The 219,328-nt window shown below is 44.7% G+C and overlaps 2 protein-coding genes and 1 long non-coding RNA gene across 7 annotated transcripts in view; 2 read left to right on the forward strand and 1 right to left on the reverse strand.

Annotated features, from left to right (window-relative positions):
- The window catches only part of SMIM13 (small integral membrane protein 13), an 18,951-nt gene extending 5,369 nt beyond the window's left edge, over nucleotides 1–13,582 (forward strand). The window contains exon 2 of the mRNA XM_010945722.3: nucleotides 9,388–13,582. Coding sequence (XP_010944024.1) covers nucleotides 9,388–9,575 — 188 coding nt within the window. The 3' untranslated portion in view covers nucleotides 9,576–13,582. The remainder of the gene's footprint in view (nucleotides 1–9,387) is intronic.
- Nucleotides 13,583–40,933: 27,351 nt separating this feature from the next.
- NEDD9 (neural precursor cell expressed, developmentally down-regulated 9) lies at nucleotides 40,934–207,994 on the reverse strand. 2 transcript variants are annotated; one of them, XM_010945719.3, is made up of 8 exons: nucleotides 207,675–207,994; nucleotides 147,144–147,331; nucleotides 68,726–69,172; nucleotides 49,120–49,221; nucleotides 48,540–48,641; nucleotides 46,510–47,757; nucleotides 45,109–45,198; nucleotides 40,934–43,243 (listed from the first exon to the last, which is right to left on the reverse strand). In XM_010945719.3, exons 2-8 carry the CDS (start codon nucleotides 147,153–147,155, stop codon nucleotides 42,734–42,736), a joined length of 2,511 nt encoding a protein of 836 aa, XP_010944021.1. In that variant the 5' UTR covers nucleotides 147,156–147,331; nucleotides 207,675–207,994; the 3' UTR covers nucleotides 40,934–42,733. The 2 variants fall into 2 exon arrangements, with proteins under 2 accessions (XP_010944021.1, XP_010944020.1); XM_010945718.3 differs by lacking the exons at nucleotides 147,144–147,331; nucleotides 207,675–207,994 and adding an exon at nucleotides 87,550–87,732.
- LOC123614067 (uncharacterized) lies at nucleotides 157,397–187,863 on the forward strand. Of its 4 annotated transcripts, none has more exons than XR_012500961.1 (6): nucleotides 157,397–159,113; nucleotides 163,507–163,580; nucleotides 168,281–169,090; nucleotides 173,580–173,708; nucleotides 175,338–175,463; nucleotides 179,968–187,863. It is a non-coding gene; the product is annotated as an uncharacterized LOC123614067 (long non-coding RNA). The 4 variants fall into 4 exon arrangements; XR_012500962.1 differs by lacking the exon at nucleotides 179,968–187,863 and having other exon boundaries at nucleotides 168,281–168,522; nucleotides 168,757–169,090; nucleotides 175,338–177,721; XR_006721541.2 differs by lacking the exon at nucleotides 179,968–187,863 and having other exon boundaries at nucleotides 168,281–168,371; nucleotides 168,757–169,090; nucleotides 175,338–177,721.
- Nucleotides 207,995–219,328: the final 11,334 nt, after the last annotated feature.

A 219,328-nucleotide genomic window follows, 5' to 3' on the forward strand; every position in this document is an offset into this window, starting at 1 on the left:
TTATTTGGTCTTTGGGCCTCTGGTGCACAGCTCCCCAAACCCTTGGCATTTCCTGAGTCATAGGTGCATCTTTTGTTGTTGTAGCAAGCCTCTTCGGACCAAGCCCGAGTCTGTGCTAATGAAGCACTCAGGGTGGGGCCCCTAAATAGTTTCAGGATAGGGGATGGTCATCAAAAGGACCAAACATATGATTAGAGGGTGGGAAGTTTCAGCTCCACCCCTTGACCTCCTGGGAGGGAGGGGGCCTGGAGACTGGGTTATAAAAACTCTTCTACAGTGAGTATCGTGGCATCTCAAACTTAGCATATCTAAAACCACATTCTTGAGCATACTTTTCCTGCAGCCTTCTCTATCTCAGTCAATTGCTGGGAGGCCCCGCTGACCTCTCTGCCGGCCTCCCACACAGATGCCCCTTTTTCCTTACTCTGGTATCTTTTTCCTATAGTTCACTATCATTGGACAAATATGTCACAGTAAGGGTGGTATTTGGGACATAGTAAGGGCTCGACAAGTATTTGAATGAGGAGATAGACGATGACTTTTCAGCCCTTGAGGAGCTGGTTAGGATGAGGTTATAGATGGGGCAGAATGCACCAGATTGAGGCACTTCATATGCATCCTTTGCAGAGTTTATGCTTTCTTCTGGGCAATGGGGAGCTACCTAAGAGTTTTTGGCAGTTACTTAGAGTCTCATAGACCTCTCTAGCTGAAGTGTATGGAGACTGGGAGGCTAGAAGCAATGAAACCAGTTAGGAGGTTAATGTTAAGGGGTGATGAAAGTCTGAACTGAGGCAGCAAGTAGGGGCTGGGAGTGGTGGCGGCCTTCTGCTTGGAGGGTGACCCGGCAACAGGGACACCACTGTTGTCTGCTCCACCTGCCTCTGTCTAAGGGGCATTTGAGATCTGAAGCCTTTACGTGCTAGGAGGTGATCGGTGTGGGCCCACATGAGGCAAGGGCAGTAGTTATTTGTCTGGTGTGCAGGCCCTCCCTTCTCCAGAGGTTGGCTTGGTTGTGCCCCGAGTTCCCCCTGATTCAGCAGGCTGTGGGCCGACTGAAGTGTGCCAGGACCCAGTCCAGGTTCCCGCTGGCCTAACAAGGTCTGGGTGCAAGTGAAAGTGAACTTGGACCCCGGCTGATCCAGCTTTAAAGATACCAGCACGGCCACTTATTAGCTAAGCGACTTGAGCGGGGTGCTCAGCCTCTCTCATTTTAGCCAGGACGTGACTTCGTAAGTCTTAGAATCTGGGGATACTGAGGAGCGACTGTGTTTCTGCTTATCTGTCCCACATTAAGGCTCAGGTGACTAAATATGAATTAACTAGTGTTTGAAAGATGGAATTTCAAAGATTAAATCTGGTTTTAGACGTTTAAACTATCCATGGTTTAATATGGTTTTACTTAGGATAATGATAAAATAAGGTAAAACGTACAGGTCACAGAAAGTGCATGGTTTTTCCGCTGTGTGTCTTAGTTTTTGCATGGTGTGAGCCTCCGTTACGGTGTTGCAGGGAAGGGGCGAGAGCAGACCTTCCCTGATCTTCTGGATCATTTAGTCGTTAACCACTGAGTATAATGGTAGCTGAAGGCTTTTTGTAGACATTCGTTATCAGGTTGAAGAAAAGTTCCCTTCTATGCCTACTTTGCTGAGATTTTTTTTAAAAATCAGAAATGGATGTTGGACTTTTTTTTTTTTTTCCCGTAATGCCTTTTCTGTATCTGTTGAGATGATCAGGTGGTTTTTAAGTCTGTTACTGTGATGAGTTACATTGAGTTCTGAGGGTTAAGGCAGCGCTACAATTCCTCATAGATTCCTCCCTTGTTTGTGATGCGTTATCTTTTTATAGGTCGCAGGGTTTACCTGCTAAATACTTAAGGTCTTGTATTTACATTCATGAGGAATAGTTTTAGTTTTGTTAAGTGCCTTTGTCTAGTTTTGTCGTGTAGATCTCATCAAATGATTTGGAGAAAGTTCCTTTCTTTTATTTTTTGGAAGAGTTTTCATGAACTAGTATATTAGTTTTCTATCGCTGCTTTAACAAATTACCATGCACTTAGCAACTTAAAACAACATGCAATTATCAGCTCACAGTTTCTGTGGGCCAGGGTCTTGGTACTGCTTAGCTGGGGTCCTCTGCTCGGCATCTCACAAGGCTGCAGGTGGGGTGTTGGCCTGGCTATGTGTTGGCAGAATTCAGTTCCTTATGACTGTAGAGTCATGACAGCTTGCTTCTTCAAGCCAGCAGGAGAATCTCTCTGACACCAGGGAAGGTTCTGGTCTGTTTAAAAACCTTTCCCTTAATTGCGTTAGGCCTGACTAGGATAATTTCTCTTTTGAGTAACTAAAAGTCAACCAGTTGAGACTTTAATTACATCTGCAGAATCCCTTTACCCTTATCATGTAACATAACCAAGTAAGGAGAGTAACTACCCTATCACCTTTGCTGTATGGTCTGTTGGTTGGAGTCAATGTCACAAGTTCTGCCCCCACTCAAGGGGAGAGGTCACACAAGGGTGGCTTGACTGACTCCTTGAGGTTACTTACTAGGGTGTGTCTGCCACAGTTGGTATGCTTTCTTAAATGTTTGGTGGAATTAATTTGGGCCGGGACTTTTCTTTCGGGGAAAGTTTTTAACCGCAAATTTAGTATCTTTCATTTGGGCTAGTATTGGGCTATTCCGGTTATTTCTTCTTGAGTGAGCTTTTGTAATAGTTTTGTGTCTTTCAAGCACTGTGTTTATTTAATCTGAATTGTATAATTCACAAGAATAAAGTTAAAAATATTCTCTCACCATTTACTATCTGTAGAATCTGTGGCGATGTCTTTTTTTTTGGTATATATATTTTTATTGAAGTATAGTCAGTTTACAATGTTGTGTCAATTTCTGGTGTACAGCACAATGCTTCCGTCATACATGAACATACATATATTCGTTTTCATATTCTTTTTCACCATAAGTTACAGAATATTGAATGTAGCTCCCTGTGCTATATACAGTATGAACTTGTTGTTTATTTTATGTATATATTAGTATCTGCAAATCTCAAACTCCCAGGTTTCTCTTTCATTCTTGATACTGTTTGTGTCCTTTCTCTTGTTTATGATCAGTCTGGCTAGAGGTTTATAAATTTTATTGATCTTTTCAAAGAATCTAGTTTCTGGTTTTATTGATATTTTTCTCTATTTGTCTTTATTTTATTTCACTGATTTATGTTTATATCTTTATTTTCTACTTATTTTGATTTTTATTTGCACTTCTAGTTTATGAAGAAAGCTTAGACTATTGATTTTAGACCTTTCTTATATTTTAAAAAATAGGTATTTAACGATATAAATTTCTTTCCAGGTATTGCTTTTGAATTTTTTTTAAACTTTATTTGGTTCAAAAATTTTTCAGTTTAAAATATTTTTTAGTTTCACTTGTGATTTCTCCTTTTGAACCATGAATTATTTAGAACATTATTATTATTGCCTCAAGTTACTTTATCAATTTGTAGTTTGATTTTCTTATGTTAAGGAAATATATTTTGTATAATAAAATTTAAGAAGGTTTATACTTAATGAGACTAATTAATGGTCTGTTTTGGTGAATGTTCCACATATACTTGAAAAGAATGTTTATTCTACTGTTACTGAGTGGAATGTTCTGGACGTGTCAGGTCAGCTTGGTTGATAACATTGTTCAGTGTCTTTGCGAAAGGGTACCCAGCAGTTCTGTTTATCAGCTACTCTGTTATCTAGTAGGAATCTTAAGAGCCCTGAAATGGATCAATTGGTGAAATTTATTAAACCTTTAAATTTATGGTACTTTTTTGGTGTGTGTTGGAGGTGAGGGTTGGAGGATGGAGGCTGAATGGTTTCCTTGGAGTGTCTACTCTCGCCAGGTACTGTTCTAAGACATAGAGGACATAGTAGAAAACATAGATAAACCATACATTTTACTTCCTTAAGAACTTGTGTCTTAGGGGACGGCTTTATACAGTGAAGGATGGATGTGAGCATGAAGTGCTAAAGCAGCCATCCAAGAAAGTGCTGCACTGAAGAGATGCTGTAGTAGAAAGACGTAAAAATTACACGTTCATGATGCTTAAAGATCTCAGTGACAGTGGTGGCAACCTCTTGTCTGTGGAGTTTGCCCTGGAGAGGAAGAGACTGGAGTCTAAGAGATAGTAACAGTGGCTAACATTTGATGAGTGTTTATGAGCCAGGCTTTTTTTTTTTTAGCAATGTACACGTATTTTTATTACCACGTTGAATCTTGGAGGGTGGGGACTTATCTCCATTCATGGAAGAGGAAACTGAGGCAGATAAAAGTTAACCTGTCCAAGTATCAAGCAGGTTGCTGCGTCAGAATTTATGGCCGAGCAATGTGGCTCGAGCATGCCTCTGAGATATAAGAACTTGTTGTGGTCCAGTTGACAGATCGGAAAGGTTTGTCGTAGGATGGAGAATGGCACCGGGAGTGTGAGGAAGGGAACAGATGGGAGCGGGCTTGTTGAGGTTGAGTCTGTAGCACTGGAGTAAAGTGGGGGAGGGCCAGCATGCTGAAGCACGCTCCTTCCCACCTGGGGGACGGGAGAGGATACAGTACTCATTGCAGAAATATGGAAGTCATAAGAGGGAGCTGTTGGGCATATATACTTTTTAAAGGTGTTTTCAAGCCAACAAGGTAGAGATTCCTTCCTGGGGATTAAGAAAGGTAGAAAGTATAGATGAAAAATGTGGCCATCGTCTGTAATAGATGGATCTGTTGGAATATTGTGATCACCAAAAGGAAAAGAAAATGGAGAAGAGGAGAGGTTTTGAAAAAGGAACTTTAAAAATGTCAGTGTTTATTGGAGGCAGAGTTTTGGATGTGGAGGTATTACAGTTCAACAGTGGGTTAATTCAGCGATGGCTTCTCCCGGGGCCTGTCTGCTGGCGTTGCCCTGTGTGTCTTTACAAAAGGGATGTGCGGTAGAAGGCGCTTTGAGGTTTTGTTTCACTTTGCCTACATCTTGGCCGTGGACATATAATCTTAGAAGTTGGCCTTAGCTGCCTTCAGTATAAAAGGAAAATAAGGTTATAAGATTCAAAATGGAAAAGAGCTTCATACAAATTGAGGTTGGTTTTGAGCCAGTCTGTTAACCATGGCTTAGATGGCACCGTGAAGGTAGGATTATGTTAGCATATTGGAGTGACTGCACAAAGAAGAACTTTTGGTTATACTGCACCTGGCTTTTGAACTAAAAGGATCTTAGATAGTGAAATGAAGTTCTCATTCCCTAGACAGTGTTTTGTGTTTTAGCCATACTTTCACTGTGAAAATATGGGAAATTTGATAACATTTTAAAATACATTGCTGTTTTGCCGAGCTAGCCGTCTTCAATGGTTATGAGTCACTTGGAGCCTTTGTTTTCTTATCTAGAAAATGAGATAATGACTCCTAGTCCCTGATTCAGAGGGCTAATGGGAGGGTTAAATGAGATATTGAATGTAAAAGCACTTTGTGAACTGAGGACTCTAGGATTACAGCTGGCCCCCGGGTGTGTGGCGTGTTGATGGTGACTGGTCGTCATTCAGGTTCACCTGCCTCTGCTGCCCTTCTGCCAGCACCTTTAGCTTGCGTAGACAAACAATATACAGTGTGTTTCATGAAATCCATCCTTTGAACTAATGCTTAGTTACCGGCATACGCAAATTGAATGTCCTTTGCTTATCCCAGGATACACAGGGCAGCCAGATTTTCCGACACGCAGTGCTTACTTGTGTGAAGCCGGAGCAAGGCACAGACTTGCCTTTTAAACTATGAAAAACCACAGCACTTGTCTTAACAATCAGTGTAAATTTCTGACTCTAAGTACACACAATTGTGGACAGTCCTTCTCCCCACTTCCAGCCTCCTGTCTGCTCTCCCTCCTTCCCATTTTTCTCTTTCAAGCCCAGGACAAGGCACAAGACACACACTCCCTAGAGTAAGAGTAGGTAAGGCGTTTCTGGTGTCTGCGTATCGGGTTTGGGGGGAGGACGTGTGTGAGCCGTATGCGATACTTCCCGAAGAGGTCCTGTGGGCGTGCAGGGAGGGGGGTAGGTCCCTTTCAGTCAGAGATAGCCCAAGTTTTAGTGGTTATCCTTGCTCCACTCCTGCTCTACCCCAAAGACACAAACCAATCAAAGGTTTTGGTCAGACTTTGTCTAATAAAAGAATTGCCTGCCCAGCTCACGGGTGGTTTTTGTGGGAGTGACTCCTGTAGTGAAGACCTTCCTCCAGGAGCCTACTGCCTAAGAAATGCAGAGGCGACATCTTTGTAGGAGCTCTTTCTCCTGCCCTGTGCACAACCCTCCACCTCAAAAATCAGCCCTGAACTCTCACGGGTGGCCCCACAGCCATGTTCACTGCACCTGCTGCCCCAGGTGATGCACACTGGCCTTGGGCTGACGCTTGACCCAGGTTGGGACAGAGATTCTAGGCTGTTTTTTGAAGATAACCATGAAATCATAGAAAGCTGGGGAGGAGCAACTACGTGCAAGAGAAGCCTAGAAGGCCATGAGACAAGGGTGCAGAGAGAAGCAGGTAATGCCGAGAGAGTGACCTCAGGTCACCAGGGCCGCCTCCTAGTCCTCGCCCCTCGTGTCATGTGCTCTGTGAGCCTCTCCTGTAAGCGGGTAACAAACTCCCCCTTTCTGCTTAAGCTTAGTCTTAGGGTTTCAGTTACTCAAATTAGAAGTTGCTTTGTTAAAATAGCAGGGGATGAACTATGTATATGACTTTCGATTTTGTACCGTATTTATCATAAGATCAGTAGAAGTAAAACTCTATAGATGAATAGGTGGGGCCCTGTGAGTCACCTGCAGGAATGTGACATATACGGGAAGTACATGACAAGACAGTTTATACTGAATAACAGTTTGGCCATTAAACATGTGCAAAACACGTCCTCATGTTACCTGTCCCAAAATTAGAAAGAAAAAAAAAAGTTAGCTAACTTTGTTTCCACATCTGTGAACGCAGCCGGTGAGTGTTAGCAGCTGTATCTGGCATTGTCATCTCTCTCTTCGTTTCTTCTTTGCTAAGTCATGCTTTCCCTGCTTTGTACCCACTGGGGTTTTTAATAATGTCTCTTTTCCCAAAATGTCCTGTGTAGTTGTTTTTCCCTTCAAACTGCTTGGTGTTTTTAGTGTCGTCCCATATTCAGACTGTTAACACTCGTTGATAAACCTCAGCTGTAGAAGGAGCAGGAGCTCTCACCAGTTCCAAGTACCGGTGATGCGGAGACGCCCCTGCCCCGCGCCCTACTCCCGTCTCCCCGGAATTACAGCTGCGTAAGAACTTGGTCATCTGACTGCGGGAATAACGTGTCGAACCTCCCTGAATTTGGTGACTACCACTGCGGTTCTTGTCACCACTACAGTTTCCCTCTTCATTTTGCATTCCCACCCTCTCATGACAGTAGCCGTTGTGAAAAACCAAGCACGGGGGATATTTGTCCTCTGGGCTGTGCGGCACGTGAGCTCCATATCTATATTAGGGGGATTCTCTGCCTCACGGTTTTTGGGGAGAAGCAGTGTCACCTACCACACATGCCTCCGCCTCCAGCCCTCACACATCTTACACCCGGGCAGAGTGGGGAAGAGTAAGCAGACTTTTCAAGTTTGCTTATCTGCAGATTTGGGGCGTAAAAATGGAAGAGGTGTGAAGTCGAGTGCTTTAGCTGTGGGAGGGGAGGGGAGGTGGTGGCTGTAACTTGCTACTCCAAACTCTGGAGTTTTCCATTTGGCCACCACATTCGGAATTTTGACTTCAGATTGAATTCCTTACACTGTTTGGTTGCTGGCAATTTTTTTAAAATCTTTTTTTGGATCTGTTTTATTAAAATTGGAGAAGACAGAGTTTGCAATCTAACTGAATGTCCTTATTAAATCTCCCCAAACTGACTGCTGAAGCAGTCTTGAGTTCCTTATTTTGTAGATTCTGTGCTGGGAGACTTTGCTTTCTCTTAAGCATCCCAAGGACACTAGTGTTTTTTGGTGGGAACCGCACTGGTGACAGCCCTTCACTATAGTCTATTTTCAGTCAAAGGACTTCAGTAGCCTCCCTTGAGTTTTCTAAATTTACGGTCATTTTATACCAAGTAGCCATCGTTGGAACCTTTGACCTTTATGAGGTCAAGACTACCATCATCTCGTTTATGATTCCCTGATGGTAAGTTCACCTCCATAATCTCTTCAGCACAGTACCTTGGGAAAATAAGTTCTTTTAACTTTTAGGCTGAATTCTCAAAAGTAACCTAAGAGTTAGGAGTTTTCCTTAGTATCTGTTTAAAATCAACTGGGCTTATTAACTTAGGCCAATTCATGGCATTGTGGTATTTAAAATATCTACATCTACAGAATAATCACAATTTACTCACCAGTTTCTGACTTGTTTTTCTCCTGATTTTTCTGATCATCAAAACCATGTATGTCCATTATGGAAAAATTGATACGCACAGAGAAATATGCAAAAAAAGTGTAGGTCCCCACGTTGATCTGCAGATTCAGTACATTCCCTATCAAAATGATAGCTGCGGTTTTTTTTTTTTTTTTTGCCAAAATTGACAAGATAATTATAAAATGCACATAGGACTGTAAGGAACTCAAAATAACCAAAACAGTCTTGAAAAGAACAAAGTTGGTGAACTTAACACTCTTGATTTAAAACTTAATACAAAGCTGCTGTAATCAAGATGTGGTGTGGCACGAGGACAGACAGACCAGGGAATAGAATTGAGAGTCCAGAAATAAAAACATTTATGATCACTTGATTTTTGACAAAGATGCCAAGACAATTTAATAGAGGGAAGAACCATCTTTTCAACAAATAGTTCTGGAACAGCTTGGTATCCAAAAGAAATAATTTGAGTCTCTCTCTCACAAAGAGTTAACTAAAATGGACCAAAGACCTACGTGTAGGAGCTAAAACTGAAACTCTTAGAAGAATGCATAGGCTTAAATCTTCATGGCCTTGTGTTAGTGTTTCTCTAGATATGACATGAAAAGCACAAGCAACCAAAGAAGAAACAAGATAAATTGGATTTCATAAAAAGAAAAATGACAAATTAGGCTCTATCATAATTAAAAACTTTTGTACTTCAAAGAACATTCATAAGACTGTGAAAAGACAGCCCACAGAATGGGAAAAGATGTTTGCAAATCATACATTGGTAAGCACCTAGTATCAAGAGTATATAAAGAAGAAAAAAACAAAACAAACAAAAAAAGAACATATAAAGAACTCTTATGTAATCACACATATATTTAAATTATGCTACTGTTTTGTCATATAACTCCTCCATGCATGATTAACTGAAATGCTCTCAATTGATAATCCCGTGTGTAATTTTTCTTAATATTTGTTGTCTCTTTTTAGGTTGGTATTTTGTTTGGCATCTTTTTTTATCAAAATTCAAGTTTCTTCGGGAACTGGTGGGAGACACAGGATCCCAGGAGGGAGATCATGAACCTTCAGGGTCTGAAACGGAAGAAGATGCTTTATCGTCTCCACACAGGATCAGATCTGCTCGCCAGAGGAGGGCACCTGCTGACGAGGGCCACTGACCCCAGCCGTGGTCCTGTGTTAGTTCCTGACGAAAGGCACTGGGAGTTTCTCTTTTTAATGACCTGGCTTTGCAATTTGCTAAAAGTTTGAAGGACATTTTTTCTTGGATTTTAAGTCCAATTCAAAAAAAGATTTACATGTAAGCCATATGAAAATAAAGGGAATTAAACCAAATCGGACCATTGCCAATTTCATCATAAAGATAATATCCTGATTGTATACTTCTGCGCCTGCACTTGCTCTGGCACTTATTTTCTCGCACTGGTGTTAATCTGGTAAACAGAACAGGCTTGAACAACCATATTTTGTTAGTTCTGTGCTGTGCCCCTCCCCCCCTTTTTCCTTTGCCTGAAATTGGGACGCGCCTCTCGACCACCGCCAGCCAGGCAGCAGTCACGACGCGGTTCTCCTCGCCTGCGCGTGTGTGAGCTTGCCACGGCGTCATTGCTGTAGTGTTGATGTCGCATGTGTCGGGTTTAATTGACTTTTAAAAATGTCTTCAAAAAGATTACACTATGACTCAGCACTGAAACGAAAAGTTACCTTGTATGCAGAAAAGCATGGGAACAGGGCAGCTGGGTACACGTGTGACATCAGTGAAGCAAATATCCGTCGCTGGAGGAGTGACCGAAATTCCATATTTTCTTGTAAAGCAACGACAAAGTGCTTTACGGGACCTAAGAAAGGAAGATACCCACAGGCAGGCGAAGAGGTACTGCATTCTGTCAGGGAGACACGAGCCAAAGGACTGCCGATCACACGCCAAGCAGCGCAGCTGAAGGCGGGAGAAATTGCCAAAACCCTCGGAATAGATGAAGCAAAATTCTGAGCAATGAGAGGCTGGTATGATCGACTCATGCTTCAAGCAGGACTGTCGTTAAGGCGTCAAACATCGTTTTGGCCAAAGCTTCCTGCTGACATTCAGCAGAAGGCGTGGCAGAGCACTGTTGTAAGAGGTGACACCAAGGGTGCTGTGATCTGGAGGAGTGCAGACATCCGTGGCTGTGGTCTGAGTGATTCAGAAGTTATAATTTTACAACTTAACCAGCTTCTTTCATACACTTTCTTGACGTATGCACAAGACTGACGTGATCAAAATCCGCTTAACTCTGAAAGCTCTGTTTCAGTAAATATAGAATAAACATTCTACAGGCTACAAAGGCATTGGGTCATAGTTTAATTGCCTGTGTTTTTTCTTAGACATATGGTGCATCTTACAATTGATGGTATCTTAGGTTAGACCCCCAAAATAGTCTGTAAATTTATTTTTCTTTCTAGGAGAGCAGTAATTTATTGGGGAACTCAGTTCTGATTCTTATAATGTTAAAATAGTTATCCTCTGTGAGATAACATTTTGGGGGCACCCTATTCAGGACTGTAGAGTAGGAATTTGGGAATCCAGGAGCTGTCTTCTACTTGAAGAAGAGAAAGATTGGTCACTCCTTTTGTACAGGGGGACTTCATGCCCAAGGCATGTGTTGTGGAGGAAATACTTCACAGACAGTTCCGTGACAAGGCCTCAGAGGTACTGGGTACTGAGGGAAAAAATAAAAGAGTGGGTGAAAATGCCTGCTTTACTATAAAGTGATTCTTGCCAGATTCCCATGTTTGTCTTCGCTGAACTTTGGACTGGGCGTTTACTGGGAAAGAACCTTCCTGTTTAGTGTCACCTGCTTTATACAAGAACGAATGGCAAAGCCAGCTGATTTTATTCATCCAAGTTCTTTTTATGTTTTAAACCTTTGTTTCTCAAGAACTAGTCATTACGGAATATCACCTCTATGATAAGTTGGTGTGTGATTTTGTTCAATACCTCATACTCCACGCCGATGGTTTTGTCTGTTGATTAACCGTTCACTTTCTCTGCCCCAAGGTGATGGACACCTCTGGTGTCATTGTAGCCCTTTGGATGCATTAAAAGGGAATTTATATATAGGGTATGACTTTACTTTTAAATATTTGCTGGGGGAGGTCCCCGGCAGCTGAGAGAGGGGCAGTCTTTCTGTCTTCGTTCTCTTACTGGATGCAGTTTTCTGTTTTTATGTGATTATACTGATTAACAGAACAGTGACACAAGTTTCAAGCATCAATTTTGATGCTTCGTACTAGTTAAATATCACATGAAAATGCTCATCAGTTAGAAGAAAAAATGTTTCTGTGTACTGGGAGGATATTTGAATTAGATCTTTCGTAGTCAGAAATTTTGAGCCGTGGAGCCCGCTTTGTAGTGGATGTCTTAGGTTTAGATAAACTAAGCAGGCCAGTGAACCTCCTACTGTGTCAGTATTGAAAATGATGGTTGATATAACCTCCCAAGTCTACAAGGGTCATCTACAAATTAATCCATGTAAAGGTGTACATGTTGGCATTATTTATGAATATTTATGCTTCATGGATGTCTTTTTAAATAGTATTTTAAGGAATGTTCTGCTTAACTTGCTTGGGAAATATACCCAGAGCATATTAATAGCTTACACTATACCGTGTTTTAACTCTTAGAAAAGTAGAAATAAATCACTGATGGCCAATCTGAAAATTTTACTGACTTTGTTTAAAGTGTTTTTCCGCCCTGCACTCCTCTTCCTCCAGTACCCTCACATAGTGCATATTTCTGAGGCCAGTAAGAGAGGCAAGAGAAATGGTTGTTAACACAAATACTTGTGTGGTAGCGTTTCTGTTCTTTTTCCTGTTGCAGTGCTTTTGTAGCTGACCTTATCAGAACTCGGCATAAGTGCATTTTCAGTTTCTTAGTAGGAGGTGGTCCAGCCTGTGGTTTATTTGAAAGCTTAGAAGGTTCTCAGCATTAAAAACACAAGTATTAGTCTTGTCTGAGTACTCGCAAATGTGATGGTGATGGTGATCAAGGATGCCGTCTTTTGAGGATTAATTCTAATTAATCTGGTGGGTGCTTTTATTTCCTTCCCAACCAACCGTTTCCAAATCTTTTTCTTCTTTTGCCTTTTGTGAAACTTGCCTGTGTCAGATTTATTGGTAGCATTGCTCTGATTTCAAGGCCAAAAACACTAAATATTTGTGTGGCACTGTTAAATAAGTTTTTTGATATTTACATAAAGCTAAAAACAGAATTCATCCAGTGGATTTTGTAGTGATGTTTTCATGGTGGAAACATAAATATGTCGTTCTGTGGTGGATAGCCAATTTTCCAGGCATGCTGACCCATTTCTTTAGATGCTATCAGATTTAAAAACAGCTTCAAATTATTTTGCTGGAAGTTGGGAATATCTTAAGGAATGGTTTCATAAAGTAGGGCATTTTAAACCAAAATGTGTTGAAAGATTGGAAAGTAGTGCATTTTTACTTAATTTTTGAAATTATTTCAAGTTAACAATACAGTGTTATTAAAGTCAGTTTTTCTTAAAAGGTATGTTTTAATGTAACATGTAACCAACGTAACGTTAGCTTTTGACTGGTAAGCTTCCAGTGCTTTTATATTTCAGGTTGACTTTAAAAAGCCAATGAGCAGTTTTCAAAGGTTATGGATTCCTAAGCAAATAATGGGGATAGTATTTTGTTATGGAGTCTAGAATTAAAGCACCTTGTATTGTCTGCTTTTAAAGTATTCTATAGTTTTTAACTTAAAGCCTAAAGAGAACATTTTATCTTATATTAATAAAAATTACCTTTTCCATTTGTTACTATACACCTGCTGCCTGTTTTATGACCAGTGTTTACCCTCCAAGTCAGTTCTATGCATAACCGTTCACCAAATACTGCTGCTCTGGTTTCTTAAAGGAAACATTCTGTGCTATGCTATGATGTTTTGTCACCTCGCTGCTTGACAAATAGGTTTATAAGGAGTTAGAACTATGTGTGTTAATAGTACTTTTCTATAACCAGATGTAAAATTAGAGATGAATGTATGTACATGATTATTCACTGTTACTGTTTTAAAACTGGTCAACACTATATCTAAAGCTTCTGTGGTTTGTGTGATGTTTTAACTTTCACTCTAAACTGCACAGAATAAATGAAAATGAAAACAGAAGTTGTGTATGTTTCATTGATAAAATATAAGAAGTATGAAGGGTACCTTGGACATGAGGGATTTGAACACAGCCATTTCTCCCAGCGGTTCACTCTTCACCTCGATTGTCAAACTCTAAACATCTGTAAGAATTGAGACAAGATAGCAGTGTTCCTAGTGCCATGAAAGTAACTGACTTGGAACCTAAGGTCATATATCATTCGAGCTAATTTACACTTACCGTCTTTAGCCTTTTTTCTTCTCATACTTTATCCAGTACCTTCAAGATTGTTTTGATAATCTGTTTACCCTAGATCATGTCGCACATTTTGTTAGTATGAACCACCAGGAAGACTGAGTGAGGGAATCTGCCCAAAGCCCAGTAAAAAGATCAAGGGATGCCTTTGAAACCCACTTGAGATAGGAGACCATCAATTGCAGTGGCTGGGTGCCAGGTTTTGATTTTTCTTCAGCAGTGCTCAGATGCCAAGAATGTGAAATGGAAAAAGTGGACTATGCCAGGGTCAGGCTTTGTAAGGTCGGAATGTCTAAAGGGCACAGCCATTCACGAGTGCTGGAGACTGGCCCTGGGATTTGGGCTCAGTTGTAAGAGAAGTCAGATCAGTCAGGCAGTGATAAATCAGGTGAATGGGAAGGATGGAGATTGAAGAGAATTAAATGAGTATGACGTGTGTAATGGATAGAATAGGAAGTTGGGGGCGGGGGGCGAGACCAAGATTTTAGAGGGGATGCAACCATAGAAAAGGAGAACCTGAGAACTGGGGCGTGTTCTAGGGGATCGTGTGGACTATCCGAGGGGCCGCTAATACTTTGGAATGATGGCTGGAGTTGGGATGGAAAAGATGACCATGACCTGGGGACTAGGTCGGGGACTTGGAAGACTGATCTCTTAAGGTCTGGGATGTCAGGTGACCCTTAAAAGGAGGAAGGAGTTTCCTGAAAATGAAGGAGGAATGTTCTTGGGGAGCTGCAAGGATGCTTTCCCTTCATCCTGGTCCGTGTCCCCCCCCCCCCCCCCGGCAACTCTACAAGCCAGTCTGTGATTGTCACGTACAGTTAAATACTTTGGTTATAAAAATGTTGATGTTTCTGAAGAATTTTTTTGGGGAAAGGGGGAGGGGAAAGGAGGGAAGGCAACAGAAGCTTCTCTAAGAATCTTACGAGGAGCAGTGGTTTCCAGGTAGATGGTGGGAAGAGGATTCTGGACAGAAGAAGGGGCATGTGCAGAGTTAGGGCTGAGGGAAGGTGCCTGGCTTGGAGAGCCCTCGATAGCTGATTACTCCTGGAGTAGAGAGTGATTATGGGCTACAACATTTTGAAGCTGGAGAAGTAGGAAAGATCTCGGTCTTCAAAGACCTTGTGTGCAGTGTCAGTGGCTTTACCACTGAGGGGCTGCTCGTGGGGGCACCCGGACTAAGCACAGACGGCTCAGAGAGCTCCTGCCGACGGCAGCAGGGAGGTCTGACTCGGAGACACAGTGGAAGCAGGGCGCCTCTCACTGTAGTCCTGCAGGTGCGGAAACAGAAAGCTGGTGGCAGGCTTGAAAGGACAGACGGCCGTGGGGAGTTTGAGCACGTGAAGAATCTACAGGACTTAAGACTGGGTTGTGGAAGCTTGTGACGGAGGAGAAGTGAAGGATGACTTCAACGTTTGAGATGGACAGCGTTGAGGGATGTGGGAAGAAGTAGGCTTGAGGTCGGCCAAAGGGAGGTGTTAGATGAGAATGCAGTTTTGGGCACACCTGTTCGACTCTGAGGTGCTTATAGGCCAGTCGGTGGACAGGAATACTAAACAGTTGTCAAAACAGCACGAGGGCCATGGCTGAAACGTCAGTGTGAGAATGCCACTGAAGCTGTCGGCAAAAACAGGATCTGCTAGGGGAGAGGCCAGAATAAAAAGAGACCCAAGGAGTGTCAGTATTTAAAAGGCTGGTAAAAGGAAAAGAGGTCAGGAGGGACACTGAGAAGGACGGGTGAGAGAACCAGGAACACACCCTGCAACAGGCAGTGTGCGAGGGGCAACATAGAGAAAGCACAAGGGTTAATCTGATATATAGCGAAGATTGATGCTGCTCAGATCTGATTATTAAGAAATTGTGGCAACTTGATTCTTGCAGGCGTCCATGCAGAAGAAGATGTGGATCTCTGCAAGGTGACAGGACAAATTGAGTAGATATTGACAGGAGTCCATTGGACAGGGTTTGGTGACTGATTAGATATGGGAGGTGAAGGGCAAGGATGAATCATTGATGGAGGGCTGACGGAGGATGTGGGTGGAACCTGTCTGAGGGGACAAGTCCTAGTACGTGTAAGACCAATGGAAGTGGCTTCTCTGAGGATGAAGTCAGGACCCCTGAGTTCCTACCCAAATGCTGTAACTTGATAGTTGGCAGTTTATTTAACCTCTCTATTCTGATACTGTGTAGGGTTGTTGTAAGGAGTAAATTTGTAAAAACACCTGTTAAGCATATCCCTTAATGTATAGTAAGCAACCCTTTCTCCCCACTTCTTTCCTGAATTCTCACTCACCTTTGTAACCGAGGAAGGCTCCTAATGACAGCTGGGCCCAGGAGCTGGTCAGTTCACTGAAAAAGTCAGTTGAAATGGGGAGTCCCCAAAACGTACACATTCTTCCTTACTCTATTTTGAGGAAGGCCAAGGCTTTTTTTCACTGAATATAGAACCATTGGAGTTCAATGTCACTTTTCTTTGCCAGTCAGACCTATGATTTGGTGATCTTTAGTTTTGTTCACTTAAAATTGGAACAAGAACGGAAACTTACAAAGATTTTTACTGTAGTATTTTTCTCTCTCTTACAGTTGCCTCACTTTTAGCATCAAGATTTTTAGCATCTTGCCTTTATCACGTTTTTCTAAAACATTCAACTACATTTTCATAGAAACAGCAAGCCTTTCCGCACACTTATATTTCATTGTAATATTTAATTATGTAATTATAATATCAGAGACAATTGAAATAAGCAGGCATGGGAACCATTTTGGTTAGACAAGTCATTTGGTGAGAAAAATGTGAGCATACAAGATACTAATTTTCTATTTTACTTATTTATATTGAAGTATAGAGTTGACTTACAATATTGTGTTAGTTTCTGGTGCACAGCACAGTGATTCAGTTACACATATATACATATTTTCTTTTCATATTATCTTTTATTATAGGTTTTTACAGGGTATTGAATATAGTCCCCTGTGCTATATGGTAGGACCTTATTGTTTACTTTATATACAGCAGTGTATATCTGCTAATCCTAAACTCCTAATTTATATCCCTCCTTTCCCTTTGGTAACCATAAGTTTGTTTTCTATGTCTGTGAGTATGTTTCTGTTTTGTAAATAAGTTCATTTGTATCATTTTTTAGATTCCATGTGTAAGTGGTGTCATATGGTATTTGTCTTTCTGTCTGACTTCACTTAGTATGATAATCTCTAGGTTCATCCATGTTGCTGCAAATGGCATTATTTCATTCTTTTTTATGGCCGAGTAGTATTCCATTATATATAATTATATATATAAAAAATATATATACCACAATCTTCTCTTTCCAATCATCTGTTGATGGACTCTTAGGTTGCTTCCATACCTTTGCTATTATAAATAGTGCTGCTGTGAATATTGGGGTGCATGTTGTGGGTTCATCACCAGCTGTGGGTTCTGGCCAGCAGAAGTCCCACTGAAACGGAATTAATTACTCAAGACTCTGTGGAAAAGTCAAGAGAGCGAGAGGGAGTCGGGAGCCAACTCCACGAGCCTCTCAAATGCCCCCACATTTATTGTGTACCATCAAAGGAGAAATCACTGACAATTGTGTGATGGAATGCAGGAATTTAGGGAAAGACAGGGTGGGATCTAGATTGTAGAGTCTGGCTCAAGGTCAGAAGACCCTTTATGTTTTGGTAAGTCATGTTCGTGTTGACATCAGCGAGCCTTACAGCTTATCAGGGCGGAACGTCTGAGAAGAAGATGCTTGACATTTTTCTTGGACTCAGGTGGCTGTGCCTGTCTTAGGCTGCCCCCCTCTGGGGGTCTTACCCGCCATTGGCTAACCAGCCTTCTCTCCTCTGAGTCTGCAGCTTTTATAACTTGTTTACCATTCCAGCCCAAGACTCGTTCCTTTGGGGGCCTACAGTTTACCTTTAGGGAAGTCATGGGAAGAGGGGAGCAAGATACATTCTTATAGATATGTTAAAGCAGACCACCAGCCCAGCCAGCTCCTTGCTTTGGGGACAGAAGACTATCTAACAGCAGGCACGCCCAGCGCTTATAGCCGAGGGGCCTGGGTCGTTGCTTTGCAAGGAGCAGAGTGCTATCTAAAACCTCAACTATGCAAGCAAGGCAGTTACTAAGCACATTTGCTCTTCTTTAAGAAGACAAGGGGCTGGGGTCTGTTACAATTTGTTAACCCAATCATGGGCTCCCACAGCATGTATCCCAGAAATGGGACTAATCCTCTATTCTTAAATGAGGTACCCCACCAAGGCGGGGACTGTGCATCTCAGTTCACAGAGCAAATTGAAGCCTGGAATCTGCTTACCCTCCCCGGAGCCTTCATACCTGTCTGTATCTCTTCCGACCCTCTCCGTCCCTCCTGCGTCAGAGGACAGACCCCTCTGCCTGTCTGAAGGGAATTTCGCCTCCTGTGCTTTGGGTCCTCGTCTACATTTTTAGCAAATTAACACCGTCAATGATTTCTTCTCTATACTCACTCTTTCTCTCTCTGTCAACTGGGTCATTCTCTTCAACATTTAAACATACTCAATAAACATACTCTTATCTTGAAAGAAAGAAAGAAGGGCCTCATCGTCTCTGTCTCCTCAGCTGCCGGCCTCCCTTCCCTCTCTACCGCACACCAGACTTCCTCAAGCAGGTGCTTCCCTGATCTTGGTACAAAATCTGAAGGACATTTTCCAGTCTTCAACTTTGCCTGACTTCCCAGCAGCATTTGTGTGGTTGCTCATCCCTTCCTTGTTCCTTGAAACGTTCATCTGCTTTGACTTTAATGACACTAAATTCTGGCTTTACTGGTTTTAGTCCTGGCTGGACACACCTTCCTCTCATTTGCAGGCTTATGGGGCAGTGAAGTGTCAGAGGTCCTTTGGGCTGGGTTCCAGCCCCCTCTTCCCTCCGCTGTCTCCTCTGGCAATCCCGATCGTGACTTCACCTGCCAGCTCTTCACCAGTGGGGCCACATTCCTGTCTCTTAAGCCAGTACCATCTCAATATCTCTGGGTTGTCTTAACTGTGGTCACACCCAGCACCTGCAGGGTCACATTTATTATCCCCTCCGAACCAGTGTCATACCAGTGTCCCTGCCGCACCTTGCTGAAGTGGACAACCTAGGTGCCTCTCTTGGCCTCTCTTTCAGGTCCCATATTCAACACATCAAGTCTTGTTGATTTTACTTCTGAAATCGTTCTTGAAACCTCCACTTTTCTCCACTTTCTTATTACCATCTGTAGGCAATGAAGTGTAGTTGTCACGAGGGTGGCCTTTGGAACTAGACTTCTGTTGCCTCACTGTTCATCTGTAAAGTGGGTGTAATACCAGTACCTATCTCACGGTTTCTGTAAAGATTAAATGCGTGAACATACATGAAGTGATGAGAATAGTGGCCAGTGTGTGGGGTATCCCTGCTCCCCTCAGGGCTACCGTGGTGGGCGTCTCAGATCCGTTGCAGCCCCCTCCAGTCTTTTCTCCTCCTCATCACCAGAATGCTCCTTTTGAAACTCAAATATGACCCTGTTGGCTCCTTGCTTATATTGTGTGAGTGGTCTCCCACTGCTCCTGGAGCAAAGGTGGGAAATCCTTTACATGCCCAGGGACCTGCTCCAGGATGTCATTCACCAACCTGTCCAGCCTCATCTTGGACCACAGCCCTCTCCCCACTACACAAATAGGCGACACTCCCCTGCACCCTGTCACGGGGTCCCTGCACTGGCCCTTCCCCCTGCTCCACCCCCGCCTCCCCCCCTTCTCCTAGTCATTCATCAGATTGCAGCCCAAAGTCACTTTCTCAGGGAAGCGTCTTTGAACTCCACCCCCGACCCCTTTCCAGGCAGTGCCTTTGTTTCATACAATAGTCCTCCTCTCCTTCAGACAAGAATTAAACACTTCTTGGTGGAGCTGTTTGATGAAGCACCATCATTCTCTCTGTTGAATTAACCTAGTGTATCAGTATAAAGCAGAACTTATATCAAAATAACGTTGTAACCCGCAAACTGCATATATTCAATCTTTTGGCTGGAATCTAAGTCTAATCTGAGAGGCTTAATTCCTGCCTTATCAGCATCTCCTGAATATGTTTACCGTCTTCTTTAATCCACAAACACAAAAGTATATGTTAATGAAATGCTTATTTTGCAAGCCTTTAATTTTTTCTGTGTAGTCTGCGTCCATTACTCCATCCCTTCTAAAAAGCTCCAAAGATGCTGTCAGAAACTGTCAGGACAGCAGCTTTGACCACAAGATGGCGACAGATTTCAAGAATTAGCAGGTGAGCCTTGCTATTCCAGTCAGGGGTGTGTTCCTTTAAAAGGCTGTTGATGGCTTTGGTAATTATATGGTGCCCTGTTTGGCGTCATAGGTATTTAGCCTAATCCTCTTTACCTAAAGCAGCTAGTCATTGATCAAACTGGAAGGGGCGAGGGGATTATTCATCACTGGGCCAGGACAGCTATAAACCAGGGCTGTTCTGGCCACCCCAGGACAGCCCTTCGCTCCATCTAAAGCTGACTGAGCCAGACAAGAGTATTTACGGTCCCTCTGATTCCTACTGATGAGGGCTTGAAGTCAGAGAAAGAGGAGCCCTCCCAAACGGCATCTGAACGCCGCCTCCAAGTGTATGACTCCAGAAATGAGTCCGTTTTGGAAGATGAGTGCTGAGAGGCTGTGTCTACTTGTGGGAGCAGGATCCCTGCCTTGGGTGAGATGTCACAGAATAGTGAGGAGAATGTGTTGACAGACAGTGCCTTTGATTTGCAAAGTCCTTTTTAATATATTGCCTTCCTCCAACCCGACAGCCGGGTGAGGCGTGAGGAAGGCAGGGAAAATGCTATCCCTCCGATAAAGAAATCAAGGTTCAAGGAGGAAAAGCAGCTTGGCCGTGGACATGATAGTGCCAACCCCTTGTTGCCTAGAGAAGGGGAATAATTTCTTTTTTATTTAAAGTGTCCAAATCATCTTATGTCATTCAACACAAAGGAAAATAAGTACACGTTCCAATGCAGACACAAGATGCAGCCCTGACTCAAATGAGCACGCATGGAGGGGTAAACTAATGGAGAAAGTCGCAGTGTTTCTTTCCTTTTGTTTCCTTCGAGCCCCACTAACGGCATCCAGCCTGTGTGTCCTGTAGTGCTGGTCCTCCCTCACTCCAGGAGGGGCTCAGCAGCTTGGGCCCAGTGGGGTTCTAAACCCGATTGTCCAACAGTGAGAAGGACCTGCAACATGTCAGGAGGGAAGGGACACTTGGGGAAAGTGACCTAGTGGCCTGCGGGGCAGGCAGTTGGGTTCCCAAGGACTGAAAGCAGAACCTGCATCCTGTTCTCACAGCCATGTGAGGTGGCAGGCCTTGGGGCGGAGATGACCTGTGGGTACCGGGGATCCGAAGGCTAAGCTCTGGCTTTGGAAAGTGCAGCCAGGTTTTCTGGGACAACACCAGGCCCAGGGAGTGATGCTGTGAGTGGATCTCACGGGGCCTGATGGTGAGCATCTCAAAGGCAGCCCTGATGGACTGGAGAGCAAAGGCTTTTGCTGACTTTCCTGGATTGTGTAGGAGCCTGTGGACTGTCAGCGAGGGAGATGGGTTGGCCAGTAATGACTAACAGTGAATGTCTCACTAACCGTGGAGGAGAGGCTCAGAGTCACAGTTAATTTGGTTTAGACAAAACAATGCAAAACAAAACACAAGTCTTGCATGGAGAGTTGTCAAGTTAATTCATACTCACTAATGATTACATATAAAAACAAGCTCTTAGAGCTCCTGCCCAGACCTTTCCAGGAAGAGAAACCTGAGAGCCAGGCCTTTCTTGCCTTCCTCCTTCCCATCTTGCATGCTGGGCCCTCTGGTAGAGCTGAGCGCCGGGACCTCCTCTCACCTTGAATTCCCCCTCAAGAGCCCTGTGCCCGCAGCCTTCGCTGTACCCCCACCCCCTTGCTCCTGCGGCTTTGTGCTGGTACCTCAGGCAGAGCACGGCCTGCTTACCTGTGCTGCTGGCTCAGTGCCCTCGATTTGCAGTCACCTGGGTGCTAAATGCAGGCTTTGGGCCGGTCCTTATTTCAGCCGACTGACTCAGAATCTCAGGCAGGTCAGCACTAAAATCTGAGTTTTTAACACTTTTCCTCCCAGGTGATTCTGATCCTTTGTTGTTGTTACCCACCAGCACTGGGTTGAACAGCACCCCTCCAAAATTCCTGCCCACCTGGGACGTGTAAATAGGGCCTTCTTTGGAAATAGGATCTTTGCAGGCTAACCTGAGGTCATTCTGGATGAGGTTGGGCCCTGATCCAGTGACTGGTGTCCTTGGAAGAAAAAGGAGGTTCAGACACAGGGAGGCAGTGCTGTGTGAAGGTGGAGGCCAGGACTGGACGGCAGTCTTGGGCACTTAGAAGCCCAAGAACGCCAAGGATTGCCGCCAGCTACCGGGAGCTGGGAGAGAGGCATGGGACCGATGCTCCCTCCCAGCCTCCAAATAGCAGTCAAGCCTGCCGACACCTGGTCCCCGTCTCCTGGCCTCGGGACTGAGAGAATGCATACATTTGTGCCATTTCCAGCCTCTCAGTTTATATAACCTTGTTTCTGCAGCCCTAGGAAACAAACACCTCCCGCCCCGCCCCCATTTTTTTTAAACCTATTGTCCAAAGTTATTTTTATTTCTCCTTTTTCTCTACAGGAAGTTATACTTCCTATTCAAATCGCTTTGAATAGGAAGAAATCTGTTCTGGTGCACACACGTACACGTTTTAGCGGTCCGGTGGTTGACCTCTTTGGGGCTATTCCCTACCTCGAGTGTCTTCGGGAGGCTGAGCCTCCCTCTCTCTCCCTCCCCGTGCAGCTTTCCTGGGCTAGCGCGTCACCCAGGGTGGGAGCTCGTGCCCCGGGGAGGGCGCCCTCGCTCGGGGTCAGCGGTGGCGGCTGCAGCGAAGCGGTGAGGTTCTCCGGGAGGCTCCGGCGGGGGCTCCAGGGCGGCGCTGCCCTGGAGCTCGGGGCTAGCCCTTCCTGAGATCGGCAAGCTACCGATGGCCTCTGAATTCATCTCTTTCCTCCTTTCATCAGCACCAGGTGGTTTCTGTTGCCAGTGACTAAAATGTCCAGTTGTCATGGGTGGACGTTTGTTTTCTTTTTCTCTTTTCTGTTTTTGTTGAGCAAGCATCCTTGTTTTAAATCTAAAGACAGTAGTGTTCCCTTGTCAATGCCAGGACCTTATGGGATAGTAAGTGTTCTGCTTTATCCATCTTTCATCTTATTAGGGTTGAGAATTTTTGTTCTACCTTAATTTTAATCAAGTAATTATTAGTCATTAACTAGTCACTATTATTATAGTCTTGAGAGTTTGTGCTTCTTCAGTTAAACCAACGTATTTATGGATTTCTTTGCTCTCCATTGTTCCTTGTAGTCCAGCTCTTCCCTCTGCCTTCAGTTTCCTTTTCACCAAAGTACATCCTTTAGGAGTTCATTTGGTGAAGGTTGTCACCTGGTGACCTTCGGTCCTTGCCTTGCCCTCGCCCGTGAGATGAGCCTGGATATAGAATTTTAGATCGCAGCAATTTTTCCTTAGCACTTTGAAATTATTATTCCATTGTTTTCTGGCCCATATTATTGCTGATGAGAAATTAGGAAAGCTGTCAATTATGGCCCCTTTGTGAGCTCTGCGCACCTCCTCCACCCCCAACTGTAACACACACATTGGTTACTTTGCCATCCTCTGGTCTACCACCATGTTTCTAGGGGTAGATTGGTTTTGTTAAAGTTGGCTGGGAGTTGTGGTGCTTCTTAGGTCTTTCTGGAAAATTCTCAGTCGTTGTTTTGAAATTTTTTTGACCTAATAAAATTGTATGTCTACCTGTGTGTGTGTGTGTGTGTGTGTTTGTGTATCAGTCCAAAACCCAGCTTCTTATTTGACTCTCAAATGTCAAACACTTTTAGGAAGGCACTTCCTTCAAGTCAGGAGCAAGACAAGGATGTCTGCAGCCTCTATGATGATTTAACATTGCATTGGAATGTTAGCTAATGCAATTAAACAAGAGAAGACAATTAGACTCATAAGGATCAGAAAGGAAGACGTAAACTCTCTGTTGATAATGTAGTTGCATATCTGGAAAAAAACCAAAAGAATCAATGGAAAAGTACTGCAAGCCATAAGATAATGCAGTAACAGGACATAAAATTAGCATATTGAAATCATTAGCCTTCATCCATATACACTATAAGCAATTTGACGATATAGTAGAAGAAAAGACCCTGTATACAATAACGAAAATTTTAATACCTAGACATAAACCTACTAAAAAATATGCAAAAATAATAGGAACACTGCCAGACACTCATGAAAGATATAAAAATAGCTTTGAACAAATTGAAAAAAAAAAAAAACCCATAATTTTGAATAGGAAAACTCAACATCATAAAAATGTTATTTCTCCAGAAATTAGTTTTACAAATTTAATGCAACCTCAATAAAAATTTCCTCAGTTTTTTTTTTTTCTGGAATTAGTCAAGTTGATGATAAAGTTTATATGGAAGAATAAACAACTGAGAATAGCCAGGAAATATTTAGGAAGACTATTTAATGCATGGGTAATCCTATTAGAGTTAGTAAAACATTTAACATCCTCTCAATTAAAGCAGTGAGGAACTGGCTCAGGAAAAGACTTATAAACTAATGGCTCAGAATAGAATGCCTAGAAATACACACAGGGAAAATTTAGCATATAACAAAAGTAGCATTGAAATTAGAGGGGGAAATTAAATAGTGTTGGGCCAAATGGATAGCTATAAAGAAAAAATTTTTAAATTGGACCTTTTTCTCACAATGTATTCCAGGAGAAATTACAAGTGTATTAGGGCTCTAAATGAAAATTAAACAGAAACAGAAAAATATACAAATACTAGAAGAGAACATGGGTGAATTTTATTTTTATAGCCAAAGAGTGGAAATTTCTAAATGATTTTAAAAATCCAGACAATAAAATAAATTTGACAACACTGCAAATAACAAGATAAGAAAAGTCACAAGATGATTACAAATTGGGAAAGATTTTGCAGCTTATACCACAAAGTACTCATATACTTAATGTAATAAGGATTTCCTAAAAACTGAAAAGAAAAAGATTCACAACCTGCTTTTTAAAAAAATAAGCAAAGATATGACTAGAGAATTCATAGAAAAGGTGCATGAATAACCCTCATTCACAATAAAAGAAATGTATGAGAAACTACTGAGATTCCATCTCTCATCTATTAGATTAAAAAAAAAATTGCCAAAGTTTGACAACGTGAATTTTAGCAAGGCTATGTAAAGGACAGGCACTTTTATACACCGCAGGTGGGAACACAAAATGGTACAATTTCTGTGAAGTCAAATTGGCAATACATTAGCAAAATTACATATGCATTCACTTACTCTTTGACCCAGCAGTCATACCTCTAGATTCTATCTCAAATATTCAGTTGCAGATACATGAAGACATGCAGAAGCCTATTCTCCATGGCCTGATTTGTTACAGCAAAAGTCTGGAACAACCCAAATGTTTCTCAGTAGAAAATCAGTTAAATAAGCTATAGTATATCCAGGCAGTAAAGTACTACAAAGTTGTTAAAAGAAACAAAGAGATAACCCCAGTTCCTATGATGGAGTAGTTAGCTGAAAACTGCTGCTTCCACTGAGAACCACCAAAAAAGATGGATACAACTAAAATGGATCTGCTTCAAGTTTTCAGAGAGCCACTGCAACAGCCTGGAGGTGAAGGGTCAAGATCCCAGGGAGAAAGGGATCGCACTGAAGTGAGCCCAGCATTCTGAAAGCCGCTTTTCTCCTCTTGGCATTTGGTAATTCTTGGCTCTGAGAAAGAGGTGAGTGACTTGGTAGAAGCAGAGAAGTACCAGAGCTCTGGGCAGTCTTATAGGTCTGAGGAAATAGAACTTGGAGTGTGGGACTTCCAAATCAGCCAGGATTCAAGAAGCCAAGGTTCCAGAACAAAGGGAGGTACCAAGAAGTTAGACTGACATTTGATGGTTCTCTCTTTGAAGTTCTTGGTGAATCTTAGTCACATAAAGTAAAAGGCTAAGAAGCCAAGAAAAGCAGCTGGAAAACAGAGTGGAATTTTTGGCAGTCTTTTGCTGTTGTGGAGATGAAAACTGGAAATCAGGAACTGGCCAGGAGGCTGTGCGCTGTAAATGCTGTAGGCTTTAAGCTGGGACCCTTGAGAAGGGGTGCACTGTGGTAGGGCAAGCCTCACTACAGCTCCCTCAGTCTTGAGTCACCTTAGTCCCTGACTGGATTGAGATAAACTGCCCCTCCTCTAGCTGCCTGCCAGACCACAGAGTGAATCGTCTCTGGAGGAAAATAACTTTATCTGGATCCCTCTTTCAGGCACAGGGCTCAGCATTCCATCCCAAACTACTAGGACCCAAGAAAGAGAGCCAAGAGAAAAAAGTGTAATAGAAATAGACTCACAGATGTCCCAGATTATTGCAGTTATCAGACACAGATTTAAAAACATTTGTAATTAAAGTGATCAAACAAACAAACAAAATGAAGACTTTTTACTAGAGAACTGGAATCTATACTTTCAAAAAAGCAAGTAGAAATTCTAAAACTGAAAAATATATAATCAAATCTTGAACTAAGTTTTCCAGCAGATTGGATACAGCTGAAGAGAGGACTGGTGAGCTGGAGAGAAGGCAATAGAAAATATCCTGACTGAAGGACAGAAAATAGAAAGGATGGAAAATGTAGAAAAGAGTGTGAGAGACATGTGTGACATGATCTATCATACGAGACATTCTAACAAAGGTAATTGAAGTTCAAGAAGGGAAGAAAGAGAGATTGTAGCAGAAGGAATATTTGAAGAGATAATGGTCAAGAATTTTCCAAAAGGGATAAAGGCAAGCAAGTATTACGCACTGGCACATTATAACCAAATCAGAAGAAGAAGTCATAACAGAAGTAGAGAAAACAGATGCATTACTTTCAAAGGAGCAACAATAAGGCTAAAAGCTAACTTCTCAGCAGAAATTATGGAAACCAAATGATGAAATGACAGCTTTAAAAGGCTGAAAGGAAATAGCAGCCAGTTTAGAAATTCTGTAGCCAGTGAAAATAAAGATATTGCCAGAAAAACAAAAACCGAGGTTATATATCACATGTCACCAGTAGACTTACATTTGAAGAAATATTAAGTGGAGTTTTCATGTTTTGCATCATGATTGTGGTGGGTGCTTAAATAAATTTATACATGTATTAGGATTCATAGAATTGTGCACCAAAAAGTCAATTTTTTTTTTTTTAAGGAGTGCATTAGGCACAAGGAAAATAGTCCCAGATGGAAATTCAGCAATACAGGAAGGAATGAAGAGCTATAGAAAAGACAAATATATGGGTAAATGTAAATGAATGTTGACTGATTACTGCTGGAGATTGCAAAGGCTCCAACTATCATGCTGGGAAGAATCAAGCATTTTTCCTGCTTTTCCTTTCAAACTGCATTCCAAAATAGTTGATGAGGGAAAACTGTTCATTATGGAAGGACTGTGACTAATAAAGGCAGAAAGAAAAGTAGAATTAGAACATTCTTGCATATTGCAAACCTCATGAATAATTCAAATTGCAAAAATAATTCATATTGCAAACCTCAAGAATAATTGAAAAAGTAATTTCAATAAGGAACTGAAAAAATAACTATATTTCAGATTCACAAGAAAAACTAACTTGAAATTATAGAACTGAAAAAAAAAAACCCTGAAATTAAAAACTATATAGCAGTTTAGATAAAGCTGAAGAGAGAATTAACAAATTGAACAGTAAGTCAGAAGAATGAAGCAGAGAGACGAAAACGTGAGAAGTATCTGCCAGAGGGTAGGATACATATATGATCAAGTGAAAAGGTCTAGCATGCATTTAATTAGTGCCCCAGAAGGAGTGGCGAGAGAGAACAGGGCATAGCAACAGTCCGAAAGATAATGGTTGGAAGGTCATATAGCTTTAGGGACTGAGGCTGCCGTTTTGGGTAAGCGTGGTTGGTCATATGTAAGTGGATGATTAGCAGATTTTCTGAGGAAAAAGAATGAATCATAGTTGGGATTATGCTGCTTCCAGAGAGACAGAGGCAGAGACTTAAAGACAGTAGCTAGCTGCCTTGTAACCTGAGATTTTTTTTCAGGTCCCAGGTTTAGTCCCTTGTAATCTCCAGCAGCATTTCCTATTCTTTGGTTCTTTAAATCTTTGTAATGAATTCCCCTTCACTTAAGCTTTTTTTTTATAGAGGTTTCTTAAAAAGCCAAAACCAATTTCTTTTTATTACTGTATTGCACTGGTTAGACAAGTCATCTTTCTCTTGCTTTAGACCTTTGTGGAAATGACACTATAGCTTCATTAATATGTATGCTGTTAGCTTTTGGTTTCAGATCATGGAAGCATCTTTCTATTCCAATATACAAAGAGTTTTTGAATGTTAGGAATGGATGGGTAATTTTATTAAATATCCTACTGGTATTTATATGGATTTTTTTTTTTTTTTGGTCAACTTGTTTTCATGGTGAGTTATATTAACTGATTCACTACTATTATACTAGACTTATCTGCTTGGAAAAAATCTTATTCAGTTATGGTACATTATTCTCTTAATGCGCTGAGATGTGTTACTCTTTTAATTTACTAATATCCTGTTTAAAATCTTTGCATCTGTTTCATTAGTTTGGATATATTTCTTTTCTTTTTTTTTTTTGCAAGATTATGCAGTCCTTCTAAGAGGAATTAGAAACGCTTCATCTTTTTCTGTATTCTGGAATAGTTTAACACATGTAAGTCCTTAATAGGACTCTCTTTAAAATCCATCTGAATCTAATGTCTTATTTTGGGGGTAATTCTTTGTAACATTTTCAGTTTTTCCCCTGAGGATGATTTCCCAGGCAGGTTTCTCTCTCTTCCTGATTTTACTGTGATACTTTACATTTTCTAGGAACTGTCCCACTTCATCCAGAATTTCAAAGGTGTTAACAGAGTTGTATACAGAGGCCCTTCCTCTATGCTGTGGCCACTTCTCTTTTCATTTCTAATGATACAGATCCATGTTTTTGTTTCCTCTCCTTTCCTGCGTACAGTTGCCAGGGATTTGTCTTTTTTGTTGGACTTTTACAAGAAAAATCTTGACTTTATTTAATTCTACTTTTTGTGTTTTCTAATGTATGATTTTTTTTTTTTTTTTTGCTTTTCAGCTCTACTAATCCTCTTTTTCTACTTCATTTTGTTACACTTGGTCTTTTTTTTTTTAATTTCTGAGTGAAAACTAGTTAATTTAGTTTAGTTCCTTAATTTATAATTATGTTTTGGATGTTGTTCTTTATTTAAATATGAATGTAAAGATAGATGCCTCCTCAAGAGAACTGAAAGCATTATTTCCAAATTCCAACTATGGTACTGTATTAATTATGGCGTCTTATTTAAGGAATCAGTCTGAGAGCTTGCACATGAGAATATGACGTTAGGTATACAAGAGAGAAAAGAAGATTGTCGTTAGTCTTGTAAATTAAAAAGATGTCTCTTTATGAAAACTTTAAGAAATATGAAAGACCATGTTTCTCTTCTTTTATTCCTATTTGAACCTAGGATTATCCAGATTCCCATTTGCTAACCCTGCTATTCAAAAAGGGAATACCTTTTTTGTTCCTTTCTGAACACAGAACATCTTTCCTTTAAAACTGTCACCCCACTTACCCCAAATCTTTATTATTTGTATTATTTGACCAGTCTCCTTCCTTTTTGACCAACCAGTTCTCCAAGTTCAACCAACTTTGTTGAAAAACATTTAAGATTTTTTTTTTATAACGTCGAGAAGTGATTCATTTTAATTGAAGAGAGCTGGTTCAGAACTTCCAAAATGAAATTTGAGCTTCCACAAAGAAGGCCTCAGACAGAGAGGGTAATTTTTCGTAAACTACTGAAAATGGGATGCAGTCTGTGACCTGAGCGCTTGTGGTTCCCGCCACCATGGAACTGAACGGCTGTCTTTACTGTTCTGTAGCTCAGCCCTCATGCACGGATCCTTGCATAAAACAGGGGCATACAGCCGGGCAGTCCTTCACTAGTTTAAACTGTTTATTGTTTCTTTTGTACCTATAATTTACATTTAAACATTCCTCCAAGTGCATTTGTTTATAAGTTACCCGAGCTCAACACTGGGGCTTTTGAGAAGTTCCTAGGTTCTGCTTCACAATGGAATGGCCACTTAACATGGAAAAGGAGGCGGGGAGGGTGGAGAATGTGACCTTGTACCCTGAGAACATGCCTGAGGAACCCAGCATGCCTGTGGGAACCTACAGAGGGAAACAATGCCCCCAAGCCCCGCAGGAGGAGGATGAAGGAGCGCCCCAGTGCTGGGGAGGGCGCACGGGAGGAGAGTGCCTGGGTTTAGCAGCTGGACCAAGGTGTGAGGTCACTCCTGGATGACGAAGAAGACTTAGGCCCATGAAGAACCATGGTAATTGTGTGTCAGAAGGAGAAATAGCGTGAGAAAGTTAGGAAGGTGTGAAATGGCTGCTGCACGGAGAGGGGGCTTTACGCATGGCTGAAGTGATTGTGGGCAGGACAGGATGCGGGAGACGGGGAAAGCCACCAAGGAAGACACTGGAGCGCCCCTGCGGTGTGGCATATCACACTGGAATTGGAGGAGGGTCACCCTGAATTCAGGATGGAGAATGGGGGGGAAGAGTGGCGTGCATCGGGGTGAGCAGGTAGGCAGCCCTAGCAATGGTCTCACTGACAGTGCTGTAACTGGTACTGAGGGAATGGCCACAGGAGAGGTGAAGAGTGGACAGACTTACGATATTAGAGGCAGAATTCGATCGCTCTTGATCACTCATTGACTGTGGGGCCTGAAGGAACAGAATGACTTGTTACCTGGCCCCCAGCGCCCAGCACTGACTCATGGGGGGGGGGGGGGCTTGGGTTTCTCTCTCACAACTTCTAGTTGGTAAATCACATGGGGGATTGATTGCTCTTGTCCCCCATGGAACTCTACCTTGAAATATTTAGCAAAAGGCCACCCGTGCAATTCATTTGCACACCATCACATTCTATTAGGGGTTGAGGAAGGTTTAGCTGTCCATTCGGCCTTTTGTAACTGCTTTTTAAGATGAGTAAATCAACATAAGAGGAAAATTAGGAAAGAAACATAAGAAAGGCCAGCTGAGCAAAGGCCGTTTCCCTGAAATGCACGTTGTAAGGTCTGGTGCAAGCAGAAGGCGGCCTGGGCTTCGACTCTGGGAGCCCTGGGATCGTAGGAGTGAGAAGGACCCTCGTGGCTGCGAAGTCTACCAAGGCCTTCGGCCCCTTCAGTGCATGTCTGTTGGGCTCATGTCTATTCCAGGCACTGTTTTGCCTCTGAGGACACAGCACGGATGAGACAGAAGGATTACTTCTCACACAAGATCACATTTTAGGTGGAAGCAGACTGAGGAAAAAAGGGCAGAAAGTATAAGAGCTGGTAATCAGGGTCCTGGGAGAATGAAGAGAAGGGGATGTGCTGGAAGGTGGCCAGGAGGCAGCCCTGGATTGGGAGGTCTGGGTGGTGATGAACAGCCCGACCTTGACCTTCTGGGCGGGGAGCCTCAGGGCAGGGGCCGCTGGTGCAAATGAATGACTTTGGCTGATCTGAGAAACAGAAGAGAGGCTTCTGTGGTTGGAAGGGGGGGGGGGGCGAGCACAGGCTGAACTGAGGTCAGAGGTCAGCAGTGATCACGACAGCCTTCGCAAGTCAAGGTTTGAGTCAAAGGGCAAAGAGGAGGCGCTGGGCGAGCGGGTACCAGGATGTCATCGATGTCTTTGAAAGGTGGTCTTCTGTGTGGTATCTGCTCTGTAGACGAGCCAATGCGGAAACGGGGAGCCAGTCTGGGGGCACGTGCTGCCATCGAGGAGAGGGACGACCACAGCTCGGATGAGGCTGGTGAGACCCAGTGAGATCCTGTAGCGAGACGAGAAGGGGGGCAGCGGACCGAGCCCCGGGGTTCCAACAGCCAAAACAGCATTTGGGAAAGCTTAGCTTTTCTAGGCCTGAGACACAAGAGAAATTTCTCAGGGGGTCTTCATGAAGGGATACTCGTGGATGGCAGAGTACCTGTCTGAGGCCAGCTCTCAGAAAGGGCATTAGTTCCCCAAGGGAAGAGCCATAGTAGGGGAGGTGGACATCTGGGGCTGGTTTCCCACCCAAGCAGGTGAGAAGTTGCAGTGAAAGACTGACTTAGGGCATGAGGGTAGCCCGGGGTGGGCCGTGCCCCACCCCAGCCCCCGGCAGTGGCTCTCTGTAGAGGAGAACTGGCTGCGGGCCCCACAGGGCAGGCCAGTCCATCCTCCGGAACATCCTGACCCCACAGATGGAGAAGCAGAATCTAGGCTTTTTATACCCCCCACCCCCATGAGCATCCAAGCTCTTACATGGTCAAATATTTCACATGAACATATGTGATATTAAAAATAGTGGTTGAGAGGACAGCATAATTTAGGGAGAAAAGATTAGATGAAAAGTTAGAACCCAGATACTCAAGCCACAGGTTACTAAACAGTTGCTGACATTGGTTCACACATTTGTCTTTAACTTTCTTGGTAGTAAAGGCAAAAACGAAAACATCAGTTAGTTATAGAAATCTCCCTTCCATGAGAAAAAGCCTGTCGGTTACTCAGGAGAAAGAAAACATTCTCCAGTGCTTAAATATGAATACGTCTGCCTGTAATTTGCTTACTGGGAATAAGGCTTTTCTTCCATTGAGCCTTTTGTCAATTTTCTCTGTAACTGAGTTTTACTTGTGGGCACCCTGGTGGAAAGGTCTGTAAGTGCTGTGATGTGCTGAAGACCCGAGTATCAGGATGGGGAGGTAACTAAAGTGTTGAGTCATTTTGAGAGAGCACATGGGGTGATGTTGATGTAACATCGCAGTTATCCAAAACCATGGGTTCTCAATCCAGGGACTGAGGGTTGGGTCTAGTTATAACAGTGTTGCAAGGGGGTGCGTTGGAGCCGCACCCACAGGGAGCTATGAAACAAGATCTCCAACCTCAGGGACTTGTAGCAGAGAAATCACAGCAGTCCAACAGGGACAGAAAAGGCACTAAAGTAAATGATGGGAAACTACTTACATAATGTAACTTACATAATGTAACAGGAACGTATGGACACTTGAAATCCTGCCCTTTGGAGAGATTTCAGTTTTTATTATCTTCAAGGATCCTGCAAAGACCTTTTGTTTCAAAGGGCTCCTCCAGGGTGGGATTAATGGGGGGTATGGGGCAAGGGATGGGTGGAGTCATTCATTTGGTCAGTTAGCCAGTCAACAAACATAACTTGAGCTCCTTGTGTGGGCCAGGCCATGAGATGGAGAAGATGAACTCAAGATGCCCCAAGGTCTGAAATGTACACCAGAATAGGGAGATGTGCAGGCAAAGAAATACTAGTGCTGCAACGTGTTTGTCGAGCGCTGAGGAATTATCTTAAAAGCTTATACTCACAGCGTCGAGCAAAGTCTGCACTAGTATCCGCATTTCACAGGCCGGGTGGTGGTGGAATCCATCATAAAAACCAAATTGTCCTCTTAGGCCTTTTGTTTTGCCCCCAGACCAGAAGGGGGTGCTGCGTGAGGCTACCCTGAGGGGCCCCAAGGGAACTCTGCTTTAGATCTGCTAAATGTGGACACAATAATGAAAAGCTTCGAAAGCTTTGGAACGAGTAGGTGCTGGCAGTTTGCCCTGATAGAGAGGACAAACTGGGGGCCCCTTCCAACAAGGGCAGCTGCCTGGGACACTCACGAGTCCACTCCTTTTTGGTGACTTTCCTCTAGAAAGCCTTCCTCCACACGACAGGCCCCTACAGGCCTCCTCTTATCGAGCCCTGGACCCCTTTTGTTTTCTTGCTTGTTGATTTTTCCTTTGGCAAACAAGATAAGGGCACCATTATTCAACTGAAACCTTCTTTTGTCAAATCGTGGGCCTTTTATAATGTTGACTGGATGTCTAGACAGACAGGTAGAAATAAATGCCCAAGGGCAAGGTCAGCATTAACCAAGTGGTCCATTTACATTTTCACATCCTCCTAAAAATACACCTGCACCGTCTTTTGTCTTGCTATTTGAACATTGTGCAAGACTCAGGAACATGTAGCGTCTTAACCAGTGTTTACAATGTCCCATTCACAGCTGTTCTCCTTAGAGGAGTCAACTTCTTTCATAGGGATTTGGTCACAAAGGGCCCAGGAGGTTCTGAAAAACCCATCTTACGCTCCCTGGGTCTTAAAGGAGACTCATAAATGGCTTTTGGATGCCACCGCTGGGGCGGGGCTGATGGTGTCTGGTGTCTGACGGATCCTCGCTGCCAGGTCAGCCGAGGGGAACGAGCAGTGTGTCTTCATTGAACATCCTTTCTTGCTGACTCCTGTCTCTTTGGAAAATTGTCTGTCAGGAGACAAGATAAGGTGCCCTTTCTGTTAACTCCGTTTTCTTAATTACAGTTGTGGGGAGGTGGCTTCAATCCTGTTGTGCGAGGGGGTTCTTTTTCTCCCCCTGCTGTAGAGGAGTTTGTTTTAGAGCCCGGTGATCGTAAACTCTGAGATGAAGTCTGTGTGCTCAGTTTTTTTTTCAGGTGCCCCCGCTTAGAGGTTTCTTCCCTGCATGTTAGCTTCTACTCATTGAAACCCTCTCCAGGTTGTTTTTCTTTCCTTTCTTGTTCCTGCTTGTTCAGGCCCTGGGAAGCAGGAAGGTGGGATCACAGAGCCCCTCCCAGGGCACACGGCGGGGTTGATTCCTTCCCTCGCGCTGTACGCAGTTCAGTGCCCGTCAGGGCTGCAGGAGGCAGTGCGCAGGTCACACAGGCTGGTTCCACGGGGCTGTCGAACTTCTGGTGCTTCCTTGCCCAGAGGGGATGCACATCCATCCAGATGGCCCCAACAGGTACCCCCAGCCTGGCTCCCTCCACCACATCCAGTTCAACACCGATCATGCTGACTCCCTGCCAACATACCTGGAATCTTTCCCCTTCCTCCTCCCTGTTAATCCAGGCTGTCTTCCCTTTCTCCTAGAACTGACAAGAGAGCTTCCAGACAGCTGTTAGGATCTGCAAGGCCCCTCCTCACCACTTTTCCACACTTCAGAGTGCTCCCTGCAGAACGGAGCATGGATTTGTCTATGTCATTATTGGACCTTTTCAAGAAGCCTTCCCATGTATTAAAGCACCTTTTAATCTGTTTCTGACTGTATTTCTTTCCCCATCTATATGTATTTTATTTTTCTTTCACTTTTTTTGTGTGTTCCCATCTATGAATATGGCTTATTATTCCATTAGATTTTTTTTTTTACTGAAGTATAGTTGATTTACAATTTTGTGTTAGTGTCTGGTGTACAGCCAGTAATTCAGTTATACATATGTAAAAAATATATATATATATTCTTTTTCATCATAGCTTATGATAAGATACTGAGCATAGTTCCCTGTGCTATACAGTAGGACCTTGTTGTGTTTATCTGTTCTGTATGTAGTAGTTTCTATCTGTTAATCCCAAACTCCCAATTTATCCCTACCCCTGCTTCCCCTTTGGTAACCATAAATTTGTTTCCTATATCTGTGAGTCTGTTTCTGTTTCGTAAATAAATTAATTACTGTTTTTTTTTAGATTCCACATATAAGTGATATATGATATCTGCCTTTCTCTGCCTTACTCCACTTAGTATGATAATCTCTAGGTCCGTCTATGTTGCTGCAAATGGCATTGTTTCATTCTTTTACTGGCTGAGTAGTATTTCACTACATATATACCGTAACTTCTTTATCCAATCATTTGTCGATGGACATTTAGGTTGCTTTCATGTCTTGGCTATTGTAAATAGTGCTGCTATGAATGTTGGGGTGCATGTGTCTTTTTGAATTGTACTTTTCTCCAGATATATGCCCAGGAGTGGGATTGGTAGATCATATGGTGACTCTTATTTTTAGTCTTTTAACGAATCTCCATACTGTTTTCCTTAGTGACTGCACCAAATTATATTCCCACCAACAGTGTAGGAGGGTTCCCTTTTCTCCACACACTCTCCAGCATTTATCATTTGTGGGCTTTCTAATGATCGCCATTATGACCGGTGTGGGGTTTCTTTCACTTTCTTGGTTCCCATCTGAAAAGTACTTTTATTTTAGAACTCATCGTATAATTGACCTTCTCATAGCATTTCTATAAAATAAATTCCTAGTCCAAAGGAGCTGATTATTTGGGGAAGTTCATCCAAATGAATCATTGGTTTGCTTTCTCCATTTTTATTCTAAGGCATTCAGGTGATGTGAAATGGATCGAGGAAACAAAGTACGTTTGTGTACTTCTGTTGGTGCCTTGCATGGATTCGGGAGAACAGGTGCCAGAGGTCAAGGCAGATGCTGCCCCCTAAACTGTTGGTTCTAAAGAGCTGTTACAGGGAGAGGTCTTGACTTTGAAAGCATGGGTGAGACCAGCGCCATCTCGGGGAGACGGATCTCATTAGTGGTCCTCATCCTTTTGACGGGGCAGGGAAACAAAGACAAACTGAATCCCTGAGATGAGATTTCCATACATGTTAAGAGAGAGAACAGATCTTAGGGTCAAGAAAGTTTTGGGAAAGGGTAGACAAGACAGGTTTCTCTATTAGAAGACTCTGTAGGTCCTCTGTTCTGCTCCTGGGTGTTAGGTCTCTCCAGGAGAGCCACATATTCTGTGGTGTCTTCCAAAATGACAAGACAACCGCATATGTACTCACGATTTATTTCTCACAATACCTCGAGAACCTGAAATATCGAGGAAACTAAAGTATTGCTTTAGAATATACATCTCTTGAAGTCGCTGTTTGCTCCCAGTGTTTGAGACCTTCTTCCAAGTCCCATGTCTTGTGTCTTTCTTCCTCTACCTCCTCCCCTCTCGCTGCCCCATTCTCCCATCCTTGCTCCACCCTCCCCCTTTTATCCTTTTACAGACTTCATGGTCTTTCTCATCTTTCGTCTCATCCTGCCCCCTCCTCCTGTTGGTTTCCTTTCTCTGGTTTGAAAGGATGTGGCGTCTGCCTGTTCCGAGCTCAGTAGTTCTCCGAGGGTGCCCAGTGCAGAGCCCCGGTCCTTGGGAGGGAGAATCCTAGCCAGCTGCTCACCCTCCCCACCGCACGTCTGCCCTGCTTGTTGGACTGACTGCCAGCTTCAGCCGGGTTCCCTCTGCCTCCGTCCATCCAGGTGGCCCTTCCTTTGCCATCAGTCTCTTCGGCCCCGCCCTTTGTATGCGTCTGTTTCTGCCCCTCCTGCATCACTTTGATTTTCTTCGTCTCTTCTCCTGAAGTCTTTGCCCGAGCTTTCAGTTGGGCATTCGTCTTTCACCTGTCTCAAATTGTTTAAAAGGCAGGTTTACTTTTGGTCCCAAACGAAGACAAGCAGAGAGCAGCCCCTCCCCCTCCTGTCCCTTTGGTGCACAACCTGTTGCTGAGCAGAGACACTGGCTGCGAGGCTGGGCGGCTCCGGGGCTGGGACGGCTGCCGCCTTATTGATGATGAGGCGGATCTGGCCAGCCAGGCAGGAAACATTCAGTGAACAAATGAATCCTTGTTTTCCATGTCCTCTGGTTAATGGCAACATTTCTTTTGTCCTGATTCCTCAAACACTATGAAGAATGTGGATGTGGTTAATGGGGACACATCTGAAGCCCAGACGGACTTTTTCTGACTAGGGGAGGAGGAAAAGCACGTTTGTCTTGCTGGTGGGTTCGAAACTAGCCCAGGATGGGCTCTTTAGAAAGCTGAACTTTCTGACTGGCCCTTCCTAGGGCCCTGGAGGGTTTCTGTGGATTGATGGATGATAATATTGATTTGAAAACAATGGAACATTAGAATTAGTTGGGAAATATTTTTACCTCTTCAAAAAATCAACCTTACTAAGGTGTGACATACAATAAAATGCACCCATTAAGTGTATGTTATGATAATTTTGACAAATATATGCATTCACATAATTACCCTAACATCAACATATGCATATGGTGCTGTCCAATACGGTAGCCACTAACCACTGATCACACGTGGTTATTTAAATTAACTAAAATTCAAAACAGTTCCTCATTCAGTTTTAAAATGTGTGTTTCATCACATTTCAAGTGCTCAGTGGCCACGTGTGATTATTGGCTACTGTGTTGGACAGTGCAAATTACAAATACATGTTTTGTATCAGTGCTATATACGCCCCTCCCCCCCCAAAAAAAGTTCCTTTGTGCTTTTTTCCAGATAATACCCAATTCCCAACCCTAACTTCGGGAAATCTCTGATTTGGCTTTTTATTACACATTAGATTCGTGTCTCCTAGAGCTTCGTGTATATGTGCTCTTTATTTACCTGGCTGCTTCTCAGCATAAGGTTTCTAAAGGGGGTCTGTTCATGCTGTTACGTATGTAATTAGTTCACTCCTTTTTGACAGTACTCCGTGGTCTGGACAGACCACACTGTGAATCCACTCACCTGTTGAGGCCGTTTGGATTGTTTCCATTTGGGGACTATGATGAGTAAGGCAGTTTGCTTTTTATATGGACATATTTTCATTTCTCTTGCCTAAATCCCTATGTTCGGAACTGCTGAGTTATGTGGTAAGTGGGTATGTAGCTTTATGAGAAGCCGCTAAACTATCTTCCAAAATGGTTGTACTGTTTTGCATTCCTGTCAGCAATGCATGGGTTTCCAGAAAACTCCAGTTATTACCAATTCTACCAGTTTTTTTTGCTGACTTGCTCTGTTAATTACTGAGAGAGAGTATTTAAATTTCCACCTATAAATACAGATTTTCCATTTCTCCTTTCAGTTCTATCAGTTTTTGTTTCATATATTTTGAAACTTTGTGATTAGGTCCGTACGCATTTCGGAATGTTTTGTCTTCTTTATGGCTTGATGCTTTTACCATGATGTGCCCGTCTGCCCCAGTTCTGAATTCTACTTTGTCTGCTGGTATAGCCACTCCAGCTTTTGTTTTTTTAAATTAGAATGTGCATGGTACGCTTCTCTTGGCTTTTAACTTATCGGTGTATATGTATGGGTGTCTTTTACAAATGAACTTATCTACGAAACAGAGGCAGACTCACAGACATAGAGAACAAACTTATGGTTACCAGTGGGTAAAGGGGGTGGGAAGGGACAAGTTGGGAATTCGAAAATTGCACCTCTTTGGGAGTGATGGAAATGTTAGCTATCTTGATTGTGGTAGTGGTTTCAAGGGTGTGTACATCTATCAAAATTCATCAGATTGTACATCCGAAATATGTGTAGTTTACTATACAGGAAACATACCATAATAAAGGTGTTAAAAAAAAAAAGTGGATGTCTTTTAAATAGCATATAATTTAGTCTTGCCTTTAAAAAAAGTCCAGCCTGAGAACCTCTGACTTTTAATTATGTTTAGTAATTATTAAAAAATAATTGACAAAGAATAAACTGTATGCATTTCAAGTGTACAATTTGATGAGTTTTGACACGCATATACCTGTGAAGTCATCACAACGATCAAGAAAATGGGCATTTTCATCATTCCCCAAAGTTTCCCTGAGCTCCTCGGTAATCCATTCCTCCCCCAACCCCTCTTCCCCGGCAACCACTGATCTGCTTTCTGATACTATAGTTTGCATTTGCTAGAATTTTGTTTAAATGTCTGGCTTCTTTTATGCATCATAATGATTTTGAAGTTCATCCATGTTGGTTTCTGCTTCCCTTTTTTTCTCTGTTTCTGTGTAGTATTCCATTGTGTGGATGTGCAATAATGGACATTCATTCACATAGACATCTGGGTTGTTTCTAAATTTTGCTTATTACAAACATAGCTGCTATTAACATTCTGGTATAAGTCTTTGTATGGACATGCGCTTTTATTTGTCTTGGGTAAATACCTAAGAGATGAATTCCTAGGTTTGTATGGCAGGTATGCATTTAATTTTTCAAGAAATTGTCAATCTGTTTTTCAAAGTGTACCACTTTGCGTCCTCCCCAGCGGGTATGAGAACTCTGCTTCCCTTTCTCATCAACAGTTGGCCTGGCTTATCTTTTTAATTTTAATGATTCTGTTTGGTGGGTTTATATTTCATTTACCTATTGTCTATTCACATGTCTTCTTTTGTGAGGTTTCTCTTCAAAATTTTTGCCCAGTTAAAAAATTTAGTAGTCTTCTTATTTTAATACATGTCCTTGGCTGATGTATGTGCTACAAGTTTTTATTCCTGGCTGTGGGTTGCCTTCTTGTTTTCTTGATCATCGTCTTAGAAGATAGAAGTTTAAAATTTTGATAAGGTCCAATTTGTCATTTTTTTATGATTTATGGGGTTTTTTTTTTTTTTGTTCTATCTAAGGAACCTTTATCTACCTAGGATCACAAAGGTTTCCTCCTGTGTTTTCTTCTAGAAATATTAGAGTTTTATGTTTTACATTTGGGTCTATGATCCATTTGAGTTAATTTTTGTGCAGGGTAAATATAAATAGTAAATGTTCATTTTTTTCCATGGAGAGATGTAGTTGTCCCAGCACCGTTTTTTTCAAAAGACTCCATTCCCCAAGAAGTGCCTTGACACTTTCCTTGAAAATGTTCATAGATGTGGGAAAAGGTATATTCAAGGTATATTCAAATACTTTATCTGTAACTCTCAGTAGGATACCTGAGAGAGAGAGTAGGAAAAGCAGTAAAAATTTATGTGGTTATGACTCTCTGATTTTCATCAAATGTAGTTTTCTTTTCAGTATTTCTTGATGTCCATTCCAGGATGAATTGAGCAATTCCCTTTGACTCTTCAACCACATGAATAGTAACATCTACATTATGACACCAGAAATTATCCTACCCATCATTTTAATGTGTAGGCTTTCTGGTGAAGAGAAGTCTTATTCCAGATATTTGGGTTTTATAACGTTCATATATTCCAGAATTTTCCTCAAATGCAAATACACCCTGAAGTGATGCAAAATGAAAAAAAAAAAAAAAAGCTCTCAATTCTACTCAAAAATCCAGATCTGTAGTATTAATAAAATAATTATAATTTAACTTTCTATATTACGAGTTCCAAAATAAGCCAACATTTAATTCTGTGATAAAGAAATATAGGAAAAGAAAACCCAGTGCCTATGAAAACAGATGTCTAAAATTTTAATGATTTTAAATCATTAAATACATACAATGTGGGAACGAGAGTAATACAGATTGAACATTTTGGTTTTGAAAATGTGAAATGTCACCACTTAGCTTAGAACAAATCTGTTTTCCCCTAAGAAATATACATTGTACGGTGAAATCTACAAGGACACTTGTCCACCTCCTCTTTGTTGATTTTCAGCAGTCGCCTTCCTCTGCACACTTACTTGTCACAGAACAATATAACTTATTCTTTTGGTAGAGCAGAACATTAAGAACTACAATAGTGGCTATTTTGAAATGCACCTCTATAAATTTCACTAATTTTTTAAAAAAAAAATCTCACTTAGATCACACATCCCTCTCTCCTCTTTTCCTGTTCCCGTGACTTGGTTGTTTAAAACAAGAACGCTTAAGTAAGTCAAGGCATATGTTGCAAATCAAAGTGTTTCCAAATTGGCTGGAAAAGAACCATTACATAAAAACTGGACTGAGACACTGTGGATAACATGCTTCTTGACTTGGTAAAATGTGGAGACACTTCCCCACCAGGTAGGAAGTGTTTCATTTGTCCCATGATGACTCTTACGGCTTGTGGAGTGACTGTGCTGGGCCGACCCCAGAGGTTACGAGAGGCCAGGCTGTGGAATGGCTGCTGTGACGAGCTGTGAGACGGCGGGGGGCTGTGTACGCAGGTCCATTGGCCAGAGCTGTGAAACTTCCAGGGGCTCCATACAGCTGCTGAGTGTTGGGTCTGCACACGCATGTTTTTAAGGCGGGTACAAGTGATTCTCTTACAGTAGGATGTGGCCTGGTGGCGTTAACGTTTAGGTGGCCAAGGAACTGGCCAGCTTCCCTCAGGTGATGGGTGCAGATTGAGAGTCAGAAAGGCCCCTACTTACAACTAGCAGATGAAACCATCCCTCTTTTTGTGGACGATAATAGTCTGATGTGTCTTTATGAATTCCTGCTGCAAATAATACAGTTTTTACAAATCTAAAATCAATCATCCTCTGGAAAACCTCACGGCCAAATCACACACAGAGGCAGCTGACCATAACGCCCTGGGGAACCACGTGCTCTCCTTTTATTGGGACATTGTCCTCGCCATGTTGAAACAATCCAGCCCTACCTGGAGACGTGGCCTCTAGATACAGTGTCAGTCAGTCTTCCAGCACCTAACATATCAGAGTTTGGATTAACATATTCTTTCTGAAACTTTCTGAGAGGGCATTTTTCAGCCAGAAGTGAGGCATTTTGCCACAATGTGCTCAAAACGGTCAATTTTGGAAGGGGTTTCAAAACAAAAACAAGGCATTCCATGCTTCCTTATTGGGAGGTGAACACTTGTAAATCTATTGTGCTTCCCAGACCTGGCATTGACAGGCTCCGAATGATCGCTGGTCTAGGCAAAGCAAGGTTACAACCAGCTGGTATGTTTTCTTTTTTTAAAAAAATGCAGCATTAGGAAGTGTTTACTAAGGTGCTTCTTAATTCATGGTTTTTAATGGAATGTATCAGACACCTACAAACGAACATGGGTACGCAGTCAGACACACGCCCACGGACATGATTCTGTGCAGTTTATGTCTTAGATGCTTCCCTGTGTACACAAGAACCACACAGGAAAAAAGTCCCCCGGGAGCTCCCTGAATGTCCTCTAACCCATTAAAACATTAAAATATTTTCATATAAAATATCTACAAAAATAGATAAGATTTACAAAAACCAGAGCATATTTCCAGTTTTCCTGGGTGACCCCTGCGTCCCCCTCTGCTGCTGCCCTTCTCAGAAGGTGGCCATCTCCAGCAGGGAGCGCTTGAAGAGCTGCGCATTCCGGGACAGGTCGGTCACGTGGTGGACCATCTCCTGCAGCGCCGGGGTGCTGGGGTAGTGCAGCGCCGCCGTCTTGGTCGCCAGCACGATCGTCTTGAGCTGCTCGCACAGCTGGTTGCTGGAGTTCATCACTTTGTTGCGAACGTCCTGGGCAGCCACCTGCCTGGTCAGCGTGTCTCCGATGAACACCAGCTTGTGCGCGCTGAGGATGACAAACTTGCTGTGCGCCACGAAGATCCGCGGGGGCTGCGCCGAGCTGACGCAGCTGAAGAGTGCGTCGATGGCGTTGAGCAGGGAGATGTAGTGGGTCTCACACTGGTCGTAGTAGAAGCAGAGCAGCTGCCTGTCCTGGGCGCCCACGCCGCCGCTGGGGGTCGGCAGGCTCTGGGAGGGCTTCCACTTGGAGATGTCGTTCTCCACCGGCTTTGTAATTTCTTGTTCCAGCAACTGGAACTGACTCAGCTGCAAGGGAGAAAAAAAGCCAGTTTCGGTTAAGGATCCGGTGGTGTGCTGTCATAGAAATGAACCAGGGCTTGGAGTTAAAAGGCAGGGGTTTTCATCTCCCATCAGGGTCAGGGGCTTATCAGATGTGAGGCCTTGTCAAGTCCCCTTGCTTTCCTAAACTGTAAAATGTAGGGGTTGAGAAAGATGATTCCTAAGGAATCCTCCAGCTCCGACTTCTATGATGGGATGGTTGGGCTCTTCTACGCTCAAGCTGGATGGCAAAACCCAGCTCTGTTTCCTGCGCCGCTATGAAGGTTAAATGAGTTAATATTTGCAAAGTGCTTAGAACAGTGTTTGGTATATTGCAGGCCCTATGTAAATGTTTATTAGACACTGAGTGGTGGCAAAGGAAAAGCAAATGTAGGGATCTCTTTGGCAAGTCAGTCACTGACAGTTTGCTCCTTCTCTAGGAAAGGCTTGACTCTGTCCCTTCGAGACACTTAGATAAATGACAATCCATGACTGACAATTCATGACATAAATATATGTGCGTTATGGAAAAGAACACCTCCAAGGGAATCTCAGTACTGACTGCATCATAACACTTAGCTGCCCAGAGTTGTGGAAAGAAAAGGACCTCACATAGAATCAGACTCAGTGAGTGTTAGCTTTCTTCCTTCTCTCCTCTCTGCCCCCTGCTGGTGTAGTATTTATTTAGTTTGGTAACTTAGAGCTAATTTTTTTAAATTGAAGTATAGCTGGTTTACAGTGTCATGTTAATTTCTGGTGTACAGCATAGCGATTCATTTATACATAAATTCCTTTTCATTATAGACTATTACAAGGTACTGAATATAGTTCCCTGTGCTATACGTAGGACCTTGTTGTTTATTTTATACAGTATGTAGTAATTAGTAGCTACAAATCCCAAACTCCCAACTTATCCCTCCCACTCTCCCCTTCCCCTCCTGGTAACCATAAGTTTGTTTTCTGTGTCTGTGAGTCTGCCTCAGTTTTGTAAATAAGTTCTTTTTTTTTTTTTTTAAGATTCCATATATAAGTGATATCATTTGGTATTTTTCTTCCTCTTTCTAGCTTACTTCATTTAGTATGACAATCTCCAGGTCCACCCATGTTGCTGGAAATAGTATAATTTCATTCTTTTTTATGGCTGAGTAGTATTCCATGAGATAGATAGATAGATAGATAGATAGATAGATATACCACAACTTCTTTATCCAGTCATCTGTTGATGGACATTTAGGCTGCACCCGTGTCTTGGCTATTGTAAACAGTGCTGCTATGAACATTGGGATGCATGTATTTTTTTGAATTAGAGTTTCCTCTAGATACATGCCCAGGAGTGGGATTGCTGGATCATATCATTTATTATTTAAATTGCAGTAATAATAATTTCCAACTATTACACCAACTCTCAGGAGAGACTCTCTTCTACAGGCAAGGACTGTCTATCTGTGACCAGATTTAGGACACCGTTAGAGGGAATTGGCAGTCCTAGCTCTTCCAGACTTGGGTATTAGATCTTCATTTTCTGTTCTTGAATTCCCCTATTACAACCTGACTATAAACCCTGTCCGCTTGGGCCAGGATGAGTGGGTCCTGCTCCTTGAGATCACAGCCTTGACCCAAACAGGCTCGGCCTGGAGAAACTGCTGTTTGGATACAGTCCAGGCACACCGGGCTGGATGACTAAAGCCAGAAACCTTCTCTTTGTTCTTTCTTCACCCTATTATATGCCTTGGAGCTTGTTTATGCCAGAGTGTACTAGAAGGATCAAAGGCATGACTTTGTGAAGTTATACCTTCCTTGTTAAATGGGAAATCTCTTCAGTACCAAATAGTTTTTGTTCTGATTGCACACACCTGATGGTGCTCCAGCTGCATCTTGTTCTGTTTGATGATGTTTTCCTTCTCCAACAGCTCTTTCTGCTGCCTCTCAAACTCCTCTTTACCCTGTTATTTTTTGACATAAAGAAAACATTAAATCACCATTGTGATTCACTGATGCTAACAATTTCATTGACAAACACGTAAATACTCTTTGATTTCCCACTGCCTTGGCAATTTCCCTGAATGCCCAATTAGGCCCTGGGAACCCCAGACAGGGATGACCAGTTCCCGGCCAGACTGCCAGTCACTGTGTAGATCAGGACTAAAAACTAAAACCCGTTTCCATGTGGGGCACATGCCCTCTGCACCACTTTACCATTTTGGAGGGCTACCTGTGACCCTCTTCAGACGTCCTTCAGCAGGGCTGTCTCAGTTCTTTTCTAATAGATTATCTGCAAACCCACAAACCTCCTAACACGGGTCTAAATGTGGTCTATGCTGCAGTTCTAGTTTCTTCAAACCATCTGCCACTCTACGCCAAATTAGTCTGTCTCAAAATGCAGAGCTGGACGGCCAGCCAGGTAAAATGTTTAACGCCTCCATCCTCTCTCTCCCCACACTTGTCTTCAGTACTCGGTGCGGCTCTCTTCCCCCTTTCCCAGTTGCGCACAAAGGAACTGTAGTTTCATAATTCTCAGGGTAATCCGTGGCTGTGATCCAAGTAAAAAGAACGGCAGAGTAAGATAGTAAGCCAAATTCTAACTAATGGATCTTGGTGGACTTTTAATCCCCAAAATGAAAGGGCAAACTGGCGGGATCTAGGTCTACCTGGTGGAATTTCCATTTAGAAGAGGCAGACTGTCACTGCCCAATGACCCATACGCAGGTTAAGTTCTAGGTCAATTGGCAAATGCCTTGTGGTCTTCAAGGTAAGTCTGTGGTGGGGTTAAGTTTCTCTGTAACTACACACACACACAGTAGAGCTTAGTAATTATCTAGTACGGAGTCTTTCAAATTGTTTTCTTAACAGTGAACCACCCCTTTTTTTCAAATAAAATATCATGCAGAACTGTATATATCCTGAAACAGAAATGGAGTTGGTATGATTATTCAAGGGCCCACTATCCTACTGGGGGTCTCCTCCAGCTTGCCCATAGCAATGGGATCTAATCCAACCCTGGGCTTCATTCATTTTGCATATGAGGAAATTAGGCGAGGTTACATAAGTTGGTGACACAGTTAGCACCAGGGAAAGTTCTAGAGGACTCAGGACTCTCAGGCCAGTGTTTTTCCTACTGTACGACATTGCCCCGTTTGTGAACCACTGCTCATGTTTCAGGGCCATTCGCCACCCGCAAGCCCAGCAGCCTCACAGGCCGTGGCCCCAGACACCCTGCAGGTGGGCACTGGTGCTTTATGAGCCTGGTTCTTTACCTGTAGGTGGACGTAGTCATAATCATCCATCCAGCTCCTTTCAGAGCCATCACTGCTGCTGCAGTCAGGGGGCTGGACCTTGCCCAGGCTGGGGGGCAATGGCTTGTTGAGGGCTTGGGCCTTGTGGTCCCCGGGATGCAGCAGCTGCATCTGGGATCCAGCGTGTGGGTACTCGGTGGAGTTCATGATGTTCTCAGGCCCATTCTTCCCATGCGAGCTGCCGGGGCCCGGTCTGAAGAGGGCCTCTGCGTTGGTGTTGATGGTCGTGGTGAGCTGCTTGGCATCGTCCGGCACTGTCTTTGCCACCATCACAAACCGGTCCAGGTCATCACACTTGTTCTGGAGCTTGTTGGTGGCCAGGATATTCAGGGACCAGCTGCACTCATTTAAGTCATGGCTGGTCTGGCTCAGAATCTGGTGGGAGTCGTCCACTCTCTGGAGCTCCCGCTTCATCTTGTTGTGGAGGGTGAGATCCGGGAGGCAGGAAGCGTTTGCCACAGCTCCCTTGGCAAAGTGGAGGTAGTCCCTCAGGCACAGCTCCACCTTGTCCACGGCGGCGCGGATCTCGTTGAGGTGCCGCTCCATGTACCCGTAGCATCGCCAGTCGGTGGTGACCAGCGCCGTGAGGCCGGAGACCCCCAGCTCCAGGGTCTGCTGGAGCCAATGGAGTCTCTCGATGGCTGTGTCCGGATCCAGGAAGAGCCTTTTGTCCTGAGATGGGGAGGCCGACAAGGAGGATTCCTTCGAGGTGGTGGAAGATGTGGACATGTTACTCCTGGTGCTGCCCGTGCTGGAGAAGGATAAGCGGTTGATGCCGTCGACCACGTCCTGCGCGCCTTTGGCCTCCGGCGGGTTGTGCAGCGGGACGTCGTAAACACCGAGCCCATCTCTTTCTTCCAGGTTTGCTTTCTCGCTAGTCTCTGCAGGCGGCTCGAGAAACTGAACGCCCCGGGGGATGTCGTAGGCGTCGTTCTGGGCGCCCACGGGCGGTCCCAGCTGCGGGGGCGGGTGGCTCAGGGAGATGCTTTGCTGTCTTCGCAGCGCCAGGTCTGCAGCTCCCGGGGCGTCACAGTTATATTTCAGGTGAAGGTCCTTCCCCACGGGCTTGGTGCTGGGTGGGGGGATGTCATAAACGCCCTCGGGTCTGGCGTCCGGCTTCCCAGGGTGCCTCATCGGAGGGGGGAAATCATACTCTTTCTCCCTCAGCCCTGCTTCGTCTCGGCAAGCGGAGGGTGGGCTGGCGTAGACCTGAAAAGTAAGCGGAAAACGAAGCTATTTAGTGTTGGGTCGGCTCCCATGAGCGGCGCGGTAAAGGGAGGGTCGGGGTTCCCAGCCCCACACGGATCGGCCTCCCCACCCTCCGCCCCCACACAGCGGTGCCACCCAGGCTCTCTCCCACTGCCCACCCTCTGACCAGCGCGTCCTTCCCTGGCTTCCACGCTGTCTTAGGCGTGGACCCCTCCTGGCTGAGTCGCCCTCCCGGGTCCCAGTCCCACGTTTCTGACCAGCTCCTGGGTACCCCCCCGCGGCGGCTGCTGGTGATGCATTAATACACCGGACTAGGGACAGAAGCCCTGAGGTCTCTCCCGGATCTGTCAGCTGTGTGATGCTGAGTAAGTTGCTTTAATAGCCTGAGACACAGTTCCCTCATCCGCGAAACAAGGATAACTGTACTTCCCGTGCAGGCATCCCCCGGAATGAGTCCAATGCATTAACCCATATGTGTATATACGGCCTGAGGATGCTCCAACACCCTATGTAAGCGCGAGCGCCGTGAGCCGTGTTAAGGCTTGCCAAAGGGAATTGATTATTTTACCTTTTTATTGGCTCTCCTCAATGACCGTCCCATTTTTTTAGTGGGTCCCCTAAATATGGAATCCCTAGAGTTATCTTTAATTATTGTGTTTTCTTCCTCCCGCCCTCTTTCCTTCCCTGTACTCTCCCACAAAGCTAGCTTTTCCTTCTTGTTTCATCTCAGTACACACACACCTTGTTTTTTTTCCCCAGCTGCCCTGCAGTAGCTCACTTACCCCTTTGGAAGGAGGGATGTCATAGACCCCCTGAGGGTTTCTCTCTCCCACCGGAACCGAAAACACCGGGCCTTTCACGGACGAAGGAGGGATGTCATAGACCTGAGGAGACACACCTGAGTTACTGGCGTGGAATCGTCTGTATACGGGTCATTTTTTATGCCACGAAGCTTTTAATGACGGGTTTATCTACCAAGTTACGTACTCCCTTGCTCTTTAGCTGAATTCTGTGTAATAAGGGGCTGATGGAATCTCTCCCTTTAAATTTTGCATTCTTTGGCTTAGGTTGAATATAAAAATGATCTTTGGTGAAATATCTACACTGTCTGTACTTTAAATTGTAGTTTAAATTTTATACTTCCTGGTAAAATGACAAGCACCAAAAGCTTTATTAGATCAGAGCCTAGGCTTTCCTGATACAGCAGGTCCAGAAAACATAACTTAAATAACATTGGCTAAAACAGCCCCTGGATAGACAACCTAAGTCAAGTTTCACGTGGAATATGCACATTGTGTGGACTCTTTTCCTCCGTGGCCCTGAGGTGGCCCTGTCCCTGGGGACCACGTTCCCGGCACGCACCCCTTGAGCAGTGTGGGAGGGGGGGATGTCGTAGACGTCCTTTTGGTATCGGGATGGGTACTCGTACACGTAGCCATTGCCTGTCCTCACTGGCGTGATCACCTGTGGACAAGGAGACAGGGGTCAAATTCCAAGCTGAGTTCTGTCTCCTAACCTTCTAATCCGACACGCCTCCCTGGACTCTACCCAGCTAACAAGAAAGAAAAAAAAAGAAAGAGGGAAGAGATAAAAGGAAGGAGACAAGGAGACATCAGGCCCATAAACTTTTAAATCCCTCTTGAGTCCCAATGAAGAACCAGTCCTGGAAATATCTCTGTCCGCCTCCCTCACGGTAACAAAATCACCTCAAAGTTGGTCAGATAAAGGCTCAATTCCCAAAGGGTGCTTTAAGGGAAAATCATTCTTCAATTATTAAAGTCCTAGCTCCTCCCTTTGGAAGATCAAAAGCACAGCATAATGAAAAAAAAATTTTTTTAAAGGCTCTGAAACTATTTGTAAAGTGAATAATGCAAATAGAGTTCAGTCACTTAAAATTCCTCTCATACCTTCCCCGGGAAGCCTCTTCATCTGACATTATTATGATCATAACTAAAATTCCATAGGCCACTGGAGTACTTCGATGGAGTTAAAGCTCACACAGTGCTGCCCTTAGGAGCCTCCAGGAGCTTTTGTCCTAACGACTGACACACATGAAATACCAAGGCCAGGAGCCGACCAGGAACAGAGTTCAGGTCTCTAATTATTTTCCCATTTCCACCAGGGAAGCAAACATCCAGACGGTGCCTACATTCAAGTGACGTCAGAAGTCAAACACCCTCATCACAACTCAAGCATCTGGAACCAACGTCAGGGAAACAGATCTCACCCAACCGGCTCGTATTTTCACATCGACACACTTCACTGTGTCCTAAGTACAGGCAGAGAAATTACTGGAACTTAAACTCCTTGGAAATATATTTAATCTGCCAAGAGCTTCTGAATGACTGGGGTCTTGTTTCTACCTAACCCAGTCCCTGCATGCTAATGGCGTCCACCTCCATGTTGCCCCCGACATCTGTAAGAACAGACATTGTAGGTTAGGAAGACTGGTTGTTCCCTAAGAAACCATCATCTTTTATCCTTTCTCTAATGTGAAAACTCTGGCGTCAGGCTGCCTACAAAACTATGTGAAAAATGCTCACATCCGTCCTACCCCGAAATGGGTGGAACTCAGCCAAATGCACCAATGCCCTTCTCTCCGGGGGCTCTAAATGCCCGGGTTCAATTTGCTTTTAAATCCCTGGTGCTTGCAGCTGATTATTTCTTGCAATGAAGGTAAAAGAGATTAGCATGCAGTCACCATACCATCAAATCTCTCCCCTGCCTCGGGTTTAAAAAAGGAATCTCTTGTTTTAAGGTTTGTTGGCGTGGAGTGCACAGCATCACTTACAGGGTGACCACTGTGCTATGCAGAGCAAATCTTCCTTTTTAAAGCAGGGTACTCTTTGCTCAGGGGAGATACACTGTGTTCCCAATGCCCTTATATAATTTTTTTTTCACTCGCTATTGTCCAGGAGAGAAATGACATGTCTTCTCTTAGTCTCTCTCATCAGCTCCTCTATTTATAGCTCTCTCCTTTGGCTGTTTAATAGAACCTGCTCACAACACGGCTTTTGTTCAGTCTACAAGCTTCTAAGAGTGGATTCTATCCCCAGTTGCCAAGTTAGTCATGATGCTAATGGAAAACCAAGGCTGGCTATGCTGAAGGCCAGCTGAAGGGTTTCATCTTTAGTTTAAAAAAGGGAGGGTGGCCGAGAGGTAGAGGGGGTGGTGTTGGCATCTGAAAATAGCCCTTGGTGACATGTAAACAGAAAGCACGGCTCCAGAAAGGCGGGTTGGGGACCAGGCTCTGCCTTGCCTTTGGGGATCGTCCCTGGCAGAGAGCGTTAACGCTTCCCAGGACTTAACGTCTCCCTTCCTGACAAATGTCACAGAACCCCAGCGTGCTCTCTCCTTCTCATTTGGAGGATGCCTGTGGTCATCTGGTTTTTTAAAAACTTTGCATTCCAAACCAGTCATTTGCCTTGTTTATGCATTAGAAGAAACAGATGGTGAAAACCACAAGGGGAAAAAGCCAGCAAAATACCACCTTCCCCGACTCCAGCCCTCCTGATGTACCCATAGAATGCACGGTGGTCCACGGATGGCATGGAAATGGGACCAGTGTTTTGCATCTGGCCAGACGCAGGCAGGACACAGAGTGACCCTCTTTGTGACGCCTGAGAGAACCAAGGGCTGGACGCCTTCTGCGTTTGGAATCCTCCTCCTCACCCCGTCGCTTGGGTCACATTCATGCCAACTTCGTGTTCTCTCCTCAGAGGAACTGCTGACTGTTCTGTACCTTACAAAGTATCCAGTTTTGTGGTTTGTAAGGCCTTTTCTTCCTGCTTGACACGGTATCCAAAAGCCTTTCTACTCTCCCAGAATTACTGTACCTCAGCCCAGGAGGAACACCAAGGTCTAGCCAAGGGGATGGACATTTTAGAAGAAATCTCCTGGCAATTTGCAAGGCATTGATGGAATTGCTACACACTGGGCATTTTAGAATCTAATTTTCTCAATGAAATAGAGTCAGGTTTTTCATTTCCTTTTTTCCTTCGTTCGTTTTTCTTTCCTGCATTCCTTTCATTCTGCGTGTTTATTTATAGTTACAAGACTTAACCTTAGGGATTAACCAAAATGACCTCCTAGCTCCTCAGCATTGCCACAAAAGGGGGCTGAACTGTGGGCTTCCCAGGGCTCTAGGACTGACTGTCCCATCAGCTACTTTCCTGGTTACCCTGCAGAGAACCTGCATTTTCCAAACATGGGTTTTCTGTCTAGATGAGAAATCCAACCTTCCTCGGATGTTAATCAACCATTCTTGTCAACTAATATAAGAGCCTGAAGGCAGACACTTTGAGGAGAGCTATGAAGCAGAGAAAGGCAGACTGTAGAAGTTTAGAAAAGGAAGAGTCCATTTAATAAATCTCTGAGGCTGGAGCCCGGCAGGGTAGGATCAGAAGTCTAGGGCTATGTGGGCTCTCTACTAACTCGGCTTGTATAGGAACAAGCAAACATGGCTTGCCTCCCGTGGGTATAGCTCACTGGTAGAGCGTGTGCTTAGCATGCACAAGATCCTGGGTTCAATCCATAGTACCACCATGTAAATAAAAAAAAAACAAACTTGTTATTTAGATAAACAACAAGGACCTACTGTATAGCCCAGGAAACTATATTCAATTTCTTACAATAACATATAATGGAAAAGAATCTGAAAAAAAAATACGTATGTGTATGTATAACTAAATTACTTGGCTGTGCACCTGAAACTAACACTGTAAATCAACCACGTTTCAACTAAACAAGCAAAAAAACATGGCTTGCACCGCCCTCTACTTTGATGCATTGGATTTACATGATTTTGAGCCTCAGATCATAGGAAGCGTGAGCATTTTTAGAGATGCTGCGGAGACTTCCGTCTCTCGTAATTTGAGAGCCATGCACGCAGAAATGTTAAAGAAGTGGAGTCTGTCCAGGGCGGCGAGAGCCAGGGCGCACTGAGAACCACCAGGTGCGAGTCAGTGAGGAGGCCCTGGGGGTCTGTCATTCACGTCTCCACATTCGCTTGGCCTGGTCTGCACCTGGATCAGAGCAAGGGCCTTACGCGTAGATGGCTGTGGGGCTGAGCAGGTTGGGGAGGGAGGAACAAACGGGGACCCGGTGCTGGGGACACAGAGCTCGCCGCCCCCTGTTGAAAGGTGGCAGCCTTTCCTCAGCTCCCGCCAGCCCCCATCCTGGAAGAGTACTCCCTGGGCTGCCAGATCTTTCACATTTTCACAAGAAGCCAGAAATCTGGATTTCCATGTGAAGCCTGATTTCTCAAAATGGGATCCAATATTTCAAACAGCATCTGGGCCAAGCTACACGTGTCTCTGGCCCCCAGGGTGCTGGGCCTCGCCATCTGGGTGTTTCTTCCCTCCTCCCTCAGTCTCAGGGCAGGACCCGAAAGCTCCTCACAGCTCCGCGCCTTGGCAAGGCTGACCGACTCCGAGTTTCATAGACGCCCTGCCTGCCGCGCCTCTGCGCCTTCACTCACGCATGTCTTTGTGTGAGATGCTCTTCTTCCTTTCCTCTGAGGCGGAGTTTATTCGATTTTCAGGGCCAAGCTGAGTGCTGCTCTGCCACAAAGCCTTTCCCAGACCAGACATAAACTCTCCCTCCTTGGACCCTCCCGCGTGCGTTATCCGTACGTCTCTCACAGGGCTTGTCACCTGAGGGTCGGCTGTTTCAGCCTGTCCATCTCTTAGCATGGTGGAGTCAGAGACCATTTCTTCTGCATCTGAATATAAACAGCAGGGCCTAGCGCAGTGCCTTGAATATAGTGGTCTTGGATAAATGTATTGACTGAATATATTAATGAACTCAAGGAAAACTCAAGGCTTTTCTTAAGCAAAATGGTGTGTATGTGGAGAGGATACTGACAGGTCTGCCTGCATAGGATAAGGCTGGTTTCCAGGTAAGTCAGCTCTGGGATGAGGGGGACCCCTGGGAGAAGGGGCGGAAGAGCATCATATCAGCCATGCATGAGCAAGTAGGGGAACCAAGAAGGCCGGGGGAATGTCAGGTAGAGCTAAGAAACCATGTTAGAATTTTCACCTGCACCACTGTATGCTGCAAACCACTATTGGATGGGGGCCAAGAAGGGCCACTAGATGGTTTTCTTTTCCCCAGCCTGGAGCCTGCACGTGACACTAACACCTGCGTGCTTCTCAGCCTCCAGCCAGAAACATATGCGGGAGCTTTGCAAAAAGAAATGAAAACAAATGCTGCTTTTAACCTTAACATCAGAAGGAAAGTACAATAGAAAGGAACCGGAGTCACGCTTTCTCTGGTTCTAAAACTATGTGATGTGACAGGCCCGTGTCACGGGAAGCCTTGTACCAGAGGCCACGGCCACACTGGGTCTTTGACTCATTGAAAGGATTAGGTCTGATGAGGAGGGTGGTTGAGAAAATAAGCGGGACCCAGGCAGAACTGGATCTAAATCCTGGCTCTACCACTAGTAGCTGGGAGGACATGACCTAGGCATTTGTCCATTCTAAGATTGTTTCCTCATTAGTAACATGGAAATAATGTACTTACAGGATATTAGGAGTATTAAATGAGATCAAGCACATAAAATACCTGGCCCAGTGTAAATGCTTAAACCTTAGTTACTTTTATCGTAATTGTTACCTAGGTTATGCAGATTTTACTTTTGGGCTTAAATTGTGGACTAGGTAATTCAGATAAACTATCCTACTGAAGACAGATTTTTAAAAAGTGAACTGAAAATATTAAAAATCTTTAGCATCAAAAGTTACAAGATAGGAAAGAATTATCAGGTCAAAAGTGAAGTGTAGAGAAGGAATTCATAGAGAGAAGCCCAAATTTTGAGGCTGCTTTTTCTCTGGGGGGCATTTGCTGATCTAAAACAGGTATCTGAGAGGCTACATTGTGTTTTTCACAGTTTCTATGAGTGAAGGGGAACACTGGCCTCTAGGGCTCACCAAGGTAGGGACCCTAATAACTATCCCCTACTTTGGGTTGGGAACCTCAGGGCTGCACACCAAAGTAAGGATTAACTGGAAGTGGCCCTACCTGTGCACAGGCTGAAGCTAGGTTTTAAGTCATCAGAGTTGGCAAGAATGTCTCAAAGCCTGAAATTAGATTTATGTGTGCCTGTGAGGCTAGCAGAAGGAAGTAAAACCTCTCCAGAAGTGGAGAACATCTTTACAGGCCTTAAATTGTTTCTACAAATATTTTACAATGTCCAACACACAACCAAAGATAACCAGGAATGCAGGACACCAGTCAACAGAAACGAGAAAACCTCAGCCAATTCTTGCTTTCTTCCAAACATGATGAGGATGTTGTCTGTGTCTTAGTGATCACAGATGTAAAGGCTGTTTGCTCTCAAATATTTCATGATTAAACCATGGGAGAAAACAAAGTTTAATCATTCTCAGATTTAAGTCACATAGAAAGAAACAATCTTCACAAATGTATAAAGTTTTCCTAGCAAGGTCTATAAGGCAATGGGAATTTCAGATCCAAGCAGTACATGACAAGAGACTTTGGCTCTTGGTGACCATTAGTGGATTTACGTGGGTTATAGTTTTACTCTGGTCATATCAGTGTTGCCATTATCACAGTTATCACCATAACAGCACAAGACACACCAGGAGAAAACACGAGAGACAAAGATACTGATCCAAGAGAAAGATGAAGTTCCAAACCCAAGAGACTGTGTTGCATTTCTCCGCAGACGAGGATCTTCTCAGTGGAAGATCATGAGTGAGATTTGTCAACAGGATCTCACCAAGAAGAAGGGCACACCCCCATCACAAATGTCTAGGAGCAAAACACTTTCTCTCAAGACAACTTCTGTTCATGTGGTATCACTTGTGCCGAGGTCTCAGCAAGTCTACTCGGGGGGGGGGGTCACTTTCCTTGGGCACCTACTTTGCCTCCTTCAAGCATTGCTGGTGGGCACCTGGGATGGGGCATAGCAGGAGCAAAGGCCCTGCGGTCCAGGGAGCTTCAGCCAGAGGCTGCCAGTTCAGTGGCCCACTGAGGGAAGTGGGAAGGGAACAGGCTGTGCCATTCATGAAGGCAGATCCTCCTTGTCAAGCACCCCACCTTGAACCCTGTGGAAGCCAGTTAATAGGGTCTCAGGTCCCACCATGTTCCCTGGTGCCAGCCCTGCCCTCACCTACTGCTTCTCATCTCCCTCCTCCAGCTCTCGCCCCTGTTTTGACTCTTTCCCTCCTTCCTTGCTACTGGCAACCCTGGGGAGGAACAACAGCAGTAAAAAGGATGCAGAAAAATCCTACTGTGTGTTAGAGAGAATTGGCTACAGTGGATGAGAGACCGAGATGGGATGGGGAGGAACACAGGGCACTGCAGCCACATGGGTCCTGTTCTAGTGTTATTATTATTGTTATTATTATTACTACTACTATTATTATTCATGGTTCTACAATGGATGTATCACACATTACGAAATCACAAAAATATAATTTTAATCAAATTTTAGAAAATAAGAAGAAATCCCACTTGGAGGGGTAGGGAGGAGTCTTTTGTAACTGTTTTAGTTTCTGTGTCTGTGCCCAAGGAAATCTGTGTCCCATGATTTAATTCTGTGTCTAAGTCCCTGCAGTCCAAAGCAACATTAGGAATGATGTGAATTACACAATCCTCAGCTTCTGAGAGCTAGATCATGCCTCGATAATGGACCCGTGGAGCTTCCCCAAGAATCTAGCAGAGCAGGAATGTGTGTAACCACCTCCTGGTGTTCTGCCCCAAGGCCCAGCAAGAACTAGGCAACCCAGGTGGTGCTCCGGAAAAGTACTGGGTAACTGATGAGAAGTTAAAAGGTGCCACTGTGTCATAGTGATTAGAGCAGATTTATAACTTCACATTAATAGCACCTATGATTGTCTGAATTCAAAAAACAAACGACCCAATCCGAAAACGGGCAGAAGACCTAAACAAGCAGTTCTCCAATTAAGACATATAAATGGCCAATAGGCACATGAAAAAAAAATGCTCAGTATCATTATTAGAGAAATGCAAATCAAAACCACAATGAAGTATCACCTCACACCAGTCAGAATGGCCGTCATTAAAAAGTCCACAAACAATAAATGCTGGAGAGGCTGTGGAGAAAAGGGAACCCTCCTACACTGCTGGTGGGAATGTAATTTGGTGCAGCCACTATGGAAGACAGTATGGAGATTCCTCAAAAGACTAAAAATAGACTCACCATATGATCCAGCAATCCCACTCCTGGGCATATATTGAGAGGGAACTTTAATTTGAAAAGATACACACACTCTAGTGAGTGTTCATAGCAGCACTATTTACAACAGCCAAGACATGGAAACAACCTAAATGTCCATCGACAGATGACTGGATAAAGAAGTTGTGGTACATTTATACAATGGAATACCACTCAGCCATAAAAAGAATAAAATAATGCCACTTGCAGCAACATGGATGGACCTGGAGATCATCATTCTAAGTGAAGTAAGCCAGAAAGAGAAAGAAAAATACCATATGATATCACTCATATGTGGAATCTAAAAAAAAAGAAAAAAAAGAAAAAAAAGAAAAAAGAAGACACTAATGAACTCATCTACAACACGGAAACAGACTCACAGACATAGTAAACAATTTTATGGTTACTTGGGGGAAGGGAGTGGGAAGGGGTAAATTTGGGAGTTTGAGATTTTCAAAGGTTAACCACTATATATAAAAATAGATTTTAAAAAACAAATTTCTTCTGTATAGCACAGGGAACTATATTCAATATCTTGTAATAACCTTTAATGAAAAGAAAAGAAAATGAATATAAGTATGTATATGCATGACTGGGACACTGTACTGTACACCAGAAACTGACACACTGTAACTGACTAAACTTCAATTAAAAAAAAAGTCACCCTCACTGATTAGCAGTCATCAATCTGCATTTTTCTTGACATGAATGGAAAGCAAAATTAGATTGCTTCCGATCTGTCTTTAATCCCCCAAGACCCTGTTTTACTTACACTATCTCTGGGATTCATGCATTAACAAGAGTATTTTGATTTCTCAAGCTGCCTGTTGGAAAGGACTGATTTCCCTTCAATGCCCTTCAGAAGCATTAACAGAGTCACCACAGTATTTATTCGATCTTATAATAACCTCTTTGTCTTAAAGCCCATGAACTGGGTGACCCTTTCCCTTTAGAAAAAATCCTTGGAAAAGAAACATCACTATTATCAGTGCCTGCTCATTAAAACTGGATCCCATTTTCAGAAACTGCTAAGAGGTTTGTCTGTTGAAAATCCAAGATTACTAGTTGCTTTCCTCTGACCGGAGGAAAAGCCACATGTTGCCTGTTTATTAATTCTCTATAAATTCTCTCTGCCCAGCTTGGGTGTAGCAGTGAGCTCATTTATTTACTTGCATAGCAACAATATAATGAAAACGGAATCTAGAAATACACCCTAACAGGCCACGTCCAAGGCTAGCTCTTCCTAATGCTCCTTTCGTGCTCCTCAAGATCCCCTCCTCTATTCTTGGGAGGTGATTTACTTTCCCTCGAAGACGGTTTGAACCTGGTTGGATGCTAGAACGAAGCCTTTGGCTAACCACGTATAAATCACGGCCGGCCTCTTTTTCCAAGTGAGGAGAAAGTCACAACTGAAAGCTCTGACGTGGAACGGGGCTCTTGGGTCACTTTCCTTTGACATGGCATTTGGACGGCAAACCACTCCACGCGAACAGTGCCCTGATTGTTAGGCCCCTAGCACGTCTCCCCTGCTGCTTTCAGGAAGCTCTTTGTGTAGCAAGTGCTAAAGCAATATTTAGTTATGGACTGACCAGGCGCCAAAGAGCAGTGAGAAGCATTTAAACGTGAAAGGACATGATGGGAGATGATGTCTGGATTCTGCAAGTGGTTGAGGTCTTTCTCTGGACAAAGCCGAACACGGTCCGTGTGACAGAGCTGGGCAGAGCCAAGCCATTTTTCCTGCCCCGTGGACCGAAATGTTCCTTGAATGAAAACTATAAAAGGCACAAGCATTTTGGTTCTTTGGTTGTCCAAATAAATTTAGCTAAGCACTAAATCGAAATTTCAAAATGGATTTTAGAGAGGTGCTCACAGACTGCCCTAAGTATTTAGCGGATGTGATTGCAGAAAGAGGAAAGGGATGGGAATTTCTGCACCTGAATGCCGAGATGTCGTTTCCTCCTAAACAGGCGGAGGAAGGACGCCGTGACTTAAGTAGGAGAAAAGTCATGATGGCTGATGGGGCAAATGGCTCACATGGCAGAACTTGGTGCCAGTTCTGAAGGGGGCTGGCCCAGGGCTGTCACTTCAAGAGGCATCAGACCCACCAAGAGCCTTTGTGAAGCTGAGAGGATTAAACTGAGGAAAATGGGCGGAAAGGAGTTCCAGGATGATGCACTTTCTCAGCTCTTTGTAACAGAGCAGGGATGAGAGTTCTCCTTGAGGAGGCGCTCTCCGGAAGTGCTCTCATGTATGGCACCAGGTCTGCAAACTGTGCTGCCCCCGGCTCAGCACCCCCAGCCCTCCCTCCATGCTCCTGCTTGCTCCTTGCTTTCTAAGACACGGTTCAATCTTCTAGAGGAGACTGTGGTTTCCAGATAGGAAGGCGGATGGGACCCTAGAGGAGGGTATTAGGATGATATGCCAAAACGCAGGGGTCAACTGAAATTTACATCAATGCCTGAGTGTCTTGTCTTTTTTTTTTTTTTTTTCCCAAGACTCTGGAGGCCAGCTCATGTTCTTTGCAAGCGACTCTGGGAAAGAATCAGATAACGATATCTGGGTCATAAAATTTTAGCCAAGACCATTAGCGATAATCCAACCCTACTCCCCATTTCACAGCTGAGGGAACTGAAGTTCAGAGAGGTTATTCTGCTCGCTGATGACAGGGACAGGGAGGAGAACCTTGGTTTGCTGGGTCCAGCAGCCCAGCACTTCTTCCCTCAATGTCCTGCTGGCTACAGAGTCTACCGTGAAGACTGCCTCACGGGACTGATGAGAAATTCACTACTTCTCTAATTTCACAAACCAATAGTCCCAAAGGAAATGACTTCCTTATTCGAGAAGCAAAATTTGAAGTCTGGATTCCTTATGTTTTGGGGGTGCCAACACTGGCAGGCCAGTTCAGGGAGATTTGATTCTATCTGGCTAAATGAGGTTATCCACTTGGATCAATTTGAAGTCATTTGAAAAGACAGTATTTCCAATGGCAGAGGAAGCCAACACAGCAGGGTTCCCAGCGGTACCGCGGTCTTTGCCTCACCTCAGGCCCCTTCAGCCTGCAGCGCTACTCTCTGGATCTGAGGTGGGAGCCTTTGGAGGTGACTTTTAAAAATTTGTTTTATTTTATTTTATTTTCATTCTGGTGGGGAGGAAGGTAATTAGGTTTACTTATTTTATTTTATTTTTAGAGAAATCACTGGGGATTGAACCCAGGACCTTGTATATGCTAAGCATGCACTCTACCACTTGAGGTACACCTCCCCCCTGGAAGTGACTTTAGTTCTTCCTGGCTAACAGGATGCTTTTTAGCACCCAGGATTCTGGTGAGCTGGAATTGCTCACCAAGTATTTAAATATGCCTTCTTATTTTAAAGCTTGGCAACATCAGCCATTAGCTAGGATGTAAAAATCATTAGCTTCAGAGTCAGACAGACGTGGTATCAAATATCAATCCTGCCTCTTAGTCAAGCGAGGTATGTCCTTCAGCAAGTTAACTTCCCAGACCCCAGATCCCTCCCCTGTAAAACAGAGGTGATGACGAACACCTTATGAGGGTGTTGGGAGGATAAGATGAGACAGTGTACCTAATATCCTTAACACGCAACCAAAGCTAAAAGGCACCTGTGGGTCACCCTGCTTTAGATCTAAAACTATCCTAAAAAAAATTAGTAACTTAATAACATGCTAAAAGTTAGTCGATGGCGGTAAATGTGAAAACAAATAACTATTCTGAGCAATAACTGGTTTAAGCACACCATGCTTTAAGAAAACCAAAAATTACAAAAATTATTCGAATAAATCAGTCGTTATTGTGGCCTTGCTAAAGAAAATTGTTGCTTCAAAAACTGATCAAATGTGGGGTCCCTTCAAAGAGGGGACACTTTGGCACTCTACACGTCACTGGAGTTACAACTTTGAAGGAAGATATACTGTCCTAAGTGAGCCACACCTGTAACCTCCCAAACTGAGCAGCGAGAGCACCTCCCTAGAAGTAGCCCTGGACAACGAAGTTTACGACACAGCTAGTTAGAACCAAGTGCATTTCTGATGGTGTCTCACTCTGCATCTTGCATGATATCCTCAAACAAATCTGCTCATAAAGATGCATTCAACCAATATTACATTTCAGTTTTACCACCAAATCAACAAGATTAATACATTATTTCTTCTCCCTCACAAACAGCGTTATCCACTGCACAGACATGATACTGTGTATGATGGCTGACCTGTTGTCTCTGATAGGCAGTCATTTAGCATGAGATCACTGAGGAAGGAAAGACGATTACCTCTGTTTGCTTTGGTGTGACTTTACAAAAAGTTACTAAATCACTCTTAGAAACAGGCATTATCTATGAGCTTTATAACCAATTGCAACTGAGTTTGAAGACCTTGGCATTGACCAAACAAAAAAGACCATTGTTCATTTTCACAGAGGTGTTACAGTTTGCTCATTCCTCTGGCATGGGTGACTTGACTGGGAGGAGAAACTTCATTTTTAAAGTGAAGTCATAGAGCCCTTGAAATGCTCAAGGACCTTCAATTTTGTGTAAGATTTAAATTTTACCTTGACTCTTGAGGGTAGAGATTTTAGGTGAAAGTTCACTTCTCTGCATAGCCCCAAAAGCCATGTACTGAAGGAAAAAATCATTTAAATTAGGACTACCTTTACATAGAAATGCACAATGCTGGAACGTGGTCATATTTTATTGAGTTTATAAATGAAGAAACTGGAGATATCCTCTGCCCTGTCAAACTCTGATTCTCCCCAGTATTTTTTTAGGGTGTATATATATATGGCTGTGTGTGTGTGTGTGTATAAGAAGGGAACAAAGGAAAGTGATGTGAAATCAGGCTTTATCTTTTCTGGGAGCTTTCATTTCCTCTTAATCTATTTTTACTCGTTGGTGGACAAATTACACTGCTAATATATAGCAGTTAGTTGACTGGTATCTTGAGTGTTGCTCTGGGCAACCAGATTTCACAATGCCTCACATCCCAATGAGGGAAGTCCTCCGTTCCCCAACCAGTGGCTTTGGGTGTGTGCGTGTGTGTAACTTATGATGACTCAGCGTCTACGTCTATGAAGGTACAAAGATTGAAGCTTAAGCTGTTTATGGTTCTTATATTACCTTTCAAGGATAGGGCCCGGAAGCCTGGCTAAAATCTTTGAATCATTTCCTGCCAATATTTGGCTATGTCTCACTTTGGAAGGTAGGAAACAGTCTTGAAAGATGATGTCATGGGGTCTGTATAAATCTTAATATTACTTGAGTTTTCCAAGAGCTACCCCCGAAGCAGTACTTACCCCTGTCTAGTCTATCATACACATTAGAGTGGTGGGCCTTTACATTTTAATAAGCCCATGAGCTCTCTTGAGATGAAGCAAAATTTACAACAGATTTTGGGACCGGAGTGGAGAGAGAAACTGCTGGGGTGCAGAGAAAGCTTCTAGAGAAGATGAACTAAAAGTAAACTCAAAATGGCTTAAAGATTTAAATATAAGACAAGACACTATAAACCTCGTAGAAGAAAACATAGGCAAAGCATTATCTGGCAAAAATCTTGGCAATGTTCTCCTAGGGCAGTCTATCCAGGCAAAAGCAAACATAAACAAATGGGGCCAAATTAAACTTATAAGATTTTGCACAGCAAAGGAAACCATAAGCGAAACAAAAGGACAACCTATGGAATGGGAGAAAATATTTGCAAAAGATGAGACTGACAAGGGTTTAATTTCCAGAATATATAAACAGCTCATGTAACTTAATAATAAAAAAAACCAAACAATCCAATCCAAAAATGCACAGAAGACCTAAACAAGCAATTTTCCAATGAAGACATATAAATGGCCAATAGGCACATGAAAAAATGCTCAGTATCACTAATTATCAATCAGAAAAATGCAAATCAAAACTACCAAGAGGTGTCACCTCACACCTGTCAGAATGGCCAGTATTAAAAAGTCCAGAAACAATAAATGCTAGAGAGGGTATGGAAAACAGTATGGAGATTCCTCAAAAGACTAAAAATAGATTTACCATAGGATCCAGCAATCCCACTCCTGGGCATATATCCAGAGGGAACCTTATCGAAAAAGATATATGCACCCCAATCTTCATAGCAGCACTATTTACAATAGCCAAGACATGGATACAACCTAAATGTCCATCAGCTGATGACTGGATAAAGAAGTTGTGGTATATTTCTACAATGGAATACTACTCAACCATAAAAAATAATGCCATTTGTAGCAACATGGATGGGCCTGGAGAATGTCATTCTAAGAGAAGTAGGCCAGAAAGAGAAAGAAAATACCATACGATATCACTTATATGTGGAATCTTAAAAAAAAAAAGACAAACTTATTTACAAAACAGAAACAGACTCACAGACATAGAAAACAAACTTATGGTTACCTGGGGGGAAGAGGGTGGGAAGGGATAAATTGGGAGTTTGAGATTTGCAGATACTAATATATATATATAATAGATAAAACAAGTTCATACTGTATAGCACAGGGAACTATATTCAATATCTTGTAGTAACTTATGGTGAAAAAGAATATGAAAATGAATATATGTATGTTCATGTATGACTGAAGCATTATGCTGTACACCAGAAATTGATACATTATAAACTGACTATACTTCAATAAATATATATATAAATTAAGTTAAAGAGGAGATGAACTTTGAAATGGGTTTTAAAGTATGAATAGGAGTTCAAGGTAAACTAGAGGAGGAAAGGCAGTAGATAAAAGGCAGTAGATAAATAATAGCACAGGCAAAGGAAGCTCTGCTCCTCAGTAGAAAAAGTGTGGTTCTCCTTTTTAGGTGACTATCAAGTGTTAACTGATCTTGCCTAAATTTGGCAAAATGCATGAAAGTTAGGCCCTCAGAAAAGCTGAACTTGACATCAGTCATGCTTTGGATGCTCATTTGTCATGAACAGACAGTTATGACTACAGAAAACAGATGGTCACATTCTCCAAGACCCTTCTAGGGGAAAATGACCGTGTATAACCTGACATATGTCATAACAGACTAATGCACTGGACACGGGATTTGAATTGTGTGTGACGGTGGATGGGTGATAAGATCAGAACCACTTTTCAGCTTATTTAAAGGTCAACTCAAATTAAATGCTTTGTTTCTTGCTTCTGCCTGCGCACTCACTCATTGGCTGTTATCTGTATAATGATGGTTTGCTGCGAGCTTGGCCTGCAGCAGTAAAGAGACACCCGTGTCCCCTGCCTGCCTTAATGGAGTTTATAAGTTAGCCCAGAACTGATCTTCAGAAGGATGCAAAGCACATCTATTTTACCAGTTAGAATATAAGTGATGTTTACAAAGAATAATCAGTGAGACACAGATAATTCCTTGTGAAGATCAGGGATGAAATGGATGAACTCGGGTAGCAGTTTTACTGATCTCTGAAGGAGAGAAACGAAACTCTCAGACCTCTGTGGACCTTAAGCTTTTGAAGTTTGGGTAGTCCCATATTAAGTACAATTTTTGCCTTTAAAAATCGAGGACACATTAAAAAAAATACAATTCAGCTTCTCAAATTATTAGACTATGAGTAACTCATTTAATTTAGAATTGCCTGTGAGTTCTTGGCAATCACAGGGCAGATTTAGAAGTCTTTGAAAAGTGAGAAAAATCTAACCTACAGATTGTTTTCAAATGTAATGAAATAATTATGACATCTAAATGTAACAATTAATGAGGTTGACACTGTGTTGTTTCCCACCCATTTGTCTAAACGTTTATTAATTTCTGTTTTGCAGTTTTTGTGTTTCGTATTTCAGAGCCAAAATTTTTTATTCAGTGCTCCAACATTCTCGTAGACCCCAGGCATTCTGCCCACAGTGCCTAATGGATAAAACGGCCCTACACACAAAACCCAGAGTGAAAAAAAAAAAAAAACAATGAAATTAAGCCAAGGTGTCATGTATATGGTTTCCAGATAACTTTGAGAGTTCTTTCCACCCTGTGCAAAATTTCTGTAGAACCAAAGAGAGAGCCACAGACTCAAAGGGAGTATCATACGTGCCAGCAATAAGATATTTGCATATTTGGTGCAGAGTCTGAAACACAAACATGGCTGATCATTTCAAAATAAACTCTGAGAAAGGAAAGAAAAACACAAGGCGAGAGGCACTAAGTTTTTTTTAAACCCCTGCACTGTGAAACTCTGTGCCAGGTCCTTTCTACATAGTGTTTCATTTAATTCTCACAGCAACCCTAGGAGGTAGTTATGATTAGTCCCATTTCACAGACAAGAAAACCAAAGCCTAAAGAAGTTCAGTAACTTGCCAAGGGATTTACAGCTACAGAGAAACAGAACGAGGAACCGGCCTCACCCCAGAGCCTGGGCTCTTGTCACAGTACAGATAAGTCTTCTTGTTTTGTGAAAGGGTGGGGGTTATATGACTTTCTTTCTTTCTCTAACCACTGATTTAATAAGTGATGAATGTCACTGTATGTGGATGGGAGGCAAGAGGGTGGGTAGGGGCTGGAATTTCCCAGAGAGCAAAGTGATACAAGGCAGAATTTGCTGTCTGTTTTTTTCCCCTAAGTGATTCATTAGTAGGAATAAAAAAAAAAAAACTGTGGTGGATAAAACTTCTGAAGCCCACAGTCTGCAGCGACATCAAGGGAATCTTTAACTGTGGAAAGTCCCGAGTCACCATCAGATTGGAACATGTCCATCCCCCATCGTGGCCCCGTCACAGTGCTTCTCAAAGTGCAGTCCTGGACCACCTCCCCCAGAACTAGCCAAGGAGCTACTGAAATGCAGATTCCCACGGGCTAGGATTCGAGTCTGGGGGAGGCCTGGGCACCTGCATTTTAACACCTTCCCTACCTCTCTGGTAGGGTAAATTTTCCTAAAATTTAAAAACCATAGCTTAGTGGTTCAGCACTAGATTCCACTGCCTCCTCTTTCTCTCCTTCCATTGCTTTTAAGGACTGTAGCTAAAACCACCAGGAATGCCTGCTGCTGGGTTTATCACCATTTTACAGATAGGAAATTCAAAGAGAAAAATGGGAACAGGGCTACATAGCAAGTCAGCAAAACTACTACAAGGAAAATTCAAAAAAAAAAAAACCCCAAAACCTGCCTCATCCCCCTTGTACTGGGATTAACTCCTGGGACCTTGGGTTAAGTCATCAGTATGATTCTCACGCACTGAGAAGATCTGGAGTCAGGAGTCAGGAACCTCACCGAGGGCATGTTGATAGAAGTTTTTAAAGCAGATTCTGTCATCAAGAAGGTAAAAATCACCCATTAGCAGCCAAGCCATCTCCACTACGAAGAAAGGATGGAAAGAAGGAAGGAGGGAAGAAGGGAGGAGAAAGGGAAGAGAAGGGCAAACGCACTCCCACGGGGGTGTGAGCCAATGATCCAGTGGACAGGATGGAAGTGGCAGCGAGAGAACCAGTGTCACTAAGGTGACTTTCAAGGTGAGGTCAGGTGTCCCGGGGAGCGTTTGGCGTTTGGCAGGGAAGAGCTAGGACCATTCCTCCTGCCCTCTGCATCCTCGCCAGTAACCACCTCAGATCCCAACGGCTCGAAGCTCCGCGCTCCGGGCTCTGTCTGCTCCTGAGCTCTGGTTAAGTCTCCCCCACGTCTGCGCATCCCCTGAAGGGCCGGCAGACGTCCTTTCCGGAATTTGTCTTCCTTCTACAGGAATCACCTAACTCTTACTAAACATGAAACATTCCACTGATTTTAGAAGTAAAAATAAACAATCAAAACACTGAGTTCAAGTGCCCGAGGGTAACCCCAGCACCCCAACCTCCATCCAGGCGACGGCGTGTCAAAGTCTCTCCCCTCTGAGGGGATGGAGGCTGGGAGCGAACACGCTGTACAGTTACAGCAAACAAAATGGGAAGACGGCTGAAGTTTTAGACTTTTCAGACTTGGAACTAAAAAGGTTGAGTCTAAAAAGGAAAACACGTCACCTTCCTGCCAAAATAAACTGTGATGAAAGCTTCAACCCCACCATCTCTCAGCCAGGCACTTCCTGTACCGGCCTCCCCCGTCTGCCTGCCTCACACTGGCTCCTGCGAGGCAGGGCTATTTTTAAGGTGCAAACAATCAGGACTAAGGATGAGAGAGGTTATTTATTTATAGTTACACCTTTCAACTGTTCATTTTTCCTCTCTGGGGATAGAGGCCTGATCTGGCTTTCCCTTTGAATCTCAAACCCCTGGACTAAGCGCGACTTCTGTGGTCTCCACACAGGGATCCCTGTCCCGGGTGATACGAGCAGAACTGTTCCCTTCTTGCGGAATTCCTCCTAACGGACGTACACACAGCTTGTGCGGCACCGGTGCACCTGGGCAGAGCTTTGTAAAACGTACATTTTGTATAAAAGGTGATTTGAAAATACATCTATGGCCCTGTTACTTAAGGAATCCAACAGTAAATCTCACCCCTCCCCAACCCCTGCTTTTTCCTCCCCAACAGAGGATTCCATTATCATGCAGGTTGATATTCCATAATTTACAAGGGTCTGTAAATTCAGACTCTGTATTAGGTTTTCTCAAGGCAGGGCCCATGTCTACAGCATCTTCTAAGAGTCAACAAGATCTTTCTGATGTCTAACTGCATCTTTCCTCTTTTAATTCAGGGATCTTTTCTTGCTGTTAAATTGGTTCCTTCTTAATACCAAACCTCACAGGACCCATTGGAGCCCCTTGGAATTTGCCAGCAAATGGAAGAGAAAAGCTCTCCCTTGCCAGGCTCCCACTGGCATCGGCTTCGTGTTGGCTGTTACCCTCCCCGAGTCCACTGACGTTATATTCCTCACAGCACGTTGCCCCACCTGACATTCAGCGTTTGCTTGGATGCCCTACTCTTGTGTAAGCATCACGGAGGTTACATCCACTCTTTCATCCATCACTGCATCACCAGCATCACAAACATGCAAGATGATTCAAATGCATTCGCTTTTCTGCGTATCTCAAATTGTGACGGTATTTGGAATAGATTGCTGAAAAGGCCCTTCCCCGCCTTTTTTTTTTTTTTTTTTTAATATAACATGATGCCTTCCTAAATACCCTAGTTTCACTATTTCCACCCACCACCTCAGGCATCATTATAGGAATTGCCTGAAGGACAAGAGGATGGCTCCTGTCTAAATTCACTGGTCTGTGTGTTTTCAGTGAGTCACCTTGAAGCTCATAACCCCTACAGAATCAGCTGGTTGACATGACCCCCTCCCAGCTTCCTTGCTGCCTCTACTTCTGGTGAGTTCTTGGTGCAGCCAGGCCAGTGGGGGCAGGATTTAGCTTTTGGCTTTTGACAAAAGTAGAGTCCTTGCTGGCATCACTGAACTCATGCTGCAAAATTTGGTGCCTTGTACCACTCCAGGGAGAAAGAGTAAAGACTGGAAACTATTTGAGTACAGAACCTAGGTCTAAAAGCAGAGCTATCAGAGAGATGGAGAGAAACAACCTGACGATGCAGCGTGACCCGGAACGACTCAGGAACCTGTTACGCCTGTCGATCAACAGGACTTGGCACGTGGTGGGAGTTCAAGAAAGTCTTGCTGATCAATGAATGAAGAAGCAATGCAAAAATAATGTCCAAGCTAGGGTACTTAGGTATACTTACTTCTTGCAAGACATACTTACTTCTTGGAAGCTTCTTATTTTCTTATTTTAGGAACACACACACACACACACACACACACACACTGAGTGCAGTGGAAAAAATAAGCAGGAACAAAAATCCAGTCCGTTATTCACTCACCTTTTTACTTAAGTGGGGACCATTAGCCCCACCAATGCCTCTCTGCACTGATGGTGGTACTTGATACACATCTTGTTCCTGGGTACCATGGCCAGTGGGTACTTGGTAAATTCCCTGATTTTGGTAGGAAGGTGGCACTTGGTAGATGGTGTCTCGAGGGCCGCCCTGTGGGTTTGGCACTTGATAGAGCTTCTGTGGGCCAAAGGCCTGGGGCATCAGTCCAGAAGTCGGCTGGTCCTGACTGGAGGAGGTCTCCTGCACAGGGCCAATCAGAAGCTTCACCCGGTTGCCGGGGACAATGCCTTGCCGACCGTGTAAGGAGCAGAGCCACCATCCTTCCAGCCCTCCTGTGTTCTGCTCTATGACAGTCAGGATGTCTCCCTTGCGAAAGGCCAGCTCCTCAGCACACTCTGGGACATTGTCGTATAAGGCTCTTGCCATAAGATTCTAGGAAGGAAAGAACAGAGGGAAATCTTGTTAGCGTCTCAGCTGAGTCCCTTTAACACCTAAAGCCCACGCGCTTACGGGAGGCACACTTCCTGGAAAGAAGAGAAGAATCTGGACAATAGCCTGTAAGGAGAAGAGCAGATGGTGCAGACGCAAGGCAGATCCATACGTCCGGCGTCTGCCACCAATGACATCAGACTGCCTCCTTGGAAAAGCTCCGAACACCACGAGGGTCCTTCCCTCCGGCCACAGACGCCGTGCCAAGGAATTCTGAGTAGCACTGGTAAGGAGTCAGAGAGCGTGCTACTTCCTTTCTTAAACCTAGTGGAAGGAATAAAATACCCCCAGGTATTCAAATGTGCTACGAGAGACAGCTCCCTCTCTCTCTCCTCCCCCCGCCCCCATATTGGAGGAAGAAAGAGTCAAAGAAAATGCCGGGAATAAACAGCACAAATGGCATTGATATTCCGTGTTAAAATGGAAACAGAAGTGCAATGATCTGTGCCTTGGCAGGCCTTAAGGATTCTTACTCTCAGTTGATCAAGAGGTCCTTGGATACAGGGAGAACCGACAAGCAAGCGTTCTCCCCATGGTCTTCGAGGATGGAGGGCAGCATGACAGTAGTCTCCATCTCCAGATCTGAGGGCGGGGCGCTTCAAAGAAGTAACCCCACGTGGGCAGATGCCATCTCTCCCTCTCTGTTTTTTTTATTCCTACCTTTTCCTGAGGGCCCCCCTCACCCTGCCACTTCATTTCCTTCTTCTTGAATCTCGCCATTCACATCGGAAAGGCTCTGCCTTCCCCTTTCATGGGCCCCAAACACTTTCTCTCTTTGTGTGAAGGCCTGTCTGGCACATCCAGTACTTAGCAGGCAGCCAAAGTAGGCATTCAGCAGAGAGCGGGCAGGCAGTACGTGCTGACATTCTTGGAAGCCTTTCAAAGGCTCTGAAGATTTCATTTCTTGGCGTTAGGAATGTTCCGCGGCACCATAGCAGCCGTCACCCCATGCCTGCTCCTTCCCGGCACACAGAGGAGTCGGGGAACGTTGTAAAGTCATCACGAGCTGTTGGAAAACTCAGAGCGATCTCTTGAGTGCTCCAGTACAGTGCTGGGGTGCACTCGATGTCCCTGAGATGACGGTTCCTGGGGGAAAGGGCTGCCGGCTGGATGGGGCATGCTGTTGCGACTACTCACTCGTGGAATTTGGGGCTGCTGTTGTTTGGACTTCTGCCCCCTGTTTTCTTCTCTAAAAATATGGATTTGATCTTTCAGCCTAGTGCTTTTCATTCCTTTGTCACCGACATACATTAATCATCTCCCCCTTACTGTGCCCCAATATCCGCGAGTCCTGCCCTGGCGCTGGTTCTCTCTGTGCGGTGGCTGTGTTGTGTGGTCAGTGGCTGGGGAGGGTCCTCCTTTCACTCTGCTAACCACACTCCTCTTAGCGCAGCTCCTTAACATGAGGCAAGGAGCTAAAGCCCTAGAGGTCAGTACCCAAGAAGCCTGGGGAAACTCTTTAAGAATAAGGTTGCAGCCCTTGCTCTTGACAGTTTTCTGATCTAGGAAGTCTGTGACGCAGGCAGGTGAGCAGTGAGGCAAGCTAAGGGGAAACTGATGGGTGTGTGTTCCAGGTGAAGGTTTTTACTCAGTATTTCTATTGTAAGAAGCTCCGGGTTCCTTCTAACAATTAAAAGTTCACATACGTAAAGATAAAGCCATGCAACATTGTATCCTGGCTTGAGGAACCACGTTAAGGATATTTTGGAATCCTAAAATCTCTTATGTTTCTCTTCTTCCATCTTTTGGGTGTTCCGTTATTGAAAGAAAAGTCACAGTTAAAGAAGACAAGATTCTGGTCCTTGTAGCTAAGTGATCTGAAGGAAATTACTCCCGCGCAGATGATGGAGCAGGAAGAGAGCGGACCACTCCGGCCTCTGCCCCTTTCTCTGGGGCCCATTCAACAACTGGGGATGGCTGGTGAGGAAGCCCCAAGACACAATCAGAAGTGGGAGGGTGGGGGCCAGTTCTGCGGGAGCTGGGGGCAGAGAGCTGTGCAGTTACGTTGGCTACGAAGAAGGGAAAGAAGAGAAACAGAAGCAGCAGAAGGGCTAAGGACTCCAGGCCTCCTCAGCATAAATAAGGTTGAGGCATCCGGAGCTGGGTCACGGCCGTGGAGCTCCGTGGAACGCTGAAATCCAGCCCTGAGCCACGCTCGACTCAGGGCAGACAGAAGTCCCTGTGTGACAGTTGTTCTGGACGGCCTTGTCTCCTGTCCAGTGCCCTTCCCACCTCCTGTCAGCAGCACGCTGACGTTTCTAGACAGGCCTCAGGAGCTGCTTCTCTGGGAAAACCTGGAGACCCTCTTGTGCAGGCGCCATGGAGGGGCGTCTCCTGACTGGCTGTCCACCATTTCCCAGCGGTCCTCCCCGCTGCCTCCAGAGACTGGGATGGACGGATGGACGGATGGATAGATGGATGGATGGATTTTTCTCTCTGTTCCTTTTTTTTTCCCTTTTTTTAAAAAAAGTTTTTCTTTTTTATTGACATGTAGTTGATTCACAATGTTAATTTCAGGTGTACAGCACAGTGACTCAGTTGTGCATGTACATACATATGTATATATATTTTTAGATTCTTTTCCATTATAGCTTATTACAAGGAAATGAATATAGTTCCCTGTGCTATACAGTAGGTCCTTGTTGTCTACTTTATATATAGTAATGTGTGGCGATGAGGATTTAGAAAGAGAGCTTGGCACGGTTGCTAGTGGAGGCACCCAGTGCCAGCCCGACCCCTCATGCTGATAGTTATTCTCGGCCCCGGCTGAACGGGAATAAGTTATTTCGTATCCGTGCTGGCTACAGGGAGCCAGTGTCCACACCCAGCCACTCTCCCGCACAGAAGCTTATGGTCCAGAGACCTTCAGAAAACACCTGGACCCGACCTCCCTGTTTCACAGAGGAGGAAACAGGTCTGGGGGGCCAGGGATCATCTGCGCAAGGCCACACTGTTGGAATCAGAGACGGGACTGAACCGTGGCCTCCTGGCTCAGTTTCTACTTCCAGAACTCTAAGCCACCTTAGCTCTCCTGCACAGTGTCTCCTTACTGGGCTCGATTCCATTTTCCAGTAAAGTTCTGAAGAGGACAAGTATTTCTGTCATGTCTATGGATAAAATAGGTTCTTGGGGTTTGGGGTCCTGGCCGTGTGACTTGGGCTGATTACTTCTCCCCTTTGCACCTTAACGTTCTCATCTGTAAAATGAGAATCAGGATAACATATACCTGCCTCACGGGTCTGCAGTGAGGATTCAGAGAGTTAATTCAAGTCAAGGACTTTAACACTGCCGGAGGCTTCGGGAGACGGTATGATTTTGTATTTAATGTGTTGATGGCACTTTGGCCTTAAGCTTCCTACCAGTTTACCTCCTTGGTTCTCGGTCAGGGGTCGGTCCTGTTCTAATGATGCTATTATGTATCTTTATACACATCTGATATTTCTCTTGCTCACAACTGTATTTCAGGAGAACTGTATCTTGAAGCAATATTTCTCTGAATTACTAATGAGTTCTGGTCATTGCAACCTCTTGTCAAGTATTTGCCTACAAACAGCAATAATGCAATTATTGGTTGTACTCAAAAGATCTTCTGAGACAAAATAATAATAATTAATAATATTACTGGACAAATTACGGATGAATCTCATTAGAGTCCAGCAGAGTACAGTCCATCAAAAGTGGGGAGGAACACGGGTGAGGCGCTTGGCTTTTGAAACTACCTGGTGAGTTGGGGCAAAAGTTCGGTTAGAAGCTAACAGCAAAGTTAACTTCAGCCAGAGCACAAACCATCTCATTTAAAAGCGCACAGGCAATCATTAACAGTCAGATCAAGAGTGAATTTCTCTGGCCAGGAGAAGGTGGAAGGACCCTCTCCTTCATGTAGAGTTGTGACTCCTTAAGGCCACAAAGGCATAAGGTGATTATCTGAACATCTTAGAAAAACCCAGGAGAGGCAGTTTGTCTGTTCAAGGCCTCCTCTTTCTCCCACCCTCCCTGGGATATTTATCTCCAGGGCAGGAAAGGTCAACACAGAAACACATCAAGGAGAGATAAGACAGCTCTGCAATTCTATGTTCAGTTGGAGGCTCCGCCCCCGGAGGCTGGCAGTTAGAAATGCAGCCAGAGCTCGGCAAAGCACCAAAACAGTCGGGGCACAGAACCTGAAAGCCAGAGGAACTTCAGACAATTATAGCCCAACTCTTTCATGTTGCAACTGAGAACAGTGAGGCCCAAGAAGTTAATGATCTGCCAAGTCACCTGGCAAGAAGGTCCCAGAGCTAAGAATCCGGGCCTCCTGCCTCCAGCTCCAGGACTGGACAGATGCACGTGTTACCAACGCTGTGCTTCTAACTGGGATTGGAAATCTGCATTGAGAGCCAACAGTCCTACTTGAGGAACCTAACTACCAGCCTTGAGCACCGGTCCCCACCCGATCTTCCTTGACGCCATCTTCTGGTTCCCATGATGACACTTCTTGCTTCTCCCTCTGGTTCTCGTGACCTCTCATCTTCCTTCTCCTTCACAGACTGATGTTCCCCCCATCTCTTTAGTAATCATGCTCCCAAGGGATCTCTCCTTTGCACCTTTCCCTTCTCTGTGAGCTCACTCCCTGCAGGAAATCTCATCTAGGCCGATGGCATCTGAACACGCAGGTAACACTGAGCTCCACAGCCCCAGCCTAGCTGTTTCTTCTGCGCACCAGTCCCTTATTTCTGATTGTGTAATGGGTATCTTCACCTTTAACTCGACAAGAGCAAAAACCCCTTTCTCCTGCTCTCAGTTAATAGCATGCACACAGCTGCCCGAGATCGGAGCCTCAGCGGTTTGCTGAGTCACTTCACAACCTGAACCCCAACCAGCTGGGGTCCGTCCTGCTCACCCTCCTCACAGTCACTCCTTGCTCAGGCCCTCAGCAACTTTTCTGGGGGGAAGGTGGGTGGGTATAGCAACTGCTTCCCAACTGGTTTTCCTGCATTCAGCCTCTTCCCACTTTAAAACCCATCTTCCACATAACCAGCGGAGTTATCTCCCCTGAACCGATCTCATTATTTCCCTTTCCAGTTCTCTGTAATAGTATTTCTCACAGTATCATTGTATTATACCACTCAAGACAGTCAACTCCTTACATTCAGGGAGGCTGTTACTCTTTTGGCATTTCCAGAACTTCACCCCAGTGTCTAAAATAAAATACACACTCATTAAATGTTTGCTAACTTGAAACAGATTCTGGACTCTGATTTCCTGGTTCTCTACAGAGAGGGTGAAATTGTTTTCTAGAGATGTCACCAGATACTTGGTTAAAATTTTCAGATGGATGCAGGAAGATGAACAGAACCAGAAAGGTACATGGCGTGTCCCAGTCATTAAGCCTCACAGCCAGAGAGTGTGGGAGACGGCGGGGGGGGGGGCAGGAAAGGGCCCTCCCCGCCCTGTGAAAACAGGATGATGACGCAGATGGGGGGCCTGCCCCCAGCGTCTACGCCACTAAGCAAACAGGAGGGCCAGGAGGAGCCGAGCATCCCAGTCGGATTAAACACAGTGGTCTCTGCGAGAGCCTTTTCTCCCTTCGGTGTAGCCGCCTCCATCTGGTGGCAGGTGACTGAGGACCATTCGTGCTTTGCCAGAATGTTTGGCCTCTGCTGTTCCGGGTTCCCAAGCTAAGCCCGAGGACTGGGAGGAAAACGCTGTACAGTATGACAGCAAGCATAGAGAGCCCCAGGTCACATGGTCGCCCCACTCTTCCTTGCCCCCCCCCCCACTGTTATCAAAATGCCAAGAAAGCTTATTAGGCCGGCTGCCAGGGAAACTATCTGCTATTCCAAATACGGAGAGGTGTGATTTATAATTTCCATGACGATTCATGCTGTTCTTTGAAGAGAAATGAGACACAATGGCTGCTGTCGCCCTCCCTCCCCACCCCACCCCCCGGACTGATAGTATCATCAGTGGCCCCACTTCCTCTCATTATTTGACTTCATTCTATATTTATCGTGCAGAGCTCCCGCCAAGGCCTCGGGGCTGCCAGGTTCTCGACAACGTGACCTTCCTGGGCCCAACCCAAAAACTTTAGCCCTGGACTCTGGCAGGGACACACACACACACACACACACACACACACACACACACACACACAGTCAAGGAGGAAACAGCCATTGTCAAGGAAATCGGTCCTAAAGGAAGTGGCTGAGGAATGAGCATCATCAAGGTCAGTCTCTGGACACAGTGGAGAAGAGAAGGAAAGGACCCTGTGTTTCTGTGTCTGCCGACAAAGATCAGCTCAGGTCTTTTCCATGGTATCCATCCAAGATATTGGATATAGTATCTTGCAATAAACCACAATGGAAAAGAATAGAAAGAATATATATATATAAAACTGAATCACTGCTGTACACCTGAAAATAACCAATATCGTAAATCAACTATACTTAATTCAAAAACATCAGCTCAGGTCTGAGGGCTGTCGAAACAGTCTGGCTTCCTCCCACCATCGCCTGTAGGATACAGGGGGATGTAGGATTTCCCCAAAGACGTAAGCAGCCATCGAAGGCACACACAGATATCTACAAGTGTCTGGATTTTGATTCTTGGAATATCTGGTTTACACCTGGGTTCTTTCATCAGATGATCTGGAATGTTGAATTTTTTAAAGAGTTGAATCCTCTGGGGATTGTTAAGTAGCAGACACAAAGCTATCAGGTCCAGGAGTCAGAAGATACTCGGCAGAGCACATCCAAGTCTTTTCTCAGAGATATCTGTCGCCTGCGACTGACACACTTTTCATTCTGTGATCTGAACTAGCCACCAGAAGGCAGCATGAGATCCTGGGAGGCCCCCTAGTCACACTTCTGACCCTAGCACATGCCACCAGAGAGTCCTCTAGTACCTAGACCACATTACAGCCAATGATTTTCACTTTCTGGAAGGTTCTTCCAACTCCTATGAGTATCTTGGGCTCTCTCTGAATGTTCGTGGCATTTACTCTGTCCCAGGTCCTCACATCTTTTCAGATTTTCCAGCTTTGTGAAGTTTAGCTCTAGCATTGTCTTTTGAGCATTCCTGAATGGGAGATGCTCCAAGAAATGTGACACTAGACACCCATCTCCCATCATCTTTGACATTGCAGCAGCCTGATGTACATGGGGGGCTGTGCCCTCTGATGGCTGCCCAGAGAGCTCCCAGGTTGGGGACGCTTCCTGTCCCTTTCATATTGGCCTGTTCCTGTGTGACGAGGGATCATTCAGAACTCAGAGTTACTTCGGTGGTTCATATATCAAAGTGATACTACTTCTTCAAAGTTGGTGAGAAGATCTGATGCTCACTGCAAATTTCGATATTTGAATCTCAGAATTTTCCATCTGATCAGATTTGGTAACATTGTATAAACTGGGAGATTTAAAAAGCGATTCTTCAAGTGCTGGGTTCCTGCTTAGAATGAATGCCATATATTCACCCTTAATTTAAGGTCCATGCAGAACAGAAAAATTCATGCTGGGATTTGTTTGCCAAGAAACCAATAAAAGCCTAGAATAAACTGTTTCATAGAAGAAAAATGACAAGCGGTTTGTTCGTGGCATGCATGTGTGTACGTGTGTGACTTTACAGCCAACTTCTATTACTTCTTGGCCAGTTATGGAGGATGGATTTGATTGCTGACAGTATTTGTGAAAAACAATTTAGCTTTTCCTCCCAAGTCTGATCATCAGACCTTTAAGACCTTAATTTTCTACTCTTCTGTGGTCTTTGAGATTTTCTTGAGCAGCTCCCGAGGGTCTGAGAGATAGTGAGAGAACAGCCTGGTTTCTGTGGGTATTCAGCATCAGAAGTCACCTACTGCTTGATCAGAACCAACTAGGCTGGGATTTCAGACCAAGAACAGAGCCTAGAGATCGCTCTCACCCAGTCTTCTTGTTTTACAGACCAGAGGGTCTCCTATTAGATTAGCAGCGGAGCCAGAACTCACAACTGGTTCCCCTCTTAATCTAGGATTTTTTTTCCACTGGACTAGGCTATGTTTCTCGAGAACCTTCTCCATCTTAAAATTTACTACTGTTCCTATTAAGTCTTGGAATTTATAAGCACTTGTCCCAGGTTGCCTGGTTTTGCTAGATGTAAGTATAGTGTATTGGCAAAGGATCAAAACACGGGGCAGGCACAAACACTTTTCAGGGTCTGTCCCTACATAAATCTGAGAGGCGTTATATAGTGATGAAGGCCTGACACCCACTCACCCAAAAGATAGGTTTTACTAACAATAAAACAACCATCTGGATTTCAGCCAATAGTGTGGCACCGGCTCACATCTATCTGCCTGTCTAGACAACTCCCTGCAACATCCAGGTACTTGGGGGAGTGAAGTGAGAATTAAGTTATAAAGGAGTAGGAGACCCTAGTCCACAGATATTACTCTGTTTCCCCAAACTGTATTACTTCTCAATGGTCAAAAATACACGAGTTGTAGCATCTAATAAAGGATTTGAAAGAAGGGAAAGATCTTCCTATTTTTACATTTCCTTGCATCTTGTCTTCCTACACCAAGGTCTGCAGCCCCCAAGGTATGAAGTTATATCCAGACCCACGGATGCCAATATGCACATGAACCAGCCACCCTCTTCCACCTCCCAGTCAGAACCCAGTGCATGTAACGTGGATGCCACCCCTCACTGGAACTCTTTTAGATGACGCCTGACCTAGGTTTGGGGCTGGACTGGTATTATCCCACTTAACTTGCAAGGTCCTCAAAGAGTTTTTAAAAAGTGGATCCGTACACTTGGCTGCGAGGTTGTGTACCATCAAATACTGTTGGCACGACAACTGCAGGGTCGTCCCAGGAAAACCTTTAGTTGCGGCAGCTTCTCTGCTCCAAGAGGGAGGAGGGATGGCAGGAGCAAAGGGAAGAGAAGAAAAGCTCAAAATGGAAGTGATGACGTTGTTGGGTGGCGAGGTGTACAGACAGGCTCCCACGTGCACACGTGATATACCACTTTCCGAGAATAAAACAGTTTTCTTCAAGGCCCGGTTCTAAACGCACGTTCCATTATCGTGTACGTAATATACCTAACAGGAAGATCAAAGATAAAGCCAAAGGAAGCCTTCAGAGAATTCAGGCGGCACTGGAGATGGTCTGATGGTTCGACATGCAACCTCGTGAGACCCCCCGCTTCTTAGTATTTTGTGGTATTTACTCGAACTGGGGCTGAGCATTTAAGAGGAAGCTTGCTTTTGGTTAACACCTGTTACATTAAGCCCAATCTGAGTTGTGATAAAATTATGACAAACAGTTCTATGCTTGCATTTTTGTGCTTCTATTACATAAAAGCAGTAAGGCAGTTATTTTTAAGCAGAAGGAAGGAGGGGAGATTAGACCTGTGATTCTTCAGTGCCCTTTGGCAATGTTTAGAGACATTTTTGGTTGTCATGTTGTGTATGTGCACGTGACTGGTAAGCTAGTGGCTAGAGACCAGGGGTGCTGCCAAACAGCCTCCAGGGCACAGGCCCCACGGCAAAGATTTATCCAGCCCCAACGTCAGTGGTCTGAAGTGCAGAAATCCTGGATGGAAGGCCGGACACTAAACTGCTAACAGAGTCTAATCTCAGCCCTCGCCTCGTAAGACTAAACACGATGAAATCACTGCCTTCTGTGCCTCTGTTTCCCCATCTGCAAAATGAGGATAATGAACATGTTCTTTATAATAAAATCATGGCGTCATGAAATTTTATATGTGAGACCCTCTGATTTCTTCAGAAGGGTCTCTATAAAATCAAAGCACAGTTATGATTACTGCACTATCATGAGCTCATGAAATTGTGTCTGAAGAACTGTACTCCTCCCCCTCAAGAAAAAAAAATTCCTCTGGGGAAAGAAAACAAACCAGAAATGAGCTCATCACGATGACACCTGCCATACCAACAAAACAGACACAGTACAGAGAAACGAAATTCTTCCCCTCCAGCAGTGAAGTAAGCTGCGTCTGTAATTAAGATCTTAATAAGGGAGGCAGGAGGCTTGATGTAGACGCTGCGGGCTGTGAAGTGCAGAGCTGTTGAGCCAGGTTTCAACAAGAACGACTGAAATCCAAGCCCCCTCCCTGCTTCAGGCTCTCAGGTGTCCTCCGTACAGTCCAGATTTCCCAATGGGCTTTCCTTCATTTCTACAGATGCCTGTTTCTGCGAGGAGAAAGAAAGGGACTACCTTCTTATTTACAAGTAAGTGTTATGCTGCAAATATTATTTACAAGCAAACATGCAAAATTTGCCTGAATCCGCTTTAAAAAAGTCTCTTGGATGATCTCCTGATAAAAAGCTGAAAAAAGTCAGAAGAAAGGCTGGCGTTAGGCAGAAGGGACAATGCCTTTGCCAGCTCATTGATCTCTGGAGCCGCTCATGTTGACAGTCTAGAGCGACCATGTGTCCCTAAACTTTCCGAGACAGTCCCGTTTCAAATGTCCTTCCTATTGGCAGACCATCTGCCCCATCTTGGGGTCTGTGAAACATGGATATATACCCAAAGAAATGATATATATTTTAAATTAAAAATAAAAGATAGGCCTCCAAGTATCTATCTTGCTACTGTGTCTGCCTTGACTGAATTTGGGATTTGGGAGGAAAAAAAGATGGGTACTGATGAAAGTCTGAGACTGAGTCAGTGGGCATGTCTCTAGTTGACAACGTGATCCTTCTAAGGAAACGAGATCCTCTCCAAGGGCAAGGGGCCAGCTTCGCAGTGCACGCTGTTGGGCTGACTGTTCTATCGTCCTCCTCCCCTCTGCCCCTAGTTAAGGGGATGCTCATCACAGCTCCGAGTGAAGAAGCTGGAGAATCACAGAATATAACGGGTGCTCTATCCCAGAGGAGCACTTGGGGGGGCAGAGGACTTCAGAGTCTTGCTCTGCTGGTGCTGACATGATGGCCAGGAGCACTGCTGGTCCTCCCACCCACTTCCTGCTCCCTCTGAGTCATGTTACAAACGATTAGTCACAGAAAACAGAAAACAACAATCACCAATTCATCGACAGACCAGAGACACGTCCTGTTGGATAGTAAGACTCTGAACTCCAAGGCGGCCAGACTGTCTAGATAAGTCCACCTTATTGCCTTCCCTGTGTGCTGACTTTGCTTGTTACGGTTACTGGGGGCCAAGGGCTGGAACCCGAGCTCGTTCTGCCAGGAGAGCACAGAGCCTGGGGCAGAGGCCCCGGAGTCAGCCCCACCTCCTGTGGGAGGGAGGTGCTAAATTAAGGGTAACAAACTGACTCCTGCAAGTGAAGTGAGGTTAAGGTTAATTTATACAAGAGGCAGCATAGGGTGTCCCCATAACTAAAAGAAATTAGGAAAAATAGTAATGGTATATCATACTGTCTAAATATATATTGCTTTAATTAAATAGAAAGATCTGGTTCAAATCTTAGCGTTATATGCCTTTTGGTGGCTGCAACTTTCTATTGAGTTTCACAAATATTGAAACCCCCACTCCCAACACACACACACAGAGCAAAGAAAGGAACTCAACTTAAATTCAAAAGGAGCTGCCAGACATTTTTGTGCAGAGCTTGTACTTTTACATTTTCATGGTTGCACAATCTTTATTTCTGGTAAACATAAACATCGTTCCACATAAGGAACACGTTTGGTAACATCTTACAACTACTGCTTTGACATATTAGAAATATCAGGAAAAATTCTCATCTCCAAAGAAATAAGACCTCTCCTGAACAATGAACCCAGCCTTTGAATAAGGATCATGAACCACCTACTTAAATACCATTTAGCACAATTAACGGTTGAGGGAGAGGTTCGGGAAAAGGACCAGCTTTTTTTTTTTTTTTTAATAAGAATAAATTGGTATTTAGCACTCCCTGATGGGGCCCAGCCACATGTATTTGAAAACATTCCACTGGCAATTTTACCATCTCCATGATCAGCTGTCCCCACAACGCGCCACCACCTTGACCATGAAAAATCACTCTCACACCATCACTGCTGGCATTTTCTGGAGTGCTTGTTCCAGCCTCCTCAAAACATACTCCTCAATTCATCTAGATTTCATTGTCTACCTTCTGAAAGAATCACTCTTTCCAGTGGAGGGTGGAAAACGTCACCAACAAGGGATTTATCTTAAACGGAAGATTCCTCTGGAAGACAGTCTTTTGCAGCTAAGCTGTAATGGTCCCCAGGCGTGCGGAGTCCTCATTAACCAGTAAGAATTCCCTCGGGGAGATGACTGGAATGTTCAAAGTAAATAAGATGGAGGAGGGTACTGCTGACGAACTATAAACAGGGTTATTTGGGGGGGGGAGGGGAGTCCACACTCTTTGCAATCATCCATTGCCTAGGTAACCGGCAGCTATGCTTTGCATTTTAAGTTGGAAATAGAGGATTTCTTCCCAGTGGCCGTTTTGTTTATCTTGGCAAAGAGGCTTGGTAATTAAGTCTATATGTTACTGCAGAGTAATTCCATGGTCCCAGGGGGCTGGGATTTCAAACCAATTTGTTTAGGTTTCTTTCTAACCCTAAAATGACCTAAAAATAGATCACCAAGACCTCTGATTTTTCATCTCCGTCACTCTGACTGCAGTAGGATGAGGGTATGAGCCCCATTCACTAACTTTGGACTTCACCTCTCATTTGCTACATTCATGAGTTTCTCTTTTCCTCACACATATTTTTTATTTTATTTATTTATTTTTTAATTGAAATGTAGCCAATTTACAATGTTGTGTCAGCTTCCAGCATACAGCATCATATTTCAGTCATACATGTACATACATATATTCCTTTTCCTTCTAGGTTACTACAAGGTATTGAATATGGTTTGCTATGGATAAACAATTCTAGCCAATGTTTCCTCTGACATTTTTATCTACATAATGCTTCTATATCTGTCTGAGTATATGTATTATATCTATCTTATAACACATCATATACTAGCTGCCATTTAAAAATGCCTACTGTGTGCTAGGAACTGATGACTTTCATATATTATCTCCTTACAACTGTCTGATGAGACAGGTATTGTGACTCGTGTTTTATAAATGAGGAAATGGGGCCTGAAGTAGCTTGCCTAAAATTATACTGTTAGAAAGTAACAAAAGTGGGATTTGAAACAAAATCCATATTCTTTCCACTGTGCCACACAGCAAGACTCTTTCAAGAGGTATTTGTGTAAGTACTTTATGAAATCCAACATTCAGTTCGATATTTGTTGAGCACCTACTCTGAGCAAGGTCCTGTAATTTCAGGAATGTCAAATCTTATTAACAACAATGAAGATAGCAAGTCACTCATATATCAGCAAGTGGGGACGTAGGTGTGCTGGTAACTCCTGTGTCTGGCATCTGCATTTCTACAAGACACGTCCAGACCCATGGAACAGTCAGCAAGATTCAGCCAGCTTAATCTAGTGACTGGGCTTTTGGCACAATCCTGTCACCAAGTCTTGAGTCCGCACTGTCCTTTCAACATCTATTGGGCATCTACTCACACAAGCAGAGCTGGGCTGACCAGCGCCGTCCACTTCCATACGCAGGGGCCATGGTAAATGCCCTACCATGGCAACAGTCTTGTCTAGGCCTTACAACGATCCTGTGGGCAGTTATTATCCTTATTTTACAGATAAGAAAACTGAGGCTCAGAGAGCTTATTTTGCCCAAGGTTACAGAGCATTAAGTCATAGGAAACAGAAATGCCTTTTCCCAAACCCCACACTCTATCTGTGCTGTAAGGACACAGAAGACCAAGTCCCTGCCCCCCCACCCCAAGGCCATAACAGACTCTGGATCAGACTTTTTATTCAAGGACTTGTCTATCGGTCTGCCTCTACATACAAATAAAGGGTGAATCTCTCGTATTCAGTGGGGCTTTCCTAAAACTGGACGGCCCCAGTGGGCAACCTAAGTGAGTTACAGGTGTTATCTGGATAGTGATCTGATGGAAAGGGATTAACGAGTAAGGAACTGCTAACGGAGCAGGGCAGAGGTGAAAAACAGAAAGCCTGTCGTAGGAATCACAGGACAGTCAAGGAGATGAAGGTTTAGGCTTTGGGTTGTTCTACGGAGTAGATGGATGAGGAGACTCGACTGCTGGGATGTGACAGACTAACCAAGTCACACAGGCACAAAGAGACAGGGCAAATGAATGGAAGCAGCCAGGGACAGCAGAGTCCAAAGAGAGGAGGGAGGGAGGGAGGGAGGGAGTACTGGGCGTGCTTTAAGTGTGTCATGTCTGTGTGGGTGGCAGGCAGGGGGCAAGCCCTACAGAAGTCTGGTATTAGAGGAGCATAAAGAATGCTTGAATGAAAAAAATGAGAGACGATGAGGTCATAAGGGCACAAAAGAGGAGGGAATTTGCCAAGAGGCTTGGAAAGTAGAGAGGTTTTTTTTTTTTTTTTTTTTTTCCAGAAGTGAGGGTGGGGGGGACGCAGGCAGGAAGCCACTGGTGAATTCTCAGAAGAGAGCTGATGGATATTCCAGCAAGGAGAGGATGCTGAAGGAATCTCTGTTGCTGTGCAACTTGCTAGATTTGGTGTTCTCAGAACACCTTCATTCTACCAAGACTTTGTGTAGGTAAGTCATTAGCTCTGAAAATGGGCTTGCTCAATAAATAAATACATAAATAAATAGTTAATATTTTTCAAAGCATCTTTTGGTCCTTTAAAATTTTTAGATCATGCAGAAATTTTAAAAGGGAGGCAGGGGGCAGGTGTCTCTAATTTGGAGTGTGCAGCAACACACCATTTAGAAGAGAATAAAAAATTTAAAACCAAAACATCGAAACAAGGAATCAGGAATGATACAGGTTATAAATGGCCATACTAACTAAATCAAAGACACTCGACCATGTGTTCTCAAGCTACTTTGAGAAAATAAAAGTATTTTTCAAAGCCCCTCAAAAGCTTTTAATAATACACACTTCCTGGTTTCCCTAAGCTCCTTGACCCACATTAAGCCAGAACATAGGACTCTGAATTTCAGAATATAGTTTCCTTATTTGTTAAGTTCTAGTTCTTCAAAATGTTTAAGAATGAATTTGTTGAACTGTAGACTAGATAGATAATGTAGAATTTTCACGTAGGCACAAAGGGTATAGAAATTTGGCAAAGCCACAAAAGTTGCTCAGTTATTAGAGATCAAACAGGCAATGCCTGGGAGGCACTGACCAGGCCCGGGCCTGCACAGAGTGGGCGGGGTCTCGGGCCTCTGCTCAAACACAGCTGTGCATGGGCCCTTCAATTACCTTCCTGGCCATCAGCAGCAACCATCCACCTACAGACCCTCAGGAGGGAAGCCTTCACAAGCAAGTCACAGCCAAGGGGGCGGGGTGGGGGGGGCAGCCCCTGCCCCTGCCCCCCCCCCCGCCCCCGCCCCATTTCAGAGCATGCTCTGCAGAGGCAGAGGAGCGTTTGGAAAACGCTTCCTAAATGAGGCCCCGCAATTTACTATCAGAGAAGCTCAGATGGAATCCTTCAAACGTAAGTGGAACACTAACTACAGACCAGAGCGACTGGAGCCTTCCTATGAAGAAATGAAGACACGTACAATGAGATAAAAATAGACTAGATAGATGCTAACCAAAAAAAAAAAAAAAGTTCACCAAAGTAACAGCTTACATTCCACAGTTCTCAAGATTACTGTAAATACTTAGCTGGCCGACCTGGAGCTGTGTGGAAGTTCAAGATGAGGGGAGGCTCAGTTGTTCTCTAGTTATGATCCCTGAGGTAGCCAAACCAGATAATCTGGTTAAAAAAAAAAAATCTTATAGTGGCTGGATTATAAATCTCTCAGTGAACATTTTTAAGTCTGACGGTGCTAAATTCATAGTGTTTAGAGCAAACATAGCGTCTAAAAGACCTTTCCTGTCTCCAGGATTTTACAATCTACTAATTATCTGATTTTACTCCCTAGGTTGCTCAAATTAAACACATAACTGCCAAACGCGCGTTGTATTTTGCTTTGTAGAGTTATTGTCTTAAAAAAAAAAATCTATCCTGCAGAAAGACTTTGGATGAAATAGAGTCTTAAACTTCCTGGGAGAAGACACAGTCACACAGGACATTTGAGGGAGGTCACAGGTAGGTTCTTTCTCTTTCTTTAATAGTGATTTAAAGTCACAAGTTCCAGAGCCAGATCACCTTGGTTCAAATCCCAGCTCCACCACTTTTTAGCTGTGTGGCTTTGGACAAATTACTTAGCCTCTCTGTGCCACAATTTCCACATTTGAAAATGAGTATAAAGTATTAACATTACCTCATGGAGTTAATTGGGAGAGTTAAATACGACAATCCTGCATTGTCATGGTGAGTCTTAAGAACTGTTATTTATCACTCTTCTACCTTTGTGTCATTCCCCCTACTCAAACTTACAAAATCTCCTGAGATAAAATTGTCCATTATTAACTAGAGAGAAAATAAGCTTTATAAGAAAGGGAAAGTAGATTGCTTCAGCTATTGGTTCCTTTTAGAATCACCACAAGGTGTCAATCTGTCATTTGGTTTGTCGGAGGGAGAAGTCAGTAGTTTTGCTGGTGAAGTTGTCCACAAGCTAATAAAAATCATCTATTTACATCACCTGGCAGGATGTTTGACACTGCTAAGACCTGGCGAAGAGGCAGGTTTTCCCCAAGAACGCCAATCACGGTTCACATCGTCAGTTGCCATGACATTTTCTTTCCACAAAAGTAAGACTAAACAGGATGAGGTCACTGGATAAAAGTGACTTTAGACTTTGTCACTTGCCAGATCGCAGCACTCAACATTGAAAACAGCCATTTATACTTTTGAATAATAAATGTATGAACGTATTTTCTCTTTTTTGACCCTTCCAGCTGGTTTTTATGAAACTCAAGGTGTTCAGCAATGGGGAGAAGGACAAAGAGTCATTAAGTAGTATCTGGAAATGAGATAATAGTAATTCCTATCACTGTTCTAAATAAGGGAACTGTGGAAAAATGGGGTGAACTGCTTCAAGAAAGCAAGCTTTCCTGCCAGGTAGAAAGCTTTTTTCCTGGTTGCATCAAGTCAAACATATTAAGAATCTTCAGGATTATCCACTCCCCTGATCTTTCCTATTGAGGCAGAAAATGGAAAGCTGATAGTACAGTGATAACTGATACCTGTGTCTTCAGCGAGGTCTCACCTTTTCAAGGAGAACTATAACTCATGCACTACAATAAAGACTTTCGACATTTAGATTTAGAGCTACTGAAGAAGATTTATAGCTTTTGAATAAAAGATTAATCACTGAGGTTAGCCAGTGGCTATTAGCCAGAACTAAGTATTTACAACCTCATATTAAAAAAGGATGAGCCAGAAGCTAGGTAATTCAGAAAGAAAGCAAAGTAGCTCCCAGCTACCACAATCCTGAAGGTCAGACAGGTGATGGTGATGCGAATTGCCAATCCAAAAGCACAACCACCTGCCTAAATTCTTTTTAATAGCCTGTTTGTTTAAACGCACTAGCATTGCACCTATTCAGAAGTATTCCTCTTCCAAGGAAAATTCACATCCAGTTCATTGCAATCTGCTCTGAATAGGGTCTGTGGAAGCTGCTTGCCTGGTTAGATGGGGGCAAGTTCAACAAAATGGGGTATTCTAAGCAAGTCATAATCCTTTTGCCAAGAATAAACACAAGGAGGAGTGAAATGCATGGGAAAATAACACTGAGTGCTATGACACTGAGTTTCAGGGACATAAGCTTGCTGGAGCCTTCAGACCCTCAGTCGATTCAAACGCCAATAAAATGCTTTCAAGAAATGGCAAATACTCATTTGTTCTTAATCCAGCATCATTTATGGATGTCAAAATTCTCCACCATCAGCTGTGTAACAGTACCTGGGACTTTTAAGGTCTCCCACCAAAAGTACATATGGCAAGGTGCTTCCCGAAGCAAACGCGCCAAAGCCAAGGCTGAAAACAGCTTTAACAACCAGTGTGAGAGACTCAGCAGTTCTGATTCCTCTCTTATTACAGTTCCCGGGACAGTGGAGGCCAGGCCCCGGGAAGCCGCGGAGACTTGAGTTAAGGCGCGCTCGGCTTCAAGTTAGACACCCGCTGATCTACAGCGGCTGCTGCATCCTGGCTCTAAGACCAACTCCCCGCAACTTTCAGGGGAGGTGGCCCCGGGTGTGCCGTAGCTCCCGGCGTGGGTCTTAAGAGACCGGGTCTCTGCCTGCCTGCTTGTATGCCAACCTCAGTGACTGAGCCCCATCTCAGAACCCTCTCGGGCACAGCAGAGGTCCCCGCAGAGGAGTTGTCACAGTGGGACACGGACACGGACACGGACACACACACACACACACACGGAAACCTTTTGTAAAAGGAGCCCTCCTACCTTATACTTCATCTCGGCAGCGGGGAATTGAGCCGTTTTCCTACACTAGTTACACTGCATTAAGCACTGACGAGTCCGTCCCTCCATCGAGCGCTGGGCTAAATGAGAGAACCGCCCGGACTCGGCCGCTGGTCAGTCGCAGTGCGCGGAGCTCTGGCGCACCTACGCCCGCCAAGCCTCTTAACTCACTGTTTTGCTCGAGGCGGGCGGAGCGCGGGCCTCATTTGCATCCCGATTCCCCATTGGCTAGTGGGCCAAGGTAACGCGGATGCTCCGCCCACCCTTAACTCCCGAAAACTGACAAAGAACTTGTAATGTGATCATTTCTTTTTACATTGTCAGAAAGGGTGGAAAATAAAACGGGGAACCGTCCCGAACCTTACTCCACCCCCGCCCCCACCAAAAAAAAAAAAAAAAAAAAAAAGAAAGAAAGAAAAGAAAAAGAAACCGGGAAAGGAGATATATTCTTTTTAAGATTAACCTAAGTTTTAAAGAAATCGAATTCACAAAGCAGTCTGACAGTCGCGCTTCCTGTGACCTGGCAACTCCTTCATAAACCCATTTCATTTCAAAGCCATTCACCTCACAATCTCTACATGAAACGAACTCGGGGAACAAAAGGTTTTCTGTCTCCGGGTCCCTTTTTACTAACTACCCCTGCTGATATCTCTCTCTCTCTTTCTCTCCTCCCTCCCCTCCCCTTTCTTGTGGCTGTTTGCTTTTTTTGTTCTTTTCAATGTTCAAAGTACTTGCAGTGTCAGTCTGCAAGGAGCCAGAATACAATTCTCCCTCAGTGAAAAGGAACTCCCTAGCACTGGCACCAGGGATTCCCTGGCTGGCTTCTCATGAGGGCCTCACAGAGCTGTGTCTACCGCATTCAGTGACCTTCTCTGGCTTTGCTGAGGATAAAGGTTAGATGTGACCTCTCGGATGGGGTGGCTAGTGCATGCCCTATATATTATCACTGCTCACCAAGTACTGTGCTCTTTGATGGCTGGGATTTCTAGCTCCAGCTTTGAACACTGCTGTTTTTCCTTCTGACCTCTCTCCTGAAGATGACCCATTAACCCACCAACACTTATTATCCGGGGAACAAAAAAAATGCCCACTGTTTGATGAGCCTGGTTAAAAAGACCAGTCTTTTTCTAGTGAAGCACAGAACATTCGGTTCAGCCTCATGCTTTCTATAGAGAGAGCCATCACCCAGGAGAGTACAGAAATGGTCACCTTCAGCAGCTCTTCTGGGGGACAGAGCAGTGAGGGGAAAATTCCTTTTCATGGGGCCTCAGGATTGAGACTTGGTGAGTGCAGACAATAGCTGTCCCTGAATGGGATGGACTCCAACCAGACTACATGACTTGTATGGAAAAATCAGCCCTTACATTTTTTCTGACCAAGTTGGATCAGTATCAGTTTGATTTTTCACCTGCTCCCAATTCCCAACGGATTAAAATTTACTTTTACGATCTAAGTAAAAAGAACAGGAGAGCAGCTGTCCTACAAAAGTGGTTTCTAGATACAAGGCTCATAGTTTAGATCATGGTTTAATGTGGCACGGATTCCCTGGACAGGCCCCCTAGGCAGTCATAATGAGGTTGACACACTGGTTTGGGGCCTCTACTCGGCCTCCTTCCCTCATTTAGCCTTAGAGTGAAAATTAACCTGAGTGATTCTGCAAGATCTTTCTGAACACACAGTAAATACAGGACATACTGCATTGTCTGGATGTTCCGAATAGTCCCACAGACTTATGGGAGAGTCATTAGCTTGCAGGAAATTGTTTTTGGTGTCTGCCTGGATCAGCCAAAGTCCTTCTCATCTGTAAGATGAGTCTTGTGGCCTACAGGAGATCTAGATAACATTCCTTCAGCTTCCTAAGCAGTAAAGCTGAATCTGCCTTCTGTTTTGACTGCTATTAAGGAGCAAACACTAGCTAACCCTATTTTAATGCTTTCAAACAGTTCCCCCAAGCATATGCTAGGGTTTTTTTCTATTCTCTTGGTAAAAAAAAAGCTTAATTCACACCAAGTGGCCCTCCTGCTTGCCTATTTCTATCCTGTACAGAATATACCTGAAAATCTACCTGAAGTTCATTTCAAGATGGTTTGGGTCATTGCATTGTTAGTTATAGAAAGAAAAGCAAGAGGGTGTTGGAGTCACGTAAACCTGTGTTAGACTTTCTAACTTCCTCATTCTGGTGTCCTGAAGTGTGAAATAGAGAAAATAATAATACCAGCCTGCTAGGGTTATAATGAAGATTAAATGAGATCACGTGGATAGACGTTAATAGTGTCTGGTGCATAGTAAGACCTTAATAAATGATTGCTTATTAGTATTATTACCATTATTCTTATTTTAATATTAAATTTATGATATATTTTATTATTATATCACATAACACTATAAGTTAAATACATGTTAATATATATTTTATAAATATATACATTATTTTATTTAATTATTATGTTAATTATAACTGTATCACTATTAGACTGTTACTGATATCTTAAGTGTGGTGGGCATTTAGAAAACGGTGGCTGAATCCCCTCATCTCTGTGCTGTCCTCTCATAGGGCAGCTTTCTCATTTAACAGATATCAGTTCATCACCTGCCATGTGCCAGGTGGAGTTCCAGGTGGGGAGGATACAGCAGTCCAGAGAAAGCTCTTACCCTCATGGAGCTGATAGTCCAGTGGGCGTGGAGGACAACAATTAAACGAATATATAGTACAATTTTGGAGGGGCGAATGCCATGAAGAAAAATTAAGCAGGAAAACTGTTAGAGCAGGGTGCATAAGGGGTTCTTATTTTACAGAGAGCTGTTGTGTAAGCCACTCTAAGGAGGTTAACAGTGAAGCAAAAATCTAAATAATATGAGGAATCCACTCAGAGATCAGGGGAAAGAACATTCCAGACAGAGGAAGTGTCCCATGGAAAGGGCCCAAGATATGAATGAGCCTGGTGTGTTTAAGAACAGCAAGCAGTCCAGGATGCCGGCAGAGGGGTGCCCAAGGGAGGGGCAGGGAAGGCGAGCTCCGAGACGGAGTGGGAGCCGCTGGGATTTTCTCCCGAGTGTGGCAGTCACGGGAGCATTCTGAACAGGGAATGGTATGATCTGTTTCTCTCTGTTTTTACTCTTTGTTTAAACATCAGGGGTAGCAGACTACTAATTAAAATACTGATCACATTCTGAGCGCAGCTTACATCATGCTGATGGCTGTGACTTTATTAGTGTCATCTAGTATGTTCCCTTCAAAACCTTTTGGGGAAACACAAATTCAATGAATAGAGAAACAACCCCGTCCCCATCTATTACCTGAGATTTTGGATGCAAAGGTACTGTTTAAACTGTTCTATATAAACACTGTACTTAAATTATGCAGCCACCATACTGCTCCTGAGGGTAGCCTCCTAAAATGGGCCAGGACACCGGGGCTCGGACATTAACCTGTGTTCACCAGCACACTCTCAGCCTGTCAGCCCTGCCACCTGCCGGTTGCCTGCCAAGGGCTTTATCTCCCCAGATGCTCGTGCAGGCACGAGCAAGGGAAATGGCACTGATGACATCCAAATGGTTTTCCAGCTGCCACTGGGCACTGGCGTGGATACAGCAAAAACTCAGAGGGGATGCTAGAGGGAAGAGATTATTCTGTCCACAGCTTGGGAGGAGGCAATGTGGCTACTCTCTAAGAGGCAAGGGCAAAGTCAGAGCATGTGAGGGCAGGAACTGACCTCGGGAATCACTCAGTCCAGCCCCTGGTAGAGAGGATGAAGCTGCTGCTCTGGGGGTACCCTGCCCAGAGGCCACCCGTTTGGTTCATAACAACAGTCAGTGCTTTAGGTCAGTCTGCTGTATCTCCTGTCTGATTTATTCCAGTCATTCCTTTTAGTCTCCCTGCCTGAAACTTCCTCCGCTCTAATCTATAGTCCACGTCGCTACCTGCTTAATTTCTAGAATACAGAGCCGATCACATTACTACTACATTTAAAACAAACAAACAAACAAAAAAAACCTCTGGGAACATTCCAATGCCTTAAAAAGCAAAACCTGCACTTTGGCACAAACTATAATCAGAGCCCTCTCCCTTTCTGGTCTCAGCTCCCACCATCCCCTCACCCCACATCCCACACTCCAGCCACACATTCGTTGGGAGGAAGGAGGGACTCACAGATTCCGAGACCTGCTTGTCCTCTCCTGACTTTGCACAGATGGGTCCCTCTGCCCAGAACAGCCTCCCTTCACTCTTCTGCTCTCAAGCCTGGTCCCAACACTAACTCCTTTGTGCTTCCTTGTCTATAGCCCCCACCCGGCCCACCTCGCCCTTTCAGAACTAATTCCGCCCTCCTTTTACTATGCCCCCATTGTCCTTGGAACACGGCCCTATTAGAAGGCTCTTCCACATTGTATCATGATGCTTTATTGATGAATGTTTCCCCAACTTCCAGGTGAGCTGGCATCTTATTCAACTCTGTGTCCCCTGTAGGCTTATATCTAATAGGAGCTTAAATGCTTGCTGAATGAATAAGAGGACAACACAACTTAAAAGAATGTGTGTGATCCTGAGGTTCCGCCCGGTGTCCGGGAAGGGAGCGGGGAAACCCGTGTCTGAGGGCAGTCCTGCCGTTTACGTTTTCTGGACGTGGAGCTGGGCTGCACCTCTTCAGGACCAGCTCGAGGCCTGCTGCCAGCTCTGACCCTTGGGTGGGGATCAGTCCAATAACAAAGTTTTGTGGCCCGCCTGTTTTTATATGACCTATGAGCTAAGAATAGATTTTACATGTTTAAATGGTTGGAACAAAATCAAAAGAAGGATCATATTCCGTGAGATCTGAAAAAAAATAGTGTCGAATTCAAATTTCAATGTCTACAATTAAAATAAAACCCTACGAGGTGGGTCGTCGTGCTCTGGTTTTCCATGTAACTGATACTCGGGGAGGTTCTCCAGCTTGCACACAGGCACAGGCGAGGGCGGCAGGTCTGGCTCCCGGGCCAGCTGATACGGCGGCCAGGCTCCCTCTGGGTGCCTTCGTTATCTGAGCCCCCGCTTGTCGGTTCAGCAAAGCAGCGCCTCCACCCTAGTGGGGCTAAGCCTATCTGAGCAACAGGTGTTGTTCTCGAGTGATGACTAAGGCTGGTAGTGTGCACGCAAACACACACCTCAATCAGTGTACTTTCAGGCATGTGTGTGTAGTCCCTCTTGCCTAGACTGCCTTCCTTTCCTCATCTGATTTAGATCCCATCTTTCCCCCAGTTTGCACTCCATCTCCCTCATGGAGCCTTTAAAATCTCTCCATTTTTGATCTTCCCTGACCTCCCTGTGTCTTTCATCACCTATGGCCTAGGTCAGTGCTTCCCACATCTGGCCTCCCTTAAGACCTGGCTATGAATGCCCCAACTTCTCCCCTTTAAGTTGGATTCAGTAGACCTGGTGTGAGGCCTTGGAATCTACACGTGAAAAAGGTCTTCGAAGGATCCTGGGTTCAGTGTGAGATTCTCCTCCATAAAGAGATTTTAAGCGACTCGTGGAAGAGGATCCTGTTTTCCCTTCAGCCATAGCCCATTCTGCACCTGCTGGGTAACTGCATCTCATCTTAGGTCTTCTCAAAGCCCTATGTCCCGTCCAGGCACCCGGCCTTCATCGATGTCACTGTGAAGGAAATAAGTCACCTTGGAGCAGGCGGGGGAAAGAACACCTCTCACTCGGGGCAAAAGCTCACTTCTATCTGTCGAGTTGGTCAAGCTCTTGGCATGAATGCAAGTTTATTATTAGAGAGACACTCAGCCCAGTCTCCAGGGCTTCCTGCCTCATGTGCTGTGGGTGGAGCTTTCATTCACTTTCCCTCCACTAATATCTTGGCACAAGAGACCTCCTGAAAGTCACCCGAACCCCACCCGTCTTCCCCTCTTTTCACAGCAGCGTCCTGTAAAGAAGCTCTGTTTTCTGAAAGAGTTGTTAAAAGCACTGCTTGAACATACTCGTTTCTGCAGATGGCCAGTGGTGTTTACCAAAAAGGCTTGTTGACTCACGGTCCCCGAATTACTTCTGATTTGGTTCCTCCCTAACTTATTTCTTATTTTCGCTCAGTGACGAGCCACCTGGGGTGGGGTGGGGCTCTGAGCAGATTAGAAATGTTTCCTCCAGATCTCACTTCACCGCATGACATGGTGGATTCCCACACTGTGAAGACTTTACAAGGTCTGACTGCCCCTTTTCACTCGGTCAAGTTTATGAGTGTGTCATTGTCACCATCCTTTTAAAAATCCACCACCCGCTTTCCCCCACCCCACTCGCCACTGCCCTCTGCCTCCCATCCCAGACTCCTTGAGGTGGCTTTTAACTTTCTCAAGGGCGAAGTGCTAAAATTGAGAGTCTCAGGCCCTTCTCAGTCCTTGATAAACCCTGAAAGAATACATGTAACACCATGTCACTAAGGTGTTACTAAAAAACTACAGAGACTCCTGTAAATGGGGTGATTGACCTGATTTTTGAAAAACTTGTACGACTGTAAAGTTTCTAATGTTTTAGATATATATATACATATATATACACACACACATTAATAGTGTTATTATAAATTTGGAATACTTAATTACTACCTTTTTTCTCTGAAAGAACTAAAAAAAGGAGATTAAATTATATGTTTAGTAAATTCACTCAACTCTAGTGAAATATGACAAGCATTTGTGAGACTGAATTTTAACATTTAGTATTTTCTTCACATGAAGGATTTGGGGGCGATAACTTCGGGGTGAAATGATAAGAAAAGTTAGAAACACATAATAAAGATTTAGGTTGCTTTAACTTCCTAAGTGTGCAAAGGCTTACATCTCTACTGTTTATATGTATCCATCTGGGCAAAGGAACGGAGTTTAGTGGAGCACAAGGAGTTTAGCAGTAAGCCTGCGCAGACTCCAGCCCCGAGGTGTTATGTTACCGCACGCTTTACTTGGTCCAAGTAAACAATGTGTTAGGTGAAACTGTCCTAGAAATCTCTTTGGCTGGTAGAAACTTCGACTGCGTGTTTTCACCAAGGTCCAGGTGATCTGCCAAGACCAAAGAGTCAGGAGTTCCACGACTAGACAGAGGATGGCCCCTCCTCTTCTGAAGAAATGGTCCAACACAGTGACATTGCTGCATAATGTGTGTTAAATCAAAAGGGACAAAGGCACCATGTCTCCTTCTTGGTAACTCTTGTTCTCCTTTTACATATTCTTATAGCTGAAGATTCTTCCTGACCCCTCCTCGCACACATATCATCACTGTCTATATGCTAGGACCTGATAACGTGGCGTGACAAGCTGGGGCTCTGCAAACCCTCCCCATCCTCCACACTTTGCTACCATCTAGGTAAAGTAAGCACAGAGCTTTACAGACTGCGTGCCCTCAGATCCTGGCTGGGGCTGGATGTTCTGTTTCCAATCCACTCCTGAGCTTTGCCATTCTCCAGACACACAGCTGCTAAAAGGCACCCTCCACATCCCACATCCAGCATGACTCCAGGATGGAGATGGGTGGGGAAGAACTGCGGGGGACATGGGGTGGGTGCTTTAAACATCAAATAGACACTCAACTGGCAGCACAGAATAAACCATTTCTTTAGGGTTGGGAGATGCATTTCCCGCCACCCTCACCCCCACCCCCCCCAGCCCCCCACCCCCTGCCGGGCAGAAGAGAGCCTGGCTGACTCTGTCCTTCAAGAGCCCCTGCCTCCCGTTCCTCCCTGCCCTCATCAGCTGAGGCCTGTGACTGTCCCACAGGCCCTGCCCCAGGGCACCTGGTCCGTCTGGCCAGCCCCGGTGGCCGCCAGCTGGCGCTGATGAGTGAGTACTAGGAATCTGAGTGATGCAGGGCCTGGGGGAGGGGGGGCGGAGGGGGAGGGCAGGATGAGAGGAATGTGGCCGAGGGACCAGCGTGCGGCCCCGCACTGTCCAATCTAAGCTTTTGAAGAGCTTGATTCATTTTAGAAAGCAAACAAAGCACTCCAGCTATCAGCAATCTTTTATTTCGTCTGCTGGAGGAGTGCCTTTCCAGCGTGGGCCAGAGACGAGGCGGCGGCGGAGACACCCGTGTCCACCCTTGACTGGCCGGCGCGTGTGGACGGCGCATTCCTTTCTGCCCACTGAAGCCGGGAAGTAAAGAGCAGCTCTCTTCTTTGTCAGAGAAGCCAGAGAGGAGCCGGCTAACGAGGAGCAGGCACCAGACTTTAAGGCTCAATTACTCACACCACTGAGGTTTACAGATGCTCAGTGCAAGTGCCCTTCATTTGCTTAAGTCCTGGCACCCTGTGATTTCAGACCAAAGGATGTAGACAAGGGAGGGAGGCCGCAAGGGTGTTCTTGAACTTCGATGCCTGCGGGTTCTCATGACTCATGCTCCAAGCAGCCTGTGGAGCTTCTGGCCTTCAGGAGGGCGGAGAGTTGGGAGAAAGGGCAAAGCCACGGCTCTCCCGTCTCTAGAAGGTGGAGGCCACGTGCTCCTCACCTTTAGATTTCCCCATCTCAAAATCGCTTTCTATCTTTAAAAGCCAATTTCTATGCAATTCTGGTCACCAGGGAAAAAAAGCTTTCCCTCGTTACCCGATGGTTGTGCGCTTTTTATCCTCCCCTCTCAAGCCCACTGCGGGACTCGGCTCCCCACCTTGTCCCCTGATCTTCCACATCCCGCTTTCTACAAGGACCTGCACGCCTTCCTCATCCAAAACACAGATCCTTGGTTCCTTGTTCAAAAACCTGGAGGCCAGACGAGTCGTGGAATTCAGAGTATTTCAGCTTTTAGAAACAGACTTAGCATCTATGTGGCATGCTACGAAACCTCCAGTGGGCCGCGGGCCTGCGTCCGGAACACAGAGTCATTCACATTTTGGCAGATGTACGAACATTCACACCAAGGCAGGCAAAAGAATATGTACACCTGGGGCCAGTCCAGGTCAGGTTTTGCCGCCAAATGAAGTATAAAAGAACTCTAGATTTTTATACTTTGTAATCGTGGATGAACCAGCACGGACCACTGACAGCCTCCAGTTCCTCAGGACCCGCCTCTGCCACCTCTCCTTCCCCCAGCACCACACCAAGCGCTCTGCTCTGTCCGTCTTTCACTTGCCACCACCAGTGAGCCATCCCGTCCTGGCCTCCCATTCTGTCCTCCTCGCCTCTGCCTCTGCCATGCACTCCACCCACCGCCACGCAGGCCAGCGCCTCCCCAGCTCTCCGCTGTGAAGTACCAGTGTCTTCCATTCTCAAGCCATCATGAACCACTTAAAAACACATGACTAGAGGGGTGGGTATAGCTCAGTGGTAGAGCACATGCTTAACATATAGGAAGTTCTGGGTTCACTCCCTAATATTGCCATTTAAAAAAAAAAAAGTAAGTTACTAGAAAAATGGACATAGGAAATACAAGCCTGGTCTGTTGTTATTATTACCGAATTCAACCACCGCGGTCCTGGGCGGTGTGTGACCTGGTGTGGGTCTGCATATTGCATCTTGAGGCCCCTCTTGTCCAAGGTGGGGTCTGTCCTCAGTCCCTTGTGTCCCCCAGCCTCTGACATTCTCCATCACCTGTCTTGAAACAGCCTCCTTGGCTTCGGCAGCAGTGGGCTCTTCCTGGTCTTTAACCTGTCCCACCGATACAGTCGGCACTCCCGCCCTCCGTACCCACGGGTTCCGAATCCACGGGTTCAACCAACCACGGATGGTGTAGTATTTTCTACCCACCAGTGATTGACTCCGAAAATTCGGGACCCGCACATATAGAGGGTAGACTGGGTGGGACTAGAGCACTGAGGATTTTGATATCTGTGGGGTGGGGTGGGTAGGGAGGTCCTGGAACCAATCTCGCTACGGACACCCACAGACCACTGCAAATCAGCCTTCTTTTCAGGCTGCCTTTCCCCGAGTTTGCATCCTCAGCCCTTTTTTGTCTCTCTTTTCTCCTTTATCCATCTTATCCCCTCCAACGACTTCTACTCTCAATTTTATGTTGATGAAAATCACATCCCCTGGCTTGTGTTCTGAGATCTCAGCTCTCATTTCCTCCTACACCCAGATACTCCAGAGGCTCCCCATAAACTCCTCACAGTCACATCTTGTAATGGTTAATTTTATGTGTCAACCTGGCTAGGCCACAGTACCCAGTTATTTGGTCAAATACTAGTCTAGACATGCTGTGGAGATATTTTTTCAATGAGAAAAACATTTAAATTGGTAGACTTTGTAAAGCAGTTAACCTCCATCATGTGGGTGGGCCCATCTAGTCAGTTGAAGGTCTTAAGAGAAAAAAGACTGATGTGCTTCCAGAAAGAAGAAAACTGCTCCAGGAGGCCTCTGGACTCGAGCTGCACCATCAGTTCTTCTCTGGGTCAAAAGCCTGCTAGCCTGCCCTGCAGATTTTGGACTTCTAGCTTGCACCATCATGTGAGTCAATTCCTTAAATCAATCTCTGTGTACATAAACACACACACTCACACATCCTATTGGCCTATTGGTTCCAATTCTTTGGAGAACCCTGGCTCATTCTCGTTTGAACTTCCCACTGAAACAGTGTCTACTTCTAGCTGTTCTGTCTGTGATGCTGCCATTGTCCCAGGTACCTAGAATCAGAAGTTCAAACTGATCTTTTGTTTCTTCTTCCCTCCTCTTCCCACATCCGATCAGCCATGTCAACCCTATACCCTCAGTATTTATGGCATAAATACCCCCTTTCCATTCATTCACCAGGGGAGATCTCCAACCGCCGGTTGTCAGGCCTGGTCTGTCACAGACTGTATTCCCACATTCTCCACAGCGATTGGCCCAAGAACTTGGCATGTGAGCCAGACAGAGTGACTCTGAGACCTTCTTTGAGATTTTTGTAAATGAAGCTTGGGAGAGAGAGGGCCTCTCTTTCTTTGGATCATAAACTGTAAATGTCTGCTTGGCAGCAAACATCTTTTCCTCATTGTAGAGAGTGTCCGTAGCAAGGAAGAATGAGTTCACACACAAAAGAAGCAAAGTTATTTGGAGTGGAGGAACGGAAGGAAGCCTGATCCTGTTGTCTGAGCGTCCGGATCCAGCCATATCTGAAGTCTCTGCTTAATCCAATTCCTAAAGCAATAAGCACAATTTTCTGCTTAACCTAGCTGGGGCTGAGCTTATTGAACTTGCAGCTACAGTGTCCTGACTGTCCCTGCACCAGAAGTATTCTCCTAAAGGGCAAAGACTACGCCTCACTTATTTGTATCCCCTGTAGCACCACATTTAGGATCTTTTGGGACTAGATGCTGCACTGAATTCCCAGCTCGACTTTAAGGTACCAGCTATGTTATGAAATTGCATGTGAGGGGAGAGTGAGAAATGACAGGAAGGAGCATTTTCTGCAGCTCCTAAGAAGGCAAAAATAATACGGAGACTTACGTATTAGGAAAGTTCCAGGTGGGAATTTGGTGACCCAAATGAGAAGCAGATCTACCCTTTTATTTCAAATTCATTGGTTTGGATGCACAGATTTAACAATGAAAGGAAGAGCAAGGCATAGTTTTACTGTTAAGTGCAGGCTAGCAGTGCTCTGTCTACCTATAGATCCGTATAAATATTTATATTACATTTCCTTGCCAATTAACGTGTACTTGTTAATCGCTGCTGAGATTTCATTCCTCCGTCCACCAGTACTTAACTAACTGCCCAACAGAATGCTGGGCATCGTGAGAGTTACAAGGATGTGTAACACTCAGATACTGCCCTCACTTCTGAAATACCCATTACGGTAGCAGCCAAAGGGACTTCAGGAAGATAAACTTGTGCAGGAAAAAAAAAAAAATCCCACCGTAAAGTTATGTAAGTTTCTATTTTAAAATCATCTGGTTCTAATTTACTAAATTTAATGCTTTAGAGTCAAAGCCAAAGTGCTACATTTGATTTATGGAAATACTTTAGCACGTTTTTCCATCGCACTCTTGTACAATATATTTACCGCCCTTTTGTTATGGTTAGAAAGATTACGGACCTTTAAAAAAAGCCCTCTTTACGAGCTTGCTGATATTTTAGTATAAAACGCCGTAAGATGGAATAAGAAGTCTAGTAAACAATAATATTCACCGAGGAGCATTCCACATGGTTTAGCTTTTTCTGTGTGTGTGTGTGTGTGTGTGTATGTGTAAATTTAACAGAGCGGTCCATCTGGAAAATGGATGTTTAAAAAAACTCCACTTTATGCTAAACCACTTCTTTTCATGGCAGGCAAGTACTCTGGGGCGAGGGAGAGATATTTAAATAGCAGTCATACTCTGCTACCCTGCTAACGAAATAATAACGTGAATACCAAAGAATAAAGGAATGCCAAAGACGCAGACTTCCATCACCTCCAGGAGGGAACTTGCAAAATATTCCAGTGAAATGGAGTCTAAGAATCTGGACATCTGCACCGTTTGTGTCAGTGGCTCCGGGCCCAGGAGCCCACCATCTGCCTCGGGTTGAGGGCGGTACCAGGCTGTGCCATCCCGCCCACTGTCCCTGACATGCCCACCCACTGGTGTCACAGTTCCATGGAAGAGGCAAAGGTAGCTCTTCCCGGGGCCCAGCAGTGAGCCACCCCCTGTGGCTTTCCAGGCCCTGGGTTCGACCGGCTTACCTGGCTTGGCAGTCTGGTGACCACCCCATGGCATTTTACAGAAAAATCAAGGCCTCGTGCCAACCTCCTCATTGAAACCTCCCAGACGTGCTGTGGTTTAGCCAACAAAACCTGCCCTGAATTTTTAAGGTAGTATTTAAAGCCAGTGCGTGTTCCCTTTGTTCCTGCTTTACCCCAGTTTCTGTTGACTTACAAAAAATGAGAGGGTTTTCATTTCACACCCACATAACGTAAGATGGCAGCCTAGGAACCCCCCACACCTGGCAGCACTGCTCTTCTTTACAGCAAAGAAACCTCGTTTCCTTCAGAGTTCAGACAGCTCTTGTAACGAAAAACTGCAAAGGCCAGGCCAGTCAAATGTTTTCATCCCAACAAGCCACCTTCACATCAGGTTATAGGACGCAGGATTCAGGTGCTCAAAGGCACCTGGAAGAGTGATGAGCAACTGTCTGGCCTGGCTCAGGGGCTCCAGGTGACCACGTCCTGCGTCCTCCCATACAAAGCAAGGCCTGATCATCAATAAACTGTCTCTTCCTCCCTGTCTGCCCCAGATCTGTTCCCCCAACTCCCCTGCCCGGGAGACCCGTCTTGCCATCTCCCTTTGGAAGCACTGTAAGAAGAAATGAAATAAACAAGACAACAGGAAGAAAGTAAAACACCACGATCTCTTACTCCTTCTGAATTCTTCTTTGGAAAGTCTCTTATTTCACCTCTCCAAGTTCATCCATTCTTCCCTCATCTCCAGCTTAAGTCTCGGCTTCTCCTGGAGATGTGCACCAGCCCCTACTGCTGAGTCCTTTTCCTGAACTCGCGCTCTGCTCACTGACCAATCCACCCTGCCGCACGCTGGGGTCCTGGTGCCCTTGTCCGTCACTTGCCAGTCCCTAACTGTGCCTCGTGTGGGGCAAGTGCCTCACGTTTGCAGGTTCGCGTAATGGGTGATCTTGGAAGTAGGCGATCCTCTATCTGACCCAGGCAATAGCAGTTTGTTTTCACTGAGATACAGTTCACATATATGCGATTCACCATTTTTAAGTGTACTATTCAGTGGTTTTTAGGATATTCACAGAGTTGTACCACCATCATCACTATCTCACTCCAGAGCACTTCCACCACCCCAAAAAGAAACCCCACGCCCATTAGCAGGCCCTCCCCTTTCCTCCCCTCATCCTTACCCCCAAATCCTCGGCAACCATAACCACCATTCTCATTTTTGTCTAGCAATAACAATTTATAACTGACTTCATGCCGTTATTTCTCATGCAATTCCGAAGGCTGACACAAACATGAGACTGACTATGGAATTTTTTGTATGCATTTAGAAGGATGGCGTCGGTTGTATGAACACATGGATACATTTAGTACTCGTGAGGGAGTGTGGCGTGATAACCACCAAAAAAACCTGGTAATTAAATGTAGAGAGGAAAAAGCAAAAGTTGGGAAATGTTGGAGAGAGTTGGGGAGTGAAGTCTTTAGACAGAGAGGAGAAATAAGTTTTCCCGAGAGACAAGGAGCTTATTCTCTTTGTATTTGCCACCCAGAGATCTCATCATCGCCAGATACAGCCAAGCGTATTATCTAATCTCTGTAACAACAAGGCAGGGGTTAGTGTTCCTACTCTAGTGTTCCTACCTGATGCTCGGAGAGGCAAATGTCTTGCCCAGAGTCACATAGCAAGGGTTTAACCCAGGCTTGTCTGGCTCCAAATCTCAAGCTCTTAATAACCCGTTATTCCCTTTCAATGCTGAGGTTCTACAGGTCCTTGAGCTGATGCCAGAAAAGTACCCCAAAGAAGAATTTGCTGTTCTCTGGAAAACAGCCAGAAGACAGAGGCAGGCATAACAAACACGCTCCCGGTCTGGACAGGAGAGGGCCTTGGCTGCTCTGTGAGGCCACTCACGTTCCCTGGGTCCCGGGCCTCCGCTCGTCACCCTGGAAACCACCAGAGCCTCTGGTTTATCCCATCCTCCAGGCCAGTCTGGTCTAGAAGCAGAATTGTCAAGGTCAACTCTCTGGGTGGCAGTAAGCCTCCAGAATGCCAGAGCTACTCTGACCTTCTTCAGTTCCGAGGCCCCGCCTCGCCCCCCAGGGAGCCCTGCCAGCTGCACACAGGTCTTCCCACCGCTGGGCTGATCTCTGAGGATGCGGCCAGGTCTCTGCAGTGCCTTCTGCTGACACCTGCTCTTTCCTGCACGCGGAGCACGCGGCCCTCCCTCCTTCTCTCTCTCCAGGCCAGGTCACCCACTCGAGTGCTTCCAAAGTCACTTACTCACATGCCAATGACCTCTTGATGGTTAACTTTGTATACAAGTCAACGTGGCTGGGCCACCACGCCTAGATATCTGTTCAGACTCTATTCTGGGTGGTTCTGTGAGGGTGCTCTGGATGAGATTTACATTTCAACTGGTGGACTTTGAGTAAAGGAGATTGTCCCTGTTTGTGAGTGGGCCTCATCCAATCAGTTGGAGGCCTGAATAGAACAGAAAGCTGACCTGTTCTGAGCAAGAGGGGATTCCGAAGACGGCCTCTGTAACATACCTGCAACGCTTGCTTTCCCTGGTTCATCAGCAGATTGCTTTTGAATTTGAACTGCAACTCTTTCCTAAGTCTCCAGGCTGCTGGCCTCCCCCATCAGATTTTGGCCATGCCAGCCTTCCATTAACACAGAAGCCAATTCTTTAGAAGCAAATCTTCCAGGGCTCAAATCCATACTGCAGAGGAAAATAGCCTTCCTCACGGACAACTCACGTCCAGAAGAGAACTAGTACTCCGGGATGACTGGTAGTGTCGAGTACCTACAGTGTAAACAGTGTAACTGAGTAGAGCAGGTGCTGGAGAACAAACTGCTGAGTGTACACACATCAGGCTTGGTCTGCCGGTCAGGACAGCCCTCTGCTCAAGGCAGACAGTCATAATGGGTCAGTAGGTTATATACTGAGTTTTCCCACCTCCCGCCCAGAGGTTACGCTGTCTGCTGGCGTGAGCTTTCTCCAGCCTCTGCCGCTGGTCTGGTGCACGAGGTACTAAGTGTAGAGGTCCTGGTGAAGGGGCTCCGAGAGGCTCCTGCCAGGACCAGGTCTTTCCCAGCTCTCTCCAACCGGCAGAGGTGTCTGGGCTACGAGCCCTCGCTCTTCCTATCACCCAACATGAAGAGATGTGCGAATGGATGGCTTTGGCCAAGGCAGAACCAAGCACCCGCCCAGCATGTGTTTCAGAGAGCAGGAGGGAGGGAAAAGCTGGGATAGGAGAGAAAAGAGCCCCTGTTGGTCTTCCTCCCAACTGGCCATTGTCCTTAGAGGTCAATGACAGTGCGAAGTCATAAAATTTTGTGAAATGCTGGCTCTGCATGAGTTAGAGCCCATGACAAGCACGGTGGACAGAGGCTAAATTTAATTTGACACACCATGAAAATGAGACCATTGTGTGCTAGCCTTGCTGGAATCCCTACACGTCACCCTCCACTAGTTTCCTCCACGGGGTGGCTCCCAACATCTCTCCTCTCCTCAGCGTCATAAATGCAAAGGGAGAACATCCCTCAGAGTCCTTAACCCCCAGGAGGAGAGAGGCTGCTAAGTGCGCAGAATCCCGCTCTGCTTCCTCTTCCCGAGGAGATTTTGGCTGACAGTCCTGGGACACAGAGGGCTCCCGTGACCCTCCCCACGTGCTGACCTGCAGCCGGTAGAGGGATCTTGCTCCCCAGATCCCAGAGAGACCTGTTAGCTGGGTCCAGCGACGGGTTTTTGAGCTTGACTGTGATTATTCCCCTGGGGTAAAGGTGCTGAGGATGCCCTGTGACCTCAGCTCTGAGATTCCATAAGTGGGCCCAGCAACCCCCTCCCATTCCTCTGAGCACTAAAGCTCCTTTAAAATTCACCATCCCGCCGGTTTCCAAGTTCTCATTTGCAAATCAATTTAACAAGGCTCCAGGCGGAACCCCGTGGTTAACAACATTAAAACGGTTCTTGTGACTGCAGTGAGGAATAAAACCACACACCTGCAAATTCCTCGCTACCTTTAGCTGTAATCTTTAACTGCGGGTCAGTGAACCGTGTTTTAATTTCACTACGTACCGTGCCTGCATTTTCCACCTGTGGAGATGTGTCCAGAATTCTGCTGCTATGGGAGACCTAAGGAGATGACGGAGTATGGGAAACCTGGCTGTTTAATTTGGGTTTTAAGGGAATATAACCTACAATGGCAAGAATAAATGCCATCCTAGAAAAAAATAAAGCCCTATAAATACTAGTTGGCTATTATTTTACTCTCTTGATCTTAAGTCTCTCAACAGGGAAACGTTAATCCAAACTTAACTACATTGGTCGGCCCCATTCTAACATTTCAGGGACGATAAAGGTTTTAGGGAATAATAAAGATACTTTGTAGCTCACAGTGAAAAAAAATGTGACAGTGAATATATGTATGTTCATGTATAACTGAAAAATTGTGCTCTACACTGGAATTTGACACCACATTGTAAAATGACTATAACTCAATTAAAAAAAAAGGGAAAAAAAAGATATTTTGTTGTGGTGGTGGTTGTTTTGTTTAAATCACCTTTCTGGTAGAGACTCATAGACATAGAAAACAAACTAATGGTTACTGGGGGGGGATGGGGGGAGGTAGGGATAAACTGGGAGTTTGGGATTGGCTCATACAAACTACTATATACATAATAAACAACAAGGTCCTCCTGTATAGCACAGAGAACTATATTCAACGGCTTGTAGTAACCTGTAATGAAAAAGAATGTATATATATATATGTGTATAACTGAATCACTCGGTATACTGTACACCAGAAACTACCACAACACAACATTGTAAATCAAAAGAAAAAAGAAAAAAAATCACCTTTCTAGGTCTCTTGCCTTCTATTAATGGGACACCTCTGAGGGACATCTCAGGGGGTTAGTATTAAACAGAGAGGGATATTGGAGTCCAGGGTAGTTAAGTAAGAGGCTCAAATCCACACTGTAGAGGAAAATAGCCTTCCTCACGAAGAACTCACGTCCAGACGCACCATCAATGTTCCCGATTCTCTCTCCCCTCTCAGGTGGGCAGGACCCACGTTAGGAGCTCAGTTCTGGAGGAAAAGGCTGAGGCCTGCTCATTTTCGGTGGAAGTGACTGGCCCTGGCAGCCAAGCCAGCGCAGCCCGACTCCAGGTCTCCTCACTGGAATCCAGCTCCAGCCACTGGCCAGGTTTGCCTCCAGCGACCTCTGAGAGTCTCAGAGACAGGCACTCAAGAGCTCTGGGGCCCGAGGAAACGGGCCAGGAGGGGGAAGGAAGCAAAGCCGGGAACAGGCACGGTTTACCGAGGAATGTGGTTCTTTTCTGGGGGTCTCTACAAAGAAATACCTCCTGGACTCCAGCTGCCTCAGAGTCTTTGCCTAATTTCTCTGTGGGTCAGTCCCAGGGTGCGTTCGTTGTGGGCCCTGTGCTGCTCCACACCGCAGCCCGAGCCGGCGTGTGCGCGTGCGTGTGTGTTGGGTGGTGAAGGGCAGAATTCCCCCCTTACCCCCTGCTTTGCCTTCACATAAGCATGTCTCCACCGACCCCTGTGCTTCCGCCCTGCCCGTGGTCTGAGGCTAGGTTATCTGACGCCTGTCAATCACAGACTGTATCTTGCTCCCCCGCCGCCGTGAACCATCACGTGCACACAAGCAGCCTAGTCTTCAGTCCCAGGTGCTGTAACTCTACCTCTGCTGGCTCTTCATTTCAAGCCTCTCCTTGGGCTCAGCCGTGGCAGCGAGGGCCTCTCCAGAAACAACTGGGATTCTCATTTTCTACCAGCCTGAGCATGACATGAACTTTCTGGCCCACTGGCAGCTGAGAACACAGATGAAGACAAAAATCAAAAAAGGGCTTGGGACGCTCTAAGGAGGTGCCAATCATGTGAAGGAACAGGAGGTTCCCATTGAAATAGCCCAACTAGCTCTCATGTCCCTGTTTACCTCTGCTTGGAATGCCTCAGCAAACCTTGTGCTAATATAACTCTCTGTGGGTCTGCACGGGCCCTTCCTTTGCTTTAAAGAGAGCAAAACACATTAACATGTGCACACACGCACCCCTGGCCCCCACCCCGTACACACAGCCAGTCACAGATACACACTAAAACATGATTCACTGCTGATTGGCGTTAAAGACCCTGGAAATTATAGCTGACCTTTTCCCAGGCCTCCTGGCAGCACCCCCTTCCTTGGTCCAAGAAACACTACAGAGATCAGAGAGGAGCTGCTAGGAAATCGACATCTTTGTTCCACGTCACTTACACTATTTGATCACACAGAGGCTCCTGCACGCGCAATGCACTGCTGCCTTCATACGCAAAGTCAGAAGCGGTGAATACTGGAGAGGAGCTCATGCCTAATCAGACGTAGTTCAGTTTTCCCAGAAAAAGCGCTGTCTCTCAAATACACGGTTTATTTTTGTGTATAAATTGGTTTCACATCCTAGGGTCAATATATCTTTACCAAAAAAAAAAAAAAAAAAAAGAAATAAAAATGAGACAGAGAGAGATGATAGGTATGCACCCACCCCCTCCCTCCATTTCAACACAGAAAGCGTTCTTTTGGAAAACTGGGCATGAGCTAGGTGTTTCTGATGCTTAATGATGGTCGCCTAGGAACAAAACATTATCTTCTGGGGAAATAGCAGGGACATAGGACTGTTTAAGTTTGTCTTAATAATCTGAGATTCTTGCAAACAGCCGAGTCCCAAGGAAGCCAGGACATATTCTTTCAAGAACCTCTAGACAAGGATCGGGTTATGGTCAAAAGAAAATGCAGAGACTGTAGGCCTAACAGGTTTTCAAGGCAACATTCTGTATCGGTTTTACCATGTTCATGCGTGCTCATGGTCCCTTGACTCACAAAAACTCGTCAGATCAAACTCAGTTTTAATTCTTGTTAATAATAATATTAATAAAAAAAGTCTCACCTTGCAAGATTATAAGGGAGGAAAAGATATAATGAAATCAAACACAGCCTCCCCAGTTGTAGGAATCTGGCCTCCTCCATCGAGGTTACAGGGAGTCAGCGCTGTACTTGTTATTTCTGAAGGGAAAATCTGATCAGTCTGTCTCATTCCTCACTTTTATTTCCTCCTCCTCGAAAAGGCAGAAGTCTCCAGGAAAACTGCTGGAGAGTATGTGCTTTTTCCTTTCTCTGCCCAACCCCACGCCCTGGGACAAACTGAGATTTGACTGTGAGTTAAATCCTGAACTTTCAAGTTAACTTATGTAATATATTCAAAATTGGTTTCTGCCTTTCTATTTTTTTAATGTAAAACTTTATGTATGGGAACTATGGTCTTATTTTGGAATCTAACTCTAAATATGTGGAAATGTTATGAAAACTACCAACAAAAGTCCATTCCTTCTTCCTGAACATAATAGGCTTTAAGTGCACATGTGAATATAACGTCATCTTGGGATCGTATACAAACTATAACGCAGATCCAGCACCGCCCTTGAAGATAGCGATGATTCAGGCAGTGATATGACAACCATATAGACAGACCAGTAAACACTGCTGAAGAATTCCATTCATGGGATCATTTTGTACTGGCATTCTTTGTGTGTGTGTGTGTGTGTGTGTGTGTGTGTGTGTGTGTGTTGTTATTTGTTTGTATTACAGCATCTTGAGCCATACATTAAAAGCATGTGGTTAAGTTTGTTAGATAAAACACAGGGTAAGTTACATTTCAATTTCAGCTAAACGATGACTATTATTTTTAGTAAGTATGAAAGATTTGGGACATATTTACACAAGAAAATGCTTATTTATCTGAAATTCAAGTTTAACCAGGAGTCTTGTATTTTATTTGCTCAATCTGACAACCTGACATACAGAGAAACAGTGTTACTGCCCTGACCGCCGCCTGGAACAAGAGAAGTCCCAGCGGTGACAATAACTTACCATTAATTACAAGATTCTCACAATATACCTAATTTCTCTCCCCCTGTGAACAAAGCACCTCTTCCCATCTGCATTCTCTACCCTCTCTGAGAAGCTCAGGTGGGTGGAATGTCACTGGTATTAGTCACATCTTAGCCGTTTGAGGTTATGCCTCTCACCGGAGCTTTCACGAGTGACATTTTGGTGTAACCAGTATTTATTAAGCACATACAACTTTGCAGAAGAACAGTATGCTAGGCTGAGTCTCTTTTCTTGAGGAGTATAGAATTCAAAGGGGAAGACTAACATGTCTACGATGGATGCTAATTAAAGCATACATTTAATAGTTAAATTGAAAGATACAAATAAAGAGCAGCAGGATCACAGAGAGGGACGCATACGTTCAGGGAGCAGTGGGAGGCGAGAGAAGAGTTTACAGAGGAAAGAGTGGGTGTGCTGGGCTTGTCAGGGAAGGCGAATTCTCAGTGAGGAGACACAAGCCAACAGCCTCCCAGGCTCGGAGGATGGAACCGCCAAAGAGGCAGAAAGAAGACTGTGTGGTCAGAGAGAGTATTCCCACCCAGCGGGGAATGGTTCATTCACCTGTTTGTTCAGTAGATACTTACTAAACACCTGTGCACACGTCAGTGTAACACTGCAGTTGTCTAAAGAGCTTTGAGGAAGAGGCACATGGTGTCGTGACCCAGTGAGGGAGGCTGGACAAGGCCTTTGTGAGGGAGGCAATGAATGAGAGGAGCTCTGAAGGGAGGATAGAATTAACCAGGTGACAAGAGTGAGGGCCTGGGAGGAAGAGGCTATAAGGCAGATGAAATAGTATGTGCAAAGGCCCTGTGGCAGAAGTAAGCAGGAAGCCCATGTGTTTGGAGCACAGAGAACGTGGTGGGATATCACGCTAGAGAGGCAGGATGCAGCTGGGTCCACGCAAGGCCTTGTGAGAGCTGTAAAGGGATTCTGTCTTAATCTTCAGAGCACTACAGTGACATTCTAAGTAGGAGCACAAGACAATTAGCTTTGAACTGGCAGGACTCACTCTGACTGCACTGCTGAGAAGAGACTGGACGGGAACCAGATGGCTGTGAGGAGACCAGTTAGGAGGGGACTTCAGTAATTTGGGCAGGAGTTGAAGGAAACCTATATTCTCCACCTCTCCTGATGATTTTTTTTTCTTTTTTCTTTTTTTTTTTTTGGCTACATTTCCAGAGGGTCTGGGAAGAGCACCACCAGACCTCCAACCAGCACAGCACAGAGCATTTGGGTCTTGCTGGCCCAGCAAAGTGAGAAGGATTTCCTATCTTACTGTGTGGTTATTGCTAGAGGGTGGCAGGGCACGCGGTCTCGTGACTGGGAGGAAGTGCAGGCAGAGTGCAAGGGGCTTCAGGCCTCCGAGGGGCAGTGGATGCAGGCAGACTCACGAGTCCACTGGCCTTGGTTGTTCAGAACCACCTTTCCCAGGCCAAGCACCTGATAAGGCAGAGCCTCAGCTGCTTAGGCAGAGGTCCCCCTGTGGAGCCCTTCAGGGAGTTACCACTTCTCTTCTCTCATGGGTTCCTCTCCTGCCAGGCGTGCCTGCAGCAGGAGGGCAGAATGGTTCCAAAACTCTTGGCAAATTCTTGAAACCTCTCCAGCCCACTCAAAAGCCACAGGGGCCCCTCTCCTCTTGTTGGCTGTACTCACCAAACAACTGCCAAGAAGTGTAGGTGGCAGCTCTTTCATAGTCTCCTTTGATATTTCATTCTTATATAATGTATCTACTTGTTCTAAACTCTGTGGATTCAAAAGAGCCCTTGCAGGAGCCTTTTAAGATCAATGAGTATGAACTGATTCTGGGGGCACCACACATCGTGTAAACGCAGAGCAGCCCCCACGTGGATGGCGAATTTGCTGACTTCCACTTTCATGCACCTTCCAACCTCCCTGCAGGCCAAACCTCCCTTTGAGCAGCTGAGGTCAGCCTCTGAGTGTGCGGGACACATGCTCACGAATGCCAGAAACAAGGCACAATCTCTAAGTATAATGGGTCACGTTGGCTCTGTGGTCCTGAGAAAAATGCAAAGTATGGCCATTGGAGTCTTGGTTCCAGACCAATCCTCTTTGAAGGGGCCATCAACCACATGGATCTTATTAGAGGGTAATGGGCCCTTCAAATGGGGCAGCCCAGAGGTTTCCACCATTGCCACTGTTGGCGTTCTGGCCAGGATAACTCTTCCTTGCGGGGCTGTCCTGTGTATCACAGGATGCTTGCAGCATCCCTGTCCCTACACACTGGATGCCAGTAGCAGCCACCTCCTCCTTTCTGACAGCCAAAAATGTCTCTAGACGTTGACAAATATCCCCTAAGAGGGCAGAACGGCCCCTGCTTGAGAAGCCCTGGTGCACTGCACGCTCCTCTTTAATCTAGTGAGAAAACTAGGACCCGGAGAAGGAAGGATGCTTCTTCACGGCCCACGATTCCACGGGGACAATGTGGAACTAGCCCTCGGGTCTCTGGACTCCTAGTCTGGGTCTGTCTCCACAGCCCCCAAAACAGGCCATTTTTCTGACATTTGCTTCTTTCTGTCACCATCCTCCTGCTGAACACTGCTTTCTACCCTTCCCTGTTGCTCTGATTTCTCCTTTCTTGGTCCTCTTGCTCCTGAGGCCTGCCTGGAAGCCTTAAGAGATGTGCAAAGTCGAATTCCCAGCCAATAGAAGAGTGGGTTTCAGGCAAAACTCTAAACAGGGTAAGAACCCACAGGGCCAGCTCCTGGCACAGTGCAGATGATCGTGTGTGTGTATTTTAACTGAGTCGTATAAAAGGTTATCTATTTTTTCTTCCTGGTCTCCTGTTCTAGTGATTAATCCCTAGTCGAGTGATTAGATCGCTCATGGACAAATGTCCTAGGTCTATCTGTTGCTTTAAAACCTGACTCTCACAGCCTTCCTTCACACCAAGATGTGAATAACTGATAATAACCACAAATGATAACTTCCTGCAGCGTTGGCATATCCTGAAAGAGGCAAAGGCCAGATGGATGAGGCTCTGTTACAACTATGGGACTGATGGCACTTTTGTGGCACCTAAGTTTGGACCGTTTTCTAAATGAATCATCAAAAGCCAAAGTCCAAAGTGAGTGCAGACAAACTCAACAGTCACCATAGGATCTTACAGCACACACAACTATTATCTGGCATTTAACTACATTTTCACAAGACTCGAGCAGTAGGCTGTGCAATGTTCTGAGTGGGGCACGTGCCTACCAGGGCGGTTCATGTGCTTAGCCCGCCCCTCACTGTTTGGACACCAGCCTTTTCCTCGCAGGAGAACAGTGTGAGAGCTGGGCCCCAGCACCCGGACGCTCTGCTGCAGGAGGTGTGAATGCTCTCCTTTGAACTTTGCTTACTTAATGATCTAACATGATTGCTATCAAGAACTTGAAGGGAAGTGGTTTTGTGGGTTTTCATGCATTTTTACATTTAAGTTTTGGGTCACTCACTTATTGGTCTGAAGCAGCACTTTTGTTATCTGATCTGCTTCGAAAGCCAGTTGATCATCTGCACTCTTCCCCTGGAATCTGGACTGAAGGTGGTAGGTTCTGAACCATCTGAAGCTACACAAGTCGTGACAGCCCGTGGGTAACCGTGCCCACACAGCCCTCCTGGAGTGCGTGTGAGCTGGGCGAGGTCGTTACACCCTCCGAAGGGGTACCGTCTATTCAGGTGGAAGGCCACGAAGTCATAAACTCTTGGGGACTGATTGTGTCTCAAAGCAAGGCAAAGCTGGTGAGCGTCTGGGGAAAGGTTATTACTTCATGGGCTTCTGGCATCATTGCAAATGTCATTTCTGTCGTAAGAGAAGCTGGGAAGAGCTGCAGTGTGAAAACAGAACACGCACACCTCATTTCTCTCTGCCGGCACTTGGCGCTGCTGCTGTTTCTCCTGGGGGTCCAGGGGCGTCTCCTTGTGCAGGAAAGAGCGGGACCTGGAAACACGAGCCAGCTCTGGGCAGTTCATGTGGTGGACCCGGGCACGGCTTCGAGGTCAGGAGGGAAGCATACTTGGGCCCTGTGCTACACCAGGTGGGCGTTCCTTCCTCTCCTCACCCAGTGACCCCGGGCAAGCTGAAGAGGCTTACAAAATAAGCCCCTCTGCTGGGATGAGGGCTCCTCCCCTGGCCTTTGCTCTGATAACCTTGCAGGGAGTGCTGTTTCTGCAAGTAGAGGTATTCCCGGAAGGCACTCTCCACCTGGAACCTGGTTATTCAGAAACATTTTCCAGTTAACCTGAGCTGAAAGACCTTTCATCTCCAAAGGCCACCTCGAAAGAGGGGCAGAAATGACAAATCCCAGGTTTGTTAAAAGGCAAATCATGGTTTAGATTTCTATAAAAGAAGCATCTGGTCATACCCTTGAAAAGAGCAGGGTCCGAAGAAAACCTGGTGTCACGATTTTGAAGATGAGTCTTAGTCTTGTCCCCCCGAGCCACCATGACAAAGGGGTGCCTCCGGGGACAATTTTATGAGTATGTGTAATAATTTAATCTTAGTGCTCTAGGCGTGTGCTGTTATTAGCGAAACTGACTGTTTATACAATGGAGTTTTCTTTGGATGCTCTTATTTGAAGCAAAAAAAAATGACACTCTGCAAAAATAACACACAGACACGAGTGGCCTGAAACTTACTCCCTCACCTTCCCCGGAAGGTTAGAAGGACAAGTCAGGTCTTTAGGAAAAAGCGGCATAGTTTCTGATTCTCCTAATAGCAGAGGTAGATATTGCTTTAAGATTGCCCAAATACTAATATTAACCAGCTGTTTTTACTTCCAGGACAAGGACATTGAGGGCCACAGCAATAACATCGAAACTATGAGATCAGGTCAGACAGACGCTTAAATGATGTTAGGAGTTCAGTGACTGCCCCTTTAAAACACACACACACACACACACACACACACACATTTATCTTGATTTTCACCAGCTTTTTCATTTTTCAATTGATTCATTCATTCCATATACACAGAACCCTTTTTATTTGCCGCGTGTCATATAAGGCATTAGAAATCCAAAGATAAATATGTCACAATTATTGCCCTCAAAGGGCAAACTGTATCCTGTCTTTTATAAACTGTACTTGGTTTATAATTTTCCTAATTAAAAACTGAGACATACCACCTGGCAAGTATGACTACCTGCATGGGAACAACCAGAGAGATGATATGAACAGAGGTGATGGAAAATCCAGGATGTGTAATGGTTGTTGACAACTTATACCTTGTCTGTGCCTCATTTTCTCTGCTTTCCCTTATTTTTGCTCCACTAAAACCCTTAGTGGGTGGAGTCTGGGCAGTGAAAGATCACACCAGCCCAGCAGTGAAGATTGCAGACCACCACACAGTCACTGCTGGGATGTGTTGGATTCCTGTCTTACCCCAAGGATGTTGAATTTGGAACTGACCTCCTTGGAAGAAACCTCCACCTTAACCACCTCCCAAATTTCTCAACTTCATCTGACTTTGAAGCATTATCTTTTAAAGAAACAGACAAATCAACAGCCTTAAGTATTCTGGAATATTCCCCAGTGTGGAAGTTTGGGGCCAAACATGTGTCCAGACTAGATTTGCCAAGGGCTGTGCTTTGATGAGGCCTTTTGTCTTGTAGCCTCCTGCCCCAGGTTCTATTTGCTGGGAGCTCCTGGTGCAGAAACTCCAGCTCCCAGAGAGAGTGTGGAGAAAAGGGAACCCTCCTACACTGTTGGTGGGAATGTAGTTTGGTGTAGCCACTATGGAAAACAGTATGGAGATTCCTAAAAAGAGTAAAAATAGACTTACCATATGATCCAGCAATCCCACTCCTGGGCATACATCTGGAGGGAACTTTAATTCGAAAAGATACATGCACCCCAATCTTCATAATAGCACTATAATAGCCACGACATGGAAACAACCTAAATGTCCATCGACAGATGACTAGATAAAGAAGTTGTGGTATATTTCTACAATGGAATACTACTCAGCCATAAAAAAGAATAAACAATGCCATTTGCAGCAACATGGATGTACCTGGAGATTGTCATTCTAAGTGAAGTGAGCCAGAAAGAAAAATAAAAATACCATATGATAGCACTTATATGTGAAATCTAAAAAAAAAAAAAAAGACAAATGAACTTATTTACAAAACAGAGACTCACAGACATAGAAAACAAACTTGCAGTTACTGGAGGGGAAGAGGGTGGGAAGGGATAAATTGGGAGTTAGAGATTTGCAGATACTAACTACTATATATAAAATAGATAAACAAGATTTTACTGTATAGCACAGGGAACTGTATTCAATATCTTGTAGTAACCTATAATGACAAAGAAAATGAAAATGAATAAATGTATGTATATGTATGACTGAACTATTATGCTGTGCACCAGAAATTGACACACTGTAAACTGTACTTCAATGAAAAAGAAAGGAAGAACTTTAACCACAAAAAAAAAAAAGAAAGAAAAAAAAAGAAAAAAAGAAACTCCAGCTCTCAGGCAAGAGGAAATTAACAAGTAACTTTCAGAAAGAAAGCACCAAAGAGGCTTTGCTTTAAAGATTTCCTTTCTTCTGCACCTTGAAAAACTCTGGTGGCTATTTTGGTGACAGATGTGTGGCAACATTCTTCTGGCCTAGGTAAATGTTTGCTCTTTTTTCCCTCCCGGATTGTGCAACCAAGAGCATATGAGTCTGGATACCCTCCCTGCCCGAAGGTGGAAACACGCAACCTTCTGGGTGCAGAAGAAGGCGCACATAGACTTTGCTCACTACCCGGAGTCCCTGCTTGGAGCAAGTTTAAGAATTTATGTGTGGTTGAATGGGGAGTTTTGAGGATTCTGGAACCAGCATACCACTCCACATTCCCAATTTGGCTTCAGTTGTTATCCCAGGATAGGGTTCTTAGAGAAAAGGCTTTCCATCCACAGAGCCCAGAAAACTGAAATAGAAAACCCTGACTTAAACACAATATAGATTTATTAAAAGAATAAAGTAAGTGACAGCCCAGCAAATACATGGGAAATATGCTTGTGGAGGAGGAGGAAGGAGAGATGCTCCTGGGCTTCAGGTAAGTGTGGTTTTGTCAATCATGATATGGGCTTTCTGTGAAGGTCACACAAAAATAAAATCAGGTGACATTTTAACACTCAGAATTATATATTAAAGTGTAAGCTCTGGGCCAAATTCTCACCTCATAAAATTAGATCAAAATGGGCCTTTAGAAAATGAGTTCTTCTATTTTTCGATATCATTTCTATGAAATCTAGGTTAACCAATGTTTTAACAGGAAATCTAGAGGAAATGAACAATACGTTTGTGGCTAATTTTTAATTCTCATGATTTCATGATCTGTACAGCAGTTGCATTTTTGGTTTTGCCTGAGTCCACTTCAAAGCTAATCAGCATACGTTCCAGGTTGGGTACGTATTCCAGGTAAACCATTGTTTAAATGTTTAAAATCATTTAAATCAAATAACCAGGCAGGATTTTGTAGCTTTTTTGAGAGGGCGAGGGTGGTGATTGTGATTAAATGTAAAACAGTTCAAAGAAGTTCAGGAGTCTGGTCTGCATGATTAATAGTCTGCAGTAGATATTAGAAATCCAGACAGACTGAAGACAAAATGCCTTCCCTTTGTAGACAGACTGTATTCTAACCTCCAAGGACCCTGCATATTTAGTCACTCTCTCAGTTCAACTGCCTTTGCCAGCCCGGGCTTCACTGGATTAGAGAGTAGTGGAAAAAACCCTTCCCCAGAGGGACTGTATCAAATTCCCGGAGTGTTCAATCTGTCTGGCACAGCGACGGCCCTCCTGAGCTGTGGAGAGTGCGTGGCAGAGACAGCCGTCCCGGGCTGGCAGTACTTGTGCCTGGAAAGTGAAAGCAAGCTGTTATTTTCTCCTCCTCAACTCACATTCCTGGCCTTGGACATCATGAGGTCATTGTTTGGTTGGAATGGAAGAGTGCGTGTTAAGGTCACACATGGGTAGGTGTCATTTTTGTCTGGGACACTGACCCAGGGAGCTTGTAACTTCTTGGGGCTTCTTGAGCCCCACCATTCTCCCAGAAAGGAATTTCCTTAGTCCTAACTTTAATTTCAATTTTAAACTTTAGAAATTTTAATTTCTGCTTCATTAATCCAGTATCTTTGCACACCTAAGTCAAGGTGGAGGACAGTCCATTTTCCTCATAAGAATCCATGTAGAGCATCTCCTAGTCTTGCTGGGTTCAGGTTTATATTCTAAAGTTTATTAGCTGAGTGATGTGGGCAAATTTCTTAACTCCTCTCTGTCTCAGTTTTTTTTGTTTTAAAAGCAGGGTCATTAATAATACCTTTCTCCTAAGGTCGTTGTAAAGATGGAAGGAGGAGACCACATCTGCAAACAACTTAAAGTAGTGCCACGTACATAGTAGTGCCATGTACACTCTGTTACTTATTATTATTATTATTATTATTATTATTATTATTACTATTATTAAATTCTAGATCCTGATCTTTCACTTATTTTGCTATTCTCTTATGGATCCTTTTTTCCCCTGAGCCCTGAAGCATGTTACTGGAATTCTCAATACATCCCCTTTATCAACTGAATACTTTACAGGTAGAGTATTCTGTTTTGAGAGGCTTCTTGACACAATCTAAAAAGAACTATTCATAGTCTGGACTTTTCATGTGCTAAGATGTGTATAGAAGATTTAAAATGCAGTCAACATTCACAAGGGAGAGGGTATGTGAGAGTAAACTGAGTGACGCTCAAAGAAGTTGAGGATTTACTTGCCTTGAAGGGAAGATAAGTACTTAATACTAGAATGTCATTATAGAATCATGGGGAAGTAACCTTTGGTTATTTCATATGGACATTTTGGGAAGGAGTGAGGATATTAGGAGTATGTAAGGAGACCTTTTCGGTACCCACTAAGTACTAGAATAACTAGGTGACCCCAAATGGCAGAACTCAATTGCAGATCTTAAGTGGGAAAATTAAGCAGAAAAAAGACTGGAGAGAGAGAGATGGTGGCTTATTCAGGGAAGGGGGAGAAAGCGATGGTTCTGCACCTTCCAGACCCGATGGGAAGCGAGTGTTAGAAGGGAGAGAGTAGGCACCAGAGTTCCTGGATGAGGGAGGGGGCACTGGGAGAGAAGCGGCAAGTCTGCACCCAGCACAGGGCGGAGAGGCAGGAGGAGCCAGCCCTCCACCCTCTGAAGGGCAGCGACGGCCTTCAGGTGATGGGAGCGGGCCAAGATGTGGCCTCGGTAAGTGCTGTCCCAGGGAGGAGGAACCGGGAAGCCCTGTGGAGCCAAGTGCCCAGTATCCGTGGGCTCAGAGGTCACAGCAGTGGAAACCGGCCATCGACTCCAGCAAGATCCTGGAGCGGCGTCTCTGAAGCTTAACGGCAAGAAACAGTCACTCAAGAATTGCATCTCCAGCCAAGCTGTGCTTGGAGTATGAAAGCAGCAGACAGCTATTATCAAGGATTCTAGAGCTCAAGAAATACAGCATGGATGGGTCCTTTTTGCAAATAAAAACTGTGTCTTAAAAACCAATCCAGCCAAAAAAAAAAAAAAAGAGTCAAAATAAAGAATTCAGGAACTGAGAGTCTGTGGATTCATTTAAAATGGAACTGAGACACAACTACTGTAGGAAGTATGGCTAAGGAAGAAAACTTAAAGGTCACATGTAAATATTATAACTAATCAAATTGGGGATGGGAGGGACAGGGGTAGGAGAAATTATAAGCTAACTAACTTCCTCATTTTTTCCTGTTAGGGAGTTTAATGTTGAAAGAGAGTTTAAAAATAAAAGTAACTTCAGCTCTTAAAATTTTGCATAAACATTTTCTCAGTTTAGGGAGATTTTTTAAGAACCAGACTCTGTAACGGTGAAGAAACATTTATTTGAAATGCATCAGTTTCTCCAGGTTTGTTTCTTTCTCATTTGAGAATTAAATATAATTCTTTTAATTTAAAACTGCGTGCGTGTAATCTCATTTTTGTAAATTACAATATGAAATCGTGGGATGATTAACCCTGGGCTATTTGGTAGAACTTCTGTGTAGAATCAGGCTTTATATCTGTCTGTGTACCTGAAGAGAGGTCTGGAAGAAGGCTCACCAAATGTCAGTAATGGTTATTTCTGCATGGTGAGCTTTGGGTGATTTTTAAATGTTATTTTAAAAAAATTCTCTACCATGTTAGTTTTTCGAGAGTATTTGCTGGGCTTTAATTTATTTTACTCTTTCAACAAATCTACACTTTGAGTTTTCAATTTTAATTTTCTAGGATGTATGAATGGAAACACTTTTCTCTAAGAACTCTATCCTGGCATAACAATGGAATCAATCAATGTATGATCCCGTGAACAGTCATATTGGTGGGAAAGTTGTATAAACTAGAGCTGGTCCTCTTTCTACAGAACAAGGGGCCATTCTTTTGTAGGGCTTGGGAGTGGGGACTGGGGAGAGGTGTCATTGGTATAGATGAAGTGGCAATGGGTTTATTAAATAATGCCTAAACCAGTAGTTCTCAGCTGGGGGTGATTTTGCACCCTATCCCCTCCAGGGGACATTTGGCCATGTCTGGGGACATTTTTGATTGTCACGACTGGGGTGGGGAAAGTGCTAGTGGCTTCTAATGGGTGGGGTCCAAAGATGCTGCCAAACATGTTAAATGCAAAGGACAGCCCTCACAACAAAGAACTATCTGGCCCCAGATATTAACAGTGCAAGTGCTGGGAAACCCTGCCCTGAAGTCTTGGAATAGAAACCATTGTAGAGACAATTAATTCACTCACAAGAGTAAGCCTGGAGGCAGAGGATCCTGTTTTAGAGATGAAAGCTCTCTAAGAAGCTGAGTTTATTCTCTCTGGCCACTAGGATTTTTAGCCAAATGCATTTATTAAAAACAGAACTTCTGCTTTTTATTGGTCTCTAATTAGTCCCCAGCTACAGTATTGATTCATGTGTCACTGAGGGATGAAAAAATGCCATTGGAATCAGTGGTCTAAGTCTAACCAAGGGCCGATGTAGTTTCCAGTGGTACCTTGACTGAGCTGGTCCCTGATCTCAATCCTTCAAGCCAGCCAGGCTATTTGAAGTCTCTGGGAAACTAGCTGATGGTCCGGATCCGTTGCATTAAGCAGGAAGTTAATGTAGGAAGACTGGACTTGGTACACATGTGTGTATGGAATGAATGACTCTCCCCTCATGCACCATAAGGACCATCCATCACTGTGAATCGGAAGCAGCATATCAACAGATAGAAGTGGGATGGCTTCAGCAGACTAGAGGTTTTGCTCTCAGGCCAACAGTCTTTACAGCACCCATGCCAAAGAGAATCTACATATGCTGGAATTACCTGTCTGGCTTATGATTACAAACAGCCTTCGTACGAACATCTCAGCATCTCTGGCTGCTGCTTTCAGCAGCTCTTTCTGAAGTCAGTATCTCTTGATGTCAGTTCTTTCATTTCAGGCACCATCATTTTTCTTTGGCAATGCTTCCTGCAAATGTGTCTTTTCAAGAAAAATAAACCTGGAAATGGCTTGTGACATGCCATCTGACTTTATCATGCCAAGAACAAATGACTCTTATGCTTATTAGATGCCAGATGAACTGACGAACTGAATTCCTGGTCTGCTTTGATGAGGCCAGATGTCTCTGCAAAAATAAAAAGCTACCACTTACTTGGCTACAGGGGTATAGTTCCCACATATCTTTTTATAGTGCCTTAAGACTTGGACTTTGACTTGACTCTAATGTGTATATCTTAAGAAACGAAGAATTGGCCTTATGGTAGTAGAGAATCTTTTGATTCTGGAGAGCAACCTAAGTACCCAGGGCTTAGAGGCATTGGCTTTCGGCTAAATATGGTGATTGCTGCATATATTATTAATTTACAACAGGGACCCTAGACGGAAAGAGTGAGGGGATGTAGAGGTGTAGCACTAATGAACTAGTATGAAAAGAAAAAACATAAAGCTGTTATCATGTCTAGCGAGATATTTATCTTTCTTCAGTTTTCCATAGACGCATTATATTCGAATGTTATAGCTAAGGCTTATAATAAGGTTTATTTCTAAGCATATGGCATAAAAATAGATTGAATTTAAGTAGAGAAATGTAAAAAGGGAACCCACTGACCCCTGTGGCTTCCCCTTGCAATGCCTTTGACCACAGCAGTCTGGCTTCAGCAAGTCTAATGTTGGGAATTTTGCATACAAATTTTTAGGAACAAGTTATATTACAGGTGGGAGAATCTTAGCACTTTCTTCCATCTTAAAATAAAGTCCCTCCTCCCTTGAAAGTCTTCCCCTTAACTTCGAAAATTTGAGAACGACTAGGATTGTGTCCCCCAGTCATACTTCAGAGAAGAAGCTTAAGACAAATCCTTAGGGCGCCCTTTCTCCTGGGCTGGTGTCCTCCCCTCTCCCATGTGTGGCAGGGACACATTCTTTTGCTCCCTTTGTCTGGCCCCTACGTGGTCTCCCAATCTTTTGCAGACTAGCCTTTCCCCATGCAAGTTGCAATGTAATTGCAAACAACTGCAAAATGATGCTTTCTTGACAGGGGCTTAGGTGTTTCCTGCGTCTTCCTTAGCACACATTTCCAGAACATCTCAAAAATGGTTATTTCTGGTCTTGGATGATCTGTGCATTTTGTGCTGATTTTCACTAGGTTTTCTAAAATCAACTTTCCTGATTTTATCCTTAATTTGGATTCATTTACCATCGTCCTCTATGGCCTGATCAGCTCTCAAAGAAATGTTAGTTTAATGCTAAGGATGTAAAGCATTTATAATATTTGGAACCTTAGGTGTTCTAAATTATCAATAAAAAGACTTCAGTTATCATCAGTTCTACTACACTTGAATAGCACTGCATTGTTTCTGAATGATTTTCACAGGCAGGCCTTTTTGTTACCTGATTCTGTATCCAGGTGCAAGGAAGTCGGGGAGGAGGCAGAAGAGACCCCTCGTTCCCGCCATCAGCCCTGGTGTGTGTCCCAGGCAAACCTGCCCTGGGATTAGACAGTCACCCCCTCTTCTAGCTCCGTTCCCTGGCAGCTGGAGAAAAAGGCAATCTTATATGCCATCTTCAAACTATTCTTGTGAGTCTCTGGAGAACACAGAAATAAACCTACTTTGAAGTATGCTATATATTCATCTTACAATTTAACTCTCAAGTGGAAATCTTATTTTTCCAATTTCCCAGCTATTCTAGGGCACCGTTCAGGAGCTTCCACATGTACTAAGGAATAAATGATGCATTTATTCTTCTCAGTGACTTGTTTCCTGTTCGGGACACCCCCTTTCAGAACAGGTTGTGTGGGCGGCAGAACCAAGTACCAGGCATATGTATGGAGTTAGGGAAAATGGACTTGAATTCAGGCTTGGAGAGATACTTGGCCTAAGCCTTTGAAAAATTTGACAGAAAAACTGAGCTGACAGTATACCTGCACGACATTGCCTTCTGGTTATGACTTGGCTTTCCCTGTAAGTCTTCAGGAAGGGATCTCATGAAATGCCAGCATTCTGTTTCTTATGAGAATAGTATCTCACGATGAACCAGCAGAGTGGCTCCTGATTAGGACAGAGCTTCCCATGTGGCCTGAGTACAGGGAGGGACTCACGCCCACACGATAGCTTAGTCCAACCCACTGTATTTTGAACAGATTAGGCATTCTCGGGGATACCCTCAGCATATCTGCATTCTGGTTGATGTCACCCCTGGATGTAGATAAGAGCAAGTTTCTGGGATTCCAAAGCAGAGCACGAAGCTCCCAGGATGGAACTACCTTCTAGAAGTACCAACCCGTGGGGTGCTGCCCACCCAGGCTCAACCTGACTTTCCCATTTACTCTTTTTCATCTGAGTCCTCTAGGTTGTACATCAATCTCTCCTCCATTTATCCATCCTGATTAGTTCTGGAACAAAGACAGAATTTATTTATTTATCTAGGAGCGCCTCCTGGGACGTGGGGAGGACCCCCGGGAACAGGGGGCAAGCAGCTTCCTTGCCTGGCTGTTCTCGCCGCGTTAGCAGCTCTACTGTTCTGACCTCTAACTGAACCATCTGGCAAATGAAAAAAAGAAGGGACATTAAGTGAAAATAGATCTTCAGTTAATTTACAGTGAATTATTCTCTGATTTATAAACTATAAGGTAGCAATTTTAATACTGAATGTGTGTCAATCAAGGTAAACAATAAAGTCACTATGTTTGTAAAAGGCATTTACTTGCTAGCACAAGAGTAACTGAAGAGCAGATACACAAAATTAAGTTAAAGCTGATGGCTTTTAATAATAATATTTTATTTAATATTTAATAATATTATTTAATATTTAATTATATTTAATAATATTTAATATTTAATAATAATATTTTCCAGTGTTTGGAAAAAAGAGCTACATTTATTTTTATTTTTATTTCATCTTAGTTCCTTAACCTAGTTTCAGAGATATTTAAATCCGTTTGAAATTAGGAAGAGAAATTTTACTTGTTTATGAGACAATTCAATAAAGTTGAAAATTAAAATTAGAATTAGTGAACTTAAAGAAAAGGCCCAAATTCCCAAGATGCCTTCTGGTGCAAATGTGCTGTTCTCGTCTAGTTTTAAAATATTTAAGGTGAGCCCTAAGACCTGAATTTAACTGTATGCAGTGAATCTAACCATCAGTTATTACAAACTAGGTCTCTGATGAAGGTTCGGGGCCTGAGGAGAAAGCTGGGGATAACGTTGCGGGATAGACTTTCTGGAAGCTCTGCTCCTACTATTCTGTCCTGCGCTCTGTTTGGTTGGGTCATGGGGCATTCTCGCTGCTGGGACAACTTGAACAACTAGTTTCTGACCATCTCTGATGTCTTAGGCTGTGTAGAGAGCTGGTGAGACCCCTGGGAAGAAGAATGAGAGAGTCGTAGCTGTCTTACTTATTTTGGTTTGTTTTTATCCCCAGGATATCACATGTTCAGCTTATGAGAGCAAAATGGATCGCCTACTATTGTTTTGCGCCAGGTTAAGGGCTGAGATAGTGCTCACGACAAAACTGGACTTTTCCCCCAAAGATTTTCCTGAGAATAATCTCTTTACAATCTCTTCCTCTGATTAATACCTAGAGTAAGCCATAAAAAATAAACAAAGACTCCCTATTGATAAACAAAGAGAAAACACTCCCCTTATGTAAGAGGTGTGCCGCCAGGCTCCTTCCAGCCTTCCGTCAACATCAATTAACCAGCAAAGCTGCAGCATTCGTTACCCCGAAGTTACATGGTAAGTGGTTGTTAGCTGTCCTAGGCAGGCTGTAATTAGGTATCACCAAACGCTGAGTATGCGCTCTCTCCCCCTCTCCCCTTTTAATGTGCCAGGGATTCCAACGTATCTTCACACTGTTCTAATTTAAAAAGTCACCAGTGATCCCCAGCCCCCGGCATTTCCTACCTTCCCAGGAATTACAGCAACACTTATCTACCTAAAATAAACAAGCAGACACTTTCAGGACAGCTGGAGACCTTGAACGGTCTTGGCCACGGCTTATCAGCCTCCAGGGACGCAGCTGCGAAGCCAGGAAAGTCTTGAGCTGTTAACTTAAAAATACTGAAACAGTAACATCCTTAGTGTGTCACATCTGCATTCACGAGCTGGAAGCATCCTAGAGACTCCATGAGGCCAGGTAACTTGAGCTTAAGGTCCATTCCCTCTTAATGAGGTTATCTCGTTATCCCTTGTGAGAGGGCCAGTGTCTGTGTAACTCTGAACTGAGCATGCACAGTCCATCTGCCTCTTTGCATTTTGTTGTCACTCTTAACCAGTAAGGTATGACGTATTTCTCTGCTGAAATTCCCAATCAAACTCAAGAGACACTGAAAGAAGTGGCTCTGGAGGGGTCCTTAAAGTACTCATGTACAACGCCAACGTAACAACCTGCTGGACTCTTAGGAGCAGGGAAATGTAACCTGACGTCTACGAGGTCTTTGATGCCCCCAGTCTTTTAGGGGACCCAGGCGAGGCTGGTGCAGGACTCAAGCTTTGTAACAGCGTATGTATATGACATGAACTTGGATCTTGCCATTCACCCAAAGGGGATGCTACTGACACATTACGAATGGGACAAAACACTTATTATACTTTCCAACAGTGAAACTGAGGTGACAGTGATCTTTCTACCTTCTATTGCTCTGTCTCCCCTTCTGAATATTGTATGTATTTTGTGAGACCTGGCTTGGGCCCAGTATCCAGTTGGCAGCTCTGTGACTAACTGACCAATAGGTGAATACAGACTTTGCCCCCGTTGGCATCACTGTTCAATGAAGTGGCTACAGGTATATATTAATGTTACTCACTTATTCATTAGCTGAGCGCCTACGACCTTGGTCATTAGTTTTGGAAACACAAAGATGAGAACATTGCTCCTGCCTCCAGAGGGTTCTCAGTCTAGCTGGACAGACAAACCCAAGGAGATACTTAGGAATCCAAAGAGGGGTGTCAGTGAAAGGGAGCCGCTGGGGGACTTCAGGGAAGGCTTCCAGGAGGCGGTAACACCTTAGCTGAGTATTGGCAATAAAAGAGGAATGAGAGGCCGGAAGGGAACTGGGGTGGGCGGGTAGAGGGTGGGAGAGTGCGTTCCCAGCCGAGGTGATGGCAGAAGCAAAGACAAGCTGCTGAGAAACAGCCAGTGAGTAGCACTCGTGGTTGACGTTCCTGAGAGTTCAGAATCCTTTACTGATCCGTGTTCCCTGCATTGGAACCCTGCTCAGGCAGTGCGGGCCTGTCCCAGGTTGCAAAGTGATTTAATTGCATGGCTGGATCTAGGTCTTAACAGTTAGCAGGTGCAATCTGAACTCCTGTACTTCATGGAAGACAACTGCTCTCCGAGAAAAGGGCCAATAAGTGCACTGTAAGCAGTTAAAAAAACTGTACCTGCAAAAAGAAAAAAAGGCCCAATGTGGAGAGGGTAACTACACCCTAGAATTTTATGTAATCAAGGTAAAAAGTCATCTACTTTATTTTCAGTTCTGTTTTATGTCCACCCTTACTTCTTCTGTGTTTGGAAGGAAAAGTGCAGAGTCACGACACTTTGACACCAATGACACACGGCTGAATCTGGAGCTTTGCTCGTCAAGGAAGTTGTCGATCATCCTACAACAGGATTCTCCCTGCATCCTCCTTCCCTCCTCCCCAGTCTCACTTAGCCATCTTCGCCAGCTGTTGTTGGTAAGGACATAATAAACAGGCGCATAGCTGGAGAATGACAATGTTACACAAGCTGCATTCGTGCCGCTGCTATGTAAACCAGGCTCGTGCATCGTAAAACCACAATGAGCAACAAGACGCATCCCTTCCCTTAAAGCATATTTCCGTCTGGTTCTCGTATTGAGATGTTTCCCCGAGCACATCTTAGGTGGCTCCACCGCAGAAAACAGCTGTCATCTTGAAGGTTGGCGCAGTGATGATCTGCCGAGTCTGATAGGGACACTCTCCCCTCTGCTCCCTTGCACAGCCCGGAGACTCAGTTTACCCTCCTTCCCTGAAGTTGAAGATACAGGACCTCCACATCTCACGATGCTCCTTATGCGAAGATAACAACTCAGATGTGGTCACTCCCTCCATCCTCACGTCTTCTTCGCTGGTCACCACTGTGGCTCCTCCCACCTGCCGAGGCCCCCGCGGAAGGAAGGAAGTGGGTACTGACAGTAAGGATGCCCTTTTCACATTCAGCACTTCACAAAAGCTATGACTGTTGTAAATAAAATGAAACAAAATGATTACCTCCCATTTTTAAGGTCTCTTGCTCCAAGTACGAATGAGTGCAGGTTGACCTAGGTTTGCCTTCTTCGTCTGCAGTGTTTTAAATTAAGGGAGGGCGTGTGAGCCCCGGGTTGAAAACGGGAGGAGAACATCATTGTCATGAATTTACTTTGAGATCATGAACTGGGAAAATGCCATTTTTCATGAATGGCAGAAGGTGTGTTTCCTCCCTCCCTCCCCCTCTCCTCCCCTGGCGCTGGCCTTGGCCTCCACAGACCCTGGAGGTGTGTGATCCAGGTGGAGAGCCGTGAAATGAGGCCTTGGGGTTGGGGTGGGGGTGTTGCCCAAGTTAAGGAGAGAAGAGCCGTGCCTGGGAACTGCTGTTGAAAGCACCGTCTCCTCCCGTCCAGCCCCATCCCATTCACACTTGGTTGCCCGTTCTGCCGTGTGCAAGGGAGAGCACTGTTTCTCCGCACAGAGACTGGATTGTTGTGCTTCTTACATGGTCTTCATAACTGTCTGCTTGATTTTCATTTCTCCTCCCTCCCAGTTTGAAATCACTTCTGTCTTGACCTTGAAACCACTGGTCTGTCCCAGCCAACACGCTGACTCCCACGGCCCTGGGGCCTGGGGAATGATGAGCTGTCACACAGCGCTCCAGGTTTTCCCGTCTTCCTTACCAACAGATCATCAGAAGGACTGCTGGCTTTGTGCTGGGGGATGAAAGATATCCCTGCTGCTTAATTGTTGCCTAATTTAACCCAGTCAAGGGAGTGGCTTCTTCGGGGCAGGCGAGGTGAAGGGTAGTTGAAAGGGGAGTCTGAGATGACACTGTGAATTAAACAGCCATACGATTACCCATCTACCTTCCCTTATATGAGTGTCTTTTATAATAGATATATTCTTGAAAAAGGGTGTTTAGGTTGAAGTTTAAAAAAATTATTATAACTACTAGTTCAGGTGTTAAAACCCCAGTGAAATGAAAAAGTAGTTTGTAAAGGAGTTACCCTTCTCTAATTCAGTTTCTGTAAAAAACAAATACACCAAAGGTTGAATCTGCTCAAAGCAAGGGCAACTGAATCGTGCTATGTGTCACACAGAGCCACCGAGGCCGAGGTGTGAGTTCCCTGCATGCGTTCAGTTGTACTGCCTGGGACATGGTCCTCACCCACCATCAACCCGCTGCTCCTTTCCTGTTGCCAAATTCCACTGTGCCAGTGACTCAGTGTGACTTCATTCGCGTGAAGGTTATCAAGGCCTGAATGACTCTAAGAACCATTCCTACAGCTGGAGGCAGGAGGGACACCTCGTGACCTGTAACACTCCTGCCTGTAGTTCTCAGCACGTCATTCAGTGTGGGGTTGTTCCCTGGATGATTACTCTGTCCATCTGGACAAGCTGACCTCCACTCCTGGGCATATATCTGGAGGAAATTCTGATTTGAAAAGACATGTGCACCTCAATGTTCATAGCAGCACTATTTACAATAGCCAAGACACGGAAGCAACTTAAATGTCACAGATGACTAGATAAGGAAGATGTGATATATTTATACAATAGAATACTACTCAGTCATTAAAAAGAATGAAATAATGCCATTTGTAGCAACATAGATGGACCTGGATATTACCATAGTAAGTGAAATAATTCAGGCAGAGAAAGACAAATATCATATAATATCACTTATATGTGGAATCTGAAAAAATTATACAAATGAATTTATTTACAAAACAGAAAGAGACTCACAGACATAGAAAACAAACTTATGGGTTACCAGAGGGGAAAGCAGGCAGGGAGGGGTAAATTGGGAGGTCAGGATTTGCAGATACTAACTGCTATATATAAAATAGATAAACAACAGAGTCCTACTGTATAGCACAGGGAGCTATGTTTAATAGCTTACAATGGCCTATAATGAAAAAGAATACGAAAAGGAATATACATATGTAAATATATATATATAAATGAATCACTATGCTGTACACCAGAAATTAACACAGCGTTGTAAATCAACTATACTTCAATTAAAAAAAACAATGAATAAGCAAGTTTATACTGTATAGCACATGGAACTATATTCAATATCTTGTAGTAACCTATAATGAAAAAGCATATAAAATGAATATACATATACATATGTATGACTGAACTATTATGCTATACACCAGAAATTGATACAATGTCATAAACTGACTATACTTCAATTAAAAAAAACAATGAAAAAGAATCACTCATATTGCTCAGTATTGGACCTTGTTGTTCCTACTGACACATGGGCAAATGGAGGGGGGATGTTCTTGGAGTTACTGGCTTTGCTAAACTAGTGCCCACCTTGAAAAAAAAGAGAATTGAAGATACAAAACATATACCTCAACTCACTCAAACAGGAAGTTATCGTTCAATAATTTCTACCTGAAAGTATTCTAACCTTGAAATCATCACAAAACAAGTCTTCAGGTACTGATGGATACATCTTTAGTAAATCTGTGGATGTGTCATGAATTCAAAACATCAATCAATAAACTAGATTTGGAAACAGGAGACATCTTTCAGCCCCCAAAGTTATGCCTATAAAAACAGAGTTGGATTGAGATGTACAGTAAAAATCCCACCTGTACCAAGTGAAATGGATAGTACCCAGGTAGACAATGTGTCTTGATTAAGGGACCTGCCTGCATTACAGATTTTTAAAGTGCAATTCAATTATTATTATTTGTATACTATTTAATTGGTATTCATCCTATGCTAGCCTGCATTATTAGGAGTGTGTGTGTGTGTGTGTGTGTGTGTGTGTGTGTGTCTGTGCTGTGTCTTTCCTCCTTACCTGAAATGTAAGCTCCTTAAGGGTAAGGATTTATTGAATCCCTGCTATTTCTGCTACTAATGCTCATCCAAATCTCAGCAGGCCTGTTTTAACTTCAATCCCTGGCTCTTCCTGGGGACACTGGCACCATGTACGCTTTCGCTTAAGGGCACTCACATACTGGGAAAGGAGAGGACCAGGACGGGTTTCATCTTCTCTCCTTACTCAGGAGAGCCCAGTAGTAACATCTGCCAGGCTCCCCAGAGGGAACAGAGCCAAACAGTGGCTGTTATTATAGCACAATGTGTATGTGATGGAAAGCATGAATCCAAGGGAATTTGGAATGAACATAATGGAGTAATGAGGATGAATAGTTCAATTAAATCCAGTAAAAGAATATCTAGTTATAGGATCTGGAAAAAATCTGATGATGGAAACAAAGAGAGGGTCATGGCAGGGACTCCAGTGCAACCAAGCCGTGTATCGGCCCCGTATGAGGACGTTCCAGACGCACCCAGGCATGGGTCTACAAGCTAATCATTCTCATTTGCAACATGGTGCAGCGGCAAAATATGGAGAGGAAGCTGTCACACTGCATAGATGTCTACAGGGAAAGCCACCTGTCACCCTGAGCACTGGCTTTTCTTACCCCTTATGCTTCCAACGGAAGCTGCTGGAAGATGGGGGCTTCTGCTTCCACTTGAGCAGCTAGGCACTCACAGGTAGTGAGGCTCCGAGGGCTGTTTTGCTGGTCAAATGTAAACACGCCCGAGAATGGCTACTTAAGTAGAAAGTGGGCAGTTGGAAGACTGAGGTCTTTATTGGACAAAAGGTCAACTTTCGTGAGTGAAAAGAAAGAGGTGGTGTTTGGGGGTGGGGAAGTGATGGAGGAAGAAATTCCAAAGTATGCTGCAAGTCTGGCCCAGGAATGTGTTTCAATTAGCAAAGGAAGCGAGCCAGGAGCCCCGCTTGCTGAAGCACTCGCGTGGGGGGTGGAAAGGAGACTGGGGTAAGCAAGTGAGAAAGGGGCTCAGACAGCAGCATGAACTGGTCCAGGGGGAGGCAGGGCATCAAGATGAGCCCTGAAATACCCAAGGAGCTTTGGGCATTTTTCAAAAAACTGGACTTTTGCCCACAGCCACGTTGAACCATCTCAGTTTGCTGCTAAGGTCTGTGGCGATGACGCCTTCCTTCCAGAATGAGTGTGGTCTGAGGGGCGATTCTCTTTCTGATTCTCCAGCCATTGCCATGTCAGGTTCATCCACTCCAGGGCAACAAGGACTTTCCCTGGTGACTTTGCCGCTCGTGTGATGATTAATAATTGCTATGCGTGCTGGTTGTTCTCTGTTTGCCTCCCCATCCATTCGGATTCATCCCTCCCCCCTTGCCTGCTTAGCTCTGTGCCCAGAGAGGCTGAGCCCTGGGGGCTGCTCCCTCGTCTCCCTGGCTTCTCACGGGGTTCAGAGGTCGAAAGAGAAAGAGGTCGTGGTATTTCTTCCCTTCCCCCTCCCCGCTTCGGCACCTCACCTTGCCCAGTTGCCGTGCACCATGGCCTCAGCCTTTGCTAGATTACAGTACCACCACTGCTTCTCCTTCCGCTCCAGACGAGGCTAGTCACAGCTTCCCGCTGCGGCTGGTCTCTGGGTGCCACCGCACCCCTGGTTTGCTCCCTTTGCCTCTCCCACACCTCTGTCTCTCCACCTTGACCGGCTGCAGTAAATTGTTTCCTGCCAAACCCTGAACGCATAACATGAACTTTGTGGAGGGTTACTACAGGCTCTATTCTTTGTCCTCTGTGTGCATTGACTCATTTAATCCTTCTAAATGGCACTGATGAAGCTAAGGCCCAGGAAGGTTAAGCCATTTTCCCAAGGTCACACAGCAAGTGGCAGAGTCAAGTTTGAGCCCAGGTATTTGAACTCTGGACTCTGGGTACTTAAACACTGACCTGTCCTACCTCTTTCCTAGCTTGAGTCACTTCCCTGGAGCACAGCAAAGAATGAGAAAGTGGGACCCAAAGCCCTCTGAAATACATGCCCCAAAGGTTCATATTCTCAAGCTTATTCATAGTGAAATCTCTTAGATCACAATTAACTCTTATTTTATGCCTCATTACAACAGGATAGGCTATCAAATTCCCCATCCCTGTGGTTTGCAGGCTTCGTTGCACAACAGAATCATCTGAGGAATTTTAAACTATCTCTGTACCCACATCACTCCCCAGACTACTGATATCACAACTCTGAAGAGGGGACCCAGGCATGGATAATTTTTTAAGCTCCCAGGAAATTTCAGCCTGCTGCCCCAAATTGAGAAGCTCTGTCCTAGCCCACAGCAGCAATTACTGGAAGGCAGGGATTATGAGTGGACAGGCCTGGTGATATAAATAAAGGGTAACAGCTGGCAGCTATACAGATGGAGGCTGATGAGGAACCATGGAGAGCTTGCACAAGAACCAAAAAAAAAAAAAAAAAAAAAAAAAAGCATGATCTGGGTTCATTTAATGCCTGGGCAAATCGCCCCTAGGTCTGAGAGCATCGTATCTTTTTCTTGCTATTACATTATAGTAACTGTCCTGAGTCATTTAAAAAGAATTATTGTCAATGCACTTTGTTTATTGGTGCAAAGGAAATGTATACCTTTCAAAAACGTTTTACCCCCCAAAGATTACATAGGTAGGGTTATTCTTAAATAAGGTAATGTCGGGTATCTAGAAGATGCACTTCAAATACAATATTTCTGATTGATCTATAGATGCCAAATAGATAAGGAATTGCTGTTTGATAGGAAATGTTTATCAGAATATTCACACTCGCTGACCTTCAGCAGAAGCTAGGTTCACCTGCTCCTCATGGTCACAGTTGACATTTGTATACTTTTCGGTCCTAACGTGGGTGATTCACCAGTGCTCACCAGGCCTTGGTGAAAACAGAGGACAGTGCCAGTGGCTGGTTCTCTTGGAAATGGTCCGGCACAAGAAACACGCGGGCTCCGTGTGTCTAAATATCGGATGCGGTCTCCTAGTTGTTATTGTTGGTTGTTCCTTTAGGGCTGGGGTTGGAATATTCCAACAATCTGTTCCTGACGGCAGACCAAACAGCTTTTATTTCTTTCTGATATTTCTCGTGGCTGCTCTGCTTGTTTACATGCTTGCCTGCACAGCGCTGGGACATGGTGATGGCTCGCTGGCTGCACCCCGACCGCTCGCTTCTCCCCCGCCCCCCACGGGAGCTCAGAAGCAGGGGTGCTGACCAGAGGGTAAGTCAACAAAGGCCATTCCAAATGCCAGCAAAGCGCCCCTCTTCTCTTCCTCCCGCCTCACTCCTGCGGCTCTCCCCCCGCTGCGCCTCTCCCTGCTCTCAAAGGGCCCTGGTGCTCTTTTTTCAGTAGCTCACCCTGAAAACAAAGATTCAGCCTGGGGTGCACGAGGGATTTTTGGGGTGTGGCCCCTGGGGACTGTCTTACAGTGACAGCCTCACACAGACAGTTCCTGCTGAGTGTCTCCTCCTTGGCACTAGTGACATTGGGGCTACATCATTCTTCACTGAGGGGCCTGTCCTGTGTGTTGTAGGATGTTTGCAGCACCCTGGCCTCTACCCACCAGAGAGATACCAGCAGCATCCCTTCCCCCAGGTTGTGACAATGAAGCAATGTCTCCAGACATTGCCAATATCTCTGGGGGGCAACATCACCCCTGGTTGAGAGCCACATATGGAGTCCCTAACTTTCAATTTCCACTGGACTCTGGGGTCAAGGACTAAACTAAAGTCTCAATGACCTTTTCACCAGCACTTGGCTGTGAGATGTGCAGGCTGTTGTCCTCTATTTAAAGCATTGCCATGGAGATGAGAAATTGGCCCTGTTCTGTACAAGCCCCCAGGTGACTGGAACTGTCCAGCAGTCAGAGGTGTCCCAAGGGGAAATGAGTGGCGTGGGAGTGGCTGGTCTCCCCTAATGGAGCAGGCTGGATACCTTCTATTTGCTCTTCCAGAACCATCTCCACCTTTCCCCTACTCCTTCTCTGTGCCCTGAATCTCACCTGTATGGACCCCAGGGATGAGCATCCAGTTGGAGGGAGGGAGGAGGTGAGGGCAGGGCATTTATTCCCCACGTTCCCTCATCCTGCAAGGTCACAGTTGGCTGACCGACCCCGGTGGCCGCACTAACTTGTGGTTTTGCTGTGCCCAGCCCTCACTCGTAGCTGGTCCTGGCATCAAATTCTCTGAGTTCCTGTTAAATTAGAATAATCTGGGTATATCATATATTTCTTGCTGGGACCTTGACTAGCACACAAAGTCACGGGCACTTTATATGGAGGGTACATGGACTCTCAAGGTCTCTCCCAACACATCTGTAATACTATGGCAGGCACACGTGAGAGATCCAACAGTCACTTGAGGAGAAAAATCTCTTCGTCTTCGCTTAGAGATAATGCATATTTATTCATAACCTTCCACACTCGTGTCTGTGACATGAAGGAAAGGGGCCAACTTAGGAAACCAAGCACTTGCGTTGCAGACAGTACTGGGCTCTGACCCAAGAATCACCCCTTGAGACCCTTCTTTCTCGCACAGAATCCTGATCAATTTCACCCTCCTTGGAGTGGCTATGTCCTTCAAGAGACACTGGGCTGTCCCTCCGCCCCACAGTGTGAATACTGATTTACTTCACTCTCCTGCTAAGATGCTTTTGGGCATGGGTGTGTGACACACTCTTGTTTCACGGGAAAGGGGGTTCTTCAGCGGGGCTACTGATCAACTTTCCTCACCCTTAAAGAGACACAATAAAAGGCTCTTCCCTTCATCCCACCTCTAGACAGTGCGAGGGGTGCGACATTCAGAGCTGCAGCAGCCATCTTGCCATCATGAGGACAGTGGAGCCCAAAGATGAAGAGATCTTGGTCCTTGATGACATCTTTGAGTCAACCAATTAACCAAACTTAGAACTACTCTTCTTCCAGAATTATATTTTGTGACATAATAAATGTTCTTATTGTTCAAGCTACTTTTACTTGAGATTTCTGGTACTTTGCCAGCAACACAAACCAATCCAGGAGTTCATCTCATTTAATCCCATAATGAACTATAGAGATTAAAAGTGTCATCTTAAACCTCTCAGCAGCTTTTTGCTCACTCCCTCCTTGAAACACTTTTTAAAGCTGGTTTCCGTGTTACCGTGCTCTCCAGCTTTTCCCTCTGCCCCATCTCACTCTCCCTGGATTCTCCTCTTCTCTTTGGAACTTCTCTTTTTCTAGCGATAGTTACCACATGGGTGCCCTCACCAGGAGCCATCAATTTCATGACCATGCACACACTGATGGCTCCACTAGTAAACCTCTAGCCCTGACTGCTCCCCTGTCGTACAGTCCTGTATATACAACTGTCTACTTGGCCTGCCCCTTGGATATCTAACAGACAACCCAATGTCACATGTCCAAAACAAACTCTTGGTGTACCACCTCAAACCTTCCTCTTCTCCAGGCTCCTACATCCAGTAAATGGCATCCTCTTTTTACAGAGACCAAAATACTGGAGTCATCCTTTACTCCCTTCTTAGTCCACAATATGGAACCCATGCCCTATATCCAAACATTTACTTCTTACCTCTTTCACACTGCTAGTCTAAGCCCAAATCTCTCTCTCCCACACTATAGCAATCGCTCCTTCTGGCTTTTCTTGCTTCTTCTCTGGCCACTGTATGGTCTGCCCTCAGCGTATCAGCCCCAGTGATTTTTCTAAAATAATTCAGATCTTTGTTATTCCTCTGCTCAAGCCCCGGTATGGCTCCCCATCTCACTTAGAAGACACTCAGAAGTCCTTACGCTGGCCTGTGATGCCCCCATGTGATTGGGTCCCTAGTCCCTTCTGCAGCTGTCTCTTTACTGCAACCATATGGGCCTCTTTAATTTTCCTTGAACGTGTTTTCTTTCCCTCCAGCACACATCCACCTCATGACCTTTGCACCTACCGCTCCCCACGTTGGGGATGTCCTTCTACCAGCCAGGCTCGTGTCACTTCACTCACTTTTTTTTTTTCATTGACGTATAGTTAATTTACAATATTATGTAAGTTTCAGGTGTACAACATAGTGATCCAAAAATTTTGTAGATTACACTCCATTTAGAGCTACCATAAAGTACTGGCTCTATTCCTTGTCTCATACAAGATACCCTTGCAGCTGATTTATTTTACACATAGCAGTTTGTGCCTCTTAATCCCCTACCTTTACCTTGCCCCTCCCCCCTTCCCACTTGTAGCCACGAGTTTATTCCCTGGGTCTGACGCCACTCACTTTCTTCAGGCCTCTGCTGGACCGCGACTACCTCAGAAAGAACTTCCTGTAACACTCCCCCTGAACTAGCATTTCTTTTCATTGGCCAACTCTCTCTGCTGCTTTGTTTTTATTCTTATAAGGCACCACTCCTTGACAGTCGATTCCTTATGTGTTTGTGTGCTTATTCTCTGTCTCTCTGACCTGAACCTAAGCTCTGTGGGAGCAGGGATTTTGTTTTGTTCACTGCTGCGCCTCCTGCGTTTAACACCTGGCCGGGGGCGGCTGAATGAACGAATGGCTTAAACCCGTCGCCCCTTTATTGTACAGCAGGGAGCTTACGTGGAATCTTAGTCTGCCGAGAGGGGAAAAAGGCAGCTGCGATTAGAACCCAAACCTTTCCTCTTCTGGTCCAGGGCTCTATCTACTGCTTTATACTGTCACCTACATGAATTAATTAGGGATTATTTTTCCTTCAAAGGTAGTTTGTGATTTTATGGGGAACAAAGTCATCCGGCACAGAAATGGGTTTCCAACTGGGCAGTCTGTGTCAGCAAACTAGGAAGGAGATTGTGTGTGTGTGTGTGTGTGTGTGTGTGTGTGTGTGTGTGTGTGTGTGTGTAGGGGTGGAGGGGCGTGGTGCTGGGTGACAAGAAGTCCACAGAGCCTTCCTGCGCTTGAAAATCATATCACGCCATAAAACAAGTCTCGTATATAACCTGGGCCCTTCTTTATCCCAAGAGCAAGGGGCAGAGTAGATGCCTCTTCATGAAGGAGTCAGCTTTCTAAGGATTTCGAGAGCAATGAGAGAAAATGAAATGCAACATCCAAGCTGCAGAATGGACAGTCTTTGTTCAGTATCAGGGTCAGATCTTTTAAGAACAAACCTCCTTCCAGCAAATTCAGTTCAGTCTGGGATATGCAAATCAGACGAGAAGCACACCTGAAGGTGTTAACCAGGTAGCCTAGTTTGCTATACAAGCTAATGATACAATCCACCCGTTACTGGGTGTGTACTGTTCCACATGCTGTTTAAGTGCTACTGGTGATAAAATCAACACCCATTGCTAACATTTATTTGTTGCTTATTACATGACACACATATTTTTAAGTGTTGAACAAGCTCACCGGACCTTCATGAGAACCCATATAAGAAAGGCGCTAGTATTTTATGCATTTTGCTGATCAGAAAACTGAGTTCTAGAGGGATTGTGAATTTCCTAAGACTGTTCAGCCATAAGTGATGGAGCTGGAATTTGAACCCAGACAGTCTGACCTGTGGCCTGTGCTGTTTTGAACGGCACACTTGTGCTCTCCTTAAATTGATTTAGAGATTAAGCACCATCCTTATCGAAATCTCAATGGGCTTTTTTGTGGAAATTGACAAACTGATTCTAAACTTCATGTGGAAACATAAAGGACTCAGAACAGCAAAAAACAAACAAACAAAAAATTTTAAAAAACATTATAAAAGAGGAAGAAAGTTGGAGGACTAATGCTACTTGATTTCAAGACTTATAAAACTACACTAATCAAGACAGTGGGTACTGGCTTAAAGATAGATGGATCAATGGAACAGAAATAAATATACAGACAACTGATTTTTGATAAAAGTGCAAAGAAAATTTAGTGGGGAAACAGGGCCTTCCAACAAATAGTGTTGGGACGACAGGATATCCATATAAAATAATGACCTTCAAGCCATACCTTTCATCATAGAAATATTAACTCAAAATGGATCAGAGAGAAATATAACACCAAAAACTAAAAAACTTCTGAACAAGGATGTAGGAGAAAATGTTTGCGACCTTGGGTTAGGTAAAGATTTCTTAGATACCACACCAAAAGCACAACCCCCCAAAGAACAAACCAATAAATAGGACTTCATCAAAATTAAAAATTGGCTGGTCTTCCAAAGACAATGTTAACAGAATGAAAAGCCAGAGCCTGGAAGGAAATGTTTACAATACATGTATCTGACAAAATAATTACAATCAGAATTGATAAGAAACTCAAAACTTAATAATAAGAAAACAACCCATTAAAATTGACATAATATATGAACAGACATTTTATTAAAGGAGGCATGTAGATGGCAAATAAGCACATGAAGAGATGCTCATCACCAGTCACTAGGGGAGTGCTAGGTAAAAACACAGGAAGGTACCACTATACACCTGCCTGAATGGCTACAATTAAAAGAAAAATCTGACCATACCAAGTGACGGCAAGGACGTGGAGGGACTGGGACTCCCGTATACTGCTGATGGGAATGTAAAATGGTACAACCACTTTGGAACCCAGTTCATCAGTGTCTTAGAAAGTTAGGCATACACCTACCTTATGACCTACTCATCCATTCCTAGGTGCTTATTTACTCAAAAGAAAAGAAAACACATGTCCATACACATGACTGTTAATCTTGCTGAGTAAAAGGAGACAGAAAAAAAGGGTATATACCACATGTTTCATTTATATAAATTTCTAGGAATTGCAAACTAATGTATAGTGGTGGAAAGGAGATCAATGTTTTCCCGGGGATGGGATGGGAGTAGGAAGGGGAAGAAGGTGGGATTATAAAGGAGTATGAGGAAATTTGGGGGGGTGGTGATGGATATGTTTATCATCTTAGCTGTGGTGATGGCTTTAGAGGTGTATATGTACGTCAGCATTAGCAAAACTTACAGTTTAAACATGTGCAGTTTATTGTATGCCAATTTTACTTCAGTAAAGCTGATAAAAAAAATAAGTAGTTAACTTCTGTGGACATACGCTTATATATGTGTGACAAGCTGATGTGAGGTCACAGAGTATACAAAACCTTTTCCCTAGACACACAGGGAGACAGACAGGCAGACAGACACACACGTATCAAAAAACTTGTAGAGACTAGGGAGACTGCTCTTGAGTTTTTAGGCCATATTCTTCATCCCTCCATCCTTGCTCTCATGAATTCTTGTGTATATTCCTGAGGTTCTGTAGTAGATCCTTCTGACTTTATTTTCCCTTCAACAGGTTTTGTGTGAAATCTAAAGCCTTGAGTGCACAAGATTTCAGACAGTTGTGGGGTGGAGAGCAGAGAAGGGACAGGGGTCAGATGCTAACCTATCACCCAGCAGGTGAGAGGTGCTACTTAGACCTTTCAGTTTCTGGAAGCTGAATTTTGTAATGAGCTGTCACTGTATTTATCACCTAACAATGACTGCAACTGGATAAGGTGTGAAAAAACCTGGAAAACATTACCTGTCAACTACCTTGGTATCTCTGATCAAGCTGTCTGTGGTGAGGTCCTGGATGCCATAGAAAATCAGTGCGTGACCTGTTAAAATGGTTCCCTTTATTCCATTCCTTCATTCTGTGGACTGCTTCTGACTTACAATATGGTAATTGTTTTGTCAGATCATTAAAGGCAGTCACATTATTAGAACATCCTGATCTTGACTTTATATACAGTGTGGTCAAAATTGCATGGGGCTGGTTCAGCTGCAGCTCAAGAAGACTGTAGCGTGAGCCTGAGCTGTTGCTGGGTAATGTTACTGCCTGCCCAGGTGTACCCCATGCGGTGGTGTTTACCTTGAATAATACACTGTGGTCTAAGGTCTGTTAGGTTCATAAAAGTGATTTTGTTGGCATACTCAAGATGGAACCAACTCAAGCATCAGATATAGTTACAGTAATTTAAAATAATAAATAGAACTGGCAAGTAGACCAGAAAGTTTGAAGCAGCTCCATCAATAAGCTCACTATGTAAGGAGTCAAATTATCAAAGGTGGGTTGGTGTCTACAGGATTATACAAAAAGGCTCTTACTTGATCTCAGAATGTTACTGTCAATGGCTTGAGGCACTCTTGCCCACAATAGGGATAGTCCCACCAAGGGAACCATTATGCTTTGATCAACACTGACAAGCCTGTACTTTCCCAGATGCTTCCATGTTGATGGACTCTTGCCATCCAAATGGCCTCTATGACACTCTGATTCTTTTTTTTTTTTTCTTGAGTTTTTCTTGACTGCACATTTTCTTTCTTTTTTAAATTGAAGTATAGTCAGTTTACAATGTTGTGTCAATTTCCGGTGTACAGCATCATGTTTCAATCACACATGCACATACCTAAACAAGCATTTCTCCAACGAAGACATACAAATGGCCAACAGGCACTCAGTGAAAAAAATAGATCAATATCGCTAATTGTCAGAGAAATGTAACCAAGACCCTGTGATTCTTTTCACTGCTTCCTTGGCTAACCAACTCCTGTTCACATAGCTGTCATCCAAACAGGTATGATGCAGCCACTTAATTTTCTACTCACTAACTTACAATCACATGTACGTCCTCCTCATTACTGCACCCCCAGATCCATGAGGCTGACATTCGAGAGGCTCCCATACTCTTCTATCTTAATTATAGTTGGATAGCCTCTTGGCTTACTTTCACAAGTGGCTAGTTATAGCCATTCTGTCTTACTAGTTTGTATGCACTTTACCTATGCACTTTACTAGTTTAAGTCTGAAAGCGATTTTACTTCCAAGTTCTTTAAAGATATCTAACCAGCCTGCCTCTGTCTCTCCTGCTCCTCAAACCGACTATTGATTTGAGTTCAAGCTTTGCCCTAAACTGACCTGTGATCAGCGAATGCATTCATCTCACTGACATAGTAAGGTGGCCATGATATTTCCCCAACTCACAAGACTAATTCTTTTTTAAAGAGGGGGAGTGGGAGCAGTGAGCATGGAAAGCAGAAAATAAGGTAGAAAAAATGAAAAAGGAAGGCACATGTAATTAAATTCTGTACTATTTTTAATATCTGATTTGTAAATCTGGAAATATGACTATTTTAACTAAATAAAGTAATATAATTTAGCACTGCTATAAATCTAATTTCTATTATTACTGTTACTTGATTTTATGTGATAATGTTTAGATTAAATCAGCCCCTTAAGTTCCAGCCAAGTGGCAGTTATTATTTTTATTTCTTTTCCCTCCCTCGCTGTTGTGGTGGTGGAGGGGAGACCTCAGGATGTGAAATAGTTTGACTAAGATCTTTAAGAGAATTAACGTGCAGCCTTTAACTACTCAATGTCAGATCTCCAGATGAAAATGTTAAAATGCAGGCAAAAAAATTCAGATATAGAACCTTCTTCCATGAGTGAAGCACTGCTCTCCAGACAGCTTTCAGAACCTGCACCCACTTTCTCATTCTTTATCAGGTAATTTTTGGAAGCCTCTGTTTCCTCTCACATTTGATCTCAGCTCTGAAGAGAACAGTCTTTCAAGGCGTCTTTTCCGTGAGCCAACGTAATGATAGAAAACCAAGCTGACACCATCCAGAATTTCTCTCCCTATAAACTCTGTCTCCATCCTTTAAGCTAACTTGACAGAATCAAGCACAAAACACAAGCCTTAATAGGTGACTTTGGCCTGTGAATAAAGCATTACAGGGTATTCTGTTTCTATTTTTCTTGACTTTCCACAAAGAAATTTTATATCCCTTAGGAGCCAAGAAGCATTTCCTGTTATTAGGGTTTGCTACTGGCACTTGCTTCTTGAAAGTCAACTGTCCTGCTCTCAGACTGAGAGGACTGTGCTGGAATTGTGAAGTTCAGAGCAGGGCAGTCATAGTCTCCTCACCCTGAAGTCCTCGATAGAAGGTTCTAGAAACAATGCTTCTACTGTACCTTGAGACTTTATGAGCCCCTTTACACATTAATTGGAAGTAATATGAATGGACAAGAGGCCTCTTGGCCAGCACTGAACTGAGCTGTCACTGATTAGCTGCATGTAACTTATGTTCTCGGTCTTTGTTGCCTCAACTGGAAAAACAAAACAAAACAAAACAAAACTTGAAGGGATTGAAGGCAAGGGGCATTTAAGGACTCTCTGAGGCAAACACTATTATCATCTTTGCACTTCTGATTTTTCAGCCTCCTTGGGGCCAACAGGATGCTGGTGGGAGTGATCTACTCCACTTTCCTGGCCTGTTCCCTAAAATGCCCGGTACCCTCTCTCTTCTTCTTATGCTACTGGAAGTGAAGGACCCTGAGATGGTGGGGCCACAAGATGGAAAACCCAAATTCCTGAGGATAGCTGTCCAAGAGAGCCACTGTCTCAGGAGTGAGGACTGCACTGTACTGTGCTAAACCACCAAGGTTATAGGGTGTCCCTGTTACTGCAGCTCCCTGCAACATTATGCTGACTAGTGTGTCCTTCTGGCTCTAAAGTTTTGTGTCTAAGGAAAGACAGGTGCAAGACAGAGGTGGAAAGAGATCTGAACATAGGAAGGAAGCACTAGACGTAAACCTACTGTTTACTTGGGTGTCAAAGCTGCTGCTCTCAGTGAGCCAGTGGAAAGGGGGGGGCTCTGGACAATATTTAAAGGACGAGGACACATGGTTCTTTAGTAACGGTGACTCTGGGTGTGTTACGAGGCCATGGTCAAACCTGGAGAAATCTTTTTAAAAAAAGAATAAAGGGAAATTGTGGGAAAATGACATCAGAAATCTTTTTCATCAGTAAGAGAACTCAGAAGATGTCTAAGGACCAAAAACTCACTGATTCCAGCATTTGTGATGTTTGTATTGAGATGGTGGGTATAATGCCACCCCAGACTTCTCAGTGATTATGATATTTTCCTTCTGCTGCTTCTGGATTTTATTTTATTTTATTTTAGTCATTGGGAAAGTGATTAGGTCTGGGTAGCCACTGATCATTTGGAGAAAACAGACTGTTCTTTCCATGTTCTTAGTTTAATCATTTTTCAGAATGGATTCCCACAGATAGCGTTTTTATCTTGACTTATTTTTACTAAGGAAAAGTACCTTTTTCAAGAAACCCCCAAAGCTCCATATTTTAGAATAAATGAGGCTTCTCTGTGGGAAAAGGCAGCCACAGAAGACTCTGGGAAACCACGTGGCCCTGTGTCAAATCAGGGGAAGCATCTGGTAGGGAGAAAAAAGCTTGTCCAAGCTCAGGGGTCACTTTCAGTGTTGCAGCTCCTGTTTACTTTCTGGACTGTGGTCAGGTGTCTCTTTGACAGTGCAATTTCTGCAGTGCAGCTGGGCCCTTGTGATCCATAATCAAACACAGTAAGCCTTCAGCGATCTCATCCAGGGGAGCTCAATTTTACTTGATTTAGATGAGAAAGTTAAATCTCTGTCCAGATGTGTTGTGACTCTTAACGCCTGCAGGACACTTCACCTTGGAATATGCTTCCCATTTTCCAGACAAGCTCAGGGGATCTGCATCCCTCAATAAAATTCCTGTCTGCACTAAATTGCCTTGTAGTAGTGATTTATACCTCCATAAAACTATGTCTTGAAAAGGAGAATTGGTTTGATTGTATAACTGACATAATCTATGCATGTCTTAGCTTTGGAATACACTCGGCATTCATGCAAGGGGAAGAGGTGTGTGATGTGTGTATGCACATCCAGAGAACGAATGTCAGTGAGACATCAGGAAGAAATGTCCTCAGGCCTCTTAGTTCACATCAGACTTTGAGAAACACCTTCCTTCAAGTTAGGAGCTCAAACCTCTCTTTCTGGTTTGTAATCAGATACCACCAATTAACTATTTGCTCAAAGAAAGGGAAGGCAACTGTGCTTTTTGGATGCCTTCTTCATGTCAGTCATTGTGCTAGATGCTCTAAGTACATATTTGTTATTTAAATCTTTCCACAGTCTCCCCTTTCGCCATGTGAGGACATAGCAAGAAGACAGTCATCTGCGAACTGGGAAGCGGAGCCACTGCACACCAAATCTGCTGGCCCCTTGACCTTGGAATTTCCAGCCTTTAGAACTGTGAGAGATAAATTTCTGTTTTTTAATCCATCCACCCAGTCTATGGTATTCTGTTACAGCAGCCCAAATGAACTAAGACAAATCGTGACAAGAACTATGGTAAAAATAAAATAGTTACTAATAGAGAGTTATTTTGATGTTGGCTCTAACCCCAACCCCGGGGGCAACTACTGTTGTGCAGTTAGGGGGGCCTCTCTGAAATGGTGATAGCTTAGCTGAGCTCTGAATGCCAAGAAGAATCCAGTGAAGGGAACATCTGGGGGAAGACATTCTAGGCAGAGAGAACAATAAGACCAAAGGTTTTGAGGTGGGAGCAATCTTTCCACAGTCTAACAAATTTGGTATTATTGGCCTCATTTTGTAGAGGAGAAATTGGAGGCTCAGAAGGGGTAAGAAATGCTCATGAATGTGGGGGTGGGCAGAGATTTGAACCCAGATCTTTCTGGCCCCAAAGAGCATCCTTTTTGCACTAAGCCACTCACTGACCATCCTGCTGGGCATACTCTGTTTGCCCAGAATTGGGCTCAGTGTTTTAGGGTTCATAACAGGTCACCTTTTAACCCCCTGGGAGACATTATGAGAAATTTCTTAAGGAGATCATGGCAAATCCTTCCCCTCTCTTGGAAGGCTTCTGTTTACTTGTGTGCTGACCAGGGGCCCCACTGGAGACCAAGCAATCATTCTGTCAGCGCCTGAAGACTTGGCCACTGGCAGCTCTCCAACGAGTTCCCCTGAGATTGTCCTCAGCTGACGAGATCCTCTCAGGCACATCATGCCTCCTCACTGGGGCAGGCCCATCCTCTTGCCTCAGTTCCAGGCAACCCTGAAGGACCACCCGAGCTTCAGAGGGTCCGTGTGATTAGCGGGGGCCTTTATTTTACTGCACAGCAGTCCAGCTCTCCCTCTGCCTAATCCTGCTTCCTCCACCCCTTGTACGTATCCCTGAGAGCATCCCCATAAACTCCTGCACACCACTCTCCATCTTTCCAGAGTTTGCTTCTCAGAGAATTCGACCTGTGAGGTTATTAAATCAAATGTTCCCTGTGGATCAACAATGCTTCTGTTCAGGCAGTGTAACGGGCTCGTGTCCCTCTCCAAACTCGTATGTTGAAGTCCCAACTCCCCATGTCTCAGAATGTGACTGTGCTTGGATCTAAGGTCTTTAAAGAGGTGATTCAGGTAAAATGAGGTCATCAGCATAGACCCTAACCCAGTAGGGCTGGGGTCCTCATAAGGAGAGATTAGGACACAGGCACACACAGCCTCCAGAACAGAGAACATACATTTCTGCCGCTTCAGTCGCCCAGGCTGTGGCAGTCTGTAGTGGCAGCCCCCGGGGACTAATAAAGGCAGATTTCAAGTACTTCTTCATTTCAGTCCCTGTTCTTTCATCTTTACTCTCAAGGAACAACCTAGAAATCTGAACAGCTTAAATTGTCTTTTAGGTGTAAGGAGGTAAGGAAATAATTCTCCAAAGGCAGTTTTCATATTCTCTAAAATATGTCAAAACAATCATATTTTTAAAGGGGTGAGAAAAAGAGTATGTGAGCTACCCCACTTCATTGCATCTTCCTTTTTAGGCCATTCATCACAAACCTATAAATCCACAGTCTGACAACTATTTTGGACCTGCAGTGAACTTGTATTTAATGAGAAAAAAAGGATAGCCTTTTCAAGGTCTGTCAATCAACACTTTCCCGGCCCTCTGAGCAAGAGTTCAGTCTGGCTTTTCTTCGTTAGATAAACCGTAACAGAACATGTCCAACTGCCAGCTTCCTGCCTTCACACAGGGGGAAAGAGTAAGGAACGCTCAAGAAAACACTTTGCAGTTTAAAAGATTTTTCTTCCAGGTTGTTCCCAGCCAGCCTTTGCACCTCCCGCAGCGGTGCGCTGGGGGAGGTTTAGCTACCAGCTCTCTGAAACTGAGACACCGTGAAGCAGCCTTGAGTCGCCGCCTCGGCCGATTCCCGGGTGCCGGTACCCGCACTGTGGGTGGCGGTCCCGCGCCGCCGAGGTGAGGGCACAGCGGGCCGGGGGGCCGGAACCAGCTGCCCCCGCGCACACGGGGGCCCCGCGGAGGCAGGAGGCGGCCGCCGCGCCCTCCCCTGTCCCCTCGCGCCGACATTTGCGCGGTGACCTCAGGGCTTCCTGCTGTTTGCTGAGCTTTTTCGTAAGGGGCTTCCTATCAAGTGTCTTTACGAGTTCGGCACAGGTTTCCCCAATTTTTCTGGCCCTGTCCTCCCACTGGCTTCACTGTTGCTCCTGGAGCCAGAAAATGGCAGCCCAAGGCGGGCTCAGGGGCACAGCCGCCCCAGCCCACGCCGGACTCCTGGAGGCCCTTTCTCACCGGGCCTTCCCTTACGCTCTGCCCCTCGCGTCGTCCCTCTTAGTGGTCGTGCAGCCGCACAGACTTTATTTCTTCCAGGTGGAAGACCTCTGGGTTTCACGGGAAGCATCTGTGGAGAGCTTGGTGTGTGCCAAACACAATGCTAAGCAATCTACATACTTAATCATCCAAACAACCCCTCGAGGTAAGTGCTATTCTTACCCCCATTTTATGGATGAAGAAACTGAGGCACAAAGAGGTTAAGTAACTTGTTCAAAGTCTTACTACTTGTCAGTGGCAGGGCTGGGATTCAATTCAGGCAGTATGGCTTCACGTCCCTATTTTTAACCAACGCAGTGCCCCCTCAAAAGCAGTAGGAATGTACCCTTAGGAAGCATTGACAACAGAGAACAAATGCTCCTTTTTATTAGGTGATACTAATAACTGCCAAATATTTACATTCTACTTAGTCTAATATTGTGTGTGTGTGTGTGTGTGTATGGAATATTGAAATAAAGTTCAATGATGAGAAAAAAATCCCATCACCCAGAAGCGATGGAATGAATGAACTCAAAGGATCTTTGGACTCTGAACATAGATAATTTTAAAACAAATTTAGGATTCCAGGTGGTAGAACTGTCTGGCTTTCAGGTTTAGGATACCAAAAGTTGAGAAGCAACATGTGTATTTGAAATACCCCAGGGCTAATATTCATTGCAGGGACTGCAAAGAAATGAAATATTGGCTTGCTTTAGAGACTGCTGATCACCCTCCCTCCGTCCTTTCCTTTTCTTCTTTCCTTCCTTCCTTCCTTCCTTCCTTCCTTCCTTCCTTCCATCCTCTCTCTTTTTCTCTCCCTTTCTCTCTCCCTTTCTTCCTTCTTTTCTTCCTCTCTTTTTGTCTCAGTTTAATAAAATTGGCTGAGTAGGTATAAAAAAGTGAGAAGAGGTGATTCTTGTTTCATTCTTCATTAAGAGGTTAGTATTAACACTGAATGACTTGAGGGATCACACATAAATGTAATTTGCTCCAGTTTGAATTCATACTTTGGTTTGGCTAAAGCTTCAAAGTGTCCAGTTCTGTGACAGATTTGTGTCATAGAATCCTAGGATGAGGGGGAATTTTTAAGAGGTCACTACTTTACTTTAAAACATCACTGTGACATGACAATCTAATTGGTGTTTAAGGACTTCCAGGGAAATCCTTTCATTACTTACCAAAATGTCTTAAGAAAACATATATAATTTTTCTTATATCTTCTCTCCTATAAATGAAACAGGGCCCTCTTTGGATTGAGGTGGCTGCCCGGTGCTTTCTTATTTGTGTTGTTGGTGAGTTCTCCATGTGACACAGACAACAGATTACTGATCTCAACACGTAAGGGAATTAACCTTTTTCCTTTTGAGCACAAGTTACTTTAAGTGCGTTTTCTCATTTCATCCTCAAGACAATCCTTCTATCACTATTTCATAAATTTGAAAACAGATTCAAAAGGCTCAAGGAAGTGACTCAGGGTCACAGAAGAGTGAGGCTTAAATCCAGGTCTGCCCCCAGGGGCACCCCACCATGCCATGTGCCTGACTCCCTTAGAAGTCAATGAATAGGTACTATCACACGTCACTTCTTCTACTTAGTTCCCGTAGAACCTTTAGGAAGCCTTGGTGAGATAGGAGAATTGACTACTTTAACCCTAACCCCCAACCCAGGCCACAGTGACTTTCTTGTGGAATGGCTGACCAGAAAAGGAATGGTTCAGAGGTGATTAGCGGACAGAGAAAGGAGGCACCAGAGAGCTGGCCAATCAGTAACCTAGGTGACCAGCTTCTGAATAGTTCAGAAGTATAACCAGACCTGCCTGGGGACTGGTTATACCAGATGGAATATTCTTACCCATATCCCAGAAGACTGCTTCCCCTGAGATCTCTGGATGGAAGAGGATTTCCTGTAGACATCAGCGTATCTATGTAAAAAGATTCCCCTAGCTGAGCAAAATCCAGTGGCCTAAAACCAACCTTTCAATTTCAAGCATTAGTTGCCATCCTGAATGCCACTGGCATCATTATGTCAAAAAAAATCGTCTGTGTTTAGTTGGACAAAAAGGATACGCACGAAATGCATGTTTTTTGCATCACTACTCACCCTTGCCCACATTCTCCCAGGTGCTTCTCTCTGTTAAGCCAAGGAATGCTGGAGCTCTGGGTCTTGAAAAGGACAACTGCAGTGTTTTATCCGGCTGACCAGGTCCTTCGTTTTCATAACTCTGCTTAAAGAACACACGGTGTTCTCAGGCCCGTGTACGACGTGAATGAGTTCACAACTTCCTGAGCCTGAGAAGAGAAATTGAAGACATGAACATGGGTGAACTCTGGCAGAGGCCGAGATGCTTTTCATCTCTTAAGGATGGCATCCTAGCGGTTGGAAGAATCAGATCCATAGTCTCATGGGTGGAATCCATCATTTGATCATGCAATCAAAGATAACATTTATGGAGCTGGAACTTCAAAGAGGCATAAACTATGGTCTTGTGCTCAAGGATCGCACAGTCTAGGAGGGCAACCCAAACAGTCCAGTGCGGTAAAATGTCACAGCTGCTCTGGTGGCACAAGAAGCGGGTCTGGTGAGGGCCCGAAGGAGGGGAAGGTGAACTCTGGGTGGAGTCTTGAGCGATGGGTAGCTGTTTGTCTGATGGTTCTTACTGGGGCAAAATGGCAGAAGTGTGACCCTTCATTGTCTAAAATCTACAACTTTAGTCCTGTCATTGATGAAATTTGTCTTTCCACTCCTCTACCCAAGGGTCCCATCAGCCCCCTTTAAGCGAATCTATTGCGTCGCTGCTTTGATGATTCTAAAGGCACCGAATGTCTGGCTCTACCCAGCAGCGGCTGGTGAAGTTCCCTGAAGCCGTATGCTTTTCTTGTTTCCCCCAAATGAAGAAACTGGTACTTTGGCAATGTGGCTTTTAAATAGCTTAGATGCAAAGCCCAGAATTTGATTTTTCAGGGAAAAAAATTGCCTGGCTTTTGGTTGGTTACTCCTGGCCAGTTTTTCACTTCCCTTTCATTGTCTCTCAGCCGTAAAGTTCAGTTTGGGGATGAGGGGGTGTGTGTGTGTGAATTTTTATGGACAGTAGTTGAAATATATATTCTTAGAAAAACCCTGATATGTAAACCATGCGGGGCACTTGGAAATCTTTTTGAGAATCAGCAAGCTGAATCTTTGTAATAGGAAAGTGGTTTTCCTATCAAGAATGAAAAACCAAAATGAACAGGATGTTTTAAAATGTGGAGCAGGAAAGTAAGGGCCGTGTCCAGGACACGGCAGAGGCTCAGCACACTGTGTAAGGAGCCCATCCGGGTGCCTTTCTGGAGAGGAGAGAGGGCTTCCTAGAACTGCTTTCCAAATGGAGGATAATTGGGAGTTGGTCTCCTTCACTTCTGTTAGGATGGAAACAGCCTCCTGTAATTTCGGTTTGATAAACACAGTATATATAACATTGGTTAAGAGGGAGGAAAAGAAATTCCCCCTGGGGCTGGGGCACTTGCAGTGGCGAGGCGAAAGAACATGGGCCCGTGACTCATCTACTCTGCCTGCGTCCGTCCCTGGTCACTCAGGGACCTCGGTCTGGACGGTGGAGAGAACAGCAGTGAGAGGTACTGTGTTTCCAGCGTCTGTCCATTTCCCCCTTAGGTCTTCACACCTTGAGGTATTTTAACTGCCCAAGGTGTCTGAGCTGAAAGGCAGCCTCTCAGAGCTGATCTGTCTACGGGGATCCCATAAACTGCAGCACCAGGAATAAAATATATAGAGAGATTTCATTAATTCTTTCTTGTGAAATATAACACACATACAGAAAACTGTATAAAACAAATGTAGAGTTTAGTAAATTGCTATAAATGTAACTGCCACCCAGGTCAAGGCACAGAATACTGCCAGAATCCAAGAAGTTTTCCAGTGCCTTTCCCAATACAACCTTCTTCTTCCTTTAAAGGTCGTACTGCGCCAAGCCCCGCGCGGGGGCTCTGTGTTGGGCCTGTGCTTTGGGGCTTCGAGCTCTCCTCCAGCCATGCCCCTTTCCAAGGGGAGAGGAGTCTGTGGGGCCAAGAGGCCACGTCCACTTGGAACCCATGCCTCCCTTTCTGGACAAGGCACCAAGCACTGGGGAGTTGGGATTCCCTGTCCAAATGATTCCAGGTCCATTTCCAAATCTTCCTGGGGCTCTTCCTTGGGTCCACCTTCCTGAGGGGGTGGCTTAGGGGCAGATATTTGTAGGATGCTATGGATGAAGGTTAGGTGCTACACATACTTGAGCACAGGAGCCTTGAGGTATGGGGTGGAGCAGGGGTGAAAGGAGAAGGTGGATGGCCTGAGGGTCTAGGGGACTCTTCTGTGTCACATATTCCAGAGAGAAGCTTTCAGCAGTCCAAGAATTCTAAGGTCCGACTTGATCAGTCCAATAATTCTAAGGTCCAACCTGGTCTTCCAGGTTGCCATGAAGATAGATGTATTTGTTGAGGTAGGGCGACAAAACGTCTTTTATTTAATAGCTTGTTAATTTAATTTAACAACTGTTAAATATTTCGGGCTATGTATACACAGTTCTCCATTTAAGCCCCACAAATGTTAGCTGGAAGCCTGTCGAAAGGCAACTATCCTGACTACCATGATAATCTAATCTCCCCCTTGACTTTCTTTATACTTTACCCACTTAAGTCTGCGTTCCTATCTACTAGCCACTTTTCCCCATTTTTGAACTCTGAATAAACAGATCATACAGTATGTATTCTTTTATGTTGGCTTCTTCCACTCAGCATTACGTTTGTGAAATTCATCTATGTTGTAGCTTGTAAATTTCGTTTCTGTATAGTATTCCACTGCATGGATATCCTTCCATTTTAATGCTGATGGACAACTGCGTTGTCTCCAATATTAGACCATTATGAATAATTAATGCTACATAGATCATGATCTATTTCTGTGGTGCACATACCTAGGAATGGAATTGCTGGATGATAGGTATGCACATCTTCAACTTTAATGGAAAATACCAAAGTATTTTCCAAAGTGGTTGTACCAATTCCTATTCTCACCAGCAGGGTATGAGAATTTCCATTGCTCCTGACAATGTCTGGTATTTGTATTTAATTTTAATCATTCTGTACTAGGAGTATTTCTTAGTATGCCACTAAAGAGTTTCTTTTTTCCCATCATTTTGTATCTGAAGATACTTAAAATGATTCTAGTAACTTGTGGAGTTCTGAGTTGACTGCTCATAATGTCAGTAGATGTATATTAAGAGAAGATCTGTGACCTTGGAAGAGTCACAGTAATAAAATCCAAATAAGCAAGACTGGCCCACACAGCATTTAAAAATAACACACGGATTAGGAAACTGACGTAGAGGGTGAACCAACATGCCAGACATGCAGTCGGTGTTGACCTCGTCCTTTCGGAGGGCTACGTGTGTCCCCAGAGCAGGCCCTGATAGTTGTGGTGGCACTGGGTACAGATCGCTGAGTTACCCAGCTGGGGCCAGTCAGGACTACCTTAGAGAAGGAGGATCAGCTAGGGGAGCCCATCAGCATACAGCTCATTATTGTGCCGCATCTGACAGCATCTCTTCCTCCAGGAGGCAGCCATAACCACGCGCTCTGGTCAACAGGAAGCAAGAGACGTGTGTAAGGCTCTTCAGCAGAAATATGCAGTCTGCTCACTGCCCACTTCCTTTCCCACCTACTTGGGCCCCTGAGCTTCCTCACTTCACCTTCTTGCCAACACCCTTAGCCTCTTTGCCCCTTTGTTCTTTTAGTGCACCTGCCTGGGCAAGGCCCAGCCCTGGATGAACTCAGCTGTTTACTTTCTCTACATCCATCTCCCAGCTGTTGAGCATTGCTGGAAAAACCTCACACCCTGCAGATGGTGCCACTATAAACTTAAGGTCACCAACGCCATCTGGGCCCTTGTTACTGTCAGGCAGCCCTCCTCTGGTCCCCTGGTCAGCTTACCTCCCACTCTTGCATTTTTCTAGTACAGTGATAACAGATCTTCTTCTGTAATAATGCAGTGCATGCCTATTCAAGACAGAGCTGGCTGTTGTCTGTTATGCACAGGGTTGTTTCAAACTTTCTCTGCTCTCCTTATGGCTCTGGTTTTATTTTCTGTCCATCTACTGAGTCCCAACCCCAAACTCTACTGTCACCCTCAATAGGCGATCTCTCTTCCTGCTTCACAAAGAAAGCTGGGGCCATCTGAAGCAACTCCCTTAACTTTAACCCTTCCTCATCCCTTTCTCCTTCATGCCTCCTTGTGACAATAAAGGAAGTGTCTCTCCTTGTGCTCAAGCTGATCCCTCCACCTGACCTCTGGGCCATCCTCTCTTGCCTTCTCAGGAATATCTCTTTATGCACCTGCTCTCTCTCCTGATTTCTTTCCAGCAGTGGTCAAGCAGGGTCATGTCTTTCCCTTAAGGGCCTGGTGTCAGGGACTTCCTTGGCTTGACCAAGGCCTTCTTCTAAACAGGGCAGGACGTAGTGCTATGGGTAAAACTGTGTCCTTCCCCCTCGATCCCCAATTCATATGTTGAAGTCCTAACCCCCAGTATCTCAGAATGTGACCTTATTCTATTATAAGACAAGCTCTATTTGGAGATAAGAATTCCTGCATACATAGTTTGTTAACAATGAGGTTATACTCTCTTTGGACCTCAGTGTCCCCCTTAGGGACATGAAGAGTAGTTGGATAGTCACTTTTGTGAAGTGCCATTTGCAATTCCAAACTCTGTGGGAGCAGAGGTGGCCGGATGGGAGAGGGAGTTTAGGAGAGAGGGCTCTGAGCTCTCCATCTCTCCTTTGACAAAACCAGGTCCAGTTTTCACTGTTTTATAGTTGGGAACTTTTGGTAATATTTGACTTTTAAGAAGTTTCATTGTTTAAAAATTAAAATAAAAAATATAAATCTGCTGGGCTAGGTGATATCTCGGATCCTTTCAAATGGCAATAGCCTATGATTACAAGGTTTTACAGCTTAAAACATAATGGGTTTGATGAACATATAGCACAGATTTTTCTCAAAAAAAAGCCTTATTTAATAAAATTTTTCTTTTCAGTAAAGGAAATTTGTTAAAGGACTTACAAAAGCAATTTAATTTTTAAGCCTTTTGAAGACATTCATATAGAACAGTCACAGATTAGAAAAGCAATTTTTTTTGGACCATATGTTAGGATTTGAGGTTTTAGAAATATTCTCACTGTCCACGTGGGGTTGTTGGACCCATGTGCAAGCGAGCACTTGCATGCAGATAGGACCTTCAGATGATAAGCCCTTAAGAAGTATGACTGCGTCTGTTCCATCTTTGTTCCCACAGGGCCTACTGCAGTACCCAGCACAAAGTAGTTGCTCAATAAATGTTTGTTGAATGAGGACGTATGATGAAGTAGACCCTTTCCCTGGAGCTCTGTGAGCATTCTTGTGGTAGGAAAGAGAAAGAACTTCTTTCTAAAGGAAGGCATGTGTGGAGAGGAATCCGGAAAGGTGGCAGAATCCGGAAGAGGGGCAGCGCTCTTGACCTCGGCATGGGTGAAAATGGCTTCTGCTCTAGGATGACTATTTCTGTGGGATGGGGTATTCAATTGAGGAAGGCAGCTCTTATGGCTCCCTCAGGACAGTCTGCCTAAGCTCCTGGTTTCCTGGCGATCCATTTCATTTCCCACACTGAGATCAGTGGACCACTGAGTCTACATTTTCCCCATTTCTCCTTGGGTATTTCCCATGTCTGGTATCTGATCCTTATATTTAAGGTCCTTGATAGGAAGGCACATGGGTAGTTACCAAGATAAGCCAGGTTCTCCAGCCATTTTCATTTCTCATTTGGCCATACGCAACTGGAATGTGGTAGGATGATCATGGCAGGAAGGGCAGCGGCCTGAAATCAGGGGACCTCGGCCATTTCTAGGCCCCATTTTCCACATGTGCGAGATGAAGGGCTCAGATGAAAATGTGTCCTCAATTCTGCGTCTTATTTAGGTTATCATTTGGACATATAATTGGTGGGATACCAGGGAAGGTATTATTGACCAAAGAGAGTATCTCTCTTCCTCTTTCTCTCTGTCTCTGACTCTCTGTCTCTAGCCCTGTCACACAGTATGGCTTTTCCACTTTGCTTGTGCCTTTGCGATAAGGCCTCGGAGACAATGGTGAAAACGTAGTGCTATTTAATTAAAAGGCACAGGAGGTGCACATTTATCGGTAGTGAACATCATACATTGATGCATTTCTCTGGTTACTCTTTCGCCACCTGGGTAGTTTCCTGAGGGGAGGGGGCTTAACCTGGGTCAGATTTATGGGTAAAGGTGTCAGAAAGACCCCCATCATGGGGCCAGGCAATGTTTCCTAAAGGACAACACCAAGAGGACGAGGGGCAGAGCCCAGGGGCTGAAACCACCTGGGCCCCTTTTATGGCTCTGAGGGCAACTCGGGGCCCAGGACTCATCAACCAGCAGAGCCGCCTGGCTGTTCACTGTCGGGCCACTGACAGTGCCTGAACTAGGGGCCTCTTGAAACTACACACTTACTAACTTGTCTTCCTTAGTAAAATTTTAGTCGCCTAGGCTGTGGAGCCTTGCTGAGATGCTGCTTGCCAGCTGATGATGGAGCCCTTCTACCATGCTGGGATTTGCGATTTATTTTGGTAGGTCACTAAGACAGAAGGACACAGTTAAACTCTTCATTCAGCAGGCCATCAGCCACCTACTTGCAGAGCAAAAAATCAGATTTTTTCGCTGCTCTTTGGCAGAAAGACTGTGTTCTTCAACCTTCTCTTGGGTCCCATTCAGAATTCTAACCAGGTAACCTATGAAAACTTCTTCTTAGTTATGGTATATCTGTTTTTCCATGAGGATTCATGCTTGAATTTGGCTAAACAGCCAAATTGGGTGATTTTGGCTCAATTTAACCAGCTTAAATATTGTTAGTGTTTAGATATTCAAATGACCTTGGTTCTTTCAGAACGATTCCTGGAGAATACTGGCTTTTAAGTGAATTGGAAATGTTCAGGTATGTTTTTGAAGATCTCCCAAACAAGCCTCTCCTTTGTTTTAGTTAAGACTCAGTAAAGAGAACGAGAGGACAAGAGCTGTCCATTAGCTCATCTCTGTGCACAACCACATGTGCACCCTGGAGGCAGAGCAACAGAATAATTCATGTTTTCAAATTTTCTGCAAACAGCAAGATACTCCAAACTACAGCCAAAACCCTGACCAAGAAAAAGGGAATGGCAACGGTCTCAAAATAAATGAGGATATAAGTCAGAGTTATAAGTCCTTTAAACCCTTTTGCACTTAGGTAATGTCTTGCTGAGCGCATGGCCCTGGTTCTTTTCCTGGTCTTTGCCAGTAGATTCTTAGGAACCTCCTGGCAGAAGAGAGCACACTGTTCGCTACACCTTCCACTCCTCCAGAGTTCTTAGATGCTGACTCTGTATAGGTACTTTCAGCTGCCTCCTTCTCCCATCTGGTATTCATTTTTATTTCTTCTTCTTGATCAGGCTCTGACTCATCTTTGCCCAGACCGTCAGGTTTCCTGCAGGCCTTGTTTTCCCAGACGTGGTGCCCCACCCGGGTAACTCAACTTGCTGTTGTCCATGGGGAAAGGCAGTCTCGGTCCTCAGTCTCAAAGGACTAGGCCATGATCACTCGATCATCCAAGTCAGAAATGGAGCATTTTCTTTAGCTCTCCCATTATTCCCAGTCCCCACATCTAATCAGTAATGGGATCTTGTCCTTTCTAGCTCCTTAGCACCTCCAGCTCCCTCCTCCCTCCCCCATCTCTCCATCTCAGTTGCCACTGCCTCTCTCCTGGACTGCTCCCACTGTCTTCACAGTTCATCCTCAAAACAATGGGAAAGACTTGGAAAAGTTTTAACTGGGAAGTAACTTGACCATATTTCCTTGTCACAAAAATCACACTGAATTTAGTGGATGAGTTGGAAAGGCAGCTGGGATGGTGGTGGAAAGAAATCTGTGACAAAGCTGTGCTAGAGTCTAGATGAGGAGTGAAGAATCTGGATTAAGGCCATGACAGAGACGATGGGAAGGAGGGGAAGTGGGTATTTAGGAAGTAGAACGGATAGGGCACAGTAACTGATGGGAATTAGAAGGCAAGGGAGAGGGAGTGTCTGTCATAAGTGTCTCCCAGGTAGAAGCTTAGGAGATCGGGTGGGCGATAGTCTCATTAGGAGAAAGAGGTAATTTAAAATTAAGAATAAAGATGTAGGAACCACATTCAGTATCTTGTAATACCCTTTAATGAAAAAGAATATGAAAATGAATATTTGTATATATATGCATGACTGGGACATTATGCTGTACACCAGAAATTGGCACATTGTAACTGACCGTACTTCAATTAAAAAAAAAAAAAAGAATAAAGAGGTACTTAAGAAAATGATGAATTTAATGTGACATGTTGAGTTCCAGTTTCATGTGAGGAATGTCACGTGAGGAGAGAATTCGTGAGCGGTTACATACTTGAGTCTGGGATTCAGAGAGAGGTGCATGTTGAAAATACAGATTCTGAGTCATGAGCTTATAGCTGGTAGTTAAAGCAAGGGAATACATGACACCAGTGGACACAGCTTATAAAGTAAGAAAGGAAGATTGTGGGCCCCTGAGGATACCACAGAGGGGAGGGGCTGAGAGGTAGGAAATTCAGGATGCTGTGTTGTTACAGAAATCAAGAGAAGAAAGAATTTGACAATTAGATTATGGATGTTCTTAAGGAAATTAATTTCAGTGGAATGATGGGGACAGAAGCCAAATGCCACTGAGTTGAACAATGAATGAGAGGTGAAAAATTTCAGATAGTGAGTCTAGATTTCTCTTTCTAGAAACATTACCATAAAGACAAGAGAGGAAATGGGATACAGAAGTGATGACATGAGAGATTGTGGTCTTAGGCCCATGTGGCCAGTGCACAAGAGAACAGAAAGGAATCTATGAAGGTTATTATATGTGTCATCTTGACTGGGCCAAGGGGTGCCCAGATATTTGATCAAATACTATTCTGGGTGTTCCTGTGAGAGTGTTTTTGGATAAGATTAACAGTTATATGATTTAAATAAGTAGACTGAGTAAAGCAGATTGCCCTCCCTATTGTGGGTGAGCCCTATCCAATCAGTTGAAGGCCTGAATAGAGCAAAAAGACTGACTCTCCCTGAGTAGGAGAAAATTCCTGCTGCCTGAGTGTCTTTGAACTGGGACACTGGCATTTTGCTGCTTCTTGACTCAAGTGAGACATTGGCTGTTACTGGGCCCGTGAGCTTTTGGACCTGCTTCAGACTACACCATCAGTTCTCCTAGTTCTCGGGTCTTCAGACTGGGACTGGGTTAGATCATTGGCTCTCCTCAGTCTCCAGCATGGCTACTCACCCTGCAGATCTTAGGACTTGCCCATCTCTACGATTCCATGAGCCACTTCCTTACAATAAATCATATGTATATACCACCATGTTATTGCTTCTGTTTCTATGCAGAATCCTCACTAATACAGCACAGCATGGAAAAGAAAAGGGGAAAAAGAGGAAATAAGAAAGGAAGGGAGAGTGAAGGGAAGGCGTGGGATGGGATGGATGAGGTTCATGAGAGCCTACGTGCTTCAAGAATGTAGGGAGAGGGTGGGTGACTGTTTAGCCGCCTGTAATCTCTGATGGCATTGATGACTCATTCCTGATGTAATTAGAATTCGCCTTCAGACTTTGCTGTCTTGGAGTTTCTTGTCTTGTAGAAGCGGGACTTCCTAGTTTGGCTTGTTTTCTTGTTACTTAGGAGCTGTTGCTAGCGTAAGGTCATACTTAGAAAATTGAACCCTCAATCAGATTACTCAGAGACTTGGCTGCTTTCTCCCTTGCCATTTTGTCTTTAGGTTGAAAGAGAAACAGTTCACTCTCCTAAAGTGACATCACACATCACTTTGAAATATGCTCTATAGCCCAGCCCTGAAATCTATGGTTTCTTTCTTTCTTTCTTTCTTTCTTTCTTTCTTTCTTTCTTTCTTTCTTTCTTTCTTTCTTTCTTTCTTTCTTTCTTTCTTTCTTTCTTTCCTTCTTTCTTTCTTTCTTTCTTTCTTTCTTTCTTTCTTTCTTTCTTTCTTTCTTTCTTTCTTTCTTTCTTTTGATACTCATGGAAGAGAAGCTTTTGTTTTAAAAAAAAGTTTTAATTTTTAAAAAATTTTACTCTAAAATGCTTCTCTGATAACCCAGTTTTTAGGAAACTACCTGCTGAACAGAAACAGCAGCAGAGGTGAGAATCTGTCCAGCTCACACCCAATTCATTTTTGCCTTAGTGATATGGTAACCTCAGAAACGATTAGGGGGATTTAAATGAGAGAGTTATTGTGTGCTTAAGATTCATTTTGTGTCTGCTCTATTTCTATAATCTTTTTTGTTGTAATATTACAGTGACAAAGAGAAATCACTTTATTTATGGTTGTAGCAGATGCCATTTGGAGTATCTGCCCAGTCGCTCTGCTCTCACCGAGTGGTCAGCTCCAGATTTCAGTTTGGACAACATGATGCTTTTCTGTTCACAGCTGCCTAGACCTGGCGTAGATGCCTGACCTAAGTTCAGAGTCAAAGTCCTTCACACACACACTGAGTCACTCACACAATCCTTCTCCAAGTGTGAACTTGGGAGCATGGCTGCATCTTTGCCTCTGGTACCATGAGATATATCCTGTCCTTACAATGACCACCTCTCTTCCTCTCTCACTACCCCACCCCCAGCTGAGCTGACTTGAACTGTGTTTTATTACTTGCAGCCAAAAGAGTCCTAATTTATTTAGTTATAATAAAAAAAATAAATAAAAACTTTCCCTTCTTAGGTTGTATAAGAATTTCAATGGCAACAGCTGGGAACAGTGGGATGGGGCACCCAGTGTTCTCACCGAACAACCACCATACTCTCTAACCCCTACCTCATCCCAAGAAAGCCTCAGGAACTTGTCACAAAAGGGACTGAAGGAAATGTGGCCTATGACAGGTGATGTGTCTGAATCCACCAGGATCACACATGTATCTACCTGTTGCCACAGCAAGGCCATTTGCAGGAATGTATGTTACAGATACGCTTGTACAGGTGAAAAAAGAAGTACACAGATATACATAATTGGATAGGTACAAAAAAGACATTGTGGAAGGTTACTTGGTAAAGCATTGTTGATGAGAGCAAAATATCAGAAACAGTCTACATTTCTATTAACGCAGAACGGGCTAAATAAATTATACAAATCCACACAACTGGAGTAAGTACTGTGATGCTGTGAAAAAGGGTGAACAAGGTCTTAGAAAAGAGCATGGTGCGAGACGGGCTATCATTGAGGGATACGGACATCTATTCAAATTTGCTTCTATATATACATTGAAAAAGGACTCTGGAAAGTGAGACAAACAAACGAAGAGCAGTAGTTCACTTGTGTCTATGACTGTGTGGGGGGCAGGGAGCTGTGGGGGGGAGCTTAGCTAGAAGATGAGAGTAGGAAGGAGGCTTTGCCATATATCTCTTAAGAGGTTTTAAGCAATGCCATACAGTGTGTTGTCAACCATTCAAAACAAAGTGAGAGAGGGAGATAGAGAGGGACAGAAAGAGAGAGAGAAGAGAGGGAGAGAAAAAAGAAGGACGGAAAAAAGGAAGGAAAGGGGAGAGAGAGGAATCAATGGCTCTTAACAAAAATGATACCTTTGCTTTAATGGAATCTGTTGATTATTCCTGGTAAAGAAAATACCTGACACTGCTTTCCCCTGAGCAGGAGAAACACTGACACTCGTGAACCGGGCACAGCTCTGGCCACAGACGGGGTTGTGTCTGAGTCGCCCCTAAGGGGCAGGAATCACGGCAGACCTAGAACCTCTACCATCTCCAGCTATGGCCACCTCAGCCAGAGACAGCCTTCTCCTGGATGAGCGAGGGGAACCCACAACTCCATGAAGCTTTATAGGAGTGAGACTGGACGTTCCTTCCCTGGGGACAAAGTCTACTATGCCTCATATTCCACAGTGGAAAGCATGCTGAAAATGTTACACGTCTGAGAGAGAGAAAAGAGTGACTCAAAACTCACACTAAGGTAAGTCATCTTAACTTGCACTTTTCCTTGAAAAGGAGGATTACTCAGCCTCATTATTGACGAGAAGGCCTGAAGCAGCAACTTCCGGGCTTGCGGCACTGCCCCAGGCAGTGCCGGCAGATAAAAACGGGACACCTAGTTAAATCTGAATTCCAGAGAAACAACAAATAACTTGCATACTAGAATTATACACTAAACCATACAAAAACTTGTTTGCTGTTTATCTGAAATTCGAACTTAACTGGGTGGCCTATATTTTTATTTTGCTAAATCCATCAAGCCAGGTCCCAGGGACTGGCCTGCCCGAGTAGCAGCTCTGGCCTCCAAGGTTTAAGTCACAAGTGGGAGGGTCCATTTGTCTGTCATTCCAAGGAAATGATGACCACACACCTCATCATCCAAGAACCAATCAGATGCCCTGACGCCTACCCACCTCCTGATCTATCAGATGGACGCCATCCAGCCTTCTGTTACTGCTCCCTGTCCCACAGACATGGCACGGATACCCACTTCCTTTGGACGGGTGAAGCTTACGGCTACCAACAGAACGACATTTGATAGACTTTGTGTTTCTAACAGGAAATATGGATTTGTGCTGTCCTCCCAAATTTTCTCACCTGGACTGCCCACTCTCATGACTTAAAAAGACAGAATGACACTGTATTGAGTCAAAAAAAATCCCCTTCTAATAACCAGAATATGGTCTGAGGCAGCCCCTGCCAAGAGTCAAGGTATCTGGTGAGCCTTGAAGGTAGTGGACCACCATGGCGGCTGTGTCGTCTGAGCGGGGGATGGTTGGTCTGGTGAAACATCCTCCCCGCAGCAGAGACCATCTTTCTCATTATGAGGTGGCCTGCTCACGTCTTGCCTGTGATCCCCCACCTGAGAAGGCAGTGAGGCTGTCCTCAGAGATGTCAGCTCTTTATCTGCCCTTCACTGGGTCAAGGCGCAGATCATGCTCATGCAGTACGGCTCAGATTTCCTCCAACATCAAAGAGAAAACTCTCATACTTGAGAAGACCTCTTGGAACGCATGCCCTTGGGTTACATGCAGTCCATGTGTACGGCCAACTCTGGGATTACAACACACATAATGACAGTGAACATAGGACCCAGTGCCCCACCTCCCCAGGACGGAGGAGATGTGTAAACCCCATGAATGATAGGCCTGTCTTCTCTGAACCTCTGCCCTCCCCGGTTCTAACTCAGTGAGCTGACAGCCTAACTTCTGAATGGTCCAAAGGACTGGAGGCATAGTCATGAATAGGGTTTGGCTTTCTGGAAAAGACAGGCTGGGGGAAGAACAGTTAAAGACAACAGTCGTGCTAGATGAGCTGCAGCTCACCAAATAAAAGCTAAAGCCACCAGCAGCCATGATTTAAGAAGAGAAGGGCAACCCCTGAAGTCGTGACTCGGACGGCAAACCCTGCCCACAGGGTGGGTGAAGAGCTGGGTATGCTACATCGCAGACTGATTTCAAAGGGTGGTGAACCCAGCGGGGTTTTTAGGGCAGACACACAATTGCCTGCAAACAAGTCGCAGGTACAATGAGCAGCGTTTTGTGTTTCTCTGCAGGTTTTCTCTTTGGTCTCTTGAGGGAACTGGGAGAAACCCAAGTCTGAAACTCAAGCCTGCCTCGGTCATTATTTTCCCTTAAACTAGATCTGAATCTCAGGAGATCTCCTGCTTTATTTGCTGAATTCTACTGGGAACTGAGTGCACCAAATATTATTCTTATTATGTTGGGCTAATATTTTTTTGCTGGAAACACATCATACCAAGATGTCTTGGACCCCTTCCTTTCCCAGACTATTTGAAAGCCCAAGTGAGCAGACATCCAACTTCCGGGCTGATCCAGGCTTTTCATGATCAAGCCAGGGCAGGCAAAGATTCCAGGAAAAGTCTCCTGGGAAGGCCAAGGAGTTCTGAAAGTATCTGTGGACAAACAGATGCAATATTCTGGGGCGAATTCTAACCCGGCTGAGCTGATGAAGTGCCTTGTGGATTAGTGGCAGGTAGGCTGACTGTGGCCTGGGTCCTGGCACCTGAGGCCAGAGCTGGGGGAACCCGCCAGCCATTCAAATGCTCTTTGGCTGCAGAGAAACAGGTGAAGTCAAGGGGCATCCAGCGGGGACTGGATTTTTGGACACAGTATTGCCAGGCAGACACCTGGCCAAGCCTGCGGGGATGTGGGAGGAACCCAGGGTGCTTTTAATCTCTCCCAGCCTTTCCCCTGTCTACTCCTCTCCCCTCACCCCACCTGCAGCAGCTCACCAGAAATCACGGCCTAATGGAGCAGGAGGGAGTTCAGTGTTTCTCAGGTGACATGCACAGGCCGCCCGCATCAGACTCACTGGAAACACTCCTTTATCATCCCAGTTCTGGAGGCCTGGTGGAGACCTACCCCCTGAGTCTCTGCAGGGGAGGCTTGGGAACCTGCATTGCTCACAAACACCCCTGGGTGATTCTCTCATGCAGTAAGGTTGAGAAGCATCAATAGGAGTAAGATGGTCTCTGATTTGCAGCCCAAAAACCTGAGTTCAAATCCATCTACTATCTGGATGGTCTTGGGCAAGTCATTTATTCCCTCCCAGCCTCACTTCCTCACCTGAAAACATGGATATGCTATTTTATAGGACTGAATTTTTTCTCTCAGAGGACTCAGTGAGATAATACATTGGACAAGGATGGCAAATACTGAGCTCTTGCTGGATTTCAGTACCCAGGACTCTAAGAGAGATAGAAAGGAGATGGTCAACTAATGAAAATCTTCGTAGGCCTCAGGATGTATATATATTTTGTAGCAATTTTCAAAGGCACATACAACTCTTTTTGGATGGACAACGAGCATGGAGATACTCACCAAGTGGCTTGACTACCCACCAAAGCCTAACACACCCAGGACAGGGGGATACAGTGCTACAAGGAAGGCAAGGTGATAAAGAGATGCTTTCGGAAAAGCAGACCCAAGCTAATACAAAAATGGAATAATACATCCGGCTAAGGGCAGAGGGTAAAAGCAGTGTCTTCTACAGGCGTAGAGCAGGGACGCACACGCTCTAAGTCACTGATTCTCACCAAGGGCGATTACGTCCTCCAGGGGACAGCGGGCAAAGTCTGGAGACATTTTTGATGCTCATAACTGGGGGTTCTATGGCATCTAGTGGGCAGAGGCCAGGGATGCTGCTGAACATCCTGCAGCCAGTGCAGAGGACAGTTTCCCATAACAGAGAATTACCTGGCTCACAATGTGAACAGCGCCGAGGCTGAGAACCCACGCTCCAAGTGAGCGCGGGAGACTGAGTCCTGGGTGATGGAAGGAGGCCTCCGGGTGGTTCAAAACCTCCCGAGTCACAGCCTCCTGCTGCTGCGTTGCACAAGGGGACCCAGTGTCCGGCAAGCTGGCAGACCGCCACTAACCTCTTCCCACTTCACGTGTTCAATGTAGCCAGTCCTATTTGTTCCCACAATGAAACAATCAGGGCAGGCATTCCTAGAGCTTTGGAAAAGCAGAAGTGTGGCTCTCTGCAGGAGAGGGAGGAGGCAATGGTCTCGTTTTTTTACCAGGAGGGTAGAGCACTAAGAAGGGACTGGGGGGCCGTGTGATTCAATAGGGTTTGCCCCTCTAAGGAGCCATGTCCAGGCACATGGAGTGGGGCTTCTGGGCTTAGAGGGAGGGATGTCGTGGAGGGTGCTCAGGACTGGGATCTGATCCAAAAGGCTGTTGGTTTACGACGATCCTTTGCTAGCATCTTACTTCCTGCTATGATTCTTGGCTGCACTTCATGGATCTTCCCCAAAGCTTCCACATCAGTGTTTGGTTAACCAGCTCTCTGGCTTTCTCCCTCCACTTGGTCCCCTGTCTCTTCTTGTCACCTCTTTCCTGGCATGGCTTGAGCTCTGAGGATGAGCTTTGGGTGCCCTGGGCTCCTGCACAGACTCTGTGTGCAGAGCTGGCTTCCCAGTTTCTTTCTCAGGACTTCACTGTCTCTTCTTGTCACCTCTTTCCTGGGATGGCTTGAGCTCTGAGGATGAGCTTTGGGTGCCCTGGGCTCCTGCACAGACTCCGTGTGCAGAGCTGGCTTCCCAGTTTCTTTCTCAGGACTTCACCCACATCCCTTGGGACCTCTTTACCGCTTTCATGCCCACTGCCCTCCTGTGTGCAGGGCCAGCATCATGGCGTGTGACCTGTGTGGTCACCAGGACTCCATGGTCAGAAGGTCCCCGCACTCAGTTTAATGCTCTGCTGACACCATCTTAAACTTCTGAAACGTTTTTCCTTTGAAATTGTATTTTGTAAGTGAATTCTGATGGGACAACAGAGCATGTACAAGAACAGAAGAGATGCATACGGTCTGTGCGTCTGCCCTTTCTTACTGCCCCATCCTTACAGAATGCTGGCCGTAGCACGCATTCCAGGGCACCCTCAATGTGTGGGAGTTCGCAGAGACTCAAAGCGAGTACAAGGTAAGTGTGTTTTGTCTACAGCTGAGTTAGCTGGGGAGGGGGAGGGGTGCCAACAGCCCCAAGAAGCCACATTTTCCATCTGAACCAAAACTTACTTCTAACCCAGAAAGGTAGTGGTTTTCTAAGAAACACGGACGACCAAAGAGCCCTATCATGTTTTCTTACTCTTGTTACTTCCCTGCACGAGCTGATGACTTGACTGATGATGAAAATGATGACAGAGAAGGAAAGGGAAAGATAAGGCCACCCATAGTTTTTGGGTTTTTTTTTAACCCATAGTTTTTTTCCTCTTAATCCTTCCTTACTCATCAGCAAGCTAAAGGTAGGGACTTGGTAAAATGTGCATGCATCAAGAAACGAAATAAAAGCAGATGAGTTGGTTTTGAATAGCCTTTCCACTGTTAGGGTAAGAATGAAACATGCAAATTGTGTAATTTTGGCTATTAGCATATGAGTTAAATGCTCTTATATTTGCATTTAAAACAGGCATCGCACGATATAGTGATGAAAGGGGAAAATTTATGCTAACAATTTAAAATTTTAATTTGCCTTTACTTAGAGTAGCATTCAATGGTGTCATTAAAAAAAAAAACAACATGACAAGTGAAGAAAGAAACTGTGGAAGAAAGAAAAAGGCTTTATTTTAGTACCTCTAGTGGCACCTTCCTCCTGCTTTTTAAAAAAGAGCTCTCACATTTTCATTTTGCATCGGGCCCTGGCTGTATGATTTTGCTTTTCCTGCAGCCACAGTGGACCGTCCTCGGGCTGTAGGAATCCATTAGCCTGTGTGCACAGACAGTGCCCGGGAACCGACGTCCCTGGGAAGCAGCACTGAACCAATGACCGGCAGAATGGGGGATATCAAGGCCCCAGCTCCTGTGTTGCCCCTTAGGCACAGCCTTGGGATGCGGCAGGGACCAACTCCAAGCTCCCCGGTGGGACTGATCCAACTTACCCTCTATCCGACTTCATTCTCAGCAGTGTGTACTTTTTTGCTTGTGGTCCCACTTCCTCACTCCTTGCCAGTTTTTCCCCAGGGAGATTTCTGAAACGATCACTTTCGTTGACCTGAACTACCATGGCCATAGCTCTTGAAATCTGGGCCCAGCCAGCTGAAACATTTGAGTGCGCTGAAAGAACTCACCCGTCCTTCTCAGCTCTGTGACCCTTCTCTGCCAAGGTCACTGTTTTTTTGTGAGGTGTCAGTGGTAGATGGCAATCAGCTTGCGGGGTAGGAAGCCTAACACTGTGGACATTTCCAAAGGCGTCTTCTAGAAACGTTGAGTTTTAAGGTTATGTTGAAACTTTTTATGCAAAAATCTTTTTGTGCAGGGGAGAAGGAATTTAGAAGGTACTTTAAAGAGCAGCTCATCATGGGTGGCGCCGCCACCAAGCAGAGCTCTGGGCAGATCCAGGCCAAGCCCCCGGCGAGGGAAGAGCAGATGGCTTGGATCTCAGGGAAATGGGCTCTATTTACCTAACGAGCTTCCTGATGTCACAGTGCCCCCAGCTCTGCTTGCTTGGCTGGGTGAAAGGAGACTAAACCTTACAAACAACCAGCTTTGTTTCACCTGTTCAAATCGGTCATAATCTATTCTGTAAAACTTGGGCTGGTACCGGAACAAAAGTCGTATTATCTTTTCCTGCTCACCCAGGTACAGGGTTCCTTAACCTCACAGTCTTGGAAAGCCTTTTCACCTTCTCTGCCTGGAGAATTTTTATCCCTTCTTCCAAACGCAGCACAGGGTCAGTAGTCTGTCCTTCCCAGGCCGCATCGTATCCCCGTGTATTTGTGTACAGTTGCCATGCCCCTTAGGATATAAGGACTTCAAATCAGAATCTTTATCTTCTTCATCTTTGAAGCCCCACAGCTTTGCACAACGCTTGTCATAGAGCTGATCTCAGAAGCGTTTATTACATAACCACAGGGCAGCTCTCTGACCCAGGCCCCAGGCTGAGCGCTTCACAGGCACCACTGTCTTCCTTCTTCTGGTCAACACAGTTAGTATCTATGAGGAGGGCACTGGGATCCTCATTTTACAGTTGGGGAAACTGAGGCTGAGGAAGGGTTGAGTAAGATCTACCCTCAGATCACATAGCTTCCCTCACTGTAGAAACCCAGAGCCTGTGTTTTTCACCGTGAAAAAAAATGAAGTCGGTGATGAGGTATTTACAAGGCTGTCAGGAAGAGCGCTCATTAGAAAGACAGACTTGTCTGTACAGCGGCCTCTCAATTAAACGGTGTAGCAAAGTTCCTTCCATCAAAGCCTCTTTTCTCTCCCAGCTCTATGTGGAACCAATGTTCACCGAGCTTTGGTATCAGAAGGCCTTGTTACTCAGATATTTAGTTCTGCTGCAAATTAAAAGTGGTAAAGAAACCAAGCGCAGCTGCAGAACCAGGCTTCTCCCAGCTCCTGGTCACAGCCCGCCGGAGGAACCCACCAAGGCTGCACTGTGCGTTTACGGCACGTAGGAAATTCTTGAGGGTGGTACCAACGTACCAATTAAAGACGCTGGTATTTTTGGCCCCATGGGGCAGACAAGGAAAAGGGATTTTATTTTGTTATGAGAAACACTTTCTCGGTTATATTTAACTTTCATTGTTCATGAAGGATTTTAGAGTATTGCTCAAGAATATGAACACCATGCTTGAGTCATCTGGACATACTGGACTTTCATAGCCTAATGAGTGATGTTTTATATTGAATTTCTTTTGAATTCAGCATGGATTCATTTTTTTTTTTTTAAATCACAGAAATTGACTAGCTCCCCTGCCCCTATCTGCCTCCAGCCTTGGTCACTGAGGATGAGGGAGAACGTGGGTGACTCCACAAGTCTTGGTCAAGGCTGAGGGCTTGCGTGGGGCCCAGTGATCCTGTTCCTGGGATGTCTTGCTTCTTCGTCCACTTAAGAACCACAGGCCCCATAGTGCTGGCTGTCTGGACTTGGAGTTGTAATTTACAGCCACCCAAATTTTGAGGATGATGGAGTTACGAAAACATAAGAAATGGAATCAGATAGGGGGAAAAGTTTTGAGAACCATAAAAAAGAGAAAGAGGAAGGGTTGTGAGGTGGGGAAAGTGATAAATTGACAGTTAAAGAGATCTGGGTTTTAGGTAGGGTGATCAAATCATTTATTATCCGAACTGGAGCTCTTGTGAGGATGAGAGAGAGTCCTATTGAGAACACGCACACACAGGGATGGTCCTGGTGTGGCATGGTCACCATAGTTCTAGGATACCAACTAGCTGTCTAACCTTCAGCAAGTCACTGAATATCTCTGGGCCTCAACTTCCTTTCAAGAAAGAGACAACCTCAGTCTCCCCAGCCTTTTTCCATGAAGGGCCGCTTCTCTAATTCTCCCCACAAACTCCATGTTTTCAGGAGGATCATGTCAAGTGATGCTGAGTCATATATGAATAGACCTTCTGTCAATCAGCATTTTTAATCAGCACGAAATAATCAGTTACCGCACCACGTTAATGCAGTCTTAGGCAAAAGGAAGGGGAAAAAAGACCTTGATATTTTAATATACCTGTGAGTCTTATTTACAGGAAATGAAAGAGTTCTGACACCACTTTTTGAAAATAATAGCTCGTGGAGCCCTCTGGTGTCTTCATAATCAACAGAGACCGGTAGATTGAAAACTACTTGATTGGATGATCTGTCCGCTCCTCTCCAGCTCTTTCTCTGATCACCTGATAACTTTAGTGCCTCCCTCTGTGAAATACAGAGAGAGAGAGAAGATGGAAAATAAAAGAGGGGCGGCTAGGACCTGACGCTGCTGGCTGTTCATGGGCGTCTAGGCAGGGAAGCTGTGTGAGGATGTTAGTTGGGGAGGGGATCCCCTTACCTCAGGGCATCTGGCCAAAGTTCCCACAGCGGGAAAAGAAATCCTTTGCCCTGGGGCCAATTTGCTCCCAACTTAGGGCCTCCCGCTCCACACCTGGGAGAGAGTCGTCATAGCGTGTATTCACAGCCTTAGGAGATCAACAGGGAGCAGGAACAGAATGACTGAGCAGCTGGTCACTCTCTTCTCCCGTTTCCCACTCATACCATTTCACTCTAGGGGAAGAAACGGGGCAGTCAACACCCCTCCGCAGATCTGTCAAAGTGGGCTTCAGATCTGAGGTCTGCAGAATCAGCTGGTAAAATAAATAAAGGATAAGTCGGCTACCTAAATACTCCATGGGTCTTGCTAATAATATTCTGGATTCTAAAGCAATAAGCTTGCAAGGTGCTTAGTGTGGGGAATGCCAGCCACCAACTGTTATGGGGAAATGAGGGTGGTTAGGGGGTGGCTGGTTGTGACGATGACTGAAGGTAGACACCACTAGCATTTTGTGCCCAGAAGTTGGGGATGCTAAATGCCCTGCTGTAAGCCAGAGACACTCACGTAATCGAGTCACCCCACCCCAAGTGCTGAAAGCATCCCCACCGAGAAACACTGAGTGTAAGGATGGGCACATGTAAAGCATTATTTAGACTCTAGAAAGAGGGCTCAAATCACACCGGCCAGCTTCCTATGGTGCCAGGCCACCGGGCAGAACTTCCAGCTGGAGCCGGTTAGTTCTGATAGGCCCTGGGCGAAAGGCAGGAGCAGAGGTCACAGCAGCAGACAGTGTGTAACTCACCCCCACCCCAGGCTAAAGTACACAAAGCATTTTGCCAGCTTCTCTCTTTTCTCTCCATGTTGACAGAGCGGCTGAATCATTGTCTTCATTTACTTATGAGAGGATTGACATCGTCCCTCCAAACAGAAAAGCAACTTGAGCTGAACCCCAAACGCAAGTACGCAGCCAGCAGGGCGGTCCTTGTTCTCTGCTTTGCCTTCCATGTACGCCTGGACTTCTCCTGAGTTTGGTTTCGCTCATTTCAGCTAGAAGTGTGTGGGGGAGAAACTCCCCCAGTCTGCCCGGCGAATGGTTGACTCAGCTCTGCTGTGAGTTACTGGCCCCCGGGGTGGGGGCGGCAGGCAAGGGCTCCCCCCGCCACCCCGATCCCGTGAGATGTCTCCTGAAAGGGAAGAGGTCGTTGACAACCCACAAAGCAGGCTGTGGCCATAAATATTTCAGAATTTGGTTTCCTTAAAATCTTAAATAATGGAAAACATTTGCTTGTTTAAGACTTTTAAGTCCCCCAATCTTTGGATTCAATCTCCCATGTCTTGCTTCAGAATTCCACGGCGAGGCACAGGCGTGACATCACAGTCGGGAGGAACGCTCGGCACTTAAAGCCTCGCCCGTGCTAAGCTCTGGAGAGGGCCCTGAGACAAGCCTACAGATGCGGCCTCGCGCATGTCAAAGAGCCTTGCAAGGGCAAGCATCTTTATGACTTCGGTCCTGGGAAGCGAGACCCGGCCCGGGATTAGGATTTACAGCTGACAGGCTGCTGCTGAGGCAGTCATGGCCACTCAGTGCACGAACGGCCACTTCGGGAGCAGGGGGCTTAGCACACCAGGCTGGAAATCTCCGAGTGAAGTGGGGGCAACCCCGTTCGCCCATGCTGGGGTAAGTTTACTCACCCCACCACCTGCCCCTTGGGCCTTTTCTCTGCCTGCCTTTGATTTACAGCCCTCCCTGAAGTTCTGCGGAGCTTTGACACACGTGACACTTTAGCATCAAGGGAATTCCCAAGACCCGGGGAAGGATGTCTTTCTTGGCTATAAACGTCACTCTGAAATTCTTCCCATCTGTAATGTTTCCAGAGCACGTGAAACGTGCATGGTCTGCCCCTGCAGAGTCTCCGTCCTCCAAGACCTCACACCTCCCTGAACCTATCTTGCTTATGAGCGTGCTTACAAGCTGTCATCTCTGACCCCAAGACATCAGCGTGGTTCTCAACTGGGAGCAGTCTTGTCCCCTAGGGGACATTTGGCAATATCTAGAGACATTTTTGATGATCACAACTGGATGGAAGGTGTTATTAGCATGTAGGGGATAGAGGCCAGAGATGCTTCTAAACATCGTACAACGCACAGGACAAACCCCCACAACGAAGAAGGATCCAGTCCAAAATGTCACTGGTGCCAGGGTTGAGGAACCCTGCACTGGGGCAAGGGTAGACCACCTCTGCATAGGCCAAGGAAGCAATTGTCTAAACCTGTGCTGTCTGATGGAACTTGCTTTGATCAGGGAAATGTTTAGTATTTGCGCTGTCCAATATGTCAGTCAGGAGACACATGAGGTTATTTAGCACTTGAAACATGGTCAGTGTGACTAAAGAACTGGATTTTTAAATTTTATTTACTTTTAATTAATTAAATTTTAATCATTCCATGCGGCTAGCTAGTGACTACTGTTTTGGACAGTGCAGGTCTGTATAATGGGAGGTTAGATGCACTGGGATAGCCTGCCCTGGCTGCTTATCTACTCCACTGGCTTATAATTAAAATTCCACAGTTAGACATTCCTTCTTTAGCTAAGACTTTGATCCATATTGATATGATATTACCCTAGGAGGGAGATGACCTTTAATTTATCAAGAACTGGTGCTAATTTAAAATGATTTATGGGTCTGGAAGATATTTCAACAGGAGCAGGGAGCACTGGGGGCCCTGAAGTGAAGGAGAGGCCACCATGAGATGGGGGACTTGGGGAGGGGGCGCATCTAGAGGAAAATGGAGGAGGTGGTGACCTGTGCTTACTTTAATCATACAAACTCTGCTGAGAACAGAAGCCAGATACAGTCGTCCTTTAGCATCCGCAGGGGACTGGCTCTGGTATCCTCCACAAATATCAAAATCTGCAGAACCTCAAGCCCCTTATATAAGACGCTGTAGTAGAGTTGGCCTGGGGAGGCAGGACTCACAGAGGTGGAACCCTTGCACTCAGGATTCCCATTCAGACACACCCTCTGAGAAAACTAGAGCCAAAGGGAGGCAGAAAAGACCAAGTACATCACAAAGGCGAGCCTGTTTCCTGCTCCTTCTCTATCTGCCTTTAGCTCTTAGGCCAAGTCTCCGAGCACTGAACTATCTGGTGCCCCCCACAACGTGCAGCCCAAATAAAAGCAATAGTAAACCACACACAACGCACCGAATAGTTTGCCCTGTGATCTGGTTATGAAATTCTGGATCAGTTCATCAAAGCCATATGGCTGTGGTTTCTGCTGGTGCCCTAAGCAGGTGAGCGCCTCCTTCTTAGCCTGGCTCTGCCTTGGGGTCTGGGTTTTCGGGCCTATTTCTCCATAATCCACTGCCTAGCTCACTTATTGCACAGATTTTCCTTGACGAAGTATTCCATATTCAACTTTAAAGATTTCTAGAGAAGGAAGTCACCAGCCTCACTTGGTGGGTTACATCTATCCATGTTTCTTGAGATGAGGAAAAGAACAGTCACCAAACCAAACCAAACTCAAACCCTCTCTCCCTAAGTGTTCTTAGGGAGCTCCTGGTGGCATCAGTGTGGGTCATTCCAGTGAGGAACAATGGAGATTGAACGGAATGAGTCAGCCCACCAAAATGATGACAGGGGTGGGGAACTATGATATAAGGAGAGTTAAAAAGACGAGAGTGCCTCTGCCCAGAAAGACACAGCTGAGAGACATGTGACAGAGAAGAGAGATTTGCGAGCCGCGACTATTTCAGAAATCATAGTTGGTCTGAACATGGCAGGGGTGAGGGGTGTGGAGGGGAAGGCAGGTAAATTTAGGACAGTCACAGGAAGCAAGTCTTAGTCTACTCAGGTTGCTATAACAAAAATACCATAGGCTGGGTGCTTATAAACAACAGAAGCTTATTTCTCTCTGTTCCGGGGGCAGGGAAGTCCCAGATCAAGGCACCAGCAGACTTGGTGTCTGATGAGGGCTCACTCCCTGGTTTATAGACATTCTATCACTGCATCCTCACATGAAGGAGGGGACAAGAGAGTTCCCTGTGGTCACTTTTATAAGGGCATTAAATACATTCATGAGGGCTCCACCCTCTCATGGCCTAACAACCTTCCAAGGGCCCCACCTCCAAATACCATCACATGGCTGATCAGGTTTCAGTATATGACTTTTAGGGAGACACAGACATTCAGTCTATAGCACTCTGCCTTGGTCCCCCTGAAATTCACATCCTTCTTGCATACAAAAATGCCTTCCTTTCATCTCAATAGCTCTCAAAGTCTTAACTTAGTTTAGCAGCAGTTCAGAAGTCTTAAGTCCAAGGTCTCATCTAAATATCATCTAAATCAGATATGGGAGAGAGTCAAGGTGTGTGAGTCATCCTTCGGCAAATTCCTTTCCAGTTGTGAATCTCTGAAACCAGACAAGTTACGTGCTTCTAAAATACAGTGACAGGACAGGCATAGGATAGACATCATGTAGAAGCAGGGAAGAAGACAGGGGTGTCCCAAGACCTAACAGGATAAACAGCATTAATCCTTAAAGCCCAAGAATCTTCCTCTTTGGCTCAATCCTCGGCCTGCCAGGCCAACTAGGGTGGCAATGTCACCTCACATCTCAGTGGGACGGCTTGGTAGTGGCTCTCTGCTAGGACCTCATCTCTGCCCCACCATGGTTCTCTGCTGGGGCCCTGTGGCTCTCCCAGGCAGCCTTCTTCATGCCACGGTCCCACTGGAGGCAGCCCAAGTTGGGGCTCTCTCTGCAGGGACCCCACCCCTGAAGCACTGCGGGGGCATCTTGCCTCACCTGACATAGAAAGGTGGCCTCAGTCTGCAATCCCTCTGTCCCCTAGGCCCTTGCTCCCTGGGCCTGTGATAGGAGGGGTATGTCTGATGGCCTCTGAACCGCCTTCAGGGTCAATGTCTTGAAGAGCAGCACCTGGCCTGAGATGGCAGACCATAAACATCGCCTGGCCACACTCCTTGTGTTCTCGTTTTTTACCACGTGGACAGGCTGAGAGTTTTCCAAGTCTTGAAGTTCTGCTTTCTTTTTGTTTAGCAATTCCATCTTTCAGTTTTTTCTCACTCCTCGACTTTTGCTATAAGCAGTCAGGAGGAGCCAAGACGCACCTTCTACACTTTGCTTAGAAAGAGCTTCAGCTACAGTCACTAGTTCCACCTTCCACAAAACACTAAAGCACAGACACAACTCAGCCAAGTTCTTTGCCAATTTTAACAAGGATGGATTTTCCTCCAGTTTCCAATAACACGATCCTCATTTTCATTTGAGATCTCATCAAAACGGCTTTTACTGTCAGTATTTCTACCGGCGTTCCTTCCATTCGTGACTAGTGAGGGATTCTCTAAGACGGAGACTTTCTCTAAGGCTCTCTTTCTTTCTGAGCTCCCGCCAGAGTCGCCCTTAACTGTCCATTTATGGCAATGGAGGATCTTTCTAGCATGCACCTCAAAACTCTTCCAGCCCCTACCCATTACCCGGTTCTGATGCTTCCACATTTTTAGGTCTCTGTTACAACAGCACCCAGCTTCTCAGTAGCAGTTTCTGCCTTAGTCTGTTCGGGCTGCTATAACAGAAATGTCATAGGCTGGGCAGCTTATAAACATTTATTTCCCACAGTCCTGGAGGCTGGCAATTCAAGATCAAGGTGTCAGTAGATTTGGTGTCTGGTAAGAGCCCTCTTCCTGGTTCACAGACAGCCTTCCTCTTGCTGTGTCCCCAGATGCACAAGGGACAAGGGAGCTCTTGGGGGTTTCTTAAAGGAGCACTAGTCCCATTCATGAGGGCTCCACCCTCATGACCTAGTCATCCCCAAAGGCCCCACTTCCTAACACCATCACATGGAAGATTAGGTTTCAACCTATGAATGGTAGGGGACAGTGGGGGCACGAACGTTCATCCTATGGCCATTACTTAATACAGTGTAGTAGTGGGAGGAGGGGGGAAGGGAGGTGATTTAAGAGCCCTTTATCCCAATGCCAAAGGATGCAGAAATAAAGAGGTCAAGGATGTTCAGATGGAAAATGACAGTTCCACAATGAACTCTTGATGAGAAGAAACTAGGGTGTTTAAAGCTAATCTCTTGAGATAAGCAAAGAGAGGTGCTGAATCGCCTTCCCATAATGACCCCTGTGCCGTTCTCCAAAACAGGACACTAGACCAGTCCTGCCACAAGTCCGGGCTTAGCTCACCTAGCCACTCTGGTCATGGAATAGAAGTGAGCCAACCTCATAAGCGTGTTTGCCATTTACCCAGATTGGACACAAGCGGCAATCACAGGTGAGTGTTAAAACAGGCTGAGAAGCACAGTACTTCCTGGGAAGAAGGGGGCGCTCCCCTGCGGCAGCAGCAAGTCCAGACGTACGGGGGCGGGGAGGGGGGGCTGCAGTTCAAATGCACTAACAGCTGGTTTTAAGCTGATCCACTTTAAGTCTCTGAGTGCAATGGCTGATTGTTGGGTCAACAAACATGAAAAGCTTTGTCATTGGCCCAAGTTTGAACCAGAAGCAACATGTCTTTCATGAGCATTTAGGATGAAAGATGTAAGATTAAGAAGGAAAATGTTGGGAACAGTGAACACCAGTTGAGGGTCTTTTTTATGTGTGTTTTGCTCTAAGAGAAGAAGTAAGGCAATAAGGTCTATGAAATGTCCTTGATCTTTTCTCAACCCAGTTTGTAAACGGAGAGTTACATTCACATCTCCATGATAAGTACTGGAGGGTAGGGTTTCCAATGAGACTTTCAGCTTTTAGCTTAATAAGACGATGACACTCATCCAGAGTGGTGCAGTGAACAGTGGCTCAAGGAGCACTTCACTAAGTGAAAATTTGACCACATCATGCCTCTTTTTAAAATCCTTAAAATTCATCAGAGGATCCCCATTACCTCCAGGATGGGGGGGGGGCGGGGTCTTCTTGTTAGTACGTACACCCTCGCCTTCACTCCCATCACACAGAGATACTTTCAGTACTCGGGTGCTTCACATCCCTTGTAACTCATACCCTTGCACATGCTGTTCCTTCAGAATCACATACATCTTCTCTGTGAAACCAACCTCGACAAGCCTTGAATTACATTCTCCTCTGCACTCTGTGCTTAACTTCATTATAGCACCCATCACATCATACTGGAATTACCTCCCAACTCAACTTTGTGATTCTTGAGGCCAGGGGGCAGGTGCTAAGTTGCAGTCATCTCTGCTCTCCCAGTGTACAGCACAGTGCCAGGCACAAAGGCAGTAGCAGGCCAAAACATACTTAATGATGGAATGGGTGAGTTTCAGTGAACTATAAATGATGGAGAGCTTTCTGACAGTGGCACATCCCGTATGTTCTCTTTGGCAGAATAAATGCTAATAGAAGAGTTAAATAAGAGCAATAGAGCAATAAATGCTACTATGAGAAGACCTTCCTATCAGTGCCACACAGACAAAAGATATATTCTAAACCCCACGGTTTCCCTTAAGATAAATGAAAAGAAAAAGTAAGGGCAGAAATAGTTCATATACTTCAGAAGAAAAAGGAAGGAAGGAAGGGAGGGAGGGAGGGCTTTGCTTCTGAAAGTCTACCTCAGGTACAAGAAAAGAGATTACTTTTATTTTGCTCTGATGCTTGTCAATGGACACAAAAAAGAAAGTGACTGACATTGATTACATTTCCACCCATGAGATTAAAAGAGAAACGTCTTTCAGGTCCCAGTTGATCAAAAGCCACAAGTTGTATTTCAGTCGTAAACTTTTCTCAAGAAGCTCAGCAGTGCAGGAGCTGCATTAGACAATGGAAACCAGGCGGCACTAACAATGAGCACCTGATTAGTTAGTCTGTTTATTTCCCAGTACCTCCGCTTTTCATTTTTGGGGAATGAATAAGCTTTATTACTCGCCTCCGCTGGACTTACTGTGCCTCCCAGGTGCTGATGCGTCTCTTGGAAAGAGCCACTCCCTCCCCTCCTCCTCCAACTGCAGCGACAGACAAAGCACTGTGAAGAGGGAGTGCTAGGGCCAGCAGGCCTCCCAGGATGCGGGGAAGACATCAGGTGAGTGACAGGTGCAGGGCTGGGCCGGCCACACAGCCTGGAGAGGTTTTCCCTCCTGGCAGAGAAGGCTGTCTCTGCTTGCTTCGCTCGGAGATTGCTCATCAGGTGCGGCTGGGATTCCGGCAGCCCACAGCTGTGTTTAGGAGTGCATTTGTTTTATCTCCCACATCCTTTGAGGATTTCAGGGCAGGCCATCTTTATCGACTTTAATGAATGCTCTGGCAGTTTCTGAGCACAGGGCTGTATCTGCATGCCCTGAAGAGTGATTGTTTTCACCATTGCTGAGACTGACGAGGACACACATTCATGTATCCTTCTGCATGTCCTTTCCCTCGGACACGTTTCAGACCTGAACAGGACGACAGCTGTAGGGAGAACGGCTTCAGCTCAGAAGTCGGGGTTGCCCGGTTTCCTCCCTTTCCCTCAGACCTCAGCAGCTCATCCATCACCTCTGGCTACTCTTTATAATCCTTTACCAGTTTTCAAATCTGGCCCCTAGATTGGCTAAATAAACAGGGCACATCAATGACAAACCAAGGAGGGAGGGTATAGCTCAGTGGTAAAGTGCGTGCTTAGCGCGCACGAGGTTCCATCCACAGTACCTCCATTAAAACAAATTTAAAAAAAAATTTTAAAAATTACCCCTGCCAAAACAAACAATTACAAACCAAGTTGTACCAAGTCACTTAATGGAATAGGGAAATACAATACATACCATGGAAAAAGCAGGTTACAAAATAATTTGAGTAAATGACTACATATGTATGTGGCTATGATTTTGAAAAGGAACTAGGCTTATTCTGGGAGTGGAATGAAGGGTCATTTTATTTTATTCTGTATGTATTTAAAAATCTTTTTCCAATGAGCTTGCAGTAACTTTTATAACCTGAAAAATCATACCAAATTTTAAGAAGGTGAAATGAAGGCCGGCAAATAGGGGAAAGTAAGTATTCCCCAGCCCCTCTGCTCCTGTCATCACCACCGAGGTTTATGGCGCATTTTTCCCCTCACCTCCAAAAAATCTTCCTGCATGTCAGCCTCTCTTTAATCTCTCCCACCTTATTCATTCCCTCTCATAAAGGTCTTCCTGTAAAGCAAATCTGACCAAATAGCTCCCCTAAATCCTCCAGAGTTTCCTGTAGGATAAAGAAGTCTCAAGTCCTCAGGCTCAAGATTCAAATGTTTCAGAAGCTCATCAGCACCTGAGGCTCAACTCTAACTCCCATGTCTCCATCCTGGGTCACTGGAAGGCTGTCCGGGTCTCTCCTGCTTTGAACAGAAAAGCCCCTGGGACCCCCTTCTCCTCCTTCTCACCTCTCCCTGGCCTCACCTGCCTCATTTATCTCTGATTTCGACCTTCAAGAATCAGCTCTTTCTAAAAAATATTTTTTAACTTCTTTTTTTCTGGAGGGGAGGTAATTAGGTTTATTTATTCATTTATTTTTAGAGGAGGTACTGGGGATTGAACTCAGGACCTCATGCTTGCTGAGCACGTGCTCTACACTGAGCTCTGCCCTTCCCCAAGAGTCAGCTCTTGTGTCACCTCCCATGGGAGGCCTTCCTTGCCTGGAATTAGGGGTTTTTCCCCTTTGTTCATATCTCTATATTAGCACTTACAACATCGCATCCTTATTACGCTTTGCCTCTTTCCTCCATCTGAAGGGAAGGAGGATGCTCTGTCCAACTCTGTGCTCAGCTCCCAGAGCAGTGCCAGGTACCAGTAGGTGTTTAATAGACATTATTGAATGAGTAAACCTTTCGCTGGCATTGATGAGAGAAGGAGGAGAGAGGGAATCAATTTTATTGATTTATTTCTCTGATTATATAAACTGTTAATTCTTCATTAACCAAGTTTAGGCTCGCTCTTTCCTCAGAGAATGGTAATGCACTTGAAAATTTTAAGGTATTCAGCCATTTACCCACTTTACACATGGCAGCATGAGGCGATGTATCTTGTGAGCTATACTTTATATACACACTGCAGAATACCTCCCCGCCGTAGCAGTGTAATTCTGGATAAGTGAATGTTACTTGGTGTTATGGGTTGAATCGCGTCCTCTCCTAAATTCATATGTTGAAGTCCTAATTCTCAGAACCTCAGAATGTGACCTTATTTGGAACTAGGGTTGTTGCAGATGTAATTAGTTGAGTTAAATGAGGTCATTAGCGTGGATTTCCTAATACAATATGACTGAAGTCCTTCTAGAAGGGGGAAATTTGGACATACACACACAGAGGGAGAACACCATGTGAAGTGAAGGCAGAGATGGAGGTGATGCTTCTATAAGCCAAGAAATACCAGGAATTGCCAGAAAATCACTAGAAGCTAGGGGAGAGGCATAGATTCTGCTCAGAGCTCTCAGAAGGAACCACCTGCTGACATCTTAATCTCAGACTTTAAGCCTCCAGAGCTGTGAGGTCATAAATTTCTGTTGTTTAAGACACTTGGTTTATGGTACTTTTTTCTACAGCAATCCTAGCAAAAAATACACTCGGGGACCCTTGAGTGAAATATCAGAAAGGAGCACTTTCCCCTGAGCCGCTACTGGTGACCTCTCGTTTTGGTCCCAGCACCTGGCATGACTGTGACTCATTTCACAAATGGAAAAGGGAAGGACCTATTCTCGCTCTTTTGAAAATTTCATTATGGGTGTTATTTTCTGTTTTTCCTGAACTTTTATTAAATATTTCCGACCGAGAAAAACAACCTGTCTGAATTCGACTACATGTAGAAATAAATTCAAAAAAATTAAAAGATAGACTGAAAATGAGTCCCCTGCTTAACTCTCAGCTACTCAGCTCCCCTCCCCGGAGGCAACCTCTTTTATGTCTGTGCATAATGCAGATTTCATTTTTTACACAAATGATCTATATATACCCTAAGCATCATTCTGTCTGTACCTTGATTTGATCCCTTAGTTGTAAATGTTGGAGATATTTCTCTATTAGAATACACAAACATGCTTCATTCATTTTGAGGAGAGCATAGTGTTTCTTTGATGGATATTTTTTGCCGGTTCTTAATAAATTCTCAGGTGACTCTTCTTAACCAAAACAAACAGAAGGCATTCCCAAAGTCCTCTTTGTAGCCTGGACAGGGCTGAGCCTGTCCCCGGCTCTTATCCTATTAAAGAGATGGATACTTTCTTTGTCACCATAGGTTGTTAGACATGTTTTAAACCCCATGAGAGCTGGCTTTCCTCGTGTTTTATAGAGGTTTTGCCAAAGCAGAGCAGTTTACATTTGGTGAGGGACTGGCCCACCTTGGCTCACTGGATCTTGTTTCATCAAGTTTTTCATCACCCGTGGGCTCTGCTAGAAATGACCAATTAGTTACATGTTGGGCCAGATGAAATGTGAGACCACATTCATTAATCAAAACCTTTGAGTAATGTATCCACCACCTTCCTGTGGCCGCTGGCCATCATTCATTTCCCAAATGCCACTGCACAGGGATTTCAGGACTCACCTGACTTCTCTCTGCTTGCATTTCTTGAGTCCCTCCTAAATTTTCACAGAGACAATCGGTAAATGCTTCTGGTTCAACAAGACTGCACTTGCATTCATTAACTAATTTCCCCAAATAAGTGAATAAGCCATTTAACTGTAATATAACTACATGCTACCTCATATGGTTGATTCTGAGCGTGAGCTTAAGGAGATAATGGCCATGTCTAATGCATTAATCTTCACCTTGAATCTAAAGAGCTCCTTAAACATTAGCCATGGCCACAAATTCAGGTGACCTTCAGAAGCTGTATTTGCCTGGAGCATCGTCCCTAGTGGATCTGTGATTTTCATACAGGCCAGGCAGCACGTGTGCATGACGTAAGTTTCCTTCCTTTTCAAAGTACCTGTATCTCATTCATCCTTCAGTGTCTGATTACCCCCAGAAGTCTTCAAAGACCTCCCCTGAATGAATAGCTTTCCATCCTTATTCAAGAGGAACTACTTAGCTCTTAGTTCTTTCAGTGTTGTGTAAGACGTTGTTTCCACGCCGACTTCCTTTCCTAAGCCACTCATATGCCATGAGGACAAGAGCTGGGTGTCTGTGCCTCTCATTCACAGGGTAGACCAGTCAGTGTCCATTGGGTAAAGAGATGATCATCACACGTTCAGATTATCAGAGAGCAATCGTTAACATTTATAGAACACATTCTATATACATGTAAGATAGCATTTAAAGAATTTTACCTTAATTATCTCATTTATTTGCCATAATATCCTTTATGTGATATTATTATCTCCATTTTACAGAAATAAAGAGAATTTTAAGCCCCTTGCCTAAAGTCATCCAGCTACTTTGGCTTTAGATGATGTATTCTTAGACAATAAGATGCCTGTCTCTCAGTGAGCCCCAAAGTCTACAAAACTGATAAAAACCTAGCCATCAAATTTGTATAATATAGAATTTTAATTAATTTGAAAGTTCTGTCAATTAATTATTTGATGGCATCTAGTTCAGCTCCTGACTCTTGTCCCCATTCCCTTGCTTTTGTCCTAGATGTCTATTCTCAACAGACAGTGCGATGCTGTTATAACTCAAATCAGTTCTTGGTCCCAGGACTTTCCAGTGTCTTTCCATTTCACTGGAGTAAAAGCCAGAGTCCTTATAATGGCCTATGAAGCCAAACAATATCTCTTCCCACCCCCCACAAGCTCTCTGACCTCATTTGTTCACATATTCCAGCCACATGGCCTCCGGGCTCTTCTACTAACAAGTCAGGGATGATTCTGCCTCACCCCTTTGTGCTCATGTTCCCTTCTCTGGAACAATGTCCAGCAATCATAAGTCACTAAATGTGCAAAGACCCAGACAAATCAGGATTGTGCAATCTGCAGTAAAAAAAAAAAAAGCAGTAAAAAAAAAAAAACTGATTCTAAGATGGACCAAATGTTGAACTTAGAAGATAAAGACTTTAAAGCATATGTGTTTTACAATATATATTCAAAGAATTAAACATTAAAATATATTTATTAACTTTTTAAAGAGTGAATGAGTTAATGGGTAAGGAATCTTAGCAGGGAAATTGACATCATGAAAGGAATCACATGGAAATTCTAGAATCCTGCAATATCTGAAGTGAGTCATTCATTGGAGGGGCTTTCTAACAGAGTGAAGAAGGTAGAAGAAAGACTTGGTGAAGTTGGAAACAGATCAGTTGAAATTATTAAAGAGGGAAAGAATATTAAGGGACCTGTGGAAGAGTCTCAAACAGTTTAACACATGTGTGATCAGTGTCCCAGAAAGAGAAGAGAGTAAGGACAGAAAAAAATATCTGAAGCAACAGTGGCCAAGAAGGTCCCAGATTTTTTGAAAAATGACTTACAAATCCAAGAAGCTCAAGAATAAAGATAAGGAAAATCCTACACAGGTACACCATAGTCAAACTACTGAACACTGAACAGAAAGACAAAACTTTGAAAGCAGCCAGAGAAAACGGACAAAATACATACAGGGGAACAAAGTTAAAAATTATTGCTAATTTTTCGGACAGAAGACCTAAACAAGCAATTCTCCATTGAAGACACACAAATGGCCAATAGGCACGTGAAAAAATGCTCAGCATCGCTAATTGTCAGAGAAATGCAGATCAAAACTACAATGAGATATCACCTCACACTAGCCAGAATGGCCATCATTACAAAGTCTACAAATGATAGATGCTGGAGAGGGTGTGGAGAAAAGGGAACTTTCCTACACTGCTGGTGGGAGTGTAGATTGGTGCAGCCACTATGGAGGACAGTATGGAGGTTCCTTAAAAAACTGAAAATAGACTTACCATGTGATCCAGCAATCCCACTCCTGGGCATATATCTGGAGAGAAATAAAATTCAAAAAGACACATGCACCCCCAACGTTCATAGCAGCACCATTTACAATAGCCAAACATGGAAACAACCCAAATGTCCATCAACAGATGACTGGATAAAGAAGATGTGGTACATATATACAATGGAACACTACTCAGCCATAAAAAAGAATAAAATAATGCCATTTGCAGCAATAATGGATGGACCTGAAGATTGTCATTCTAAGTGAAGTGGGCTGGAAAGAGAAAGAAAAATGCCATATGACATCATTTATATGAGGAATCTAAAAAAAAAAGTAATAATAATAAGGACACAAATGAACTACTTACACAACTTAGATGACTGATTTTTTGATTATGTGTAAGCACATTTGACTGTCCTTATGATTGGATTACCGCATTCTGTTGATTCTTATTTTGTGGTTGGCTTTATTCCTTTGATAACTATGTAACTAATCTGTTCTGAGAAACAATAATCAGTACATACATGTAAACTAAAAAAAGTGCAGTATACTGTATATATGTATTTACGTGCAATATAATGTGTATGTGCAGTTGGACTGTAATAATTCTACCAAATAAAACTGAAAAAGGAAAAAATTATTGCTAATTTTTAATCGGAAACAATAGAGACTAGAAGACAATGAAACATTTTAAAGTATTGGATGAAAAATCCTGTCCACCAAGAATTCTAAATTAAAACTATTCTTCAAAATTGAAGGTGAAATAAACACATTCTTAAATAAACAAAATCTGAGAAAATTCATCACCAGCAGACCACGCTGTCCTTCAGTCCAAAGGGAAATAGTACCAGATGGAAACCACAGAAAGAATGAAAAGGAGGAGAAATAACAAATTATCAAATACACAAACTGTGGTATATTCATACAACGGACTAACACTCAGCCACAAAGAGCAGTAACTATTGATAAATGCAGTAACATGGATTAAGCTGACCAAAAGGAGCCACAGACAAAAGACTTCACGCTATGTGATTCCACTTATGTGAAATTCTAAAACGGGAAAAACTAATCTAGACAGATATAAGTAAAATCCATGGTGTCTTGGGGTGGAGCTAGGAAAATGACTATCACACAGTGAGGCGAGACTTTCTGGAGCAATGGGAATTTTCTATGGTGTGATTAGGGTAGTGGTTGTGTACTTTGGTCAAAAGTCATCAACCCATACACTTACAATGTGTGAATTTTACAGCAGATAAGTTATATCTTAAGGTGGGTTGAAATCTTTTTAAGCTACTTTCTCACGAAGGCTTTCCTCCCTGTTTAAAACTATACTCCAAGACTCCTTATTTTCAGTTTTCTCCCTAGTACATATCACTAACATACTGTATATTTTATTTATCTTATTTTGTCTTCCCTTCTAGAATGTAACTTCCACGTGGGCAAGGGCTTTTGCCCATTTCTTTCATTCCTGTGAACAGTACCAACGTGTACTGGCACATGATACCTGCCCAGTAAATGTTGAATGAATGAATGAATAAATGGATGAATAAATGAGTGAATGAACTGACTTTCTGTACTGTTATCAAATGTAAGATTGAGTAGATAGGCTAAAATAAAGCTATACTAAAACACCATGAAACTCAAGACACTCAAAGTTAAAAGGCAAGAAACTTGAGTAAAAATGTATCACACGCGGACTAAATCCTTCTGCAAACAGTTGGCGTGTTATGTGAGCTCCTTTACCCAGGCTCTCAGGTGAAAGATGAATGTTTACAATAAATATAACCTCGGATTTGCTTTTGTACTTTACCCACTAGAAGACAGAGGTGTAACTTGGGAGTTAAGCTACTAAGGGGGAGGGAAGTGGGGCTGTAGTTGGCAAGAGATACAGGTGGGTGGGCTGTGGTTTGTCATCCTGAGACCTACCCCCTCTTCGAGGCCCCTTTTTGGTTCTTTCAGAATAAACTCTCTCTAAAGTGTATAGATATTGAGACACCTGGGCCTGGCACATCTCTGGTTATAAAAAGTGCTGATAAGCACTCGTGAGAGACATAATCGTAGAATACGAGTGTGACCTCAATTCCAAAGAGTTAGGCATTTCATTTAGCATCAAATTCCAGACAACTGAGAAAAATCCACCTGGTCCAGCCTACGGGAAGGTCCACCTGATTGAAGATATTTACCTTGAAGAGAGGGAACTCAACAGGGTAGGAGAAGTTTAGAAGGGGGGTGGACACACAACACAAACAGCGTCATGCTCCTGCCCTACGTGTCACACTTTCCAATGAAAAAAGCAAGCCGGACACCCAGTTTCAGATAAGGGCATGTTTATTCCAGGTCATAGGTGCTAAAATGAGATTTCAACAGACGGAGCCACCCATGTGTCTCTGAAGTACGTGGCCTCATCCCCTGCAAGGCAAACTGCGGCCTCTCCTGGACTTCTGCGGCACTCAGGTTACGCAGCGCACGTGCCAGTGACCACATTCTGCTGGGTGTTGTCCCCGGCTGTTAGCCAGTCTGGCCCCACCCCCACCCATCGTGAATATCAGCCTCTCGAGCTCCAAAGTTCATAAAACAGGTACTTTGTCTCCTACTTTGTTTATTCTTATCATTTAAAAAACAACAGCTTTCTTCTCTTCCTTTTCATCCTTCTCCTTTCCCCTACCCCTGTCCCCCCGCCCCCATTAGAGAATATTTAAAGAAACTCGGGGGTCATACTTCCCATTCCATGTCCTTCTGACTGTTAAAGTTATAAATGCCAGGAGTCGGCCCTTCCAATGGAAAGAAAAGGAATCGGGGAGCATTCTTGTAAAAGCAGAGAAGATGTCAAAAAAGAAAAGACATCATGTCAAAGATTTTGTCTGGAACAGGGTGACGGGGAAGGGGGCCTGGAAAGAGGGGCCAGGGAGAGGCAGGTTGGGAAGAGAGTGAGCATGGAAGTAAAGTTGGAGATTCTGAGAGAAGGGAGAGGGGGAAGAAAACCACTGAGGGAACATGCAAGGTTCCACAGGGAGTTGCTGGGAGTGGGGACGATCAACGGGGAAGATGAGCTAGTTGGTGCTCCAAATCAAGTCAAGGAAGCTTGTCTTGAGCAACGAGACACCATGGAATAGATGACTTATTTCAACAGTATGCAGTTTGGGACAGTGTGAGGGAATTTCAGGGTTTCGAGTTACTTGTGATGTTATCTTGATTATCTTGGTGTGCAGGACCGCGGTGGAGGAGATGGAAAAGTGGATACCAAGGTAGCAGGCGTGTGGGTGTGCATGTGTGTCCAAGTGTGTGTGTGTGTCCGTGTGTGTGTGTGTGTGTGTGCGCACGCACGCTGCATTTGAAGACCTTAAAGGAGACTCCTCCTGCCAACTTCAGCTCTGTGTATAGAGCAAGAACCCTGGCCACAGAGGACTCTGGCTTCGTCCACGAGGGAACCTCAGGCTGCCCAAGATTGAATGTGCCCTGTCCCCTGCCCCCAAGTTTCCAAAGAGACTTTCTGGAGGAGAAATGATCTTCTTCTCAACCCCATAAACACTTGTAGGGGGCTCATCTCTGAGTTGAAAATACACAACACATCATGCAATGCCTGTAAATACAAACGCAGAATAGTCAGCGAAGCAGCAAGGACGCGCCAGTGAAAGGTATTTTTAGCTGAGATCAAAAGGTCAAGTCAGGGTGACAGAAGGAGGTGTAAACAATTCTCAAGCTCATCTCGTGTCACCTTCCCCAGCTCCTACCCTCCAGCCCCACTGGCCTCTTGCTGTTCCTCAAACACGACCTCTGCACCTGTCCTCTTTGCCCAAAGCCCCTGACCCCTGACCCTCCAGGAGGACAGCTCCAGAGGCCTCTCTGTCTGAAGCGTCTCCTATGCCACATCCCTTACTTTCACTTCTTGATGACACTGAGCCCCATCTGGTGCAACCCAGTTTATCTGTTTCTTTGCCTGGCTTGCACTTGGTCTCCACCACTGGAATACAGGCTCCACGAGAACAGGGCCCTTGTCCGTCGCCTCCCTCACTGAGGGCAGCGTCTGGCGCACAGAAGTGCTCACTGAACGAATACACATGCCCGTTGGTGTAGTATTTGTACCTTTCATGTTGTGTAGAAAGCATTTTTCTGGGCTTGGTACTGATTCAGCAGAGCCCCCAGCCCTACCATTCCCCACCGTGATGACAAGTCCTCAAAAGACAAGAGAACGAGGGGGCCAGCGTGAGGTGTTAAAGACCCAGCCCAAGAGCACTGCTCTTTATTGAGGAAGCACATATCTGCAGTTCACTTCTGCTGTGTGGTCAGAAGAAGGCTCAGAGGCCCCCAGGTGAGTTCAAAGTCCCTTCTGTTTGCTGTAGAATAGGGTAGAAGAAACCTTATTAAGATGCACACACTAGAATTCGCAGGCCGAGAGGGCTTGGCCTGTCTTTGACTGAGCTCCCGAGTTCCGGCGGGCTCTCGCCGGGGAGGAGTTAGGGCTGGGAGCGGTAGCAGGGCACAGGGTCTGGGCTGGCTGCTGACAGCCGCTACCAGCTCAGCTTTTCCAGCCTCCTTGACTCACTTTAATCACTCAGCCCGTAGCTGCCGCAGGCAGCAGCCCTGGGTGTGTGCGCCATAGGGTCCAGTTTTCGGGCCCCACTTAGAGAGGGTGTGAAAACCTCTTCTCTCAGTGGGAGTGCACACACAGCCGGCTTCAGCCCAGAGCTACCGCGTCAGGGCTGGCCCAAAGCTGCAGTGTGACGGGTCAGCCGGTCTTCCCTGCTGCCCCTCCTTACAACAGCCTTTCCACGCCCCAGCCCCTTCCCCGCTGGCCTTCATGGATCCCCACTGGGCAAAGGGGCCACTGTGGCACAGCGTTGTACCCCAGCCCCCACTCCGCCTCGCCCTCCGCTCCCCAGCCTCAATTCAGAATGCCCACTTCTCCACCAAAGAGGGGGGCCAGGAGGTGCCACACGAAGAGGGGCCCTGGGGACTAGGACTGGGGTGACCCGCCACTTTTTCCTCCTTAGGAGCTGCAACTTTGGGCCAGTCACATGTCTCCAGGACTCAGTTTTTTCTTCTTTGTAAATCTATGATAAAAATCCCCTATCTATCTGACTCAGAATATTTCTAGGTTCGAAAGAGATGATGGATGGTATACAAACAAGGTCTTATCCAACCTTCTGAGCTGAGAAGTTCGCAGTTTACGGTTCCCCAGGAGCTAGTCTGGGCAACACAGTTTAATATACTACAAAATAAACGAATTTACAATTGGCTCTTAATGGCCAAAGGGGCTTCGAGGGTTACACACGATTTGGGTAACATTTTCATTTGTGTCCAATCTCTTCATGTACATCCAGTCTTAAGGAGAAAGCATTTAAGGTGAGGATTTCAGGTGGCAGGCTGACCTCTAGAGGCAATGCCTCCAAGGGAGAAGGGGCTTTTGAACACTCAACTCACAGTTTTGACAACTGTCCTCGTGGCCCACACAAGGCTGACCCCCACAAGGTCTCCTATAATGTGGACAGGGCCAAAGATGGTTTAGACGCCACTGTCACTGTTACACAACTAGTTATTTTGCAACTCTTGCCTCATCAAAACGATGTTTTTCTCTTGGTTCAGTTTCTCTTTTAAATACTCTGATCACAAATTGCAAAGACTAGACAGACCTGGGCAACCCCAAACAGAAGTCTTATCATCTGGCTTTGGCAACTTCCTGTCCTCTGTGGCTGACTGTGGGAGCAGAGACAGAGGCTCACAGGCTCTCGGGGCAGGTGGGAACTCAGAGGTCGGCAGGTCTGATGGCCCTCAATGTCATCAGTCAGTCAACATGCTTACTGAGCACCTACTCTGTGCCAGACGCTACAGTGGGTGCTGGTGGGTTGTGACCAAGATGCTGAACAAGATGCTATCAGTAACCCCACGGGAGGGAGGCAGGCAAGCAGACAAGCAGTTGGGATGCACAGAGGAACAGAGTGTAGCTGTACGCCCAGAGGGCTCGTGGGGGGGAGGGGATGTCACCCAGGCTCAGGAGAATCAGAAAGGCTTCAGGGAGGGGTGGAGTCTTGAAGGAAGAAGAGGAGTGAGCCCGAAGATGATCCAAGGGCGGAAGGAAAGACGCTCCAGGTGGAGTCTACAGCCTGTGCAGGGCACAGAGGCCAGAGAAGAGAGGAAGAAGAGAGCAAGGAGAGACTGTGAGAGCGAAGTGGAGGAGTGAGGGAGGGCCAGGGAGGCGGGATGTGGCCCAGCTCCTCGCACGTCTAGGGAGCTGCCGGGCCTGGGTGAGGAGCCAGGGGATGCGGCTGGAGCAGGAAGCCTGAGGCCCTGAGGGGCCTCCTGGACCCTGTGAGGAGCCAGGACTCCAACCCAAAGACAGCAAGGGGACTCAAGGTTTTAAACGGCACGGTCATTAGAGGACATGAGGTGAATTGTGAGATTTCTTCAATGGGCCCCTGGGAGATCATTCACCCCACTGTGAAGCAGGTCAGCTTGTGAGCCCAACGTGTGTTCAAATGAAGGCCAAAGCTGCCATCCACAAGCACGTGGCCCAGCCCCGTCCTCACCAGCCGGCCCCTGCTTCCACCTGCAGGGCGCTGGGTTTGGGAAGACCTTGTTTGGAAATAGAGTGCTTGCATATTTAATTAAGTTAAGCCGAGGTTGTCAGGGTGGGCTCTAATCCAATAGGACTGCTGTCCTGACAAGAGGAGAAGCCACGTGGAGACAGAGACACACAGGGAGAAGTCAGCAGTGGGAAGATGGAGGGAGGCTGGAGTTTTGTCACCACAAGCCAAGGAACACGGGGAGCTACCAGAAGCTGGAAGAGGCAAGGAAGAGTGCGCGGGCTTACCAACACCTTGGTTTCTGGCCTCCAGAACTGTGAAAGGATCCATTTTTGTTATTTCAAGCCACCCAGCTTGTGGTGCTTTGCCACACAGCCCTAGGAAACGAACACATTGGCTGCATTGCTAGTTTGAGTCTCCACGACTCAGAGGTTTATTCATTCATGAAATAAACATTCCTAAAGCCCACCTTTAGTATTAACTAATTGTTTACCTAAATTAGGGATATATTATGTGATTATGTATAACATAAAATGGATCCAATGAAGTAGGGTTAGGCTGATCAAGAAGGGGGAAAAACCGCTTAAGAAGTCTCAAAACACCACCTTACTGATGGATAAGAGAAAGCGACTTTCTGTCAAAGTTGGGGGGTCTCACATGAGTGTCAGGGCACGAAGAGGAACAGGAGGTCACAGTTCAGGGTCTCCGGGGAGCTGGCATTTTTGTGCTCATTTAATCTAAGGTTTCAGCTTATGAAGAGATATGGTTTACAGACCAAAAATTAGCCACAAGGTACAACTTTATTCCTGGCTTAACAGAAGACTAAAAGAATAAAGCAAGCAGCTGTGTCAGAACTTGCAGGGCAGCGTGAGATGCTGTGGTTTGAACAAAGCCAAGTTGGCCCGCGTATGAATTACAGGAAGAAAGGAAGGAAGAAAAAGAAAGAGCTCTAAGGCTATTTATTCCTTTTCTATGGAGCACACTGAAGAAAAGACCGAATCACATGTCACAGACGCAGCTGGAAAACATGGGCCCAGGTGGGGCCAAAGGGGCCTGAGTCACCAGCTCCCAACTTTCAGCAGCTCCGTATTTGGGAGCCCAGCAAAGGCTCGACGGAGTCCCCTTGGTTCTGGGGCTGCTGCCAGCTTCTGCCAAATGTGTGTAGGTCTTGAAAATTAAAACAGACTATAATGACCTTGGATTCATGCAGCCTGGTGTTTCAGGGCAAAACAGTACTTAGATCTCAGCTGAGTAGGGGTGGAGGAGGAAACGGGTACACACTATTGACAGCATGGTCAGATCAGAAGGGGGCAGGCCTATGCCCACAGCTGGCCAATCAGGACATTCCACTGTCCTAGCCACAGTATCGGCTTAGAAATGGGCACAGGGCATGCGTCAGCCCAAAGAGAGTAAATCTGGGGGAACTTGTACAAAAACTGCGGGGAATGAGATGCAGTGAGGCGGGTTGCTGAGAGGAGAGGGGGAGCACCTGCAGCTACTGGGGGCCACCTTGCTATCACGCTGGAAGAGCCAGCCTGGGTGAGTTCAGAGACACTCAGTCCTGATGTGAACGAGCCCCTGTATCCAGCTGTGCCTAAAACTCTTTTCTGTTACATGAGCCAAAACGCTCCATCCTTCTGTTTTCTTAAGCCATTAGCAGTGAGGTTTCTTTTACTGGCAACCTAAAGAGTTCTGATTAATACCCAGACCTCAGCAAGACACAACAGGACCGCAGCAAATACCACAAAAATATACGGAAGCCAGGGAGAAGATTCAGTCTGTATGCACACGGCATACTGGACCTGAGGGCTTGTAAAACAGAAAAGATATAAACACAGGAATGGTTACCAGAATATTTTAAAACATAAAATGATGGTATTATTTCTTTAAATCCTTCTGGAGTTAGGGAATAAAGACAAGTTTAAAAAGAAAACACGGTCATCCGAATCCTTGCAGTAATCTGGCATCATCATCTTCACCATCCCCTCCCAAAGGCAAGAAGTATGGGTTTTGTCTAGGCTCTGACCTCGAGTACCAACTCACCCAGCTTTGTCCCATGGGTGTGACCCTGCTTTAAAACTGAAGTCCCGTGCTCCTGGAACCCCTTTAGTCCCAGGCAAACCTGGATGGTCAGTCATGCCATGTCTGGGGGGAGCTCCAGGTTTTTACAGAGTCATGGCAGCCCCTGCAGAAGGGGAAGTAATGCTAAGTGACCTCTTTTGCTTTGGTCATCGAAGTTTCTCTTCTATGTGTTTTAAGAGTCAGAGATCCGCTGTGGGGTAGGGAAATCTGCTCTCTGAGGGACTCCCTCTTGAATTCCATGATTTAATTATTTTTTTTACAGGACAAATTGGCTCTTATAGACCAGTGGTTCCCACACCTGGCTGATCCTAAGAGTCACTTGGGGAAATTTAAAACACTATACATTCCTGGCTACCACCCCTGGAGGTTCCGACTCAGATGGAATCAGGCGGAGCCAGAGATCTGTATTTTAAAAAATCTTTGCAGGCAACATACATATAAATTATTCACAAATGTCAGTATGTTAACTCTCATTAATAATAAATCACTTTGCATACATCTCACCAATGGTTAAGACGCACCATTGTTTGAGACACCGTGTTCTAGTTTACCTTAAACTTTCCGTGCACCAGGAGGGCTTGTGAAAACAACTCGCTGGTCCCCACCCTCAGGGTTTCTGCTGCTGTGGGGCTGGGGTGACAGGGCATTTGCATTTCTAAGACACTCCCAGGGAATCATCAGTTACCTTCAGCAACATCTTTGCAGACTGAGAGCTCAGTTGCGTGTCTCGTCTGGTCTTAATCTTTGTCATCATTCTAACTCTTTCATCTCCCCCAAGGATAGTACTCCGTTAATTACTGATAAATGAATGTGTAGATAAATGTTTTATTGGCCTCAGCAACAGTGACCTTCCGGCCAACTTCCTAAAGAATGCTATGTCTTGCACCCTTAGCGTGTCAGAAAGGTTTCTGCTGGTTATCTAAGGAATACTGACTGTATCATGGGACCTCAGCCGAGGACATGGGTGGGAACAACAGGATTTCCTGCTCTCAGCTTTAGGGTCTTTGTGTAGAATACAATGAAGTGACTGCTGCATCTGTCCTGGGGCCTCCAGCCACGCCCACGACTCTCTCAAAGACTCCATTTCGCTGTTTGTCACTTTCTAAGCCTGGCCGATTTCTTTTTCACCCACTAAATCCTTTCTGGCTTTCTTTAGCTTGACGTTATATTTAAGTTTTTAAATTGACTTGCCAGGACGTATTCTGGTGGCTCAAACGTTTTATTCCCGTGGGTAAACTTGTTATTACCCACCTGGAAGCCCAAGAATAAGTATTCTGATCTCTGTTCAGGCTGTGTGGGGCCCCTGGTCAGCCCCACATCCTTTGGCCTGTGTCTGTTCTCGGCTGGTGCTGGCACAGCGGCAGGCACCTTGGCGCTGTCTCCCCACACATCTCCATTAGTACAAGAAGTGTTTCTTGGACTACAGAGACCTGCGCACTGCCTCAACCCAGACCTCAACCCAGACACGCCCCAGACAAAGTTGAAAGGAAGAGAAGCCACTGACCATTATTAGTCACTAAATAGGGGAGCATCCTGTCCAAGATCTGCAGGAAACTTCAGCTGATGTTTAAGTGGCTTTGTAACTTTGATGTAAGTGCTTGAAATAAAAACCAGCAGCCAGAAAGACACAAATAATAATGATAATAATAATGGAACTTAAAGATTTCCTCTCCTTTTTTCAGACTCCTATTCCTGTGAGAACACTGCAAACAGTTGCTTAGTTGGTATATAGTCTCATTACCCCTGAGAAAACGGGGTGAGTGTCCAATTGAGCAGGAAACAGAGGGCCTTCCCACCTCCTCCCTGGAAAGGGGGTTTGGTTCTGATCAGAGCCTATTGGGGAGAAATAAGTCTTCTAGAGCAGCTCTGCAACGACAGCCTAGCTCAGTGGCCACGTCTGTGGCAGTGAGCAAAAGCCCGTCCCCAGGCGGTCACTGTGGGTCCCGCCTCCAGAGCCGACTAGTCAGCGACCAGAGGAGCCATCACTCTGCGGCTTCGTAACGTCGACAGCACCACAGGAACAAAGCCTCTCCTCTGACGCCGTCCATGGCAGACGTGCATGCAAACTAGTCCAAACTGGTCTGGGAGGCTTGACCACGTGTGCCCTGGAATGTTCCAGAACCTTTCTGGTGTTGTGCTCCTGATACGTGTGTTTCAGGAAACATCTCTGAACCAGGCTGATGGGAAAATACCATGTTAGATAATAAATAAAACTGAGGATTTTTTTAAAGTATTGACTCTCCATTTGGAGAGTCAAGTCACTCTAGCAGGAAACTGGGTGTTTTTCTTGCAGCTATATGCATGTGTGTGTGCGTCTGTATAAAATCTAAACATGACCCTGGTACATGGATAGGAAGGAGAAATTTGTCTGAACAATGGCAGAGGCATAGATATTCCAGGAATATTGGGGAGATTGCAGACGGAAAGATGAAGTCTTGGTGAATCATGCTACGCTGGCGTTCTTCCATCTTAATCTTTCTCTTTTTCTCTCTCCCTGTCTTGTGTGCTCTGCCTTGTGCTTCTCCTTTGTGTGTATTAAGCCATTCAGTAGCACCTTGAGCCCAGCCACTAGCAGCCAGAGCCGCAATGAATACTTTGACCTCCATATTCTATGAGCTTCACTTCTTTTCTAGATCCTATTATTTATTCCCCAAATTATATTACACAACCCCAGACACAATATTCTTTCACTTAAGTTCTCTTCTCAGTTTGATCTCTCACTGGAGGAAAAGGTTTGTGTAGGTGTAAAACCCCGGCACTGGGCTGACTATCACCATCCAGGAAATACCTACCTGCATATGCAGGATATGCTGTAAACCACCAAGCCCAGAGCTCTTTTACTAACTGGCAATACATTAGGAATTGAATATTAAAGGAACAGACCTTTACTGACCATTTACCATGTGTAAATTCTATACAAGGCTCCACAGGGGACAGAAATGACTAAACAGCTTACAAATAGCTTCGTTTATTGGAAGAGGCAGATGCATAACCATGACCTATGCTAATGCTGAAATAAACAATCGCTCTAAGGCTCTTTGTTTCATCACACTGTACGATCAACTGTAGTCACCACTGATCGTGCATGTTTTTTAAACTTAAATTTCTTTCCTTGCAAAGTTTCTCTTATAGAATTGAACTGAGAAAAAATTCAAAGAATTCTGCTAGCCCTGTCCCATTTATAAATCTTTTTTTTTTTTTTTTTTTTTTTTTTTTTTAACTAAAAGATCCCTCTCAATTGGCTGCAGTCAAGGACTCCAACTCAACACAGATTCCTCTGGCACTGAATTAACTTGTGCCACAGTTATCTACAGTGCCTTCTCAGCTGGTTGATGGATATGTCTGTTACGCATCCCACTGATGTAGCCCAAGACACAAAAACCTGGTGAAAGATGAAGTAGGGGGAATTCCGTGATTTAAAGAGACTAATCAACTCTGATTTAAAGAGATTAATTTGCCTTGGGAGGAGGTGGGCAGGAGAAATTTCTTTTGTCAGAATTTTTTTAAGCCTCAAAATGATTTACAATTAGATGATTTCAAGTATCAAGTGATGATTCACTATCCAGATCTTACAAAACAAAATTTTTAGAACATTATGGACACATATGCTGAAAACTGAGAGACATCAACAAAGCCTGCCTAACTGAGGAGGCAAAGATTGTAGTAAATCCAAAGTATGCTCACATTGAGGGCGTTAAGGTACTAGAGCATGTCTACACTCTAGGAGGAGGTTTAATCAATGAAGGTTGTGCATGACAGTGCGATGATACTTGTAGCTGGAGGAAGCTAAGTCTACCCTTAGAGGCTCCACCAGCTACAAGTCTGAGGTGGGAAGGAACCACCATCTCTTCTCCTAGTTGAGGTCTGATGGACACTGTTTTGTTTCTGCTTGAGTGAAGTGAATAAACGCATGGATACTTTTTAGTTAGGGAGATGTGAATTCAGATTCCAGGTGGGCCAATCTTGGCTCTGTAGTCATTCTACACCCCAGTAATTGTTTTGATTTAATAGTAATGGCTAAAAAAATTTTAGGGCTTCCCAGAAGCACCGTTGCAAGCAGTGGGTGTGTATTACGACATCTAATTTCACATCCAATGAGGCGATCTGAAAAAAAGAGTTAACATAGCTGACCTGAGGATGCTAACCTTTGAAACCCTGGCTTGCAAAGTTGACCCTTAGCGAGCATCTGGGAACTTGGATTTCAAGAGGATTCTTACCATGCCCTGGTAAGAACCACTCACTGTACCTAACTCTTTGTACAAACAATGGGGTTTATGCTGAACACCTGCTCCCTTCAACAGGTCTGGAATTTTGGCATGTCCCACACAGAGGGTGCCTAAGTGGCCAGCCCTTAGTCAGAACCCTGGGACTGAGTCCCTAATGAGCTTCCTTGCTAGACCTACTTCACACCTGTCATAACTCGCTGCAGAACGAAGTAAGCATGTCCTCTGTGCCTCCACTGGGGGATGAATCTTGGTAGCTCCTGCCTGGTTTCCTCTGGACGTGGCCCTGTGTGCGCTTCTTTTTGCTGATTTTGATTTGTATCCATTTGATGGAGTAGGTCTTAGCTGTGGGTATGATTATATGCTGAGTCCTGTGACTCCTCAGAGTGAGTCATCCAAACTGGGGGTGGGCCCGGGGACCCTGACACAGATGTGTGACATTATTATTCTCTCACTTTTAAAGGCGAGGAAGCTGATTCATGGAGAGATTAAGTAACTCTCTTAAGGTCATACAGTAAGCACATGGCATAACCAGGATTCAAACCCAGGCAGGTTGGTTCTAGACCCTTGTTATAGAATTACAGTAATAATACCTCCTTCACTGGGTGGTTGTGAGTGGAAGGAGGTGCATTTGCTCACCACACACCAAGTGCTCAATAAATTATATTATTAGGCACCATCCCTCTGTCCTTTCCGCCTGCTCACCAGGAAATCTAGCACATATTTCTCACAGCTCAGTAATGAGTAGAATGTCTCCAACAAGTGGAAACACCTATGAGGAGAGAAAAGGGAGGGGAGTGGTATGGAACTCATCTCACTATCTTTTTAACAATAATATTTATCATAATAATTTTTCCTTACAAGCCAAATGGAGCCTCTGCACCTTCTCTCCTCTTTCCTCACCTCTTCTGTGGTCTCCTCGTGTCCAGCCTGGAGGTGCTGGAGACGGTGAGGGAATCAGGCCAGCAGATGAGTGTTTAGGAACTGGAGCAGAACTGGAAAGGGTGGGCGGTTTTAGCTAAGCCCCTTCCATTATGGTAACCATATTTTCTACCACCTGTTCCCCAAATGGAACACACTGTGTCACAGGAGCCTTCTGTTTCCTGAAGTTATATCTCAATCACCCTCATTCCTTCCTACCTTTCAAACCTCTAATTAATGCAGAAACATCCTGCTTCTTTCCACTGAGGAAACTAAATGACCCCAGTATTCCACAGATCTATGCGTGCATTGCTTTCAAAGAAAAACAGCTTTCTGCTAAATGTCTGCTTTCTATATGTCACAGCAAATGTCCAGCAAGTTGCTATGATGCCCTAGTTGGTGGATCAAGGTGTCCTAGCTGGAGTCGGCTAAAGCCCAGTGTATCTACCTAGTAGGATTCTGAGGTAAAGGAAGAGGTCCCTATTTTAAAACTTCATCTCTGTCTACTCCCCGAAATCGTCTTTACCAGAGAAGCAAACTTCTTATATCATTGGAAGAAGTATGACTTAAAACATAATTAGCAGGAGAGTAACAGCTGGAGTTCCACCAACTGATATCAATGAGATCAAATCCTTGCCTACAAGCACATTTTGATAAAACTAAAATTGGAAGGAGCCCACGGATATCAGGTGTTTGAAAAGAGGACTTGGTCATAGTAAGTGCCAGAAAAAGGAAATGGGATTTAGAAAGAAAAACTCTTGGTACCTAAGGATCATTTCACGAATATAACAGATTTTTCCCATGGGAAATCTTGGCTCTGGGCAGTCAACACTTTAAAAACAATATGGGGGAGTTGGAAATAAAAAAAGTAACCTCCTATCTTTAAATAAATGCATTTTCAGCGAAGAAAAATTTAATGTCTTCAGAGCAAAGGCATCTATGCTGTAAGGATCCACCACAAGGAGTTGCTCAGTCATTAGATGAACGTCTTTAGGCAAATGATTTAGTTAAAAGACCCAGGTTTCAGTTCTAGCAGTGTCGTTAGATCATTTGCCTGACTTGATATAAGTCACTTTATCTATACACCTCGGTCTCCTCAGTTTCATTATCTGTAGAGTGGAGGATGTAATAATGCTCCCCAGGACCACTGTGAACATGAAATAAGTTGGTGTGGGTCCATGTGCCATTGGGATTGTAAATTAGTACCTAAATGTTAGCTATTAATATTTTGATCCAATGATGTTAACTAGCACTATGATTGAAGACATAACACATAACATAACACAAAAACCTAGTTTTCACTGTATTGGACATTAAGAAAGGAGGGTGACCTCAAGAGGAGAGCCTCATAGAGTTCAATTATAAACAGAAAGGGTGTGGCAATACACTCTTTGGATGACTGGTCAAAATATGAGCCTTTCCCCGTTGTAGCCACCGTAAACCTTTCTCCTGGGTTTGTCTGGTTAAAATCACACACAGTGGTCGAAAAAGGCAATGGGCATCTATTAAAATTTAGGTCAGAGCCTCTGAGGTAGCCAGTGATTTAGTTTCTGGGATTAAGGAAGACAGAATCTTACCAATGGCTAGAGAAGAATAACATTCCTTTCTATTGTGATCATCCTACATCAAGGACATGTTTGAAATTTAGGCAGCGTAGTCTGATGTGCCTGCTAAAGTTATTATATGGCTGAACTTTTGAAAAACACAGCAGCACAATGTGTTATATCAATCTTTACTGTTGGTAAAAATCTTGGAGAACGCAAACTTGACTCACCTCCCCAAGAAGCTCACTCTAAAGTGGACCATTGTTCTAAAGGCTTCATCCCGCCTGCTGGATTCAGGATCCATCTGCTTGGAGTCCCCTCTCCCCTCACCATCATTCAAACGTCCTATGCTTTCTTCGCAAACGCTGTAGGCTGTCATTAGGCTGAGAGTAAGCTGCAATTAGCAAGTGTCTCAGCTTCTCCTCCAAGGAGCTGATTTTTCAGTGGAAATTTTTGTACGGTTCTCGTCTGATTTTTAACTCTTCCCTGGAGACCAAACTCCCCAGCTCAACTCTTGGCAGTGCGATTCTAAGACAGAACGATACCCTTTTGGACCAACTAATTACTGTGATTTCTTAACTTTAGCTACTCGCTGTTTCGGCACCTTCCACACAGCACCCCTTGCAAATGAATCCTGCCAAACTGGGAAATGTCTGGCTTTTCTGTCTGAACAATTAAAGATTTACAAGACAGGATCTTGGCTCTCACAAAGCCTCTTCAGTGTGGGCAAGGACAGTAGGCAGAAGCCTCAGTGTGCCAGGGACCCACCTGCATTTACTTTGCTGGGAGAAGGTGATAAGGTGTTTGCCACAGTGATCGAGGGGCTGGTTAGAACTTACTGTGGATAACCTGCCAGCTTCTTCTCCCCGTCCCCTGGGTCTGCATGGCCATTTGCAAATTGAGAAGGAGAGATGGGGATGGAGGAGAACCAGAAATCCAAACGGATGAAGAAAGGTTTTAAACTTAAGAGTTTAAACAATGACGATTTACTTAACTTACAGATAAACTAAACATAATTTGTTGACTACATTCCTGTGATTCTTCATTAGCACAGAAAATCAGGAGTTGTCTGTGCTCTAAAGGTAATACAATGATTTTGTTTGTTTGTTTGATCAATGGGTTACTTGGAGGTAACTATTATAACACTTGGGTACAGCACAAATCAATACACGATGAAACAATTGATCCCAGTAGGTTTCCGACTTTAAACCCACTTAGAAAAAAGTTCCGCGCTGGCTGGGACTGTTGGTCGTGTTCTCCGAGGTGCCCAGCACCCTGTAGGACCTCCATCAATATTTGTTGACTGATGACTGATAAGGAGGTTGGTCCACATGATAACAAAGGAAAGCTAACTTTAAAAAATGCTTCTTACATTTCATCTTAATACTTGCACCTATGTGATCCTGTTTACCACCTGGGTAATGAAATATGTACCATTCTGACTTTCTTTTACAGAGGCTGAACTGAATTTAATCGGATTGTTTCATGCATCCTAGAAGACATTTTAATATCTGTATTTCCATGGTTTCCTCTTCTGGAATTCTCTTTTCTTGTCACACCCTACTCATTCTTTAGGCTCCTTCTCCTTTTTGAAACCTTATTCTCTCTCCTCCTCTTCCTCCTACCAGCTACCGTGTACAGAGCATTTAAGGTGTCAGATGCTGCTTTGGGTCCTTGGTGTGTATTGACTTACAGAACACTCAACACCATGTACTGACTCATAAGACCTTCAAAAGCACACAGTGAGGTAGGACTGCCATTACCTCCTTTTTCTGTAGATAAGACACTGAGAAACAGAAAAATAAAGCACCTCGCTCAAGAGTACACAGCAGGTGGGTGGTAGAGGTGGGGTTTTAACCCAGGCAGTAGGATCTGCCCGTTTCCTCAACTCCAGTGGTCACTTTTTTTTTTAAACAAGGAGATAGGTAATAATGATCATTTTATTAAAAATGGGTTTATACTATACGTTCTATCTTATTTGTTGCTTTGAATTTAGTTCACATTTTGTCATGTCTTGGCGTATAGATCAGCTTTATTCTTCTGTAACAGTATCACAGTATTTCAAAGTGCGGCTCGCCAAATTATAATAAGGACGCCACCGATGGACTTCCCGGTTGTGTTCATATTTTCAATAACACGCACAATTTCATCTCAAATAGGCTCAAAAGAAAGAAACCTGTGCTGAACTCAAATAGAGAGCACTGGGCCAAGATCTTCTATGCTGTTAGGAAATAAATGATTCAGTCGAGAGAAAATACGACAGAGGAGAGAGCAACACTTCTCCAGCTGGGCAGGCAAGGCACATCACTACTGGTGTTAATGTCGATTGGCATATGTGAGAAATAGTTTCCCTATGCAAGGCTTTGTTTACCTATAAAACTGACATATCTTTCTGCTAAATCATCCTGGCAGGAACACAGGAGGACCAGTCCCTGAATCACAGGCCTGCTTAGAGCAAGATATTACACAAAAGCATTACTGAAGTTTTCCCATGGCTGAAGCTCAGGCCAAAAGTAGGCTTTGCTCTGCTATATTAAATGGAGCTCTGTTTTTCAATCACGCTGTTATTAAAATACTAGAGCAGATTCAAATTTGCTTTCCTGGAGAAGTCTGTCTTGCCTGCAGTGAGTGCAGACCAAGAGGTCGGGCTTCTTGTTTTCACAACGGATTGCCAGTCCTGCTACCCCTCGTCCAGCGGCGGCGGCTTCCACAGGGGCTGGGGTGGGACGGGGTGGCTTCCATTCTGCCCTCCCACGACCTGCACTCTGGTCAGAGGGATCGGCTCACAGGTCCTGGAAGCGCACTGGCGCCCAGCTGCCCTGCTTCTCTGCTCTGACCACCTTTCCTTCCCCTATCACAATCTCCTCGTGCTTTTCTATACCTTCCCTATTCTGAGAGGACCATCCAGAGACCCCCTCACCTGTGCAGGCGTCCTGGCTTATGTAGCTCTTCTTCCCACACACGGCAGCACTCGTCCCTAACACTCACCAGGACGTTCATTCATTCATAACACATTTGCTGAGCACCTACCAAGTGCCAGATACAACAGTGAACAAAACAAAGTCCTGCACCCATGGGGCTGGCATTCCAGGGGAGGAGACAGACAATAAGCAAATACACAGGTACTTCTAGGCCAGGTGATAATAAGCTAAGGTAATGGAGTGGGTGTGCAAGGTGGGATGTGGTGATTTTATAAAGCATGGAAGGGGAGGGCTGCGTGAGAAGGTGACGTGGCCCGGAGAGCTGAATGAGGAAAGGGAGGAGCCTGGCAGGCAGGTGTCTCCTGGAAGGTCCTTCTAGCTTAAAAGCCTTGAGTTGGGCACATGCTTGCTCTTTTGGAGGAACATCAAGGAGGACATTTAGCTACTTTTTAAATGTGATCTTTTTTTTAAAAAAAATATACGCTGTCTCCTCAACTCAAATGTAAGATTCTTGAGAATGGGGGCTCTATGTTGGAGATAATAGATAATAAATTCTAATGATGCTTTAATAAAATTCCAGTATTTGAGGTACAGCAGTTTGTAGTATACATCCTTGTGCCCCCTCCAGCCCTCACCTAAAGCTTTGATTGGATTACTGCCTGTAGCTTGTGGCACTCAAATATCCTAATAAGATACTGATGTTCTTAGAGTGTGGCACTCTATGCCCGTGGCCACACATAGCACTTAGCAAGCTGGCACAGACACTCTCATTTTTTTTTAAGTTTTAAGAAAACAGATTCTCGGTTCTAGACGAAATGAAGTAATGCCTTTATTCATAGAGCCTGTCCTTGCTTCAGACAGAAACCAAAAATGCCATGAAAAAAGGAAACCAATAAAGCAAGCAACTTAAAGCAACCAAAGAAACAAGCAAACACCACCTGCTAGTCCCAAGCCTTCCTAAAGCAATCCTTCCGAAATCGTGATGCCTTAGTCAAGTGGTTCTTTTATGCGTCTTGTCATAAAAATAAAGGCACTGTGAAAAAAATCAAAGAACTATGTACTACATATCCTGGTTATTTTATTTTAAATACAATTGTAGGCAGTTTTGTTAATCCTCGTTGTCATTTATAACTGAGTTACATGTGATTTGAAAGCTGTATAATGGATAGTATGTCAGGTATAATTGTTGAAATGTGTTTATGGCCATTGCGTAATTCACATCTGAGGTCCCATGTCGACCATAACATCCATGAAGGTACAACTCACTAAATCCCAATAACATTTTATAAGGAAAATTGGATTTGATTGACTCGAGGGTGTATTTGGAGTGTTTCTCGAAGGCATGAAACCTACTGCAAATGATTTAATTAGTTGACCACCTCCCACCTATGAGCTCCTCGAGGATGGGGACTTTATCTTCTTGGCTTCACTCTTAAGTCCTCAACACCTTGCACAGTGCTTGGCCCACACTGGGCCCTTAACCATTGTTGAATAAATAACTACTAAATTATTTTCTAAAATGAGATGTTATCTGTGATGGTTAATTTCATGTGTCACCCTGACCAAGCCAAGATACCCCGATATTTGGTCAAACATTACTTTAATGTTGCTGTGAAGTTATTTTTTAAGTAAGATTTACATGTAAGTCCGTAAACTCTGAGTAAAGTGATAACACTCTGTACTGTGAGTGGGCCTCACCTAATCAGATGAAGTCTTTAAGAGAAAAAAGACTGACTTCCTCTCTGACCAAGAGTTCTGCCAGCAGACTGACTCTGCACTTGACTGCAAAATCAGATCTTGCCTGGGTCTCCAGCCTGCAGCCTACTCTGCGGATTTTGAATTTGCCAGCTTCCATAAATGCATGAGCCAATTGCTTAAAATAAATCTTTATATGTACATACACACATCCTGTTGGTTCTGTTTCTCTGAAGAACCCGGAATGATGTAGTATCCCTTAGTCATTTACTCTCTCAACGAGTTAGTCAATATACATGTCATTTACCAAGAGGTAATCTTACCCACCAAGGCCCTGCAGTCACCAAAGCCAGACTAGTGACACAATCCCTGCCACTAGCTACAGACCTCAACTCTCCACTCTGGTGCAGGGACAGAGAGCATTATCTCCTTAACGTTTTGGTTTTTTTGGGGAAGCAAAGTACATTTTCCCTCTAGAGAAACAGATGCTGAGAGAACACTGAACGTGCTAAAGCCACGCTGTGGCACGCAGGCTTACTACTGTGCTTTTAGGGGAAAATACTTCCCAGCGTTGTGCTGAGCCACTGATAGTATCACTTCCTCTAAATATTTCCACTCTTTACGAGTGAAGCTGTGGGCGGGGAATTTCAGAGTCATGGAAATAGTCAAATGGTTATGAAAGGTTCACAGACGCTGTACCATTTGATGACTGCGTGCTAATTAGTCCCATATACTCTAAGGAAAAGATGAATCTAAAAATACACCAGTGGGAAGGCTCCAGGGATGTGTTGCATGAAATGTGGACCCTTCAGGATGGAACAATGTGGTTAGTACTCGGCTTGCTGACTGCTGGGAGGATGCTTCTGAGATCCTCGCACTGAGGGTTTCTGCGGTAGGGGAAGTGGACAGTGAGAGCGAAAGCCTTCCCCAGCGTACTCACAACCAGCACAGTTCTCCGTTCAGGAGTGTCATTTATCTCAGCGAGTCTTTTTTATTTCTTCTTTCCCTCCACTGAAGGCTTCATTCATTCTTTGATGTCTTTTTCCTTCTGGCTCTCAGGTGCCTAATTCATTCACCTTTTAATCCTAGTTAAAACCCGTTTCTAACAGGAGGCGAAGTGCCACGCCTCTGCCAGTAGGATTTTGCGTATGAGAGAGGGAGAAACTTGGGAGGTGCTGTGCCTTCCGGCAATCATACTCCGAGCCTTCATCTTTGGCAATTACCTGGCCCTGTCGATTGACAGAAACGCTAAATAGATCGTCATATGTTTGCACAATAGAATGCTGTACAGCCGCGAAAATGAACCACCAACCTGTTTGTATCAACATGGGTAACCCTCAAAATCAACGCTGCACCACAGAGCCAGTTACAGAAGTATGCACACTGTGTGATGACCTGTGTTTAAAATTCCCAAACAGGTGAAAAGAAACAACATTTACATATAAGCTATATATCAGTGAATATATATGTAAATCGCAAAAGCACATATGTACGTATATTTCCATGTAGACACAAGAGGCCAATCTGAAAAGAAAAGTGATGGACTGTGACTAACACACAGTTTAAGACAGCAGTTCCCTTCAAGGGTTGGGAGGGTGGGCAGTGAGTAAACACGTATTTGTTTTCTTATTTTTACTATTGTTTGGAAGTGTACGTATACATTACACATACCTCTTTGTAGTGTGAAATGTTACACATTATTTTAAAAGTTTCTAAGGTGACATTTACCTGGATTATTAACCCTCATCTATCACCTGGGAAAGTGGAGGGAGGGGCTTAGGGAAGAACAGCCGCTTAGAGAAATTACGCAGAGTTAGCTGAGTTACAGCCCTCCTCTGGCCAAGGCTTCTCCTCGGACGTGAAAGAGAAAAGGAATGTCGGTGCGTTGGTGCCGCCACCTTCACCTCATTTCACCACAGCTGAGCTACTCCTGAGCCCCCAGAATTCGTGCTTAGGGCAGAACCACCAACAGTGGAGTCTGGGGTGTGTCCATTTCGAGCAGTCTTGCCCATCACTGCCTGGACATTTGGGAGCCACGTGGGCACAGTGAGATTGTTTATCGCGATGACCAAGAAAGCCTGCAGCACACAGGGATGGCTTGGACACGCCCTGCCCAGGACGTCGCGCCATTCCTGGCCCTGCGGGGCACACCAGGCAGGCACTGGGTGGGATGGGAGGCAGCCGTGCCCTTGAGGGGCACCTGCTCTGTGGTGCTCTGCCCAGTCTTCTCTCAGTCAGGTCCCACCTGCCAGGGCTTCCACATCAAGGGTGTGGCCAGTACCATGAGTAATATGATTCTTTTCTTTAAATGAACTCACTTTTAGGGTGGTGAGGGGAGGGGGAGTTGGATGAAGGTGGTCAAAAGGTACAGACATCCAGTCATAAGATAAAAGTACTGGCGATGTAATGTACAGCATGATAAATGTAATTAACACTGCTCTACATTATAAGTGAAAGGTTTTCAGAGAGTAAATCCTAGGAGTTCTCATCTTAGGGAAAAAACAGTTTTTTTTCTATTTCTTTAATGTTGTATCTACATGAGGTGATGGGCATTCACTCCATCTACTGCGGTCATCATTTTATGCTGTGTGTAAGTCAGATCATTATGCCGTACCCCTTAAACTTACTCAGTGCTCTGTCAATTATTCCTCAGCAAAACTGGAAGAACACACACACACACACACACAAAGGAAAAGAAGGAAATAGACTCACTTTTTTTTTAACTTAAAGACATGTATAGTAAAAAAAAAAAAAAAAGCTTTCATGCCAAATAAAAAACCAGTGCCATTGTTGTTAACAGAAGGTAATCATAAAAAAATAAATACAGGAAGACGAAGCTGCGCTGCTCAAGTTTAGCGCGCTACCGCTGCCTGCTGACGGCTGAAAGCTTGAGGTCTACTTTCTCCTTGTGAAAAAGGTAAACGGCCACAGGTTAGGGGTCTTTAGATCAGGCCTAAATCAAAGGCTCTAAAGAGTGAAATGGAAACGTTTTCTCCTTATGACAAAGTCTAGTGACTCATCGTGATTAAATGACACATCTGTGTATCGAGTACCATATCAAATTATCATATTGTGTCCCACACTTTGGAGATTTTGATCACATGAGTTATGGGGAGACAGAGAAGCAGAGGGAAAGTGGAGGGGGTTTGCAGTCATGTGTCTTCATGTAGCGCAGCTTTGCACAGAACATGGCAAGTCTAAAGGAGCATCCCCTGTGCTAGCTGGTGCCTGAGTCCTTTCTCCAAGGGACATTCCCTAAGGGGGTGAGAAGGCTCCTCCTGCACACAGCCCTTGAATGGGGCGGGGGAGGGGAGTGACAAGAGGACAGAGGAGAGCTGTAAAGGGCACATCACCAAATCAGCTACCACTGTGGGAGACTGGAGCCAAACCCGGGTGGAACGTTAAGAAAAGGTAAAAGACCTGTCTTAGAGTTATTCCACTCAGCCCAGGGGGAGCTGCGGCATTTACAGCCCACTGAGAGTTAAGGCCCGGGCCCAGGGCGATTACAGTAGCCCTCCCCGGCCTGGAGAAAGCCCTCAGCTCAGGACATGAAGAGTCAGACCCTTAGAAGTCAGCCCAGTCCTGGCGAGGCCTGAAGGATGCAGGTGGGACTGACTGCTTCTCCTTACTACACCTTCTCTGCTAGATACTTAGGAAAATTATTGTAACGTTTAATCCTGACCACAGCCCTTCAAGATAGAGATTGATTTCCCTTATTTGCATAGAGAGGAAGAGGCACCAGAACTTACGCCATCTGACCAAAGTCACATAGTATGTGTTCTCCTGCCCCTCTGGCTGCACCTTTCTAGTCGTCTTTTTCCTTTTTTTTTTTTTTTATTAAATATTGAAGTGAAATTCATATAACATAAAATAGCCAATTTAAAGAGAACAATTCAGTGATGTTCAATAGATTCACAATGCTGCACACCCACCACCTCCATCTAGTTCTAAACATGTTTTCACACCAAAGGGAAACCCCTTATCCATTAAGCAGTTGTTCCCCACAGCTCCCTGCTCCCAGCCCCCGGTCTGCATTCTCCTTCTGTTGACTGACCCATTCTGGGTATTTCATATAAACGGAATCGTATTCTTCTGGGGCCTCGTTTCTCGAGCTTAGTACAATGTTTTTTGAGGTTCGTACGTGTTGTAGAATGTATCAGTACTTCATTCTTTCTGTGGTTGAGTCATATTCTATCGCGTGAATATACTGCAATTTACTTATCCATTCATCTGTGGATGGACATTTAAGCTGTTTCTCCTTTTTGGTGGCTGTGATTAGGGCCGCTATGAACGCATCGCACATACTCATCTGAGCCCCAGTTTTCAGTCCTTTGGGGTGTCTAACTAGGAGTGGAATTGCTGGGTCATGTGGTAACTCTGTGTTTAACTTTTCAGGAAACTATCCTGGTCTTGGAGAGCCCATTCTCCTCTCCATTTATTTAAATGTTAGGATTTAAATGTGAGGTTCAATCCTCAGCCAAACCACTCCCCGCCGCCACTTTTCTCATCTGATATTCTCTCTCCAGGGTGCTGCATCCACGCCCACAGCACCAGTCAGCATCTACAGGCTGAGGACACCCAGACCTCTGCTCTGAACTCTAGACCAGCACTTCCACTGCTTGGCTGACATTCGCCTCTGGATGTGTTCAAGGCCCTCCAAAGTCATCAATTCCAGAACCGAACTCACACCAGGCCTGGTCTTTCGCCAACGATTCTAGTCTCCGTGACCAGCAAGCAGCATCGACATCCAGCTGGATGCCCAAACCAGGAAATGGGATCCTCTTCAGTACTTCCCCTTTGACCTCCTCCCCTGTCTACCACCAAGTCCTGTCGACTTTCCTTTCTAGGTGACTCTTTCGTCTGCCTACTTCTATCTACCACCCTTGTCTTATCTGTGCTCCACTGATATCCTTGCTCCGCTGACTTCATCAGCCTTCTGATTGGTCTCCTCATCAGCAGGTATGACCCTCCCATCCATTCTCCACCATAGCAGAAGGGATTCCTTAAAAATGCAGATCAGACCACAACAACCCCAAGCTTCTCTACTGAATTGAGAATAAGCAGCATGTTCAATGCTGACTCTTCTCCAGGCTCATCATGAGCCATCCCACACCTCTTCCTTCTGACCACACTGGCCTTAATCTAGCTGGACAATTCGAGTCTCCCACCTCAGGACCTGCCACAAGCTGCTCCCTCCGCCTGGCCCTAGTCAGCCCTTTGCCTTGTGAACTCCTACTCCTTTCCCAGTTCTCATCATTGCCATCCTTATGGAAACCTCCCTGACTCCCAGACAGATCTGGCTCCCCTGCAATGTGCTCTGGTCCTCATCACATTTGCGTAATTATTAATTAATGTCTGCCTCTCCCCTGGACTGTAAGCTTTTGGGGGGTAGGGCAGGGCAATGTCACTTTTGCTCCATCTTACATAAATTTTGACTTAAAAGTGGCCACCATACCGGGCATACTCACTAGACACTTGTTCAATAATTTAACGAACTCATTAATGAGAAGTGGTGGAGCTGATTTCATATCCCAACCTTTCCATGGCCCCATTTCCCCCCATTCTCAGAACAGGAATGTCCTTGGAAATAAGCAAACTTGGGAGGTAACAGAAATAGGGAGGAAAATCACTTGGCTGGTTCCCAGGGATCTCAGATGTTCTTCACTCCCACTTCTGGGTGGGAACCCAGCTTCTAGTGGGGACAGGATGGGCTCTCCAAGGAGCTGAGGAGGCCAGAGCCCCTACCCTCACCATCACTAGCACAGGGTCGAGGCTGCTCACCAGTCTCCAGGCAGCTTTCAGCAGTGTCTACCCCTTTCAGAAGGGCTTTCCCCCTTTAAACTGTATGTTCTTCATTTTGAAGTAATGTCATTGGGATAAAAAGGTTGCCTCAAGTCCTTTGCCGCAGAAAGGCAATTGAATGAATGAACAAATTAAATGAATTAATAAACATAGAGAAAAGTAGGATGGAGCCATTGGGGGGGCCCAGTGTGGACACGCAGAACAGTGGGGATACCGATGACCCCTCCTCTGCAGAGACTGGACATACCCTGGTCTAGTTCTCAACCCCCATTTCTTGCCCCTTAGTCATTCTCGGGGAGGCTGAAAACAACATGATAAATGATTCTAATCCACCATAAAGTATAAGTGGTAGCCCATACTCTGAAGTTCTGAAATAATTTAGGGAAAGTAAAAGCTCGGGGTCACCCCAGGTAAGCTCTCCGAGGACGGTTGGAGGGGGAGGGGCCATGTACTTTGCACACCAGGAAGCACCTACCCAGGAAGATTTGAAATGTAGAAACAGCAGAGGTTTTAGGTTGCACTGAAGCCAGTGCCTCCAGGTCAACTTGAAGGAAACCTGGAGTCACTCTTTCCTCCTTTGGGGCACGTTAAGTCTCTCCCAGCTTCAGATAAGGGTGTTCACAGAGGGAAACACCACCAGATGTCTGACACCAACTCAGGACAGCAGAGTCTGAGTGAGCCTCCCCGGCCCCTCCCCTGAGCCCACAGCAAACGTCAGAGACTCACCCAGGGCGGAACCACTGCTGCTGGGCCATCTGGTCTCCCTGGTGTCCGTGCCCTCCCTCTGGGAAGGCAGGCAGGAGGTGGCAGCTCAGTCCTGTGCTTCTCTCTCCTCCGGACTTGCTTCTGAAGGCAGCCGTGAGCATTTCCTTACTGAGCAACCGCACACGTAGACTGAGTGGCGTGTGTGCGTGTTTTTCCTTCCGGTTGCTGTGAAGTGATGTTGCCTTGGTTCGTTTCCTCTCTGTGCCTCAGTCTTTTTTTTTTCCCCTTTCTGTCAGACCTTCTGTGGATGGTTTGTTGTTTAGGGACAGGTAAACCACCAGGTTCTCATCAGCACCGTCTGCTATTCTGAGAAAGAGAGGAGATCTTTCAGTTATTATTACCATGAAATTCTGTGGGATGTACTTTCTAAGCGGCACAATCACCTTCTCAGGCTGCACTGAGGCAAAAATTAGGTTATTTAACCTCCATCAGTTTAGGATTTTGTGGTTTTGTGAGCTCAATACGTTCCAAAGAGTTCTACAACAAATTGACATGAAACATCCTTTCCTTTGACAAGTATTTACCGAGACTGTACACAGGGACAGGCACCCTGCTAGGGGCTGGGTCTCCACACAGATCACATTCCAAACTGTGAGGTAGAAGCCTAGATTTGATTACGTGAAAGGGAATTTGAAAGTATTTAATTCCAAATCCCTGTCGTCTTCCAGCTGGGCATTTGAGTAGCAGACAAGGGGGTGTGCTCTGAGGTCGACCACCTGGGTTCAAATTATGGTTCTGCTCCTTAAATACTTTTGATCTTTTTGTGCCTCAGCTTCCTCATCTGTGCAGTGGGAATAACTGTAGGGCTGCTGTGAGAATTAAATTAGCTGGTACAGGTAGAGAACTCAGAGTGCCCGGCACAGTAAGTAAGCAGTATGTGGGTGTTTCCTATTATTATTAGTGGTGAACTTTGTAAGTTCAGTCCTTTGCTTTTTCTCCTTTTTTGTACCACCTCCCACCCCTTTCTGGTGCCTAGGAAATGACTTGGGGGCACAGAGGATTGAGAGAGGGAGATGGGTTGAATAACTGATGCTCCAAAGATGCAGTGGTGCCTGATGTTTGTTGTCCTGCCTGCTCCATCACCAAGACAAGCACAGCAATGCCCTCGTCCCTCCCTCGTCTTTACTCTCTGCTCATGTCGCATGTCGCACTCTTGTGACTTCTGTTTTTGTTATTTTGTTTTGTTTTAATTCCCTGTAATACTTCTCTGAAACTCAGATTCATGTCAATTTTTTTTTAAGTGTTGAGCTGGCCTGAATCCTGCTAAGGGATACTCTGCCCAGAAGCAGATGCTCCATGTAAACAAAGACACCAATGCTCAGCTCAATGCCTTGTGCCGCTGGGACTTAAGACGACATCAGCAATAAGAACTTCCATACCAATCATTATCCACATACAGAATTAGCAACATTCATGGTGGAAACATCATTAAGATACTCCAGTTTTTCCTTCTCTCTTTCTCTCCTTGTATAACTATTCTTGAGTACATGTTATGTATCAGGAACCATTCCAGATTTGAGGGAGAATTGTTCTGCTTCTAAGTTTTTATTTTTTTAGTGCAGAGTATTCAAAATAAATCAATAGCAGTAGAGGAGAAGTACAGACAGTAAATATTTTTTTCAAAATGCCCCTCTATGCATTTCCCATATTAGTAAAATATCACATTAATAAAATATTATTTTCTTCATTAGATGTTTAGACAGTGTACATTTAAATGCATACATTTTAGAAAAAATAATTTACAGTTATATAGTATAACCTGAAGATTAATGCCATCAGTTTGTTTCCGTAAGTCAATGACTCCCTAGATACACTAAAAAAAACTAAGCGTGGGCTTCTTTTCAACAAAGTACTTGAGTGTGGCAACTTGATTATCCTTAACTCTGCTGTTTCATCTACATCCTCATGGCTCCTTTTCCCACTTTGAGCTGCCTGGACCTCCCACTGCTGAGTTCTTCCGAATGGAGAGAGAGCATATCTGTCAAGGCAAACTAAGGCGCTCAGACTTTGTCCAAAAAACAGATCAGATTTGTTTTAGAAAAACAAGTTAAATATTTCTCCCGCTTGGAAAGTTGGAAGTTTTCTATGTCTGTTTTCCTACTCACAGTCTTAAATTTTCTTCATTTTTTTTTTTTTTTGGTTTGTTTTCCTCTTTTTGATTAGCGGCAGGTTATGCCACATGTCAAAATTTTGACAAACCACGGATGGTTCTTACAAAAAAAACAAACAAGTATAATTTCTAATCACTATCCAATGAAGATGGTGTTTACATTTTCATCTTTAAACAGTCTTCTTGGCTGCTTTAATTAGCTTCTTCATGCCATCTCAGCTAGCTGGAATCTGAGCACCACAGAATGGCTTATAACTACCTGTTAAGCAGTAGCCAACCCCCAGGGTGCAACTGTTTTGAATCTGTCATGGATGTTGGGTCAAAGGAGGGACTGTTGTATGGACTGGAGGCTGAGGGGTGAAGACGAAAGAAGTGAGGAGAATTTGAGAAGATAAAGGAGAATTTGAGAAGATTAAAAGATTTTTTTTTAAATCTATGGCCAAGTTTTGTGTGTGTGTGTGTGTGTGTGTGTGTGTGTGTGTGTGTGTGTGTATTTTCGATTCCGTTTGCTTGACTCATTTCCCTCTACGAGTGAAGACAGTATTAGCCATGGGGAGTCAGCTGCCCACTGAGGAATTTAAACGAATACGCTCAAGAGTTGGTTTGGCACGTTTTAAGAGCAGTCTTGTCTAGTATTCCAAGGTACGCTTCCTCTCTTCTCGGGAATGGGAGTCAGTACTGTGGTTTTCATTTTAGAAAAGAAATTTCATTTTAGATGAAGAAATCAGAGCTCAAAAAGATCTGTTTGTGCATTCAGTAACTACTGCGGACCTGCAAACTCCTCTCAGCTTCCCTGCACAGTTTTGATACATCAGTCTGCAAGACACAGGACCTGCCCTCAAGAAATTCAAAGCTTAGTGGGGAGATTACCTAGTGAGATCACTGTTCCCATTCATTGGTAAAAGAATCTATTGAACAAGTGCTGTGATAAATAAAAAAAAGAATGCCAATCAGCTCCTCCCTTCAGAGAAATTACAGCCTAGTAGGCATGGCAAAATGAACCTTCTTCACCTTCCTCCTTTGTTCTGTTGCTGCTCACAGCCCTCCTTTCTCTCTTGTAACAGGACATCCTCGTTCTCCTCTCTCGTCTTCTCCCGGTCCGTCAGCCAAGCCCTGGAGTGGCGCGCTCCTCCACCGCCAGAGCCGCCGGCAAGCTGCGCCAGCGGCGTGCTGATGTTCATCTCCCTGCTCTTATCCTGCTGGGGGTTCACCCGTTTCCAGCCCCAGGGGGAAGGTGACTTCCTCTCATGCTTCTGAGCTACCCAGGCGCACTGGGGAAAGTCAACAAAGACCAAACTGATTCCTGGCAAATTCTCTCCTGATAACCTCAACTGAGATCTTTCTGCTGCTCAGGAATCTTCTTACTCGTCTCTCACCAACTGACTACCTGCCAAGTCTTCCTTCCAGACTACTTTTCTCACCCTCCTGAAGCTCTGAGCCCAGCCCTCCCCTCACGCCATGCCCAGGTCAGAGCTGCCCAAGTGAGCCCTTGTAGCCTCTCTCAGGACCTCCGGAGAATTTCACCCTTCCATCCAACCCGCTCCTCATTCTCCGCTCATTCTTCAGTCCTCTGAATTACAGCTTCATGCGTTACCATTTGATTAATAAAAATAGGAAAGGCTACCATTTTGATGTTTATCATTAGGAGGAAAATGACCCTTTCAAAGATGAGACCGTTCTTCTAGCTCACAGAACAGCTGTTTGAAGAAACACAGGTACCAAGAAGAGCAAAAGGAAGAGTGAATTCTTTTCAAGAGAGAACTGAGGACAAATATGAAGGATTCTGATTTATTGGAGGCATTCATTGCATTTAAGCATCTGACAAACACCACACACTGATTTCTCCATTACTTATATCCTGTTCACCCATCCCTCTGCCAGACGATAACCTTCTTTGACTTTCCAGAAAATAATTAGCAACCTACTACTGATTTTTTTCATAATTTTTAAATTAAAATTTAAAATATACAATTAATACATTTATATTGCAAAAAATTAATATTGCAGGTAAAACTCAAGTGCCTTCTAACCATTATCCCTAATTTCAGTTCCCTTCCCTGCTTTGCCCACAGGGCACCCCTGCTAGCGGTTTGGCGTGGATTCTTCCCAGACGTTTTCTAGGCATTTATATGAATACAGGTACCCACTGTCCACCAGCAGTTGTGTGCATGTGCAACCTCACCCGTGAGTGTGCTGGTGAGCACAGACAGAACACAAGACTGAAACCATGACACGATGCTCGGTTTCTGAGGGAACTGTATAAACTGCTGTTCTGGTTTCACATGAAACTGGAATTTGAAAACAACATCTTATTCATGAGAATCCAACACATAAAACTACACTGCTGTGTTTGGTGGTTGAAGAGATTAGACTCCTCTTTGACTTCTGATCATTTGTTTTCTAAATATATAAAAATGTGGATTTACATCCACCTGTTTTGCCTCTGAATAGAGATTCCCAGATCAAATACCAAAGGTCCATTAGTCATTTGATAAAGTGATTTTTTTTCTAGATTTTTCCTTTTTTGCCGACACAATCACTTCCCCAAAAAATCAAGTCAAATTGTGCCTCCCCTGAGGTAGGTCTGCTGCCCTGACCGTGACCCAGTCCCAGGGAGGGACTGCCAAGTGTCACGATCATTTACAGCCCTTTTTCCCTTCACAATGTCTGGTGCTTTATCTTTCCTTTCCCTTGAACATTTCCTCCTTTTGACTCAGGGCAGCCTCCATTTCACAATCCCACATTGACAGATTCCTACTCTACCGATCTAGAAATGTTTTCACTAGTTCCTGGTACCCCAGCATTCTCTGTTCTTTCTCTTTAGTTTTCATGTGATAATTTTACTCTAAGACAATAGAAATTTAAAAAGGAAATCCTATGTACCCCTCCTCTATTTTCACCACAACTTTTCCTATTATATAAGCAAAAGCCTTGTGTCCACATGTTTGTGGAAACCCTAAGACTCAGTGACTTGGTTCTATCCACTCTTCTCTGCCTCCTTCTTTCTTCTTTTCATGCTCAGCTTTTCTGAAAGAGTCGCCTGCACTCTGTGCCTCTACTCCCACACCCTCCGATCCCTTCTTTCTAACTGCGTTCCTTCCATCTGACATTCGGCTCCGACCTCCAGCTCTGCATGCCGTAGCCCCTGTTAATGTCAGCCACGGCATCCTAGATGGAGAAGCCAGTGGACATGACAAAGACTTGCCTCTGTTGCATTTACAATGACTGATCATGCCTTTCTTCTCAGACGCCTCCCTCTTTCTTTGAGGGACCCACTCAGCCCAGCTCATCTCCTTCATGGTTCACTGCACCTCCTCCACTTATCGCTGCCCATGCTTCACCCCTGGACTGCACACATCTTCTCTCTACTTCTCTCTGGGTGGGCTTGTCTACTCCCATTCAGGTCTGGGGCAAGCCTTCTCTTGTACTCGCCATTTATGTCATACCATATTTCAGTCTCGGTCTTAGCCAGTTCTGGCTGCTTTAACAAAATACCATGGACTGGATGGCTTAAACAACCAATCATTTATTTTTCACAGTTCCGGAGGCTAGAAGTCTGAAATTAGGATGTCAACACAGTCGGGGTTTTGGTGAGGGTCCTCCTCCTGGTTTGCAGCTGTCTGCCTTCTTGCTGTATCCTCATGTGGTGGGGAGAGATGACCCTTCTGTCTCTTCTTAGAAGGACACCATCCCATGCATGAGGGCTCTATCCTCATGACCTAACTGCCTCCCCAAAGTCCCCTCTCCTAAAACCATCACGCTGGGGATTAGGCTTCAACATGTGAATTTGGGGGGGACATAAACATCCAGTCTGCAGCAGCCTCTCTGCCCTAAAACATAACGAACCTTTTCTGTGCTTCTTAAATCTAACCCGTCACCAAGTCCTGTTATTTAAAAAGTTAATTCTTCAGTCTTGTTGCCCGATTCAGTACATAGCCACTGCTACTATCTTAGTTTAGACTCATTGCCTGAGCTGTCACAACAGTTTCTGACTGTGACAGGGCACAGGGCATGTCCTCAGGAGATACTAGCTGAATGAGCATCTCCACAATACTAGATGTTCTCGCAGACAAATTTCAAATCTCCTCATGTCTCTGTTTAAAAACTTCCACCAACTCCCTGTTGCCTACAGAATGAAGCAAAACGACTGGGTTGGTGAATCAAGTTATCTTCTTGGATTCTCTCCTGCTTATCCACGCCTAGAGCGCCCCTCACCTTCCCATCGCCCTGGACAGCTCACTCTTCCCTAGTATTTCATGTCTTCTCATGACTATGGGATTACAAAGGCTCATCTCCCACCTAGAATGTCCTTCCTCCTTCTCTTTTTGGCAACATCCTTCAAGACTGCACTCCTCGGGACAGAGTACCTTTTCCTCCTTTCACTGTCACCAAAACTTCTATTATTGTGCTGATCACATATTACAATAGCCTGTCTTCCTGCCTTGAACTTTGAGGCTCCTGATGGCAAGGAACTGTTGCTTATTCATTCTGGAGACCAAACTAAACATTTTACAAAGTGGTCCTGCGTCAAAATCACCCACAAAGCGGTTAAATATAGATCCCCAGGCCCCGCCCTTGGTTTGCTGAATCAGTTTCTCTGGGGACTGGAACACTTCCAGGTAATTCTGATGTACGTGGGCATCTGGGAACGCAGTCACAGTATTCGACAAATATTTGATGAATAAGGACATGATGAAAAGTGCTCAGGTCTCTACTCCTGAAAAATCTGTTCGATTTCCTCCATTCCTCTGGGTTATGTTTTGGCTGGAGACAGGTCCAGGGAATTTGGCTCAGTCTTGAATCTAAGTGACCTAACGGGAAACAGCTTTGCATTTTTCTCTAATCAAGTCATGCAATGCACCTATTGTCCTGTCCAAATGCCAAATTAGGTTTAGGGCCATTCAAAACCTTGAAGATGGTTGGTCATGATAAGAACTTACAAATTCTTGCTCAAGTAAGAACTGGTGTTGTGGGCGTGCTCTGCATTTTTAACTCACCAAAGCCAAGTTCTTAAGCTTAAATGGTTCACAAGTACCTTCAAAGGAGTTTCACTGTCTCATTTGCTGTACTTATCACCAGTATTGGGAACTCAAATATCAGTTAATTCCTCCCCTGTTGACACTGGGGGAGTTGTGAATGGGCCTAAGAGTTTTCAGACTTTAGGTGAGGCTGATGGACTTGGGAAGCCACAAGGTCTCTAAAATGTCCTTTTAAAATTTCTTCGGTAGATTTTGAGCTCTATCAACATGAACTTGAGATCTGTCACGATGCACCAGACCAGGCCCAACAAGACTAAAACATATGCATTACCTAAATGATCTCAGGACCACACAAAGTACCTTCAACAAATATTTGTTGGATTCATTATTTACCAAATAACTAAATCTTTCCAAAAGTACATACAAGTGGAGAAACACACAAATACCATTAAGCTGTTGAATACAAACATATGTATCTTAGAGGTGGAAAAGAAAAAAAAAGCATGGGGAGTGATTTAAAGTTGGCAGTCCTTGTTGGAGGAATGGAGACCTGATTATTGTGCTCAAGAAGAGGCAGGATGCAGACTGACAATTAAGCTATCTCCTAGAAAATTCAGATGATGTCACAGCTGGGCTGAGCCTTAGAGGTGGTCTAATTTATCTTAATATGTATTACTCATCCTTTAATAGTTCCATTATTTATTACACAAGTAACATACATTCATCGTTCAAATCAGAAAAAATAAGTAATTCAAAACGACAACATAGCTAATGTTATGCTGGCGTATATATTCTTTTAAATGTTTTTCCATATATATGTAGAGTGATGTTCTAGCAGGTTAGTTTACTATGGTTGCTGTAACAAATTACCACAAAATTAATAGCTTAAGACCAAACACATTTATTATCTTACAGTTCTGTAGAAACCATACAGGCCTCCTGAGCTAGTCAGTGTGTAGGTAGGGCTGCCTTCTTCTGGAGGGGCTAGTGGAGAATCTGTTTCCTTACCTTTTCCTGCGTCTAGATATTTCCCATATTCTGTGGCTCCTGGCCCCTTTTTCCATCTTCACAGTCAGTCATGTTGACTCTCTGTGACCATTCTGTAGTTACATCACCCCCAACTTCAGCTGGGAAAAGTTCTCCTATTTGATTTTAAGGACCCATGTGATCAGTTTGGACTCACCTGGATAATACAGGAGCCCAACCCAAAGTCTCTAACTTCACACAAAATCCGTTTTGCCATGTAGAGTAAAATTCTTAGGTTCTCAGAGTTAGGACATGGATATGTTACTCTGCCTGTCACACATAGAGACTGAACCACCAATGCTCACGGAGGTTCACTGATGTCCCCAAGATCGCACAGCTTGTAAATATTGAACCTAGTAGTTAAACTCTTTCAAATTGTAAGAGTTTGACACAGTCGGATTCTGAACTAGTAGAGATTTACGATAAAGGGATATAAGGGAGAACTGCAAAGAGTTTGCATAAATGTGGGACCAAGCCTCCCTCCCGGGAACCGTCACGCCATCCGCAGTCTATATACGCCATGACCTTGCTGACCTCTCAGCAGCAGCCGCCCACGGCACCAGATGGGGCCACTGCCTGTTTCTGTGTCACTCCCACATGTCTTGTACCCTTTCTAGTGCCCTTCAGTGTCCTGCTTAGCTTCCTAATCTTAAATGCTACCGATTCATGGCTTTAACCTGCTGCCTCCTCTCCACGAGTCTCTTCGTTTTGGGACCCTCTGTCAGTTATTTCTCTGTCTGGGTCACTTCCATGCTTCCTAAGAGAAAGGATCTGGTGGAGTCCGTTAGTCACCACAGGGCACTGGACGGACACACAGACAGGGCCCCCACCAGGTTATCTTACTGCCTGCTGGTCAGCCTATGGATGGTCACCTTAAGAAACAACTGTTGCTTCCTGGTTCCATCAGCCAGGATCAAGGGGTCAAAGTGACAGTCTGTGGCTAAGAAAGCACTTCGGGTCACGTCCCGAGTACAGGGCTGAGAGCGAGTGGGCACAGAGAGACGCTTCTCCAAAGGCCAGGCCAGGGCACACCCGGGAACCCCTGCACGTGCTGCAGCTGAGCCGCATCTGGGACCTCAACCGGAAGAGGCTAGCTGGATGAATGAGCACCAGCAGGGGCCGGACAAGAGGAAGAGAACAGTGCCCAGAACCGACACAGTGTATGGACATTCTGAAAATGGTTCAGGTAATTGTTTTCAGTACTTTAAGACCCTAATTGCTGATCTTTAACAAAGAGGCCACACAGGCTTATGAAAGTTCTAAAATTATATCATATTTATCAGTAACCGGGACCTCAAGTTGCTCCCACAAACCACACAGGGCCTTGTGAAATAAGGCTTTGGAAAGGGGCCCCTGATGTTTCTAAATTTTCACCCATTTGTTTCTCCAGCTAAATTTGCTCTGAGAGGGGAAAGTGGCCTCATTAACTTGGAAAGAATGAGTCTAAACATGTTTCAGAAGGAGAAAAGCTCTCGGGCATGCTGAACCCTGCCACCCCCCCCCCACTCCCCACCCCCCACCCCTTCCTAATGGAAGAATGTTGCCGTAGAAGTTTCATCTGCGATTCCCCACAAAAATGTGCACTGTGGTCACAGCTCAAAGATGCCAACACAAGTCTCAAACACAGCCACCTCCTGACGAAGAACACAATCTAGGCTGTTTTCAGTCTGAACTTCAGTTAACCAGGGACAAAAATTGATTTCAAATGTCAATTAATGACATGGGAGGAAATGGCCATCTGACAGACAGAGGTCTTTGCATAAATATTTTTCCCTGGTGGCCGAGCCCTGGGATGCTGCCATGTTACACACAACTCAGGCTTTTTCTATGTGCTATGATCTTTTTTCTTCTCCTCTTGTGCTTTTAGAGAGAATGCCAATGGCATGTTGTCGCCTCAATCTTCCATACCCTGTAATAATTCACTGAATCATTCAGTTTTACTCTGAAATACACAACATTCTTCATGCAGACAATCAAAACATATTTTTTGAGTAATTACCACTATATTAGGAGCTGTGGATAAACCAGTGGGTAAAAACATATATAGTGTATTGTGTATATGGGATGCTTTGGCTACAAATGATGTAAAAATAGAATTTAAAGTGGCTTGAACAATAAATACTCATTGCCTCACCAAGCAAAAAGTCCCTCATAACTGCAAAATGGCTGCAAAAGCTCTAGACAGTACATTCTCAACCACATCCAAATGCAAACAAATACATAAATAAATAAAGCCAAAATGAAAACACTCCTCATTTTGGGTCCTGCTCCCCAGCAGAGACGCCCTCAAGTCTTGGGAGGCAGAACTGCATCACAAGCCTGTTCCTGAGTCAGTCAACAGCAAGACAAGTGAGATGGTCATAATTTGCTTAGACTAGTCAAACTTTGCCCCCCAGGATTAGGAAAGGACTCGGTCATTGCTGAAGCACTGAGTTTGCCCCATGCACAGAGAAAATCCAGTTCTGTTAGCAGGAAAAAAGGATTAGCTATTGGACAAGAAACCAGCAAGTCTGCCTCAGTGTGGAACTTCCAGATGACACAGGAGGGACGGGAAAAACACTCCCTAACATACATGTGTTTCGTAAGGAGTCCGACAGACAAAAGTGCCAGTGTCCACTTTGTTACTTAGTAGTTACAAGATCTCGAGTAAACCTCTTGGAACTTTAATTTCTGCATATGTAAAATGGGAAGTCATTCCTATCTCACTGGGTTACAGTGAGGATCAAATATATTAGTGTATGTAAAATACCTGGGACCATGTGTGGCCCATAGGAATTACTCAATAAATGCCATTTCCTACCTCAAAGCCCTCAGGTTAAGTTCCACGTGGTTCTTTGACACTGACGTGTGGCTGTTGAGAAGGAAACTGTATATATGAATGTGGAAGTCAGGGAGAGGTCTGGCGATGGAACTGCGGGAGTCATCAGCATGGAGGGTGACATTTGAAGCACTGACACTAGGTGAGGTCATTAAGGGAGTGTGCGCAGGATGGGAAGCAAGTGACCAGTGGGCGTGGGAGGCGACGTGGAGAGGTCGGGGAGAGGATGGCCACCAACAAAGGAGACTGAGGCGTGGCCTGAGAGGAAGGCCCACCACCAGTGGGTGGTGTCCCAGAAAGCCCACGAAGAGTGTCTGCGGGGGACGTGAAGTGTGTCAACTGCTGAAAGGGGAAGTATGATGCAGGCCGAGGACTGCCAATGGATTCGGGGACGCAGAGGTCACCGGTGACCCTGACAGAGCAGTTTCAGTTGTGAGTGGGAGGGAATGGGAGGAGAATCTGAGGGCGGCGGTGCAGACGATTCTTTAAGCAGTTCTTCAAGCAACTGCTCAGCAGTAAAGCAGAAGAATGAGGTGACAGCGGAAGAAGGGCACAGAGTCGAGGAAGGTTTTGTCTGTTTTTAAGATAAGAGATTTAATGTGCTTGAGTAACTGACAATCTAATAGGGGAAATTTTAGGACACAGGGGAGAGAGCAGTGAATTGTTGGAATTAGGTCCTTGA

This window comes from Camelus bactrianus, chromosome 20, assembly GCF_048773025.1.
Source record: "Camelus bactrianus isolate YW-2024 breed Bactrian camel chromosome 20, ASM4877302v1, whole genome shotgun sequence".
In the NCBI taxonomy this organism is placed as follows: domain Eukaryota; kingdom Metazoa; phylum Chordata; class Mammalia; order Artiodactyla; family Camelidae; genus Camelus; species Camelus bactrianus.

Coding starts and splice junctions, on each gene's coding strand:
- NEDD9 (XM_010945719.3), bottom strand. Junction 48,642..49,119: donor CCTCCCACACTGCTCAAGGG/GTGCGTGCCGGG, acceptor GTGTCTCCTCAG/GTCTATGACATCCCTCCTTC. Junction 47,758..48,539: donor ACATCCCTCCTTCCAAAGGG/GTAAGTGAGCTA, acceptor CTTACTTTTCAG/GTCTACGCCAGCCCACCCTC.